Source organism: Rhea pennata, chromosome 2, assembly GCF_028389875.1.
Source record: "Rhea pennata isolate bPtePen1 chromosome 2, bPtePen1.pri, whole genome shotgun sequence".
In the NCBI taxonomy this organism is placed as follows: domain Eukaryota; kingdom Metazoa; phylum Chordata; class Aves; order Rheiformes; family Rheidae; genus Rhea; species Rhea pennata.
Window position 1 is genome coordinate 5,813,512 of NC_084664.1, and position 286,174 is coordinate 6,099,685.

General features: G+C 44.7%; 7 protein-coding genes across 19 annotated transcripts in view; 5 read left to right on the forward strand and 2 right to left on the reverse strand.

The window, feature by feature from the left end:
• The first annotated feature begins 2,087 nt into the window (after positions 1 to 2,087).
• DLEC1 (DLEC1 cilia and flagella associated protein) lies at positions 2,088 to 41,194 on the forward strand. The gene is made up of 38 exons (XM_062570854.1): positions 2,088 to 2,120; positions 3,236 to 3,376; positions 5,074 to 5,230; positions 5,722 to 5,832; positions 6,324 to 6,511; positions 6,771 to 6,991; positions 7,223 to 7,304; positions 7,731 to 7,818; positions 8,658 to 8,831; positions 9,624 to 9,760; positions 10,667 to 10,759; positions 11,656 to 11,746; positions 12,673 to 12,835; positions 14,614 to 14,806; positions 16,211 to 16,269; positions 17,281 to 17,455; positions 19,212 to 19,305; positions 19,522 to 19,652; positions 19,964 to 20,122; positions 21,647 to 21,786; positions 22,039 to 22,192; positions 22,852 to 22,962; positions 26,001 to 26,131; positions 27,531 to 27,716; positions 27,982 to 28,049; positions 29,235 to 29,386; positions 29,923 to 30,026; positions 30,901 to 30,971; positions 31,866 to 32,080; positions 33,090 to 33,224; positions 34,404 to 34,526; positions 35,301 to 35,395; positions 35,487 to 35,571; positions 36,091 to 36,291; positions 37,175 to 37,336; positions 38,367 to 38,520; positions 39,123 to 39,243; positions 40,947 to 41,194. Exons 1-38 carry the CDS (start codon positions 2,088 to 2,090, stop codon positions 41,068 to 41,070), a joined length of 5,022 nt encoding a protein of 1,673 aa, XP_062426838.1. The 3' UTR covers positions 41,071 to 41,194.
• On the reverse strand, positions 39,893 to 54,672 carry ACAA1 (acetyl-CoA acyltransferase 1). Its single transcript, XM_062568761.1, has 12 exons — positions 54,487 to 54,672; positions 53,287 to 53,380; positions 52,925 to 52,982; positions 51,872 to 51,951; positions 51,251 to 51,293; positions 49,337 to 49,435; positions 48,550 to 48,630; positions 46,361 to 46,551; positions 46,079 to 46,258; positions 45,165 to 45,220; positions 44,235 to 44,380; positions 39,893 to 43,320 (listed from the first exon to the last, which is right to left on the reverse strand). The coding sequence occupies exons 1-12, from the start codon at positions 54,670 to 54,672 to the stop codon at positions 43,245 to 43,247; spliced, it is 1,290 nt and encodes a 429-aa protein (XP_062424745.1). The 3' UTR covers positions 39,893 to 43,244.
• Positions 54,673 to 55,308: 636 nt separating this feature from the next.
• Positions 55,309 to 129,381, reverse strand: LOC134136747 (mitogen-activated protein kinase kinase kinase 3-like). Of its 3 annotated transcripts, none has more exons than XM_062568763.1 (17): positions 129,250 to 129,381; positions 108,959 to 109,038; positions 95,186 to 95,295; positions 87,530 to 87,570; positions 86,417 to 86,516; positions 80,276 to 80,389; positions 78,598 to 78,709; positions 72,376 to 72,509; positions 69,686 to 69,759; positions 67,642 to 67,703; positions 65,632 to 65,724; positions 64,490 to 64,684; positions 63,627 to 63,775; positions 62,818 to 62,949; positions 60,051 to 60,180; positions 59,178 to 59,355; positions 55,309 to 57,734 (listed from the first exon to the last, which is right to left on the reverse strand). In XM_062568763.1, the coding sequence occupies exons 2-17, from the start codon at positions 108,960 to 108,962 to the stop codon at positions 57,506 to 57,508; spliced, it is 1,857 nt and encodes a 618-aa protein (XP_062424747.1). In that variant the 5' UTR covers positions 108,963 to 109,038; positions 129,250 to 129,381; the 3' UTR covers positions 55,309 to 57,505. The 3 variants fall into 3 exon arrangements, with proteins under 3 accessions (XP_062424747.1, XP_062424746.1, XP_062424748.1); XM_062568762.1 differs by having other exon boundaries at positions 87,530 to 87,573; XM_062568764.1 differs by lacking the exons at positions 95,186 to 95,295; positions 108,959 to 109,038; positions 129,250 to 129,381 and adding an exon at positions 88,948 to 89,030 and having other exon boundaries at positions 87,530 to 87,573.
• Positions 129,382 to 143,389: 14,008 nt separating this feature from the next.
• LOC134136748 (cryptochrome DASH-like) lies at positions 143,390 to 163,962 on the forward strand. 9 transcript variants are annotated; one of them, XR_009957533.1, is made up of 15 exons: positions 143,390 to 143,551; positions 143,757 to 143,929; positions 145,741 to 145,834; positions 146,978 to 147,108; positions 147,992 to 148,140; positions 148,550 to 148,638; positions 149,741 to 149,814; positions 151,583 to 151,672; positions 153,718 to 153,797; positions 155,191 to 155,250; positions 155,991 to 156,148; positions 156,435 to 156,584; positions 156,889 to 157,047; positions 158,972 to 159,071; positions 159,173 to 160,020. XR_009957533.1 is itself a non-coding variant. In XM_062568765.1 (14 exons), exons 1-14 carry the CDS (start codon positions 143,486 to 143,488, stop codon positions 163,365 to 163,367), a joined length of 1,569 nt encoding a protein of 522 aa, XP_062424749.1. In that variant the 5' UTR covers positions 143,390 to 143,485; the 3' UTR covers positions 163,368 to 163,962. The 9 variants fall into 9 exon arrangements, 3 of the variants coding, with proteins under 3 accessions (XP_062424749.1, XP_062424751.1, XP_062424752.1); XR_009957532.1 differs by having other exon boundaries at positions 158,972 to 159,376; positions 159,928 to 160,014; XR_009957530.1 differs by having other exon boundaries at positions 158,972 to 160,020.
• A 608-nt stretch (positions 163,963 to 164,570) lies between these two features.
• Positions 164,571 to 178,592, forward strand: MYD88 (MYD88 innate immune signal transduction adaptor; the record flags this gene model as incomplete). The annotated part of the gene is given in 6 exon segments (XM_062570855.1): positions 164,571 to 164,883; positions 169,677 to 169,808; positions 171,462 to 171,642; positions 172,749 to 172,840; positions 174,839 to 174,943; positions 174,946 to 178,592. Coding segments are annotated over 6 exon segments (891 nt in total), but the record flags the coding sequence as incomplete, so codon positions are not given.
• Positions 178,593 to 188,241: 9,649 nt separating this feature from the next.
• Positions 188,242 to 277,148, forward strand: OXSR1 (oxidative stress responsive kinase 1). 3 transcript variants are annotated; one of them, XM_062568769.1, is made up of 18 exons: positions 188,242 to 188,459; positions 208,007 to 208,119; positions 218,041 to 218,149; positions 229,341 to 229,482; positions 244,099 to 244,154; positions 254,469 to 254,578; positions 257,483 to 257,584; positions 260,105 to 260,238; positions 262,335 to 262,383; positions 264,420 to 264,485; positions 264,749 to 264,871; positions 267,429 to 267,464; positions 269,167 to 269,316; positions 271,704 to 271,777; positions 272,681 to 272,733; positions 273,801 to 273,869; positions 274,836 to 274,900; positions 275,744 to 277,148. In XM_062568769.1, the coding sequence occupies exons 1-18, from the start codon at positions 188,390 to 188,392 to the stop codon at positions 275,816 to 275,818; spliced, it is 1,596 nt and encodes a 531-aa protein (XP_062424753.1). In that variant the 5' UTR covers positions 188,242 to 188,389; the 3' UTR covers positions 275,819 to 277,148. The 3 variants fall into 3 exon arrangements, with proteins under 3 accessions (XP_062424753.1, XP_062424754.1, XP_062424755.1); XM_062568771.1 differs by lacking the exon at positions 188,242 to 188,459 and adding an exon at positions 202,029 to 202,109; XM_062568770.1 differs by lacking the exon at positions 274,836 to 274,900.
• Positions 277,149 to 281,006: 3,858 nt separating this feature from the next.
• The window catches only part of LOC134135957 (solute carrier family 22 member 13-like), a 12,604-nt gene continuing 7,436 nt past the window's right edge, over positions 281,007 to 286,174 (forward strand). The window contains exon 1 of the mRNA XM_062567648.1: positions 281,007 to 281,378. Coding sequence (XP_062423632.1) covers positions 281,007 to 281,378 — 372 coding nt within the window. The remainder of the gene's footprint in view (positions 281,379 to 286,174) is intronic.

Genomic DNA, 286,174 nt, shown 5'->3' on the forward strand with positions numbered 1-286,174 from the left:
CGGTAAGGTTGGAAGGGACCTCTGGAGATCACCTAGTCCAGCCTCCGCACTCAGCAGGGTCACCTAGAGCATGTTAGACAGGATTGCATCCAGGCGGGCCTTGAAGATCTCCACAGAAGGAGACTCCATAACCTCTCTGGGCAACCTGTGCCAGTGCTCTGTCACTCTCACAGGGAAGAAATTCCCCCTCACGGTCAGGCAGAACTTCCTGTGGTTCAGCTTTTGCCCATTGCCTCTTGTCCTGTTGCATGGGACAACTGAAAAGAGTTTGTCCCTGTCCCCTTGACACTCTCCCTTCAGGAACTTCCCCACATTGATAAGATCCCCCCTCAGTCTTCTCCTCCCCAGGCTGAAGAGGCCCAGCTCTCACAGCCGTTCCTCATAGGGCAGGTGCTCCAACCCTCTGATCATCTTTGTAGCCCTGCGCTGGACTCTCTCCAGTAGCTCCATGTCTCTCTTGTACTGGGGAGCCCAGAAGTGGACACAGGACTCGAGATGAGGCCTCCTCAGGGCTGGTTAGAGGAGCAGGATAACCTCCCTCGACCTGCTGGCAACACTCTTCTAATGCACCCCAGGAGACCATTGGTCTTCCTGGCCTCAAGGGCACATTGCTGGCTCATGGTCAACTTGTCATCCACTAGCACTCCCAGGTCCTTCTCTGCAGAGCTGCTCTCCAGCAGGTCGGCCCCCAGCTTGTACTGGTGCCTATGGCTATTTCTCTCTAGGTGCGGGACTCTGCACTTGCCCTTGTTGAACCTCAGGAGGTTCCTCTCCGCCCAACTCTCCAGCCTGATTTGGTTAGGTTACAAAGAGAGGGACTTTTTAATAACACATTACTACAAGTAAAGGTATGTTTTCGGATAACAGTAGATTTTTTCACAGTGCAGGTAGTACAACGATGTTTGTGTGTGGACCACCTGGGGAGTTTGAACAAAATAAATATTGAAAAGCAATATGGCCCTGGCACAGCACAGAAACACCTTTTAAGAATGGAATAACCTGGACTGTAGCAGAACGAATGACTCTTCTAAAGAGAAGGAGTAACTGTAGACGTAGATTTCCTCTGTGTCTACGTTAGCAAGGAGCATGGTGCAATAGCAGCAGATCAGCAGAGCAAAAGGTCGGTGTGGAGGAGACAATGTCCACGCTATGTGCATTTTGGGATGTTTTACTTTAGATTACCTTTAGCCAGGTCTTGCAGACTGAATATGCTTTAGCAGATGGAGCATACGAGATGAAATCTTGGAGCTCTTTCAGGTCAGCTTCCTCCTGGAGCTACACGGTGTGCTCTGAGACAGCTCCACGCTGCGCACAAAAGCATGGGAAGTGGGGCCGTCAGGAGAGTCACTCCTGACCTGAATCAACACATCAGCATTACCTGGAACCTTATGCACCACATAGAGGGGAAATAGAAGGCAAAAATTTCTGGTAGGTGTCATAGATGGCAGTTAGATAAAGTAGCTACACTTGGACAAGCTATGCCTACAACTCTAGGCTAAACTTCTCTTTGGTTGTTTATTTTTTTTTTTTTTTTTTAACCATTTCCTATATGCTTGAGTCTCCATTCAGCCTTTGGAAGTTAAATATATTAGAATGGTAATGAAGAAGATGAAATATATGCAAATTGTTCTTAACTTTTCCAGTGTTTATATGGAAATGTGAGTATTTGAATTGCATTAAACAGCTGTACGATGGGAATAGTGGTATCTATTTTTTAAAGTTAAGTGAGTTCATGGTGAGAAAAATTTACTTATAAAATTATAAATAAATAAATAAATTAGTTAGTTAAAATAAATAAATAAAAGGAGGCCGGCTGGAGGAAAACAAGCGGTAGGCCGGGCGGCGGCGAAGGCGGGCGCCGTCTCTGAGGCGAGCGTCGCCCTCGGCGGCCGTTGTTAGCAACCGGCGGCGGCGGCGGTGGCTGGGGGGGACGGGGCCGGCGCGGGCGTCCGCCTGCCCCGCCGCGCGTGGAGGGCGCCGCGGGCCCCGGCGGGCGGCGGGGAGAGGCGGCGGCGGCGGGCCGGGCCGAGCCGGGCCAGGCCGGGCCAGGCCAGGCCGGGCGGGGGGAGCCCGGCGGGCACCTCGCCATGGCGCAGCGCGGCCTGCGCCCCGGGACGCAGGTAACGCGCCGCGGCGGGGCCCCGCGGGCGGGCAGGCGCGGACACACAGACACGCGGACACGCGGACGCTCACCCTGCACATCCTTACACCCCCACACACGCTGCACACCCTTTTACACGCGCACACGGCCCTGCACATCCTTACACGCACGCACACACACACCCTGCAAATCCTTGCACACAGACGCGCACACGCTGCCTGCACATCCTTACACACCTGTGCACACACACACAGGAAATCCTTACACACACACACACACACTGCAAATCCTTACATACAGCTATCCCTACATACACCCTGTACATCCTTACACACACACACACACATGCCCTGCACATCCTTACGCACACACCCTGCAGATCCTTACACACAGACACACACACACTGCAAATCCTTACACATACACATGCACACACCCTGAAAATCCTCACGCACACAGACCCTGCACATCCTTACACACGTGCACACCCACTCACAATCCCTGCACATCCCTACACGCACACACACACACACACACACAAATAACCCAGGGTACCCCCACACACGGCTGCCCACAGCCCATCACTCTCACACACGCGCTCCCTGCGCATCCCCGCACCCCCGGCCTGCGGCACACGCGCACCCTGTGTGCGCACCGAAAGCCGTGCGTGCGGTCCAGCACGCGTGCACCCAGCCGGCACAGCCACGCCGGCCTGCGTGCACACCTGCGTGCACGGCCCAACGGGCATGCACGTGCACGCTTATCCTGCGTGCGTGCAGCCTCACCTCTGTGCTCACACTTGCATGCTGTGCACTGCCCGAGCTACCTGTGGTGCTTCAAGCTCTTCCCCTAGGCTGGGAAACATCCTGTTCTCGCCCTTAGAAGATATGGGCGATCGACCCAAGTGTAGATAGATGCTGGCATTTAGCGCCAGCTGCCACCTACCTGCCGAGTTTCCTCACCCCAGATGCAGATTTCTTCACAATTATAGAGGTAAATTTAAAAGTTCTGCAGAACTGGATAATTATTTAATCATCCTAGCATGTTTTATATAGGAGCCTATGTCTCACCCTAGGATTTTCTTCGTTCCTATCTCTATGTTTAAGCATTAATAGCCTCGTTTTCTTTCCTCAGGACATTTCTCACTTGTTAATTAGCACTTTTAAGGACCTGTATACTGGAGATGTTATAGGGGTGGACATGGAGACAAACTTGATCAAGTCCCGCGGAGGAGATGATGTTTATCATGAGACTTTTACGGAGGAGCTGCAGAAGGTACAAGTCAAAACCAAGTCAGAGTTCAGAGCTCTGTTTGCGTTTACTACACATGCACGTTCATTGCTAATTTACAATTTCTAAATCTTTAGGGGGAAAAGAGTGGGTTCCCCCCCCCCCCAGAACTGACATTTTAATGGATAGTCTTTTAGGTACAGAAACTTACTTGAGTACGTTTTCCCACAAGATCTTTCCTATAAATTTGTAGTCTTTGCGTGATTCTTCTAACTACACATACCATTCTTTGTCCTGGAAGCTTTCTCAGACACAAAGTAAAACCAATCACCCTTCAAATGCCTATTCTACTACCTGCTGGCAACTTAATCCCTCTGAATAATTGCAAGTCAGTGTATGAGACTTCCTATCTTGCAATAACGTATTCTCATGTGTTGTATTTTGAAAGCAGATGCTGCAAAGATACTTAAATACAGTTTTCCCACCTTAGTGGTGCACTGTGATACATAATTCATTAGTATTTTTAAAGCTATCTGGAAATTTTGGATGAAAACATGATGGATGAAATGCCAAATACTTGTATTAATCATACTGCTCTGGTAGCTGTTGTCAGTGTGAGAGTGGAGGCTGTTGTTTGGATAATTTGAGCAACATCTTTTGTTTTCCCTGTTGCGTCATACTTTCTCAAAGGTTATCATACCTGAAAAAGCTGAAGTTTTATATTTCTTCTGAGTCATTTGTCAATATATCAGTGGACACAGGATGTTCTGAGTAATGAAATGTGAATACTATCTCCCAAATTGATTGCTTGGATAAGATTCATCTCAACTGACAGTACATGTCTCTAGTGCATACATTACAGCTGAACTAGCCACCCAAAGCTCTCTGTATCATCACAGAAGCAAAACAGGCCCTTTTTAGGGCATGATTCATCTGATCCATTTTAGATATCTGCTTTGGCATGGGGTGGAGTCCTGTCCTAGATTCTATTGACAGTGGAGAGATCCCAGAACAAGCAGGACAGGAGGAAGCATATGATTTTAGCTGAGATGCATCTTGCCCTTTCTATTAAGAAATTTTTCGGCCATAAGATTAAACCATGTTACGTAAAAGTTCTGCAAAAAGCTCAATGATAGCCTACAGAAGTTCTGAGAACAATGTCTGTGATTTTCACTTGACGTTGCTCCTGCCCATCTCTGTGCCTCCGCTAAATTCTCTCTTTAACTTGGATTGATACGTCTTTGAGGCGGGATCTTCTTTTGGAGTTGTGCTTGTGAATCATCAAGCACGCTGGGCAGAACAATCTAAAATATGAAAGGAGAAGTAAAGTATCACTACTGGGATATTTTGAAGTTTTAGAACCCATCCTAATGTGTAGGAGGGAACATTCATCTTAAATGTAATCCTATACTTCCAGGCAAATTATGGTGCATTAACCATTGTCCCACAGAAGGTAAAAGACAGACCTTTCTCTTGTTCTGAGAGGCTCATCTCATCTTTCATACATTTCTCGTGTTGCATACGAAAGTTGGTTAGTGCTTTTTACCCAGCATAAGTTAAACGACAGAAGTGAAAGTGTTTTAGCATGCCATTTTATTCTTGTAAACTAATGATATTTTACCAGGTACTCTCTATTTGCTTCTCAAAGGCAAATAGAAAACATTTATCTATAAGGAGATATTTAATAATTTGTGACAGCTCAAAGTGTAGTTATTTCCCTACATTCACCATGTCTACGACAGCTTCTTGCTGAATATAATTGCCGGCTGACAGAAGCTGACATAGTAGAAGAGAACATCATTCATGCACAGGAGCGAGCAATAGCTGAAGAGGAAAGGGCCCTAAATGTGCTGAAGGCAGATGCTGGAGAAGATTTCCACAAAATAGGATTGCCACCAGGTAAGGATTCTGGAAATATTATCTCCTCCCAGTACACGTTAATGGTACCTGGAGGGCAAGTCAGTGTTCGTCTAACAGCAGGACTGACACTGACCTCACTGAGCTTTTAGTTTGGCCTTATATCGGTAGAGCAAATCTGAGGGATTTTGTGCAGAGAATCAAGACGAGTAATATCCACTTAACATGGTAAGAAATTAATTGGCCTGATTTCTCCCAATGTATTAAACTTGCCATTAATGGCTTGCTACCTTAACTTTACCGCAAGCATATATACATTGCTATATAGCAGTGACTAACAAAGATTAAGTGTTTCTCCAATGGCTGCAGAAAGTAGGAAATGGTTAAAAAAAGAAAGCACCAAAAAGTTTAGCCTGCAATTATAGATGTATAACTATATATCTCTAGTTAGTATATAGTATTGATGAAGATCAGAGTATCTTAAGGGGCTAGGGTTTCAGTTTTGTTTTGTTTTGTTTCTTTTCCTGTTGCAGTGGCATCCTCTTTCAGGTGGATTGTGGATAATGAACTGCTCAGAAAATATCATTTTGCCTGCCCTGAAGATTATATCACTGACAGATTGCCTGTTACTAGGGCACCAAAAGGTAACTTTCAAAGCAGAGAATAATTTTGAATTCTAATGCTCTAAGAACATTAGAAGCATTGGAGAAAGTGGTGGATCTGAGTATGCTGCTGTAGTTTTTTTGTTGAAGCAGAACAAACTCTAGTATTATAAGCATAAAATCTCATTAAAAGGATATTGTCAAAATAAAACTGGAAAATTAAAAATTCTTCTTCTCTGGAATTAACAGCTTGTTGGATTTAAATTTATGAAGTCCCACTCACTTGAAAGATTAATACAACTTTCTGAGATTAATGTAACTTTCTGTGTATATAGCTAATTTAATTAGTATTTACAAAAGCTTTATTAAAACATTTTGCATCATTTGTGCAAAATAAATTATAAATATCAGTGAAATTCTAGAGGATTTACAGTGTGTTTTTTACCATCAAAAAGACTGAAGTCACATACCTGTGCTTAGAGTAAGTGTAATTAATTTTTTCTTATAGAATTACATTTTTCTTTGAACTACAGGAAAATCAGAACCTGGCTATGTCAAAGAGACATTTAGTTTTAAACAGCACATTTCTTCAGAGGACCAGATGCCTGCAGAGATCACACATCTCCGTAGAAAACCTGGTAGTCTGCCAGATGTATCCTTATCCACATTGACACTGCCTTCAACTCCAGAGACTAACTACCAAACTAAAAAGATAAAGAAGGTATATTTTACAGATTTACTGGGGATAGTCTGTCAGAACTGTAGGACCTATTGCTATTCCTATAGCAGAGGATGGGTCTCAGTGTATTGTCAGTTTGGCTCCAGTGTTTATTTTCTTCGATCTGATAAGAAAATAGAAATATAGTATTTTATATGAATTTTCAATGCTGCATAGCTATTTATTATGTATAGATACTTTCTTCATCAACCTCAAAGTTGCTGTGTTTGATTTTGCACCATGGTTTCTTTGTTTTTCAAAGAAGTCTGATGCCTCACAGAAGCTAGCCTGGAAAGACAGTAAGTGTGGAGCAGACAGAGAAAGAGAACGTGCTTACATTGCCAGACTTAAGGAGAGACACAATTTCCTGAAGAATCCCCGCTTTTTCCCACTAAATGCTCTTCATGGAGGCAAATCTCTTGTCATTTCCCAGAAAAAAGTGGACCAAATCATAGCCAGAAGAAAAGCAGAGGATAAGAAAGGGTATGCAATGTATGTAGTTTCTTGATTCTAAGTTGGAGCCTACAAAGAGCTGCACTTTAGAATTACCGTATACAGGTATTTTGAGCTATATGTCTGTGTATAGTTTTTCAGGAAACAAGATATACCACTAATATTTTGTTTTTGCTAAAGGATTCATTTTGCAGTTTCTTATTTTATCAGTATTTAAAGAACTATGCAGTAAGTGGCAATAATGTGTCTTTTTTCTTTCAGTGATACCTCATTTGTTCCTGTGTTTCTTGCTAATCCACCTACTGTTTTGTTTTCTGATTTTGAAGTTGGTCAGGTTTATGAGGTAAGAACTTCTTTGTAGAGAGTTAATTCTGCCACAGAGAAGCATTATTTCTCACCATAATCTGTGTATTTCACCCAAACTTTTTACCTTCTGTAGCTTAGTGGAAGTCTTAGTTTCCTTTTCATATTGATTTAATGGCTCTTCAGCTTCCTTCAAGATACTCTTTCATACTTTCCACTGACAGTCTAACCAGTGAAGACTGAAAGGGACACTTTTCAACCTCTGCTTAATTTCAGTAGTATTTATTTTACCCTTTATCAAATAAGCTGAGAGAAATTACTATTTGCTCACTTCTGTGCTATTCCTCATATTAAGGCCTGTTGTAATGATAAATTAACTGCTACTGGCAGAGCACTAGGGTATTGCAAACACTGTAATGAGTGATGATAAGTATGATATGGTATTATATTTTCTTTTTAAATGAAGATGACAATAGAGCTACAGAACATCACTTCAACATGCCACCATGTAAGAATTATCCCTCCTTCTACTTCGGCATTTGCCATTGGGCCAGGTAAGGGGTTTTTTTACTACCTTTAAGATGTTAATACATAAGAAATCTTATTTATGTGCTTGAACATAGATTTTTTTGGAGACTTTATGTTTGGTTCTGCTACCTACAATGCTATGGGTGGTACCATAATCTCATTCAGTTCTTTGGAAACTGGAGATTACGTTATGTCTCTAGAACCACTCACATGCAACTCATAGGCTGATTCAAGTGTTCCAGTGAAGAATTCAAGAAGACTAATTAACACTGAAATATTTGAAGTCAGATTGAAATTCATCCATGGAATATCTAAACTGAGTGTTACTTGAAATTCATTTAGGAACAAGCTTAGTGTCCATTGAAATCAGTAGGGGCAAAGGGCAAGAAATAACACACACAAACTGCATGAAGGAAGATGAGGTTAAATGGAAGGTAAGACACGTATCTTTCCTACAGTAGGAGAGCCAGGCACTGGAATAGACTGCAAAAGGAGACTGTGGAATCTCAGTCAAAATATACTGGAGGAGTTTTTGGAACAAGCTATACATACACATGTAAACCTTGTTGTCCATGGTAAAGGAATATTATGCAACTTCTCCAGATTTCTCCCCATTCTGTCTCCTGTAATTATAACAAAAAACATATTTCAGACAACAAGTCCTTCTTTTAAGTTCAGTAGAAAGTGTGCAAATACACAGATTATACCGGCAGGCCTTTTATGGTCATCTGTTTTTATCAGCCTGACTTAGGCAATACATGTGGAGAGTTTATTATACATCTCTTTCCAGAGGGAGTTGTGATCATCAATACATATACCAACTTTGGAGGGTTTAATTTTGAATTTCCTTTGTTTTTTTCCCAAGGAAAATTTCCAGGAAAGGGAGGAATGATTGCTCCTGGGATGACATGCCAGTATACAATCCAATTTATTCCTGAATATCTAGCAGATCATGAAGATTGTATATCAGTGGAGACTCAAGCATCAGAACCTCTTCTAATACCAATTCAAGCTAAAAGATCACCTCCAGTGCTAACATGTCAGTAATGTTCAATTCTATATGTTTCTCTTAAGTTTAATGGATTTGATTTTTTAATTAGACTGTTCCAATTTTATAGTGCAACACAAAAGTGGAGAAACTTGGCAGTGCATTTGCTACATTTTTATATTTATTTCATTTTTGTTCATAATATATTAATTAGCTGACAATTTTTTCTTCAATTATTTGTGCCTGCCACACTGACCTCTTTTTTTTTCACTACAAGAGGAATGATCAGGAGCCACTTTTTTGGGTGTGTATCCTGTCATTTCCTAAACTACTAGTTGTAAGTACTAATCCTACATACTAAGTAACTACTATTTAGTTATAAATATTTGATGTGATTGATTAATATTAATCGAATATTACATTATGTATCGTTATGACATATCTACAAAGTTCACCTATCAGATAGCTACAACAACCTCATCTACAACAACCTTATCTGCAACAACAAGGATTATCTGGCATAAACTTGCTTTCATTTTTCATAACTTTAGCATTCCTGTAACACTGAACTTTTTTTTGCAAAATCATCTTTCTTATTGTCATTGATCAGTGGAGTCCTTAAGTGGGAAGTGCCATTTAAATTTAAGATGAATGTAGCAAGATACAACTCATAATGTTTATTTTTCAAATGAAAAAAATAAATGTGGCTTTTTATAATTGTAGTACCTAGCTGTATTCATATGCAGCAATATCTTCCTTTAAAGAACTATAGAACTAATTAGCATTGCCAGCTGCTAGCCTTCACTGTCTATGTAGTCTGATTTTCTGTGTTATTCATTGCAGTGCCTCATATTATAGACTGTGGTTTCTGCCTTGTTGGAGGAATAAAAGTAACACAGATTTTGTGCAGAAATGAGGGATTTAGCACTGGCAGGTTCTGCATAATGCCAAAAAAAGCCTGGCCATCTCCTAATTTCAGGGTGAGTGATTAGAAAAGAATACTTGATACGGTATTGGTGCCCTGAAACTTGAAGACCTTGTGTGCTAGTCATGGTACATGTACTTCTGTGCTGTCACATTCCCTTTAGGATTCCCATTTATCCTCAAGCTCCATCTCCCCGGCCATCCATACTTCCTACTTGCACTCTGGCTTGCCTCTGAATGGAGTTATCTGGCTCAGTGGCAAGGTAAACTCAAGTACAATTTAGGGGGAAAAGGACAGCTGAATTTTAACCTTACTCATACAAGAAATAGATATGCAATCAGTTCTAGCAGTGTTTTAGCAATTTTGCTCCCCCTCCCTGCCAAAGATTTCTCTTACTGGCTTTGCTGCATTTGCACACCCTTGCATCACACTCTAGTACTGCTCTGTCTTAAGCTTCCCATCACAAAATAAGGTCTATGTGATACAGACAAAAAATATGAGATACGACTGGTAGACTGGCCTTTATCTGTTGGAGGAAAGGCTAGTGGTATAGCTGATGGGCCACGTTGTCCCTCCTGAAACGCTTTGCAAAGCCAGCTCAAAGTGAGCCCTAAGCACACAGAGACAGACACAGCTCCTAAACCTATGTTCAGACATGCTTGTTTCCTCTATGAATATTAATATTAGGGTTTCTGACAGTATCATTTGTTTTTGAAGAAAGCATCTGTCCCACATCTACCTTCAGTAAGGTGATTGCAAAGCATGGAGCATTTCTCTAGATAAGCTGTATTACTTTCTTTTTTAAATCTGTGAAAAAAGAACAGTTACAGGAAGGGATAAAACAGTGATAGTATAGCATACCGCCTGTTTTAGGTAATCTCATATTAAAAAACAGAAAAAGAAAAAAAAAGATCTATTTAATTTGTTAATCTTTTTTTTGTTTGTTTGTTTTTACTCCTAGGCTGTTGCAACTGTTGGTTTTGTGACACAAGATCCATTTGGGATCCATCCCGCATATTTTGAGCTAACTCCAGGGCAGAGCACAACAATAGAGGTTTGTAATTACTGCTTACAAAAAGCAAGACTGGTTTAAAAGACTTGGGCTAGACCTTGTGAATTTTGCCTTATACGAGTAAAAATACTCAAGTCCCTTTGTGCAAGTAGGCCAGAAGAATTGCAGTTGAGAGTGTTTCTGGAGGGTCTTTCACTGTAACTTCCCAGTCTTGCTTACCTGCTCAGAGACCAGTCAGATCTTCCCCATGCAAAGAAATGGAAGATTCTTCTGTTAGAGAAAATGGGAACTTGAGATCAAAGGAGTCCTTATGTGACTCTAACTGAGAGTTCAAGAAAATTTTCCTTTGTGAGCTTCCTTGGAAACAATGTTTTGGAAAACAAAACCTGTCATTGTAGAGACAATTGTAGAGAGCAGCAGGTACAAATGCTCTACTTCTGTCCTACCTTTTACTGAAAAAGATCCTGCAGTAAATGTTCAGCATTGGCTGTCACCAGTGCTTTCTCTGGTGTAGGCCACACTATCCTGTAGGATGACTGTGGGAAGAAGAGTGATGAAGGAAGAACAGCCAGCATCCAACCTTCCCTTTCTTAACTACCTCCTGGCTGCCACTAAGAGTAGTGGGTCATGCAGATGTGGATAAGGGATGATGGTTTCTCCATTCTCTCTCCCAGGATACATTCCTTCAGCAGAGCCAGGCACCTGTGGGAGATGGAAAGGAGGAGATGGATGTAGCATGGGGCTGGACATGCAGGCAGTACTAGATAACAGGCAGAAGAGCTGTGGTCCACATTACTGGAGCCACAGGTTGCCCAATTTTGGCCTTCTGAGCCTTTTTTGTTGAGGTGGAGCTTGGGAATGGCACACATCACTTTATATTTATGATGTCCTGGAGATAAATCACTTACAGTCATTGCTGTTTGCCTTCTGTTTTTCAGGTAGTGTTTTTTCCTTCTTTTCCAGAAGTCTCGCAGAAAACATACTCCATTGTTTGTGACAATTGCCAGGTCAATGATGTTACAGTCACAGGTTTGTTGCTAACGCCTTTCAGAAATCATGTTTCCTACACTGCAGATATTCAGATGATGTGTGTTGCGGTGAATGATTCAAAGTGATGGCAACATTTTATGTCACTGAATTAAGCAAGTACTTTGCACGATGCTAGTGTTAAATGAAATACTTAGGAAGTACTGAGTTCTTAACCTACTGTAGCCAAAATAGAACTTTATAAATGTAAAATGTCACCGAGTAGCAGAAAAGCCTATCTGTAGTCAGATGCAAGTTAGGCTTTTGTATCAATAAAACAACATGACAAACTATAAAGAATCAGTTTTAACAGGGCAGAAGTACATTTTGGTATGAAGCAAATGAGGGCACATCTTGTATGAGAGTGTTCAGGAGAGATAGGCAATCTTTCAGTTAACTAGTGATACCAGCTGAAATTTGGGGCTGTAAATATTAGTCCTTGTCCTGAAATTGGGTTATGAGTGCTCTAAAACTAGGCATAGCTTGAAGTCTATGTAATCACTTTATTACATATATTTCATTTGGAAGTATTATAATAGTGTTTTTGCTGCTTATTTTTATTTTTAGTACTCTGCTATGAAAGCCTGGAAGCCACATTATCAACTATTGCAAACGTGTATCTCTGATGACTTAAGTGCTAATGTTTTATTGATGTGTAACAAATCATGCTAGTGTGAATGAGCTGAGGTTGTAGCCTTGAAATCTAACTCTGTTAAATTTATATAAAGGATTTATCTATTGGTATATGATGATAATCAAAAAAAATCAGGAAAATGTCATACAATTAATACTTTGGAGTTCTGAAACTTGAGAAAACACCAGTTACAATCACTACGAGCAATGCCTTGTAGTGATTGTGGTGTTAATGAATAGTTTGAACAAAGTTCATAGCCGGATGATAAGTAGTAATACCCACTTATTTCTTCAAGGTGTTGGACAGCTGATAGCTCTGGAGCTTTTGTTTGTCACGGGTGGAGAAAGCAGCCCTGGACTTGGTGAAATTACTGATGTAACAGCACAGCATCTCATACGATTTGACCCCCAAAACCCACATGCCTCTGTGGAGAAGAATTTGATTATAAGAAACTCTACGTACGTAGCTACAATTAATAGAGTAATAATCTGCAGTCCAAACATACTGTTAATGATGTCATTCGTGATACCATATTCTCTCAGATTGGAGAAATCTTCATGCATTTGATAAACTTTGCATTGTTTCTTTTTGCTTTGTTTCTTTTTATGGTTGTTATGGTTCAAGGATTTGCTTGTAAGAACAGGAACAATATATGCAAAACAAACTTAATAGCCACTGTCCATATTCCTTGATCCATATCCCATCAAGGTCAACATACTTACCTCTATATAGATACATCCACAGTTCCAGAAGATTCATGAGTATGGATGGTTACAGGAAGTATTAACAAGGTCATCCAGATCGCATTTATCTCATATGACTCTACCTGTCTACAAAGTATATTTGTACATTTGAACTGGATACCCTGGTGTCTTTTCCCTTTGTAGCACAGGGAAATCATGCTTCTTAGGACACAACTCTGGCTTGACTCTAGACATCTCCCATAGAACAGTACCTATCACATCCAGGACTCTATTGCCTGGATTTTCATAGATGAAAAAGGGAGACCATTGTGACTAGGTCAGATTAAAACTTTAGGTTTAGTCGGGTGAATTGTGCTATTGAGTTCTAATAGATTTAAATATAAACTCTATCTGAGCTACGGAACATGTGCCTAAGTGTATTTATATTCTACTGAGCAGGTGGGATTCTGATTTTGACCAAAGTCATTCACACAATTACAGAAGTAGACAGGTGTGCCTGATTAAAGTAGAGTTGGAGGCTGCAGACCATCAAAGCAATTAAGAGTTAAATACTGCTCCTAGATACATTCAAGTAAATTGTAGCTTGCTACCGTGAATCTCTTGGAGTTTGCTATCTGGCCTGTAAACCACACATGCAAAATACTGCTACAGAATGCTGTTTGGGTATAGAAAGTGTGATTCAGTCAGTTGGATGCTGTAAACTGACCAAAGCTTGGAATTATGATAGTGACAGCTGTCCCTGCACTTCTGGTGTTAGTACTAGTACAAAAAAAGCTGGGCAGGCTGAGGTTGACCTCCACAGAAGCAGTATCAAGAAAACTTTCTACTGCCGGAGAAATATTACGAGAAATTGTACTTTCTTAATTTTATATCTCTGACATTTGCTTTGAAACTTCAGTATTCCTGCCTCACCTTACTAATGCAGAGTTTTTGAGGTCAAAATAAACAAAGTTTTAAAACCTATGGATAGATTTCACAGAGTACACTTCTGCTGAAGCAACCCAGCTAAGCAACTTTTTCTGAGAATGGTTTGGGTAACAAAGAACATTGCAGAGTCATTATTACAATCTTTACTTAGATTGTGCTGCATTCATTGTCGTGTTAAAGACTAGGGCTTGTATTTGGATTAAATTCAGAATGATACGTAGATCATCACCAGTGCAAACATACCATATCAGTAGGAAAGGTCCTGTTGTCCTCAGATTTTTGAAAGAAGAATTTAGATTTTCCTAAAATTCATATTACACGACTTGTTGGGTAGTGCAAGAAAGTCTTAATGTTCCTTACAGATTTGTATGTTTTACTCCCATATATTAGCATGTTCTTAATACAATATCTGCACTCTGACCAATTTTATATGCTGCTTCATCTTTGCAGCTCACAAAGACTGGTAAGTAAATCTCTTCCTAATCTTTAAGAAGAGGAATTCTCTATATTGGGAGAAAAATGTCAGTTCTTTCTCCCAATATCTTACTCAAAAACCTCTAATCTTTTTAATTATAGCTTTTTGCTGTTTACTGATCTCTTTGCAGCCATGTAGAACTTCCTTTCTACTGGCAGATAATAAGACCTAATCTGCGACCATTAATGCCAGAAGGAACTGTAGACTTTATGAAGCTCAAATATAATCGAGACACGGAGTCAGCCTTCTCCTTGAATCCTAAGCAGGGAGTTTTGCTTCCCCATGCTGATCATGAGTTTATTCTCACTTACGCTCCACAGGAGGTATGGCTTGTGATTTCTTCCTATCTACGGACTCCAGCTGTGTATTTTCATGAAAGCTGTAGAACCCTTGCTGTGCAGCTTTCCAAATTAAGTTTAATTAGCTGGTACCATGCTCTGATAAACAGTGTTCAAAAACATAGAAAGTTACAAAAAGAAAACATGTTTTGCTTGCAAAATACGAGCCAGCTTCTGATCTCATATCATTTTTGGTACTGATTGAACTCCAGTAACTTTACACTGAGAATATGGACACATCTTCATGTCACTGCAGCTGGGCTGACTAAAGATGTTACCACTCTTACCGTACTACCATCTCCTCCACCACCCCCTGCCCCATCCCGCCTGCTGACTGAGCTGCTTTGGGGATCTGCCCCATACCTCCTCCAGCCCAAACAACCTTGGTTAGCAAATGGGGATTATTTAAACTGTTTCCAGTTGTAGCTTGTTTAGGATGAAATGGTCCCAGGAGCAGCTGTGTGGTATATTTAAGGGGTAGTAAGTTTTGGCAGAGGAATGATGATATGCAGCTGTGGGTAAAGAGAGGTGCAGTGATCTTTGGATACAGCTGTACCAGTGGATGTGGGACTGTTGTCTTAGCTTTTGCTCTCCCATCAGGGTAAATAGGAAGTATGAGCTCACTATATTTAAAGAAACATCATCCAAACTAAGCTCAAGAGTGGGAATATCTAGTGCTGTGGAGATTGACATATGTAAAAACGTATCAAATAAGTATGGAAGATAAATTAACTTTTTTAAAAAATACTTTTAAACAGGTTAATTGAAAAATATATTAATGATAATTAATGATGTTAATCTCCTAGGAAAATGTATTGAATTAATGGATACATTTAGATTAATATCTAGCTATAAACAAATGAACCCTTTGCAAAGCCCTTCAGATTTAAGGCTGAACTCTGTGTTATTTTTCTCCCCCCCCCCCCCCCCCCCCCCGAAAGCATGCTCTTCCAGCAAGGAAAATAGTGGTTCTTACTCCAAATCAGATTGCTATCAATTAAGCTAAATGTCCTGGCGTGACTATAACAACCTTTAACTTACTACAGCAATACTAATCTTAATTTGTGGAGGCTTTGCACATGCTTGTGTGTAGTATGCAATATACTAAGGGAATAATAACAGGCATGTGAAAAATGAGTATTTTTCTTGGAACCATACACTATGAGATCAGAATGTGGCTTAATATTTTGCAGTCAAACATATTTTCTTTTAGTAACTCTAGATTTTCAATATTGTTGATCAGAACTTAGTTCATCCTTAGTTCATCATAATTGTTCATCCTTTAAATATAAGCTCCTTTTTCATCTTTTTTTTTTTTTTTTTTTTTTTTTAATTCTCGGTATAACTGATTACTTGGCAATGAAATCCTCTGCTTCCTCTTTTGTATAGCTGAAGAGTTATCACAGTGTGATTCAGATGGTACTGAGGGACATCCCGGAATCACGCTGGTAAGCCGAGAAACGCTGTTTCCTTGTAACGAGTGTAGCAACAGTTTAGTTATGATACTATATTAAATTACTGGAATTATAACTCTCTAGAGATGATAATACAAAAATTAAAAAAAAATAATTTAAAAAGGCCCTGGACAGACAGTTATTGAAGATTGTATCTGCGCAACAACTGATAGTCCAGAGACTATCTCTGCGAATTTCCTTCATGTCTAAACATATGCCTTAGCTCTGCCTGAGGCTGCACCTGTCTTGGAAAAATATAATACTGTCTTCACGTCTGTTAATTGCCCAAGCTTTCTGCTGAGATGTCTGGCATGCTTTTTCTTCTGTTATTATTGTTTGTCACAACAGTCTATGACTTAAATACTTGTTCACGAACAGACTAGAATGGCCAGAGTACGTCACTGGAATTTTTCCACTTTTTAGTAACTCCCAACCTGGGCTAGCAGCACACCAGCAGCCTGCGGTTGAGAAGCTTTCGATGATTTTCACTTCTTATTTATTCACGATCTTGGTTATTATCTTGTTTATAATGTTTATTGCCGTTATCATTGATTATTGTTTAATCAAGTCTGCATTCTGTTTTAATTGCATTCTTAATGATATTTTCCCAAGCAATCCAAATTTCAGTTCTGTATCTCCAGACTTTGAGGACAGAATCTCTATTTTCAAACTTTGTGATTTGTCTACTTAACATAGGAAGAAAGGATAGTTTTTCCTTTTAGGAAACTGGATGGGTCAGATGTGACTAAACAAATGAGCAGAAATAAAAAGAGCTCTATATAGAAAATACTAACCCAAGAGAAAATATTTGAAAACATTATGTACATTTTAACTTGGCAAGTAAAGGATGGGATCCATGGTGCATGCTACATTCATGTGTCCAGCTAGCTTGTGCCAATTTTCTTTTTATTACAGTTTTACTTGATAGCTTCATAAGAGCTTTGTAATAGCCTGATTTACAACAGTGTAAGATGCCTCATAATTCTACCGCATTTCCTCTCACAGTTTGGTAGCAGAGTCAGTGCTTCAAAGCATCCCAGAATACAGAGCAGAGGATGTAATAACAATGGAAATAGAAGTTAAAGGTTCAACAGAACCATTTCAGCTTCTTCTGGAACCGTATGCCATTATCCTCCCTGGAGAAAGTTTTATTGGTGTAAATGTGAGAAGATCATTTAAGGTTTGTGTGCTTTTGACCTCACAATGATCATGTGCTTTGAGTTACTAAAAGTCATAGGTGTTGTTAGAAGGCAGGAGACAATCCATGTTACTTCAGGTTTTTAAAATATTTCTAAAGGAGGCTGTGATTACAGGAGAAGCTATACAAAAAGTCCGTAGCAGGCTTCCTTAGCCCCACACTCCAGGCAGCAGGCCTTTTTCTTTTCTCTTCTCTCAAGGGTGATACCCCAGATTTCAGCCCTTCTTAAATGCCTTTGAGTCACAAACACATTGCTTATCATTTTGTCGTTCCCGTAGTGCAGGCGCTTTCCACCTGGGAGGAACAGCCAGTGGTTGAGTAAATCACTTCATTACAGAGGCACTGTTTATTCAAAGGACTACGGCAAGCAGAGGAAAGGGTTAAAGCTACAAAAGTTGTATATGCCTGCAACTTAGCAGACCTCCTTTCATTTTTTCCATGATGGTTCAGGTGATTTCTGATTGCCCATTACAGAACAGAATCCTACTGCAATTGTCCACTCGCTCCTGCTCTTCTCTATAGACAGGGATCCTTTCAATCTTAGACTCATCTAGGAGGAACAGGCTTTGTAGCAAGAGCTAGGCATGGAGACATTTCCCCATTACTGATCTTCCCATTTTTTTCCTTAAAGATATTTAGTTTCCTATTTACTCTTCCTAAAAATTCTTTATCAGCTTAAGGCAGCCATTTCAGACATTTCAGGAACCCTGTAGAGCTATGCATGTGCTGTAGGTAATTAAATCACAATTATTTAATTTTTTTTTTAATCTTAAAAAGGTAGAAAGTTGAAATGTGTTTAGAGATGAACGTGTTGCAGAGGGCAAAGTTATTTGTTGTGATGAAGAAATAATGTCTGAATAGATCTGAAGAACAGACCAAAGAGTTCCAGAGCTCACATCTCCCTTTCAAACACATTTTTTGGCAAATACGGCTACTCTCAAAAGGGTTTGAAGTTTAAGCTTTGAAGGTCTGTTTCATTTTGATAAAATACGGGGGAAAAAAAAAAACTCAAAGGTTTCAGATATAATAAAGTCCTCCTCGGAAAGAATGGCTAATGGCTAATTCTTCAAGTTTCAGAAAACAGCAAATATTAGTGTGACAGTAGTCATTGAGGTTCATCTGACTAAATATAGTTCTTTCAGCACAGATATCCATGTCTTCAGCTTAGATATCCATGTCTGAGCTACCTGCCCTGGGCTCTCATGGTCTTTGGAGATCTGGTGAGCAGCATCCAGGAGGTGATTCATGTCATCCTAAAGGCTAAAGTGGCTCAGAGGAATTGGTCCTAGTATGGCCTAACTGGTTTTATTGATGGTGAAGAGAATCTTATTCTGCGGATACCTGAACTCTGATCAGATGAATCCTATTTCTTCCTGTCCCTGTTTCAGATCACAGAGGAAAGGGAAGCTACAGCATATTATGAAAAAATGGTAGTTAGTTCACAGCACTGGGTTGCTGTTGTTCAAGTCAGAGATTAGATGAGGTTTTGTGCCTTCCCATTCTTATGTACTCACTTTATTCAAGATTATCAGATACATTGGAGCCAGACTAGAGATACATTAATATGTCCTAGTGCTTTGTGGTGATCAGGATATGGCTAGTGTTTGCAATCAAACTTATGTATGTGATCGCTAGACTTAACACTTAGTTTGCAGTGTGTCAGTGCTTTCATCAAATTGATATGTTGTTATGAAATCTTAAAGCACATTATTTAGCTCATTGATCTTAATTGTTTTAGATGTGGAATAACAGCAAGTCATCAATCAAGTATACATGGGAGAAAATCATTGCATGTGATATAGTAGAAGTTGAACCTTATACTGGATTCATAGGTAAAGTTTCTGTGACTTGCAAGTATCAGTTAATTGTAAAAATATTTAAATTGGTGATGGCAGAAAAGTCATAGAACACTGTAATGCATGTGCTGACCCCAGCACACTTGAGTCCGTGGGAGACCTACGTTGACTCTGAGATCTTCAGTAACAGACTTACAGTGTGTTGTTTCTTTTCAAGGGTTTGGGGCAGAATCCTGAGTTTTTCTATTCTAGATATGACTGAATGCTGTGAATTTGAGCTGGCAATTACTGGAGGCAAACCTGGCTGTGTCAGCCATAACCTGCACTGTAAAATCGAGCATTCTTCAGAGCCAGTGGTGCTGCATATTGAGGCTGCTTTTAAGGTGAGTAACTAGTTCAGTGTTGCAGGATGACTAGCTGCTGGGCCTGGCTATTGTCTACAGAAAGATTTTTGTCTCTTGAAGGCCTGACAAATCCAGGACATTTAAAAATAGAAGGTCTTTTTACTATCTAATAACTATTAAAGCAATGCTGATACTGTTGTGACCTTAACAATTTTCTTGTATTACTTACAATGCATTTGCCTTTTGCTGTTTTATATGAAGTTAGACATTAATCTTACCTAATGTATGCTTTTTAATCTGGCATTTTTGGCAATAATGTCCATTCTGACATCTGTTTCCTGGTGTCCTAGGGACCACTTCTTTCTATTAATATTCCATCACTCCAGTTAGGTTTGATTAAGTGGGGCGACAGTGTGTTAAGAACCTTTGAGATTCAAAATCTCTGTCAGCTGCCGGCACGGTGGAGAATGCAAGAAAGCCGGGCTTGTCTAGCCGAAAGGAATGAAGCGGTAAGTGACTACCATAACTGGCTGTACTCTCTCTTTAGCCATTTCTGTCTCATTTTTAGCAGCTGTAATGTTCCTTCAGGAGATCAGAAAGTCTAATTACTGTAACTTATTATGAAACTGGCTCTGCCCAATTCCCTAAATGCACGTTTCATTTCAATATTAGCTTGCACTATTTCTGGGCTTCCATTTCTTACAAATCTCCTATGAGCCTAACCCAGATACAGAGTGTTTCTTTTATATTTCAGCTGCCACTGATACTGGCAGGGGGATAAGACTTTATCAGAACAGAGGCTGCTCAGCCATCTTCGCACACCTGCATAGAAGAACCTTAGTACGTACTGAATTGGGCTTTTTGGCCTTAAACAATAGCTTTGAAATATGCAAGCATGTCCCCAAAACAATTTCTTGTCACAATCAATACTGAAACTATAGCTTAGTATTTTCTAGACTATGATGTATCAAATACAATCCATTCCTGTCCTTGACCTCAGAGCTCATTCCATCATTTCATAAGAAATAAGTAGAGCATCTTGGAGTTAATGCTGGTGGCAAAGAACTGACTCAGAGCTGACATCTGCAGCCCACAGCATGTTCCTAAATATTTTGCTTTATTGTAGTTATTATTATTTATTTTGATTATTTGTGACACAGCTAGATTTCTGTTTGGTGTTACACATCAAAGAGAAGTGAGGAAAACTGGATCATGGGATAAGTGCTTTTTGTTGAAGTGAAAGGCCAAATTCTGCCTGTGGGCCTCTACACAGGATTTCTCATGCAGGCAGTTGAGTTTACTCGTTTCATGGCAAAATTGGTCAAAACAGTGTTCAGAAGTTCTGCTTTTTTGCACAGACTGTCAACTGAAAGAGGAACTTAAGTAGGAACTTTTTCTTTCTTGACCATCTCAGGAGATGGAAGCCTGCAGGAAGTTTTAGTCTATTCTCATGAGTTGTTTATATATATATATGTATATATATTTATATATATTTTTATATATATATATATATATATATATATATATATATATATATAAAACACATCGTACGGATAGTTCACCAACTTTGTATGAAAGTTGACAGCAAAAAAGAGGGGATTTATGAGTCATGGTTATGGTAGCCTTGCAGAACAGTCGTGTGTGTGTGTGTGTCTGTCTACCACAAGTGTGACTGGAAGCACCTGATTGGGGATAGGGGTGTCCTGTAGTAAAGCCTAACTTTTCAGCCCTCAAGCTGTTCTTTCTCCCTTCCTTATTCCTCTGTCCCCTGATACTCCCAACACTTCTCAGGATCCCAGAGTAGTTTTAGAGACTTAATCCCTTCAATTTGTCATTTCAGAGTCCTATTCCTGCCCCAACACAGATCTGAAATCAACTCTGATCCCACTCACACTCTTTCGATTTCCTTCCCATCCTTCTGTCCAATAATCTTCCCAACTCGTGGCACTCTGCATAGCTACTGCTCAGCCCCCATCTTGGGAGGAGAGCCCGCTGCTGACCACTCATCTATCTGTTTCCTCTCTGTGTCACAGGTATCTCCTTTTACTATTCATCCGTCTGCTGGAGAAATACCACCTTTGGGTGTATGCAGTGTGTCAGTTCAGTTCACACCATTGCTGTGTCAGCGTCTCCAGACAGTATTAGAACTAGAGGTTGAAAACGGAGAAGGAAGGTAAGGAGAAAAAGTAGTGTTTTGTTTTGCTTTTCCTGAGGTTCAGGTGTGATTTTTCACTTTAAGTAGTTTTATCTGCTAAAATAAAAATACGTAGCAGAAACTCACAGTTGGATTGTATAACCTATCAATGAACTACCCAATCACAAATATTGCTAGATAAACCTAATCATCAGTCTTTCTAGCATGCTGTTGTACGTCTAGCACATTTCATTAACGATAACAATAGACCATCTGTGTGTTTATTTCCAGTCATCTTCCTGTTTTTGTTGAAGTTCAGACCCCCCAAGTGTGCTTGATGTCTAGTCATCTAGTATTCACTGAAATTTATACTGGAGTTCCTGCCAAAGCAACCGTCAAACTTTTTAACCAGACACTGCTGCCAGCAAAATACTTATGGGGAAAGGTAAATGCCTTTCTACTAAATGAAGGATAGAGCAGGGGCAGATATTGTAATTTCTGTCAAAATAGACATATAACCAGTGTGTCCTTTGAGTAGCGATTCCCATTTGCTGCATTATGAGCAAGATTTAGGCACATCTTTTCTCCAAAGCATGAGCCCTTACGAGAAGATTAACTACCACTTGATGTTAGTGTGCTCTAGCTGTCTGTTGATCATCCCTGGGAGAGTAAATGGGCAGAGATTTGAGGGAAACAGGATATGTTTCCCTCAAACAGGCTTGTCTCTGTAGGCCACCTCTCTAGACAGTGAAGAGAGATAAGGCACCTCTAGGAGCCAGCTCTGCTCTCAGGCAGGGGGACCCAACCCTAGAAAGGCTTGTCCCTCTTTTGAGACTGTGAAGCAGTCTACAGCAACTCTGCTCCAAGTTCAGATGCCTCAGCTGAGCATAACATGTCATTCTAGGGATGAACATCTTACTGGCCATAGGGGAATCATAAAGCAAGTTTCATCTCAACAAACTGTATGTGTATGTGTTGTTACTTGAAAGTGCTCTAAACCTTTGAATAATTCTGCGTAGTTCTCTTCAATCTGAAGAGAAAATATAGAAGAATCAGGAGTTAATGAATTAACAGAGTTAACTGAATGCTTGTCCTCTCTGGCAGCTTATTGGAAGTCAGGCAGCTTCCTGTCTTGCCACTGTCTCCCCAGCCAGTGGCACCTTAGGCCCAAATGAAGAAAAAGAATTGTGTGTAGAGATAACAGCCAACATCATGGTAAGTTTAAAAACTGATGACGTTTTGTCAAAACAAGACTGGCATTATTATTGCACTTCCATCTGGCAAAAGAAGCATTTTTATATACAAAATACAATGCTCCTTTTTATACATTATCTCTGAAAATGCTTTGCTTTAGAGAAAAGTGTTTGAAGGCAAAAATGAAACCAGTCCACATGGGATGCAATTTTGTACTCTTACCTCTTTATTTCCCAACTATTTTTGTTTTATTTCTTTCTTGAATGCCTGCTTAATTACTCTTAATGTTTATTGCTTTTCTTACAGTATACTTGTATGATTATCCCAAATGATGTGTAGCAGATTGGTGCATATATAGTACACATTTGTTTTTGTGAACGGGCTTGTAATATTTTGGTAATGGAAACTATAGACAAAAAGAGGGTGGTGGGACTACAAAGTTAAAAACCCTGAAGGCTGTAGATCAGAGTTCACAAACTGCAGGAATTCAACTATAGACTTAATGGGGGCATTCAAAAATGTGATGTAAGGCATCTAAATGACCTAAATCCTTATAAATGAGGTGAATTAGTTGCCATTACAGTCATGAGAGATATAGAAAAGTCGAGCTTTAAATCCAGGTGGAAATAAAATCTCCTTTTTGGACGATTATGTAAACATGACTGAAAGCTTAATGCTTAGAATCACAAAGCGGTTGAGGTTGGAACCTCATGCTCAAGCATGTCCAACACCCCTGCTCAAGTAGGGTCACGTAGAGCACATTAGGATTGCATCCAGGTGGGTTTTGAATATCGCCAGAGGAGACTCCACAGCCTCTCTGGGCAATCTGTTCCAGTGCTCTGTCTCTCTCACAGTGAAGAAGTTCTTCCTCATATTCAGGTGGAACTTTCTTCGTTTGTTTGTGCCTCTTGCCTCCTGTCCTGTTGCTGGGCACTTAAGAGTCTGGCCTCATCCTCTTGACACTCTCCCTTAAGATATTTGTATACGTTGGTAAGATCCCCTCTCAGTCTTCTCCAGGTAAACAGGCCCAGCTCTCGCAGCCTTTCATCATAAGAGAGATGCTCCAGTCCTCTGATCATTTTTGTAGCCCTGTGCTGGACTCTCTCCAGTAGGTCCATGCTCTCTTGGATACAAAGAGCCCAAAACTGGACACAGTACTCGAGATGAGGCCTCCTCAGGGCTGAGTAGAGGGGCAGGATCATCTCCCTCGATCTGCTGGCAACACTCTTCCTAATGCAGCCCAGGATACCACTGGCCTTCTTGGCCACAAGGGCACATTGCTGGCTCATCGTCAACTTGTCGTCCACCAACACTCCCAGGTCCTTCTACACAGAGCTTCTTTCCAGCAGGTCAGCCCCCAGCTTGTGCTGGTGCCTAGGTTATTCCTCTCTAGGTGCAGGACCCTGCACTTGCCTTGATTGAACTTCAGGAGGTTCCTCTCCAGCCTGTCCAGGTCTCTCTGAATGGCAGCACAGCCCTCAGGTTTACCAGCCACTCCTCCCAGCTTGGTATCATCAGCCAATTTGCTGAGGAGGCACTCTGTCCCCTCATCCAGGTCATTGATGAATGAGTTGAACAGGATGGGACCCAGTCCTGACCCATGAGGAACTCCACTAGCTACAGGCCTTGAACCAGACTCTGTGCCACTGAGCACAACCCTCTGAGCTCTGCCTTTCAGCCAGTTCTCAATCCACCTCACTGCTTACTCATCTAGCCCACACTTCTGAGCTTACCTGTGAGGATGTTGTGGGAGACAGTGTTGAAAGCCTTGCTGAAGTCAAGGTATACAACATCCACTGTTCTGCCCTCATCTACCCAGCCAGTCATTCCATCAGAGAAGGCTATCAGATTGGTTAAGCAGGATTTCCCCTCGTGTATCCATGCTGGCTACTCCTGATCACCTTCTTTTTCTTCTACATGCTTTGAGATGCCACCCAGGATGAACTGTTCCATCACCTTTTCAGGGATGGAGGTGAGGCTGACTGGACAGTAGTTTCCTAGATTCCTTCTTGCCCTTCTTGAAGACTGGAGTGGCACTGGCTTTCTTCCAGTCCTCAGGCACCTCTGCTGTTCTCCGTGACCTTTCAAAGACGGAGAGTGGCCTAGCAATAACATCCACTGGCTCCCACAACACTCATGGGTGCATCCCATCGTGGCCCATGGATTGGTGTGTGTCAGGTTTGCCTAAAAGATCTCTAACCCGATTCTCCTCAACCAAGGTAAAGTCTTCCTTTCTCCAGGCTTTCTGTCTTGTCTCCAGGCTGGGGGATTCCTGAGGACTGGCCTTAACAGTAAAGACTGAAGCAAAGAGGGCATTCAGAATCTGTCCTTCTCTGTATCCTTTGTCACCAGGGCATCCACCACATTCAGCAAACTTTGTGCTCTCATTAAATCTCAGATGATACATGTAAGCTTTCAGTTAAAAGTTTTGGCAAAGAGGAGTTAAGGTAAAAAGAAGGGAGAAAATCTGTAAGCAATGTATGTATCTCCCAAACTGGGTAAATAAAACACCCAGCTGCCTTTTTCCTGTAGCGCAGGGATGAAATGACTAGGAAATTCTTGTGGTATGATGTCTTTTACTCTGAAAAGAAAATGCTAAGTTGGTCACCTTAGAGTATAATTCTAAATCTGTCTTCTTCCATTTATTGACTACCAGTGACTATTTTGTCATTCTAACTGTTCTTGATGTATAGAAAGCTAAAGGAACAGGTCCAAATTTGTACAAAATTATACAACAGTATCCACTTGCACATGCTTTTTTTATTTTCAAAAGTTTGTCAGAAGCACTAATGGAGCAGTTTTAGGTTTATAGTCTGATCCTGGTACAAAGCCAAGAAATAACTACAAATTTTTAACTTGTTACCTACTTCTAAGCAAATCTAATGCTAGCAGAAAATGCAATTAGAGCAATTCAGTAAAACTTTTCAAGTTTCTGCTGTGGTTCTGTTTTTAATCCAGTAAGATTTATACACGTTTTCTAAATAAATTTCTTAATGAGACCGTCTTTCCTCTGCGGCCTTTGCTCCAGTTGTAAGGAAACACGATTCTTTTCCTATCAGGGTGAGCTGAAAGACCTTGCCCTTTCCTGTAGCATAGAAGACATGATTGAATCCCTCTTCCTGAGTATTTCTGGAGACGTGAGAGGACTGCGTGTCAGCTACTCAATACCTTGTGAAAGTGGAGTTACCAGGTAAATCAAGGTGCTATTAAAATTATCCCCCATACCTATTTGTGAAACAGTTTTAATTGGTGCAAAGCGCTCATCTATCTGTAGAGTACTTGCTTATAGTCTTCAGCTGGAGAAAAAGACACCTAAAGAATAAATTCAGCTCTAATTCTGTAGCAGCCAGATACAATATAGATTGGCTTCATACCAATGGCAGTGTTTGGAGGAAAAAAGAAAACAACTTTTCATGATAGCTTGAAGACTATAAGCTCTTCAGTATACATCTTCCTTTGCAAGGTCTTGGTGTTGTCACTGAGTGGGGAAAACAGCCACAGCACCATATCTTAAGGCAGGTCACAGCAACACAGCTTAACTTTATGTCCAAATTAAGTGTTTCCATTTGTAAGTGCACTACATGTTTTTACATGTTTCCCCCACGAAACTTAAGCAGATCTTTCTGTGTCTTAGGCTTCTAGATTAAATGAAAAAAAAATTACTTTTTCACAAAGCAAATAGACAGTGGAGGAAAAAGAATGTAAGTATGCTGTTATCTATGTGAACTTTTTTTCTCCTCCTGCTGCACATAGGCAGCAAGGACAGTAAAACATGCTGGGATCATTCACTGAAGGGGACTATGGGAAGAGAAGGTACTTGGTTTGCACCATAACCAAATTCAGCATCTTGATAAGCTTAGAAGATGGTTGACAATTAGTACTACACCGTTGTCACCATTGTTTAGCTGAAACAAATTAAAAATAATTCATATGAGTTCTTTAATTCATAAATGATAAATTAGCATGAAATTAACTGCACATGGGTGAAACTCATGTCCATATGTTGTTTCTCTTGTCGCATGTACTCCTCGCACTCATAACCTGACAGTAGCAGTGATACTTCTGTGTATAGAGAGCAGGAAAAATAATTTCTCCCTGCTAACAAAACTGTGGGGCCTCTGCTGCCTATCACATGTTTGTGAAGAACAGTTATTCTCTGCAATGTCAAAAATTGGTAAATTGAACTCTTAGATGTGAATTTTAAACAACAGTTATACTCAAGATCATGTTTTGCACCATTAAGTTTTCTTATTGCACCTGATGTTAAAGAAAGGTGGATATACTTCTCTTTGACTTGGTATATCTGACTATTCTTTTCTTATTCCAATATGTAGTGTTTTCGTATAAGTAAAATGACTCCATATTTGTAGGTCAGCATGTTATACAGTATTAAAGTTCTATCCAAAATAAAATCCTTACAAAGACAGAAGTAAGAAAATGAAAAGCAAGGAATGACGATGACAAAATCTTTGGTTGCATGGTCCTTTTACAATGGTCATCACAAACACATTCCATATTGCACATTTTCAGATTTATAGCATAAGAAAATGGAACTAACGTTTTAATACCAGTGTGATTTCTTTTGACAGTGAGGAAAGACAAGTGCTACAGAGCCCATGTGATCTTCTTTTGGACTTTGGATCTGAAGTTGCATTCAAAGACACAGTAAAGCGTCAGCTAATTCTTACCAATCACACTGGAATCAGTGCTCCATTCAAACTGGAAGCTGAGTATTTCACTGGCTATTCACTTGCTCCAGAACAAGGACTCTACCTGTAAGTCTCGACTTTCTACATAATGACTCAAATACTAACGTAGATCTGAATTACAACTGAAATCAGGGTAGAGTGCTATCATCTCTCTCACAGGAACCAATTTCTGCCGCGGATGTAGGGGTCAAGCAGAGCTAGCTCTTATTTTAGCAGAGACCTGCTTGTCTCACAAAATTGTCATACAGATCTTTTATTTTTTCAAGCTCTTATTTTAGCAGAGACCTGCTTGTCTCACAAAATTGTCATACAGATCTTTTATTTTTTCAAGCTCCCCAAGCTGCCTCGTGAAAAGGAGAGGGCCCATCACAAGACATGCAGCCAAAAGAGCACAGTCAGGTATGAGAATAGCTGTTTCTCCCCTCAGTGAAAAGAAGGCAAAGGCCAACTGGCCTAACTCAGTTAACTCAACTCAGCTTTAAATGTACCAGTCAGGTACATCATCATCATTTCCTTCTTGGAGTATCTGGTTAATTCTACGCTGCCAAATAATTTGATCCCCCAGGTCACACTTTGACTTTGAATGTCCGCATGACATAAGTATTAGGTAAATCCTAAACTTTTTTTAATTTTTTTTAATAATAAACCAACCATCTGAAACAAAGATGGCTGGTACTGGTGACAGTTCACCCCCAAGACCACTCCCAGCACAGTGTGGACAAGACTGCATGAGATTTGGCGCTCTCCTTCCCACACAGTCCTCCAGTGCTACTGCATCAGGCTTTGCTCCCCAAAACCCTTTTATTTACCCTCCTCACTAGGGAGAGCTGCAGCATAGCCCACCCATCACTTCAGATACCTTTTTTTATTCAGATACCATTATTATTAAAAGTAATAATGTTTGGAGCCATGTGTGACACTGGAGGGAGCAGAGTCAGAGCAAAGTGCAATATAGTGTGGATTTGTCTTCTGTATCCAAAATAAATGTTGGACATACTAGCAGCTTGTCATAGTGTTTGGTGTCTGTTATGTAGATGGAGCTTTTTCAGCTGTTGAATTAGTCCTTAAAAATTGAAAAATATCTGATCTGACAGATTCCATGCAAACCTATTGGTTTAGAAGGTGAAGTGACTCAGAGTATGAAAAGGCTTTGCTGATTGTAACTCATTTTTTGTATTGAAGAGCATACAGATGTAAACAGGCAGCTGCTACTAGAGAGATAACCAGTTAGCACAAATCCCAGCTTATTTTCCTCAAATTGAGGGTGTGTTTTCATGTAGCCAATTACTGCCTTGCATCTCCCAGAGAGTCCTGGCTCAAGTTATTGGAAACGAGTCATCTATGAAATAATCTCTGTAACAACTGAGTCATGTAAAAAACAGATTAAGACCCACGGTAGAAGGGAACTGGAGTAAAAGTGATTTAACAGTGTGGGCCGCGTAAATGCTCCCAGTTTTGCTGAAGCTGGCGGGGCTAGGCTGATTAACACCAGCTAAAGATCTGATACTGTATTTTCTTTGAAAGACTTAACTTTGTTCCATTTCCTAGAACTTTATCAAACGCTTCTTTGCTGTGCTCCTTCAGTGTTTGCGGCAGCAGTGCTGTCTCATGGGAAGGGAGTAGCTTTCCATATACAACCTTCCACAGGAACTCTGAAAGCCTTCCAGCAGCTAATCATAGAAATAACAGCTTACAACAACATGTGGGGAGAGTACCGCGATGATCTTGTCTGTAAGGTAGGTGGGGCTTTGGTTTTAAGCAAAGTATTGTTATGGCAGATTTGGCACCGGTTAGATTTCCCAAATTCCTTTCATTGCAACCTCCTTTCAAACGCGTTTTCGGTTTGTTAGGATTTCAGTTTAAATTCAGGATAGACATTTGTAGACCTCCAACAACATGTAACAATTGTTTGCTCTTACAGTGCGTGTTTTAGCTTTGGGGTAACACGTTTCTCTCCTGGGAGCTTTTTGTGCTTCTTTAAAATGACTGGAGCAGTTCTGATTTATGATTTCTGTTTGGTAACCAGCCAGTGCACTACTCTGCTTTACAAATACAATATACTGTGTTGTATGGAACAGCCCTAGGGATACAGATTAATGAATGAAATATTGCATTCTCCCAAAGAGAAAAGCTTTCGTTAGCATACACTTACATGCTTTCAAGAAAAATCAGTCAAATAATTTGAAAATTGTGTTTCAAGATATAATTTTGTAACCTAGATACCAAAGTTTTGTTTTGATTCTAAGAGCAAACATTCATTTTTTTTTAATAGGTGGGAGACTTGTGTCCTACATTAATTCCTGTACAAATGACTGTGAAAGGCTGTCCAATTTTCCTGCAGATGACAGGACCCCAAGCAGAGCAGCCTATAATCAGGTAGAGCCCGAAATACTGTCAGAGAAGTCTGACAGTTAAATACGACTGGACTTTGGCCAACATATACACCTGTGCCTGTTTTTTTGTGGTGCAGTGAGGACAGCAAAGTGACTCTCAGAGTACAATATCTGCATCTATAACAACAATATTTTTGCCTCTCCCAGTATGATTAGGAAAGGGTCTGTGTACAAGTCGTCTCAGGATACCCAGCAATCGCTCTTTTAGCCTTGCAATCTGCAGGAGTTTCTATTCCTGTTGACTTTGTGGGGATGGAAATGAATAAATGATGGCAGTCCTCCCCGTTTTCCACAGTACAGTGCTCCACATCCATTTTCGTGGACCAGAGAAATGAAGAAGATGGGGAGATTTAAACCCTCCCCTGCAGTGAGCTGCATCTCCACATCTTGGTAAGCGTTGGTTTCTGAGGACTGGGGCACTGCTCACACGGCCAGCTGCTGCACAGCGCTGTCTCTTCTCTCTGCCTTTGGAGAGCTGGAGTTGCACGGCACACTGCAGCGGGAGGGTTTGCAAGGTCAGCTCTGTAATGGGGCCTAGAAAATGGGATTACTGTCCACCATTAAAGACTCTTATGCACGTGGAAATTTGTCTCTGGTGTGAGTCGCACGATATAGCCATTTGCTGCTTCTATCAGTCTTTTATCAAAGCTAAGTTCACATGTGCACCCTGAAGCATCTGAGAGAACTGACAAAATTGGAAGATCTGATTAAGTAAATTAACACTGTACTTCTGAGTACTGGCCATACCTTACCAGTGCAGTCAGGCATTTCCCCTTATAAACACACCTTTAATGAAAAAACATTGCAAATGTTCACTTATTTTCTGCACATACTAACAGCAAAGTTCCTCACCTCAGGTTTGGTACTCATGTCTCTGGAGGGTATCCTGTCTCCCGGAGCGTCCGACTCAACAATCCCACTCCCTTTGGTAAGGCTGGCTTTTGGACAGCAAACATCATTGACACTTGCATAGCGCTACTTCCAGTAATGAAAACATAACTGCCCAGTAGCATGTTAATTAACTGACCTTCTTGTCTCTTAATCAGGATGGCTGTTGTAAAGACAATACTAATACAAAGGAAAGTATCTCAGCTGCTTTCTAGGTTAGCTAGCACAGACCAATAGCAGATGCTGTCAGGTCGTTAGCTGTGTTTAGCATTACAGCATTATTGTGCGTGTTACTCTGTTTCTGCGACAGCAAAGCCAGTGAGCTTCAGCCACAGGCTAGTGGAATAGTATAACTGACTTGATGCGTTATTACTACGAAACAGCAGCACATCCTAGCCCAGAGAATCTGGGTTTTCACTCTTTGTTAAAAGGACCTTCATTCAGGGTTTCTCATCTTGTTTTGCGGAATGCTTCCAGCACTAACCCTGTCAAGCAAATGTGCCCTCTCCTCCTTAGTGGCATCATTTGGCTTTTCTCTGTTTAGTCTTTTTATCTCTGGGTTAGATTTTAAGGTCTTCAGAGCAAGGGTCAAATATCTTTTCTTTTCTTTTTTTTTTTTTTTTTTTTCCTGAATGCCATCAAACACATTTGCTTAATTAATATAATACTCATAATTTAATGGCAATAAAGGCATAATTTGGGACCTAGAGACTTGCCAAGCTGTAATAATGACATAGCACACATCATAAGTAATCTGACTTCCCCTGGTCCTGAAGGGACCAACAAACGTGGCAAAGCTTAAGAGGTGCTCTAATATAAATCCCCAGTTGCTGGACAACAAACTCGTGACTTGATCTTCTGATTTTACAATCACAGCAAAGCTATGAGACTTCTGAATGAGCAAAATTAATTGTCCTTTCTCCTTTTCAATTAGACATTCGCATGGACTGGGAAACTTACAACCAAGAGAGAGATGATAAAAAGCTGATAGACCTTTTGGTGGTCTGTGGAGACCCTTTTCCTCTTAAGGACATAGAGGAAAGTGAGACTGCATCAGTTGGTAGCAATTCAGAGTCAGAAATCATGTTAAAGTTGGATCAATCCTCCATCCTCTGTGAAACTTCTTCAGCTTCGCAAACCACAGATGAGGTCAGCTATTAGTAGTCTGTTTTTTGTATTGCTGCTGAGATACATGATGGGTTTCTTGGCATGAAAGGTTAAAAACAATCACATGCAATACGACATGTAACTATGTTTTGGGTTGTTAAAAGAAATGTCAACTCCTCTCATAGTCAAAAAAGCATACGTTGCTGAGGGCTATCAGTATCAGCAATGAGTTACCAAAATGGGCTATAAGCTAACTGCTTTTCAGCTTCTCTATGTCTTAAAATTGTTAGAGAAGCTGATCAGATACATTTTAAAACTGTCATTGACAAACTAGCATTTTTTTTTTTTACGGTAAAAGTGTTAAGATTACTCCTCACTTTGAATCTGCTTATCTCATGGGTTGTTGATGGTGGCAACATCTGCTGTAGTCAGAGAGCAGAATCTAATCAGCAAAGATCAGATTGCAACTGGTGCTCTGGAGGTATTTATCCCAGTGCCAAACTAGACTGGTTCTGTTACTCTGTTGTAATGTGATAACATCTGCTATGTGTGAAGCTTCCTATAATATGGTAATTTTCTGTCCAGAAAGGCTGAGTGGCAGAGAGAAGGTGTCATGAGGGATATATATATTTCTATTACAAAGTAAAAAATTTACAGAAAAGATATTAAGGATATTTTCCCTCTGTTTCCCCTCAGATGGCACAGTTGTTCTGAATAAAGCTCTTACCTTTCTTGTGCTAGAAGGGAGAGCTATTGCACTGGAATGCTGGTGAATACGATGGGCCAAAGATCTTTCGGTTCAATGCTTCTCTTGGCTGAACAGGACTCAAGCATGCACATTTTCCGAGGATTTTAGGCACAGTTTAGGAAGAGCTATCCTCCGTATGAAAAAATTCACAAACAGGAAACATCCATGTATCCAGTTTTTGTGCCAGAAAGAAATAAACTGACTGCCTTACTCACCAGTGCAGCAGTTCAGTGTAGACTTCACTTGCATTCCTTCTTTGCAGTGTAACAGTTTTAACCATTCCCTGCCCTCCTGTCCCTGCAGTCTTCAGACACGGACAGCAGAAAAGAGGAAATCATCACTGAAGAACCTACACTAAAGAAAATAATCTCTGTACTTATACGACCTCATGAAGGGGTTCCTGCCGACAACCCCTACTCAATAACTCCAAGGCAAATAGTAAGCTGTGCATTTTGTTTGTGTTTAGGTTTAGTAGATTTTGTGGGGGACAGTGGAAACAGAGGCAGGAGGAGAAAGCTTTGGGTTGGAGTAGAGTTCAGTGAACAGTGAAACAGTAGCCAAGAGGCTTTGGGATCTTGAAGGTGACCACGAGATGAGTTTGCAAAGTCATAAGAAGAAAAAAGCCTTCCACCTTCAGCATCTAGGCTGAAGCTTTGGAAGCATGTTATTTAACCAGTGCAGACTGGTTAAAGACTGGGTAAGAAGGTCGATCTGAGATAGCCTGGATAACAGAGGAGTCTCTTTGAGACACCCTGTGGCTGGTGTAGCTAGCAGTGAGCTAGGGTTAGCAAGACTCACGTGCAAGGTGCAGAGCTCATTAGCTCCAGCTTGGCTCTGGCCACGCTAGAGCTCAGGCAGGGCTGCTGCGTGACACTAGCCTGAAAGCACTACAAACCACATGACACTTGAGCTTGCAAACTTGGCTGGACTTAACTCTGCAGGGAGATGGCTAAGGGGTTGCTGCAGCGCTGGCATGATTTAACCACTACCTGCGTAATACACATAAAGAAAGCAGAATCTATTCTGTAGATCATAGAAAATCCACTGTGGCTGGTCTGTGAGTTTGATTATATTCCCTGCTGTTGTGTAAGTAAATAAAAAAATGGGTAAGAGTAACCTGAATTGTAAAATAGTCATATCTCAGATTTGTAAGTCCTCAGAAGATGTTTCTTTATGTCTCTGAGTGCTGTCAATTGTGGGAGAGTCAACTGAGTTATGCATGGAGAAAGTTGTTAGGAATAACTGGGCAGATTTTTTTTTCTTTTCTTTTTCTTTCTTCTTCTTCTTTTTTTTTTTTTTTTTTTTTTTTTTTTTTTTTTTTTTTTTTTTTTTTTTTTTTTTTTTTTTTTTTAAGACAAACAAAGTCTGTGTGTATTCGTAGAGGAGATGGTTTGTGGCGTTACTTAAATTGTGTGGACCTTTACGAGTGGTTACACAGAGATTTGCAACCAAAATAATTAAACCAAGTTTGTTTTCCCATGGTGTCATTTCAGTGCAAGGCCGGGCACAGCCCATCCCCAGGAGCTTTCAGTCACTTTTAGCTGCTGAGCTCGGGGAGCGCTTGTGCAACCCCCGCGCAGCTCCCTGCGCTGCTGAGCAGCTATGTCTTGACTGCAGGTGATTCCAGGAGGTGGCAGCATCTCCGTGCGCATCTGCTTCACCCCGCAAGTCCTCCCAGAGAGCACGAGTGAAGTGCAATGTGAAGGGTTTGCTCTGGGTTTCATGAGCCTCGACGACAAGGTAAACTGACCGTCACGGCAAGGCTATCATCGATGACTCCAAAATGACCAACGCCCTTTCTGTAACACCGTGTTCAGACTGCTGTGTACCCAGCCGGCCTGCAGAAACAGTCCTGTTCCTGCTGCCCCGTACACCCGTCCTCAGCTAGGGTTGTTCATTTGCTGCATTTGCCTTTTAGCCTGAAAGCGTTTGGGGGTTGGAATGTCACCACACTTGTCCAGCAGAGCAGACCCCAGCTGCAGGTCCAGGATTTGAAACACTATCGCAGCAGTAGGGTTTTTAATAGCAATAGTTCACAGTGGCGCTGACACTCAGGACTGCTGAGGTCTGTTCCTGGCTTTGCAGCTATGTTCCTGTGTGCATTTGGACAGCATGTTTCTCCGCTGGGAAACTTCCTCTTCAAAACCTGCAAGCTCAGCTTACAGGCTAATATGAGGTGTGAATAGTGTTTTATGGATCACTCTGAGATTCTCTCATGTGAATCATTGCCAAGGGGCAAAGTGTAACTAATGAACAATAATATAATATTTAATAAAAACTTCCCTAATAACTAGAGGAAGCAACATCTGCTCCTGTATTAACCACAGCCATTCAGCGTGCAGAATACTGCTAGGCTTTTGCTGCTCCTTGCATATTGCCATCATGTCTTACAAAGAAGCAATGTGTTATCAAGCAGAATTTCTTTCTGGCTAACAGCTTCTCAGCCTAAAAGCTAGGGTTTGGGGGGGTTAGTGCTATCATTTGTATATCATTTCTGTTTCACTTTGTCATCAGTTTGCACAGACAGTGCCTAACAAAGTACGTCGTAGACACAGTTACGAAGTTCCGCCGTTACGAATAGATTTGCAAGCTTTCCTCAGGCACGCGCTGTAAGTACCACCCCGCGAGCAGCTCGGGCACTCGCAGGGTGCGTCAGCCCGCCGAGAAGGGTTCTGACCCGCTCTGATGCTTTACATTCAGGTTAAAAGTAGACATGGATCACGATGAAGGAATGGTGTTTTACTCTATGGCAAGTGATCTCATACCTGCTCAGCCTCTGCTAGGAGTGAGTATCTTGCACGTTGATGTGCTGCTGTGCTGTTGTGAGAATTCACAAGGGTGTGCACATGGTCTTTAAACTACATCTTTAATACCAGTGTCCTCATAGTGCAGTTCTCGATATTGCACATGGGATATGTAAAACTAGAATATGGACATCTACAAGTTAGGAATAAGTGAAACTCAGTTCAGAAAATAGCTATTTCATAATTCTTTTGAATTGAAGAATTTCTTAGATAGAAGAATAAATAGTTATTTGCAGGACGTAAAGGTCTGATACCAGAATGAGTCACTTTTAGAATAAATGATGTGGTCAGTTTCTGGGACTCTTGACACTTTTAACCTTATTACATTGTTTATAATTTGGGTTTTTACTGAAGAGCTTTTGAAAAACACAAGTAGAAAAGATTGGACTGCTTTGGAATAACATCTTTCATATCTCTGATGCTGCTGAATGACCAGATAGACTAGGAGAGACATCTCAAGGGAGTTTAAACTGACCATTTTTGAATCATTTCTCCACCAGGTTTTGACAGATTCAGTAACGACTCAGAGTTTGAAACTCATCAATTGCACCAAGGTTCCTCTGTACTTCAGGTTGTTTCTGTCTACACCCTTCAGCTTGTCCATCACAGATCTCCAAAAGAACACCAAAACATCCCACAGCAACAAGGAAGAAAAAGAGCAACAACCGCAGCTTGCTCTTTATCCACAGCAAAACGTGCTGGTAGGCTCAAGAATAATAATCCTGTGCCAGGATAGATAGTTTAGTAATAATTGGTGTGTTAGCATGGGCCAGATGAAGCGAGAGAAAACACAGGCAGGGTAGAAATCTCCTCATAGCAGGGAAAACAGTGGTAGATGATTGATTGGCAAATGCTAATTGTGCCTGCAGGTACAAGATATTTTTCCTCCCATGGTGCTGCTGTGCCTTTCCTGTTGTCTCTGACACAGTGCAAACCCTTGCAGCAAACCCTGCATGGTTTCTGGAGCTCCCCTAGATCAGTGGCTAAATATATGTCGGACTAAACACAAGATCTCCAAAGTCTGCATTCCCTCATTTCAGATTTGTAGATAAAGGTGCAGGGAGTACAGAGAGAAAATAATTTGGTCAGTTTTGGGTGTACGTGATGATAATAAAGGAGCCAAGTCCTGGGTGCAAGAACTAGCTAGCATGCAAAGGATGACTAACCCTCAGCTGCATTTCTGAAGTGTGCCTCTTATTTTTCAGGGTACATTTTGACTTAGAGACATGCAAGGTTTAATTCCACATGCAAGAAGAAGGAAAATTTATATATTTAAGCTAGTTTGGGGAATATATTTGTGGACTCAGGACTTTGTTTTGCTAGAGACTTTCTTTCTCCTGTGATTCAGAGTTTGGCTGTTCACCTTTACACTCCATCTACGTGTATAGCTTAAAGATAAAATACAGCTATTTCCTATGACTGTCCACTAAAATGCTGTGTTCCAGTGGGAATTTGGTCACTGGCATAACACCTTTGGGTTCCAATGGGGAAATGCATGCTTGGGCCTTTGAGCAGTATTTACTTTGGATTTCCTGCACACAGTGTCTTCTTGTGTGATGCTCATCCGAATTCCTCTTCCCACAGGTGAAAGTGTCATTTCACACAACTCTGGAGTTACTTACATATCAACATCTGCCTGCCAGCCAGCTGCTTCCTGGATTCCAAGTGCTTCAGTTTGAGAATGGAGATAGGAAGCTGAAGTTTGATCAGAATCTGGTCATTGAATATGGTAACCACACAACCCAGGTAAGGCAGGAGGATGACAGCTCTGGGCAGTGAGAAAGGGCTATGTTTTAGAAGCATCTTTGATTCAGAAGGAGCGCGCCTTAACATTTACTCAGCCCTGAAATGCAGCCACCTCTAGAGTAAATTGTGTCATGCAGTCAATGTGAATGGCCACAAATTCACAGGAGGAGGCAGAGCAGCCTTCTGTTGAAAGTGCAAGTGACTCTCAGGTTGATGGAGCAGTCTTGCGTCAGCACCCTGGTGTTCCTACCCCTGCTTTCTGCAAAAGCACTGTTTGATTGCTCAGCATGGAGGCCTAGATGATGCGTCTTGACAAAAGGGCAACACACCCAGTCACAGTATGACTCTCAATATCCTTCTGAGACATGGAGTCAGGACTGTCTCAGTGAACACACCAGGGACTGAGTCACTAAGCACTGCCTCCTGCAGTACCCAAGTGTTTCTGAAAGTCTCCTGAGTCTGTAGTACGATCACAGCCCATGCACACTTTAAGACTGATTTATTCCAGATTGAAGGTTATAAACTGCCCCCCCCCGCCCCAAATCTTCAGCAGTTCCAATACACTGCTGGTAATCTTTTTCATCCCAGGAATTTGTGAGGATTGATCTGTAAGAACCAAGCACCGTATCTGAGATACAGTCAACTTAATAATCTTGGGCAATCTGCACAAACACCATGACTCACAGTGGGCCATATACAGTCCTAAGGGACTATGATATGCTGTAATGTCTGCATTTCCACAGAAAACCCTAATAATAAATCAGAATATTTACTCCATGTTAATTCATTATGATCATCATGACTGGTTTGAAAACCTATCCAAAAACAGTAGAACGAGCAACAACTTAATTTACTCAAAGCTGTAGAAGGGAGACTTGATGGCATTACAGAAGAACACAGACCATGTGCTGCAATAGAAATAATCTTGCTTTAATGCTTGAGATGAGAATGATTCAGCTATAGCAGATATTGTTAATGCACTGCAAACTAACAATCTTTGTCTTTCCCTTCCTCTCTTGCTCTTTTGCAGTTGGTCCCAGTGACTGCGTACCTTACTGTTCCAGTATTGGAGCTTTCTTGCAACACACTTGATTTTGAGACCTGCTTTGTTGCACGAACCAAGACTGAACATGTCTTCCTGTGTAACAGGAGTGGCTGTAGAAGTTACTGGACTGCTTTGCTAGGTATGCTGGTTTTGAAATTTGATTTCCTTTGTTATACAGTTTCATTATTCAGTCTTTACTTAGTAAGACCCCGTGCACACAGTCAGTACGTAGCCAGCATACAATGACATTCACTCCAACATACTAGGTCTGCTTCTGATCTCTTGCATGCTTTTTCTTTAAATTAATTGGTGTATATCTCTGCTGATTTCAGCAGTTACACCAGATTTAACCAAAAGATTGAATCACAGCCATCACAGTGGATGTGCTTTGCTCATTTATAATGCGATCCCGAGAGGTATTGAGAAGCAGCAACTCCCCATGAGTTCAGTTTGGGTCGGTGCCTAATGAGGTTAACAACAGATGAGCTTCAAAGGAAAGTAGATCAGGACCTTGTTATTCTGTCACAGAGGCCATCAGTCAGCAAGTTCCCCTTGCTTAAAGGATGAAAACAGAAACTGCCCCCATGCCTAGAAAATCGCCTGTGACAGTGCACCCCCCCCCGATTTATTAGTTGGCGAGCGAGGAGCTGCATGGTTTTCTTACACAAGGGTTGCATGAGGTACAAAACTATGCAAGGGGTCTTGTATCGGTTTGTTTGATATTTGCCCTCTCCACTGCAGATGAGCAGGAAAGGCTTAATGACTCGGAGGTGTTTTCTCTCTCCCCTGCCAATGGCGTTTTGGAGGCACGCGAAGGGGACCTACCCACCAAAGGCATTTTGCAGATCCGCTTTACTGCAAGGTACAGTGACAGAGCTGAAATCATAGCATCATAGAATCAGTAAGGTTGGAAGGGACCTCTGGAGATCATCTAGTCCAGCCTCCGCGCTCAGCAGGGTCACCTAGAGCATGCTAGACAGGGTTGCATCCAGGCGGGCCTTGAAGATCTCCACAGAAGGAGACTCCACAACCTCTCTGGGCAACCTGTGCCAGTGCTCTGTCACTCTCACAGGGAAGAATTTCCCCCTCTCGTTCAGGCAGAACTTCCTCCTGCCGTGTTGTTCCCTGACAAGGCCATGCGCAAGCTGTGAGTAGTCGCTGAAAGCAGCGATGCATTCTGCTCTGTTCTTGTTTTACAAGGCTGCTCACTTTTTTCCCCCACTTCTGACAATTCCCACTCCTGTGCTAATCAGCTGGTGCTTTTTTTTTTCCATCTAACCAGGTTCCTTATACTGTTCCCACTAAGGGATTTCTTTTGGAGTTATCACCCTGAATTTCACACTGTAGATTTACTTACCCAGTTGAAATCATGCTCTCAACAGCTGTTTGCATGACACACTGGCTAGGTACCACTTGATAAAAGCCCCCTGAGGCTTCTCTAGAGTAATGTCCTTGAGAGAAGGCAAATCTCAAGCCTGTAAATGATTGCAGAGGCAGATAGGAACATTGAATTCTTTATGCATCCAGCAGTTTATTAAGACAGAGGAAGAAATGGGTCTGGAGTAGTTCAAAATTCCAGTAAAAACATCTGTTCATTGTGCACGAAAGCACTATGCTATGTCCTTTGCAAGCAGGCTCAGGGATCCTTCATTATAGTTTACGTGGCTTTTCTCTAAAACAACTTGGTGAATTCCTTTAATTCCCTGTATGCTTTCAGAGTACCTGCTGATAAAGCAAACAGAGCAAAATATCGTTCCAATGCGGTGACACAATTTATTCTCCTCTGGCTTAAAAAGTAATGGTTTAATGTTTAATATAAGAGCCATGTTGGGTTTATGGAATTTTTGCCACCTCTAGTCCAAAGGTTTTTCTGAACAGCAAAAGATAACGTGGGCTGCAGGCAGATGACAGTAAAGACCAGACGAGAGCAAGGTTTACTTGTGAATGACAGAAGCAGTGACCCAAAGCTTTAAATTTTTTTGCTCTTATTAGGGAGCTGCAACTCCTGTGGGAAAATTTATCTTCCATTACACATGATTTTCCTTGCTGAGATCTTTGGACCAGGGACCTGCAGAGGTTCCTGCTAGCCCAAGTTTTCTAGGATGACTTTGAACATGCCCAAAGCCTTTTCTTTTGTTTGACAACAAACACATTAATCATCATGCCAGAAACTACCAGAAAGCAAGTATGTTGCTGTATAGTAGCCAACTCTTCCATTCAGCTCTAGAGGATGAATTTCCAACACTGCAGTGCTCAGAAACAGCATGGCATTAGTAAAATAATTATATGGCAGATGTAAAATGATTTTAGTAAGTCAGCCAGTCAGTCATCTCTCCATCTCATTTCAATAAAATGTAATTTCACAACTAGAAAAGATACTACAGTTCTTTCAAACATGAAGTTAATAACCCAACATCTTTACCTGAGATGGAGAGTAGCATTCTTTTAACATATGCTACGTGTAGCAATGTAGCTCCATTTTCCTCCACAAAATTACTAGTCTCATCCTTAAAAAGAGAATTGTGTCCAGCTCTAACTGAACTGTCTTTTCCCTTTGCATTTTAGGAGTAACATTGTATATGAAACTACTGTGATCATTACTGGGATGCTGGGAGAGAAGCCTTGCAAGCTATGGCTCAGGGGACAAGGAACATATGATGAAAAATATGAATATCTAAATATAACTTAAGACATTGTGGGATAAATGTCAAGGTAATGGGTCAGATTTAGAAATATCATTAGCTGATCTGGTATTTTATCTACTTCAGTTTTTAAATATGAACTGAAATTTTAACAGAATAAAATTTGAAGTTATGAGGAATAAAAATTTATGGCACTCCAAACAGTTACAATCTCATCCCATGCTATTACTTTTATTGCTGTGCTAAGCTTACCAGAACCCACAAAACTAGCTCTACAAAATAATTTTAAATTGCAAAGCAGCTTTGCTTACAGCATAAGCAAAGTGGTTTTGGCCTGAAATTATAATCAAAAGACTGTTGATATGTTAAAAAGAAGGTTTTCTTTGGAGGTGCTTTTTTTTATTTTTCCCCACTCCTCATTTCCCATTAAAAGGGGCAAACAGCAGCAGCGAGAACCAGCGACCGAGGCCAGCGTTCCTGCTGGCTGTTTGTTCAGTGCCTTACATGGCAAGAGAGAGTTCCAGCTTTCCCTAAACTCCCTGGAAAATCATCAGCCTGCACGTTTCATCATGCCTGGGCATTGGGAACAGCCCCGTCAACTAGAGGGAGGAACCAATCTTACTTTCAATTCTTTCCCCTCACATGGTTCCCATTTACTCACACTTCTCTTTTAGCTAAAGTAATATTAAAAACATGTAAAGGTCACTGAAATTCCCACTTCTGAGCCTGTTAATTTTTCCACTCCCATCATGTAAAAGACCTTTGCTGAAGGCAGGGCGAGTGGGGAAGATGGGGCTGCAATCCCCAGCAGAGGAGACCAAAAGATGAGGATCGCTGCCTGCTGCCTAGTTTAAGGCAGACTTGTCCCAGCAATGAGAATTCATTTTGTCCATAGGAACCCCAGTGTGCGAAATGGAGCCGTGAAGATGTGAAGTGCCTCTCTGCCTGCTCTCGATAATTCCATCCTTTCGCTGTAAAACACAGCATGCCAGATTGCCCAGTGAGACTGGCTGCAGAACAGGAATGTGAGAATATAAAATAGCTCTACTCAATCATAACCTTCAACTAACAATCATAATGAAAAGGATACAACATATTGCGAGAACCCAAATATATTACTAACTGCAGAAACAAAAGCCAGGGCAAAGTACTTCAGTCTGTGTTACAAATTTAAACTTCTCTAACATGTCAAAGACAATGCATACATTTCTTTTTCAAGCACTTAGCTCTCCATTTTAATAATCTTTCTGTTGATAAGAGGAATGCATAGGGGAGAATTTTACAGTATGAAAGGTATACATTTGTATCAGCACTGACATACAGAGCATGGTGGTGACAGTCACGTAGTGCTTGCAGCAAGAGTGATATGCTGAAATCTGTTCCATATTAGGTAATTAAATATCCTTAAACATAACCTTGTCTTCTAAGTTAGAATCCCACAAGCTCTTGCAAAAAATGTTGTAAAAGATGAATGACCCTTTTGAAATTCCTAGCAATTTATGAAACCTTTTCTCTTTAGGCACCCTAAGGGTTTGTTTGATGAGAGAAGCCTGGCTCGTGAACGTACTGCTTGCTAGTCCTTCCATTTTGCCCCACTGGAGATTTCACTTTTTTTTTTCTTTTTTTAAAAAATAAAAGAAAAAGAACCCAAAGGTTAGAATGCTAAAGCATACCCTTCAGCATATGGACAGTTTAAGACACATTCGAGTTGTAAGTTGGCTAGAACAGATGTAGTCATAAAGGAAGTGTTACACATTTTTACACTGCTTACAAAAAATAAGGCTTTCTAGAACGCTTACAAGTCTGATTCTTAAAGATCTTTGTAAGAAAATCACGGAAAAGCCTATCATTTGCACTAGTATTTTCATTTTAAGTGACAGTTGTAGAACATCTGTCCAACAAAATGACTCTCTGATGAACTACTACTCTCTGATAATATTCACAGAATAAAGGGATCAAGTAGATTACAAATATTTATTCATACGCACCAGACCTAGGCCTGTATTTGAAGTTCAGCTGAACACATTTCTCAGGTTAGGATGCATTTTAACTCTGAAGCAAATGCCAGATATGTATAATTTAGTCTACTTAATTTGTGGCTAAAATTTGTAGGTCCAGTAATGAATCCCTGAAATCACTTGATTTCACAGTGCAAATTGTTTGCTATTACTAGAGAAGGCAGAAAATTAGGTGCTGTATTGTGTCTTCAGTACACTGGAGTTTAGTTCCCTGGGTACTCAAATACTGCTGCAGCTCCCATGCCAGTTCCAATGCACATTGATACAACGCCGTATGCTCTGAAACAAAAGAAAAAAAGACAGATTAAGGTTTAGATTATCCATGAGAGGAAAAAAAAAAAACAAGACATTTGAGCTACCCACAGCTCTCCAGAGTTGCTAATAAGATTTTACCTCTGGAGCAGTCCCAGCAAAGCACACAGACACGTATTTATCTCCCTGCTTTCTCAATGGGAGCAGTGTGCCAGAAGCAGCCTCCTTAATCACCTGCCTCAAACTTACTATAAGTGAGGTTTACATAGGAGAACAGCTTTGATTCAGAGAAGTTATAATGAGGAAGAAACTCCTCCTTTCCTGTCTCCTGCTATAGACTTTTAGGTGGCTGTGCTGTGCGCTACTCAAGATGAATTTGTACAGCCAGATGCTATCCAGCAGGACTTGTGGAAAAATGGGAGTTCTGGAGAAATTCGCTAAAAGCCCATTTTCAGACCCCGTTCTTCTACCTCAGTTAAAGACACTTCAGTGGTTTGTGCCCGATTTGCCTGGCAGTTAACAGCCTGCCATCACTGTTGTCCTCTATATGCCAGGGTACGGCTCATCTTAAAGCCCAGCGAGACTGTACGTGCAACCCCCAAAGGGAGTGACAGCACCAGCCAGCAGTAGCTACAGGACTTCGCCCAAGCACCAGGAAGAAACCAACTCCCAGGCACTTCGCTGGGACTGAACTGCCGCAGACAGCAGCCCTCCCATCTTGCTGCTCTCCCAGTGCTGCTGTAACCTCGCACTACGGCGAGGCAATATATAGCCCTGTGTAAAGATGACTGTTGAGAATTCACATTTAAGGCTACCAAAGGGATAGAAATACCTAGAGCAAAACACACCAAAAGCATAACCCAAACTGATGGTTACTTCTGAGCCTAAATTACTTTGATACACTTAAAGCACTTACGCTAATGCTATTCTTCAGGGCTCACCTTTTCCCTCTGCGCTTCAATTCGTTGAGCAAAGTGACAACTTGACGAGCACCAGTACAGCCCAGTGGGTGCCCCAGAGCTATGGCTCCACCGAGGGGGTTGACCTTCTCCATGGGAAGGCCCAGCTTTTCAATGCAGTATACGGCCTAGAAAGACAGGGAATCATTTCACGGAGATATTCTTGCCTCTGTTGGTTCTCAGCCTTGCTGCAACAGAGAGCAGACAGGACTGCAGAGAACACTTAGTGGTCTCCTCCGTCCATGCAGAGGGATGGCAAACAGCTGGGCAGACAATCCTACGCAGGTCCAGGGGCCTCAGAAGATTTGTACTCAAGATGAATCTAGCTCAAATTTATGTCTTCTATTGCACAGAACCCAAATTGTCAGATCAGCTGCTATGAGAACCTTTAAATATTAAATAATTACTATATCAATCAGAAAAGAGGCTAGCTCTTTAATTAAACCGTGTTTCCCAGTGGAAAACAGTGAACTACACATCCAAAGCATAGAAAATGAGCTAGCTAGACTAATAAACATCATCTGAAATTGAACCCACATGAAGTTTCTACCTTTTATTAGTAGCACCAAATTGGTGAGAATGCAACACATTCCTACTGAAACCACTCTATAAGAAATTACATCTCTTAAGAACAGCAAATTTTGCAAGTTAGTATGAGGACACAATAGCAAAGATTCGCATTCAGTGGATGATATGTCCAACTTCTTTTTTTTTTTTAATATATTAAGCAACATCCTGCTTGTTTTCATTTGAAGAAAAATGGAAAATAGTCTGTGCATGTTATTAGCAATTCATTGGACATGTAATGTGTGGAACGAGTTCAAATCTTAATTTGAAGCTGAAGTTGAGACCAAGCTGTATAGTCCTGGGTTACCACACAACATAACAAGTAAAACAAGATGATCCACTCACCTGGCTAGCAAAGGCTTCATTAATTTCATATATATCAATATCATTCAGAGTCAAACCTATGGTTCAGAAAAGTCAGGATTTAAAAGGAGATATTTTTGCCTTACAACTACATTAGAGAGAATAATTCACTTCAAGCCTCCCTTTATGAATTCTGGTTCTGCTCCACTGCTGACAACAGGGGGACCGTGGCTCGCTAGGTTTACACGCGTGTGTAAGACAACAATGTCTGAAGACTGCAGAACGGCTCATTCCATGGTGTCACGTCACTGAGCTTGCCAAATTTCCTTAGATTAAAGGTGGTTTCTTTGCAGAGGAATTATAAAGATTGAAAGGGTATTTCAAGACTGAAAGATAAAACTGTAGCTGAGCACATGACAGGCATGATGACAGGCAGGCACAACAGCAATCATGAGCTACAAAACTTGCTACCCTTACTACCCTGTGGGTGTAGTAAGAACTCTGAGGAAAGCCTAATCCACTGCTCAGAGCCCAAAACCGTAACTTTGGACTGTGTAAGTACAAAAGGGAACCCAAAGTGTTCCAAGTCGTAAGGATGCATTACTAGTGAGACTGATTTGTTGGTATGAAGTCACAGAAGAACACCTCGGTCATATTAAAGGAAAACAGTATCAAATAAGCTCCGAGTCTCTTGCTGCACGTTAACCATTTGTTGAGATTGTCCAGGGATTTAATCCTGGGCTGCTAAAAGGTGAGTGAATGCAAATTCATACATCACTACAAATAAACAGTATTAAAATAATCACAGGCAGGATCCCTTTCAAAGTTTTGAATTTAAGCTCACTGTTCCTATTGCAGATGGCTGCACATGTTAAAATTATATAGTCTCAGATCTCTTTCCACAGAATCTGATTTGCCACATGTGGAACAGTGTGGGAACAGGGGGTGGTTCTTACCCGCCTTCTCCACAGCAACAGGGATGGCGTAGGCTGGTCCGATGCCCATAACGTCAGGTGGGACTCCTACCACAGCAAAGGATCTGAGCACCCCCAGGACGGGGAGCCCTAACTGTGCAGCTTTTGAGCGTTTTGCCAAGAGAACAGCAGCTGCTCCGTCACTGACCTGGCTGGCATTACCTGTTGGGAGAGATCTGTTAGTACCTTTTTTGGCTCAGCACATTTTAGTACAAGGCAGGGAAGCAGCAGCAACGACTATATGAATTTGTTAACAGAGCTGACCTGCTGTAGTGCTACCGTTCTCTTTGAAAGCAGGTTTCAGCTTTGCCAGGCCTTCCAGGGTAGTAGAGGGCCTAATCCCTTCATCTTGGTGCACAGTGATGGTTTTTTGGTTGCCCTGGTCATCTACAACTGTGGTCTTCACTGGAACAATCTCTGTTTCAAACAGCCCCATCTGCTGAGCTTTTGTGGCTCTGTTGAAGAGGAGTACAAAAGTTCAGAGTAGTCTGAAGGCAAATTGCAAGAAGTGCACCAAACCAGTTACTGAAAGCATGAATTAAGGTGTGAGCTGGTTTACAGATACATCCTTGCTGAGAAGTATATGGGAAGATAATTGAATACTTATTTCCATTCATGGGACAACAAACTTCTTATCTGTGTGTCACAGGAAATAGGTCACAAAGAGGATTATATATGTATATGTGTGTGTGTGTATATATATATGTATATGTGTGTGTGTGTATATATATGTAAAAATGAAATATGTAACATTAAGGGGAATCTCTTCAAGCTCAGGTGACAGGACTATACACTGCTGAGTACAATCCTAGCTGCTTCCTCTAACTCCTTCGTGACTCTGCTGGGCACCATCTGCACACAGCCATGAAGCTGTACTTGCCTAGTGGTAGAGGCACATCACAGCTGGAAGAAAATAAGTAAATCTTGACGTTCAGAAGTCAATTCTTATTTCGGAGGGTTTAAAACAGGACAAGTCTGCTAGGCCTCTACATAATACAGATCACTTCCAACAACTTAAAGAACAGCTAAAGTTTTACCCCCTCCTGGCTCATCCTACTAAAGACAAGTTGAGCTTTAGACTCTGGACTGTAGGTATAATCTGGCACCTAAATGTCACCTTTTAACCCAAAACGATTCCAACTTTCGTTGTATAGTTTATGTGACCACACAGCTGGGAATCCCTTCATTCAGCAATACAGCAGCAGTGAGGAAAGGGCCTGGTCACAGTGGCATAAACACTGCAGTAAGAAACAACTGACATGAGGGAGAATGCAATTAGCTAAATTGGAATAAACTCACAACACAGATTTAATTCTTACAGGGGAAAAAAAAAAGATTGATATTTTATACTAACAAGGTATTTAAAACCTGTCACTGTAGAGCTGATTTAGAAAATGATACCTCCTAACAGCACAGCACCCTTTACAGAGAACAAAAATTGCGACTTACAACTTGTTTCAATCCCTCATCACTTTACACTTTAATTCATAAAATGAAAATAATATTCCCAGGTAAGTGAAAGAAAGAGTGAAAGGCTGAAGGATAAATCAGTAATGCCACAGACATCCTGAGACTGAGGCCAGAAAAAATAAAATACAATTAAATTAAATTAAATTAAAAAAAATTCACTCCTTTCCTCATGTGAGAGGTGAGGACTGTGTTCACATACCCTTTTGTGTTATCAGCTTAATGTCAGTGAGAAAGGCTGGCACGCCAAGTTCCCTAGAAGCAGGGCCAGAATTTAAAGGTTAACTGGCCTGTGCAGTGGCTTCCTGTATTAGATAAATAATTGGACCGCAACAATGCTTAAACAGACATCTGAAAGTTAATTTAACTCTTTGATGCCAGCAACTTTAATGCATCCCCTAGCAAGACTTGCTAACATACTCCCGTGGATCCAAAGGGTAGGTAAAATTACTGCCAAAGTCAACTAAGAGGGATGTTATTAGAGGTAGAATTGGACTCACTTGAAGCCAAACACCTGCAGCAAAGACAAGCAATTCTCAAACTCAGCAGTTGCTTAGGAATGGCCGCTTTCAAATATTCCCTTTTAGGAAAGATCCCTCTGGTACAACACCCAAATTCAGTTTAAAATAATACTGAGCCAAAGCCTCTACGAAAGCATTGAGCTGTACGTTGGTTTCAGAAAGTTCATGAAAATTGTAGCCTTCGGATGCTGAAAAACCCAGGTGTACTCAGCGCTTAAGGCCGGCACTTCCAGTGGTACGTGCGCAAGGATCGGTCATACGTCTCTCAGGAGAGTTCAGGATTCCGATTTCCTGTCACACCACCCAGGATCCATACTTGTCTTTGCTCTGACCATCTCAAGCTTCCTCACTCACTACTGTGTTTTGAAAGGCAATAAAGGCTGCACTTAACCACTAATGGGAAATAGCAGTGTTTTTTTCTCTCTGTATTTATTCCTTAACCAAAAGATGAAAAAGTGCATTTACTTTTGTTGAGAAGCCAAGGCAAAGGCATCTTGCTTCTTTCGGGAAACTCCAAACTTTTCTGCCACATTTTCTGAGGTTATTCTGGGGAAAACATCACAGAATTAATCCAATGACACATCCAGAAGAAAAACAATCAGCTTATACTAAGACAAAACAAGCAAAGACATACAAGCAGCAACTTCATTCCAAAGTCAAGTGCTACGTTCTCAATCCAGAACTGCTTGGCAGAAGCAGACCCTGGTTCAAATCAGCAACCAATCCACGGTTCAAATCTGCAGTGTGATGGGAGAGCAGACTCCCCTCTGGGTCCCATCCTGAGCAAAGCGGATGGCCCCCGTCTCTGCCAAAGTGTGGTCAAGTCAAGGGCGTTAAAGAATCTGGCAGGACAGATGTGAGAGAGGAGAGTTCAAGGCACCTGCTCCCTTCTACCTTCAGTACTACACATAGCAGCAGGATGTCTATTTATTAGCACACGGCTGCTTCTTTCTATGTGATAGTTCAAATTATGAAATTTAGCAGCATTTTCAGAAATCCTAGACGCACAAAATACTGTGATTCCCAATTATTTGTGCTCCTTAAGCCATGGAACTTTCCTGTAAGACAAGCAAAATCTTTTGTCAGAATGACAGATTTTCACTTCACACGATGAATCTGTTACTACAGCCAAGGAGGATGTAAATACAGATCTACGCTCGCTGTATTCAGAGCCCGATCCATCTGAAACAGAACAGTCCCTGAACAGACAATCTAGAAACCCCCTTAAACTTTGGGAAGAGGAAACACTTACCCCATAGGAATAAGGCAATCTCGAGCTTTGCTGTTTTCCATCATGCTAGAACTGATATCACCAGGGTTGTTTCCACTTCTGAGGGACATCGTTTCCACGCTAGACACAGAGGAAAATTTTGAATTTGCTACTACTGCTTTCCTGCTACATTTGCAATAATTGTTCAATTAAGATGGATCAAAATTCAGTATCTTGACAAATTCTTTTCTACTACTCTATACAAATGCAGGCAGCAATTAAAATCAAGCTCAGGCACAAGCTCCTCAATCACCAATATAAGTATCAACAAGAAATTGAAACAAATTGTTAGATTAAATTGTTCCTTGCTTTACTAGAATACAATACCTACATCAACAGTTAATTTCTTGTGTTTTCACAGCCTAGGAAGGAATCAGTAACTATTCTGGCACTCTCGTCTCCAAACGAGAGTGGTACTCATACGTACCACACGTGTACGTTAATACAGAAGGAGTAATTAACAAAAACAAGATATTCCTGGAAAATGCAAGGCAAGTGGACAACAGGTTTTTTCTGCAAGCAGCTTAAATACCCAACAGTGCATCCTAACTCTAACACAGGCCACTGCATTGCTCGACTTCAACTGTATTTATTCTCAGGTGGAAGTTAAGAATCAGGCCTTAAATTAAATCAAATTATATCTAACGCATTTTGCATTGCAAGTCATGCAGTGTCTCCATGTACAGAGTACAAGCAAGTCCGCTCAGATGGACAGCATGACTTAGAATAAAAGAAAACTCGTAGAAGCTATTTGTAATGATGGATTTTATGTCTTAAAGGAGTTATTGTAATTGTACAACCATTCAAGACCTCTAAGTATATCATCTTGCTGGATATTGACAAGCAACTTTTTGCACCAAGGAAGCAAAGGAAAGACTGAAAAGCATCACACATTCAAGCAGAAGCATCACCTGCAACAACCAAACGCTTGGTGTACCTCAGAGAAACAGGCCTGTCTTGCTGAGGCATTAATTTCATAATGGTCTAAGAGGGGAAAGGGGGTTCTCAGCCTCAGATCTTGCTCAACTGGGTATGTTTAGTTGTCGATACATTATAAAAATAAGTATTTTTCTGAATGCTGCAGGGTGACTGTGTGCAGTAATAATCCAAGAAAGACTGAGGCAAAGAAAACAAGAAACGCGCTATTCTAGCTTCAGGATTACCGAACACCTTTCTGTAAACTCATTCTTTTGAAGTAAATGAATGTGATCACTAGAATTTCTCTAGAGCCAACCTAACATTTATATCATCCTCTGGAAAACAGATACTTTTTAATAATCATAGGACAGAAGCATTCCCATTCAGGGCAGAAGAGCATCTCCTGCAAGGCTGTGAAACAGTTATTAGCATGAACAAGACATTTATTTCTTTGTCCAGGATAGCTCCTGTCCAGTTAATAGGAGGTTAATTAAAATGCTAATTACAGGCTCTTTCAGGCTGTCAGAGCTCTGCATACAAGTGGTACCCTACAGGAGGGACATAAATAATAAAAATATTTTTTTTACGTGCTTGTGAGAGATACTTAAGCAGAAGTCAAGATTAATCAGCCTATTATTGCAACCCCAGCAGACACGTCACTGAGACCAAAACTTCCAGAGAGTTAAAGGATTTTCAAGTACCCTCCCTCAGACCCTTTAGGATGACCTGATTCTCTGAGAAGTACTCGGAAGCATCTGGAAATACGTGAATCACATCTGCAGCCATCACCTGAGTTCAGGCCCTTATTTTAGAATTAATTCAGCCATTTGTTAAACGAGGACAGTATCTATCACCTGGGGGAGGGGCACAGAGATCTGCTTGGAAGGGATTTCGAATTCCTCATACAAGAGCTGATGCAGAAGGACAAAGTACTACTTTCAAGAAGCCTAAGTAAGTGCCATAAAAAGATATTCTTACCCACAGGCCAAGCCAATGTCATACGAGCCATTTCGGATGCCACCTGTAATGGTATTGCACACACATTTTTACTATCATTAGGAATAAAAGCACTTTCATTCCAAATGCATTTTTATGAACATCTGATGCACCTGCTACCATCAAGAGGAGTCTTTGTTCCTCGCTGCTGTCTGCTGGAACATGAGGCAGGTCAAGGAACTGATCTCACTAAAGACTAATCACGTCCTGATGTGCAACCAGAGAGTTGCCCAATGGAGAACGATAGTAAAACTGATCCTCAGAAAAAGCAAGATTACTTCTCTAGGTGTAAACTCACGTCTCTCTTTCTGGATAAATTGCAGAGGAGACTTATGAACATATGTAAGATATTTTAGCTACCATTTTTACAAAAAATAATTAGAGACCCTTAGCAGAAACGTCACTTCTGGTTTCAGGGATTTAAAAAAAAAAAAAAAAAGCGTTCAACCAAAACCAAACTGAAAATTCTTAATGATAGGAGGAATTATCACAATTCCTACTGCTCAGAGATTGGAAATCAAAGCTCCAACAGGAGAAATGAGTGCTGAGTCAGGGGGGCAGTGAATGCAATCTGAGTACCCACAATACTTAATACCCACTTACCAGCTATATTGATAAGAGCCTGTAACCCAGAGGAGCACTGCCTGTTAACACTCGAGCAAGGTACAGTCTCTGGGATACCACTAGAATAGAAGATAGTATTGGCAAAGTTTCAGTAACAAAAACTACACAGTAAGCTGCACATCTGAAGAGAATGTTAAGCTGCTTAATTAAATTTTAACCCTGAAATTTAGACAAAGATGAAAAACAATCCCATTACATGATTTTTGACCTATTTGGTCCTGTACCAAGAGAAAATAGAGGTCACATAACTTCCAAATTTAATTTGCAAGAGGATTAGCATGCTGTTTCCCCACAGGTCTGTCTTCAGCACAATTCTTCTTCGTAAGCAGCTCCCCCTTGCATGTCTAGATCCTGAGTTATGTAAAAGCTGTGACTAGCCCAGAAGTGCTGAAAGGTCCTGCAGCATTCATACTTACTGGAGGACTCTGTCTGCACTCCTCCGACGCAGTGGTCGTAAACTGATTTAACAGAGGGGAATGTCACTTAGCAATACAAACAGGCTGAAATATTTGGAAGCTTGACCCAACTCAAAACAAACCCACCATACTGGGAAACTAACAGAAAGAACTGAGACAACTCCATAATTTCAGGCCTATGTGGAGCAGCCTTACAATACAGAACAGCAGCAGGTACAGCAAGAGACCCAAAAAATGAGATCTCCTGCTCAGAGGGCCAGTACAAATACATGAATCTACCTCAACTCTGCCTTGCTGGGAAGGCTGCCAAGAGTGAGTGGAGTTGCTGGCCTTGCTGCTCCCCCTGTTCTGCTGATGAAGAGATTAGGGAAGCACTCCACTAAGCACATGGAGCAATGTTTGTTTGGAAAGGAAGGCAGCTCCTCACAACACGCCTGCCCTGCTTCTCCCTTCAGGGATCTCCGAACTCTCGATCCAAGTCCAATTTCTAGGCAAAAGACAATTAGCCTTAACTTCCAAGGAGTGCACGAGCCTTATCATAGCCTCTGACCCAGTGCTGCTCCGCAGCCAAGGCCTGAGAAGCCAAGAAGGAGCCTCAATCTAGTTGAGAGTTTACCTTAGAAATTGTGCAACTCTTGCAATCAAAGCACCAGCTCCAGGCTGCAGCACGTTTCCTGAGTGTAAAGATACGATTCCAGTCAATCAGTTGCATTTCCCTAGCTATTTCACTGGCTATGGACATTTACAGGATGTTAACACCCCCATGGGGTGGCATTATCTGACATCTAGATCAGAGCCCGATCACTTGACAGAAGAGCCATAAAGGATGTACTAATGTCATAAACCTAATGTTACAGTATTAACCCTTCCCAAACTCCAACTATCCACTTAGTCCCCCATCGGACACAAGGAACAGCCTGTCCCAGAGAGCTATCCAGAGCCAAGAGCTTCAAGACAGCACAGAAACTGTTCACTCACCTACACAGATATCTCCCAGGACCTCAGGACGAAGCTTGACATCTTGAAGGACAGCTGTCATAACAGCAGACAGCAGCTCATCAGGTGTAGTGTCCTAAAAGCACAGAAAATTTGTGTTACCTAAAGAGTACCAGTGACCACCTGTCACCTTCACACTGCTTCAGAGGGTCAGCGCACGATCCACATGAGCTTGGACAGCCTTACCCCACTTTTCAGCTCACAGTCTTAAGACTGTTGTAGTTTTTCTATGAAATCAGAACCATCTTGTACTGCTTTTACTCTGGGTATTTTGCAAGCACTGTAACACGCACTGCTTTCTTGCCTAGCTGGGTTTAATAAGATGCCTTGTAGGGCTTTCAAAGCTAAATAAATTTATTAATTATACCGAGTGATAGGATGAGACTTCAGCAAGACAGAGCCTTCAGGTTCATTCTGCGAGAGAAACAAGCCTGAACGATGGCCACTATATCCCACTAACTACTGGGCTCCCATGGAACGGATTCAGGGATTTCTGCGATCGGCAGTGTCCAATATCGGCCTAGAAACAGCTTTCAGTTAACGACCCGGTAACGTCACGTTATCGGGGTGCGGGGGTGCCCCAGGAGCGGAGCTGCCCGGCTGGGACGGTCGCTCTGCTTCCCCGCGGGGGCGGCTGGGCCAACGCGCACCTCGGGGCCTCCTGGGGATCCTGCAGGCCGTGCCGCACCCCAGGGTGGGGGGCACCCCGCACCCCGGGGCGGGGGGCTCAGCACCGCAGAAGGGGCTGGCAGGGGGTCCCAGCACCATAGGGGCAGCAAGTACAGGACCCCAGTGCTATGGGGCAGGAGGGAAAGGGGCTCAGCAACCTAGCTGGGAGCAGGTGGCCCCAGCACTTGGGGGGGGGTAGTTAGGGGATCCCAGCACTTGGGGAGGGGGCTCAGCACCCCGGGGGGGGGGACAGTAAGGGGTCCCAGCGCTCCTAGAGGCAGACAGGTATGGGACCCCCCTTATTTTTCTCTGAGGGAGGGGAGGGAGAAATCAGCAGTCTGGATGGCAGCAGGGGACCCCAGTGCCATGGAGGGGGGGGGAGGGCAGCTGGGGGGGCCCCGAAGCCCGGGGTGGGCCAGCACCCTGGCGGAACCCCAAAACTCGGGGGAGGAGGGCTCAGCACCTTAGGGGGCAGTCAGGGTCCCCAGGGGCGGGCTCCCCCCCCGGCCGTACCTTGAAGCCGCCGCGCTTGGCGCGGCCGATGGCGGTCCTCCGCCCGTGCACCACCACCACATCGTCGGGGCTGCCGGCCGCGGCGCGGCTCGCGCAGGGGGCAGCCCGCAGCCCCGGGCCGGGGCCGGGGCCGGGGCCCGGGGGGGCCCCAGCGAGGTGCCCCAGCACCACCCGCACCCGCCGCATCACCCCGCGCCGCTCCGCCCCCGCCGCCGCCGCCGCCATTTCCTAGGGCCGCGCCTCGCCCCCCGGCTCTGCGTGCGCCCCGCCCCCTCGCCGGCCCCGCCCCCCGCCTCTGCGTGCGCCCCGCCCCCTCGCCGGCCCCGCCCCCTCGCCTCAGACCAGTCTCGCTCCGGAATAGAAGGGCTCGACCCGGTGGCTGCGGGTTCGAGCCCCGGCCCCGGGCTCAGGCCCGGCTCCCCCCCCACCCAGGTTCGTGCCCCCAGTTCAGCTCTTGGCCGCAGGTTCGCGCGTCCTCTCCCACCCAAAGGCTTAAAACCCAGCCCCAGACCCCGCTGGCTAAACCCCAGGTTCGGTCCGAGACGGGCACCCACCACCCTACCCCCTGTCGCGCTCCAGGGACAACCCTCCCCCCCCCCCACCCCACTCGCGAGCGCGACAACCGCACCGATCCCCTGGGTCTAGGGACCCTTTCGTTAGTAGTTTAATTTGGTCCGTTTCTCTGCCCCTCGCTTCCCTCCTTTCCCCCAGGGGATGCGCCAGGGCGGCCGCAGCACCGCGGCCCAGGGCCTCTGCCCCACTTCCAAGCGGATACTGCAGGGGAGAAGTTTCTTCTTTAAAAACAACAACAACAACAACACATTTACATGGTATAATATTACATTCTCTTCCCCTCACTTCATTTTGTACATCAGGACACCGCAAGATTCTTTTTTTTTTTTTAAAAAAAAATATATATATAAGGCAAAGGCACCTGAGGAGCGAGTCGCACACACACACGCGCACACACACACACACACGCACACAGGGCAGAGGGGAGCCAGGCTGAGGGGAATTTTCTATTTTCTTCTCAGAAACCCCAAACAGATTCAATGAAAGGGAGAAAAACAGCCTAAAAGCTGTCTTTTTTTTTTTAATCCCCCCCTCCCGTAAAAATACCTCTACCCTCTTCTGACGAGACCCTCCCCAGCTACCCCCCACCCCAAAGAATTGAGTGAACTGATGGATTTGCTCCTCTCTATAGGATTAATAGTCCGTATTTCCTCCTGGAAGGCCTCCGGGGTGACCTGGCACTGCTCTGGGCCACAGGCACAAAAACGGGGGGTGTCGCCCTGCCCCGGAGCCGCTCTCGGCTTCCCCGACAGCAACCAGCCCCTCGAGCTTTGCAGACAAACTTCCTGGAAATATTTTCATGCATTTCCAGCAGCGTGTTAGTTCTTCCCCTACTGAAAACCACCACTATTTGTTCTTTTCACTGACATAACTCTTAGTTAATCTGCGTCCAGAGGTTTTGCATTTTTTTTCCTTTTAATTCTGTGGGCCACACAGGTCCAGACAAGGAAACGCTCCCGCTGTCCCCCCTGAGGGCGCGAAGGCCCAACGCTTCCGCACGGAAGAATTCGAGGATGTGCAAAAAAAAAATAATAATAATAATAATAAAAAAATCACAGCCAACTGTGCTCTCAGCTTCCCCTTTGTCCCAAGCAACACTTTTCATTTTCAATGGAAAAATAAACCTGCGTTTGGTAAGTGCTAGTTTACCCTCCGCCGAGCTGCGTAGGAACGGCTAATGCGACGAGGAAGTGGGAGGTGAGACAGCGCAATTTAATTCGCCCCAAATGAGCAGTAATTTAACGAAGCAACTGGCTTCCAGGGACTCTCTGCTTGGCGCCATCTCAGATGCCCCGTTTGGAGGCTTCGTGGTTACGGAGCTCGTCCCCAGCGCATGGCCCCGGCCCAGCTACGCTCCTGCCGCAGCCCCGTTCCTACGGCGCGGCAGCACAGCTCCAGCCCCACGGCAGCAGCACCGGGCTCGGGTTATCAGCGCTAGGATTACGAGCATGCAGTTGCCTTCCTAAAGATCCCCTCGAGCTCCTGCCAAAACTCTCATAGCTTCAATGGGGAAAGGATGAAGCATTAGCTTGCGCTCAGCTCTGCGCGGCACCGGCATCAACATCATTTAAGCATCCTTGCCCACCGCACACCAGAGGTCCTCAAGAACCTTCAGCAGGCGTACCCTGCGGAGACTTCCCGCGTCTTGAGAAGAACCCCTCTCTCCGACTGTTGCACACACACATACACACACACACGCACACACACACACACACACACACACACAGAGGCAAAGTCAACTCGGCAGCTGCACAACTGCGCTCAACTCCATACTTTGTGCCGAGTCAAGCATCGCTCCTTGATTGTAACCGCTTAAGGCACAGAACAGTATTAAGTGTAGCCCCCCTGGAGACACTGGCTGGTTTGTCAACTTCCTGCTACCTCCAGGAGGAGGGTTCCTTTCCCCTTCTCAGTGGGGAACGTCTCCCCTACTCCATGGTCTGAGGATTATCTCCTCCAGCACGGCTGACGCCTGTGTCCGTTCCTCGGACAGCAGTCTGAGCGGTCGCCACTGAGCATCTTTCTCCTCCTCTGGTCCTGGGGATGCTGTCAACATCACTGTCATGCTGGGGGCGACGCATCCCATTTGCATCACTTTCCCATGGGATAAGTAACATGGCAAATGGGGAACCTCCCAGCACCCGCTGACAGCAAGGTTACTTCATCTGAGGCTGGCACCTGCACAGATGGGGCGTCAGGGAGCTCCCTCGTTCTGAATTTCTGGCAGATGGTGGTGGCCACTATCTCCAGGTTCTGATGGTCCCAAGCGCAGCTTCGAAATCAAACACCACAGTGGCCATTGAGATGAAAACGAGGCAAGATGGGACCTGCGGGGCCACCACGAGGAACAGCCCAGGGCTGAGGTCTGATCTGCAGAGTGCAAAGGGCCATGGATCTGGTGGCCACCCCCTCCCACCGCCGTTTCCCCATCCCCGCTGCCAGGCAGTTAGAGCCCACAGTTGACAAAGGGATGTCTCAGCAGGTCTTCAGCCGTGGGCCTCCGCTTCTCCTCCACAAAGATCTGCTTGAGAAAGTTGCGGCAGGAGTTCGAGACGCCGTCGGGGAGCTGGGGGTTGGTCGGCTGCGTCGCAATTTTAAAAATAGCTGCCATGGCTTCAAACTCTGCCCATGGTGGCTTTTCCGTTAACATCTCCACCACAGTACAGGCCACGCTCCTGTAACAATGCCAAGCATGCAGGGGGTGAGAAAAATGGTCCGCTGCGCACCTGAACCACGGCGCATTTTGCTTTTGAAAGATAACTGACTTCAGGGCCCGAAGAACACTCCTGCCTGAAATGGACTTTGCCAGCTTGTGGGGAGCAACCCCCCATGAAAGATCAGTGCACGTCTCTGGTATGCAGGCACCTCCCTGAAGCTCATGGTTCAGACAAGCCCTCTGCACAAAGCTCTCTGCTCGCATTTGCAAGAGTAAACTGCTACAGCTGGTTGCTTTTCTGCCTATATTAACTGTTAAGCTTTTCTTTTCTTCTTTTTAAAAAATCCAAACTCTGTGCACATGCTTTATCCTGGTTTCCTAAGGGTAGAGCCCTACCTGATCCCAGCTGGTAACCCCTTAACATCTGAGCTCACAGGCCCATATTGGACAAGTCTGACAGATATTACGCTTGGCTGGGAACACGAGAGAACTCGGATCAGAGTCTCCCTTGAAGGGAAGGCCAGACAACAGTACAGACACCACAGTTTGAGTAATATCACATAGTTCCCCAAGCAGTAGAGCCAGAATGAAAGCAGTTTGCTTTCAGATGTTCTTCCAGCATCATCTCCCACGTGCGTCAGAGAAGCAGCATATCAGATCTGAGGCAGGGAAGAGCCTGAAGGGTTTCCCTGTGCTTGGTGAGGAGTCCTGGTTTCAGCAGGGACCCTCTTGGCAACCTCTCTTTGCAGTGCTGCTAAAAACGTGAACCTGCTTCCCTCCTGTCAGCTCGAGCAGGGGGTTCCAGGCCACCTGCCAAGGACTTCTCAGGCTTCACCTACCTAGTAGGATGCTGAGAGGGACAAGTTTTTGTTGACCCTCAAGGGAACTTGGACACTCAAGGGAAAGCACTTTGAGAAGACAGTACTATTCCCATTTATTACGAGGATTACGAGAGTTCTCAGCTCTTCTGGGCTCCAGTTGACATCCACCACAGATCAAAATGCTCACAAGCAGCCGCTTATTTTGGATGTCTTCATGTCTGAGCCACATGCAAATATCCAGCAGCAGATTTTGAGAGCCTGCCAAGATCCCACTGAGACTCAGAGCCAGATTTAACGAATCCCCAAAATTAGCACCACCAAAACTCAACAGCTCGTTTGGCAAACTGTATCAACCTGCCTTCCAGAATTAAACAGAAGCTATGAGGTTGAACTGCTTATGGTCCTTGTACGTCGTAAGGCCTCCCAAAAGCAATCTGTGATTCTAAGTGTTTCCATTTGGAGGCATTTGTTTCAGACAAATTCCCTCTGGATATCTGCATAGGTGATCCTAACATTCAGCTCTCATTTCTATCTTTGCACTGCTCTGCCTTCAAAACGCTAGCTGTACTTGTTGCTCCCATTACAACTTCCCAAAGGCATCACTGATTATAAGCAGTAGTGGTGGGGATTTTGTTCCTTACCACACATCAGCTTTCCTTCCATAGCCTTCTCCACTGATAACCTCTGGGCTCATCCAGTATGGCGTTCCAGTGACAGATTTAATCCCAGTGCCAGACATGCAGATGGTCTGGATGCGCTTGCTGGCTCCAAAATCTCCCAGTTTCACATTTCCAGCAGAATCTCTCAAAATATTGGCACCTAAGGGTGAAAAACACACACACACAAAAAAAAAAAAAAAAAAAAAAAAAAAACAACACACACACACACACACCCAAGAGATGAAGCAACCTGATCCAAAATGGCCAACACAGGAAGGGCTCATGTGAGGAGCTGGGCACTGCCGGAGCTCAAAGCGCCTTGCTGAGCTGGATTCAATGTCACTTGACAACCCTCTCTCCAAAGTCTGCCACTCTCTGGGAGGGCTGACTCCCAGCAGGATATCCCTCCTGGATAATCTCACTCAGCAGGTTTCCCAAAGGTACGCCCTGAACAGGAGGTGAGCAATGATCCTCCCCATGCACAGGGAGATAAATAGAGCCTCAGTGCCTCTGACCTCCAGTGCCTTAATTCTTAGGCTATACCAGAACTTTAGAAGTGTAGAGATCTGATGTCTATACGCACAGTTAATGATAATCCTTGTTAAGAGTCCTTAAATATGGACATCTCAAGCAGGAATACATACATGGGGGGGGTGGTTCTTGGTTTTTTTTCAGCTGCTTATTCAAGATTCTCATAGCTCAAGCAACTTGTTGAAGGCAAGAGGCAAAGCCAAGGCAAAAATACCTTAACTTTTGGATGCCAGCACTGTATTCTGCACCCAGGATTTCATGTGGGGAAGAGAGAGGACTAACAAATCGAAGTAAGCAGGAAGGCTCCCTGCATTAGCTACTCACCTTTAATGTCCCTGTGGACAATCATATTGCTGTGTAAGTAGAAGACTCCCTGCAGGATCTGCCTGGTGTATTTCCGGGTGACGTTCTCGGTCAGAGCACCATACGCTTTTAGCTGGTCCTTTATTGAACCCTGTTTCAAACAACCAACATGCACCAACTATAAGGACCAGTAGAGCTAGCTACATCATTGCACACTGACTTTGTAAACTTTCCTGGCTGTTATCACCAACCTTGAGAAAAAAGCTCTGCTGAAGAAATGACAAAATAAACTCCACTAGGTGCTGAACCGAGCAAGGATTTGTCCCTCATGTTACCAGATGCCAGCAGAGAAAGATGTAGGGTCTCCGATGGACATGAGCACTACCCTCTTCCAATAGCACAGATCATTTTCCCCCTCTAGTGGCTGGACCTTACACCAATGGCTAATGGAGAAGGACCAAACTGATGAGGGGCTACCATCAAAGGTAAGAGGGATCTTCAGGCCTGAGCTGATGGTTCAGTCTTCTATGAAGCCTTTCCCTCAGCAGATAAGGCAAGGCCAACTTCCTACAGTGAGGATTATTGACTGCTTTGAGGTGGGCAGCCTCATGGTGGACAAGATCAACCCCACATAGGACTGTTTTCCAGATACCCCAGAATGGACATGGAGCAGGTACCTTTGAATTCTGACCCAGGCATGCAGGCTTCTAAAGGTTTGATTTTATTGATCAGAGAGGGAACAAAGCAGTAGTGCATACATCTATGCTCTGCAAGAGGCTGCCCACCTTGTTTTTAGCTGTGTTTTCTGGCCACTTGGAAACAGATGTTCCTGACCACATCAGAGTTGGTTCTTCACAGGGAAGAATGTAGGCAGATTTGGGTTTCAACCAGAGAGGTCAGGCACTCAGCTCCACCTCTAGCATTCAGGTTGGTTGAAAAGCACAGGGGAAACTCATCTTGTTTCTGCCTGTTCTGAGGCTGATCCCAGATTTGCCAGAGCTCTTCTGGGGAGCAGTGTGTCCCACTGTTCAAGTAACTCACTCAGACTGTCCTGGCTTTTTCACATCCACCCATCTTTGCTATTGCTCTCTCCCAGCTACTATTTTGCCCTCCTTCCTGTCTTTTGAGGCTGATGTTGATCTTTTTGACAGCCCTCCCCTTTCCCCTTCATAGCACTGCTAGAGTAATCTGGGATTCTCTGAAATTACACTCATGCAACTTGAATGAGTATGTTCCAACCCTGCACCCTGCAAGCACTCTGATCCTGGCTGCCCTCACCTGACACGATAATCAAGAAGGGGCAAACAGGACCTTTCAAGTAGACTATTCCCTTTTCCCAGCACAAATTCTAAAAAAATAGGGGGAATGGGGCAGGGAATAAAAAGACTGTCAGCTATTTAATGGGGTTAGTTATAAGAATGTCAGGTTAATCTAAGCTTGGCTCTGGGAAGATTTTGCCTAACAAGCTGTGTTAAATAAGAAGCCTGGCGAGACCCAATATTTCAGAGCTACTGCCATCACTTCCACTGCCATTAAGACACTGAAGCCTTGAGCTGCTTTTGTGAAATGAACCATTGTTGTGGCATGAAAGTCAATCTGTATTTGGTCAGAGCTCTAGTTTATCACAAGAAAAACAAACATTCAACTTCCAGTCTTGCTGGACACTGCCCCAGCATCAAATGTTAGCTTCCTGGCTGCTAACAAACATCAGCAGTTGTAGAATAAGCAGCAAAAGAACCACTGAAACTCCCTGGGCTTATAGTTTGGGGTCCATGCTTCATGATTATACTGCAAGGCCTGAACGTTGAGATGTTGGCCCACAAGGACAGAGAAGACAGTGCTTGGATGGCATTCAACCATGTGGAAATCCACCTGATTACTCATGTGGAAGATGTGTTAGCAGAACTTCTAATACATTTACTAATGACTACAATTATTTATGACCAGATGACTTAATAGTCCCTTCTGACCTTAAAAATCTCTGTATAAACAAGGGTTTATTCTCCCACAGTCTAGGGAATGAATCCAGCTGGACAGGCTGGACTTAGGAGAACAGATCCTCCAGCAATATAAATAGAGCTGTGCTGGTTTATACCGACTAATGTGTTTGTCTAGATGGCTGATATAACTTGTATGCTTGCAAATGGAGAAAAATCTGTGTGTGTTCTTCAGCCCTTGATTGGACTCTTAAAGTTTCTTGATCTTCCTCCCCCCCCAAGGAATATTTCATCCTATATCAAAGTCACACAACGATGCAACCTCTCCATGATAGAATAATGCTACTGACAGAAGGTTCCATCCTAAACAGAAGACTCGCAACTGAGTAACACTGTTTTTAACATACATGTGCTGAAAGCCATAAATAATTGGTGACAGCTGTGGGTGGACAGCTGTTCTATTAACTTTTCCTGGAGGGATTTGTAATAAATACTTATGGACGGGCTCAAGACATAGTGTTTGGAGCCAGATCTGGATCAGGTCCCACATTCACCAAGTTCAGATTCCAGACTGTGAACACACCCTGCTCTGAGATTCAAACTCCAACCTGCGTTCAAGGTTTTTGATTTGACCCACTGCACGTTGAAGGGCTTGACCGTGACATCTGACTCACAACCTAAGCTTTACTAAGCCCTAGGGATGTTGAGATCCACTGTTTTGATTTTGCTTATCAGATAACAGAGCAGCTCAGCTGTAGAGACAAACTTCAGATCCAAACTTCACCAAACTCCTGAGCAGTCTGAATGTATTTCTCTAGCTCAGGACAATCTTTAGCAGGAACTGTACTTACCCCTGGCATGTATTCGACAAAAATAGACAGCTTCCTCTCCTCAGGGTCCCGCAAGCATCCATAGTACTGCACTATCCTGTCATGCCGGAGAGTCTTCAGCAGCTGAATCTCACATTCTAAGGCATTTACCTCCTGCAACAAAACAGAAAAGCTCCATGGGCAAACACGTACCCCACCAGAACAGAAATACTACCCCAATATTGTTCAGTGCTAAACACTCTTTTTACAGTACTTGTAAATAGGATATCAGCCACTTAAGGCTCAGAAATGAAGAACACTGTCCTGAGGAATGAATGGGGGGGGGAGAGAGAGAGAGAGAGAGAGAGAGAGAGAGAGAGAGAGAGAGAGAGAGAGAGAGAGACAAGGGCTTGGCTTTGAGATAAATTTACTTATTTAATTATGCTTGAGGTAGTTTTCTGGAAAGGTGTGAAAGACGTGTGAATGAAGGCACCAACAAAGCTAATGCAGCTCCCAGAGCCAAGAACAAGAAGAAGGTGAATGAAGCAAGAAGCCTAAAACTAAAGAAAGAGCAGACAGACCTGCAAGGGATGAGATCCGAGACACGGAGTGGGCCTACATGGCCAAGGTACTGGGAAGGGAGGTAAAGAAATCATCAGAGCATGCCGCCCAGCATCAGTCTGCCAATTGTGAGCAATCACGAAGCACTGGGAACCACTCCACATTGAGAAGGAAAACACAAGGCACCCTGTCTCCCGAGTATTGCCTTGTGGCAGAGAGACGTGCTTCTCAACCCCTCCTGCACCCCACAATGCGCTCACTACAAAAGGTGGTCCTGTCCTCATACTCACTTTACTTGTCTCTTGACTGTCTGGGTCAAAAGGCACCTGCTTCACCGACAGCTCCCGGCCAGTGTCAGCATCATAGCAGAGATAAACTTCCCCAAAAGCTCCTCTTCCAAGCAGTTTTCCCAGCCTCCAGTTCACAGGTGCCTGTAGAGCTACAGGAGAGACAAGAGTTGAAAAGAGTGCAGTACAGAGACAGCAGGGACTGTCTGACCTTACAGAGTGCACATCACACCTGTAATGATATCACCTTTCTTTAGAGTCTTTTCTTCAGAAACTTCTTCATTAGGTAACATGGGACCTCTTCTCTCCCCAGCTATAATGGTGGTTAGCAGGATACAGCACAGCTGAGCTGCAGCCCCTCCAGGAAACAGCAGTTTTACCTCACTAGGTTAAAATTCCTCACAGAACCAGCCAGAATGCACCAATTTCTGTAAAGTGGGCAGTCTTGCAGTAGCAACCTGCAATACCATCCTTGGGTGCTGAGGTGACAGCAACATAGGACAAAGAACAGGAAACTGATCTGTTCCCACATTTCAGGTCACCTGGAAGCTTCCACTGTGAGCGTAAAAGGAGTTCAACAAGCAAACACTTTGCTGAAGTTCAATACCTTATAAACACCAGCTGTGGCCATATGCACTCCTAACTCAAGGCCAAGGTAAGGTAGTGTGTGTTATATTACAACTTCCTCACTGAAATGCAAGCTGCTGTAGCATGCCTCTTGCTGGGGACAGAATTGGGGTACAGTCAAAGATTCTTGCCACAGCTCAGCTGCCGCTCAGTAACTCAGTAATTCACGGTAACTCAGTTTTGTGTTGAGGTCCAGACATACTGAGACCTCAGACAGGTGCATGCTTTGATTCACTTACAGTTCCTAGCTTTAGTAGGGGAGGTGCTGAAGACCTGCAGGCCTTTTTCACAATTGTTCCACCATTTGGGTCTGTACTCGTCGTACTGCAGGGTGCTGAGCTTGCTGTCCCCGTTAAAGCTCTTGGTTCGGCTAGAAGGGACAAGTTGAAACAGGTTCTCCTGCGGGAAATAACTCCTGGGGAAAGTTCTTCGGCCTGTGTGAGAAGCGGAGAGTTACAGCAAGAACGCACACGGTAGCTTGTATCTGCCTATCACCATCCTCTCACATGGCTGCCCAGATGCAGTGGTGCACCTCTACAAACTAAACAGAACAAGTTTAATGAAACTGAAGCAAAACCCTGTGAACATTTTAAATTCAATTTAAAAGCTGTTAACAGCAGGTAGGACTATATTTAATACAGAATGTTTCCAGAGGGGTTTGTAACAGTTTAATTTAATTAGGTTTCTGTTTGCTTTTAATCACAATTAAACTCTGAACAGACAGAGATTTACACTGCACATTATCCCTGGCATCCTCTAAGACCACAACACAAATGACCACACAAGCAGTGCCAGATTGCATGACTACTACTTGCACAGATTTGTGTCAGTAAAAGATGAAGTTCAATCTAGAAGTTCAATCAACATGCTGTTTGCATGCCCTCGGTATTTTTCTTTCTAAGGGAATTTGATTCCTGTTCAGTTTTGCTTCCCACCACTTGCAGTATTGCATAGTGAAAGAAGCTAGCAGTAATGAGGCGATGGAGTAGTCCCTGAAGCTCAGAGCTCATCAGCTTAAAACAGAGACAATGTGAACAGACACCACTACTCTGATTTGCCAGGGGATTTCTGACAGTTTTGCAAGAAGCCCGCCGTAAAAGACACAAACCAGCATCCTCAAAAGCAAGCAACTGAGGTGAGGAAGAAGGTTGACTCCCAAAGTAGGGCAGTCACCATGCTGCCAAGGATGAGAAAGAGCAGAGCTTCAAGGCCTCCTAGAAGATACAGAATAGGCAAGCAAATCCCACATGACTTTGTTCTTAACACTTTATTGGAGATGTCTTCTTCCCAAGTCTCTCCAGTCCCAGCACTGTTGCAAGCCAACCCTGTGCTGTGACCCTGGTACCACACCTCCCTCCCCAACTATCCTTCATCTTCTTACCATCGCTGTAGTCCTTGCGACTTTGGGAGAGGTGGTATTGCCGAGGGAAGGTCCCACCTTTCCCAAACCTCTCACAGAACGGGATGTCGAAGTCTGACAAGAGGGAAGAAGAGATGCATTTCTTAGATCAACTCAGTACTAGATGCCCAGAGCATTTCTTACGGGAAAGCGTTCTGCTCTTCAGGTTGAATTACAGAGAAGAATGAGGTAACAAACTGTTCATTTGCACAGCGAGGCATTTGCCAAGGCTTGCTCTGAAATCTATCCACAGCCACCCGCTGCTAATAGAAAAAAAGGGCCAGATGCTCTAATCTTGGCCCCCCTAAAGCCGACAGAGGTTTAACCACTGGCATTATGGGCTCTGGCCCATTATAAGGCTGGGGATTAACACAGACCATTTCTGGTTTCCAAAACTGAGTGCTGAACATCTTATTTCCATGTAGAAATACAAAAGTTAGTATAGAAACAGAACGGCCAGGCCCAAATCAAGTCCAAAATCTCTACTCAGGTAGCAGCTATTTCCAAGGAAATGCAAAAATCCAATGCTTGGCTGACATGGAACAATCTCTCACATCCTTCTCAAATGTGACTCTTGATCTCAAAAAAGCTGGAGATTGATTTAAACCTCTAGCGCCCTGAACATCTACAATTATTTTGATTAAATGCTAAAATATATAGAACTGATTAAGGAGCACCAGAGTAGGATTACATAGGAGATTATATAAGAGACATGGATGGACAGATACAAGATAAATATACATTTCGAAAAAGAAACAAAACTAGAAGCACAGGAAGCCATCACTGGTAGCACTGAACAACTTGAGATTAAAATATCTGTCATTTCCCTCCATCTTTCACCTCTTGTTTTTCCTCCGTCCAAGTCTAATGACACAGCCCATTCTGAGCGTTTGTTTGTCTTAGCCTGGGGCCAGCAGCCGCTCCTTGGAGACTGCGCCTGGCCTCGGCCGCGCTTCGGCACGATTTCCCCATTACACCAGCACACCAGAGGAGTGCATAATGGCTGAAATATGGTCAGCGAGAAAAGCAACAGCGTCAGGTCAAGAGGCTCACGGCGAGCCATATGCGAGCAACGATGCCAAGAGGCATTTTAAGGTGAAATGCCTGTCTGACCACCAAGGACGTATTAAAACTTCAGCGACATGGCCTGACTGCAGCTTCAGCGCTATAGTTCAATCTAGAAATTCTGCCTCTGGCCAGAAATTGGTTATCATGCTACAGGCTGACTGCCATTTGTTCATTTTTAATAGCAGAAGTCATTATAATATTACAGAATTTCCATGACTTAACCAGCTGGATGTTTATATGTGATTAAGCAGTAACCTATGATCCCTGAGAGTTACCAATACACTTTCCCTGTCAGCATGTGCAGTGTTACTAAGTCTGTCTCTTATTAATGCAAATGGAGTAGGTTTCATTCCCTGGAGAGTTTGGGACTCAGATTTTGCAATGCAGGAAGTCAGGGCCCTGAAACTGCCACCCACAGGAACCTTACTGAAAATAAAAGGTGATGCCACGGAGTTGTTTCTCAGCGCCTTGCAATTACTTCCAGACAAATGCAAGAGCAAGGCCTGTTCAACACCTTCACCAGCACAGAGCCCATCTCTGATTTTTCAATAGCTTCGTGCACTTGCATCCGTTCCTTCAGGGCACTTGCTGCCAATCTGGACTGCTGTTGGCATAAGCTGAATCCAGAATCAGGCCCCGAGGTACTCAAGTGCTATTACTACTGCATCAAGAGCCAACAAGGTTTAAGTGAGGACTGAGAGAGACAAGCTCGTGTCTGAGCCTCTGGTCCTTCGATTTTGCAGACTATTCACGTTTGGTCACTGCCGGGCCATTTGTGAAGCATAACCTAAGTAATGCAGCTGGTTTGCTTGCTAGTTTTTAGTTACCTTTCATACAGTACCATCTCTCTAATAGCTTTTATCAGTCACTTTACTGCCTGCTTTCTGCACTTTTAAGTGAATACAAACCTCCAAGAGTGCTTACCCATGCATTCGAGACTGTCTTTGGGATGGCTCTTCCTTCCAGGAACAGGAGTGAAGGGAGGGCTACAAAGAAGAAAAGACAAGAGTCACTTTATTACACCCAAAAGGCTGTGGAACGAGTTAGGAAGCGATTACATGCAGAAAGCACCGACTGTATAGAAAACCCCCCTGGTCAATTCAGTCCACTCAACCGAGCTCCCATCCTTTAGCCTGCACAAGACTGAATGCTATTTTTTGCAGGACAGCAGCTTGCTCCTCTGACCAATGCAAACCTGTTCCTGTGATCCTGTTAAAAACAGTCACTAGGCTGAAGCAATGTGGCCAAAGACTGCATCTTAGCACCTAAGCATGAGAAGACGTAGGAGGATGGCTGCAGATTCCTCTCTTCCCTGAATATCCAGTGTTACAATTTTCTGTGAAAATTGCTTAGTTCCTGCGGATATCCACACTGGGAGCCCTTCAGCCGCGCTTGATTCACCCAGTTCGTCCTTCTCTGCAACGTCGTCCGCCAGCTCCTTCACCCTGGAGGGTCCATACACCACGAGGCACACACGGCTTCCCAGCACACCAAGAGGGAGCGAGCTCAGTGCTGCAAGGCTGGTTCACTCTGAACCACAGTGAGAGGCTGATAAAGGGATCTCAGAGACTCAAATTTCATTTAGCCTCTGTAAGGGACAGCAGGGCAATCAGTTTGCTCTTTTGCTCTGTGCCTTAATTTCCCTTTCAGTAAAACGGACATTGGGGTAGAAATTCTTTGTAAAGCGCTCTGAAGCCTACTAGTGTCACAGTTAATCATGACTTATTTGCTATGAGGAAATCTATTGTGTTGTTTCTTAACAGTGCCTAGTGCCTTCCTCTGCTCACTTGAGGCAAACGTGATCTCAAGCAGTTGGCAACAACATCTCAGCTACATCTTGGCAAAAATAGTCATACTTACTCTGTTGAACCTACTCCTACCTACCTACCTATTCCTGCCTTGGAAGAAGCTAGCCCTCTTCTTCGTGCCTTTTTCAGCTCTCCACATCCCACGACTGCACAAAGCTGCTTGCTTTTTTGTGTGTGAATTAGCTATGCTACCCACTTTCAAAAATGCCTAGCATTTGCCTCTTTATTCCTAATAAAGTATTATAATCGGGCTGTGCTGCTCCTCACGTTGCTATTCCTAGCAAAGTCTATGCAAAACTGAAGTTGAGCCATAGAGGCTAGGAGCAAAAGGAATCCAGCTTCAATACTTCCATAACAACGAGCAAATACATCACAGGAAATTATTAAAATCCACAGAAAGGAAACAGACCTTGACACTGAGACGGATCAAAGCGCACAGAGCTGCAAACCCGAAGTCTGCCCCACAATCAAATCAATGCAGCCTTGGTGCTACATGGCAAAAGCAGCACGAGAAAGAAAAACTTTGACGTGGGTTTAAAAAAAGCAATTGCTTCCCAAAAGGACACTGCATCTCATGCGCAGATTACCATGCACAGCAGCAAACATAGAGCCACGGCGCACGTGTGAGCTTGGACCTAACCCACCGCACTAACTATTGAACCGCCGTCTGCTTCAGTACAACGTGTCCTAGTTACTTCCTGCCGAGAAGCTAAACTTAGTTGCTGATCGTCTGGTGGCCTTAGCACCTCGACTGCTGCAGCTGGGACCGCTGGCAATGCCTGGGGGCTGCTGGATTTACAAGCAGTCAGTGGAGGGCAGGCAGCAAGCCCGCACGGGGGGCTAAGGAAGTATTGATGTGGTGGCTGCAGGAAGCCAGAGGAGTAGCAGGTGACCTGGCAGATTCAGAAAGCCTAGAGACAGACAACGGCAGGCTGCTCTGCAGACCCCTAAGCACGTTGTCCAGCTCAGACCACTGCAATACAAACCACGCTGTGGCTCACTTCTCCGTGCTAGCCTCTATTTCTTGGCATGCAAAATAAATTCATTTTGTGCAGGTGCATCTTAATCCTAGCAGGACCCTCAGGGGATGCAACTGCTCTCCCACTGTGCACGAGAGACTGCGTGCTTCTGCTCCGGACATGGCACCACGACCAACTCACCTGTCCACAGGCCTGTCCAGCGACTGGCAGCTCCCGGACAGCGACTCGTCAGGGCTGATGAAAGCTTCGAGCATCTGAGAGGGAAAGATAGGGGAAAACGATAAAACAACGTGCTGAAATTCTTCAGGCTCCAGTACCGACAGTCCCAGTGCTGCTCCGTTAGAGAGCATCTGTGCAGATCAGTGCGGCTCCACTGAAGCAGACTGATTTACACCAGCCGATGTCTAACAGGAGAGTTTTTCCTCCCAGAGGAAACTTGCATTAATGAAGCCCTCTCCGGATTATTATCCTTCCTTATTGTTCCTTACTAGCAGGGAAAGCGAGGCCAAGCTAATTAGCACCCTGATGTTCAGAGCATGCTGAGAAATCAGCGAGATTCAAATCGCTCAAAGTATTTGGGGCAGAGGGGGAAGAAAAAAGAAAAAACAAAATCACAGATCAGCACACAAAGGCTTACTGGATACTCTGTGCCGCAGCCAGGATCAGTGCCCTGGGCTCCCTTAACACCAACCTTCCCCTGCGTCGATAAGCGCAGCATCGCCGGGGCTTTTGGTCGGAGGAACCGGCTTGGCTCTCACCAGTTCGGTGAGTCAAAAGCTGCATTTGTGTCGCTTCCTGGACGAGACACTGTGCTCACCGGGGTTATTTATAGCTGGCTAGTAACAAGGGAGCCGGCGTATTGAGCGGCGAACCTTCGGGCTAGGCATGCGCCCGGCCCGCCCGCCGAGCCCTGCGGCACCTGCGCGGGAAGGCTGAGCAGAGAGGGTTAAACACCACGCGGAGGCACCCTCCACCGGCTCCGGCGCCCAAGCCGTCCCTCCTTCCCCGGATACGGGAACGGCCTCCCTTTCCCTGTGCTGTTCCCGCGTAAGACCTATTTATCTGGTTGTCATAACAGCTTGGACTGTTTTGGTGGGCCAGTCCTGTTTGGAAAGCGTGATTTTTCTCCGCAGTTTTTACCCCAAAGCCTGAGGCTTCGAAGTGCATCAGCCAAGCAGGAGCAAGACCCCCGTTAGACCCCCGCTCCCCACCTTTGCCAGCTGTGCCACAGCCCAGGGGGCCTCTCCCTGCAGTTAACATAATGCTGGAACGGACTTGTCCTTCCCCAAAAGCACAGAAAGGGGGGGCAAAACTGGGAATATGAGCACAGTCCGTATTCCAGTTCTGTCCATCTACCAAGCTGGTCTCAAGCAGCATTCCCTAAAAAGCAGCAAGCACCAGGTTACAGGTGACTTTGGACCAGGCACATACAAAAGCCGCAGCCCAAGGACATTTTGAGGGCAAAATCACTATGGGGAAAAGCACAGCTATTCAATCAGGGAAAAAAACCCAAATAACAAGAAACAGTTTTTCTTACATTCAACTCGCCAGTACACACATCCACCTCCGTGGAGGAGGGCAACGGGCCCCCCACAGCGTAATGCTGGGGAGAAGAGAGGAGAGCAGCTGGGAAACGTCATCGGGAAAGAGCTCAGCGCCCAGCTAGGGCTAACGTAGCTCCGTCGGTGGCCAGTGGACTCAGCACCGATTTACACCCAAGGGGGGTTTCACGTGGGCCCTCCCCCTGCACGTACACACACTTCGTCTTAATCCTACTAAACATGTTTGGAAGTCATGTAAAAACAACAGAGAGCAGCTTTTGGCTACGAGGAGCACGAGATACATCTGCACACTGACGCTGCCAAGACTCACCCGGAGCGACTTCTTATTTTATTAATGGCTGCATAATAAACCGTTAAAAACACAACTTTGCCATGGAAACACTGGCAGGGGCCGCACACAACACCAGAGCTGGTGGGTGCGATCCGAGCGTAGGAAACGCTCCCCGGGCAGGATCCTCGGGGGCCGCTGCCGCAAGGCCGCTCGCGTGAGCTGCTCGGCTTGGGGCTCCTCCGCGTCCCTCCGGCAAGCGGCGCATCCCGGCTCCGTCCTCCCAAGAGCGCTGCGAAAGCCAGTCCTGCGCCCAGCGAGCCCTCCTGACTTCGCACGAGCCCGGGGTACCGCCTGCGTCGAGCCCTCCGGAGCTAGAGCTCGAGCAGAGACGCAAACGGAGAGGGAGGCGCGAGTGGTTTCCCTTCCGCTCCCCCGACACCCGAGACTCCCCCCCGCCGGGGCGGCTCAAGGGGGAGGTATTCCTCGTTGCTGTGCTTAAGAGCAAGCTGCTCTTTTATTACTGAGCGCCTGTGATCTGCAAACTGTTTAATACGAAAGAAAAAAAAAAAAAAAAAAAGAAGGGGGAGAGGGGAAGGAGAGATGGACAAAACCCGCAGAGAGAGGCTACAAACAGGGCCAAGCGCTGTAAGCAGAGCTCAGGCAGGATCGGAGCAGCAGGAGCAGCGAGAGGCGCTGCCACGCGTCGCGGGGCTGTTGCAATCGCAGGCAGGCGGCTGCTGACGCGCTCCCTCGCGCTCCCTGGGATCCGGGGAGGCTGTGGCCACGCGGGTCCAGCGGCCGGCGCGCTCCGCCGGGGCCACGCTCCTCCGGCGCCGCCCGAGAGGCCCGAGCGTGCTGCGATCAGCGCCGGCGGCGGCTCTGAGCACTCTCGGGGCCCTCTGCCTCTCCCAGGCACCCGTCTCCAGGAAAGGGCGGCCTGAGCAGCTCGCTGGGGATCTAGTGGGCACTCACAGCACAGCCCCCCGCGTGCCGGGCGCTGCGCCGGTTTAGCCCACGCACGTGCTGGCCCCACTTACGTTCTGATCCATGGTCTCGGGGATGAACTCGCCCTCGCTGTTGATGCTGGTGTAGGATCCCTGGCGGGCGATCTGCTGCTGCTCTTCAGGAACGCTGCCCGGGGGTGGAGAGCTCCGGCCAGTGTGCAGAGAGCCTAGGACACAGGCAAAGGCGCAGGTCAAGGATGGGAGAAACTGCCACCATGTCCTTCCAGGAACACTGTTCCAGGGACCAAAAACCTCCTGGAGATGTAGCTCGGTTTGAACTTGGGTGGAAGGGAATAGAGGAGCTAGAGATGTGATGACAACAGGGGATGTTGTCATCATGGCTGACATGGATCATCACATCATGGATGACAACAGGGACATCCTACAAAGCTTTTGCAACCTGGACACTTTGTTTCTCTGCAGGGTCACACAACATCTGGCTTTCAACCTACTCTGGACCCTAAGAGCTTTGCACCATGTCTAGGGAGCCTGCTGAGGCCAGAAAGAAAAGGACTCTAGAATTTTGTCATAATACAACCAGGCAAACTCAAAGCAAAACCCAAACTCCAAACCCACCTCCCCTCTCTGACCTCTGGGCATTTCCTCCCTGGATCATGTCACCTCCTTGTTCAGCAACATGGGAAACAGCCTTGCTGTGCAACATTGCTTACACATTTCATATGCAGGCAGCAATTTGCACTGAAATAGCCACCTCCTCTCTTCCTTCCCTATGTGAAAATAAAAAGGAAGGAAAAAAAGCAGCCCTCAAGTCCAAGAACCAGAGAGAAGGAGATGACCTATGGGATCAGACCATCCCAGCTCCCTCCTCAGAGAGGGTGATGTCCTCTACCGGCAGCCCGGGAGGCTCTCCCGCTGCAGCCGGTAGAGCCTCCATGCCAGGTGGAGCCACCTGGAAACCTTGGGGCCATGCAATGCCCGGCGTGTCCCTCACCCCTTATTTGAGGAGAGGGGCTTCTATTTTGCACTCAGGAGAGAACTGCAATTTTGTGTCCCATCCCTCTCTATCCCCCTACTCCACCCGAACCGATTGCTTGTGCCATTTTAGGATTTAGGGAGCACTGCCCTCACTTGGCCAGGACACACAGGCTTGGCTCCCCTCGTCCTTCTGCAGTCCCTTTGCTCTATCCCCGAGCTGTCATCACTCTGCTGCAAGGAATTGCTGACGGAGGTCTGTACCGCTCCACGCTGGAGCAGTAACGGGCCAACGTTGTGCAACACAAGCCTTCACACAACATAACAAGTTTTCTTTAAAAAAAAAAAAAATTCTTTACAGAGCTGGAAAGGCACATGGAGATGAACTTCCCTATGCTCCTGACCGACTTTTCCTGCACTCTTGCAAACTCCTTGGTCTGCTATTATCATTTGGCACAGTATGTCCTGGGCTTGGCACGATATTCCAAGAGAAAGGTGCCAGGAAGGGGTCTACCCCGTCATGAAAAGCCAACACTGATCCTTCAACAAAACATTTCTGCCGCTATTCTGCATCACAGTTACTGCGCCACATTGATCTCTGGCATAACTCCATCAGCACGATCAGCAGCACAAACCTGTGAGTCCCCAGCTTCCGCTTGAACCGATGGGCATCAGAAGCTGCTACCGTTATCACACTAGCATTAAAGATGATTAAATCAGGCAGGCTGAATTTACACCAAACATACAGATATCTCTGTCCCACCATACATCTCCCTCCAGGCTCCTTGCTTGGATTTTAAAAATAAGAATCATACAGCTTTGAGTTACTTTTTTTCCTCTTCCTATTTGCTGCTTCACAGATTTCCTGCAGGACAAGAGCACAGTGGAAAAAGTCTAACCGAAGCAATGTCACGATCCAGGAGAGCGGCTCTCGAGTGCTGCAGCACTCGTGATGAACTGGCTTTCCACCAGCCCTAGAAACAAAACCAGTTGAGAAGTACAGCATCCTCTCTTGGAAGAGAAGTAAATAAATAAATACGTTTAACCATTTAATGATTCAGGCACCCTGAGTAAATTGCTCATCATTCCCTCATTTGTTTAGCAGATGCCAATCTAGAACAGCGCATGAAGACGTTAAAGGGGTCCCAGCTACAAAAAGCAGCTAGATGGCTTGACGTGGTGCAGCCGCCGTGTCTTCACTCTGCTGAGCATCTGTCACTGCTACTCGTCTGCTTGTGCTGCTATCTCTCACTGCGATAACCCAAGCTTTTCCCAGGACGTCTTAGGCTCAGACTGTACAAAGCGCTGCCCCTGTCCTGTTCAGCTCTGGACCAGAATGTCAACTCCAGGTTGTTCAACGAGATTTCTCCAAAGTTTAAGGACTTTGCCTCATCTCATATTTAGCCTTTGCCTGTACAGCTGCTCCCAGTCACTCCGGTCAGTCGTGTCTGACCTTTCAGAATCACGTTTCCTGCTAAAAGCTTAAAAAGGGCATAAGACACTAGCCATTTCCCAGCAGGCAGAGAAGTTAAAAACAGGCAGGTTTTTGCATGGCTGGAAGCTGCTGGATTCCTTTCAGGCAGGCTGTTCAGGTGGACAAAGCCCCGGAGGCGTCGCAGCAAGCAATTCACGCAGCTTCAAACCTATGGGAGCAGCGGCTGCTGCTTCACCTCCACGTCCCCGCTCCCGGCCACGCCGGAGAGATTGAGGGAAGCCCTGGGAGCGCGGGAACAAAATTCCCAGGCCACCTTGACACTGCCCGCAGCCCAAAATGGAAACTGGGGGCAACACGAGACATATCAGATGTATTTGATAATCCACCTTAATCCACCTAGAGACAGGCTCACAGGTACTGGCCAGAGCTCAGCAGCCCTGTTCGGGATCCCTGAACTCGGAGAAACTCTGCAGGTTGGCACCAGTCGAGCATCTGACCTCGACTACCCTTTGGACCAAGGTGCTTTGGGAAGAGATTCCTGCTCCACATTACATGCTATAATGTAAAGCCACACACTTGAGATGAGAGCACAGCATGTCCCGAGCGGGGTGAACCAGGCCAGCACGGAGACTCGCAGTCACTGCTGGCATCTGCTGGGGTCTTTCATGTTCCCGTCTGTTATTTTTATTTAAACAGAGGCTTTCATGCAGGATGTGCAGAGTTTGCAGTGCTGCGTGTACAGCCAGCTCCCCAGTGCCACGCTTGGCTTGCCTCCGCCTCCGCCTTCCCAGGCTTCACCCTTTCCCCACCCCAGCGGATGCTGCCCAAAACTTCACCCACTGCTGCTGGGACATCAAGCAAGGGTCTCCAGGGAGGTGCGAAGCCCCTAACAAGCCGCCCACGCTCACAGCTGCGGCGACAGAGGACTTCAGCCCCAGGTTCAGCCCTCGCAGTGCCGAGCCAGGGACACGGCGCGAAGAGGCACTGCTCTGCTGAGCCCTGCGGAGGCTCGGGGTTCAGGACACATTGGCACAAGCAGCAGAGAAGGAAGCTTCTCACCACGGAGCAGCAGCTGCCCTGCGGCAGCGCGAGCACGCGGACCAAATCTCCCTCCATTTCTGCTTTTGCAGTGGGAGCCCTGCAAGTCCCCCCCGTTCTCTCTGTGCCTTTGCATCCGCGGTTCTCAGACTCACTTTGCCAGCAAGGTGCCAGCAAAGCCTGTCCCCAGAAGTCTCCCCATCTAGTGTCCTCCTTTTGGGGCCACCACGCTCCCCTCTGGGCTTGAACAGAGCCTGGGGCTCAGATACATGGTGCCACCGCTCAGCTATTCAGCTTGCCATCGCAGAAACAAGAAATAAGTAAATAAACAAAGCTTTTGGCTTTGAAGTACTCTTTCTGGAATAGGGTTCTTGAATATTCTGGGGACAATGTTGTGAAATGTGTATGTCCTCAAAGTAAATAACAACCACCCTCAGTTAGCAGAAAATGTAGAACCCCAAAAGCTTTTAGCTAAAGTTCTCTGGCACTCAGCTGAATGTTTTCAGATCCTGGTCATCAAGAGACTGGAACATTTTCCACTTCCAAAGAAAAAAAAAAAGAAGAAAGAAATGAGGGGGGGCAGCTTTCCACTAAAAATGTTTGTGAAAAAAAATATATATAAATATATATATATTTTGACTTTGCTAAGGTTTTTCAAGGACAGAGTGAAGAAGTTTTCTGTCCAGCAGACACAAAAATAGCCAGTTCTTCCCCAGAACATCTACCGTCCAATCTGCTCATGCCAACAACACACAGTTTTATTATTTTTTGCTCCCACTAACATGGCAAAGTCAGCAGAAAAACATGAGACACCTCAGAACCACTGAGAACATGACCCTGAACCACCTTTTTGATCAAGTCACTTCAAATCTCCTGATAAATCGGGTTTAAGAGAAAAGCTGAACTGAGTTAAGATCCTCACTTGATAGCAATCACTTTGATGACATCAAAAGCAAACACTGAAATATTTTGCAACTGCAAGAAAAAATAGTTTCTCCTACTGAAATCCCAGTCTCTTAGGCTGCCTTTTGACTCTTCACCAAGTTTAGTAAAATCCTGCATCCCAGAAACACGGCACAGGATCATCTCTGTCCATTTAAGGCTTGACTTCCAGTTTTATACTCCATCTGAAAAGCTGCCTACTAGATTACCCAGTTCTGACTCAGAAGGGTAAAAAAAAAGAAGAAAAATAAACAAACCTGCTGGATTGCGAGCACCTAAGCAGGGCTGTAACACCTTCGTACAGACGCCTGCTAACTCCAGACAGAAGTCTGGTTAGCATACAGAGGGTTTGTTGCCACCTCTGTTGCAAACCAAGAGCAAGATCTGAGGTCCGTGAAGCAAAATTAGAGGGATATCTGCAGCATGGACTAGTTACCTTTGCTACCTACATCATAGCAGGGCACCGAGGACAGCTTTTCGTGTGTGTTTGCAATCAGCAAGCAGCTGCTGCAGCAGACCTGCCTGCGACACCTGGTGCTGCCCAGTCCTCCTGTTAGGTTACGCACCAGTGACAGCTCCTAGTGCCATGGCTCTTTACTGGCTTATATTAACAGCTTAACAAGTGGCCAATAAATAAATAAATAAGCAGCAGAGACACTATTTTGCTTAAGCACAGTTTCTGCTGAGACTGTGCCTTACCACGTGTTTGTGCGTGCATTTTATTCAGAATCATCTAGTGACTCTGGGTAAAATCAAGAATTGTGTGAACTAGAAAGAAGAAGAAGAAAATATATATATATGTATAAAAAATAGGAAAAGATATCCCTGGCACATCCAAATAGTGTGACCAAAGAGCTCTTGTAGACATACCACCTGCTCCCTGACTTCAGCAGGAGTTGAGGATGCCTGTCCCAAGAGCAGAATCAGACCTACTCTTGAAAAATGTTTCCTATATATAATTGCCTGAGAGGCAACAAACTGCAGCCTGCTTTATCAAGGCAGCACAGCCTATGAGACATAAATTGCAAAAACTTTAGAGATAAATATTCTTTGTTGTTTCGTTGGAGAAAAGAGATTGAAGTGCTTATTGCCAGATAAACAGGGAGCATCTTTGGAGGATGAAGTATATCTTTATGTATATTTGTATAGGAGGGCCCTGCTTTATTCAAGACCTCTGATGCTGTCATTTCTACACTTCTCAAATAAAGAGAAGAAAATGATAGGGCTCTGCAGAAATTACCCTATAACCAGCTCCCACAAGTGTAGCAGAGAACATTCAGTGTAAATCAAAATGATTAAGCCTGCTTAGACGTTGTCCTATGAGTTATACTCCTGCTACACAGTCCTAAGGACTGCTTCACTGGCTCCGTACATGGCACGCTGTTCTCTAAGATCCAACAAGGTTCTTCACACAAAAGGTCCTACAAACATGGATTATCAAGAGTACCTACCAGGCAACAACGCAGGCACAGAAAACCAAAGTAAAGGCCACACAAGGTTAATGCACACCAGTCCCCATTGGGCTGCGAGAAGACAAGGCGTTGGCCAGCGTGGCTTTGGAGAGAGAAGGTCCTCACTCTTGACTATGATGAAATTCAGCAGCACCGAGTTTATCACAGGCTGTTATTACTATGTTCCCCCTCCTCATGCTATACCTCAGATTCCCTGCCCTCCCTTAGCTTTCATGCCAACTTTCCACTCATCGCAACTATATCCAACCTGTGCAGCTTGCAGACGCTCTTCCATAGGCAGAGAGACAAGCAGTAATTGCACTGAGCTCCTGGTGGGAGACATCAGGGTGACAGTCCAAACAGGACAGCTAAGGGGATTGTGGAGGAATAGAGAAAGGAGATAGTGGTCCAGTTTAACAGCACAACATACTCCGCAAAGCGCTGCGTTTCACTGACCTGTGGAATACTTCCGCGTCCTCTCGGAGTCTTTGTACAAAGATCCCATGATATCGCCCATGGATCTGGAGATCCTCATTTCATGCTGTTTACTGTTGTTTGGCTGCAGGAGCTGGGAATCAGACAAAGGGGATGATCAAACTCCGCCAGAGGCCAAGGCCAAGGCCAAAGCCAAACACACCATGGAAAACCCCATATTTGGCTCCCCAATTTGACTGTTCTCCCAAAAAGCAAACAACAACAAAAAGTTGTATGTAGAATCTATGGTAATCTAAAACAATTCATAAACAATTCATCTTTATTATTAAAATGTTCTAATAATGTAAAAATTGAGTCCCAGTTGACAGTGATAAAACACAGATATTTGACATAAAAGACTTCTTGGCTATAGCTGCACTGCATTATTTTCAGGCAGGCAAGAGGGATTGATCCCTGCTCTGAATCCAGGTTTGCTACCACAAAATCAGAGTCCATCTTCTGCACTCCCTAGACTTCAGCAGAAGCAGCTGTATTTATAATCCTAAGCACTGTACAGGTTCTACAATACTGCAGATGTAGGATCAGACCCTGTTAGGGAAGACAGACAAGGGGGAAAGTAAAAAAGAGTCACATGTGCAGATAACAACACTGGTTGCCGCCAAGACTTACTAAGATAATACACTACCACATACTATGGTTCTGTGATAATTTTATGTATGATCCCCAGAACCACATATCCTTAAATGGAGGAGTACGGTTACATGCTTCACACGGAGCTGGGTCTGCCCTCAAAGGTATGCATGAATCCACCTGGCTGCCCTGCCCTTAATATCTGATGCGTAATACTGCAACGTTCCTGCAGTTGCTAGTGTAGATTGCCCCATTTCTGCTCAGGACTTCTGAAGCTCCAACCGACTGCTTAGTCTTCCTTGAGGCCTCTGGGCCCTGCACTTTTGAGAGCTTCTGAAAGAATGCACAGACATCCCAGGAGCTAGAAGCATCAGTGGCTGCATTAGGAAAAACACTGTGCATTTCAAGACTCTCAGTCTCCCTCTCTGTACTTCTAGGAAATGAAAGAAAAAGTGTTGCAACATCTGCAAATCTTCTGCTTTATAGTCTGCGCTTGGGGCAGCACGACATGTGCTTTGGCAAGACGCTCTGTGCACGCGAGGTCAAGCTAACAGGCTTAACTGCAAAACCACGGAGCTCAAGGAAAAAAAAGAACAAGACAGTTCTGCAAGAGACCAAAGGATTCTCCAGTTTGCTCTTCCTCGCCGTTAGAGTTTCAGCACCAGAAGGAAGCAGCAGCCCCCATGCTGCTGCCTTGTGCAGCAAGGGCCAGTACAGACATCCTGTATGCGGACACAGCTACAGAGGAAGGGTTCCAGCATCCCGCAGCAGAAAGCACAGGGGGTTCCCTTGAGGTTTTACTTTATTTCAGTACCCACACAGTATTTAACCCCTCCCAGGTTGCAGGAGGAGCTAGCAGGAGCTGAACAGCCGCTCGCCTCTGGGCTGCAGATGCGGAAGGGCTGAAGAGCAGAGGACAATTACATGCCAGCCAAGCCAGGGCAGGGCGGACCCCCCTCAGGACCAGCTCACCCCCAGCTCCGCACTGTCAGGGAGCTTGTTTCCACTCCTTGACACAACAACGCATCTCGCTTTGGATATAAAAGAATAGAGGAGGTGACCAACTCACATTTGCTCTCTTTGGAGCGCTCACAAGGATCCGCAGGCTCTTCAGGGAAGGGCTTAGCTCCAAGTGTTCCATCGCTTTGTCCAAATCTTCCTGGGATTTCAGTGGGATCAGGAGCTGGAAGGGATTGAACAAACACCAGTGCGGGGCAGTGTCACACATCGGATAAACAGAGGAAGCCAGACCTTCACAGCGAGCAATGCGGGGACCAGGAGACAAGCAGGGGAGATGAGAACATGGACAGAAAGCAGAACGCCCGTGCTGTCCAGCCTGTGGAGCTGTAACATTGTCTTCCAAGTCCTCCACTACCAAGGAAGACACGAAACCACAACAAAACATGTTTGCAAGGGGAGCACTTAAAGGTCACATCACCAGTTCAGCTAGCGGACAGAGAAGAGGCCTGAGACCAATCCTCACGCTTGCTGTCTGCTATTCCAGGGCTGCTCTGTCGCTGGAAGTTGCAGGCAAGACCTGTTGCTCCCCAGCCCCAAAGCAGCCCTATGCATTCCAGGCAGAGAAGAGCCCAAGTTTCTTCCTAAGGAGAAGGCCATGCAATGGTGCTCCAAGAAAGGACTGAGTTACACCCAAGCATTGACTCTGGAAGACCCCCTGTGGCCTCCCTATTGCTGCAGTCTGTGCTTCTGTGCTGCAATCTGTGGTACGGTTTCCTTAGTTTTAAGTATTCAGTGAAATCAAGGAACATCTCATAAGTAGGAGTTCACCTCTTTGGTGTGAAAGATGTGCATTCCCTTTCTGGAATCACTTTTTTTTTTTTTTGACCTTCTGTTCTTTATATGGTGAATAGGCTGAGAACCAGACAGTGCCCTGTCTGTAGGGCAGCTAAAGGTCCCAGTGTTTTCTCTGTGAGGGGTAAACTCTTGCCCTCATCTCTCCAGAGGGAATTTCACCCCTCTGGCATCAGCTGTGTGGTGTACAGCGTCACGCAGTTGGACCGCAAAACTTCCAATGCTTAACACAGCTGCATTTCAGAGGGGCTCTGTGGCATTCTGCTGCCCTGGGCTATGACTAAAAACACAACTATTTGCCCCATAACCTGGCACACTCTGCCTAACATCATAAAAACAGGCCTCAGCATCTGTAGGTTGCCTAGGGCATTGGCACTAAATCCAGCCAAGAGAGCACATGTTCTTGCCTGTGCCAAAGTATACGGCACTTCCACCTACCAAAGGGACCGAGTGGCCACAGCTCCCAGCAGGGTCAGCTCCGCAGCTGTGGCTGAAAGGCATGCCAGCACTTCTGAAAGGCATGCCAGCTCTCCAGGTGACCAGAGCTCACACCGCCAGCCACAGCAAAAAGCGTTCAGTGCCTCAGATCAAACATCCAAGAAGATATTCAAAAGCCACCTGCGTCCTCTTTTTGATCACAGGGTGTTACCAAAGGTTTGGCTGTTGGCCCATAGGTAAATACACCTCAGACTGCATGCATCTAGGTTAGAAGTGACCAGGTCAAGGGAAGGCTGTGGGCCCTGGTCAACAGAGATGAGGTTTCATCTTGGGAAAGTGCTACTGCCATCTCATCTACCCGAAGACCAAAGTTTAGTCCTGCCAGGCTCCATCTTAGGTAACCACGTGGCTGCTGTTTCTGCAGGGTCTGAACACCTCAAGGTTTTGATTGAGTTTCTCCTGTCCTGTGAGAAAGGAAGGTCATTCTCTGTCCTTGTTTTGCAGGCAGGGAACTGAGACCATATGCAGGCCACCTGTTTCAGATGTTTAGCATCAGGTAGAACATCATCCTTTCACCCCCCCCAACAAGACAGCCTACCTCCAGCAGCTGTGGACAATGGAAGCTTACATCTACTGTAGGCACCTAGCTCTGAGACACCAAAGGACAGATCCACAAAACAGCTGGGGCACTGCAATACCTAAGTTTTATGTACCCTGCTATCTTGCAGAGTTTCCAGTCCCAAACTAGGTAATACTCAGGACCCCAACAGTATGCTTGGGATGGTCAAGTGTTCAGAAATGGGATTCACAGACAAGAGAAGGGAGTTGCCTGGCATAGCCCCCAGTAATTGCTTAAGAAAGATGAGGACAGTTCTCAAAAGATGCTTAGCCAACAAACTCCAGGCTGAAGTGCCCATTTCAGCTAGGAGCACTCTTCTGGTGTAAGATGTACAAACATTATTGAGAATCTCTTATGAAAAGCCAGAAGAGGAGACTCCAGAGCAAAGCATTTTGCACTCCCACCCAGGAGGGAGGAAAATAAGGTTATGCAGCCTTTGTTCAAAGGCTATTTAGTTATATATATGTGTAGGAAAAGGACTCCAAGAGGAGCTCTTCAGAAAGCTTCACCCTAGAAGGTCCTACAGCCCATCAAGGGGCCCAAATCCTCAGCCAAACCAGATGGGAAGAAAGAAAGATATCTTTGGAAAGATGTCTCTGACCTTCCAAACAAGTGATCTAGCCAACAGTCTTGTCTGGGCTGGGCCTCACAAGCAAGGCAGGAATGAGATGCTCTGTCTGAGATAAGGCTTGAACATGAGGGAGGAAAAAGCACCCACCAGGTAGGTATCAGCTATTTAGGGCTTTCAGGAGGTTAATGAAATTTAATAGTTAGGCCATGCTTAGACTTTGGGATCTGACTGACTCATCCAAAGTCACAGCAGGTATCAGGCAAAGCTGGTATTGAAGGCAGGTCTCCCAAATGCTTGGCCGTTGTTCACAGATAGCCTTTTTCCTTAAGCAGTGGAGATGGGATACTCTCTCAGTACATTGCCTAACCCTCTCGAAGTTCACAGAGGCTCTGCAGGTGTATCAAGCAGAAAAAGCTTTCCTTCCTCTGCTCACCCAAACAGAAATGAGAATGGTGAAATGCTGCTCTCCCTCATTTCACCTACAGGCAGAATTTGACTCTGAACAGTTAGTCCCATTGCTCACCCATCCCTTCACAGTGCTCCTCATAAGAGTTCAGAACTGCAGTCCCTCAGCCTCTGCTTTGCACAAAATGTTCTGCAGGTCACTCCTCACTCCAATATCACAACACTAACACATTTGCATGCCTGCTTCAGAGCTGCCAAAAACATCAGGCACAAATTATCCTCCCCTAAAAGGGACTGCAGCCAGTATTTGGCTTGGCTATTACCCACATCTGGCAAGTAGATTTTGCTCCATTTGGCTTCCAAATTGTGGTACAGATGTGGGCATCAGGAATAAACATCTACTAAACATGAAACTCAACATAGATCCATGCAGAACAATGGAAGTACCTTGCTAGTAATAGGGTTCCTTCTGTATATAGAAAGCAACCAAGATGAACAGCAAAGTTCATCTACATAGAAGCTTATTAGATTTTCTTCTTGCTTTTAAATAGTACACTCCAGTGGAGGCTAATGTTGCAGTACGGGACCTGGCAGCCAATCCATTGCGGTCTCACAGATCTAAGAAAGTGAATGCAAAGAATGAGTTTTCACAGTTTTCACAGCAATACAACAGTACTGCTAAACCTCACTGTGTAAGAGGCACTAGAAAGCCAATGGATATTAGGAAACATGGTTGGGGAAAAGTCTGAGATATCAATTAGAATTAGTTGTTCTTCCGGCACAGTGCAAGACCAAGTGGCACGAACAGTTCCTGACAAAAGTTTGTTTAATCTGCTTTTAAAACTTCCCTCCAGGAATGGCAATTCTATTATTTCCCTAGGCTTTAACGCTCCTTAATGTTCCTAAATGATGACAAGAGATAGCCCTTGCCTCAGAAGAGGCGGGCAAAGGAAGGTCAGAAGGAAACAGGTAGCATCAAGGTTCAGCGTCCTGCCCAAGGTCACATCACAAGTTGTTAGTGGAGATGGGACAAGTGACGAGGTGACACAGCCAAACCTGGTGCCACAGGGAGCAGCTGGTTAGCAGTGTATGCAGATAAAATTCAGACAGAGCATTTACTACAGGAGCCAGCAAACGAGCTATAACACTGTCAGCCATCTACAAGTCACCACATCATGCTTGTCCATGGTCAGGCAAGATTTTGCTCTCCTGCTCATCAGAAAGATAAGCCCACCCTAACACTAACATGTAGACATGCCCCATATACCATGCTGTATGCCCAAGGCCAGGCCCTGCTCTTATCTACACCAGCCCAAGCCCGTTGCTTCCATGGCTGCATCAGGATGTGATTCATCTATGCCCCTGCTCCACCCAGCCAGCATGCTCATCTCACTACACTTGGCTTCAGGCTTCACTGGGACAGGGACTGCTGTTTACTAAGCGTTCGTAGGGGGCATCTGGCCTTAGTGTAACTTTGGTCTGTAACGTGCTATTGCAAGAGAAACATCTAATGGCAGCAAGCAAGGAATTACTGCACAGCTTCCTTTGGGTATGAAGAAAGGGTGAAACATTTTCTTGTAATGAGTCTGTGGTCACACAATCTCAGAGACCTGCCGTCACAAAACTAAAAAACCTGGCCCAGAACACACTAGTAGTCAGATCCCAAGGTGTCACTATGTGGACAGACAGGCTACCTTCCTGAAAGTCAGTTTGGTGTTTATAGTGTACCCACAGTAACAAACCTGCTCATACCTTTTTTGCCACTGATCATACCTTTTCCCAAAGGTGTGTGTTCTCACAAGAGGATTTTTTATGCATAGAAAGACAAAACTTTGAAGTCTTTCTAATCCCTAGGGTAACTAGGAGTACCCAAAGGCCTGCTTATGGTCCTATGTGCTGTACACATGCCCAGGAAGATGTCTCTAGCATGGGATAAAGTACATATCTAGACTTCTATTTGCAGTTATTGGAAAAATTACTTCTTCCAGTGGAAAGAAACCTGGAATGAAGTGAGTCATTCCTGGACAATTCAATGGCAGGCTTTTCCCGGGAGGACTGTTGGAGAATGCCTAAGATTAGAAACCTGACCACATTCAAAGCTACAGACCAGCTGACAATTTGGTATCAGGAGGTCATTATTACAGAAAAATAGCAACTTTTTTGTGGTCAAACCCTCCACCAACAGGAAAGAGAAAGAAAAGAGAAAGCTTTCTCCACATCTTCCCTTTCCCTTCATACTTTAATGAAAGGTCCTTAATCATTTGCAATTAACATTCTAATAAGTAAGTTGTCAGGGTAGTTCCAATGTAATTAGTGTTTCAAAGCCTACCTATTTGTCATTTGCCCCTTTCCTCTCTCCCCAAAGGTGAGCTCAACTGTACAGCTCAGGACAAGATACCTCACAAGAAAACACCAAACACTCAAAAAACAGATGCCAAGGACCTCCCATTTCCAGGTAAGGCATCTTATCAGTAGCTTCCATAACACTTCTTTCAGACACAGTGCTGGGCTCAAAGAACAAGTTGTAAAAACACAACGTCCTGTGTTACGAGGAAGGTGAGGCTAGACAGCTCTTCAAGCCTTAAATGCAAAGAGGGTGGAGCAAGAGTTTCTTGGACACTTGTGTGTAGTCATATTATCTGCTAGAGGATCTTACAGTGGCGCACCATTCACTGCAGACCTAGTCAGAAAAGCAAATACACACAGCTGTGGGGTTCCAGGGTTAAACCAAGTCAGTGCTGGCTAAATGTATGCTATGTTAACTGTACCCTAGTGCCAAGGACTTCAGAATGCTCCTGCAACTGCTCCCCAGATGGGAAAGCTGGGTTTCACATCTAACCCAAATGAGCAGGAACATACAGTCACTTCTATAGCTCACATGAAACTCATCCGGTCTCAGCTGTTCTGTGCCCTGTGTGTGTGCTCTCACCTCCCATCACGCTGAAGGTTAGTTCTAGTGCCTCAAGGATGTTGATTGGGAAATATCTACTGCTGCTGACTGCGCTACTCCCTTCTGCAGGTGAAGAGACAATGTCTTCAGCATCTCAGCTACTTAACTTCTCTCTCTGTTTGAGTTCAGGGTAATTTTTTTCTGTAGGGAAGACAATGTTCCTATGTCACCATTTAAATACACCTTCATTGAAATCATTTTGAGAAGAGCAAGCCTAGCTTGGTATATGAGGATCCAATAGAACTGTGTCTGAACAGCATCTCTTGTATACTCAGAAGCTAGGAACCAAGAAATATGTTTTCCTTCACATCTATTTACAAAGACACTAAATTAGAGTTTAAGAACAAATCACTGCCTGCTTCTGAAGTGGGCACCAGGTGCACAAACTCTTCCATATCAATAAGGAGCAAAGTACCTCATTATTCATGCAGACCAAGTCCATCGTCTGTCCAAAAGCATCCGTGACTTTCTGCACCACGTCTTTGAATTTGACTGGTCTTGGAAACTGGATAATCCTGTGTATGCAAACAAATACATTAGCAGTCTCAAATTAGTAAAAGTAAACTAGAATTTCACATTAGACTTACAACTCAGCTAAGCAAGGACCTACATTCTTCTGTCATCAAACACAAACGTTGCACTTTGTTTTTACGCTCATACAAATGCTGTTTGTCTATATGCCCAAAAGGAAACTTGACTACCCCACAAGAATATCTACTCAAAATCTTGCTATATCTCCTCTGCTCCTCCTCCTACTGTGAGAAACAGACTGATAAGAAGGTAGGTTATATTACTTTAGTGGAGAAGCCCCATAGTGATACACTCATCAGGAATTTATCACCTCCGTTTTCAACAAGTGGTTGTGAATAGGGAGGAAGGATTTCAGAGAGGACGGTGTGGTTCGATATCCCATGACCATCACATGCAGCAGTTCTACAGGCACATATTAGTAGGTACGGTCTAGCACTACACTGACATTACTTAGATTTTCTTTGGCTTTAACACGTATCTTGGGACATCAGTTTGCAAGTTTCCAGCCCGGTGTCCTGCCCTGCCACAGTCACTGAATATCAAGCAGAGGGGATTCCATGAAAATGTCAGACAGGGAAGGGCGGGTAAGCTTTAACTCGCAGCACTATTTTCATGGGACCCATGCCCAAAATCTGGTTATCTTAAGTGTCATAGGCTACTAATCAAAGGACACATTTCTTTAGACTTCTAGCTGGGCTGTGGTTCAACAGGGCTCAAGAATTAGAAGCAGAGAAGACCCAACTGTGTACCCTCTGTGCCTGTAAGAGGCATTTAATGATTTCCAGCTAGGAACCACTTTGCCTGCATACAAATCCCCAGAGGTATTTGCGGTAAGCAGAATGACTAGGCAAGACTCTTGCATATAAAATAGTAGTTGATTTCAGGGGAATGAATCCTGCTGTGAGCTCATCTGCAGCTGGCTAAGCCTGTAGGACACTGCTGGGTAAAAAGGGTAATTTGTCCCTGCACCTGGAAAGGGACCGGGTTAGATACATACCTTTTCTCTCCCTCATATTCAAACTTGATCCTGACATTTCGCTGCTGAAAGAAAGAGGAGAAAACTGTTAGCTCCTAAACTGCATCCCAGGTCAACACACAGATCCAAAGCTCACAGCAATTCTCAGCAGAACTCCCCTAACTTCAGTAAGTGTCTGGTCTGGTCTGCTTAGGGCCAGCTGCTTTCTGAACTCATGGACTTCAGGGAAGCTCCACGTTGCTGATAAAAGAACTTGCCGAAAATATACAGTCTTGTGTGTAAATGAGTGGACACTCACTCATCTGTAACTGCTAGTTTAAATAAACTGCATTAATACAAGAGCAAGTTTTCAAATGCTCCACGTTCACTTGGATGAGTGGAGCTGCTATCAAAGGGGAAAGCATGTTAAGTGTCTATGTCTGATGCCAATCTTCAGTGCTCCCACTGGCTTTACCCCAGTGCTTTCTGGCTGGAAACCCAAAAACAAAGCTCAGGGTATGTTTAATAAAACTCAGCAGCGTTTGGGACTGAGAAGTAAGAACAAAGCAAAAGCTACCATCTTTTAATGGAAGTAGACAGACAGTGTTGAGTTTAAAAGAAAAAAAAAATCAATGGTGCTGTTTTTTTCATTGTTATTCCTATTCTCTTAGGTCCTACAGAATGCAAAGTGAATTACACATCAATATACACAGTAAATGCCCAAGCGGAGTACTGACCCCCTGCTCACCCCAAGAGAAACCATTCAATTTGCCCAGAGAAGAGCTAGTGGCATCTTGGGCAGACTGGGCACAGAGCTGAGCAGACACCACTAAAAGCCACTTTCCCCATCCTCTATTTGTGCCTGCTTGGCAGCAATCATAAGGCCACAAGGAGCCTTTTCATTCATGCAGCTTCTTAGACCTCACGTTAGCCAAGCGTCCCTTGGCTAGTGCCAAGAGTTTCCAGTGGTCCCCAGGTAGATCAAAAACCCCTTTACTTCCCAGACCAGGTTCAGTGACTCCAGTTAACTAGGCTCTGTCCTGCTGATGACCATAAGCCTCCTCAGTCGGTGGCTTTCTTTCCATGGAGAAAAGCACAGCGGGTGTAACAGCGGGGAGGGAGCAGGCTCCTGCTGCCCGCATCTCAAAGGGACGGTCCCCGGAGGGATTGGTGACAGCCCTTCCTGAGCCAGTGCCTTATCTCTTGCCCTGGATTTCTAGAGCATGAAGGCACACTTTCCATCCTCTCCGAGGGAAAGCAGAGCCGCAGCACAACCGCTTCGTCCCTAATGAGGGAAATGAGCTGGCTGGGAATCCTCGGGTTTATTTTTAACCCGACAGCTCCGCGAACGCTACAAACACCCTCCGAAGTTCAGAAAGTTGAGCCTAGAGGCCGTTCAGTTGAAAAGCTTCAAAACCCCAGGAGATTCAGGGTAACACGTCTTATCATCTCAAACTCACCCTTTCCAGCTCTCCCCCTGGCAGACGCTACGTTTGCCGACGGGACTGGAAGAACCAGTGCTGGGACCGTCACGAAACGGGGCGTTCCGGCAGCGTTACGGGCCCGCGCTAAACAGGCGCTGACATCACCTCCGTAGCTGCCGCCAGGTCTCCAGACCCACGAAATCTGGACAAACTCCAGGCTTGCTTCTAGAACCAGGCCCAAACCGTAAAAATACCAAACTAGCTCTCAAACAGCCCAAAATTCAAAAGGAGAAGAGAGAACCGAAACCGAGCTCGGGTTGATGGTCCAAGTCGTTCCAAAGAGACAGGCAAATACGGGTGGGATCACTACCTTTAAATTATCTGTCGGAGAGAAAAAGATGGGCCCTCTTACGCCAAGTTTTATTTGCACATCACCTTCCAAAAAGGGCTTAGTTCACCTCTCCCAACTGCTGGCAATAAATGAGCTGGTCTGGACTTGCTGCATGCAACTCTATAGAGTTACCTGCTCCAAGGTAAGAGGGAGGAAAAAAAAAAGGGGGGGGGCAAGGAAGGACCTTTTGAGGTTTGTCCTTCCAAAGGAGCAGGACATGTAAGGGGAATAGCTCACACTGCTGGAAACCTTTCAAAACTCAGGTTTTGCTCTCAGCACAGACCTGACCCCAGCGCCGAACCGGGATCTAATACACACAGCGTGTTGAGGCCGAGCAAAACAGCTTTGCAGATAAGTAAGTTTTTAAAAAAAAAAACAGCTGGCAGCTGGAAAAGGTCAGATCGCTTGTATAAAGCTCCAGAGAGAGAGAGAGAGAGAGAGAGAGAGAGAGAGAGAGAAAGAGAAGAAAAGGGGGGGGGAGAAAGGAAAAGGCCACATCCCTGCTGCCTCCTTTTCTTCTATAACTGACAGAAAACCCATTAACCACTCCTTTCCTTCCAAGAAACCAAGCTCTGAAACATATAAGCATCTGAATATATATGTGTGTATATGATACACACACACACGCAGGGAGTTAGTTACAGTTTTATTTGCAGCCTTCCCTTGGTTTGCTCATATTTTCAACTCACAGCTAAAGCTGAATCCATCACAGTTACCAGTTACTTTTTTTTTTCCTTTAAAAAGCATCAGGCAGCGCCCAAAGCCCTCGGAAGGGCGCAGGGTCCCAGAGGGAGGCAGAGCATTTCTCCCCACCCCCAAATCGCAGGGGAGCAGACGCTTATTTTGGCCGTTTAAAACATCACCGAATAGAGGAAAGCAAAAACCCCGCAGCGACGCTTCCCTGGCTCCCGCTGGGACAGCTCAGGGAGCCAAATCCCGTTTTCCAGGGCTCTTCCGCGAGTGCGACGGCACCTTCGGGCCCCGCGGGGATACAAACAAAGCGCCAATCCCCGCAGGAAATACCACGGCCATTCCCTCCGTTTCTGAAATAATCCCCGCTCCGGGAGACGGCCGCTGGCGTTTCCTCCGGCCTCGCCATCCCACGGCTCTCCGGGCGGTTCGCTGTTCCTCGCCGTCCGCCTCCGAGAGGAAAAGCAAAGCCACGGCGGCGGCCGCGAACGCACCGCCATCCTTCCAGGCTTCGCCCTCCGGCCGCGGTCAGCTCCGGCCTTAAAAGCTTTTAATTCCCCCCCGGGCGGAGGGTGCGAATGGCAGCGCGGGGGAAGGAGAGGTGCCAGCGCAGCCCAAATTTTGGCATTTTGAGAAGGGAGACGCTGGGGTGGGGGGGGGGACACTGGGTAAAACGGGGGCAGCGAAAAGGGACCCGTTCCCCGTGCGCTGGGGGATAGGATGAGGAATTGCTTTCACCTCTCTCGCCTTTCCTTCTCGTCAGCTTTGGAAACAGCAATGAAAAGAACAAACCCCCCAAAGCACTTTGGCATCAAAAAAAATAAATAAAACAAAAACAAAATAATCGGCATCCCGGAGGCAGGCCGAGGGGGCTCCTGCAGCTGGGCGACGCGCGAGCGGTCCGCGTTAGCCCCGCTGCTTTCAGCGACGGGCCGTTCGCCGCGAGCCAGACGGCTGGCCCGCGGCCCTAGACCACAACAGGAGATGACTAACGTGCACCGCTGGGACGGATCCGCGCAGAAAACCCCCACGCGCGCCCAAGCTCTCCGGGTGACTCGGCAATCCGGCACAAAAAGGGTTTTGTCTGGGATTGCCCCCTTCTCCTTCCGGTTTGCCGGGAGCCCTGGGTCCCACTGGGTCCTTACAGCTCTTCTCCTCCCCAAAAGAAAGCTCAGCATGGGAGCAGCTCAAAATGATGTCTAGGGGGTTCACTGCTGCTTTGATGTTTTTGTTTTATATAGCAGCACAAAACACTCATCCATCACCACCTATGTGGCAGGAGCGAGTGCTTTTTCCCTGGTGGATTTTTCCCAACTATTACCTCTTTAGCACCCAAGTCAGCTCCACACACCGACGCAGGAAAGCCTCTTGCCCTAATCCAGAGCCTTCGCTGCCATCTCCAGTTAAGCCTTTTACCTCCAGTGCTGTTCTAGGTCCCTTGCTTCTGCCCTTTGGTGACAATCCTTGCAGCTCCCCTAGCAGAGACTCGTATCTTCAAGGTGATATTTAGCGATCCCCATAATATTCCTTAACTGTAAAAACAGGGGGGATAATGCCAACACCCTTCAGGCTACTTGGAGATCTAACAGGTGAAGATCTCTAGAACATGAGCTGTAACTTATTCTACTTGTTAGCGTGCCTTGTCCCGAGTCCAGCTTGCAAGAGAAAAGACAGTCGAGAGGTAATTTATTGAAAGAACAACTTTAGGTCAGTCTGACATTTGTTGTCCTCTGCCTGAGAAAACATTCCTCCCAAAAAATTGGATTTTACTGCCATGGGAGAGCTTGCAATCAAAACTAATGTGACAGAGGAATTGCTAGCTGTCATCAGTTGCAATAGAGGCCCCCGCCAATGCCTTGTCATTGCAGCGAGGCACAGCACTAACAACCAGCTTCATACTACTGCTGCTGCCAAGTGCTATTTATATAAATAAATGAATGCGCATATAAATAGACAGACACAAAATAGATGTTCACAATCATTGCTTCCTTCTCCTCCATGCTTTTGTTTGGGTTTTCTAATTCCTTGCGGTCTCACTTCTTATCCCACTCATCTTTTTCATAAGTGGGCGCAGTGCACATCCTTCTCATGCTATCTCCTTTTTCTCTCTCCCACCACGTAAGAACAGGCCATACCCAAACTCCTCGGTCCAGTCAGGCCATGAGAGCATCTCAAAGGACTCCTTCCAGTTATGTCAGAGGAGGCAATCGGAGTAATGTCAGGGCGATCTCTCCGTTCCCAGAGGATGACTCCCTTTTAAAGATGATGGCTTGCATGCAGCAGGACGAGGCGTCCACCTCCACTCTCCTGCCTTGTTCTCACCAGCCAAAGGGCAGCGTAACACAATGGTTAGTGCATCTGACCAGGGCTAGGGAGACTCAAGCTCATCTACTGCATCTGGTGTCAGTTTATTTGGCAGTCTAAGAGAAGAAACTGTCCTTATCACACACCAGATATTATTCCAATTTCTGGCTTATTCTATCATGCGCCATTGGATATGCAGAAACGCAGCCTCAATCCAAACCACACTTGCTAGGAAAGTAGACTTAAAAGACTTTTTTTAAACTATTCATCTAGGAATAAGTTCACTTCAAAAAAAAAATTCTGAAATAGAGCTGTCAGTATCTTCAGGAAGATTCATTGCGTAGGACACACCAACAGAGACTACTTTGTGTTGCCCAATCCCACAAGCAGTGCTCCATGACAGGCTCAAAATTTCATCTTCCGTCAAGAAGGCTCAAAGGAAATGCTGGGAGAGACAGAGATGAGGTAGCACTTTTGTTGTGCTTTTTGGTGGACCAAAAAAAATTCTGCAAGCCACAACAAGACAGTCAACACTGCTGTTTAAACTATTCTTCAGTGGAAAACTGGAACATTGATTAAAGGATTCCCCTACCTCAGAAAAGTTTTTCCCACAGAAAAACTTTTTTTTTTTAATCTAAACTGAATGTCCAAAACCCAAGTATTTCAGTGTGAATGTGTTGCTGCAAAGCCTCATAGAAATCTCATTGATGATGTCCCTTAAGAGTGAATTTAGACACCTAAATGTCCCGTGGCTCACCCTTCCTTTCCAGAGAGACCGTGCAGTGCATCCTTCAGCCCAACCAGGCAACCTGGTCAAGTAGAAAAACAGGAACACCAAGTACCAAGGGAACAAAGAGTCCCAGGGATAACAGCAGCATTTCCAAAGCAATCTCCCCCCCACCCCCATCACCAAATTCTTTGCTGAAAATAAGGAAAAAGTGTCCCAAACAAATCAATTAAGATTTTCTGAGCTGCAAATATGAACCAAGTCCCCACTAATTCCACCTCCTCCTGCCACTCCCCATCTCGCAGACGAGACTTGGTCATCCCACAAGCCAGACTTGTTCCAGCTAGTGAAGCAACAGTTCAGCACTCTCTAACGCCCTTCATCTCGTGGGGCTGGTTAGTTTGAATCCTCAGCCTCAGACGCGAGAGAAGCAGGACACTGACTATTTGTGCCTCCTCCATCACAGAGCTCTGAGTAACTCTGAGCACACAGCTGGTCTGGTTATGGGTAAAGGCAAAAATCATGAAGGAGGTAATGCTTTCCCAAGCACCAGTGCCATAACTGGGAAGAACATTTTGATCCCCAACACAATAAAATTAAATGCAAGCGGCAGTCAACAATCTTAGAGCTTTTACCAGAGAACATAATCCTACTGGTGATCTATAAATGGAGATAAGGAGTGGATGGGTTGTAAATGCATGATTCTACAGTTTTATGCAACTTCTGTACTTAATGATTCACCCAGTGAAAACTTACTTTCCTTGTTTCCAACTAAGTATCCAGTTAACTGTTTATACACAGCATTTACAGCTACAGATTTCAAAAATGCATGTAGGAAATTTCTCCCTTTGCAAAAGCAAGTATGTTATTTAAGAAAAGTCTCAAAAGTTTTGCTCTCCCTGAAGTATCATGAGATGGCTTGGATGGGTCCCCACCCATCAACTAGCAACAAATGCTTCTACCCTCTGAGCCAGCCCAGGCTGTGCTGGATTGTCCAATTTGCCTGCAGCTGCAGAAAGCCAACTCCGAATTTCTCTGGTCAGTTTTGTAAACATCTTGGATGTATTTCAGCATAAGCTGAACGCAACTCCAGTGATTCAACTTGGACAGCTGCTACCACCAGGACACACTTTTAAACAGACGTGCAACATGCGCATGTGTTTTCGTCTGCATGTGTCTAGGAAGCCTAGAGGGATTCAGGAAAAGTATTTTTCTGCTCAGCATCCAAAGTTATTTCTTACTAGCACAAATGCCACTAGAATACGCCTGACAGTTGTAAATGACAATCTTTTCTTGCTTGCTAGGCCATCAGCAATTGCAAAGTTGATTACAAGCTTATTCAAAGCCACAGCACTACAAGTGGAATTCCAAGTGGACTTGCTTGCATACATCTCCAATACTTTTTTTTTTTTTTTTTTTGGTATTTTGACAACTGAATTCTTTCTTTGCAACCTTAGTGTTTTATGGCATTTGTTCCATACACAAATAGGATATTAAATCTACCTCAGCTCTTATGTCAGTGGATAACTTCTCATATTGCCCAAGGGGCTTTTTTTGCTCAGCAAATCAGCATTGTACATGTAGCAGGGCCAAAATGTTTGGGATTAGGAGCATAAAGATAAACATCAGTAATTAATATTTAAACACTTTATGTAAGTGACATTCTTCCTCCCCAAAGAGGCTGGGTGTCTACAGCTCAAAGTTGGCAGTCAACCCTTAAACTTTCTGATGTAGATTGTGTGCATGACAAATATTATAATCTCATCAACACTGTCAATAAGTAATTGAGTAATCCAAATGAGTAATCCAAATCTTAACAACTGCAAAGCCTGCAATACTTCTACTAAATTCAGTGCTAAATAAAAAGTGCCTTGGAGTGAGATTTGAAATTTAGGATGAGTTTCAGGCTCACACATTTAGGTACGATTTTTGAAGTCACACTCCTCCATCTCCTCTCGGCAACATAATCTGTTTCACTGTGCTGCAACAGAACCAAACTTCCATGTCCTGTAGCTCTGGGGAAAAGCATCTGCTGTCTCTTCATGGCACCTCACTGGCAATATTGCAAGTCCTAGTTCTGAGGCCGTGGTCTCCATGCCCACCTCTTATAAGGGCTCTACTCCAGCAGAGCCCAACTGGGGAGGACTCCAGAGAGGTCTTACCTGTTTGCTGGAGTGGACACTATTTTTATTCCTGTTGTTGTCCAGTAGCCCCCCGCATTTGCCCAACGCTGCCAAATCCTTCATAATAGAGTTTAGAGCTTCTTCTGCATCTGCAAAAGAAGGAGACACAATTGAAGTGGGCCAGGCAGCTTCACCTCCAAAAGCACTGACTGAAAACACAGCACCATGCATGCAGTTTTTCAGCCCAAATGATTCACAGTCCTGATATCCAGCTTTCCTACTGCAAAGGCATTCAAAGACAGCTCAGCGTAGTCCCCTCCAGCCCACCGCATGCCTGAAACATAGGTTTCTTCATTGCAAAAGATTATCAGAACTGGAGTCAGTGGGAAACCAGGGGAGAGAACAAGAAAGCCACCAGAAAAAGGCAACAAAAATCTGACATTAGCTATAAACTACTGCATTGGGAAATACCAATTACCAGCAGGAGAAGACTGATTAAGGACCTAAAGCACAGTATATCTATCAGAGGGAGTGACAACCTGTTGCATGCTGCCATGCTCACGATACAGTCAAGAGGGGCAGGCATTAGGCACATGCAGCTTATTACTGCATAGATACAGCTTCTGCATTTTGTGCAAAACCAAGTGTCTCCAGGAACAGAACAGGCTTGCAGATCTAACTCAAAGCCTGCAAATATGTGAGAGATCACAAAAACTATACGAAATCACATGGGGCTGGGTCCAAATACTGAAGTTCATTCACCAGGGAAGAACATTCCCTGGATCCTTATGCTCAGATACAGCACTACCTCCTCTTTTTCTGATCATCATCTGTCACATCTAGCTAGGTTATATCAAGACTGAACCTGCAACAAAAAGGAACTTCTCAGGCATGCTGTGTACCCAAAGTCATCTCACTAGAGAAACAAGGGGGGAAAAATATAGGAGAGGAAAAAAGTGTTTAAAATTCAAGGTCCTTTTCATTTTAGAGCTCAGAAAATTTTCTTGCAGCAGACTTCGTGCGTGTGTGAAATTGTTTATATATATATAAACAAACAAATGCATAAATATATATTGACAGTGCAGTTGGACTCCCCCTCTATCTTTCCCTTTCCATTGAAAACAGGCAGGGGAAGGCGCATAGCCTGAAATGCTACATTTTCTGGAATGCTATATTGTAAAAGGAAAAGCAACCAGAACCAAAAAAACCCACCACGCTTTCACTTCTAGTTCAGGAAAGAACAAAAGACCTAGAATTTTCCTATACTTTTTTAAAAATAATAATAATAATAAAAGGGACCTCTAGGGAAAAGCATGTTTTTCCAAAGAAATTTTTGTAGTAGGAAAAAAAATAAAACTTTAAAAGTCTTTTTCATGGAGGGGAACAAGCTTTTTTTCCTTTCTTTCTTTTTTAAAAAAGAAACACAACAAAAACAAATACCCACACACTACCCTTCAGGAATTTTCCACCAGAACCATCACCACCAAAAAACTCCTCTCCCCACACTTTTTCCTTTCCTGCTCAAGTGACAACATGACTTTCCTGAACTCACTGCCCTGGTGCATCATCCACAACCTCACGGCCAAGCAAGGTTCCCACCTGCCACTGCAGAGCCGGGCTGCTGCTAGCAAAACCTCTTTGTCAGCCACTGTTCCCCCATTTTGGGGGACACTCCTGGATGTGCCCAGCAGAGTCTGCAAAGAGACGGAGTTCAGGCTAAGCCAGGATGCCCTGCATATCCCCAGGACAGACAGGAACAACGGAATGCATTTATTCAGGGTAGTCATCCTTGCTCTTTGGGGACATGGGGACTCCAGGGACGCAGGCAGAGCCACTGCATAAGTGGCTAGAGACTAGTCCATAACATTGTCCTGGGGATTTGTTTTGCTTGAAAACCTAAAGAGATTTCTGACATTCAGTAAGAAATGAGTTAACATTGCATTTTCTTCAAAGAGGATTTTTCCTGTAGTACCTACACATGAATTTTGTCAACATTTTCAGCACTTTGAGTTTGTCAGATTTCAGTTTATAAACTACTGGTGCTATGTCCCACCAGCATGACTGTGAAAGTCTCTTAAGAAAAGCCAAGGTAAGAGTCTTCCAGGAGCTTCCTTTTGCAGCTCTCCTGACATTGCAAAGCAAGAAGCATCTGCACACTTTCAGCAACTGGCTTAAATTTTACCCATTTGCAGAAAGGCTCAACCATCCACTTAAGCAGCCTACAACCAGGAGCACAAAAAATGAGCCCTACCTGTCCTGAACCAGGTCTCAGAAGGAAAAAGAAGAAACAAAGATACTTCCTACATTTAGGCTATCAATTCAGCCTCTTTGCTCTCCATCTATTAAAAAGCAGATGCTAAAGAGCATTTTGAAATGCATCTGAGCATTTTTTTTCCATTTGCCAAAAAATATGAAATAAAAATCCATGCCATGAGAATTGTTACAACACAAGAAAAGAAAATTTCTTGCTATTCGAGCATGAAAGGTTGCTTTCTGCCCATGGAGTACGAAGCATCTGCATATCAGAGCGTCTTTTCAACACAAGCAGAAATAAGTTACAATAGCATGTTTTTCAGTCTGAGAGCGCTGCAATGTCAGAACAACAGACCCCAACTGTTCAAAAAAAGCAAAGAAGCCTCACACCATGCTCTGAGAGAACTTCGGAGCAGGAGCAGAATTTGCATCATTGATTGCAAAACGGACATTTCCCAGTACTCTTCTTGACGGCTTCACATAGGGCCTGATGCTTTCCAGACGAGTTCTCTTGCCTGTCCTAATTGCTGCTCTCGGGGTCTCTGAGCTGACTCCCTGGAAGGGTGGAGGACTTTATTCCATGGAAACAAGCAACCAGCTCAGCCAGTTCAGTCGAAATTCAAACAAGCACTGAAGCTCACTGGATAATTAAATCCAAATGTCGCTCTCAAGTCTCTTCAGTAAAAGAAGCATCATACACTGCTTGCTCTCCATTCAGCTTGGTTCGAGCGAGTGAAGGTGCAAGCTGGATGGCTCTCCCAAGGGGGAATCACCAGGAACCCCTGCCCAAGCAACATGCAAGCTCAGGTTCTCCTGATCTGCTGTTGGGAGGACCAAGATATGCTTCAGCCTTTTGAAAATGCGGTGTTGAAACTGTGCAGCTAACATGTCTCTGGATTTTGTCACATTTCCAGAGCAAAACAACCACATGTTACACAACACCAGTGAAGAAGCCCTCAGAGCTCAGACGGACTCAAAGACTCCGGGAAATCCATGACTTTACACAGTGCGGGCAGGTTCTTGCTCCTGAACAATCTTCTGGCCCAGCATCACTATCATGCCTTTATTGTACAAACTCACACTGCAGAGCTGCAGGTTGACAGGAAGAATTGCTCGTAAAATGAAATCAACACTTCCCTCGGTAAGGCATGTAAACAGGAACACAGCTTTAATTTGTGCTGGTCTTCCATAGCAGATGATTACAGAGCCAATAACACTGTGGAGCCAATGACACTAGAATCAACTGTTTGGCATTGGGATAATGTCCCTCTGTACCTCAATTCACCATTTTTCCTCATTTTTAGTCATTTCTCTTACTGGTGAATTCATTATTCCCTACTTCTCATCAACACTCCAATTTTGCACATTTTAAATCACCTTCCTGTGACAGTAAGCTCGTTCAATCATGCTGCCAGCCCATCCTTAACAATCAAGGACCACTTTCAAACAAATAAAATAGAGGTCTAACAATCTCAAAGAAATTATTCCCCCAAAGATTTGGGGGGAGGGGAAAGTTAATAGAAAATGTTATTAATGGGACATAGGCAGAGAGAAAGTGTAGGAGATGTTGAATGCACATCTACAGGGGTCAGGCAGCCTTAGTGACTCTGTGTGGTGAAAATGTGGTATTATCTGAGGGTTGCCCTACAGCAGTGTGGAGGCTTTTAATCCTCACCACGTGAAGGTGTGCATTTTCTGCTATAGTATCACCTATGTGGTTTGTACTATTAAAAAAAAAAAAGAAAAAAAAACTCCGCAGGATCAAAAATTTAAAAATTAACAAATAACAAAGTGAAGTTGATGAGTCTAATGTAAATCCAAGCAGTTTCAGTCTATAAACAACTCCAAGCAGAATAGAAGTTAAAGTAATTCAAGGACTATGCTCATGATTCAGTGTCCGCAATCACTTTTACCTGATACGTTGAGTACCTACAGCTCTGACTATTGCATCCTATTCCTACAGGAGACTTCTACAACCCAGATGCACTGTCCTTCCCTGAAAAGAAGGGTACATTTTATCCTTTTAATAAAGTCTCCTGACTCATTCTGGCTGGATCCTGTAAAGCCTACGCACCTCATCTTCTCAAGAAGTTTTCAGTTCTGTGAACCATTAAGACTCGCCAGTACCAAGTGCTACCAGTGTGAGTTTAGGATATTCAGGACTTGGCAGAAGCAACCACAAAGTAAAATCCTTTCCATTCAAAAAGCCACAATGTGACACATCTCCCTACCCTTCAGATACATGTTTCCAGAGCTGCTACACAGCTTCAGCTCCAATATGCGTGCAGAAAACAGGAACCTTGAGTTTCAGTCTTAGCAGAGCAGGCTCACTTCTGAATGAGGAAAAAAAAAAAAAAAAGGCAAAATAGTGAGCCTGAAGGTCAACACGGACCACCCAAAACAATTCGACTGTCAAGAGAGAAAGCAAATGAAGAAGGGACAAAGGAATAATTTAGCTGTGTTCAGATGGTCTAGACAGTACTGTTATTGTTGGCTTCACTATTAGGTCATTACTAAGAGGCAGCTTACGGTAGTTCCATGAAGCTGCTGCATCAACAATGCAAAAAATAAAAAGCACTAGCTGTGTGAAGCATACAAAAATGGTTGCAGCAAGTAAAACAGTCTGGTAGAACATTACCAGTTCGGATTTCAGCTTCTCTCTCACAGGCCTTCGGCTGGGAAAAGCCAGGGAAAAATCCTGGGTGTTGCAGAAGGGCAGAATATTGTCTTCTGAGTCATTGCTGAACCGAGGCTCTAGTATGTAGCTAAGGAGCTGCATGCTGTCTTATGTGCTTCCGCTTGGATCAAAACATAAAACCACAGCTGTGACCACTTGTGGTCACTGAAGATCCCACTGTGCTTTTTACAACCGTGATGTTGATAGCCTGGCTCAGTCACTGCCCGTGTAAATTCCAGTGGCACCCTCCATCGCTAGCATCCACCTCTCAGGAAGGGAACGTAACCGCTGGGTATATTCCCAAGTGGAGGGAAGAGTTCTACGAAGGCCGAGGCTTACAGACCAGAAACTCGAAGGGAGGAGCGGATGAGGAAAGGATAGGAAGCCTCACATAAATGCTGTCATTTTCAGTAAAAGCCCATTCAAACTCAAGGTTTGAATATACAATGAAAAATAATCAAATAAGACAATGAAAGAAGTAAGGAACTACATGACTTGACCACATGATCCAACAATCTTAACTTTGGCCCCTGAAGGACATCAGTTGGTCATTTTGTTTTAAAATGCGTACTTTTGGATTAATTGATTTAAGACATTCAAGTACTTATCATTTACCAAAAAGATGCCTCCACTGAAATACATGATCCATTACCTCAGCACCATCAGCACCCTGCAAAGGCCAGTCCCTGTCCGGACAGGCTTTCAGCTAAGCCATCAGAGGAAAACAGAAATGAGCTGTTATTAGATCTCATGTGGAAGATGAGAAACAGACAGACAAGTCTTGACAAAAATTGCAAACATTTGCAGCCAGAACTAAATATATAAATGGACTTCAAATCCAAAAAGGACCTAACTTGCTCTGGCCTTCCTGATCGTATAATGACCACAGAAATTAATCTAGCAGTGTGTACATCCTGGCCTTGACCTGGGATCAAGCAAAACAGTTTCTTTCAGAAAGTCATCCAGCAACCTGGACTGCCCACTACCTTTACCAGAAGGTCAATGTTCTACCAGGCCTGCGTTTGCTTTTCATGCCAGGGAACCAGACAGCATTAACCTTCTAGGCGAAGCAGGTTGCAAATAACCTGCTTGAAGATAAATGCTGCCTTTCCTCCAAAAGCCAGCAGGGCACATGAGTTTGGAAATATGGCTCTTACTGAGGAAAAAAAAATAACATCCCAACTGGGAAAAGGACTTAGACCCTAGAGTTTCTTCAGCAGCTACAAACACCTTCAATAGATATAGACTGCCATCAATATACCAAGCCAGCAAACAACTGAAGGGATCAGAGAGTAACTACTATCATAGCGACCATCTCAGTCAATACTGGGAAGGAGAACAGGGACCTCCTGAGCTAGAAGCACAAGCTTAAACCAAACAGCGTGGTTTGGACCATAACAAGCCCCTAGGCAAGTACAGAGAGGGAATCTAGGTACAGCTTAGACTCTTCTGATAGGTAGGGTTTCTTGGCAGGAGTTTTCTCACTGACATCTTCAGCATAGGACATATGCAAACTCACACTGATAAACTAATGCTGGGAGGTACTGAGGCTTCTTGAAAGCACATTTCTCCTAGCCAAGGAATGACGATGCTAAAGGCAACACCTTCTGACACAAGTGCTAACTAAATTGTGGGTTTAGGGTACAGCCATACCAACTCACAGATCCTTTTCTTGGGTATAGATCACATTTTGGTAGTTCCTGCCTCCTATTTCCACCCCACGCTATTGCTCAGGTGACTCATACAACTACTGGCGCAATTGTACGGAGAACAGACCCACAATCCTACCTGGATAAAAAAGCAACTCTTCCCTTTACGTCCCTTGCAAAAAGGGGGAGGAATAAGCAGCCAGCAATGGGCTTGCAGGGAAAAGCAAGAATCTGTTTAAAACAGCTAAATCAGTTGTGTACAAGTGTCATTTTTACAAATGGCAATCAGTAAAACCAGATACCACTTAAATAATGCTAATAACATTGATAGATCCAAACTACTGTCAGAAAGACTTGCACAGGCGACTAAGGAAACATTCCCAAAGTAACATTAAGCAAATGGGCTTTTAGCATATCTATTTAACAGCATTGAGAATACAATGATAAAAGAATAAATCAGCAAATTAACAGACATCTTTATGTCATTAGGCTAGATAATGAAGAGCTTTAACTGCCTTCTGAATTTCCCTGGGGAGCGGGGGAGTGGCAGAGAAGAGGAGGAAAGAAATAGGATATATAGGAATAGCAGGAAAAATGGGAATCCATCTCTGCTTAAGGCAAGAACCATGCCCTCAAAACACTAAGCGATGGGTGCCTTGCAAACACCAAAAGCAAACCCCTTTTTAGGGTATTACAGGGCAAGTTTTACTGCTTGTTTAAAGGTGCGGCAGCTAAGCCATGAACCATATAAGAAGTTTTTCTTAGTGGAAGGCAGTGACACCATGCTGAGGTATTTTCTCCCCCGAGATCCACAAGGGACATTCGAATGGAAAAGGCCTCCAAGTCTTTGGTTTCGCTCAGCGAGGGAGGGAAAAACACGTCTCCGTCCGCGTTTCATCACGGCCGTCCACTCCCGAGATGGCGATCCCGCTGCCTTGTCCACAAGGTCACGGCCGACCGACACCGTTTCCCCACGCTCTTCCCAACGTTTCCCTCGACACGCGCCTCCCGGCCGAGCCGCGCTCCATCGCCCTCTCAAAAAAACCCAGCCTCCTCGGACCCTCCTCAGCTGCTTCAGAGCCAACAGGGCAAACACCTGGGTTGAAATTGGGCGGCCTTTGCGGGGGGAATCGAGGTGAAGAGAGCGTCTTGGCTAAGAGGGATGGCTGTGAGGAAACAGGGAGGCCCCTCGCCCAAATTCAGCCCCTGGCGATTTGGATCCTGAAGCAGGAGAGACGTGAAGGTTCAATAATCCCAAGCACACAGGTTTTTGGTCTCAAACTTCCCCCCCCCCCCCCCCCCCCCGCTGCCTCTCCAGCCCCAAACACCTTCCCCCCCCCCCCCCCCGCCCCAGGTCAGGCGGGCTCCAGCAGGGCCAAGGCCCCGTTGCCACAGCGACCGTGGGGCCGCCGTTGCCACGGCAACCACGGGGGGCAGCATGGCCGCGGCTCCCCAAGGCGGCAGCGCGAACACAAATCGGCACCCAAAACCCTGCGCTCACGGGAGCGCCAAGCCTCGCACTTCCTGCGAAACTAAACCAAAAGGAGAGTCTAAAAATAATAATAATAATAATAAAAAAACTGACACAATCAGATTCCTTCCCAGGGCAGTAGGGTAGCCAGGCGAATCCTGTCAGCGCGGGTACTAGCTTGCTGCACTTGCCGGGCTGCCAAATATAGCACCCAAAAGGCAAGAAATATCAAAATTGGGACTCTGCTGCTCCCCCCTCATTTTGCCTCTTTTGGGGGAGAGAGTTCGGCCGCACGGACACCGACAAGGCAGGGCCAACGAACGGGCCACGCCGTGTTTTGTTGACCAACAAAGCCAGGTCTGCTTTACTTCCAGGGGCCTCTAAACCTATCTGTAAAACAGGGACCATAACGCAGGTTTCGTTCGTGAAGTGATTCGAGGCACGGCGAGGATGACCAGGGACCGTGTGCGACGCGCTCTCCACCACCTAAGCAACCCCGTCCCAGCTACCAGAGCTCGTGAAAAAGCCTAAAGCAGATCTGTCAGGAAAAGAGAAAGCACCTGCACCTACAGAGCACCTTCGTGTGCTCAGCAAAAGCGAAAACCCCCGGACACCACAGGGGAACTCAAGCCAACCTCCATGGCTCCAGCTGCAGGACCCATCCTAGCCCTGAAGCTGCCTCAAGGAGAGCTGCAAGCAGAGACTAGATGCTTAACAAGTAAAAACACTACATTTAAGAAAGCTTCACTTACCCTTAACTCCAATGAGTATTTAAAAATTCAATCAGGGCCTGTTTGGTTTTACAGCACAGGGCATTTTCTGCTGCACCATCTGCCTTGCAAGCTCCTCACCACTTCACAAGCACCGGCCACTGGTTTTTCCCTCTCATCCCACAACCTTTCACGCCTTTTTGCTAACACTCCCTGGACACTAGCTACCTTTTTTTCTCATGCTGTCTAATAGGTTAACTTAATTAAATTCAGGGCAATTTTCCTGGCTGTGCTTAGCTTGAAGTTTACCGTTTCTCAGAAAAAGCTAATGTACCCAAAGGGTGGCCTGTTTTTTTCCAGCTCTATCAGTTTGGGCTAATAAAAGATATTAGCTTTTCCCATAAACCACCCCTCTCTGGAGCATACTTGAAAGGAGAAAAATGTTTGCCCAGCATGGAACTTAACTGTCAAGTTATTTCCCCTGACTGCCTCCTATGCCTTTGAAGGTTATTTGCGTGCCCATAAAGACTTCTTTCTCCCTCCCAGCCCAGTTACTTCCAAGGCTCAGAGCCACAGTTCCCCCCTCTGCAAACTCATAACCTGCTGCTGCAGTGGTGGCTGCAACTGCCCTAAACACAGCAATGCGGGTCTGATCCTGTGCCCCACAGGTGCCCAAAGCACTCAGTTTGACTCCAGATGCGAGCCTGGGAGGGCACAGCAGCAGGAAAAGGAGAAAGCTTGACTCCAATGCTCCTTCTGAAGATGAAAAAAATCTAAGCTAAAAACCCTATGTGCTTTGCAGTAAGACAAACTGCTGCAATTCAACTCATTTTTTTTTAAAAAAAAAAAAAAAAAAAAAAAAAAGAATAGCACTCAGCCTACAAAGAGCAAGTGAAATACAGTTTGCACAGTTTGAGGGACGAGGAAAAAATAACATGGAAGAGTTGAGAAACCACTGTCTGGAAGCATGGGGATGTTCTCCAACCATGGAATGGGGCATTTATCTTCATAGTCCCCCAAGAACACTGAACTGGGGTTAAGAAACAATGAATTGGGGACCAGACTACAACTGCCAGCAGGGTCTCCTTCTCATTAAGCCACCTGCCTTGCCTCCTCCCAAATTAGCCTACAGTCTGGGTACTCACCACAACCCCTGTGTAAAGGTAGTACAGTAAATAAGTACCACTCTCCAATCTCCTACACATCAGAGGACCTCTCTGCTGAAGAAAGAGTCAGACTTCCTTCCAGAAAAAAAGGATGAGGCCCCTAAACCTTAGGGTTATACATACAAATGCTGAATGGAAGAGATTGAGTGCCCCACATGCTATTATCAGAAACACAGAGCACACGCAGCATTTCATACACAGGATTAAGAACATTCACATTACTTTTAACCAACAAAATTAGACAACGGTTTCTTCTGTCACTTTTACTGTGATGTAGTGTTGAAACACAGCAGTTTTTAACTTTCATTGACTGTGATCCCATTGTAGACATGGAGATCTTTCTAAGTTTCATACCCATGCTCTGTTGCCCAGCTATATTTTGTTTGCACGATAGAGGCCATGGAGTCTTTCCAAAGACACTTCCACATGCAATCCATGGCTCCATCCTACTCTTCTTACTATCCTCCTCTCCCCATACAAAGGAAAAGTCAAATGCTTCAGTAGAAGTACAGAAGTTACACATCTAGGGTAAAGTGCTCCAGGGCAAAGCTGACTGGGAGTCCATGTGGTTTATCCAAGACCAAAGCATGAAGCAAAACCAGAACAATTCTGTCCCAAGTTCCTATACCACATCTAGTTGTTTTGCCTTCAAGCATTGCAGCCTTCTATCCTACCTGCACGAGAGACCTTCAAGTACCTCAAGACTGCACTAAAAACAGATACTAGCATCAAGTAGACATTGACATGATTATGCCTACACACCATAAGAGGACACAGTGCCAAGGACCTCTGCTCAGACAGACTGCAAGCTGGCACGTGCACAGATATTGTCTTGGACACTCAATGGTAGAGCAACCTCTCTGTAGCCCTATGATGCCACAGCTACAGAGCGCTAGTTCAAGCAGCCCTGCATCACATGGTGCAACTCAATAGACATGTCAGAGGTAGAGCCCACAGAGAAGTCAGAAGTTCCCACTTCCTATCTTGTGGTCTTCATACAAGGTCAATAAACTTCACTGGAAAATGTCCAGTGAGCAGTGAACTCTGAGCCACCGAGTAGATTACAAACAGGATTCTAGGGAGAACGGCAGACCTCAAAAGGACCTCAAGAGATCACCTAATCCAACACATCTCCTCTGTGATCTACCACAAGGGAAGCAATGAAACAACTCCAGATTTCCTGTTCTTCCTTTGAAAATGCTTCCCCTTCCCATTGCTTAGAAAAGAAGCAAGCTCACACATAAAATGGAGGAAATGAAAGCAAAACACTCAAAGTTTAGCTAATTCTTTTGTGCATCAGTAAAACTGATGCAATGATCCTTTGATCAACAGACACCATTCAGTAACACTAACCAAATGTATCTGCTTTTGACTCAGAGCACAGTCAGCTCTATGAAGCATTGTCCTTCACCTCTAGGAAGGATCATTTTTACAACGGATCTGGTATAAAAAACCCCACAAATATCCCAGTGTCCTACCAAGCCTTTATCACGTCTTGGAAAACAATTGCTACAATAGAAAAAGTAGTAAGATAGAAAATCTACCAGCACCAATTTAAACATCAATAAAATATTTGATATGCTGCAGTTTCAGTGCTTCAGTAGATACATCCCATTTACCTGTCTCACCCCAAGGGGCAAGCTAGGAAATAGGATCATACTACAGTCCTTTCTCAAGGCAGTCTGACAGATTTAAGCAGTTCCTACACAGGCAATAAAGCTATTTAACAATGAGTTACAGCAATGCTCTGTGCAATGAGATTAGGGAAGGGGGCATGCATACACACAAGTGTAAGCAGAACTGCAGAACTGTAGACCTGCACAACAGGCCCCTAGCTATTCAGTCCACTTGCCCCCAAACCAGTCACACGCTTGAAAAAGGATGCTTATTTCACTAGAGAACCCACTGCAATTACAGCTTTATCCAAATGCATCCATGTTACGCTTGCAGCAGGAAGCTCAGATGCTGCAGGAGGCCCAAGTATTCATCAGTTCCTGCATAGGATTGTACAGCCTGCACTGGGCTCTGGCCTAGCAGTAGCATAAAAGATAGCTAGTTTCAAGGTAGCTTGAGTACTTTTCATTAGCTGCACTTACTGGTGCAGAATCTCACTCCTACTAGGCTCAAGTTCCCTTTGCAGCCAGAGACTCTGGTGCATTAAAAAAAAAAAAAAAAGTCACCAAAACTAAGAACAAGTGAGATCTTTTCTTCTTAAAAAGCATTGACAAAACAGTGGCTTTAACTTCTGAAGTGAAAATTTCTCTAAAAAAGTTTTGGGTTTTCCCACCAGGGATTTTTAAGTGAAATTTGTCATTCCATCACCTTTGGACTTTCTCCTCCCCTCTTTTTCATGTTACCTTGCTTAAAGTCAGTTTTCTCCCTCTCTCTCCCCCCCCCCCCTTTTTCCAAAACATTTTCTTAATTAGTGCAGAGATAACAGCAAACTAAAGAGATGTAAATCCAGGATAGGGGAACACTGCTTTTCTCCTATCCTCCTTTTTTGCATGAGAGGACAAACAGTGGCAATGGCTTAGTGTTTCTCATTTTTTTTTTAATTCAAAATACCACCAAACTCTGTATCACCTTCTTATAAGGCTAGGGGATGATCCCTGAATTTATCGGAAATTTTTTAAACATCATTTCAACCAGCTCTGAAAAGTTTGAGTAACTTGTGTAAATGTTGCAAATGTGAAAGTGAAGTGTCTGGCTTCACTCAGGACTCTGAGATCTCTGCTTTCCTCCTCTTCTGGTAAAGGAAACAAGAATCAAAGCACAATTAGGCTCCACATGTTAACCAAGGAGTGACACCCTTATGAGGCAGAATCCAACCTTGTCCTTCAACCTGCTGAGCTTTTTATCAGCAAGATTAAAGGAGTAGAAAGCCCTACAGGTGCTAGGGCAGCTAATGACTGGCTTACAGATCCCTTCTGGAAGTGTTTTTGTGCTCAATGCTCATTCTGCAAAGAGCTTTGCTGTACTAGAAACATGCCCTTAAATGCATGAAATGCCTGCTGAATCCCAAACCTAGCCCCACAGCACTGCACCAGTGCTGTTCTCACTAAGGCAGGTGTCCTCTATGAAGCTCCTCCCACAGCAATTCCTGGAGGGCCAGGATGGGAAGACACTGGGCAGTTCCTCCAGCTGTGTCCCTGATATGAGACGGACAGATTTCAGGAACCTTAAGCACAGCACTGCTGTTCTTCTGTAACTAATGAAGGATTTTGTAGGAGTAACGCAGGTAGCTCGATGGCCAACAGCATGATAAGCTCAAGGGCACTCAAGCCTCACACTACCTGCAAGACACATCTTGTACAAGAGTAACCTACTTGGTTACTCATGCGCTAAAACTCAAGACAGTCCAGCACTTCCAAGTGGTCCCAATTTCTATCATAACAAAACTTTCTTTAGGAGCAGAGATCAAGATTATTATGTACCTCTAGAGTTACAGGTAATCTCCACTTAACAAGAGTGTCCTTCACCACTACAGGGCTTCTGATATACACCTACTCTGTCATTCCAGCAGAAGAGGGCAAAAAGTGCAAGTAAACTAGATCATCATTTAGATATGCAACATACAATGGCTCTGTTTGAAACTGAAGCATCCTTGGGATAAGTGACAGAGGGAATGGAAGATGCCCTGCTTAGAAACATAAGGCAGAGCTGGCAAAAGACTCCAGTTCCCCCCAAGAACATGACCCACCAAACCACGCTAAGAGAATTTGTCCAATTCTGTCACCATTGGAATGGGGGAAAAAATTAGAAAACACTATAATATTTAACCAGGGCATTGCAGCAGTGTCTCCCATTGTGTTGTCATGCTGGGTAACCCCAACCAAAATAAGCAGGCTGTAGAGAATTAATTGCTTCAAGGTAATCCAATTCTTACCCATCTTTCCATCTACATCAGGGCTCCATTCCACAGGTCCCAGATACTTGTACCTTATCCTCCACTCTCAAGCATCCACCCTGTAATAACAAACATACACAGAGTTTACACATGAACATGACAACTGGCATAAAGAATGAACAAGACCACTCTTCCAAAAACAAACAAAACAAACAAACAAAAACAAAGCAAAAACACCATCACTCAGGGTGGGGAGAAAGAGGCCAGCTATTTCTCTAGGAATTGAGTGCAACAGTCCAATATGCACCCCAAAGGCAACAGAACAGTCCTGCATACAATCATCCTGGCACCCTTCTGTACCAACACATCTTGGAGTAATGAGCTTACACATAGGCCACAGGTCTCCTTTTGTAAGGGGAGGATAGAGAAAACTTACTCAAGAATACAGGGCATTTACAGAGGGAAGCAACTCACTTGCATCAACACTCTTATTACAACACCATCTTCAACACATTTCATTGTGGAGTGATACTTGTTTGGAGACCAGACAGACAGCAGGAACAGAAAGCAAGTCTCAAGGGGCAACCAACAAAGGCCTAAATTTAGGCCTTCTAAATTCCAGACAAGGTTTCTAAAGGCTGGATCAGCCTTTCTCTGACTTATCTCCTTGTGGAAAAGAAAAACCCCAAATCTAAGCAGCTCTCAGCAGCAATAAACACCACATACATCCCTCATGGCAGGCAGCATTCCTACGTCCCTTCCAGACACCTTGCCTATGGCCATCACATTACTTGTGGGACCCGTCTAGTTCGACCAAGGCCAATGCAGAATTGGATTCAGTTTACCTGGGATGCTGCACTTAGCCAAAGCTCAGTGCAAAGGGCTTTCTTCACTCACTGAGAAATTTAGACTATTATCCTGAACCGTAAGCCAGTCCTTGCTCCTACGTACTCTAAGTAGGAAACCTCCTTTCAGGCTGAACAGAGGCAGAGCCTACCTCAGACAAGCGCCCTTTAAATAGTAGTGCTAGAGAAGTGGTCAGTAAAGCCCAGGCCAGTTCAGTTGGCCGATAAGCACACAGGTAGAATTTCTGGCCATAAACAATAGCACAACCAATAGAGCGATGTCTCGGATACTTTACAAAGCCTGAGCTGAAAGCGTAAGAGACTCTGGCTCCGCTGTCGCTGCAGGCAACCCTGTCCTGCAGTCAATGAAAGCGGCGTGTGCCAGGGCACAGGCACAAACGCTGGAGTATTACACGCCGTATGTTGTGCAGAAGCAGCACAAAAAGGCAATTCCCAAAGATCTCAGCTCAGACAAATCAATCTAAAAAAACTGAAACACTGAAGTGAACTGCAAGCGATTGCAAGCGCGGATTAAAGCTTTCAGCAGCTCCAGAGCCTTCATGCTGGCAAGCAGGAGGATATTTACCCAACCTATTTTGAGAGAGACGAGCAGGAAGGGAAACCGATAAGCAAGCAGCACTGGCAGAGAAGTACGTGTGCCATTAAGTGCGTTGCTCATTCTGCTGCTGCGGCTTCCGCTCAGAAGAACGCCATTTAAGCCAAGAGCATAAAGCCATAGGACGCTCAGCTCCGTCTGCTTCAAGAGAAAGAAGGAGGCAAGGAAGCAACTAACACACTGGACAAAGGTTTAAAATCCTGTCTTGAGAAAGAAGTGGTTATCTGCATGAGAGAGCACAGAAATCCACAAAAGCAGGGTAAAAACTCCAGTTGATTACAAGAAGAAACAGGAAACAGCCCAAACCTTCACTGTTTTTGCTTTCAAAATTAATGTGACACTTCCAGCAATTAAGCTGTGCATAGAGGTTGCACAAAGGGCCACATACAGATAGCCTAAATTTGACCTGAAATTCCTGGGCTAGCCTGGGTTAACTCTCCCATCAGAGTCAGGCTTTTTCTAATGGCTCTCTGGAGACCTTGACAAGGCAAAGGCACTGGATAGAATTTAGGCAAGCAAAATATGGCCCTTGGTTGTGACAACTGCACCCATGAACTTGGATATCTATAGGCCAAAGTGGCCTGACATACACACAATCACTTACTAGTTTTGGGATCTGCAACTAGACACAAAAGCAAATGCCCAAAAGAACCACATAACCAAACTCCAGAAAAATCAGTGATTTTTTCCCTCTGCAAAATCCTGTTTCCCTCTTTGTCACCCCTGCCACAGCCTAGCTCTCATCATCGAATCAGCCCCCACACACAGTGCAGATTTCCACGCATATATGAGAGAAAAGCCTTTTTTTTTTTTTAATTTTAGTAAGTTTCTTTTAAATCCTGAGGACAGCCAGCCTTCAAACTGGATCACGAACACTGGCGATTTCCGTGGCTTCCCAAAAATACATACAAGCGGCTTCCTGTTACAGAAGGACAAATTCCTGTTTCTAGTACAAATTCTGCCCTTTTATTATCTCCCTTAAAAAAGGGGGGGGGAAGCCTGTTTCTGCTCGGATGCACTTCAAAGCAGCATCTCCCCACTCCCCCCACCAAGCCCTCTGGTCAGAGCTTTCAAGCGCTGGCAGGTCACAGCACAAGTATCCGAAATACGGCTCCCACTTTCCGCTCTGACAGCTGGTGAAACCTGTCTCCATTGTAAATCAGCAACAAATTACTGCCTGACTAACCTCACCATACTAACGTCTCCTACTACCACACAAATGACAAAAGCAGGAGCTCCGGGAAATATGAGCCACCAGGGATGCCAGGGCAATTCAGTATCCACATTTCAGGACAGTGCAGCACATGCAAGAAGCTTGGGCTGCTCCTGTTTAGAGCCTGTCTGCCCAGGAAACTCCTGCAGGTTAGTGAAGCCGCAGGAAACTTTGGTGTCGATGCTCTCACGTGGAAAAAAGCATCTTTGATTTGACCAAGCTGAACTCACTTCTGCAAAGTAGCTCAACATCATGAGGCTACTTCAGTGCAGAACGGGTATCCACAGATGAGCTACAGGCAAGCCTCCCACTTCAAAAACTAATTCCAATTCTTCCTTGTTCTCCAAGGGTGGGAAAGGGAACAGTTGAAACTGAGTTCAAGGAAGACAACAGCACGGTACTGTCCAGCTAGCTGCGACTCGAGGGTCTGTGCATCGAGGGTGAGGAACGCAAGGCATGGAAGGAGGGGTTGCAGAAGAGGAGTTATGTCCTGAATTCAAGGTGACGCACAGAAGTAAGTGCAAGGGAGTTACTGGAAGGAATGATAGGGGGTTAGGGAAGAGGGAGGAGTGCTGCCCTGTTGGTGTCTCTACTGGCCTACTTTTCAAAGCAAGTTTTAGAGCATCTCATCTCTCCAAGAACTGTTCTTGTCCCACGCAGGCCAGCATCGGCCTCAACACACCCTCAAAGCCAGGATGTCTTGTCACTGCTGTCGTGCAAACAAGCAGCAACTCCCACTGCAGAGTATCACCCACAGGTTTCTGCGGACTTATTCCAGCCTGAACATCACTTACTTTGGTTTGAAGATGCAGGGATACACCATTAAAAGAAAAGCAGCCACAGTTGCCCCTGAAGTGTGGCTCAGCTGGAAAGCTACTCAACCTAGCATTGCTAAAATTGGGACTTTCCTTGTTTTTTTAAGCAGCAGGGAACAACATGTTGGGCTGAGTTTAACAAGCAAGAGTCAAGCGGAAAAAATCTCTCCTTTTTAAGGGTTGACCACATTAACTTTCAACAAGTTTCCGGGAGTCCTGCCAGGGTGCTGGAGTTTTGTATACTACGGAACTGTTAAAAATATTATTGTAAATGTTATTTTCAAAAAGCTTCAGAGGCCAGGGCTGGGGTAGCGTTAAAGACAGCAAGGCAAGTGGAATTGTTTTAACTGTGAGAATACAAATGTATGCATGCTGATAGCTCATTCAAACAGCCTGCACGCTTGGCAAAGATGGATTTGAATGCAAAAAAAGAGTGGTTGAAATATTACAGGCTGGCTATGATCATCTCAACCTTATCCTTATAGTTTTGTTCTCAAAATGACAGCACAATCAGTTCTGTGCACACACAGGTCCCTGCACAAGGCATTCATACACAGGAGCTACTCAAAACAACTTAAATTTTGGCTACACTTTTCTGCTCAGGTTATCCAATGCACCCACCCGAGCAGGGTGGTCAAAGAGTAGTCATTTAAAATTAGGCACCTATGTTTTTGAGCATTCAACCTGAAAGGACTTTTTGGAGATGCACATGTAACCCACCAGGCCAGATTTGCCGGCTTAACTCTTCAGAGTGGGCTTAAGGGGCAGATTGCATGAGCCATGATGAGAAGATAAAGCTGTTTCTGAAGGCACACTAATCAGGTTGCTGAGCAAGAGGTGACATACATGCATCACCACAGCTCACATAAGGGGCGAGCCAGTGCTCCAAAAACTACATTGCATGAAAGTCAACTTTCAGTTCATGCATCTTCATACAGAACTACTTGTTATCTCCATTTACTGGCACAACACTTAAATTGATTTAAAAGCTTTTGTTCAACCTCAGTGTGGCATCGAGAGAAGAAAGATTGTGCTTGTCTCTACAGAAGATGATGGAGGATACCTTCAGTCAGCAAGTGATCTAGCCAATGCAACTGGATTCAGCAGACTCAGTTATGACAAACCAGTGCACCATCTCCTGAGCCATCCCGTTGATTCCAGCATGCATACATAGAATAAGAGCTTTAAATCCTCCAAGTAATAATCTTGCCCTCTACCAACTGCAGTAGAATAGTCACCAATTCATACTGGCATATACAACAGCTTTGATTTCTGTGCAAAGATCACAAACTTCTGAAAATTCACAAAATAAGGAAGCAATCGAAAGGGTTAAAGGGCTCTCTATTAGCAGCAAACAGACAACACAGCCCTATCAGGCTAAGGCTAATCTATTTTACACAAATATAAAAGGGAGGTCAAGCAGAGCAATCTTCCAGAAAACACATGTGGCCCCCACTTGTCCGGATTTTAACTTGCATCAAGGTTTACATAATGAAAAACTGCATCTCCACTGTATTCACATTTGTTACGAACTCCTTCAACCAGCCACTAGCAGAGCTGAACCAATTGCCAATACCCTGATTACACACTTAAATCCAGCTCTTACAAAGATGCCCTCCAAAAAGCAATTGGATTGCCCAGTATGCTCAAATGCAATGTTTTAAATCAGGCACTGAAATGAAGTCTAAAGGGCCCAGGTCCTCATCTCCTGCAAACTTATACATTCATCTCACTCAAGCCAACCAAGCTAGGATTATTTAAGCCCACAGCCCCCTGCTGAGGATGAAGGCCTCCACTTTGGGGAAAGCACTGTTCTACATCCTTTGCTCTTTCACAAGACAAAATCCTATCCTCAGGTAATTTTTTACACACTTACAAAACAAAGTAATAAACTCTGATGCAAGTTATACCAACAGAAACCCTTTCCACTTTCCCTGAACATACATCCTAAGCAGAGACAGCAAGGCAGAAGGAATATCTCTGGGTATATAAGATAAAAGCCAAGGCAGAGAAGCATTAAAATTTCTTCCATCATTTTTTGTGGCTATTTTTACATTTCAGATGAAATGCCAAGAGACTTGGGGGGAGGGCGGGGGGAAACAATCAAAAAATATTTTGGGAAAAGTGAAGTTTCAGACCTCTTTCTTCTATGTCCCTGGAAAAAAAGAGGAAGAAGGAGGAGCAGAAACTTAAAAGCAGGAACAGACACAAAAACATTCAGACGAAGTATGTCCTCAGAAAAGCATTTGTCTCAGGGTGAAATTTTTCCTGGCAAAAGCAACTGGCAGAAAGATGTCTATGCAGCATTGATTTCCTACTATCTGGCATCAGAAATGAAGCATCTCCATGAATGAAGTCCTACTTCAGGAGCTGCAAAGCCAATGTGGTGCAGTGGAGAACCCAACCCAAGAGCCAGCTTTTGTTCCAGGGATTCAAACACCAAATTTCCCCAAAGGTGAGGACAGCCAGGAACCAACAACATCTCTGTAGCTTTGATCTTGAAGCACCAAAATCATTACAAGCTTTATGACTGGTCCAACGTGCTCTAATGTTGAAGTTGTCACTGACTGACCAAGCTTGGGACCAGGAAGGAGGAAGGTCCATCTCATTGCCTATGTTATCTGCAAGACCTTGCAGCAACTGGCACAGGTCATGCAGTATGTCAGCAGTAGCTCTGCTCAGACAGTCCTCAAGGCTTTGAGGTCACTGTGCCACCTCCCACAAAGAGCCCACTTGCTAACTGACCCACTTTCTCTTGCTTGCAATACCCTGCTGATAGCACACAGGCTAACTCCTGCATTTCATACCATTTATCCTACCAACCTCCTGCCTCCTTGTGTACCATCATCTGGTACTCAGCCACCTGTGATCAATAGTCCTTCTCGCAGCCTTCCTGCTTCACAGCATCCTCTTTAACAAGCTCAGCTTCATCCCCTACAGCCCATTTGGATTCAATTGATCAAAATACAACTTTCCAATTGACTGTGAAGATGAGTGCAAGAAACCTATTACCACTTCCTGCCCAGCACCTCTCTAACCAGTTACAGGGTTATTTTATCTTTTCCTGCAGACAAGAAGCACAAGGCCCATGGCAAACAGAGGCTAGGGCCTGAGGAACAGCCCCGGAGAGTGCCACAGAAGCCGAGGTCCTTTTCTTGCTCATGTCAATTCTGTTATCTAATTCTGAATTAATGTTAGACCAAACGAAGAAGTAAGGCTCAGTGAGTGCTTGGTGGCCTTCTAAGATTAAAATGTACCAGTGCTTTCAGGCAATAGGACTGTGTTTATGCATAGCCTCAGATGACTGCTGCCTTCACAAGCTGCTGGTTTGTGTGTCCATCACCATACCACCACCAGAGGTTATGAAACAGAAACACGTGGGTCTGGTTTTGTTCTCTTCCTTGTCCTCTTGACCTGCAGCATCACATGAACTCAAGTACACTTTCCTCTGTATACAGCTGAACACAAATGAACAGTGCAAGAACCAGATCGGGCAGCATACAGCTGTACGCTCACACATCCCAAAAGGCATGCAGAGCAGATAGGACTGTCCTAAGCTAAAAGCCCCCAGGGCCTCCTGGGTCTGCCCTGCCATCACAAAACAGTGACCCACTACCCTCGTGTGAGCCAGGCAGAGCATGGCTCCTGCAGCAGCTCTCCTTCATTCCTCAAGCCCTGAGCAACAGGGCAATAACGCTGCCTGTGCTTCTTTACGCGTGCACCAGAGTGCCAGGGAAGAAGCACATGAGGAGGAAAAGACAAGGAAAATACAGATCTTGCCTCTAAATCCAGCTTAAGGCATTGCACAGTTTAGGGCTGGTCATGACAGCTCACCAGTGCTGAGCACAGCCTACAGAGGAGGCAGAGCTATGAGTAATTTCCTTTCCTATAGCTTGCAAGTCCCAGGGCCGTGCAACAGAAAGCCACAGCCAGAAGAAGGTGGAGGTTTTTCAGACACCTTGGAGGAAGTTTGACCCCAAGAGAGAATCCCCTCACCCTCCAAAGACCACAGACCAACCGTGAATTGTCAGGGCAGCCACACACCACCACCCAGGAGCTTGAGGACCATGAGAGCAGCCGTTGCTCAGCTGCTTCAAAACCAGGTCACTTACTAGACACAGTGGAGAAACAGCCAACTACTTTTAGAACAGAGCTCTGGAGAAATACCATTTTCTCAGTACAATTCAATATCGATTCCCACGACCCTGTTACAGACAGACAGAATTAATCTCCAGGATGGAAAGAAACATATGCCTGAATATCACAACAAAACACAGAAGCCTTTCCAGTTCTTCAGTTGCATTTCAATGGAAACCAGAAGGCTGTCATGATGGAAAGATTTCAGTTTTCTATTTAATCCTCCCTGCTGAGCATTTAAAGCCTCTAATTGATGTGGAGAGGTGGTGTCCAGACAGCATTTGCAATTGTTTTTTACATCTTGAGACAGAGATTTCTCTAAATTAAGTATTAATAAGGCAGATTTGCTCCCTGCATGCACTGTGCCCTCATCCAGCTCCCTCCTCCCTAGATGATGTGGGGGGGGGGGGGGGGGGTGAAGTGCGTCTTGGAGCTCATTTACAAGAGCTGGAAGTTCTCCTGGAAAATACCATTTGCGACATTGTCACTTCCACAGAACATGCCAAAAGACAGACCATGGCTGCCAGGGATATGGCCTGTACCCCAAAACACTCAGCCTGTATCTCCTGAGGATTTAGGGGGTAGCTTCTCCTGACTAAACAGAGTAATGAGCCTGGTGAGATCCTGTAATATCTGCAGAAAATTACACAAAACACTGCAGTGTCACTAAACTGATCCTCAGGCCAGAGCACAGCCCCAGGGGCCCAACACAGTGCCACCACCAGCAAAACACACCTTGGTGAGGCAGTAGCCTGGTAGCTCACCTGCACCACAGACCAGACCTGGCTTCTAATCCCAAATAACGATCTCACACTAGCTTAAACCAGGAGACATCCTTGGAATCGGCAGTTATCCGAAATGCAAAACCCAGCAGTCTCAATCCAAGAGGGCAGGTCAACATATGTCCTAGTAGGAAATTTCTGCTGCAGTCCTCCAGCTGCGTTCAGCACGTGCTCCAATTCTTCCTCGAACCAGGGCCCAAGTGGGGACAGAATCAGTTCCTTTGCATCAGGAGTCAGTGATTTCAGTCCTAGGAGGTGCCAAGCACCCTCAGGCACAGATCAAATCAAGAGAAGGAGGGGAGGGTTTTTTTGTTTGTTTGTTTGTTTGTTTGTTTTGGTTTGGTTTTTTTTTTGTTTTTGTTTTTTGTTTTTGTTTTTTTTTTTTTTAAGTATATGCATGAGGCTATGCTTTGGTTGCACATTCTAAGGAATAATAAACGAAGATGTGTTGATGGTCCCCAAGCTGCTGCCTGAAATTCCAGCACTGCTCCGCTTGTCCTAGCGACAGCATTTCCACCTGCACCTTTCTGACACATCCTCCAAGAGGTTTTACGCCCTGCTGTCGTAGATCCCAGCACACCGAGGCCAGGCCAGCTGCACAGATGTTTAGTTGGCTGACCTCTCCATAGCAGAAGGCTTCTCGTTTTCATCTATTATGACTGGGTTTTGAACCACCAACTCCATCATAAATATAAAGGCAAAATTAGATTTTTTTTTTCCTCTAGAACATTTAAAAGACGACAAGCTGATGCCTGCACAAACCAAGCTCCAATAAATCACCAGGAAAGCTCCAAGCATGCGAGGAATGTTGCATCAAGGGCTTTCAGCTCTTTTACTACAAAATCCTGTTGCTGTAAGTAACTGTGCATGGCAAGTCAAGTCACATACACGTTCCTCATCTGCACAAGCTGCCTGCTAGTCCTACCTAGTGCCCTAAGTAAACTACTTCCTTCTGTCCTACAGCGCATTCAGAAATATTCTCCTGGGAGAAAAACTGTGTGCCAGCAGGGAGGTGGACTAGATGATCTAATAGGACCTTTTCCATCTCTCAACTTTTGTGCTTAGTCACAGAATAAATATCTCCCACGTTGTACAGAAACGTGCTGGCTTTGCTGGCTCGTTTAGGTCGTCTTCAGAGAGCAACGCTCTGCCATTCTGGTGTTGTGCTCTTATATCACTCATGCTAACAGGACTTGCCCAAGGAGAGTTAAGCAAAGAACTCACATTTGCCTGGCTTTCAGCTTTGGTGAACTCAAAGGCACCCAGCCAAGCCACCCAATTCCTGTCCTTGCAGCCACAAGCAGCAGAGGAACCTCATTTCTGTATTACCATAGTATTTGTACTTCTCTGAACATTTAGAGCTGATCTTGTCCAGCATGGAGAAATAGTCGGTATGCTTTTGCAGAAAGCTAACTGGCAAGAGAACAGAAACTGCTCCTCCATCAACCAGTCAGTGCTAGTCCCCTGAAACCCCTGAAACAGTGAAAAACCCAACAAAGATTAAAAGTTGACAAGAGGATAACTCAATGCAACTTAGGTAATATAGCTTATATTGCTATATAAGTCTGCAGTCTGCATTGGCCTTGATTTAGCAGCAAGGCCCTTTCTTAGTTTTAAAATGCAAAAGTGGATTGCACACACAAGCTGTATCTCCTCTAGCAATAGGGCAGACATCTGCCACTGAGTAAGCAACATTCACTGGTCACAACACTGGAAAGGGGAGTCAGGAGTAGAAGGTTCTGCTTCCAATTCTTTTTTTTTTTTTTTTTTTTTTTTTTCAGCTGCTAGACCACAGCATGACCCCAAGCATCGCTTGTGCTCACATAACTGAGTACTTCTCACGAAACCCAGCTCCTGGAGTCACATGATTACATCAGAATCCCACTTCCTTTCACTTCCTTTTTTTTTTTCCCTCCTTTTTTGCTAAAGACCTATAGACGCCAAAGTTGAAATGTAAAAGCCATGAAGTCTAAAAGGCTCAAATTAAAAAAGTAGTATTTTAAATTTAATTACTAATTTTGGGGGGGAGGAATGTGATGACCAACTCTTTGCCCAGTGCTATATAGTAGGAACCTTAGAGTGGGGGGAAATGACTTGGTTGTGGGGTAAGAGGGCTCCAACAACCCCATCTGTAAGTTAGAGATGAGAAAAATCTGTCTCTTAGCAATTCCTGCCTAGACAGCACAAGGCCCTTGGAGGTACCCAGGTGGTGGCCTCTCAAGCCAAAGCTGATTCATTGCACTACACATTGGCAGGGGGGAGGGTGAGATGAAGGCACAACAGGAAGAAGAAAATGGAAAAGAAAAAAAATAGCTTGTCAAAGTTTGCTTTCACTTAATTTATGCAGCACCAAGTCAGGTAAAGCCTTGGAAGTCAGCTACTCTAGCTGGCTCCAGCCCTCCAACTTGTCTGCTGGCATCCACTGTTCACCAAACTACCAGATTTATACCCGTTGGTGGGTCAGCACCAGCAGAAACACCACCGAGAGCAAAACAAGGCAGAGCTCAACGCAGCAGTGACCCAGCACAGCCAGCCCAGGGGGCAGAGGAACATCCTACACCCAATTATCTCCAACAAGATCATCTTGCACTAAACCCACCTAGCACACGCGGGGTGCAAGGTGGTGGCCATCTGGCAGCTGGGCTGAGCAGCGAACTTTGTCCCCGAAGTCAAACAGTCACAAGCACCATTAACACGAGCAGACCACAGGTTGCCTTTATTTCCTTTCCTGCACAAAAGGAAAATATTAAGACCTAGAAGACTCGGATTGCTGCTGGGCTCTGCACAGATTACGCCACATTGGTGGGAAAAGGGGGTAAATACTACACTTTTGATTAGATCAGCAGTGTTCACCCACTCTGCCCAGAGCTAGCTAACTAAACAACACACAGAGAAACGGAGAGGAAGAGGAAAACGGGAAGGAGGGACTCGAGAAACCTTGGTGCACAGAGCAGCTTGAGTATTTCCACGCACAACCACCCCAGCGCCGATCCAAAGGGCAGGACACAGCGCCGCCGTCTTCAGTCGAATTGCGCTGTTCCTCGAGCAAGCGGACTTTGCTTTCCGCTGGCTGCGTGGATACCCAGTCGGCTGTTCCTGCCCCGCAGGACACGCTCGGGGCAGAAGGAGGAAGCCTCGCTGCTCTCGCTGCAAACATTTCAGAGTTTCTATCTTATCTCATGTCTGCAGCTATAAGGAAGTGAGCCCAAATCCGTTCGGTAACGTCACCTCACGGCTCGCGGGCCAGCCGGTTACGCTTCTGCATTCCTGCCGTTCCTGGGGCAGACCCCGCGCTAGATCTCACCCACTTCCCCGAGGTGCAGGGACACACGCCTGCCTGCCGCAGCCAGCCGACCTCACTACACCCGGAGCGCTAGCAGGGTGCACACACGCGACGAGAGGTCAGTCTGTGTCTATTAAATTCCTGAAGTCAGCTGACCCTGCCGTGGGCACCAGGTTGAACAAGCGTAGCCCTCACTCCTACCACCACCTGCAAAGTGCAGGTGCATTAAACTCAACGCTGCAATATCTCCAACCATTACCTTCTGCCTACAGAGTGTTTCTCCTCTCTTCTCTGCCTGTTCGTGGGCAGCTAAACTTGGGCAAGGAAGAGATGCTCCACCTGAAAGGCTGCTCTTCTTCCGAGGCAGCTGTAGGCTGGTTGCAGAGGCTGTAAAGCACTTGGGGACCTTCTCCTTATCCAAAGTTACCATGCGGCTATTAAAGACGTGATTCTTTTCCAGCTAACACCCATCTTGCACCTTTGGCCCATGCAAATACTCCTCCTTTCAGATTAACCAGACATAACCAGAGAGCAAATCAATGGTCTCAAAAGTCACGCTCATCAGACGTCAGATCCCTCTCGCTCACGCTCTACCTTCTGCAGCACTGTATGTTCAAAGAATCCTCTGCTTGAGCAAACTAACAACAATGAAAACCCCACAGGCTTATGGATTTGTTTGCATAATTTTCCTCTGTGCCTCCTTCTCCTCCCCAAGGAGGATATGCTCTGAAAGAAAAATGCCACCCATAATGTTTCTCTACTTGTTTATTTAAGAGGAAAACAGTGTCCACTCCTCTAATGTTATTAGTTCTTCCCTCTGTAAGGCAAAACAAGCGGGGCTGCAAAACCTAAACAGATATGAAAGTCACAGGTCTTTTCCCTCCCCCTCTTTTAAAATGAAGTTGGTGTTTTATTCTAGGAGAGCTCAAAAACCCAGATCACACATACAAAGAAACAAGTTTGGAAATCCCCTCCCCCTCCACTGCTATTTGCTAAGGAAACCAGATGCTTAGACTCAGCCAAAAAATGATCTCAGCCATTCTTAAGAGAGCCCACAGTGCATTTTCATGAGTCATGGAAAGCAACAACTCGTTGCTTTGGTAATGCTAGGTAAGCAACTGCTCACCCATCCAGAACCACACTTTCAGGAGCAAGCCAGAGAGCAGACCGTTTCTTGGGAGATTACATCAGAGACAGGCCCAAAATATCACAGGGAGATTAGCTCTCAGTAGGTTGCATAGGACATGCCACAAGAATGGGATTTACCAGCCTGGATCCCCCATGGTCCTGATCCTAGTGCAGCAGGACTATCTCCTGATGCCCCACGGCCCAGCTGGGGCTCTCAGCAAGCAGAGACAGATGCTACAAGAGGCCAACCACAGGTATCTGTGGTAACTGTACACACGTACACAACTGTGCACACATGCACGCGAAACACTTACTTAGCTTTCATTAATCCCTGATCAAACGATTTGCTCTTCTCATTTCTCAAGGACTGTGAGCTAATAAAAAGGATGCAACCACAAAGCTAAGCATAACACCGCTGTGCACCAACAACTCAAGACTTGTGCAATAAATGCACATTTGATTAATCCAAGAACTACAAAGGGAAAGCTAGTCCATCTCCAACTCTTAAAAAAAGATTTCCCCACCATACCCACCAGCGTCTGGGTAAGGCAGGTTGGTGCAGAAGCAAAGACCCTTGGTAACACTCCTGAACATGGCCAGAAGCACAGCAGCCCTTAAACCATATCTATGATAATTGTCCATCAACACCCGGTATTGAGTTTTTCAAAACTCCAGCCCAAAACATGTCAAGGAGAGGGAGGTTCCTGTAGCAAAAAAGACACTTTATCATATACGGTCAGCCTGGCAGATCTTGTGTTCTTCCACAGCAACCTCACAGTTTTGTCACCTATTGACAAGTCCTTGCAGCAAATACACAACCTGAGAAACTCCTGCAGAGACAATACACCGAACTGGACCTCCCCAGCAAGGCACATTGCAAGAGGCAGGCTGGCTTCCCATACGATGACAAGCTGGGTACAAAAGGTCTCACTCCTCCTTCTGAGGTTCCCAATCTCCTTGGATCCTCATCCAGGATGAAAAGTGCAGTTTATTACCCTGCCTCATCGAGACAGCAGTATTTGCTTTCTGAAAGGGAAGTCCTTCTGTGCAGGATTTCCTAGACATAGACCAAGACTGAAACAAGCTCATCTCTGGCCTTCCCTCGAGAGACGCACCTTTCGCACGAGATCCGAAAGCCGATTGTTTGATCTTGTCTCCTCCCACACAAACTGCAAACAAAAACACACGTCTTCACGCCGTACCGTCACATCCGCAAGGCCAGCAGACACGCACCTATGTTAGCAAGTTACTGAAATGCTGCAGTGATTAAGTATCTTTTCTTTTTCTTGAGTTATCAGCCAGGTAACACAGTGAAGGAGACCCAGGCGCTGTGTGAATGTCTTCAACATTTCAGTGCTATGAGGAGAGCATCAGGGAAAACCCCAGCAAGCAAAGAATTTCATCTCCCCATCCAGAACAAAAATAAGCAAGAGTGGGCATAGCTCCTCAAATCCTTTACACTTCAGCCAGGCAAGGTGAGGCCATGCCAGTTTGCAGACAGAGATCTTCATCACTCAGTTATGTAGAAAACAACACAGCTATACTTTCTTTGGAGCCATCCATGACTCAAATCAGCATTCAAGAGCACACCATATCCCCTGGGCAGCACAGCCAAAAATGACTTTATTGCACAGGGGGAGCAAGCAGGCATCAACCAAATCCCACTGGGGAAACAAGTCCTCCCAGCCAGCAAAGCCAGCTTGAGCCAGCCATCCTAGCAGAAAGCTGAGGACGTGGAGACTGAGAGAACATCAGGCAGCCCTGATGCCATCCAGCAGCCACAATACTCAGTGGGACACAAGAGGAGAAAGGGCTACCCAAGGCTACCATCATCAAATGCTGGTACCCACCAAAGAGCTGCTCCTCAGGATCAGCAGGAGCCAAGGGCGGCGTTTTTGAGTGCCAGCCCACAAGAGAAGCAGGCAGGATCTGCCCCATGAAACTTCAAAGACACCGCAACCAGAGCCCTGTGGCCACCACGAACCACAGTGCGTGCCCAGAGCAAGCTCCTGGGACTGACACCAAAGCAAATGCTTCTAACTGCTAATCCAACCGCCAACAATCTGGAGGTGGAGAAAGCAGCGTAGGGAGAATTACAACCTGATGTTTCAAAAAGCACACATGCATTCAACTCCTTTCCTGGCTCTTCCATCCAGGCATCTCTTCACAAGGTTTCTCCAACTCCCCAGAGCACAGTGCCATTCCGAAGGAATACACAGTGAGAGCAGTAAAAACAACATCCTTTCCCTACCCTGATCCAACCCGGCAAAACACTGCACAACTCGCGAGCAGCCTGGATGCACCCTGCTGCTGGGTTTATCCCAGGCAGTAATAACATTGAGCTGGACCTTGAACCTCTCTATAAAATCAATGATGCAACAAGCTAAGCACAACTCAATACAGTCTCTGTTTATCTCTTATTTGCCACCAGCACCCTCCGACCAGGAATAACTGAAATATCTTGCATATTTCTCAAGTGACTCTTGCTACTCGGTGAGCACCGGCATTGAAGGAATAAGACCAAGAAGCAGCAAATGCATTCCTCTGGTTTATTAACCAGCCATTTAGGTTTTCCAAAAGCAACTCCCCAAACTGGAATCCAGCAAAAGGATTGTAAAGAGTGATCGATACCATATTTCTGCACTGAAACTCAAACATAAGATGTCGAGGTTGCAGTTGCTGGAATCTGAAATTCCTCTTGGGTCAGTCTAGGTAGCAACTGCAAAGCAACAGTTACATAAATGCACGTGAGCATCTTGCATCAGCAAGGAAAGCTGCCCAGGAGCTTGGACCACCTGATGGTTTTACTGAAGGACATTTCACCAGCTCAGCAAAACAGGTCCTGCTTCACAGCTCCACAGCACATCAGTGCATTACCAACCTAAAAGGAAGCAAGGCTAAAAATCCGATCTCCAATTTCCAAGTAGTGGTTATTCATCACTTACATCTTCAGACTGCTTCGATCCATGATCCCAGCTTGCACACCACACACTGCCACATCAGCCACATTATTTCTGCTGCAAATTCCAAGATGACTTATAACTTTGCCACTGGTCATTGCAACACTGCACTGACCCAGCATGCAAAAAAGGGACAGTCCCTCCCCATACTCAGGCCACTCTTAGGATGGTGACAGAGAGGAATAAGCGAGAGGCTGGCAAGAAAAAAGGTAAAACAGGGTTTTTCTGCATACAGACACACCTTTCCTTCAGCTGACCTTCACCACTAGCTTGAATGGACCTCACTCTACATCTTCTCCCCAGGCCTCCTTTATCACAGCACTTGGGTTCCTCCAGCGCAGCGGATGCTCCAAACCACTAACTTGGATCACAGGCAGGATTCAACCATTTGCAAGAGCCACAAAAGTGAGCATGAGTCAGATGTGCCCATCACCCTTGTGCAGGGTCCCCGAGGCTCAGGATACAGCATCTCTGCTGCAACCTTGCAGAGCAAATATGCAAGAGCACCCTTTGAACAAGATGAATCTCTGCTAGATTTCATAGTCTTTTACCACCGTGAAGAGCGCTTAGCTATTGCTGATTTACCTCATCTATGATCTGACTCCTGCCCTCTACAAAAGCACTAAGTAACCCAAGCAATCCACCATCCACATCGCAAAAGCTCACTGCTCAGTAACTTGCCAGGTCTCAGCAGATACTTCAGAGAAGAGGTGTCCCCCTCCAGATTTCCACAGTGGGACTGGCAGGAACAGAACTTAAGACAAAAGTCATTTCCCCACCACCAATCCTGAAGTTTGGGCTAACAGCAGTTGTTACATGCAAAAATTTGAATAGTCCCTTGGAGATTTACAGATGCTTGGAAGCCGCTGCACAAGAAATACTTCCACGTGGATGAGGCAGCCACCGAAATGCAATTGCTCCAGTGTAGGGCAGGAGTGCTCAGAGCATCTTAGAGGCCACAAATACACTTCAGAGCGCTGGATTTAAGATTCTCCTCCCTTTTCCGCAAATACTTTTCATCCCATCAGACACTTTCCCAGAGCAATTCTAACCAGTCTTTTTTTTTTCCCCTGAACCATCCAGTTGCCAATCAGGTCACTCTGGTGCGCAGTGTGAAGACTTCTGACCATAGCAGGTGTGTACAACAAGCTGGGCTCCATCCAACCTAAGCCATTTTTTCAGGCTATTTCATCTTTAAGCGCTACCTGAACTCCATCCATCCACCCATCTCTTCAAGAGCCTGGCCTGCACACCGCTGTTTGCACAGCGTCCCAACGCAGAAGGTTGGCCAGCTCCTTCCAGGATCTAGCTGCACGTGGCCCCGGCCTGCCTCGCTGGGCACATTATCCGCTGGACTTTGTCCCATGCGATTTCCACGGCATGGAGCCAAAACCTGGCTCAGCTCCACCCTCTGGTTTCGCTGCTGCTGCGGCTTTTCCTCCCTAGGCTGTGCCGGATCCTCTGCCAGCCTTGAGCATATGAAATGGGGGGAGCTTTCACTGAAGTGATAAATCTCGCTATCCTTCTGCAGGTGAGGTCCACCCCTTCTGAACTGGTCTGCAGAAATATCCATGTTTCACAAGCAAGAGGCGTAAAACAAGCCAATGCGGATTTTAACTCAGGAGAGCAGGACAAGCTCCAGCCTACACAGGTTCTTATTAAATTTGGAGTTACTTGGTCTTCACTAACATTCATTTGGGAGCCTTCCAGGGATGGAAGAAGTGTTTAGGGAATGGGCTTTGGAGCTGAATCCCCCTCTTCTTGGCAGGACAAGCACACCTTTCAACCTTGACTTCTAAAAGCCCTGGAAGCTCAGGTCAAACACTCCGGGTAGTCCCGCTGCTGCTCGTCCAGCCCCAGTGCCGCTGCCACAGGGGAGGCCGCCAGCAAGGTGTCTCTAACAGAAGCCAGCACCTGAGACCTGACGCAGCGATGACATGCAGCAGCTTGTCCACAGTAAGAGCACAGAGAAGGGGAAGCAGCAGCAAGGGCTGCTAGAAGACGCCGGGCTTACTGCGAACCCCCGTGGCCCCGGCTCGGCGACCGCTTCCCTCCACGGCCACCACTGCAGAGGGTGAGTTGGCTTTGGGCCAAATTCCTCCATTCCCCGTGGTGGGCCACACCGATACTGCAGCGTCCAGCTGGGCCTCCAGCCCCAGCGCACCTTCTCCGGGAACGGCACCCGGGAGGCCGAGAGGCGTTCAGCTTTCCGAGCCAACTATGCTGCTCCCCTTCCCCCCCCCAAAAAAAAATCCTTCCTCCATCAAAAAAAAGAGGCTCCGGGCCAGAGGCAATGCCCCGGCCAGCTGGGGAACGCTCCGAGCACGACACAAAGCCGGTCTGTGCTGCAGCGGGAGAGGATCTCGCCGCTGGAGCGGCTCAGCCGGTTGCGCGCCCCAAAACCGTTCCTCCCCTCCATCCGAGGGCTCCACATGGTTGCGCCGGGAGCTTTGGCGCGGTGTGGCGGCAGTGCACCCCCCGGCAGCTCTCGGATGCCACGCGAGAGCGCTCCCACGCTTGTCCTCCCTTCCCAGGTTTCGCCGCAACGGGGCGATTTTCCTGCAGCGAGTAATTTGCTGGGAACCTTTAAATCCCAAACTCCAGCGCCGTAACCTTCCGAGTCAGTCGAGCGGGTGGAAAGAGCCCAGCACGGACCGGCGCGGAGTCACGAACCCCGTCGGCGCGCAGCATCGCGGGCTCGCCACCCGCCAGCTCCCCGCCGTTCCTGCCGGCGAGCGCTCAAAACCGGCCGCTCGGAGGAAGCGGCAAAAGGCACCGGAAAGAGACACGATCTCGACCGCGTGGAGCCCGAGGAGGAGCCGCCGAGCTGGCGGAGCGGCAGGTGGGAAATCGGCAGCTGCGAGACGCGTTACTGCTTCGACGCCAGCCCGGAGGCTTCCGCGGAAACGGCCCCATCACTTGTTTCACCTTGCGGCGCTTAAAAGGGAAAAATAAATAAATACAGTCTGGGGATTCGTGGTAAGCGTGCCAGGTTCGGCATCAGGGAGCCATTTATAGCTTTTCCAAGAAAATAGTGTCTGAAGGCTAGTGGAAGAAAGAAAAAAAATAACCCAGTTGAATTCCACACTCCCCTTTCTGCGGCTGGGTAACGCATTTTCCGTCTCCCCAGAGCACAGCTGACAGCGTGCACGTTTCCATGCGTTGCACCGGGCCCGCGACAGGCGCCGAGACGGGAGCGGACGCGACGGAGCCCAGCGGTCTCCTGCCGATGCCCAAGCACAACCAAGCGTCCAGCCACACGTCCCGTCTCCGACGGAGCAGCTTTTACAAGCCGCAAACCCTTCCGAAGGGGAGGGCTGCGCCCGGCTGCAGAGGGAAGCCCCGACGCCGCAGGAGCCCGGGGAAACCCCGAAGCGCCCATCAGAATTAATCCCAAGCGAGGGGTCCGAAAGCGCGGCCCCGCAGACGCGGCCGTCGCAGGACGGGACAGTCACGCACGAGCCTGCAAACGAAGCCGAGCTCTTGCACGAGCAACGAAGAGTTTTCTCGTGCACAAAACTACAAACTGCCAGATGGGAAAAATCTGCAAGTCACCGCAAAAGGGAACCCGGCCAGACGGCTTCCAGGCACGGAAGAAACACAAGGGCCAGACCCAGGGGATCCCTGGGAGTACCCGAACTCAGCGCAGATCCCAGCTCTCCAGAGAGGACCTTCCTCTGCCAGCTCCCCGTTCCCAGCCCCGGCCTCTCCTCCGCGCTTGCTGGAGGGGAGAGCACCCCACATTTTTGGTCTGCACATCAGTGAGTTCAACACACATGCTGTGAACCAGAAGCAGGTCTATGCAAATATATATATAATTTAGGAAAAAAAAAAAAAAAAAACAAAACACTCACTTCTTTCCAAGGAGCATCTGGCCAGGGAAAACCACCCCATTGCACCTTCCTTCAGCCTGGCACCCAACTTCCCTGCCACGCTCCCAGCCCGGTCTCGTAGCACTGAGGCCGGGCGCTGGCAGCGTAACCTCTCCCGTAGCACCACCTCGCTCCGGAGCAAGCCGCACCGCTTCCCAGCGCTCCAATCGCCCATCCACCCAGCGAAGGGCCCATTTCCCCCCTCCACAACACCCTGGTGGCCTCCCCATCCAGCAGGGGCCTTACACCCGGGCCCGGCTCGGTGCTGCCGGACTCCGCTCGCCGGGTGCTCCGGCGGCACGGACACCGGGCTGTCCGGACGCTCGGCATCCCGGCAGCGCCCGAGCGGCCGCAAAGGGCAACGTAACCACACGACCTTCAGCCCGGCAAGTTAATGCATCCTGATAACACGAGACCATATATACATATGTGTGTGTGTGTGTGTATATATATATATATATATATACACACACACACGTGTCTGTGTGCGTGCATACATATACACGTATATATACATATATATATAAACATACATATACATATATACACACATAGTTATATATGCAATATATACATGTATATACACGCTGCCCCGGCGGGGCGGAAGGGAAGGGAAAAGCGCGAGCGAGAGGCGCCCGCTGCCCCGCCGCGGGACGCGCCCCCTCCCCGCGGGCCTTACCCCGTCCTGCGGCGCGGCTACCGGCGCAGCGCCATGGCACGGCACGGCACGGCACGGCACGGCACGGCACGGCACGGCACGGCACGGCACGGCACGGCACGGCACGGCACGGCACGGCACGGCACGGCACGGCACGGCACGGCACGGCACACACCGGCGCGGCGGCGGCGGCAGCAGGGCGCGGGGCGGCGCGGGGCGGCGCACAAAAGCGGGAGGAAGCGGTGACGCGCGGCGCCGCCGCGGCCAATGGGGCGGCAGCGGGGGCGGGCGCGGGCGCGGCGCTCGGCCCCGCCGCCGGGGGGCGGCCCCGCCGCGGGGCGCCGCGCTGCTGCGCTGCGGCGCGGCCGCCGGGGGGCGCCGCCGCGCTGGGGGAGCCTCTGCCCGGAGCGCGCCTCGCACCGCGGGCACCCGCGGCGCCCGCCGGCCTCGCGGGGAGCCTCCCCCTCCCCGCCCCGCACCCACCCTGCAGCCCGCCGCGGACCCCGGGGCTCTCACAGCCGGGATGGGGCCAGGGCATCGCGCAGCCCGGGTCAGACTGGAGAGACCCCCCCCCGCATCCTGCAGCCCAGATCGGACTGGGTGGGGGGGAGGGTCCCGCAGCCCGGGTCAGACTGGAGAGACCCCCCCCCCGCATCCTGCAGCCCAGATCGGACTGGGTGGGGGGGAGGGTCCCGCAGCCCGGGTCAGACTGGAGAGACCCCCCCCCCCCCCGCATCCTGCAGCCCAGATCGGACTGGGTGGGGGGGAGAGGGTCCCGCAGCCCGGGTCAGACTGGAGAGACCCCCCCCCCCCCGCATCCTGCAGCCCAGATCGGACTGGGTGGGGGGGAGGGTCCCGCAGCCCGGGTCAGACTGGAGAGACCCCCCCCCCCGCATCCTGCAGCCCAGATCGGACTGGGGGGGGGGAGGGTCCCGCAGCCCGGGTCAGACTGGAGAGACCCCCCCCCCCGCATCCTGCAGCCCAGATCGGACTGGGTGGGGGGGAGGGTCCCGCAGCCCGGGTCAGACTGGAGAGACCCCCCCCCCCCCCGCATCCTGCAGCCCAGATCGGACTGGGTGGGGGGGAGGGTCCCGCAGCCCGGGTCAGACTGGAGAGAACCCCCCCCCCCCCGCATCCTGCAGCCCAGATCGGACTGGGTGGGGGGGAGAGTCCCGCAGCCCAGATCGGACTGGAGAGACCCCCCCCGCCCCCCGCATCCTGCAGCCCAGATCGGACTGGGTGGGGGGGGGAGGGTCCCGCAGCCCGGGTCAGACTGGAGAGAACCCCCCCCCCCCCGCATCCTGCAGCCCAGATCGGACTGGGTGGGGGGGAGAGTCCCGCAGCCCGGGTCAGACTGGAGAGACCCCCCCCCCCCGCCTCCTGCAGCCCAGATCGGACTGGGTAGGGGGGAGAGTCCCGCAGCCCGGGTCAGACTGGAGAGACCCCCCCCCCCCCCCCCCGCATCCTGCAGCCCAGATCGGACTGGGTGGGGGGGATGATCCCGCAGCCTGGGTCAGACTGGAGAGACCCCGTCCCCCCCCGCATCCTGCAGCCCAGATCGGACTGGGTGGGGGGGGGAGGGTCCCGCAGCCTGGGTCAGACCAGGGCATCCCACAGCCCGGGTCAGACTGGAGGGACACCCCCACACACACACACATCCTGCAGCCCAGATCAGCCCTGGGGAGGTCCCGCAGCCCGGGTCAGCCCCGTGACACCGCTCCCCATGCTGGCTCGGCTCTCCGCTGGTGGTAGTGGTTTTGCGCTCAAGAAGGATGGAGGTTGCATGGTTGCTGCTAAGACAGCTCGTGCACCTCCCATCCGATGGCTTTCGGGACTTTCCAAAAGAGGAGGACCTGGACATAGCCGCCTCGGCTCGGGGTAACTTAAAAAGCTGAGAGCTAATGAACTAGACAAAGTGTTGAAATCACCTGACTCCAAGAGAAGCAAATTTTTGAGCCGAAATGTTGCAGAAGTTGCTGACACTTTGCCTCCCTGCAGCCTCCTGCAACGCCTTGCGGCGGATACTGAAGCTGCTCTGCTTCACTCCCGCCCGTCCCACGCGTCCTGCGTGCATCCAAGTCCCTTTAGTGTGGGAGAGCCCACGGTGGCTCAAAGGGGAGATTCACCCCTGCGCAAAGGGCTGGCGTGAGCCTTGTGCCTCGAAGACGGGTGGGAGACGGGCCTCGGTTTTGGACCACGTGTGGGTCACACTGATGGGAAATGGGGAGAGAGGATCCATGCAGAAGGTGGGAAAAGTAAGAGCCTTTCTGATCATGTCCCCATTTACTAAACGTGTTGTAGAGACGAACAGGGACAAGGTCAGATGAAGATTTTTTGGGGTGTGTGAGGGAATTAAAAACAGGATCCTAAACCCAGAGCCACCCCCCTCGAGCTCTTACAGACTTACAGTCTTACAAACTCGCTGCTGCGAGAAAGTTTGAGCCGTTGCCCGTAAAGGCAGCAGAAACCCCAACCAGGGACCCCTCCTGGGAGATTCAGATCTCACATCTCCGTATATGATCGCGTGACCTATTAATAAAATCCATAGAAACCAATTCTGTATACCAAATAACAGCAGATGGCTCCAGCCCAAACCGCTCCGGATTCCCTCACTCCATAAATGATTTTACTACGCCAGTCGTGAGCTCGGTGTAATTGAATAGGTTTCACTCTCTTCTCTCTCCCTTCCCCCTTCCCTAGAATATTTGTGAGCTTTCGGAGAGGCATCCAGAGGGACCGAGCTGTTGCTGCAAGGAACCTCTGACTCCGGCTTGCCTCATCGGTTTGGGAAGCGGCGTAAGTCTATCCTAAGCCACCTGGCTTTGGGAAGGAGGTTGCCTTTCTCTGCACCTTCCCTCCAGCTCTTGCTGCTTTTAATAATATTCTGGTAACTTGGCACACTGGACATGTTTTGGCTCCTACCCATCGGGGATAGATGTAATGAATTCTTGCGCTGCAGTTGCATTTAGGAAATAAATCACATGTGTTTACCTTGGGAACCAGGCACAGAGCCCCAGTATTTCAGGTTCAAGTTTTCAAGCCACTAAGCAGCAAGCAGCTCCTTTAAAACCTCCTGGTTTTTAATGGCAATCAATTAGGCAAGTACCGATTGCTTCGGAAAACTCCGTCCAAGCATGTCTTTCCTGAACCTCTTTGATACCCCTGAACTCCAGCTATGGGAGATTTCATTTCCGATGTGTACTAAACACCGACCGATCGTCAAGGTACGTAAAACGCGTTTGCCTTGATGTCAGCTGCACTTTGCTGATGCGTGCGCTGAGGATCCGGCCCTACGCTCTGCCTCCCTGAGTGGCTCTCGAAGACGCTTGTAAAGCTTGGAAGAAGGATGAATGGAGGCGTACGGCTTTGTGTGTAGTTTGGTGTTGTCATGGTACAGACACGCTGCCGCAACCCTCGCCACACTTGCGGGGAGAAGGGAAAACCTGGCGGAGAGAGAGTAGCAGAGAGCAGTAGTAAAACCAACGTGATGGCAGATAGCAGTGGTTGGGGGAACACACGTAATAAGACAGCCACAAGGCTATTCTCCATCGCTGAAAACACCAGGCATGGCATATCCTCTATCCTTAAAGCCAAACTCCTTTCTTTTCCAAAACATGTCCAAACTGGCAGCAGCAAACCTTGGTGCACGCAGTCTCCCAAGCCGTGCCGGGGCATTGGCTGGGAATGTGCTGGGTGGCCGGAGGGAAACCATGCCATTTATCAAAAGTATGGCCACTCCCAGGCCTGAGCTCTGGTTCTTCTTAGTTTATTGGTATAAATGTGGATATACAGGACTGTATCATCCAGATCGTTTCATCAGTGAAAAGTTTAATGACACAAGTGGGTAATAGTGATCTCTAAGAAATGTTGGCGGCTCATCCGCAGACCAAAACTGCAAATCATAGCCCTAGGCTGTTCTATTTATGCTTCTCTCTCTCCGACGTAAGCATTAGTATTTGCTGTGGGGAGAAAAAGGGGAAGATACTTGGCTTTACCTAGCTGCTACTATTTTGGGCTATGTTAGGGTTCCTGCAGGAAGTGAACGCAGGTCCCAGGGAGCCGATCCAATTCTTAAGTGACTAAATATGCTCCGTCTAACCTGCAGTTCTCCCATGCCTTCTGTTTGATATAATATCCTTTCTTGCTTCCTGTCTAAACGGCAGCATAAAGCTGCTGTGTGCTGCGAGACATGTCAGGCTTTCTCTCCCATAGAGGTGGCGGTGCACCAGCGGCGGGTGAAATCATTGCTATACTTAGTCTGCAACCTGTGAGGGAATGATGCCATCTCAACGTAAAGAAAAGAAATTAATTATTCAGAATGGAAAAAAGGGCTGCAGCTATCCTATGGCCATCTTAGTGACTCCACCTGGGGAGAAGCTGTGTTTATTCTATTTAAATGTTCTCCCCTTTCCCGCGTGCTTTGAACCGCTGCTGCAAGGCCAAGTGATCTGGGACCTACCCAATACGTAAGCTCAGGCAGGACCTATAGACCACCCATGACTGCGTCAGTGTTCCTGGAGGGGCTTGTGCTGCTCCCAGAACGTGACTAAACATATCCAGAAGTGTGCTGGGGCCAAACGTTTGGGGACAGCATTTCATCTCTAGCTCTGCTACACGACTGCCCAAATTAGCGGGCAAGAGCAACACAGGATCTCCCTGGCTCAACGGGTTTTGACATTTTTTCTACGCCGTGGCTCGATACCGTTCCCCATCATCAGCAGACAGCACCTCCCACACCACATGACCGATGAGCCCCGAGGGTTAGCGCCATCCCCTGCAAGTCCAGGCTTACACCCCCTCGAGCTGAGGAGGAAATCTGGGGCTCCTTCCCAGACTCGGCAAACAAGGGGGTTTTTTTAGCACCCACTCTGGCATAAAAGGTAGGTGGCAGCAGTGGCAACCATACTTCAGAAAGGAAGGGCAAGTCCTACGCTTGGAGGCGAACAGCACAGGCCTCATGCTGGAGGAGAGATCTACCATATGGGAATACAGTAATACCCCATCTGCGGGGTTAGAAAGCTGCTATGTGATGGGATCCGAGTTGCAGCCCTCTCTGTGGGCTGTGAGCGTCAGTGCAGCATGTATCTGGGTCCGTCCACCTAACCGTATCCAGCTGACAGAGGAGATTTTGCAGACCTCAAACAAGCACTGAAGGGCGAGCGTGACACACAGAGGAAGGCAGCTGCATGCAGCAGCCAGCAGCCTTGATCAACCGAAAGGCTCAGTTTTTAACACGTAATTCATCTCAATTGGGTGGGACTGCAGTGAGATTAATTGCATGGATGAATTTTTTGCCTGGTAGTTGTTGCACTCGCTTTAATGGCTGAATGTAACTTTCCACGCTGTCTTTGTTCCATGACTCATCTTCTCTGCCCAAACAAGGGGGAAAATGGCTCCAAAAGCAACAAAGTGAAAGTGGAGAGGGCCTGGTTTCTGGGCAGGTTCAACAACATCGGAGAGTATTTGTCTGTGATGCGTTTGCACATATACAAGGAACTTAGACCTTGTGTCCTCCAAGCAATATTTGCAAGGGGATGTCATCTATCATACTGCTGAAAGGTGTGGAGCTGAAAGCTCCACGGAGTTATCGTGTCTGTCTGCAAATGGACCCAGTTTAGACTTTCTCAGCAAGGTCAGAACTATCTCAGATTATTTATGGGCTCATCTGGTGTCTGAAACAATGTGGGAAATAGCACAAGAAACATTGTCCTTGCGCCGTTCACAGCTGAAACTGTAAGAAAGACAAAAATTGCAAGGGGCATCCTGGGTTTCCATCCCGAGTTACCAGAAAGTTCAGAGAAAATCTTGATAGAACCAAGAAAAACTGGACAGAACCAAGACAGAACCACCCTGCAATTGGCCTCTCTCTAGTAAAGTCTAAAGGATAAGAGGACTGAAAGAGCACGGTCCAGACTTGGGGTTAGCTGTGCGTATCCAGCCTGCCCAATTCTTTGACTCCACTGACTTTATTAGAAATTTACTCCCTGGGAATATGATCCTAAATTCTCTAATCTCACTCCTGATTTGAAAGGTTATTGGTCTACTGGGGTGTAGTCAAAGGCACCCAGTACAATCACAGCTGCCATTGCAATTAGGATTTTGTGCTCCTTGCTGTGTTCTTGATGAGGAAGCTCCTACCAGAAACCTTCAGGCATGTTTGTGCTCTTACAACTGAGAATGAATCATTGTCGTGAACACATTGAGCCTGAGTTTCTTTGTATTTCTTACACACACACACACACACACACACACACACAGAGGGCTGGATTTTGGCAGACAGAAATCAGGGGAAGTAGAGACTGATTTACCGCAACTGGGATCTGCCCCATTAACCATAAACTTATCTGTCCGCATCAAGTGGAAACCTGCAGTTTTTCCTTTACATCTGTCACGAGGGGGAAGAAATCACAGAAACAATCAAAACCTGGCTGTTTACACATGTTTTGTTTTATAAATGGACTTGTATAGAAAGTTGCAGCACTGTTGCACAGAGAGCTCACATAAATCTCTTATCACGAAAGCCATATGTCCTCATTTCCTCATCTGCGGTAAAATACAAGCAGCAGTACTTCGATAATTAGGAAGCTGGAGGTAAACCTCTCCGCGTCCAGCACTGGGAAAGCGTATTTGGGGGGAAGGTTACAAAACAGCACAAGTTGGTTTGGGGCAGTTTCACTTGTCTGGAGAACTTTCCGTCGCGCCGTTGTAGCCGGTGTGTTAATGACCCAGTTCTTCCTGGAGGGCACACTGGAGAAGCTGGAAATACCTGAGACATGCCTGATCCTCTGCCATCAGGTTGTCGTGAACCGACAGCCTGATCACTCAGTCTTAATGAGCATTAATCCTTCCCTTGAGAAGGACTTAAAATCAGGCCACAAAATGCAGTGAAGTGACCTGCTCCTGTTAAGCTCCCTTGGACAGGTGGAGGTGGAGAAGGCTGCCCAGGAATGCTCCTGTGATAAGGTTTCCTAACGGGCACACGTGGGAGCCGCTGCTGCCTGCATGGAGCTCGTGTTGTTCCACCCGGGAAGAGGTAGAGCGATGAGGGAAGAGCGGAAGGATCCCGTAGGACCACTCAGGACATTTTTTTGGCCTCTCCTTTACCCAAAGCTTGGGCAGCTTTGGCCCTTGTTCAGCACTGGTAGGCAAACAAGCCAGTGTCACTCACTAACTTCACTGCACCCACGTCTTTCCATAAAGCTTCTCTGAGATGGCTAAAAATTAACGGAGTGCATGTAATTAGCTCATTGCAATGGCACAGCTGCCATTATGGCACGTCTGAGTCCTTCCAATCTCTCTCTCTTCTTTTTTTTTTTTCTTTTTTTTCCAAAAGGGAGACATTTCCTAAATTTCAGATCAGCCAGTGATCGTGAAATGCCCTTTTGCCCAGCTTGGTGTGCTTTGTGCAAGGGGTATTTATTTAATCCATCTGAAACTACATGAGAAAGGAGAGAAATATCCTGGCAGCGAGATAAGATGATTATCTTCCTGGCAAACAATAGGAACACGGTCAAAATTAAAAATAATTTGATTGCAAATAGGAAGCCTAGTAAAGCAGCAGGAATAGAGGAAACATGACTAATTTTTTTTAGCCTGTCTGAACTCACACAGCAGAGTTTTGCAAGAGCCATAACTTTGAAATATAGATCTATAGAAAACCCATGGGGGGAGGATGGCAGCAATCCAACTGCAATAGTACAATAGGGGCAAGTTAATGCAGCTGGTAGATCCAAACTAAATAGCTAAATAGCAACAGACACAAGCTATTTTAGGTATAGTTTGGTGGGGACCACAATAACTATGATTTAAGGAGCAGTGGTGAAAGCGAAGGCTTTCTTCTTGACTCCTTTTTTGTTTTCCATTCATTTGCCATTCTCCTTAGCAACACGCGACCAAATTACGATGCCAGTGTCCTCTGCCTAAGGGCCAGCCCTTGACGTCCTTGGTCAGCGTTGGTTCTTCCTGTCTCCAGCAAAGGATCTTTCCGCAGGGGAAGGAGGACGTGGCTTCAGGACTATGATGACCTTGGGATCTGTCTTCAAGAGAAAATTCTAAAGCATGTGAAAACTGTACAGGAGTTCTAATAAAGGCATTTCCCCCAGATAATGATTACCCTGCAAAAGTGATCATATGATTCCCAGAAATATTGCACACAGAACTACTGTGGCCTCAGAGTGAAACCCAACATGAACCAACTTCTATCTAGTGGGATGTGAAGAAGAAAATGTGGTATGGGACAGCTCTTCCTCAAAAGCAGACTCTAGCATCTTCTTCTAGCCCAGGTAGTGCTCACATCTGATCTAGATGCACTGGTGAGCTGGATGGACCTGGGAACTCACCTAGGCTGCAGTCCTTGTTGTCCTTTCATCACAGCCTGTATATCAGAAATGCACTAGTGTCTATTGATTAAACCTAGCTGACAGTAACATTTGGATCTGTGTTTTTAAATGTCTAAGATGATTTGACAGTATTTTTCTGTGAATGTTATGTCCAAAATATTCTGCACCTCTATCAGTTAGGGATGGGTCCCTAATACAAAGGCAGGCAACACTCAAAATGTCCTGTGCAATAAAGAAGTGCCATTACATACATTTTACAGCAGAAGCAATTGAGGTAGAGGGTTGAAATGACCTATCCCAAGAACCCAAGAGGCACAGATCAGAATACAACAAAGACATGACATTCCAAGGACTAGCTGTAATCACAAAATCATGATTCCTTCTTTGCTTTAAAAGCCTTCTGAACTGAGCTTTTTAGTCAACTGTGAGTTGAAGCAAGCCTTTGGTTAGCTCTGTTGCAGCCATGTTGAATTACATTAGCCAAGCGTTTGATTACACTTCACTCTTATTATGCCACTTCAGTTGCAGTTATGCTTGTCCTATACTTTACCAAGATAGATATTTTTTCCAGTATTTTGAAGGCATAGCATAAGTCAGGCAGGTGTGTTGTGAGCCCATATGATGGCCATAAGCAGTAGCTGACATTAGATGCTGAACAGTATTTAAAGCCACTTGGCAAATCTCAGATAGGTCCTGTCATTGTAGGTGGATGAGAGCATGCAGAAGGTCATTAGGTTCCTGATGGAGGAAATGCCGCTGAAAGCCAGAAGAGGAAATGACAGATACAGTGAATAGTGGTCACAAACTGAACTACAAAGAGCAACCAGTCTGTATGTGTTGCTACAAGAATAATCGCGGCAGAACCAGGGTCAGACAACCTGCATTCAGCAGCTGATGGCAATATCTCTTCAAATCAAAAAGCATGACAGGTGACACTGGGGAAGAGTCTCTGGCCAATAAGAAGAGTGACTGCATTTATGCAGGCAGTGAACTGGACTCCTTGAGAGGTGCTGTGTGCTTCTGCTTCCACCACAGAAAAGAATGCCAGGATTTCTACACTCCAAACACCAGAGCATTCTCCACAGAGTAGGAGGTTTCAGTATCAAGGGCAGGTAGCCACTGTTATCAATGGTTCAAAAAGCTGAAAGACAGATCTAGATGGAATCTCAGATATGTGTGAAAAGGGTATTTCATGCTGGTGGACAGGATTCACCATGCTGCTCAGTTCCAAGGAAATGAGATTGCATTTGTCGTACTCAAGGAAGCATTAGAGCATATGCTTGGACACAGTAGGACTGGTAACAGAATCATTACAACGCGTCCTCGAGCAGTGCTGCTCTACATGTTGACCACAGAGGGTTTATGCTTTTATGGAAACAGCTAATGATGACATGATTCAAAAGTTCTATAAAGGGCTCAGAGGAACACTCAGTAAAACATCAAATAATGATGTCAGTCTTGTCATGGATGACAAACTAAATCCGAAAGTGTCATTTTCATGGAGGAATAGAAGAAGCAGCAGTTGGAGGTTGCTTTCAAAATGAAAAAAAAAATATTCAGGCTAATTTTGTTACTTTAGTCAGTTGAAAAACTATCTGAATGGAGATAGTGCTATGCATCAAGAATGAAGCTGATCACAGATGCTTAAAAAAGTGGACATTGATGGATGACATGGCAAAGATTGGGATCAATTATGCAATGGACAGCAATGTGGGAGGCAAACTGTCCAGTGGACAAAAGCTTTCTTGTCTTGGAGGAAGATCATCAAGTGTGAGCCGTTAACAGAATCAAAAACACACAGAAGAATGCACAGCCCATGCGTGGCAGCTGCTTTGCACCTTACTGTTCGCACTGCTATAAATGGACCTGCCACTGCATCCGGTCTTAAAAGTTGTTCATGTTCAACAGGATGCTGGCATTACTGAAGAAGACTTCTGCCTTCTCTTGCCTCAGTGCTGCCACTGGCAGCCTGTTTCTGGGTAGGAAAGCAAAAATGTTGATGTTTTGAGTGTGCTGTTGATCTTCTATTACAACAAGCTAGCATCAAAAAGATAGGGTGAGGATGAGGGGGTAAGGATAGCTGAGCAGAGCAAAGAGAAAGAAGGACACTTGACCCACCTGCAGGTCCTCTTTCATGAGACTGGCTGTTTTTCTAAGACATTTGTTCTGGGTCAGCCATAAATGGAGATCTTGCTGCTGGAATGATGAGGTGTAATTCTACGGCTGTGTTACCCAAGGTGGGACGACAGACATTTTTGACTCTAACACTCAACTCTAGGAATAAACAAAGAGATGTTACATGGCTTTAATGAATGAAAAAGGACACCTAAAGCAGCTACAGGAAGAGCACAACTAAGTGGTCATTAACTAGGTGAAGTTGGGGTCTGTCCAAGACCTCGTGTCCCATGAGGTTGTCTCTGAGAAACAAAGTGATTGCATTGCAAGAAGCAACTTCGAGGTATTGGCTAGTCTGATCCTAATTTTCCCAGGCTCTGGATGGTCCATGGCTATCCGATGCATTTTATCTGAAGTCCCCTGCTAAACTTCACTGAGGTGTGTTTGGCAGGATGTTGTGTCCCCTAAGGTCTGCAAGGCTGAATCTTCAGTTGTGCCTTACAGCCAATCCCTGAGAGACTGAGAGACCAGTAAGACGTTCAGGCTATCCCACAGAAATGCAGAAAATATCATACACACAGGACCTTGCTGAAGTCCAGGAGAAAATGAATTTTCAATCCGAATTCAGGCCAGAGTCTACTCTATCATTTGAGTCTATGCTTTGTCACCCACTCTGGCAAATGTTTACATCTTGTTTCTAGTCTGATCTGCTCCTGCCTGAGCTCTGATTATTGTATCTCTCATCCAAGACTTATGAGCTTGTGGCTATTAAACCTTTTTCCTGATAAATATAATTATAATTTATGATAAGATCTCTTATTTTTTTTCTTTTTTTCCCTACTTTTGAAATGCTAATATTAGAACTGACATGCTACCTGGAAATGTCGTATGAACAGCATTTCCTGAGGCTGAACCACTTCTCTGCTTCTCCCCGATGTTACCTTCAGTCCTACATACACTGCGTCCAAAGTCCACAGCAGGCTTCACACAGGATGTGTTCATTACAGTTGGCCTGAGATGTTGATGCCCAGAGCTAAGTGACTCAGTTGACCTGGCCAGGGCAAGGAAGATGTACAACACCCTGACTGGTGCTGAACTCATCTGTATGTACTGTTAGGTGTCAGCTCACCCTGACACACCCCTGAACGCACTTGTACTGCTCCAGGATGCTTTTTTAGGCAAGTTGCAGGAGAGGTGCCTGTGCTTGTGGGCCTATGACAGGATTGTGGGAAAGCTCTGGAGAGCTGTCAGCTCCATTTTTTTTCCTGCCAGGGGAATTTTTCTTTTGTCTGCTGTAGGAACAGAATCATTCTTGCAGGGAGGTCCTTGCTGCAGAACAGGATTCACACTGCAAGGGTATCACAATGCAACTTAGTGTCACCAGCCCTGTTGGCAAAGGTGCTCTGCTTTCTACAGGGAGAATGGAAAGCTGGAACACCTTCTCGGAGTACAGAGGCAGGTGTCAGTGGAAAAATAAAAAGCTTTTGTTCTCATTGAGTAGACTTGTCTGAATGGAAAATCCAGGCAAGAAGAGTGAAGAGTCTGCGGTTCACAATGCCAGTTCTGATTTCTAATTTTGGAACAAAGTACTCCTCACTACTGCTTTTCCTAAACACTCCCGATACACACGTCTTCAGAGCATGATTTCATAAGGGCTCAGAAAAGCAGGGCTTGGGAACATTTACAATGCAGAATCTAAGAAAGAGAAACAATTGTATAAGTAAAAAAAAGAAAAAAAAACAGTGAAGTGGGCCAAATACAAATCTTTATTATCTGGATGAACTGGAGAGCGGCAGCAATTAGCACTATATTAGAAAGCACTGGTTTGAGCATGCAATGAGATTTGTATTCTCTTGCAGAAGGAAATAAAATAACCTCCAGTGATGTAAGAGGAAGGTAGCGTGCTGGGAGTAAGGAGGCGCAGCATTCATCTTGCTACTACTGCAGTATGACTTACAGCAATACTGTGCACCGTGCATCCTTTATATCTGCACAATACAGAAAGCTGGCCTAGGCTCATGTGCTTTTTCCTTGTTTTCATTTCACCCTTGGCATACTGAGAGTTTCAAATCTTCTCTCTTCTGTTTATTGCTGGGGTTTGGTGGAAACCAGCCCCCCTTGCCAATGGGTAATGCACCCTCAGCCCTTTTCAGCCAGTAGGGCTTGCATGCACATTAAATAAGACCGCTTTAAGCTGCAGTGCAAGTGGGTGGCTGTCTAGCAGCTATGAGTAAGCTACAAGAGGATGTCATTACTGCAAGACTTGGCCCAGCTTAATGTCAAGCAAGATATTGTGGCTGAGGGGAACCTAACTGCAAACAAAATAGAAGCCAACTGCATGGTTTGTCCTTCTCCAGATGAAGGCAAAGGTAAACAGGGAAGATTTGTAAACTGGATTTATAAAACCACTTCATTTTTGACATGATAAAAGGAGATGTTTGTTCCTATAGCAGTGCATTGAAAGCTAACTGTTTTCCCTGGGTGCTAGCCAAAGTTTTGGCTCTGCTTTTCTTTCACCAAACATGAGCCCTCTGAGATGAGTCACTGGTTCTTATGGAGGGTTGCAGTCTGGTGAGCCAGGAAAAGGAGCCCTTGTAACATCGAAAGGGAATCAGGAGATTATGTGTCATGTGAGTCACATGGGAAATCAGCATCATTTCCCTTAGCCAGCAAATGCAGATTGCATGCAGAGGACCTGCTGGCCTGGAAGGGCTGGAAATAAAATCAGGACTCCTTACTTAGTGGGGTTTGGGTACCACAATCTCTGACGAGCGTCTAATAGTCAGAGCGCGGCTCCACCAAAAGCAACCACTCGGGCAATTCAGATGTTTAGGTGAGCTGCAGCAGTCTGCACGCGCGGCACCGCCGGGACACGTCACGCGCAGCGGCAGGCCTGCGTGGCTCAGCGCGCGGGGACCCGTTTTGCAGAGCGGGGCCGGACCGACGGCCCGGGTTGTCGCCCGTCTCTCGGGCCCGCGGGGCAGCGCGGCCGCGGGGCAGAAGGGGGCTGTTGGGTTTGTGCAGCCCAGCGGAGCGGCGGCGGTTCTGCGCGCGGGGGATCCCAGCAGCCAAACGTCTGGATGATTAAAAAAAAAGAGAGAGAGAGAGAGAGAGAGAGAGATTATGGAGATTTAAAGAAAAATAAAAGGGAGGAGTGGGCTGAGAGGGGATCGGGCCGAGGGGGGGCGAGGCTGGTCCAGGGGACCCGGGGCGGGTCGAAAGGGGCCGGGGCGGGTCGAGAGGGACCCGGGGCGGGTCGAAAGGGGCCGGGGCGGGTCGAGGGGGAACCGGGGCGGGTCGAGAGGAGCCGGGGCGGGTCGAGAAGGGCCGGGGCGGGTCGAGGGGAGCCGGGGCGGGTCGAGGGGGAACCGGGGCGGGTCGAGGGGGAACCGGGGCGGGTCGAGAGGGGCCGGGGCGGGTCGAGGGGGAACCGGGGCGGGTCGAGGGGGAACCGGGGCGGGTCGAGAGGGGCCGGGGCGGGTCGAGGGGAGCCGGGGCGGGTCGAAAGGGGCCGGGGCGGGTCGAGGGGGAACCGGGGCGGGTCGAGAGGTGCCGGGGCGGGTCGAGGGGGTCCGGGGCGGGTCGAGGGGGTCCGGACCGAGAGGAGCTGGGGCGGGTCGAAAGAGTCGGGGCGGGTCGAGAGGGGTCGGGGCGGGTCAAGGGGACCCGGGGCGGGTCGAAGGGGAATCGGGGCGGGTAGAGAGCGAACCGAGCCGGGTTGAGGGAGGACCGGGCCGGGCGGAGGGGGACCGGGCTGAGCCGGGCCGAGCGAGGCGGGTGCGCGGCAGCATCCCCGCGGCGCCATGTCGGCGGCGGCGAGGACGGCGCTGTGCCTGCTGCGCAACGACCTGCGCTCGCACGACAACGAGGTAGGGCCTGGCTCGGCTCGGCCCGGCCCGGCCCGGGACCCGCCGCGGGGCCTCGTGTGACCATGAGGCAGCACCTTCCCCTTCCCCCCCCCCATCCCTTAATTTCTCCTGAAATCCCCCCAAATCCGGCCCCGCTTTGCCCTCTCCTTCCCCACGGAAAGAAATTGCCACCAAATGGCGCCGCGGCCCCTCTCCGTGCTCGCAGGTGCTGCACTGGGCCCAGAGCAACGCCGAGCACGTCGTGCCCCTCTACTGCTTCGATCCGCGGCACTGCCGGGGCACCCACCGCTGCCGCTTCCCCAAGAGTGGGCCGCACCGGCTCCGGTTTCTCCTGGAAAGCGTGAGAGACCTGCGGGAAACCCTCAAGAAAAAAGGAAGGTAGCCGAGAAAGCCGCGCACAAGCGACAGCCCTCGTTTTATTTTCCTTCTGTTTTTTTCAAGCCGCCGGTCAGGCCTGTCGAGTGCTCGGGGCTCTGATGGTGGCAAAAACCATCTGGTGGAGAGCAGCAACCCTTCGGTCAGAGCCGGCGTCCCCCGCCGGTCACTCCCCGGACCGCTCCGGGGCATCCGCAGGGGAGCAAAGGGCTGTTTGCTGGTCAAGGGTTTGCTTTCGTGGCTCACCCACCACAGGTGGGTTTCCACCTTGAGCGTCTCCCTCAGAGTCCTGCAAAACGGCGGCTACGCTAACCTCAGTGGCGTCCTTCCTGCCCTATCTAGTAGGGTTTCCCTAGGAGTTGGCTTGAAGCCCAAGACAGGCCAGCATGGACCACGGCTTGTGAGACCAGAGAGTTAACTTTGTGCATCCTGTCCCACTAAATACATCCTCTTTGATAGGATATGCTACAGGAAGGGGATCTTCAGGGATTCCCCTTTCATTATGCCCTGGAAAACTAGGTAGACCAAGGCCTGAAAGTCTGCATGTGAAGGAATCCCCTTACCAGATAACCCTTGGCTTTGCTTAGCAGAAGATGCATCAGTTGGCCTGTCTTCTGGCAGGTCAGCGCAACATCAGTAGCAGAAACGAGAAATGGCTCTGGGTGTGCAGTGCAGTGTGGGCTGTGCAGATGGTGAATGTTACGGGAGACTGGGTGAAACACCTGAGCAGTGGGTGTCTACGTCTTCACCCTCCAGTGAACAGATTTGGAGCTGCTGTAATGCTCCTCTGGCATTGTTAATAAAGGTTGGTCTTCCGCAGTGAGAGAGACGCGTGGTTTTGAAGAGCTAGACTAAAACCTATGCTCCATTTTTATGACCATGAAGAGTCTTCTCATTACAATAACAGAGCAGACAGAAACCTCCTCTACTTCCAGTCTGTGGTGCTCCCTACAGGCAGGTTGGTCTCTGCTTTCCTATGGGAAGTAAAGGGAACAGCTGCCCCCAGAGCACTCCTCAGTCCTGCCCTCCTTAGACCCACCCTGTCTTTGAAGAAACCTTTCAGTCATGGTTTAAACTGTTCTGGCAGAAACACTTTATTAGCCTCTCCAGCAGCTTCTCCAGGATGGACTTCTGTTATATTACACTGTGGTTTGTGTGTGTGGCCCGGAAAGGGAGGGAGTCTGGTATCGGGCTCCTCACAGGACTCCATACACCCAGTTCTGACCAGCTTTCTCACTGTGGCATCTCTTTTGATTTGGACGCCCGAGTACACAGCTGGGCAGTCTGTGGGGTTGTGAGGTGGGAGACAAGTTGTGACTATGTTCCTAGTACATGAGGAAGGAAGCCCCCTGAATGCTCCCATGCAAAGGTGGAGGGGGAGGCTGCCCACAAGCCACCACTACCTGTTAGGGGGTTTGAGACAGTAATGAGCCCTTGAGTCTCAGCCTCAGAGTGTGAGGTGGAACAGCTAACTTCAACTCTTAGGTGGCAACCTGGCTTTGCCACCCAGTCACCCTTTCTAAGGCTCCTGGCGTGTTTGAAATACATTCAGTGCAAACTCTGCCCCAGTGGCTTACAAATTCTGTTCAGTGGGTCCTAAAAAATGCGAGCTAGGTGCAGAAAAAATGAACGAAGAGGACAAAGGTGAGGAATAGGTAATAGAAACAGTCGGGTCCTAACTATCTACTTCTACATCCTCTCTGTGCTCTGTACAGAACCTAGTACGCGGGTGTCTGGGCTAGGACAAGAGGCTTCTATACAAATAAATAAAAATAGTATCAAACCTAATTCAGACCAATCTTCTGTGTTTGCAGTACACTGGTCGTGAGGAAAGGGAAGCCGGAAGATGTGGTCTGTGATCTAATTATTCAGCTGGGCTCCGTGACTGCTGTGGCTTTCCATGAAGAGGTAAAGGAAAGATTTGAGTGACGTTGTTTAAAGATAAAATTGGTGAGGTTTCTTCCACAACCAGTTGGTGATGCTGGTTTTGTACGTTGTGCAGAGCCTTCCTTGTGTGTGGCGTTGTTAACCACAGGGGAACTGGCCAGGTCCCGGGGTGGGGGTTGTGTAGGTGGGAGGCCTTGCTGGATGACAGCAGCTATTTGTGAATGATTGCTTGCAAGCAGTGTGCCTTGAGGAAGGAGGAAGCACAGTTTCTGGCAGCTGGCGTTTTGGATCAGGAGAGCAGAGCCCATTTCTCCTCCTGTCTGCTGCAAGCTGCTCAGTGTTAGCAGAGTCTGGGCCTGAGAGCAGGCCTGAGGCAGGAAGCACACTGAGAGCTGCACTCCAAGCATCCCTGTTGTAACTGAGCAGCCTACATATCCTGTAGTGCCTTGCTGCAGGCAACACTGGATTTTGGTGTAAGAACGACCATATGGGATCAGAGAAAAGGCCATGTAACTCCATAGTCTTTTTCCTGACAGTGGCCAGTAACGGATGTCCAGGGAAGACTATACCAGCAAGGTCAGTCTGTAAAGATACTTCCCCTGAAAACTTTCCTACTCTCCAAGAATTTGCACTCAAAGGCTGCTTGAGGCAAAGACAGTGTCTTAATATACAATAAATCTTAACGGATATCTTTTCCATGTATTTGGTCACTTTTCCAATACAAGTAAACTTTTAATATCTGGAGTGTCATGCAGCAAGGAGTTCCACAGTTTTCACTGCACACTGGACAGTGAACCAGCTTCTCTCTTTATTTTGAATATCCTTTTGTTAGCATTGAATGTTTTCTCATTTGTCTCTTCCTGGAAAGAGTTTGGGCTCGCTTATTTGCTTTACATTGGTGCCTGGGGTTGGTGGAAAGTATTCTAAGACATCTTGGCAGCTCCCTGTGCATGTCTCCCTCAGATTCTAGTGTCAGGTCTACTTATGGAGAGTTCAAACACTTGTTGGATTTGCAGAGAGTACCCAGAGACTGTTTGCATGCAACTGTCTCTGACTGGGTGAAGCTAAGTGTGGAGATGAAAGAGGAGGACAGGACCAGGGTCTGTGTGCATGAGGGAGCCAAAACCGTGCAGCCATGGTCTCACCACATGTCCTCCTTCCTAGGCTACAAAGGAGGAGCTGGATGTAGAGGAGGAGCTGTGCAAGGTGTGTGGTCAGCATGGAGTGAAAATCCAGAAGTTCTGGGGATCCACACTGTATCACCGGGATGACCTTCCCTTCAGGCCTATAGCCAGGTGGGATGCTCCATGACACCCCTTACCCCTCTTCTGCCACATTTATTGCTTACTGAACTGCACAGGGCAGATCTAGCCATCCAGTTCCACTGGGAAAGGACCCATTAGTTCATCTGCATTTATATAACAGTGATGTGTACATCAAGGGAAAAGGGCATGTTCATCCCTCTCTGCCAGTAGCATTTGCTCATCAGTATGCATCAAGATGAGAGGCTTTTTTGATCTTCGATTGAGGGACTAATTTCTCTTCCTCCTTCCCCCAGTACAGTTTAGATACTCATTCTGCAGTGCCTAGAGACCCTGTGGCATTGGACTGGATTATCCCATCTGGCTAAATGCAGATGTCTATGAGAACAGACCTCTGCATGTGGGCTCTTCACCCTTGGCTCCTGCAATAGTTGTTGGAGATCTGGCTTGTGGAGTTGAGTGATTCATGTTATCCTATCGAAGATCTATAAAACAGGGCAGAGGAATCAGGCCATAAAAATGCCTGTTTCTCTCCATTTACTGTAAAGGAAGCCTGAGGCTGCAGACCTGTATGGTGCAGGAGTATGGGCAATCTAAAGTTAGGTGAGGTAAACCTCACCTAATGGATTGTCTCATTAGGACATTCTATAAATACCTCTTATTGAAAAGGCACCATTTTCATCAGAAGCAAACAAAACCTGGGTGAAAGACTGAACTTCTGACTGCTGCTATCCCCAGGGGAATCTACTTCTTTTGTGCCAGGTGATGTACAAACATGTACCAAAAATACGTACACTGCCCTCAGGAGAGTGCAATCGGAGATGCTAATCCTCCGTCAGCAGAAGCTAACTGGTGCTGTGTGGAGGGGCCAGGATAGCTGTCTCCCGAAGGTCTGATTGCACTGTAATCTGCGCAGGTTGCCTGATGTCTACACTCAATTTCGAAAAGCCATGGAAAGTGAAGCAAAGGTACGACCAACGCTCCAAATGGCAGAGCAGCTGAAGCCTCTGGCTCCAGGGGTGGAAGAAGGATGTATCCCTACAATGGAGGAGTTGGGACAGAAGGGTGAGAAAACCTAATTTGGCAGCTGCCCCTAGGAAATTTCTACTGAGACATGTCTCTGACTGAGCAGCAGAGGCCCTCCAAGGCAGTGAAGGCTCTTCAAGCTGTAATTCAGCATCTGTTCGCTCAGACATCATATCAAACTGTTGGCAGGTTGAACGTAAACTCCCTGCGTAGAGAAGCTGGCGTGGCAAGCCCTGTAGTGTAGTGGAAAATATCCCTTTAATCAATATTTTGAATGTGTTTAATGTGGCCTTTCTTGTTTCCAGAGATCACTGGGCACAATGATTTATTTCCCCAAAGCAGATAGCCCCAATGATGAACTCCTCTAGTTTTTATGCTCCCTACGTTTGAGCTGCTTCTAAGAGATGATTTTTCTTCATAACAAGCTGATGGTTATTTTCTATGGCAGATTTTGTAACTGATCCACGAACAGCTTTCCCCTGCAGTGGAGGAGAGACTCAGGCTTTAATGAGACTACAGTATTATTTTTGGGACACGGTAACTCTTAAATTTCCTTCTCTGCATCATCCTCTATGTACATATGGCTATACAAGTGGGTGAGGCTGCAATTTCATTTCCTACTAATATTCCTTAGCTCCTGTATAACACTTTACAAAGGAGAGAATTAGCGTTATATTAGTTTTTCAGAGAGAGAAACTGAGTCAGAAAGAAGTCGTCCAGGCACTGGGATTATTATTTAAGTTCTTGTGAACCTAATTTAGTGGCCAACAGTCCTGAGACTCTTTCTTCCACCAACTTTTGGGAATTGGGGCAATCTTTTGGCTCCTTTATCTTGATTTACCCTTATCCCCAGGTCAGCAGCAGTTTAGTTCCTCCACTTCGGAGGAGTGAGATGTGGCCTGAGGGCTTCAATTGCAAGGGAAGCGAGGAACAACTGACCCAAGCTGCTGCACAGTGTCTCCATTAGCATGACTTCAGGGAGTGCATAGTTCCTGATCCTGGCCAAGCATGAATACAATCAGTGCTGGAAAACCTGTTGCCTTTTTGTAAGGCCAATGTTTTCAGCCCCGGTGGTCTAGAGCAGCCCATTTGCAGTTGTAAACTGCAGGCAAGGGGATCAGGGAGCGATCAGGGTTCCCTATAACGGCCTTTGCACTGGCAGTGGAGTGTCCAAAAAATGGGAAATCTGCACCCAGCCGTGACTGAGGGTTGCCCAGACATAGCAGCGATTCCTGCAGCTGAGTGTTGGGTGCTGTAGGACACTGAGGTGGACCCTGCTACCAGTCCCAATCTGGCTGCAAGTGGCACCTTTAAGTGGATTATTGATCCAGAGTGAGACCTGTGCAGGCAGGGAGGAGTACAGCCAGATTCATGGCACTTGTAGAAAGCAACGTGCCAGAGGCTAAAGGGGGAGCATGGCTTGTGACAGGCACCCCAGAGCTAAAAGGAAAACTGCTGGCCTGATCCATTCCAGTGTGCTGGAGGCAGTAGTTTGGCAGCTCTGTAATCCTTGCAGGCAGCCGTGAGAGGGAGCCTGGCTCTGCCAGATTGCTCTGGCTCCCATGACAGCGTGAGAGTAAGCATGTTTTCCAGGTTGTATGTACACCATTAACATCTTTTGTCCGTATTTCTTGCACAGAACCTTGTTGCCTCTTACAAGGAAACACGGAATGGACTGATAGGAATGGATTATTCAACCAAATTTGCACCATGGTAAAAATCTATTGTTGTGAGACTTTAAATAAGCTCCCTCTCTCCCCCACTTCCAAGTTGATACTACCTGTTGGTTGAACACTCACATGGCATGGATAAGGGTCTAGGGGTGTGATCCCCTTGCCCTGAGCTTTTTGTTTGGGGTAGAACAGTCGCAGAGCTGCTCTTTACTGCACTCCCAGCCATCAGTTCCTTGGGAACATTCTTGCAACTAGGAATTTTTGAAGTGTAGCAGTACCATGCCAAGTACCCAGTGTGAGAAGGGATGTGAGCAGGGCACTGGAGATGTGTGCAACTTGTCTTTGATTTTGTGCTGCTCTGTGTATCAAGAGTGGTTCAGAGCAGGCAGGAAAGAAATGTAGTTTTGCAAGCAGCATATTGACAGGGCTGCAGCAGAACTAAATCTAGTCCTGGTCTGCTGAATCCTTTGGAGCAAGTCACCTTGCTTCACTGCTATTCCATTTTTCTATGGAAATGAAGGGCCACTTCTGATCATTATTGCAAAAGAAGCTCTTGTTTGTTTAAGTATGATGACTTCTAATTAGGAGCTTTAGTCTCCAGTGCTGGAAGGGACAGAGTTAATTCCAAACTGAACCTGCTGCAGCAGAACTCAGTTTAGCCTAATGCTGAGAACATCTGGAGCATTTGCCTGACAGAATTACAGTGTGAAATACTTTTTTTTCTGGGGCTATTACTGGTCAGGATTTCTTATTTTCAGGCAGCCTGTGTTTCAGTGGATGCAGTGGATGGCTCCACCTGGTGGCACCTTGGGGTCCTGAGACCGCTGGCACTACAGGAAGTTCTTTAGCTGTGGTGGCCTCCACTCCTGCTTCTCCAAAGTGGTCATTTACTTGTCCAGAGCAGAGAGCCCTGATGTATCTGCATCAAAGTGTTCTTCTGTCAGAGAATCAAAATCAGAGCTGTTCAGGTTGCAGCCAGTCATTCACATCTCATACAGGCCATTTCTAAATGCTAGAGTTTGTTAACAGTTATGGAAAAGCTTTCCAGATCCCTTCTTCCTGCTCTCCAGAATTCATCAGAACGTTAAATGTTTCCATGAGCTCTAGTGAGAAATTGCCTCGAAATACATTTCTGAGAAAAAAAGATGAAGGTTATTTCTTGGCTCTCCCTTTGCAAAAGATTAGAATCTACAGGCTCTTTTCTGTCTTCCATAGCAGTGATCTGGAACAAGTGGAAGGAGCTCAGTGGGTTACAAAGCTGGGGTTGGGTTCAGTTCCCTACTTTTCCTAGCCCGTCTGAGATTTTCGGCAAGTCCTTTGCCTTCTGTGGGTCATGGTTGCTCAGATGAGGCGCTAAAGTAATGCAGCAATAGGATCTGTAGACATGATAAATAGGCTTGTAGTAGAAGAAAGGCTATTGAGCAGCTAAAGCTGACAGTGGAGAGGCTGATATTTGGGATCCATTTCTGGGTTTGTTGTTGATACACTTAGTCACTGGCTGGTAGGAGAAAGTCTTTAAGACGAAAGTTGTCAAATTTCTGTAAAATGATCTCTCTTGGTAGCCTGGGGTCTACCATAACAGTCATCTAAAACAGGAAGGAAGGGCTGTGATTTTTGTTTTTGCTTGGAGTTGCAAAAACATCATATGACTTGATGAAAGTCTTTGGGAAGCCCGTGACAGGACTGCAGTCTGAGCTAAGGCTTTGAGGCAGCAACTCTAAGCACAAAGCTGCCCCTCCGGTCCCAGTCTGCAGATGTCCAGCTATCAGTCCCTTGTTGCATTTTAGCCATCTTCCTTTTGCTTTCAGGCTGGCATTGGGCTGCATTTCACCTCGATACATCTATGAGCAGATCCGGAAGTATGAAAAAGACAGAACAGCAAATCAGAGCACATACTGGTATGAACCCGCTTGATCACTGTGGCTTGTTTTCTCTGAAAAGCAAACTGGCATCTCATGCACAGGAGAGAGAGATTTGTTAATTTTCTCCTTAATGTTTGGTTTTCCTGTGCCTGCTGTCTAGTTTCTCTGGGTTGCACTGCACTTCTGTTTCAGTATGGATTTATTAGCCTGCCTTTGGCATCCAGAGCTCTCGGCACTATGCAAGTCAAGATTGTTAATTGTCATTAGTATTGCTGGGAAATTGTGGCTCAATTTTTAATACTGATCTATGGAAATCAGCATGATCCCTCTTGGAACTGTTATAATGAGCTAGATGAAAAGGAGGAAAAATGACTTGCAAAGAAAAGCCAAAGGATTTCTTATCACGATGATGTGAGCAGAGTTTCACCCAATATTTAGCATCTCAGACACTGTGCGACTTGTGCAAATCGCAGCGTGTCAGAAGCACCGCAGGAGCTCTGGTCGCAGCCCTGCGAGCAGCCCTGCGCTTGCTCAGCTGCCTGGCTGCGATCACAGCTCCATAGCAAAGGGAAGAGTGGACTTAGAAGTGGGCTTAATGCATCCAGCCTTCCCATGTCCTGCTTTACCTCACTACTGGTCGCTCATCAGCCTGCAGGTTGTACTGGGGGAGCCTGCGCTGCTGGAGGACAGTTGAGGTCAGTGCATCTGTCTCTGAGCTGTCCTTTGGCTTGCTCGTATGCTCCTGATCCACACAGACACAGTGAATTAAAGCCTGGACCCATCTAAAGTACTGAGATAAGAATTCTCTCTTAGAGGGATTGAGACAGCATGTTAGTGCAGGCTACAGTGATGGCAGTGAATTGGGTATTGAGGATACGCTCAGAGCCACACTTAGCTAGTAGTGTGGCTGAAACCCCCATGAGAGATGGAGAGATCACTCGTACTTCATCAGGGAGCTGTTATGGGAAAGCAGGTTCACATCAGAGCCTGGTCTGATACTAGACCTGCATGGAAAAAAACAAAACAGAAAGTCCATGCAAATTGTAAAACTGTGTTGTAAAACTGGGGAAGAATAGGCAGAACATTGCCAACAGTCATGACCAAAATACTCAGTTTTATTGAAATTTAAATGACAGATAAAATATTGACGTTCTGCCTGTTTATGTGTGTACTTTCTTTTTCTTCAAAGAGAATTAAAAGAGGAAAGATTTCAAGAAATGAACATACTCAATTCCCCCTTCCCCCCTCCATGTAATAGCCAGCCTGCCTGTAGCCTGGGTGCCATGGTGGTCAGAGCATTTTAAAGTGACAAATGATGATAAAAAAGAAGCTGTCAAGATCCCAGGCAGTACAGTCACTGTACAGGCAACACAGTGAAGCACAGGTCTTCGGTGGCTGCTTACGAGGAGCTGATTGAATCCCTGTGTCAGAACTGTGGTTTTCAGTATTTGGGACAGTTTGTTTTATAGTCAGGATTTCCAGAGAGATCTTGTAAGCTGAAACATCATCTGAGCAGCATATTCTCAATATACCAAATTGCTGAAGCAGCTCTCAGAAGGCTGAGGTGCCATCATTCTTTTTAATATAAATTCTTCTTATAAATTTTCTGCAGGCCTAGCACCTGATCTCATGGGCGAGGCCATGTAAGCCCAGTTCTGAAAAATGCCTTAAAGTCCCTTACAGAGGTTGTTGCTTAAATCCACTCAGAGCTGGTAGGCATGTGCTGACGTGCTTGCCCATGTGGAAGTACGAGGCTGAATTAGGCCCCCACGCTGCTCTTTGCAGAATTATATCTCAGTAGGGATGGATCAGTAACATGTTTCCTGAAATTCTGCTCTCGCACTAGAGCTGAGGAAGGCCTCCCAAATGATGCGTGTAAAGTTTGCTTTTCATCATAACCATCCAAGTGCGTGTTAGATTAATAAGTTTGGGGCAGAATCAGTAGCAGGACAAGGTCGGCGAAGCTGCTCATTATAAATAAAACTCGCAGTGTTATTAATGAAGGGTGCTATAGAGGCAAAATCCTAAATCAGTAATTTTCCGATCCACGGTGAAAATAAAGATGTGGCTCTGTGTTTTAGGGTCCTGTTTGAACTGCTGTGGCGGGATTATTTCCGATTTGTGGCCCTGAAGTATGGCAGAAGGATTTTCTCACTGAGAGGTGTGTATGGATCACTGTGTTTGCAGGGGAAAGGGGCAATCACACGGCATGGAAAGGAGGAGAAGAGGCTGCGAGTGTTGCATTGTACGAATGCTTTTCTCATAGGCGTTGTGTCACTAATTTACGATGTTTCCAGGGTTGGGCAGGAGGGGAATTTGCATTATGTTATCAAGTCCTCTTATGGTGGGTTTATTTGAATACTCATTTGTGTTGCCAGTTTAATGATATTAGGCACTATCTACTAGCAACAACTGCTGTCCCTCACTTAGTGAACTTTCCGTTAGCAAAGAAGTGCCGGAACACTGTGCTGCTGGATGCTGTGTAGAAACTGAGAGAGTTTTGCCCCCCAAACTGATTAAAAACAGAGAATATTGTTGACTCATGTCAGTGGGAAAGGACAGCACAATAGGAATAAAGAGGCTGTTTCTGGAAACACTGGAGCCTTTGGAGAGGCTCAGGCTTCAGGACTTGCCAAAATTCACCAGAAAATCTGGGGCAGAGCAGGGACTGACCCAGCAATATGAATCCTGAGACAGCAGATACCTTCTCTGCCTTGCACTACATAGGAATTGGAGTAGGACTCAGCACCAGATCTGGTCACCTAAGTACTGGTGTCAACAAACAAATGAGGGTCTGAACTCCCAACAGGACATTGGATAACCAGCAGTGTTGGGTCAGATGCTCTCCGTGTGATTTAGCTGTCCACACCTAAACATACAGCATTCTTCCTGGCATCCAGCTGTTGCTCCAGAGGGGCACAGGTCTCTCTCTGGGCCTGTGGCGCAGCTTTCAGCCCCATCTGACTGTCTTGGATGCCCTAAGCATCTCACAGGGCACTGGATGCCTACAGTCCCCCTGAACTTACGTCCCTAGAGCAAGAGCCGAGTCATCCCTACTCTTTCCCTGCTGCTGTACAGAGCTATAATTGCCATTAGGGCTCTGCAAACACAAAGTCTGACCCCCACCTGCTCCTACCCGACTGCAAGAGCAAGGTGCTACCAGGTGCTTCTGCCAAGTAATTCTGGGCTCAGCATCTGATACAGATAGAAAAATTATATCAGTATTGTCTTAAAGTAAAATTGAACAAGAAAACATTAGCTTGGGGTGGGACACATCTCCAGCTTGTGAGATCTGAGCCACTTTTACATTAAAAAAAAATAGTAGTCCAAGTCCAGCAGAGCTTTAGCATTTTCCATGTGCATGCACCCCTTTGCCATACTTGGAAGGAGAAACGGATCTCTAAATCTTTTCAGAAGGAATGTGGCTTGTTTTTACTGTCAGTGAGAGCTCTAGGTCCACCCTAAAGTCTTGTGCCAAGGTACCTCATTATTTTATTTATAACTACCTGTGTCAGCACTTGTCTTCATTGGCAGTTCATTTCTTTCTTCAACAGGGCTTCAAGGTAAAGAGGTCCCCTGGAAGAAGGACCTTCAGCTCTTTGACTGTTGGAAAGGTCAGTAGAGATTGGAGGTTTGTCAGGCGTGCTCTTGGTTTGCACGTGTCTGCATGCTAACACCTACCCAAGTGCGAAATCCGATTTACGCAGATTTCCATTAATGCCCCACAGGTCTTTAATATCCTTGTTTTATAACTTTGTTTTCACATTAGTAACAAAGATAATATCTCAAAACAAGGAGGCACTAACAGATTAATGTATCAGGGTCTGAAATACACAGCTATATATCTTTCTTCTCTTTAATGTCATATGTGCCTGTTTGCACACAGGTACAATAAATCTTCTTAACTATAGAAAAGATTCCATGCTTCTCATGTACTAACCCTTGGGGACTTGCCCATTACTTCCTTCTCTATCATTAGTCACCTTTTAAGACTCTGTTCTCAGCCCATCTCCGTGTTGATTGTATATTTATTTTGCTCAAATTCCCTGTAATCCACCTGAGTCATTGTTTTTTCCATTCTGATGATTTTTCTATACCTTGTTTCTTTTCTTGCCAAAAATTCTGCTCATTTAATTTGCAGTTTAATTTTCTATTTAATATCCAGTGGATCTTAGTGGCTCTGTCTCAGCTAAACCTCTCTAATACCTCCTCAGGAGAATGTTTTCTCCCTCCTGCTGCCTGTTGGCATTGTCTTTCCTGCTTGGGTGGCTGTGAACGTGCACCTACACGTTGGTTATACGTGCCTCTCTGAAAATGTCATCGCATCCCAGCGTTGTGCCTTCTGTCTCTGCAGAGGGCAAAACCGGGGTTCCTTTCGTCGATGCCAACATGCGAGAGCTGGCGGCGACGGGGTTCATGTCTAACAGAGGGCGGCAGAATGTCGCCAGCTTTCTCACCAAGGATTTGGGTCTCGACTGGAGAATGGGAGCAGAATGGTTTGAATACCTGTTGGTAAGACCAAGCCCATTGTGTGGCTGGAGGGCAGCTCTGCCTGATAAGGATACAGAAGGTAGTCAGTACTATTCAGGATGATATAAGTGCATGTATGCAGCGCTTGCATATTACGTACCTCCCAAAGCTCATGTAGGAAAAGGGAGCTTTGCTGCTGTGAAGTTGCAATCAACCAAGATTTAGATGTAGCTAGGAAGTTTGCAATGATGTTTTTGTTCTTTCATGTGTAGTGTTTTAGAGACCTGTCACACTTGAGAAAACTATAAAGCGTATGTTATCTTAACAGTGCTCTAATTTGCTCACCCCAGAGGCTGGGGAGGAGGACAGCCCAGAAATAGAACATAAAAATAAGTACATTTTGTCCAGTGAAGCCAATGTTGGCACAGCATCTTTGCATTGATTGCTCTGGACAGAGAAGTCTTCTAGCCAAGAACAGGCAAGTATGGACAATGGCTGGATCAGCTTCCAGAGGCCTCCACCCTGGCTGGAGGCACCCTTCTTCACCCTAGTGAGTCACAGGCCTCCTGGCCAACTGGAGCACCAGTTCAATTTGTTTCTGTTATGCCAATCAGCAGACATGCAAGCTCAGTTAGACAGCAGGGCTGCTCCCCCACCCCTGGCCTGCACCGCTCCTTCACCTGAGGGCCTTAACAGGCTCACTGCCCCCAGTTCATTGGCTTGGACGGGAGTATGGCTCTGTGTATCTTTGCTTTGTTGTCATTATCTCCTCTCTCCTTTAGTATCACAAAGCTGAGTTGTGAAAACTGATGCTGAGGAACTGAAATTCTTCATCAGAATGGTACAGATGAAATAAGACCAAATATTAGCATCAGCCTCACATTGAATTTCTGGTCTGTGAGGTACAAAAGGCTGTTGATAATCACCTTTTCCAGTCACTGGTATGATTATAGAGTTATGAAGCCCAATCACCTTGTCACTATCTGCAGTTAAAAGATCCTTTTCAGTTTTGGGCTTCCCTGGGGCTGTGCTCCGACATGGCTTTGGCTGCAGAGATCTGCAGGAAGACCTGGCTGCTCTTCCCTTTGCTGTGATTCACATGAGTACCCTGAGCAGAGGTGGGCTTGCACAGTTGCACAATGTGGTCAAGATTCCTTCAGGATCCTCCAGAAAGTAGTGCTGGTAGCTCCATGCAGTGATGCTTTTCCAGATGAGACTTAGGGGCCCCAGCGCATGACACTAGAGGACTTATTTTGGAAAAGCGGCAGCCTTATCCTTCATATTCTGGCTAGATTTTACCTTGAGTATATTTCTTCTGCAGTTTCAGTGGTATGTAAAAGATAGCTGATACCCTGCCTACCTTAAGCTTCTAATCAAGAAGCCAGGTAGGGGCTACATTTCAGTACGGATGATGTAACTCCTGTAGACTAAATGCATTGTGTGCGCCGCATGCTGATCCTCCAGAAGAATGGTACACCACTGCTGAGGTACATACACAAATGTGCAACATGTCTGCACGTGCCTGTCCTGCAGATTGAGCCACTAGGATCATTTTTGAATGGTTTGTGATACCTGACTTCTGATGGCATCTATCAGCTATTTTTCAGAGCAGTTACAATGGTGACTTCATTTCACAGTTTGATGCCTGTGAAAGTGAGCCTCTTACTCAAGGCCACCAGTCATCAAAGTTGGGCATCAAGAACTGAAGCTGTGCTCTGACCAGCAGGCAGCCTCACTTCCTTCAAATGGGAGCTTTTCTTGCTTGGCAGTCAGACCCAGACGGGCATGGGAGATTCCAGGTCCTCCTTCCCAAGTGAGAAAGACCTGGATGGTCTCAGGCTGGAAAGATGCTCCCTGGGTTAGTTGCCATTATTCATGCAGGCATGAATGTTAACAGCCTTGCTGGAAGTCTGATCTGGCTCTCTTTGCAGTAGACCTTTCAGAGGGCACGAAACAGCTCATTGCTACTCTGCAGGTTGGCCTGGCACTGGCTGGACCTTGTGTCTTTCTATCCTTTCCTTTCAGCTTCTGTCACACTGATACATCACTAAAGAGCTCTAGTTCTTTAACCTGGTTTCTCTCCCAGAGTGACACAGAGGAGGCATCAGTTTGACAGGGATATACAGGTATAGAACGGTACAGGCTAGTACAGAGCTGAAACTGGGGTCGTGGCTACAAAAAGAGAAAGTGATGCATTTTCTCTCTCTCATACTTTCCCCAAAGGTCCACAGAGTGTTTGCTTGTGCCTGTGAAGCAGGGGATGTTTGTCGTCCTCACAAGGCAGGCAGAGAGCCTAAGACATGCTCTCCAAAACCTGCTGAAGCAGGGGAAAGGCAGGATCCCTCTGGTATGCTGAACAGAGAATATTTCTCAGCTCTGATTTCATGCACAGGGTCAGACCCCAAAGAAAGGGAGGGAAACGAACATAAGAGAATTGCAGGAAGGAGCAAGGCCAAGGGGCAAATGAGCCTGCCTCCTCCAGTCCCTCTGGGGCTTGCCCTCACCTCCTACACATGCTTTCCTGCATGTTAATCGCACAGTCGGGCCTCTGATGGCATCTCTCTTCCCCTCCTTATCTCACTAAGCGGAGGAAGTGCTGCTGAGAAAGGGAAGCCTGGTGCACAGCGAGCACAACTGGCTGTCGATCACCCCGTGGCCAGCTCTTGGCTGGCTTTGCAAAGAAAGGGGGAGGGAACATGGCACAGTGCGTTCCCCTGCGCCTTCTGCCATGTGGGTGCACTGATTGCCCCGCTCTGAGGGGTGGCTGTGATTTTGGAAGCGTCGCTCTGTGGCCTGGGTGTTGCTGTGGCTGCAGTGAAGGGAGCAGAGAACAGCACTGAACTTGTCTAACAAGACTCTTCGCAGACTCTCTGCGCCAGACTTTCGCAATGCGGACATCTCTCCTGGGAGCGCACAGAGATCCCCCACCCAGTTTGCTCTCACTGCCGCTCCCCTCTTGAGCTAGGTTTGAATTGCCCTATGACTGTGAAGCTTTTGATGTTGGATTTAAGCCACCGAGCCCAGCTGACAAACAGACTGGACTGTGTTCTTCTCTCTCTGTTACAGAAACCTTGCTCCATTTTACACAAGCATCTCTGAGAGTCTTTTATTTGTTTAGATGTTAGAATAATTTGACTGTACGCAGCCTACTGCATATGTCATGAGAACTGATGTTTCCATAGTAAAGCACCTCTCTCTGCCAAATCCCGGTGAATTGAAGCTGATGGCCCAAGGAAGGTCAAGTGTAGCAGGGAAACAGCTGCTGTATTGGTACTGTTGGTATCTTCATAAACTCTGTGTGGTCACTCTATATAATCTGGGTTAGATTTTTCTCCCATCCGCCTCATAGTATCTGCAGAGTTGATTTTGCTAGCCCCTGGTATCTGGGTAACAGAGCAGGAAGAATTTTTCTACAGTATATGAAATGTAGTGGGCTACTGATTCTTGAATAAGAGCACTCCAAAGCTAGGGCTACTTGTCAAATGTCTTGAAGTCCACCAGATGACAGCAGACAGAGAAGAATTAAAAAAAAAATGAGAAAAACAAAAAGTTCATTTGGACTTTACCCATCTCCTTGACTTACTGACCATGAAGTGAAGTAGTCTGGGAAGCTGTTCCCAGCTGTGCAAAACAGTCGTGCAGCCTGGTCCTCTTTGGAGGCAGATGGCTGTATCTATGTGGGAGTGCTCTGACACTCCCACGTGGGACAGACTGATTCTCACGCAAGCGGTTATCCCTTTGAGAGAAGGGGTGCATGGGGAGAGGAGGGTCACCAAGAGCAAGCCCAGCTCTTCATACTGTTTTCTTCCTGTGTGCTCAAGGTGGACTACGATGTTTGTAGCAATTATGGCAACTGGCTGTACAGCGCTGGTATTGGCAACGATCCGAGGGACAACAGGAAGTTTAATGTGATCAAACAAGGCCTGGATTATGATGGCAACGTAAGTCTTGTTTGGCTGCCTTACAGTGAGTAGTGCAGCAAAGCACCACACGGGTGAAACCTGATGAAGGTTTAAACAGGGTGCTCATGTAAAAAATGTCTGTTGATGCTCATGTGAGAAATGACTGGTGAAAACAGCAGTATAAAACATTAGGGAAGTGACTGCATCAGACAAAACAACTGAATCTCAGTTACAGGACCAGTTTTGACTTACAGTCTTACAGGGAGCATAGAGGGATCTTTCTGCATTCATATGTGATAGTCCCAGGGAAGAGAGACCAATCTGCTGTGTGGATACTGCAACAAGAAAAGTATTTTCTTGCCAACAGTCAGGCAGGTTTCTCACTGTTGTGCAGGAAGATCTGACGTTTAGTCTGCCACTGTCCCCAAAGAGAGTGGTCTTGCAATGGCAAGGGCCTTGCCATTGGGCTATGTGGTTGGTATTTCGTCACCATTTCTTCTGGTTAACAGCCACATCCCATCAATATCTCATACAGCCACCTCCTTGAGCACAGAGCACCTTCTTGGAGAACTCAGAAGTGATGGATAGGAAAGACTGAGCAGCTCACCTGGCACCAAGGGAGTGGCTGGAGACTAGTTAATGCCTGTAACTTTTCTGACTCTCCTATGCAAGTGATAGGAGCAGATAAATTGTCCTTTGCATGTGCTTAGCTGCTGTTTATGTATTGAGTTAACTGTTTCCACTCCCTTTCTTAGCTTCATGGCAAGATGGCAGTGTTACCTCTCTGCAGTGTAGCTGACAGGGCATAGGAAGGAATCAAAGCTTAGTCCTAGTTGGGGGGACAGCAGTAGAATTTATGGGAGACTTTTAGGGGCGAGAGGGTTTCATCTTGCCAAGCACAGAGATGTGCACCCTGGTGTCCTTCACAGTCACTAGAAAGAAAAGAACATCTTGGGAGTGGCTTTATCTCACCCTGTCCTAAATAGGGCAGGTGAACCAAGAAGCATCTCTGTTTCCCTCCATTGCCTGCAGCGGGAGCTTGGGAGAGGAGCCCCAGCTTCAGTGTCTCTGTGTTTCGGCACTCATTCAGGGTTGAGGGGTGTAACAGGAGGGTCTAATGCTTGACAGAAGTAACTGAAACTGTAGTGCGCCAACATTTTCACCTAGAAGTCAGGGTTTTTTTCTTTCATCTTAAAGAAGACCCTTGCTAGGAAGCATGTACTGATCACTAGTGAATATATCCCATCGCTGTGGTTCTGTTTGCAGGGGGATTACGTCCGGCTGTGGGTCCCAGAACTACAGGGCATAAAGGGAGGAGATATCCACACACCTTGGGCCCTGACCTGTGCCTCTCTCTCCCAAGCGGGAGTAACTCTAGGTGAGACCTACCCATGGCCAGTTGTGACGGCCCCAGAGTGGAGCAGACACATCAGCCAGAGGCCTGTGAGTACTGGGAAGGTTTAGGGGCATGGGGGCAGGGGCCCAGGCAGCTGCTCTGTGTCTGCAAATTCTGCTACATTTTTCAGATACAAAGGTTTTTTTTTTTTTAAAAAAAAAAGTGTAATCCAAAGTCACATTACCTCGCAGAAGAGGGTGGTCCTGCTCTGCACAAGAATTGTGCCTATGCTAGTGAACTAAATAGCTAGTGAGGCCTGGGCCTCAGGTGTTACGCAGGCTGTTAAATTGTTAGCGGATTCCCTGGCACTACTTTAGCCGAGGCTAACCAGCACCTTCCAGGACCAGTCTGGACACAGTTTGAGGGTAGCATGTGCCAAGGATTGTCACAAAAGACTGGCTTGACAAAGCCACCCTGTGCCATATGGACAAAAGCTGTGCCAAGCTAGTTGGCTTTACAGCTATAGAATGGACCCATCATGCTTTATTTACTGTTTTGCGCATAGCTTTTGTTACTCGTTTTTTTTTTCCTCCTGCATATCTATAGTGCCAGATATACCAGTTGTGGTGACTGATGTGAATTTTAGCTGCTTCTTTATCTCATTGGCCCTGCAGACCTAGCAGGGCTTAGACAGAGAGCATGTCTTCTACTGCATCCTTCCCTGCCCTCCAGACGCTGCCAGCTCTGGCAGCCCCATGGCCAGCCCCGAGGGGGCAGGTATCTCTGAAGGCCTCCACTGGCCTAAACACCCCCTTACACATACGGACAGAAGAAAGCCCAGTGTGATGCTCAGTTCCCACTCTGTGCATATGGTGGGGAGTAAAAATAACCTGCTTCCTAACATGCTTGCATGCATCCAAACTGGAGTTACCAAGACCAGTGAATATGGGAACTGGATGCCCTTGGACTTTGCTTTTTAGGCCCTTGAAAATGGGGGCAGATTAAGATCTGGATCCTGTGAAGTGTCAAGTATGTCAGACTCGCATCTGTTAGCTGTTAGGTTTCTTTTCTTGGTGGAGATGGGTGAGGAAGGAAGTGCTCTGTTGGTCTGTGTGAGGGCAGTGATGGTGAAGGGGAAAGGGAGAACCAACTCTACTGTGTATTTCAAGGGGGGGGTTAGCATTTTGTCTTTCCCCATGCTTTCTCTCTGCCTCCTCCCAGATAAGGATACTTAGTGGAGGCTCAGATTTAGTTGTCATACTGTGTTGATGAAGAATGAAATGAGTTTCCATGAGGGTTTTAATTTCAAGGCCCAGTTCCAAAGTTCTCAGGCCAGATTCCTTCAACATGAGCGGGAAGCTTTGCTGAAGCAAGGACATGGGCTTCCAGTCATGCTATCGAAGAGCCTGGATTATCACCCTGTGTATAAGAGAGCACATGAGAGGAAAGAAATGACTTTGTGAAGGAACCCCTTGGTGAGGCACTGGTTTGATGTAGTGATGAAACTTGAATCTGAAAAGCCCTTCAGCTGAGGAGGAATTTCATTCTGATCAGCTTTCCATCTCACCTCGGGCTCTGCGTGGCTTTCATTGCCACACTGTGCTTGTGAAATCCTAATGCTCTGTGGAGTCGGCCCAATGTTACTGAGGCCTGGAGAAGGACCTCTGTCCCTGTCCCCCTGCCCTTAAATTGAGTATCAAATATCTTTGAAATTACTGGCCCATATTGGAAAACCTATTTTCCTAAGTCCCAGACTAGAATTGTACTATAAGACCTCCCTCCCTTTTTCCTGCTCAGGGGGGTGAAAATGCCACGTGAATGTTTCATTGATTAATATTGCATGTCGAGGTTGCTTTGTGATCAGATTTGCTCTTCAGCATCAGTAAATACCTCACCATTCATCTTTCATTTGCAGCAGAAAAGAGGTTCCCATCCCAAGGGGAGGAAAGCTCCTGCACACCCACCAATGCAGCACAAAGACAGAGGGTTAGATTTTTATTTTTCTCGCAAGAAAGATCGATGAGAAAGGCGGTCCGTGTGCTTACCGGAGAAGAGCTCAGTGGAGCTTGGACCACTGAAGATGCCAAGATAATGGTTAATCTCCTTGAATCACACCTGTGCAAGAAGTATGGCCACAAGAAATAGGAACCTGCCTCATAAATAGTTCCAGGAACATCAACTGGGCATAGATATTGGGAATTTCTGTATTAGCTCTGCTGATGATGATCTGATACTCAGTTTTCACTTCAGTGCTTAAATTGCTGCTGTGAGCTCTCAGCTAGCGGGGTGCACTGTAGAAGTGGCTGCCCTTCACTGCGGGTCTGATTCCCATCAATAAATCTGTAAAATGCTTTGGCTGAAAGGGGCTGTATAGCTATTATTAATCAACCCAAACGGGGTGGCCTTTCTGCCGTGAGGCTGCTCTTGCCTTGCACTGCTGCTTACAGCTATTAAAGCTAGATTTCTACCTCTTTTAACAAACTGAAGAAGATGGCTTATTTGGAGAGTTTTCGGGTGGAAATATATTTGTACTGAATTTTCTTACGCTCACTTTTTTCATGTTGTAGAGCTTTAAGGACACTGATCATTACGCAATTAAAAGTTTTGCTACAGGCATAGTTTATTTTCCTCATTTATGCGACGGAGATTTATAGATAGTCTGACACTTTTTTTTTTCCATTGTGTCTTCTATAGTATCTTGGAAAATGTGAAAGTTTTGCTTGAAAACTGGTCTGGAGTCATTGTAGTACGTGGGGGGTTTTGTGATACCAGCCTCGAAGATGGGAACAGTTCAGCACGTAACTGAGACCCACATTTGACACTCAGCACCACCAAATAGTCTAAAATAGCTCTGCAGGCATTTTAGGTGTTGTTTTTATGGGAAAAAAATGTATTTGCTGTAAGAGTCTGTGAATTTAGAGATACCTGTCTTTGCGCTTTGGTGCAAGGTTGCTCTGAGAGCGCGGGTTGAATCCCAGGGGCAGCCCCCTCGGTGGAAAGGACGTGGACCTGGAGTTTATTACCGCCGGAGACCCACTGAGGCCTCTTTGGGAAAGAATAATGCCACAATTCCGTTAAATCTTTTTTTAAGGCTCGGTGGCCGAGTTCCTCCTCGCGGGCCGCGGCCGGGGCCGGGCCGCTGCGCGGGGCGGGGCGAGGCGGGAAGCGAAAGCGGCGGCGGAGCGGCGGGCGCGGCGCCGCCATGGCCACGGCGGCGGCGGCGGGCGGGCGGCCGGAGCCCGCGGCGGCCGAGCTGGACGCCGTGCCCATGGTGGCGCTCAACTACGGCGTGCGGCGCCGCCTGGGGCTCTACCTCAACCCGCGGGCGGCCGCCGCCGCCGACTGGACGGCGCTGGCCGAGGAGCTGGGCTGCGACTACCTGGAGATCAAGCGGCTGGAGGCGCAGCCCGACCCCACCACGGCGCTGCTGGAGGAATGGCAGTGCCGCTGCCCCGACGGCGCCACCGTGGGCCGCCTGCTCCAGCTCCTGCGCGCCCTCAACCGCCACGACGTCCTGCTCGACCTGGCCGCCAGCATGGGTGAGACAGCGCCGCCGCCGCCCGCCGGCCCCTTCCCTCACGGGGAGCCGCCGCCCGCGGCCCCGCGAAGGGCGGGAAGGAGCCGCCCCCCCTCCCCCCCGCCCGGTCGGCTCCATCTTGTGGCCCGGGCCGCGCTGACGGGGCCCCTCGGGCGGCTCCCGCCTCGGCGCGGGCCCGGTCGCCCCACGTCGCGGAAGGCCCCCGGGAAAGGCACCGACCGTTTCCTATGGCGGAAGGTCTCTCCCTGCCTGCGCGGGAGCGGGGCTGGCGCCGCGGCCCGGCTGCTGCTGCCGCCGCTGCCTCCTTGGCTCTGAATTTGGGGGTTTATTTTTTTTTTTGGGGGGGGGAGGATGCTTTGACAGCGAAGCGCGGGGCCTCACTGCACAGCCCGGCCTCGGCGCCTCGCAGCGCTGCTCCTTTTGGTCCCTGCCAACTCCTCCTGAGAGCTGTCTTTCTTCTTCTTATTTATTTATTTATTTATTTGAAGGAGTTTCCAGTAAACTGGGGACTTATCCAAAGTTACTTATCGCCACGTTTCCCTGAGCTGCCCCGTAACTCGTTTAGCTTTCCAGGAGATCGGGATTTCTCCGCATTTCTGCCAGTCGCGAGCCTTGCAGAGTGATCTGCCTCACCCCCAGAGCCTCAATATTAAAGGCGCTTCGTGTGGCAGGATGCTTTGAGCAAGATGAGCCAGGAGAAAGCCTGCGCAGACATTGTAGGTTTTGAAACTTATGATGTTCCCATGCACTTGTGGGCCTACTGTGGTAGAAAAGTATTTCCAGGGAGAGCTGAGGGATGTTCGGAGTGGAGGCTATGCTAGGTCTTGGATCTGGGTAACAGGAAGGAAAATCATCTTCTTTGCAAATGGGAGTAAATTTTGTACAGAACCAGTGAGAAATAGTAATTATGAAGGTCTCGGTGCTGCATTACAACCTGCTCTTTATAGACTCTTTGTACGACTCACAGAGGTTTAAAGACCAAATGGTTATTAGACTGGTAATCAGAAGCGGAACTTCGTTGCTGAAGTATTTCCAAAGCCAAAGATGTCCCTGGCTTTGCGTGCTGTAAAACTAAGTTTACTGGGTTAGCAATGAGGAAATAAGAACTTTCATTTCCTGTTACTCACTGAGAGAAATGAAGATGTAGAAATATCTCTGTGTAGAACAGTCTAATCAACAACTTATGGAGGACTTTCCCATACTCCTAATGTTCTTTCTGATCAAGAATACACTTTGAAGACTCTGCATTTTAGGAGGCAAAAAAAGAAAAGAATTGAGCAACATACTTTGACCCACAGCTGTCTCCTTTCATCTGAAATTCATAACAAATAGCAGAAGCTTCCAACTCTATAGGAGAACTGGGACCTGCCCAAAGCTTGTGTAGTTCAGCTGGTCTTATTCTGGCCCTCGGTTCAGGAGCTGTCCCGGTGGAGGGGCATTTTTGAGGCACTGAATTGACAATAGCAGAAAGAGTGGGAGAACATGAAGTCCAGGAAAGTCATGAGTTTTGCCTAGCTGTGGGTCACTCTGATAAGAGCCGACTGACAAATTCTTGGAAGAATTTCACTGAGGGCTATTCAGTGCAAAAGCATTGGCTCAGGAAATCCCTCAACTACAAACTGGTCAAAACCAGTAGGTTATTTGAGGAGAGTATCACTGTGTATTTATTCTTATATTCATCCCTAGGTATTTGTTTTTGACCACTGTTGGAGACAAGATACAAGGCTAGTTGGACCCACAGCCTGACACAGTCTGTGCATTCCTATCTTGTAGTATTCATCTCCGAAGATTGATGTTAGGGTCTGTGATCTGCTGCTAGCACTCTGAGCCCTGGCAGAAGTCGTCCTCCCCTCAGAAGGGAGGAAACTTGGAAAAGGAAAGAAAATAGAAGATTGCATTTGCTCTTGTGCATCTTTGTGTATTCTGTTAGGACTCCTAGAGTGGGCTTCACCTCAGAGATTAAAGTGTCAGTATTCGGGTTTCTGCACACAGATGTCTGCGTGTGACAGTGGTCTGTGCTTCCATTACAGGAGGTGCAGATCTGAGGCATGATTCAGCCCGCCCAGAGGGATCGTAAGTCATTTGAGAGGCCCCAGGATATCCCATGTGGCTCCTGAAGGACATGGGCTGCTTGTAGGTCCAGGAGCAAATCTCTTAGCCTCCAGCAGATTATCTTGGATTCTGTAGGATATCTCAAATGACAGCAGATGCCTTTGTGTTGGCAAATGAGCCAAGCTCCTCTGGGACACAGCATCCCTGATAAAACAACTCACTTGCAGGATACAGCTTTCTTAGCAGCTTGTTCATCTAGTGGATCTGCCAGAAGTGTAATTTGTCTCAGAAGCTTATTTCATTGCTCATTTTTGGGGGGTTGTAAAGGTCTTGGCTTTGGTACATCTTGCTCTTCCCTGCTGAAACACAGTGAAACTTGTTTCTTCTGGCTAGTTATGAAAGTGCTACTTGCCTGCTTGACAGCTGATCTGTTTTCTCTCTTTTCTTACAATGAACACATGCTAATCATTTTGCACATTAGGTTTCATGTTTTTACCCTTTCTCTCTGGTGCCTCAGGTTTGTGTTTGATGATCAGAGGAATGTAGAGCCTAAACTGTGTTACTGGTTACATGCTGGGTGGAATGGGACAACCTAGTTTGGGAGACTTTCTTGCTACTTTGTTGTGTTAGTTTGGGTCCTTTTCCTTCATGGGCCTTCAAAGTTGTCTTTGACTCTTGTTCACTAATTAGCCTGTCTACTCAGACATTTTTTCATGTTGAGGTCTTATCCATGCCAAATTACTGAATGCTTTTCATCACTTCAGGTTCACTGGACCTATTGGCAGTCTCCGGGCAGTAGGGTCCTCAGTTCGCTGTGTAATAAAACCTTCAGACTCTGGTATTTCATTCTGAAAGCTTTGCCCAACTCTGGGGTTTATCCTACATGATTAAATGGGCTCTGGGATTAGAGCGTAATGCTGTTGGTAGACTGTGTGCATAGGCTTGAATAGATGAACCAGGAAAACACCTTAATGATTATGTCTCATCATACACAAACAATGTGATAAGATCTGGGAACCAGTCTAGAAAAATTCACGTCAGGCCAGCATAGATAACATTTATGCAACTGGAAGATGGAGAGAAGACATGGAACAAATACACTTAAAATGGATACTTCTGTGGTGAGGACTAGTATTAATGTCTTTAAACAGCTGCCTGTTCTTGCCCACTCAGCACCAACTATTTTGGATTGTGAGCCTCGTAACCTAAGGGAATAAGGCATATTTAAGGTGCTTTCAGCCTGCTGGTTCTTGTGGAACTTTTGAACCCCTTGGCCAATTTAAAGCAGCTTTAGTAATGATTTCAAAGACACTGACTTACATGATGTGAAGTGTGCATGCCTCATGACAGCAGGCAGCTGGCAGAGAGGTGGGACACAGATCTATGCTCTAGTGAGGAAAGATTTGAAATCTGAAGCATCTGGTTAGTAAAGATTACTGCTGATTGGTTTCTCTGCTAAATAACCCACATTGGGAAGGAGGGTGGAAGAGAGAGGGAGTGCCTCAGCCACAGGAAAGGCTTTGATCAGATCAAACATGTAATTAGATATAGGATAATCAAGTCACGAGACACAAAACTGTGAGACCCAAAGGCGCAGAATGAGGCTTCAGGAGTTTGGCTTCCTGCAGAGCTGCTTGCTCCTGTTGACGGCGGGGTGACAGCAGCGCTTATCGGGCTCTCATCTTGTACTTGCAGTAGTTTTTCTCTGGTAGTGCTGTTGCTGCACTAGCAAACTCTGTAGCTGTTTCAGCCTGACCCTCAGAGTGATTGGTACTTTTCTGATTGGTACTTGGATTTTTTTTTTAATCTTACATAATGGGGAAGACACTAGAGAGTTTCATTTCTTTGTTAACTGCCAGTTTTGAATCTACTTTTACTTTCAAGTTCTTATATAAATTCAGATTGCAAAGTGGCAGAGGCTGCAGGGTTTCTTGTCTCCTATTTTTTACTTCACATTTAGAATTGTAATTCATTTTAAACATACTTCTGTTTGTAATAGATCTGTGTCCATCACTGTCTTCTTGCGGGAAGTTCACAGCAGAAAACGTGACAGATCATCTTGCCCTTGAAAGTATATATCCACTTTGCTTGACTGCTAAAAGAGGATCTCCAGTTGCGGTTGGGCAATATAAAGCCTGTTTTAGGGGCAATACAGAATCTTACACAGCCCTCTTAAATGAGATGAATGCATGCAGGACTATACTTGTCACCTTTAATATTGTTTTAAAAAAGCTAGTGGAGTGGCATCAGCTAGTGTGTGTGTACACTTAATGATAAGAGAAAATATGAAAATTTTTAATTAAGAATCCTCCCCTCCAGGTTATTTGATGTTTTTTAAATATTCCAAAATGTGCAACAATGACAGCAGAAAATAGATATTAAGACCTGTGATGCCCATGATGCATGTTGTATATGTATACTGGAAGCATATACTGGAGTATACTAGAACTAAGGATACTATGAGGAGGTTGGTTTAAAACAGATAAGAGAAAGTTCTTCTTTACACAGCAGGAGTGAGCTTCTGGAGTTCATTGCTAGAGGAGGTGGTAGAGGCAGTATCCAGATGTTCAGAAAAGTGTTAGATAAATTCCTGGACAGTAGATCCACAAACAGGTACTTGAAAGGACAGAGAGTCCTTTCAACATCCCTGATCCATGACGTAGTTATTCTGCTTTTCAAGAATTTCAGCAGTGTAAAACCATCATCACAGGAGCCTCTTGGGTTGGTTGTGTGTTTTTGCAGAAGCAGACTGTAAGAAATACTTGCAAAGGAAGCAGCAGGAGGCTGACCAGCCACTTCAGGTCCCAGCAGTGGACAGCAGCGTACCGAAGACGTCAGAATTCTTGGGCATCACGACCAGAGATGATCCATACGGTAAGTGACCGCAATATTGCTGCATGATTCGTCACCTTGGGATTGCACTTAGCTGTAGCAGATCCCTCTGAGAAGTGCTGAAACCTGTTTGCTTTACTACCTGTGATTTTTTTTTCATAACCCAGGCCCAAATGATTTAACTGATAGTCTGGGGGCATTTTTGTTTGTCCCATTGCCCACTTTCATGGTGCAGAGAGGAAGAGCAACCCCAGGGAATGCTGTACCCAGAAACAGCTTGGTAAAGCATGCAGCAAATGCACGTGGAAGGAGACTTTCCAAAACATGTCCCCTATCACAGCCTGGCTCACACCAAGGAACAATTGCTGGTTGTTGAAAGCACAGTAGGTTGGAATAAAGGGGGAAGGATCCCAAAGCGGATTGCCTTGGCTGCACTTCCAGTCTTAGACAGGTGTAACTATCCTGAATAAAATGGAAGCAAGGATTGAAATACTGCTGGGTGTGACACAGGGAGAGAGAGCAAGCGCAACAGCGCGTGTGTGCTGGCTGCATCTGCATGATGAGCTGTGCGTGCAGCTCTGTGGGTGTGTGTGCAGGGCTGCATGTGCCACTCCATGCTCATTTACTGTGCATGGGGCCGTTACTATTCCCCCAAAACATCCACAGGCCAGACCAATACACCAGCGTTTGTACGCAACAGCTTTGCTAGACACAACCAAGTTAGTACCGTGGCCTGAAGTACACCCACAGAAGTACCCTCAAGGCTGGTTGGCCTAGCAAATAGTTACCCTTCTGCTTGCCTAGATGCTTCTTGGGCTGGATCTAGCTGCTGGATTGACACTTTCATCATCAGTATGTAGAGCCTGACCTATTTTTTCACTGCAGCAGACTTTAACTGATGTAACAACTTTAAAGTATAGGTAATAACATTGGTATGGAAATGAAATAATACAGTGAAAAAATGTCCAGCAGTCTTCAGGCACTTAATTGTGAGACTATTTAATCTTTCAGTGCATGCTAAATAAATGAGAGCTGCCAGGCATTAACACCTTTGGAAAATGGGGTCACGTGCTTAGGATATGACTTCAGGTATTCAAGTTTGAAATCATAGCCATAAATCTTGCAGCTTTCAAACTTCAGGGCCTGTCTTGGTTATCAGTAGACAGTGGATGTCAGGACATTGCTGGATGAAGGGCCTTCAGGAAACTTGCTCTGGAGGTGTATATGTCTGAGAGTTGAAGTAAAGAACCAGGATCTACAGCCTCAACAATACTTAAATGTTCAATTTCCAGTGAAATCCCCCAACAGAGGCCCTGAGTTGCATCCTCTGGGGTACTCTGCTTCCTCCAGCTCTTCCAAACTCTCTCTCCTCTACCTCTGCAGATTTCATGTGTGTATCTTAGCTACCCTTGCTTAAACACTGCCAACAAATGTGGGTTATGCTAGTATCCTGGGCTGCCAAACAAAGTGGTCACAGACAGGCACTCCTGCCTGTTCTGTTATGGAGAAGAGTCTGGACTGAAGGATAGCTGGTCTGGTAATATGTTAAATTACCTCAGCAAGTTTGGCCAATTTGGCTGTCAAAGCCCCCAGTTCTGAGTTAAGGGCTGTGGGAGCTCCTGAGCGCTCGCTACAGGAGTTGGGTTAACTTTATTTACAGTAGAAGATGGTAACTCAAGTTTTTAATGGTTTCAGGGAACGGAACAGAGATGTTTGATGCCTTCATCTGTTACTGTCAGAAGGACCTTCAGTTTGTCCAGGAGATGATCAGAGAGCTGGAACAAACAGAGTTCAAATTGAAGCTCTGTGTATTTGATCGAGATGTCTTGCCAGGAACCTGTGTGTGGTCCATCACTGGGGAACTTATAGAAAGGAGGTAAGTGAACCGTGGCTGCTCGGGACAGCTCAGTGTAATGGAACATTGTGTTCATTCTTTCTACCATGATGTCTGCAGTGTGGTGCTAGTGAAGCAATAAAAATCCACAAGGATGTCTTTATGGGGTTTGTTTTATGCTCTCAGCTCAGGAAGGAGGATTCAAGCATTCCCAAACACGTAGCTTCATAGAATGCACAAGGAGCTATTACAGTGATGCTGCTTATGCTTGATCTCTTTTCTTCGGCCAGAATATCCAGCAATTGCATCTTTGAAAGAGATCTGGAAATGAATACAGTTCCAAACTGAGTTAGCTCCACCCAACAATGTGGAGTTTGAAGGGACAGCCCTGGTGTTGGCTCTGGCTCTGACTTCAGGGATCCTTCAAATCTCTGTGGGACTCGAGCATGGATGGGAGCTGTGCATCATAAGGGCAACTCCCCAGATAGAGACTTACCTAGAGAAAGTGCTTTTTAGTGTCAAGAGGGGAGGTACTGACCTTTGGAGCCCTTTAGCTCCTCCAGTCCTGCTAAATTAGGCTCAGTGAAAAATCCCAATACAAGTGTTTGGATTTTAACATCAGCCTTTCAGATGGAAGTAGCTTGGCATTTAACAGAGACCTTAACAAGGCCTCACTGTGCTGGCTGTTGTACAGCATAACCTTCCATAAAGAGTCTAATGTGTAGTTTACAACCAAGTGAATTCACCAGACTAGGTGGATTCACAGTAATATTAGTACAATAAACCTTTGTCCAGGTCTTTTTAATATATAAAAAAATGCAGTGATGCTCAGTCAGTGGAGGAGTATGTGAGCGGATAATTAAAGATGGCATTTTTTCGTCATATATAGGCCAAGGATCAGCTCCAGCACAGATAAGCTGGATTTTTTTATTTCTTCATTTGTGTTAGTATTTGAATGTGCAGCTGTAATCAGGTTTTTGTGTGTACTGTAATTGTCTGTCAGTAAACCTTACTCAGTAGTTTATTCCTGCTGGAGCATAGCTGATGAATTCATTTTTCCACCAGAAAAACTCTGAGAAATACATGTTTTTTACCAATGAGGATGAGACACAGCTGTTTTTTTTTCTTCCCTGACTGCTTTAACTTAGGTGTCGGAGGATGGTGGTTGTCATTTCAGACGATTACCTGGAAAGTGAAGAATGTGACTTCCAGACCAAATTTGCTCTTAGTCTTTCCCCAGGTAAGATCTTACACATACTCCATTTAAAATTTCTTATCAGTATTGTTGTTTGTATTACACTAATAGCTGAAGTTGCAGCTAAGATCAGTGCCTTGCTACTGAACACTGGAGAAATACAGAGTATGTGGGTCTCAAATGTGTTTAAACAAGTGAGCTAAATAAGAGTGAGAAAAAAGAAATTAAATAATTGCCTGTTACAGAACCAGGAATAGATTATGACTCTACTTAGTCTTACACCTGGGTCCTTTCTGCTGACTGTCCTGTCTCATGTGTGCACACAGGAATTGCCCTGAGTTTAATACTCTTCACTAAGCAAACAGAGATTTTATTGCTGTTAAAAGTAGCCATTAAACCTAACAGAGGTTTTACAAATCTATTGTGCAGGCAGGGACCTGGATTCGGGTCCTTGACCTGCTGCTGACCTTCTGGGTGACTGCGAGCAAGAAGCTTTGCTTCAGTGCTCTGGCTGTCAAATGGGCTAATGCTGCCTGCCTCAGAGATGTCTCAGCTGCATACGTTTCAGGAATGGCTTGTGAAGTGCTTCAAGATCCATATAGGGAATATGCTACTGGAGGGAAAATTGTTAAAGTAATCTCAGAGTGTAAGTAAAGGCTGAGGCTAGGTAGCAGCTAATGAACATTCACCTCTTTTGCAAGCATCCTTGAGCATTGTGAGTAGGCCAGCAAAATCCTGAAAGAATTTTAAACTTGGAAAAACCTATTCCTTCTTTTGTTCTGAACTGAAGAACCATCAATTTATTTCTGTCAAGTCTGTTCAGATGGCTTTGCTCTAACTGCTAGTTATCCTGCACTCTTGTATGCTCCCAGCAAGTAGATCTAGCTCAGCCTAACAGCATGGGGGATATACATTATCTGTAGGAATGTCTGTATGTGCAGTCATTTTTCTAGAGGTGTTTGACATGGTATATAAATAACATGTCAGACATTAAATTGGAAGCCAGTGGCAGAGCTAGGAATTAGCTTCATTTTCCTTGATGCCGTAATTTCATACCGTGGTCAATAATCCATTGAGGAGCCCTAACAAACTGCATCAGCTCCTAATCAAAGGATTTGTAGCAAAGTCCGTTTAGTTCTGCAGCAGTTCATTGGCATCACCCCCTTCATGAGGACAATGGGAGAAGAAATGCTCATCTCTGTGTAATGACTTGATCTCTACCCGTTAAACCATTGTATAGAAGTACAGGCATAGAAATTGCATAGAAATAATAGGGTAATTAATGCGCAGAAAGGGTTTGGTGATAAGTGCTGGGAACTCCATGAATTACTTAGATACCTGCTGTGGATAAGAAATCTTGCATTGCCTCATCCAGGTCTCAGCATCATCGCTTGTGCTGGGCAGCACAGTTTAGGTGGTAGTAGGTTTTCGTATGAAAAATTATCACAGGAGCGGTTCCTCTTCAGGATTATCTGCTCCTTCAAGCAATAGTAATCATAGGGATAGTTATGCATGCCTCAGAAAGGCAGTCAATGTTAGCAGGGTGATTCCTGGCAGCTCTTATAATTGTTGGATACTTCAGCAGCATATGAGTGAATCAGGCTAGGAAGAGAAAGAACTGGAGATAACCCAGCAAAACTGATCATCTAGAAGCTTGGTCTCTCCATTTTCTCTTTATATACTCCTGTTCGCATTCAGCAGGAAACTCTGGTTTGTTCTTTGATACCTGAACAGTAGGCCTTTACCACTCCCACTTGGGATCAGTGCAAGCTGCCATACGCATGTTTGATGAAATGTGGGGCCCTGTTACATATTTTAGTGAAGTCTTAGTAATGGAGACCCTGTAATTCAGAAACTTGCTTTCTAGGGTTAGAGCTAGTTGCGTTGTACTGATGTGACTCAAAATCAGGGTCAAACCTTGCATTCCTGGACCTTGTGATGTATGTGCTGCTGTAGGGAGAAAATAGGTACAGATTCTGCCTGTAGTTCAGATTCTGCCACTGGCTTCCGTGTAATCTTCTGCCTGTGTGACTTATCTTCCAGGTGCTCGTCTCAAACGGCTGATTCCAGTCAAGTGCAAAACCATGAAGAAGGAGTTCCCAAGTATCTTACGGTTCATTACAATTTGTGACTACACCAATCCTTGCACCAAAAAATGGTTCTGGACAAGACTGGCAAAATCTCTCTTGCTGCCATAATGCAAAGTTATGAGGGATAGGCGTTTCATTTTTTACCTCTTTTTTTTTTTTTTTTTTTTAATCTCTCGTGGCTGTGCCTTCAGACTATGGTGTCACTCACACAATCTTTAACCACTTCAGAACTTCGATCCTCACAGTCTGTGTTTGGAGCTCAGAACTGGGAGTGAAGCATTTTCTCTAGCACTTTTTCGTAACTTGAAAGGGAAAATAAAGCAATTGCATTGGTGTTCCTGTTCAAGTCAATGAGCAGCAGCATCCGTCACTTTGTAGTGGGGACTTTCCCTAAATATATAAATTTAAAGGCTGAGTCACTAATATGAGAAGGCTCTATTGTGAATGTTTAATAAGATCTGGGAATATAAAATGCTGGTATAAGACATGAAATAAAGCCTCAAACTGCAGGCTTTTTTTAAAAAAAAATCATGTTATTTTAAAAGCTGTTTAATGGATATAGAAATATCTAGGTTGGTTTCAAATAAGGTTTCAGTCTCAGGCCACTTCCTACTTGGCAAATGGCCAGTGCCGTGAGAATGACCAGTGTGGGGAGCCTTGTCGGCAGAGCCAAGCCTGCTCTGCCCATCCGTTGCCGGGGAGCTGTTTGTCCTGGCCTGTGCTGCAGCCCTGCTGGTTGGGCAGCCCAGGGGAATGTGCATTGCCAGTCCCTGGCCTATGCTTGTTCTCAGGGTAGGCAGTCACCTTCAGGCTTCCTTTTTAAAAGAGCAGCAAATGTATTTTAATTGCTTGAGCCCTACAAAGAAAAGAATGGTTTGTTCTTAGCAGTATCTGCATGATTGCAAAATTAGAGCAATTATTCTTGCAGTTATAACTAGGGGAGCATTACTGAACTTGATTTGTTCTCTGTTGGATATATTTTGCTCCTTAAGTTGCATCTCAATATGCCTTTTCTGTGTCCATTTATACAGTGACTTGTCACCAGCATTTTCTGAGACAGTTCCTCAGGTTTGCTGTAAGTTGTTGTTTTTTGCTTGTTAAAAGCAAGACCTATACAGAAAGATACATTCTTGTAGCATGCTCTTGTGTTCAGGTCACATTAAGTTAAGTAGCGGGCTTATACCAGCATTTTATATTCCCAGATCTTATTAAATGTTTACAGTTGAGCTTTCTCAAATTAGTGACTCTGTCTTTAAATGTGTATTTTTGGTGAAAGTCCTTACTACACAAAATGAGGGATACTGTAGCTCATTGACTTGAAAAGGAACAGATCTCTGCACCTAGTGGGATCAGACCTTAAGTTGTTTGATCTTTAAGAACCTGCCAAAACCCAGCTTTTGGGATGCCTGCAAGATACAGATAAATACCAGATAAAAAATGCCTTAAATTATAGATTGGGCTGCTTAAAAAAATAAAGGGTAATGTTACTTTAATAGGAAAGCATATTTAAATTAAGTGCCACAATTAATCATGTATATTTCTGAATGGGGCTAGGAACAACATTGATGTTGCTCTACATGTTAGACTTAGCCTTGAATTTTGCAGACTTCAGTGCCACTTCAGTGGCTCTCATCAGTCTTTGGTGCTTAGGGGTTGGCGGTAAGGGTGCTGCCAAAGTGGTGTTTTAAAGTGATTTGTTGGTATATTAAACAGATTTTCAGTAAATATTTACTTTCTAAATTGGGAAGAGAGTACTTTTGCTTATGTATCCAAACTTACTTGAACTCTTATCACTTAGTTCATTCCTTCAGGCACTGCCTCACGTTGATTTTGTAGCTTAATGATTTACAGTTTACATTTTTAAGATTGGTTGTCAGTCTTTTAAAGACTTTTTTTTTTTTAAGCATTACCAGGGCTGAGTTCTTCAGATAGAGACTTGTGCACCTATCTTTTTCTCACCCTCTCTATGAAAGGGCATACATGTCCACCTACAAAGTGGTGCTACAGAGGTCTGTGAGCATCCATGGCTGGTCCTTCTAGCAGACAGGCCAGTCCTTGACCGCAAGTGAAGCTTGTTCACACATCTAACATTAGTGTCCAGAGCCATTTTTGAATAAGCCAACAATCTGGGCATGTTTCTGTCCCTCCTACAAATATAACAGCTGTCATGGTGCTGAGATAACATCTGCACCTTTCTATCTTGCTAGATCAAGTGAAAAGTCCGTGGGTGCAGGACGGGAAAAGTTAAACTGATGAAGAGCTTGTAAGTCAGTTTATCTTCATGCTTTTGCCCTCCTGCAGAAATGGAGACAGCTGCTTGCCTTGGGGTTTCTGCATAATCGTTAAATGTTTATTATATAATAGTTTCTGGAGGCTGCTTGATCACCAGTCTCTTCTGGAGCTTGGTGAATTCCCTTACTACGGAGTGTCTACGAACATTAATTATGGGTCATTACTGGCAAGACTGAACCAGATTCCTATTGATTTAAGAATGGAGCGAGCTGGTCTGCTGGTTATTAAAGGTGAGAACAAAAACATGAGGCTCTTTGGTCCAAACGCTAGAGGGAGGCAATGGTCCATACTGCAAGCATTGGATAGACAGCTGGTATCGAGCCAAGCCTGCTTGATGTTGGGTGAAAAGGGGCACTGGGAAGCTGGGCATGGTTTCAGTCCCAGGGGGAGACGGGAGGAGAGCTTTCTTCTTTTTTACTCTTTTCTCTCTGCCCCTTGCATCTTCTTCTAAAGCAAATATACCTGAATTAGTTCGCCAGCTTTGATGGCAGATTCAGCCTTGTACAACGTTTTCTGTGTATACGTCCTAATGTGTGGTTTGGGACTTGGGATGTTGTAAAAATAATAGTAACAAGAATAATAACGATTACTTTCATAATAGATGACATGGTAATTGGTAGACAGAAAAAAAGTACTGCTTCTGGAAGGGAAATGAACAAGATCTTAATTTCTAAATCTTCTGAATTCCACTAGATAACCCGATTTATAAAATAATTCTAAAAGATGTCAGTGCTCAGGCTGGCTCTTATTATCACCTAACTTTCTATGCTTCGGTTCTTCCATCTGTCTATCTTGGATGCAGTGCAAGTATTACTATTAATGGAATGTTACTTTCTTAAAAGAAGTCAAAAATTGTGTTGTAGGCTAAAATTATTTTTGAGTAAAGAGAAATAACAGCCCCAGAACTATAAAATAGATGTTTAAAATGTATATCCTCTTAATATAAAATCAAGTTTATGCACTTCTGACATTGTCATATCCATTTTGTCATGGTGAGTTTATTAAATATGACCTCTGTGAATGACATAAAATCCAGTTATTGTAAACACATTCTGGTTGCAATATGTGGGTTTCCCCCTCTTCACACACACTGGAAGGTCCAAATATTGAACACCTTTATAAAAGGACTTAAAAATCATGATGTTACATTGTTTCCATTTTGTTTCTTTCCCTCATTGAAATTGTTGTAATTGAATTTGTTGGTACCAAATCATTTATTTTTATATATATATATATATATATAAAAATATATATATTTATATTACTTTCTATCCTGATACAAATATCTGGAAAAACATGCATGTTGTATAACCATTCTGAAAATAGTCAATTATTCTGTGTTTTTTTCTTCCTGCTTAAGAACAAACTATTGCTACTTGTGAAAACACAGTAGAATAAAGATGAAAAATCTGAAAGGCTGAATCTCCTTCTTGGGCATCAGAGAATATTGAATGTTAGGCTTAAAGGGGAAGTGAGAAATAGTCCTAGGTAGTTCTTTTCTGTTTTCATATTTGTTTTTCTTAAACAGCTTCCTTAGTGGAGGCTTTTGACTGTGGCTGGAACATGGAGAAGCATAGCTGCATCACATCAGGAGGAAATTTAATAAGAAATGGTACTTCAGGTAGCTGACTCTTCTCCAGGTCTCATTTTTAGTTTGGGAGTTTTTAATCTGTGTCCATCCCTGTGTCGCCCTCCCTGCAGCTCTGATACCAAACGTGCTGGAGGTGATGGTCAGGACTCACCTTTTCTGCCCACAGGAAGCAGAAGGGCTGGATATTCAGCTCCTATTCTATGTAATCTCTAGAGAACCCACCAAGAAACGTAGGATTGGTGGGTTTTCTAGAAGAGAGATTTTGCCAGCTTTATTTCCTTAGGCAAGTGGCCAGGAATGAGGCCAAGCCAGGGAAACAACTTACAAATACAAACACAGCAACATTTGCGCAGGAGAAGAGGAAGAATCGTTGAATCGTAGAAACGCTGGTCGGAAGGAATTTCTGGAGGTCAAGAACCAGCTTCGCTTCCTATCAGGAAAGGCTGTATTTTAAGCCTCTTGCAGGGCCATAGTCCCCATAAAGCTTATGAAATGACGCCTTTCCTCTGGGTAACACAAACCAGCACGCGCACCGTGATGCGAATGTTAGTATTCTAGGTAGAAATTACAGCCAAGGGCCGTCTAGCAGGTGGGAACACGCTCTCAGAAGCACAGGAATCCCATCAACTTCGAGTGAGGCTTCATGCCACTGCTGTTCAGATGATTTTGGAAAGTTAATGATTTCTGCCTGGGTTTGAACCTGCGTGAGTGCAGCTCGGAGTCAGTGGGGTCAGGCAGTCTGCCTGTGGCAGCTCTTCTCTATCTTCCATTCTTCTCGAGTCAGAAGAAATACTCCTCATCCTGTCATTCACTGCCTTGGCAACCTTGATGCAGGAACTCCTCTGTGGGCACCGTTTCCTCGTTTCCTGAAGGACAGCATTTACCCAGCGAAATTCAGGTACTTGGACAAACTGTTCTATGCTTCAGAGGTGGAAGGTGACAGATAAAGTGTTGCCCCGTGAGGCATCAGATTCTGTTTTTCATTACGCTGACACAAAGAGTTGCTTTATCATGATAGAGGCCCTCTTTGGTCTAGAGGGCACGTTTACAAAAAGAGAATTAGCATAGGGAAGAAAATATGTATAAAAAAATATCTGGGAAAATGTTTTTTTTTTCCCTCATCTTGGAAACATACTAGTGGAAAACATAATAATAGAATTTGTTAAAAAGAAACTGTCAGACCTACTGGGCTTTCAGTGGTAAGAAAACCCCACCTAGACATGCACTGTATACAAATACTTCTCTAAAGGTAATTTTCTCTAGGTGCTATGTTATAGCTATTTTTGGTTGAGCTGATCGCCACCAGGATTTTGAGGTGATTTTGAACCTGACTAAACTTTTTGATGAGCCGTATCCAACAGCCTTGTTTGTTCTCTAGCAAACTCTGCAGTCAGTAGAATGAAAACTGCTGTATCCATTCTGGAGCTGCCACTGCTCTCTAAAGATTTAATTAATTGAGCGTGTATTTAAGTGTTAAGCCATTCCAAGGGCTGATTTATAAACAAGGCATTTTCTGTTCCTATTGCAAAAGCCAGTTTACCAACGTGCCCTTCCCGGCCTCTTGTTTCTGCTGATAAACCTGCCTGTGCGATGCCAGGGGTTGGGACTGTCCATGTCCAACCTGGACAATGGTTTATTGTATCTGAGCCGGGATAAGATGGGCTGCAAGAATGTGTGCTGTTAACTGCTGCCCTGTGCTGCGTGGGCTAAAACCCCTCACGTCAGAGCACGGACATTTCATCTGCTGCAGTTGCACTTTCTCCTGGGTGGCAGCAGGGCTTGCAACCAGCAGGAGGGAGGAGGTTGCCCCTCGTTCTGCTATTCGTCTTACTCATTCCTTCAGTTCCTAAATGTGTTTAGGTTGTTCTTTGGCGGGGCTGGGGTGGAAGCAAGGTATGAACTTGTTCTCTTGAAAAAAGACTGCTCGGAGCTTTTGTTCTTCACCTGTTTTGCACCCACCCTCCCACTGCCCAGTAGCATGGGGACCCTTGTGTGCACTGTCTGGGGATAGCACAACTGCTCCATCCTGCTCTTTCAAGCCCCCTTCTTTGCAAACGTGGAGCCCTCCAGGGTGACAACATGGTAGCAGATGGCTGATAACACAGACGCTCAGGGAGGACCACGTCAGGGTTTCCTCTTGAGGTCTTTCCTTTGGTGTTCTCCAAGGCTCATCATATACCAGAGCTCTGGAACATCCACCCTGTTTGCATTAGACCACTGTGGTGGAGCTTGGTCTCCAGGAGATAGGGTTCTGCCTCTCACTCCCAATAGCTCGTGTCATCTCTCCGCTCCTGCAGGCTTCTTCTCTGCCTGCACCTCCACAGCACCCAGGAGACAAGGCTTCAGCCATCTTTCTCTTCAGCTCCCTTGGGGCTGGCCCCTCAGGAGGACGCACTCTCCAGTCTCACCCAGTCACCTCCTGACACTGCGAGGCAAAATGGGGGTCTACAAAGGCCAGTGGTACCGGTCGGTGGCTGCACCTAAATGCAGCTCCACGATGGAACGTCCAGATTCGCCCTTGGCCAGAGAGACTTCATTCTGCTTTCAGCCTGGGCACCCTGTTCGGTGAGGAAGGGGTAAGAGTAGCAGGGCAGTCTGGATGCCAGCCCTGTGGGGAGAAGTTCGGTGCTGGCTCGTAAGGCAGGTGGCTGCTTTGGGGGAGCTGGAGACGGCTGCGTGGAGGTGTCAGGCTAGACCACGCAGGACCATGGAGCAGTAGACCCTTGCTCTACGCCCAGTGAGAACCTATGGGCTGAGCCCTGTTCAAACTCGGGAGCCGAGAAGACAGATCTTCATCCACTGTTTGGGATGCAAAAGTATGGATTTATAGCAAGTACGTTTAGGCAAATGTGTGTGGGTGCAATAAAATGAAAATTTTGCAGTATTTTTCTGGCTCTGGTCTTCAGCTATGTTTGCCTTCTGTTTGTGTCAGCAGAACTAATTTAAGAGCAACAAGCCCTAAGGTGCTTAACCGATGGTGTGCCGGTTGGAGATCTGTTGGCTCCGAAACAAAATACACCACCCGAGTACGGAAAACTGTGCCAACGAATCTGAAGATCCAGGGTCTATTCCCTGGTCTGCCAGAGCAATTGCAGACCCTGTGAACTGCTTTAGAGCAACGCTTTCAAAAATGCTCAGAAATCTGAGTGACTGACTTAAAACTATCGGCTCAATGGAGATTTAGCATTTTTTGGTAGCTCCTGGCAAGTATTTCTGATTGAAATGAGATTTGAAGTGCATTGAGGGCTGAAATGGATGTTGGCCTTAAAATGTCAGTGGTTCAATATCTCCAAAACTTCACATGGGTAATACAGGAACATATTTTTTTTGGTATTAGTAAAGGGCTTTTGCAATCCTTACAAAGAAAGGCAAAGCAGTGAGGTACCATGGTTTTTACTCTAAATGTTTTACTCCAAAAATGACTATTGCTTGCTTTTCCTAATACAGTTGTTCTTTAGCCTCCTTGGTGGCTTAACCTCTCTCAGCAAATGCATCTGGCAGCTGGTGAGCCGCATTGTTTTATCGAGCATTGGGAGCAGGAGCTTTTAAGATTTTCTATCTGAGCTCTCAGAAATCTCTCCTAATCAGCATGCTGCTCTTGACAGACGGCTTTTTCTTTCGCTCCAAGACATGCATATTGATCAGCCGTTTCTTTTCGTTACCTAGCATCCTGCCATCGATTTTAATTGTCCCAGATTGAAGAGGAAGCATTCAGCACACGTAGAATAGCCAAGGATAAAATTTTGCTTGCTGCACCTTTCGCCAGACGGTGTGCACAAAGCTAAACCCCGAGGAGCTGTGGGTAGCTCTCTCGGCTAGCAATCCGCACAAATTATGCTGCAGTCGATTTTTCTCTATTAAATCAATTTCTGATTCTCTGTGACAGCTTCTCCTGCCACAGGGTTTCACACTTGAGCAGTTTGTTTCTGAGGTGCCACGCTGTTTTTTTGTTTGTTTTTGGCTTCCCCCCCCCAAAAAAAAAGGGATGGTGCTGATAATTCATTTAACGCACAGGTAAGCTGCTCCTGTCTTCCCAGCTCCCTCCTCCCACTTCTCTCCTTAAAAGATTTGTACAACTCCAGGTGACAGCTAAAGAAAGTATTCCTGGTGAGGCTCCTTCTCAACCTCCCTGTTCTCCGGGGAGGTTTGGGCACCTTCCCACTTCCCCATTCCTGGGACATCAGGATCAACTCCCAAATTCCTGGCAACTGCCAGTCAAATAGACTTCAACAGCAGCCAGCAAATGCAAAAAGGCCTTGGATTTTGATCCGACTTGATGCTTCCCGTGGCTCCTCCTGGGCTGGTCCCCGCAGCCTTCTGTCCTGCTACTGCCACGGGACAGCGTCTCTAAGAAGCAAACACAGCTTAAGCCTGCATTCGATTGAGCACTGAATCTTTCCATCCCTATGGTGCAAAATGTAAGGGATTTTCTCATATTTAGCTTGGTCCCATCTTTTTAAAACATTTGTGCACTCTGAGAGGGCTTTCCTAACAACCATTTCTTGAAAATTCTGTGTATAAAGACAGTGATATCCTCCCACTGTCTCTCCGGTTCTAGGTTTTCATTGACTTCTGATACACAAGAAAGATCCTATTTTTAGCAGTCGGTAGTCAATGGCATAGGAATTCATGAGTAGGGAGGAAAGGATGTGAACTATCCAAATAGATTTTTTTAAACTGAGATCTCTTTACATTCCTATCTCCATAGTAATAAGCTATGAGTCAATGTTACACAGAACTATTAGACTATTATTGTAAACTCATGTCATTAGAACCTGATAATGTGAACTGCTAACTTTGCTCAGCCTCAGTTTAGCTCAATGCAAAGAGATATTGGCCACTAATAATATTCCCTCGCACACCTTATTTCTAGACGGCAAAAAGTAAACGAACTTACATTTAATTCTATCATCTTATTTGAAGCCAATTTCTGTGAGAACTTCTGTCTCAACAGTTTTGTTGAATACTGAAACGTTTGAAACACTCTTAAATATAGTTCCATTTAATATAGTTTCATGAAGTGTTCATAACACCAAGCATCAGTCTTTGGCCTCTCTTCATGAACTACAAAGCGGTGACAGCCCAGGTGTGCACACTTGTCTATCAGGGCCTGGATGCTGGTATCAAACAACTTTTGCACTTTCAAAGAGGAGAAAAGCTCTGAAACATATTACCAATCCCTCTGAGCTGCTCAGCAGTCCAGAAATTGTTTTATGATGGAGGTTTACCCTCCACAGAAGAGGCTACTGAGAAAACCCTTCTGTCCTGAGAAGTTGTTTAAAAGAGACAACTAAATTCTCAGAGCTAAGAGAACCGTGAAATGTCTTTTACTAGCTTCTTTGAGGACAAGCAGTATGAAGAAAGTATTATTCCAGAGCAGAGCAAGAACTGATTATTAAATTGTGGTTATGTGGTAATCAAGATCTTGTTCTAATTAACTATTTCTTAAACCTAACATCAATTTTATATTAAAACTCAAGGAGGTAACAAAGCTACGATTTGTTACTTAGAGTGTTAATTGGCTTTCAGCTTATATACTAAAAAGCATAAACTTAGAATAAAAGGGAAAGAAGTAAGACCATGACTTAGTCATAAGCTCTTCACTTGTTTTCTAACGCTTCAAATCTGGGAGACAATCTTCAGTTGAGGAAGTAAGAGAACAGCATAACGTTTCTGCCAACTGAGGGGCAGTGATGATGGGATAAGTGTGTTTGCAGAGGGAAAGCTGGTTTTCAGTAAACAGACTGTGAGAACCAGAATTCACCTGTTAAAACCAGCCTTCAGCTACTTGACTTCAAAGTGACCTCGAAGGTGAATTTAAAATGACTTAGCACACAACCAGTGAATGACAGGGTGGAGATACGTGGTAGTACACAGGATCATTAATGGAAACCTGCCCGTGTGGTTTAGACTGGCATTTGGCTCGTGGTTTGAAAACATTCCTGCACACTGATCATTAAAAACTTGCTCCAATCAGAGGATTTTAAATCACTGCTCCTTACTTCACTGCTTGGTACTTGCCTTATTTCTCAAAAACCACAGCAGAAATGGCATGAGAAAGCCCTGGAGATCAATTGCAAGCTTGTATTTGTTTGTTACAGAGCAAAGCAGCTTGCACTTTGTTAAACAATCAGATACCATTTGATAGGCTAAGTTCCCTTCAATAAATCTGAAAGTATTCCAAGAAGGAATAGCAGGGAAATTTTGTAGTGAAACAAGGTCATGCATTCTGGCTGCAAACACACACTCGCACTATTATGAATGTAATAAGACAGGCATTGTCAGGCCCCCTCTTGCTTTGGTAAACCACAACCGTACCAAGCAGTTCAATAAGCACATTAGCTGCTATTGTTTGTGAGAATCATGGTAGCTAATGCACAGTCACTTACAAACAGCAGTTTATGATGCTTTAAAAAGCCTTTGACTAGAAATGTGGCAGCAAATCCCATAGCCCAACACACAACTGAACTGTGACACCAAATGACTCCGCATGACTTTTCTGAGAGAGCAACTTTAAGGCTTATTGTATCAAGAAGAAAACTATATTTGAAAGTCTTCATGAACAGGAAGACGAAATCTGCAAAGCCTCAATAAGCAAATTGGAGTTATTAAGGCTAGTTTTCTACAGTCCAGGTATAAATGAAGTTTACTTATGGTCACACTGATGACAACGATGATTATCTACCATTGAGTACCCTTTACAGATACTAAAGCTAATCATTTTGCACTGAATATTAGAGTCACCATCCTACCCATTAAATTTAGGTTTTATGATAGCCACTATTATATGAGCAGAAAAAAAGCAAAGAGCTAATCTGTGCCATTAAGTTGTTTCGTTGAAACAATATGTAATTGTCCTCTCAAAGGCAGGAAACCATGTGCATTACGAGAATGAAAGCACTCTGTGTGCACATGTGTGTGCGCAGACCTGCAGGCTAGTCACCTCCAAAGCCTCAGAGCCAGCAGGAAGGGAACACCAGCCCCAGGGACACCACCAGTGAAACATGAGTGTCAGGCTAAAACCTTCACACAGCAGCGGAAGCAATGGGAGGAGGGGAACGACTGCTCTAACCATTGCAATCTTAAATTTTAAGTCAAAAAGTATGTGAAACCCAGATCCTAGACCTTTTCTCAGATTGCAGCTTTCCTACCAGAAAGAAGCCTGAAGTTCTTCCACTTCTCAGTCTACCCTAATGCCTCGTAGAGAGTGGAGGTGGATACACAGGAAACTGCTTTCCCGCTTTAGATTTCTACCAAAATTTCTTGTTATTACAACAAACCACTTGTTACAGCAGCACCACTTCACAGACTGTTTTATAAATAGAGACATTTCCTCTGCCCTGGAAAGCTTACAGCCTACACGAGACAGACGAAATAAACCAAATTAGAAAGTAAGATGAGCAGAATATTAACGATGGAAGAGGAGAAGGTGCTGCTTGAAGATCTGAAGGGGGCTAAAGATTAAGATCTTCTGGAGGTCGGTTCTCTTAGGCCTTCTCCAGACTCCTATTGACGCAGTTTGCTGCATGAATGCAACAGCAACGTCTGACTTTTGAGGGATTAAAATACTGAGTTCATTTAAAAAATAATGCAGTGTTCGAAGGATCCACATTCTACATGAAAGAGATCTTTAAAGTATGGAGAGCTCACCGCAGAGGTGAAAAATTAAAATACATCCTTCATTTGTGTGTGCTTACGTGGTTACTGGAGGCCTTGTCAGTGCAGATTTGAAATTTTCATTTTGGCCAAAGTCTATGCTATTTCTTAAAAAAATGTTTATTGTGGACATAATTGTGTCCCATTGATGTAAAGCAAAAGAAGTTCCAGCATGGTCTTCAGCGGGAGTATTTTCTGTCCAAAATAAGAGAATTTAACACAGCCTAGACATTAAAAACACAGTGATAAAATTAAGCATATACATCACTATGGCTATAAAGGTTTTAAGCATATGCTTTAATACTTTCAGGATCAGGACCTGTATCTTCTCGATGCCTGGTTCAGATCCACTTTTAACACACTATTAGCTATCAGAAATATTCCACTGGCCACCCAAGTATATGCTTTAGGGCAAAATTTGCTTTTAATCGCTAAAAAATGCTTTTATACGGTAAAAAGATCACAAGAACAGTTCTGAGCAATAATTAAGGCATATTTAGCAAGCATTAAAGGCTGCTTGGCAGGGGAACGCGTAACAGAGGCAAGCAGGAAAAATGAGCAGCTTTTTACTTGGAAGCTTTGCCTTACAGAGACGGTCTTTGTTCGGCGTTTGTACAACAGCAAGCAAGATGCGGCTCTGGGTCTTTTGCTCCTACAGGAGGAACAAGAAGAGAAGGAAGGAGCTATTCTCCTGCGTTAGGTAGCACGAGTGAAAACCCTGGAGTCACAGCACGCATTTGGCAGGGTCCTGAGCCCCCTGTAAGGCTTGGCTCATCAGGGGCATCTCAGGAATTTGTCCTAATAAGCTAAAATCATGTAAAATCTATGTTCTTTGACACACGACTGTCTGCTGTCAAGCCATGAGAAGGAAGTGTCTGATAAAGAAATCCTGACACAGAAATTCCAGATTTTGCCAAACAATCCTTATGATTTCTGACTGGTGACAGCGAGAAACAATGCTATTTTCCAACTATTAAAGAAAGCTCAACCTCCAAACACCTGAAACCTACATCAACCGCAGCCTGTATGGTTCACGGTACCAAGCACCCCCCTACTCCTCGTTAAGCTCTAATTCAGGCTGGATGCCCAGCTAGGCCCCGGGACACGGTCAGACCAGCGCGGCTCCAGCTCCGTGCAGCCAACTATCTGGTAAAACCCTTGGATTTCAAGCCCTGCGTGCCAGGACTACTTGGGGGAGAGCATGCAGAGCGGCGCCCAAGCCGGGCTCTGCCGCTGCTCATCGCCCCACCTCCTTGGTGGCCCCTGTCCCCGGACACCCCCTCACGGCAGGCCCCGGCCCAGCAGCCGCCGCCGCCGCCGCTCCACCCCCCCCCCGCCGCTCGGCCCCTGTGGAAGCCTCCCGAAGGCCTCGCCGGCGAGGGGACCGCGCAGAAGGACGGCGCGCAATTGACAAGCCTCTCCACCAATAGGAGCTGCGGGTTTCGCAGCCGGCAGCCAATCGGTGCCGGGCGTGGGTTTTAGGCGGGCGGTCCCTCCCGCCTCTTGCCTGAGGGAAGGGAAGAGGCACGTAGCCGCCATCTTGAGTGTGGTATTCCCCCCCCCCGCCCTGCACTACTCTTCCCTTTCTCCTTCCCGGCGGCCCCTCCTGCGATGTCCCCTCTTGGCATCCCACCTTTGAGGTCCGTCCCGCGACGGCGGTTAAGAGATGGGCGCGGCAGCGGCAGCACCCGCTTCGGCGGAGGAAACAGAAAAGACGGCGGGCTGGCGGAGGAGCGCCACGCTCAAGATGGCGCCGGGCGGCGCCCCGCTGGCGCGTGCGGCGTGCGCGGGTGACGTCAGCGGGGCTCTGGGTATGGGCAGGTGGAGGGAGCAGGCAAAGTTTGGCCGGCGCTAGCGGGCGGCGGCGGCGGCGGCCGGGGCTGCGGGCACCGCTGCGGGCAGGGCTCGGGCGGGGGCCGCCTCGCCTCTGCGCTCGCGTTGCGTGCGGGCCGCGTCCCCGCTGCCATGGCCGAGGACCCCAGCGCCCTGCCCTGGTCCATCAACAAGGATGACTACGAGCTGCAGGAGGTGATCGGTAAGTGCGCGCCCCCCCCCCCCCCCCACCCCGCCTTTCCCCCCTTCCCCTCCCGCGGGTCCTGCCCCGGCGCCCCGCTGAGGCGTGTGAGGGGGCTCCGGCGTCCGCTGCCCCCTGTGCGTGTGTGTGTGGGGTGTGTGTGTGTGTGTGTGTGTGTGTGTGCTCCCCCCGAGGAGGGGTGTGGGGGGGGTCTGCCCCCTCTCGGGAGGTGTTCTCGGTGGTGCCCCCCACCCCGAGGGGAGTGTGTGTGTGTGCGCGGTGGGGTCTGCCCCCCACCCCCGGGGGGGCTGTTCTGGGAGTGTGTGTGTTGGGGAGGGGGGGGTCTTGAACCCCCGCTGCTGCGTTTTGATGCTCCCTCTGGGGGTCTGCTCCCCTCGCCCGGGTTGTGCATGTGGGGGGCTCTTCCCCCCCCCCCATGCACCTCAGAGGGAGGGTGTGGGTCTGCCCCCGTTGGGGGGGGGGCACTAACACCTCCCTCGGCTTTGGGGGGCGCCCGGGCAGCGTCACTCCCCCTCTGCACAGGTTTGGGGGGGGGGGGGGCTCTCCGCACCCCCTGTCCCGGCAGGGACGGGCTCTGGGGGCTCCTCTGGTTACCTGTCACCCACCCGGATTGCTGGGGGTGAGGCCGGCCGCGGCGCAGCCCCCCGCTTTGGCGGGGCTCCCCCCCGCCGGGGCAGCACCGGCCCCGCGCCGTGGTGGCAGCCCTGTCTCGCCCCCGTGCCTTCGGGGGACGGAGGACTCCGTGGTGCCGCTGAACAAGCCTTGTATCTTATTTCTTTTCTCTCGGCCGCGTTTTTGCTGTTGTCTGGATCTTCATTCATTGTCCTCCCGGCTTGAGGCCTGGCCCTTGCTCTCCGTTAAATTTATTATCGTTTTTCTTAGGCTCTGTTTTGACTTTAAACTGCACAGTTACCAAGGGGCTCCTGCTCTACTGATTTATTGGCTCTCTCAACCATTTTGTTGGGGTGTGTGTTTGAGGGATATATTGCTCTAGGGTGAGCGTGTGACACATCTGAGGTGGTGCCACAGGCAACGCTAAGGTCAGTGCCTCTCGTGTCACTCTCTGGAGGCAGGAAATAAAGTGGGAGGTGGCAGGGCCGGCTCCTGGCCAAAGGCTTTTAGGAAGGAGGCTATTTTTTCTTAGTTTAATCTTTGTGAATTGCTTTTACTTGAAATTTATAAACGACATAGCTCTATCGTGCCCAGGCCTTGCATCTCTGCCGAACAGGGAGACTTGGTTTCTGTTAACAGGGGTGGGTGAGTTTGGGGAAAATGCTGTTTTAAGAGATTAAATTCTTGGCATTGTTTGAAAGTAGGAAGGAACTAAAGCTTTTTTTAGGGGGGGAAATCCTTCTGGAAGTTCTGGAAATCCCTGTTGCTCTGTCGGATCGGGCTTTATCCTCTCCCTTCGCCTAGTGGGAGCAGCAGTGCCTTAGAAAGGAGGCAGGCTGGCGGTAAAGACCAAGGAAGACATAATCTTGCAGATCAGCCTGTTAAACCTCCTTTGGAAAACGCGCCCTGGGGAGGCTGGTGCGGAGCCTCCCGGAGGAGCAGCAGAGAAGGGCGAGGGAGGGGAGAACAGGGCCCGGGGCTCCCGGATTCTCCAGGACCGGGAGTTGCACCCTTGCTCGCAGGGAGCGCTTTTCTCCTGGGAGCCTCTGAAGGGGTGCTCTCGGGTAATACAGAGCAAGGGTTTGAGTTTGAGTATCCAACCCGAGAAGCGGAAGGACAAGCCGCCTCTTTGTAGCTGGGGAGAAGAGTGGGATGGGAACAAAAGGGAGTGTAAATGCACTTCTGCTCTTCTGGGAACTTGCTGCTAGAGATGCACATCCTATAGTCTGACAATATTAGAAGGCAGAGGTAGGTATGTTGTAGTCTCACACTAATGCACAACTTGGGGAGGGAAAGAAGCAGGAAAAGAATATTTCAATTCTTTCATATCTCTTCCTACTCTGTAAACTTTGAGTTTCTGACTGTTGTCTGCTCATTGAAAGATTGTGTTGCCTTTCTGGAATGTAATGGAGTGTACACTGAAATGTGTGTATTACAAACATATGGTTCCTTTCTTAAATTTTCCCATCCCCCCTCATCTTACTCATTTTAAACATTCATGTGGCTGCCAGTGCTGTGGATGTATACGTGACGCAGATTTTTTAGCACATATATCATTTGTGGGACAAAATGTCACTGTGCTAACTGAGCTGGCCTACTTTACCTCCTGCTTCGTGTCTCCTGTAAACCTCAAGGTTTTTCTGAGCTCCCATGACTTCTGCAGAGCTGTAAAAGTTTTTTCAGTAGTGAACAAAGAGAAGGTCTGATATGGATAGTGATGAACCCCGCACTGATGCTTTTAAAGGATTTAACTTGTTTTCTGATTAAACTGTTTTTTTCAGTTTTGAGCCCAGCATTCAGTAGGTTACAAACTCTGTTATTTTTCACATCAAAATAAATGAAATCAACGTCTGACTGTGGCCTAATTCCCTGTTTGTACTGTTTTTTTGTCTGAAAATATCTACGTGTGGCTTTCATATGACTTGGATGACTCTATACCATTACAGTGCAAGAATTGAAAGAGCAAACATTCTAGCTGCCTTAAAAATCTGTAAAACTGCCCTCCTCGTTCTAGCCACTACTTAAAAAAAAAAAAAAAATTAGCACTGGAGGTGTCTTGTGCCATTTTTATAATGTACCTTTATGATGTGGATTAATGCTTGTGTTTATTATGCTTGGTTAGTGTTAGTGGCTACCTGCTGAGTAGCCTCGTTAGGCTTAAATAACTTTCATTACACCAAATTAAGGGATCTTGATTAGAATCAGAACCTGACTTTCATTTGGGTAGGGGATCTCCCCTCCCCCACCATGGAATAGAGGTGGGGGTTGGGGGAGAGGAAACAAGTTATAATGCATTTCTGTGGAATGTACCCACAGAGTAGCATTACCTATTGCAGGTGGATACCATCTCTGGAGATGTTTGAATTTTCATTTTAAAAAGAAAAATGTAGTCTATCCTCATGCTTGTGAAGGTGGTCTTCCAAGCGTGAATTATATATAAATCACGGCAGTCCTCTTTTGAAGCCTTGGGGTGAAGGGGGGAAATTAGACCTCATGCTGCTTCTGCTGCTCAGATACTCGCAGACCGGGGTCCTTTGGATCTCGCAGTTCCTGTTGGAAATACTGATAGCAGTAGTGAAGTTGATTGGAACTGGATCATTCTCATTTTGCTACTTATGCTTTTTGAAAGAGAAGAGCTGTACTGGCTGTGGCCATTTGACTGGGGAACATCCTGTTTCCTATTAACAATCTCTGCCAGAAACAGAAGATAAATTAGCAGTTCGAGTTCTCCCTTGCTCTACTCCTCTGCTCTTTTTCCCCCTCTGACAGATTCCTTCATATCAATGAAGAGAACGCAGGCTGGAGAGAACAGATGTGTTGGGAGTTTCTTCTCCCCTCAGGAATCAAGCTTAAATTGAAAATTGAAGTGCAGATTTACTGAATGATTAGTTTTAGGTTTTTTTCAGTGGCTGTGGCTCTTGCAGCTTTTGAATTGGTCTTTGCCCATGGACAGCGTGCTCTTCTCAAGTTTGATGTTTAGGTTTCTATTTGTGTTTTTTCCCCAAGCTCTACGTGCAAGCACGTATGCCCGTGTAGCAGAAATTCTTTTGCAGATATGTAGGAATGTCTTGGGAATTAATTTTTGCATTTACCTAAATCTTGTCAAAATATCTGGTCACCCATCCTGTGCTTGGATAAATACCTCACATACTGAAAACGTGCCACCATCTATAAAGAGTAGCCTATAAATACTTATTAGGTACCACTGAAGTCTTTAATTATGAAGACTGGAGTGGAATGGGAGATGCTTGTCTGATGATAACTTTTTAGGTTTCTGCTCTGAAGTGCATGTGTTTTTTCTGTTTTGTTTTAGCCCAAGAGTCTTGTGTACTAGTTGCCACCAGTTTCATATGCCTGACTATTTTACGCTCATTCAAGGAAAATGTTACAGTCTATAAAATATAACAACTTAAACTAAATTGACTGTTTAGACAATCTTCGTGCCATATGTTTTGTTTTAGTGTTTCCTCGTTGATTTCCTCTCTTCTCTCTCCCCGTGCAACTAGTTAAACTCGATTCCTACTGCACATTCCCACATTTAGACTGGTTAATTCATTTAAAGACTCACTTCTTGCGTTGTTTGCAAATGTTTTTCACGTTGATAGAAAAAACTTTTTTGTTGCTTTAAATTATGTTAAAGCTTGCATAAAACTGTCTTTGGGCAAGCGTAGCTCTCTTTAAAATGTTGGCAGTCATTCACAGCACTTTAGTCTGTTTGGGCACCGAAATGGATGATTCTTCATACCGCGGTTTCTCAGCTACTCGAATGTTAACAAATGCATGTTCCTGCTTATTCCTGAGTGAGACTCAGTATATGGACTTTGTGGATCCATAGCCACGTTACTATTGCATCCAAGCTACCTTTTCTTTGAGTACCCGACACATCTCATTTCTTTAACTCTGTTCTACTGAGTGATGTTATCAAAGGCATTAAATAGAGTAGTTCTTAATCTCTTGGGAAGCGAAAGCAAAAGATGTTCAGTTGTGTGTATATTTTTTTTTGTTTAGTTTCTATCAGTTACTCTCTGATATGAAGGAGGATAAAACGCATAAAGAAGCAGACTGAGGGTACGAAAAAGATGAGCAGTGGTGAAAGAGGCTTGTTTGGGAAGAATACATCCTTCTTGTTGAAGCAGTGTGGCTGCCTCTCCTGCTGGTCTGAGGGGAGGGCAGAGATGGTTCCTGCTGCTTTTGGCTATTCTAGGGTATTAGGAGCAAACACACATAGTATTTCATATGGAAGTGGTTCACATTTTTCTGTGGTTTGTATGTTGCAATTGCCTCCGGTGCAGCTAGATTCCTGGACTGATAAATGTTTAACACTTAAATTTCTCAAGAAGACTGTTTAAATAGTTTTGGTTTAATTCAGGTATCTTGGATAGCGCTGAGAAATTTGGATGTGCAATGCTCCTGAGCACACCTTGGGGGGTGCATATGCTGACTAACAAATGCATGCCCTAGAGGGTTGTTTCTTATGCAACTGATAAAATCTTGGAGAAAATAGTCTCTGCAGAATATTCATCTATCTAAAGTTGGCAAAATCTGTTTTATTTTTGGATGTTAGAAGCGGCAGCTTGCTCATCAAGTCAATGTCTAGAGACTTTTATGAAATTTAAAAATTGGAGCTCTTCAAAATGGCAAGCAATAACGCTGTTTCTTATTACTAATTGTTTTAGTAAATTGTTCAAAACTATGTTTTGGTCAGATTTTCTTGGAAATTTTCTCGTAAAGTACATGGTATTCATCACAGACTTCTGTAGTGGTAAACTCCTGTAGCGGCTGTGCTATTGGAGCCCTCAAACTCACTCATTATTGTTAAACTTGCTTAATGATAGGAAGAGAGAAACTTGGGACTGTGTGGGTGTAGAAGAATAACTGTGGAATAACGGAATTTGGCATTGCAAAGTCTTTGAAATATCAGGAGCCTGGGACTTTCCAGATGAGTTTATCAAGCCTCTTATCCCGTACTCCACTAGGAATCAACTGAGGTTCAGATGCAAAGAACTTGGCTTTCAAAGTGGCTGCAGTTTCCTGTGACTTCACCCAAGGGAGTTTTGCTTTGGCATTTTGGAAAATCGAGCTCTACGCATCTTGCCCATGGTCATGCAGGAATTTCTTGGCTAGATCCCAGGCTGAAAGGCAGACCAGGATCTTAACCAGAAGGTCAGCTCTCTGACCTAGTTTGTGAGAGGAGACCTCTGATGTGCAAGTATTATGTAAGTTAGTAAAGGGTGCATACAGTACGAATGAAAAATCAAACCTTGTCTGATGCAAGTGAGACAAAAATCCAAGCTATGGGCTAAATGACAACAGATGTTACAGGTACCGGACTAGGGCCATGATACAGCTTCAGTATTTCTTGTGTTCCCCTCGTGTGGGAATACAAATGAGTGAGACTGACCTTTAGAGCAATTCACTCAAACATAAGTTTGATCAGTCAGGCGTTTTGGATGCGTTGTTTATCTGAAACATTAATAATACTTGGTCTTCTGCAGCTAAGGATTAAAGTTCTCATATCCCTTATTTCTAACAGGATTATGTAGGCCCATCATATAGTACAAGCAGGCAGACACTTGCAATAACCAAAGTGTAAAATGGAGAAATCTCATGTTTTTTTCACCCATGCTAAACTTAATAGCTGCAATATCGGGCAGTGCTTTTTTTTTTTTTTTTTTTTTTTTTTTATCACATTTCTTCCACTGCTCCCCTAGGATTCTTTAATGTTGCTTCCTCATGTGAGTCACTGCACAGAGAATTTTTGCTTAACATAGATTTTCTTGCAACTAAGAGAAATCTCACACCAAAAAAAGTATTTGATTGCATATCATTTTCTGCTACATCAGAATCTGTCATGCCTTACGAGGATTTCTTAGAGAGATCCTGTGTTCTGCATGCTAGGAAGTCTACAGGAGACAGCTGTCTTCAATGAATGAAATGCAGAGTAAATTCAGAGCACTTATTTGCTTTTTTGCTGAAATATAAAATTTGAAGTCTTCTCTCCAAACATCCCTTGGAACTTTATACCACTTGAACAACATTCACGTGAAACAAAACTTAAAAAAATTTCATAACTCAAAATTCCTTTTCATTGGAATACAGAAAAGCTCTTCTGAAAGAAGCTTTAGTTTCTTGCCAGATTTCATTTTTCTGCCTGTCTGTTTAGTCTCAAGAGCTCCTGAGTTGGGTGGTTAGGGGAGAGAAACAAACAAATTATTTTACTTCAGAAACTGGCAAAATGTTGTTTCATGCTGAACTGACTTTGCAGCATTCTTCCAAACTAATTTTTTGTTCAGGCAGGAAATAAGCCTATATAACTTCATCTAGGAAAGAGAAGATAGGAACAGTTAAAAAGAATAAGGCAAGTTGAAGTAGTGACTTAAATGATCATGTATTAGCACAGTAAATTCTGCTTGGGCTTAGCTCATAATTTTACTACTTTGTAATCATGAATAGTAATTTAAGCACAAATTTTACTTTTCTTACTGTCAGCACCTTGCTATTAATAAAGCTATGTGGGAGGAAGCTCTATTCATTTTCTTTCCATCCATCAACAGGATTGTTAATTAAGTTAAAATTTTGGCATGAAATTTTGACCTCGAGTACGCCACTGTGTGTCCTGTGAGGTCTGACCGAACACACTGCTTGGCCTGTGGTCTCCTCTGCTAGACCATTGCGTGAAAGAGTTCGAGTTGCCTTTTTGTCTTAGAGCAGTGTTAATTTATAAATTTTGCAAGTTGTCGAAAGAGAGAGCATAGTCAGGTAGGAAAATGGGATCTGCAAATTGTGAACAGTGAATTCGATTTAAACGCTTGTAGTCAGGGTGTAGTATTGTTACACTTTGTGGCAATTAAAGATATGTTTTGTAGAACTGAGTTTCCCCAAACATTGTAATGAAAAAATCCTTATTTACTGTTGAACATGTTGTGTATCTTTAATTCAATCTTAAGCTAGGCTTTCGCTCCTCTTTGGTCTTCAGAGGGTCATAAATCCATTTTCTGGTGATCTAGAGTTAATTCCAGCTTTCTGGAAAGAAAGAAAGGAAGCTTTGGAGGTGGTGGAGAGAATAGTGGAAAATGATAGCATCTGAAAAGTCAGAGTGAGTTAAGAGGTGAGGGACAAGAACACCTGAAAAATATTTTTATTAAAATCAGCACTGAATTAGCCAATGATGCTCAGAGCTGATCCTGTTAAGTGGGGCAGTTTAAACAGTAGTTTTCATTTCAGACCATCTGCAGATTTAAGCAGGCAACACAGTATTAGGTTACCTCCATGGCTAAAAGCTCTTACTTAAATTAAACAAGATACTTCTTGTCACAGAGTAAATTCCTTTCCTGCAAAATCCCCAGGGATGGATTTCATTATGTCAAATTTCAGAACGAAAATAGAAGGAAAAATGCTATTACTTATTTCACTGAGATGGGGGCTAGAAAGGACTCCCTGGGTCATGGAGTCTGGTCCCCTGCTATTGTAGGTGCCAGATCATATAATCCCTATACTAAATTAATGAATGTTTGTGTTTGAAATGGTGCATGTGGGAATTACAGGCACACTTTCCATTAAACAATCAAATCTCTGTGTGACCCTGTCATCTTTGTGCAAAACAACTGTTTAATAGATTCCTTGTGACAGCGGGAAGCAACAACGTCTTCTGATTTGTAACACGCATCCATAGGATGGCGTTTTTATTGCACCACCTGCTTTACGTTCCGGTGGGAGTCCTTGATGTCTGTTTGCTCTAAGACTTGGGTGATACTTGATACTTGGTGATATCCCCTCCTGAGAACTGCAAGAACATTGCACAGCTGAACGAGGAGAGCTAGAACAGAGCGTGAACATGGGAGAGCTACAAATCAGGTTTTGTTTCATCTCCAAACCTCAAGTGCATTGACTACAAACTCTTCTGATCTAATTCCTTAAGGCTTTCCAGAGGAAATTCTGACTCCTTTGGAAACTTGACATGTAAATATACAAACTGTTGTCTAATAAATGTCTTGGCATTAACAGCTAAGAAATACATTGGTATTGACTTCTAGCAAACTGTACTTCATTGGAAGAAGTATCTTGAGCGTGAACTCTTTTCCTGATGAACGGCTCACCAATGCAAATCTGTATTTGAACAGCTGAGAGTCTGACAGGCTACCAGCCTGAGCATACCTATTTGTCCTCATCGTAAGGCTTGGGATGGTTCTCATTACTCTTGGTTAGGGAATGTAATTTTTAACCAGTAGACTAATCTTGTGTGCTGAACACACTAATAGATGCAGAAAAGACCTATTAGATCAGACTATTCCCTGAAATGAAAGGATAATAGCCTTCAGGAGAGGACATATCAAATGCTTAACCATCAGATACTTGAAAGCTTATTTACCTAAAATAACCACTGTACTATCAAACATCTGCACTGTATGCAGACAGAGTGTTCTGGTTAGTGGAATCTCGGCCAAATAAAATATCCTCTACAGTTGACAATTACAGTTGAGACAGAGTTCAGAGATAAAGGTTGAGAGGGAAGAAAGGTGAACGCTGGCATGGCTACTGTGCAAGGGCTGTGTTTTGAGCCTTGGTAATGCCCAAAGACAGCTAGCACGTTATTTACGTTACTGCATATACCATAAAGATAACTGACAGTGATTAAGAGGGAGGGATAAATCTTCTCCAGTAGTATTGCTGTGTTTGGAAATGAGAAATCTGTGCCTGCTTTCCATCCTGCAGAATTAACACTGCATAGCTTCAGTGCCCTTTAAATTAGCCAGAGATGCTGGCATGAAATCAAATAAATATAATTGGTTTCAAACCGAAAATCTAATTTCGGCATGCTAATAGCGACTTAAGTAAATGTGGCAGGTCACGCAGGGCTTGTGTAACTAAAGTAAGCTCCAAGGGCCAGTTACAAACATGGGGAAAATAGTCTCAAAGGCAGTTTCCCAAATCACCTAGGCACGTTGTGGCAATTGGAGGGAGTCATTGCTTTCTGGTGAGGTCCTGGTCTCTTCTCCACAGGCTGTTGCCACTTCAGTAGCTTTTATGTCTATGTTTTGAGTTGGACTGACCAAATTGTAGCTGCCTAAAGATAGGAGGGGAATGTATTCTAGTTTGAACTTGAATTAATTCACGGGTATCCTGGGGGCTACAGAAAGCTAGATGTGCTGTCACAGCTGCCTCCTGTGGCCATATCTCTCTTCCTTGCGATGCTCTTTGCAGGGGAAAGGTTTGTAGAGAGCATTAGCTGGGTTGCAGCTCACCACTGTTGATTCTCCTCTTGTAATCTGTGACTAGTAGCTTTTTTCCCTCTATCTCTGTTTTCCTGCTGTTATTGCTTCAGCACAGAGTACCAGGGTTGGATATCTACCACTGCTTGCTGTGCTCAGTACCTTTTGGTGACAGTGAATCAGCTTAAAGCCTGGCTCAGATGTGTGCACCATAAACTGATGCCTAGAGGTGAAGTGAGTGAAACCAAATAGTGAAGTGACATGGTGGCAGTTTATCTGGTAATTTGCCTAAATGCTTCTCATGGCCAAACCTATTCCTCATCCTCTAGTCCAGTGCTGGGTTGGGTTATGTTGGGAGGCCAGCCGAATTCTCTACAAAAATTTAATTTCTGGTGGAGAAAGCATATTTAGTCTATAAGGGTTTCCAGCCTGAATATTTGCAGAAGATAGGAGAAGGGTAGAAAAACAAATGATGTTTTTCTGTGCTCAGGGCCTAAGAGATACTAATGAAGCTTTGAGAGAACAATGAAACGTGGGGTCGGAGGAGAATTTCCATAAGACTCCTTTTCTTTTTGGTGGCATTGACTAATGCAGTTCACAGTAGCTCAGCAGTTTATAGATCAAAGACTCGGTTATTCACAAGCTTTTTGTCATGGAGTTCTGTGGGGTCATGGGGAGAAGTACCAAACCATGGCCATTGCTTGTCAGTGGCAGATGACTCTGAAAAATGTATAGGCTTTCTTATCAAGTGATTTGATATGGGTTGGTATTTTTCCTTTCAAGCCTGAGAACTGAATTAAATTGCTGGGTAGTAAGTTTTAATTCTGCAATATTGAGTGTTTCCATACTGATGGACCACCGAGTGGGAAGTGCATTTAAATACTTGTTAGCTATGTTGTATGACCTTTGAGTGGCTGATCACTGTCCTCTGTGCACAGAGCATCAGGAATCTTGAAAAAGACGTTGTCCTGCTTGGACAGAAACCTCCAGGCTCTGAACACCATTTTTTTTTTAATCCCCCACCACCCCTAGTGATACTATAAATGGCAAAAGCTCTCATCAAGATAGTGAATAATTCACTGTCAGGAAGTTTATGTGCAGTTCAAATATTTTGGCTGTAGTTTGTGTATTATAGTTGTTTGTGAAATGTGCTTCTCCTTATTCTCTGAAATTCCTTAAACGTGATGGATTAATGCTGGAGTATTAGTTGTCTGTTGGACACCACAGGTACTAACATGAAATGATTGAGAAATGATCTCAAGCTTTGCAAAAACATGTAACTGAGTCTTAACAACACAGATTCTTCTTGTTTCAATACTGTTTGAAATAAATGGCCTCCCAGCTTGTGCAGAACTGCAAGCTACTTGAGCTTTGGCTATGCTGGAGTAAATTACCAGAGGTCATTACGAAGCCAGACCCCTGCAATTTATATGAAACAAATACCGAATTTTACGTTCACAAGTAATAGCTGTGCCTTGTCCCGTTCCTCTTGCCCGTTCTTTCATAAAAAGATCTTGACTGTTATCATTAGTTGCACTAGTCTGAGATGGAAGAATCATTAGTATGTAAGTTTTAATTCTGTGCCAGGACATGCAATGCCTCATATTTATCATCCTTTCTCAACTTGAGCTCTGTTGCACATGCCCAGCGTCTCTGTGTACATGAAAGCCACCTTTGGCTTGAACCCAGCTAAATGTTCATGGTACTTGACAGTGCTCAAGGTGAGAGCAGAAGAGGAGTGAACGTGCTGCATTCGGTGATGCAAGCTTTGTCATATTAGAGTGTGACATTTTGACATTGGCCATACAGAAATACTAGATTTTAGAATAATTCCTTCAAAACAGAGTTGTGATGTTGTCTTCAAAGCTTCTTCCTCAGAAATCTGCACTAGAGGTACCTGAGTGATCTTCCTGCTGATTCAAGATTGTAACTTAAATTGTAGCACATTTGTGACACTTCCTGTTGTACTTGACTGAATAGATGACGCTTACCTGGGAAGGCCTTTTCGTCATCATGGGTGAGCACATTTTTTTCAACACCACTCTGACAACACTAGGAGTATGTCTGTGTCTCATTATGAACTTGCTCTAGTTTTATTACTGCTGTTTGTAACTGTAAGTGTGGGTTGGATCATCCCATCGTTTGTAGTAGGAATCTGACACGTAGTAGGAGTCTGACTTGGAGATGCCTTAAAGCTATGACAGTGTTTCAAGGACCATTAACATTACTTTGCTTTCTTGAACAGTGAGGCTTCTACCAAGAAGACCTTCAACTTCCTGTGGACTCTTACACCATCCTCCCAATGCAGAACTTCATATTCCCACTCTGTATTGAGTTGCCTACAGATCTAAGTGTGTTTCTTTTGCTTGTTTCTTCGAAAGAGGTTTGTTTGTTCACAAAGTGCTTTAAGTGAGGTGGAGAAAATACAAATGGACAGAACTTTGCCTCCGTAGCAAATAGACCAAACAATGCCAGAAGATCAGTCCGGGTTTAATTTGATGTTCAATTTCTGGTAGATCTGTGTCTGCCCAGTGCTCTTTAAGAACATTACAGAAATTCTGTTCCCAGTCTTGCAGTTTCTTGTTCTATTACTGCATTCTCCCTGGAAGGAGTAACCACAAAGCAGAGCTCCTACAGCTCTTTGGCTTGCAGCTGTTGAAGAACTGAAGCTTCCAGAGGCTGAGGCTGCCATTCAAGGGCCTGCGCTGGCAGATACACAAATACTAAATCTCAGTATTAAAGCATGAAAGGTCCTGGGAATTAGGAGTCTCACCTGTGGGATCTGGAGTGAGGACTGTTGATTTGACTTCCCTAACACAGAGACCTTAGTGTGTGCGTAGGATTCCATGACTGGATCTTCTCACTATTATATATGTATAATCCCATAGAAAGATGCAGCTAATCATAACAAGGCATAAACTGCATCCTTTCTTTGGAGGATCTAGGTTATGGTGGTTAAGCTTAAAAAAAAAAAAAAAAAGGCCAAAGGCGGCTTAGGCTGCTTAGGTAGGACCTCCAAAAGAGGTCTGCTCAGACAGGACCACAAGGTGTCCAGGAGAAGAAGGGAAAAAAAAAAGGTAGTGTGTATATCTGTGCTTTGATTCTTGCCCCCAGGATCTACAGAATGTGGGCAAAAGTTGAAGGCTTTCTTCAGGACTCTGAGCAGAAACGAATATGTGAAAATGAGAGCAGGGTTGTAGAGCCAGCAAGAAGAAATGAGTAATCCAATACCCAGAGTGTTCTGGCATCTTGACAATCTGGAAAATGCTCTAGGCTCATGTGCTGTGTTGCTCTTCTGAAGCAACACACTGATGTTGACTGCCCAGCAAGAGAGCAGTTTCAGCCTGATAGTGTTAATGGGGTTTTGAGCCATTTTGACCATGTGTATATGGTCAGCTCTTCCTATGCTGCCATGAGGTTGGCAGCCCAGAGACTTGTCAACCATTGCCCGTGCTTTTAAGGTTTTTGGAACAAAGATAAAGCATACATCCTCATGCTGGCCATACTGGGAAGCATGGATACAAGCAGTGGTGACTTCCATGTGGTGAACTGGAATTAAGTGGTACTTACTCAGGTAATAACCTTTGACTTCAGCAAAAGGGATTCTGCAGCAAGGAATCGGTGTCTGGCGGTATCTTAGGCAGTGTATCAAGCTGAACTAGACCCAGCCCTGCCACCAGAAAGCAATCAACTGTAGAATTCAAGATACCACCTAAATAGCGGTGATCTCAGTCTAGGCCTGGAGTGGGAAGAAAGTGGAGGATAATTCTTGTGCTTTCATCTAGTCCAGTACACTCTATTTGAAAATGCAAATATAGAGGGAAGGAAGGTAAGAAAGATGGCACGTATGGATTTATCCTCTCTACTTGTACTTCCCCATCTTCTGCTATGCACAGGTTGAGGATTTCCTGAGCTGGAGCCAGCATCTGAGCTGTTGTACCTGATAGCCACTAGTGGACCTATCCTCCATAAGTTTCAGTCTTCCTTGTAGCAAGAAGTTAACTCAGTGATAAACTTTGCGGAAAAAAATCTTTTGTTTACTTTTTTAAAACCGTCAGCTGATAATTGCATTGGTTTTTGTAATGAGCATGGTATAAGAGGGACCATTTAAGAGGTTATGCTGGAGCCCACAGAGCTTGGTTCTTTTGTTATTGTTTTTTGTCTGTTTTTGTTTCGTTTTGGAGCCTGAAAGCCATTGCTTGGTCCAGAGCGCTCTTGCAGAGGAGTGCTTTGAATGTATCGTGCATAAGAGGGGAAGACACAGGGGCACAGTTGCAAACGGTGCCTGTGTCAGTAATGACTTTCTGACACTGTGCTCCAGGTGGTGGAGGATACCTTACAGATCTAGCTTAAAAATACAGAACTGGTGTGTGTAGAGGGGAATGGTGAAAGGTCAGGGCAGGGTTATGCAAAGGCGTGCGGATGAGTGTGGTCTAACAGTGCAAGGTGTACAGGCAGGAAACTTGTGATTTGTTCAGGTTAAGTGAAGGCTGAGGAGGAGGGATGATACCGTCGTCTTCAGTATCTAATGGGAAGTTAGAGAAGATGATCCCGACTCTTCAGAAGGCAACAAGAGGCAACAGACAAGATGCAAAACTCCAAATTGTGATTAATAGTGAGGAAGAAGCTTTGCCGTGTGGATGTTCAAAGACTGGAACAGCCAAAAGTGGAATATCTATTGTTAGAGACATTCAAAATCATAGTGAATTTGATGCCAAGCAATTTGTTTTAACTTGAGATTTTGCCCTGCTTTCAGCACAAGATTGCACTGGAGATCTCCAGAGGTTCCTTCCAACCTAAATTATAAAATATTTTTCTAGTAGCTTGTGCTGCATGTAGTCTAGGTAATGAGAAGCTGACAGAATGCATACGAGAAAAGGGATTTTTGTCATGACAAATGTAGCTGTTGCCTGCAACTTTCATTTAACCCTGGAAGAGCACATTTCCTCTGTAGGGGGAGTATTTGATAGCTCATTAAAATGAAAACTGATGCTCCAAGGCCGTTGTGGAAGATGTCTCCTGTTAATTGAAATGGCAGTGTGAACAGCTGAGTTACCTTGAAGGGAAGAAGGGAGCTTCCCATGTTTCTGGGGTACTTGAAATTCCGTGCAGCTTCCAGTAGTGAGATGGATATAAAGCTTGGACCACACTTTGTTTTGTGAGCACTATTTTTATGTAACTAAATTAAATTGCAATTGCATATGGGGGGGCTTGAGGAGATCTGTTCTGTAGCCAGGATTTGATATTTGTCTTGTAATCATTAGGGATGACTGTTCCCATTGCTTAAGCAGATGTTTCTGCCAGAAGGACCTCTGCCTTCAATTGAATTTGCCTGGGAGGAGGTATCAGTGCAATTCATCTCAGTCTTGTCAGGAGAGCTGCAAGCTTTCTTCTTGTTTCAATTTCCTTTGGAAATAAAGTGTGCGTGACCATACCATGTCTGCAGTTCAATCTCCTGCCTTTGCACTCTTCCAAACAGCTTTGAAATCATTAGTGGTTTCCATCAACTTTGGCAGAGGTCTCAAAGGTTAGTAAAACTTCATATAAGTTATGTGAAAGCAAGTGACTGTGCAGAAGCTGTCCCATCTCCCTTGAAGACTGGAGATGGGCTTCTACAGGGAGTTTGTACCAACTTAGGGAGAAGCACAGGCTGGAGTTCTGAACATTGAAGGCTATCACTCAAGGAACATGGATCCAGGGAAACTAGGCTTCAGTGCTTGGTTTTGGTTGTTCTTATCCTTTCAGAAGTGCTCCCCCCCCCCCCCCCGAAAGAACTATTTAATCGTCAGAAACATGAAATATGTAATGGTTAGAAGGCTATGCCTTTGTCAGGCAGCACTTCCTAAAGCAGGTCATGACCCTTTTGATGGACAAATTATATCCTATTTTTTAGGAATAGAGCAGTAAGATTTTGGCTATGCCCAGTTTACATTGTTTTGCTAAGCCGTTATGCTGGAAGAGATTAACTAGGGAGTGAAATTTCTCCGCAAGCTGATCTCGGGGGAAGAGTCTGAGCACCGTCTTTGAGATCTGAATGCCTTGAGGGGGGCTGCATATGTGACCTGAATCCAGTGCAGCCCACAGTTTTGCAGTGAAGCAGTGCTCAGGTCTGCAGCTGGCTCAGGTTGCAGCAAATTAGTGGCTGCTAAGAGAGTTGGTTTAGGATGTGCCACTGTAGCACAGACTGTCCGTTTTCCCATCAAGGATGGTTAATAAAAGCCAGGGAAATCACACTTCTTTCCCTGTCCCTCCCCGTAGATTCGTCACCTGCTCCTAAACTTGCAAACTTCCTTGCCCGGCAACAATTTTTGCTCTCCATCAGCACTTTTTCCATATCTACACCTGTTTTTGATTAGCAACCTATTTGGCATCCTTGATCTGTAGCTTCTTTTGTTTCCTTCTCGCTGTGGAATTTTTATAAATAAATTGAGCGGCCGCAAACCCTGAAGTGGCCGTGCTGCGGTGTTTTCAGGACTCTCCAGCGAAGCATCGAAACCTGTCTTTGTCCAGTGCCAGAAGCACGGCACGCCGCTGCTGCCAAAGAGCAGCCTGCTCGTGGCACATCCTGTTGCAGCCTGGCTTAATCCTTGCTCGATACGCTTTGGAGATTTCATTGTTTCCCCGTAATTAACTGCGATGGCGAAGCTGAAAGAAAAAGCGAATTGGTGGCAGAGGGTGGGAGCGGGGAGAGCAGGTGGTGATGGAACTGAAGAGAGCTGCTGGGGAAGCCAGAGCAGCAGGGGATTCAATGGGAGGAGTCTCAAGTTCAGATGATTCCCTGCCTTGTGCCAAGAAGGTTTTAGTTTGGGGATTTCACTGCTGTTCCAATAATGCCATGCACCCGTGAACAGATCAGCTCCCTGTATGCTGGGGCACTGGCCAAACCCTTGGTGGGAAGAAGTTTTTGCCCTGAAGTCCTTGTGAGCCTAAATCAGGCAGGCTCAAGGAGCAGAAAAGAGCTACGTGTTTCTGCTTCTAATTATTTTGCATCTAATCTATTGTTTCTGCAAGTAACATTTTCATGAAATGAAAATACAAAGCCCCTCTCTCTCTTTTTTTTTTTTTTTTTTTTTTTGTAATTACTCTTTTCTCATGAAAGATTTGATCTACAGTAGTGGTGTCATATCTGGATTGTAACTATTGTCACTGCCATCTGTGTTTACACTTGCTGGGTTTGACTGGCACCAAAATCTTGGGTGGGGAAAACAGATTAATGCTGAAGCTACCAAGTGAGATATCCAGGAAGAATATTCAAGTATAGATGCTGCTGCATTAGTGAGGAGCATGTAGGTAGCTCTATAGAAAAAGGTACACAATGCAAATCTAACTGAAGAGTGCAAGATGGTCCTCCAAGATGCACGATCCAATACTGAAGCGCGTTCTTCCAGGATCTAGCTTGTGTTTTCAGCTGGTCTCTGTTATGCATCAAAACATCCAAAGAAAGAAACTGTAATGCTGGTGCTGTGAGCATGTGAGCGACAATGTTTCTTCTGGGATCTAACCCTTTCCAAAGGAATGAAAAAGGCACAAATGTTTGTTTTTGTTCCTGGCTTCCAAAAGGCTATTACTGTAGGGGAACTGGTGGTGCTAGCAAATGCAGACATAGTTCACTATTCCTGCCTCTTGTCACCACTTCTGCGTGCTCGACTGCCTTTATCTTGAGTCATTCTCCTGTGTTTTTTCACTTTTTTTTTCCCCCTCCCCAAAGAAGCAGCAGAAGAACTTGCGGCAGCAGATACTGAGCGGAGAGGGTCAGGTCAGCGCAGCCCCACACTTGCGGTGAGCGGCCGTGCCTGCGATGAAGCTGCCGGCACGCGACACTGGCCAGGCAGAGCGGCCGCGGGCAGCGTGTGCAGAGCTTGTCGCGTGCTTAGCGTTGTGTATTACAGCCCGACTCCGAAAGCCGAGCCAAACCCAGCTGTCAAAACCTTCTCTTGTGTTTTCCCATGTGCCTTTTGTAAAACATCTGCCTAGGCTCTTCCGTCGTCTCCATCCTTTGCTCAAAGCCCTGCTTAGGGTGCTCAAACTTCATTTCAAAAGTCCCTTGTAAGTATTTTTGTCGGTGTTGCTATTCTTTTCTTCCATCTCAGCTGTTCTTGGCAGCCTTGTGGTGCCCTCTGCTAGGAATTGTCTCTGAATTACTCTGCCTACCAATAATAAATGGCCTCTGTCTTAAACTTCTTAAAACCCCATCTGCTGCATGGAATAGTACAGCTTTAACAAACATGCCGTTTTGGGTTCTGCACATTGCTGCTTTCTGCTTTTAAAATGTAAACTCTTAGGTGTAGGGAGCGAGCTGGCAAACTGAAGCTGTGGTCCGGAGCACGCTTGCAATGCCATATAAAGTGAAGTGAAATGCCTGTAGCTCCAACGTAGTGGTTTCTGGTGGAGGGCTAGAGAAGTGTCGCCCTTGAGTTCAGAGCTTTTTGTAAGTAAGTGTGTGACTTCTTGAATGTAATAGATTTTTCTGCATCTTTCGGTACAGGATTTCAAGCTCTTTATTCCATCTAGCATTTTATTCAGGTTCGGCTGTGGCTTTGTGCCGCTCGCTGCATTAAGGCTGTTGATAGTTAGTCTTTGTTTAAAGATCGGTTTGCAAGCTTTTGCCCTCAGTTTATCTGAACGTACTAATAAAATATTTTCCAAAAATGGCTGGTGTGCTTGACCAGCATTGCAGAATTTGAGGCACGTTTTGTAGCATTAAGATAGGAGAATCTGGTGAAATAATTTCTTCACTCCAAAAAAAACCAAAATGACCATTTTTGTCCATCTCGTCAGCCCAACTGGGTTCAGGAATTGTGCTCGGGATAATAAACGCTTCTTTTTTTTTTAACTTAAGAGCTTAATACCATTTTTTTTGAGCTTTTTACACCTCTCCCATCCCCTCTCCTATTCATTTGAACTATTCCTTTCCACCAAAGCATGTAAATGTGGGGAACCAAGAGCCAGGGGATAAAATAAAGCAAGAAGGTGTCCTGTTAATGAAAACCAAATGTTGCAACTATTTCTGAAAGCCAACACACACAGGTTTATAATCAATTAGGTATTTATAAGTCACACTTATTTTTATATGAAGGATGTTGTTGAGCAGTTTAAATCCAGAGCTCATGGATACTTTTAACAGTTGGGACAAATTTACCTTAAAGACAACTCCCCCCCCTCCCCCCAACACATACACACTTAAATTTAAGAGTTTTCCTGTGGTGGTATTCAACCTAGGCACCAAGACATTGATCAGCTGTGTGAGACCTGGAGCTGAACAGACTTGAGTGAAGCTACCTACTGTCTTTGCATAAACTGAAGGGAATTGGAGAGAGCAATTAGTATATAAAAATACTTGAAAGATCTCATTAGTGCTGGTAGCAAGCAGTGTGGCTTGTTTCAGTGCTCTGGGTGGAACACATAGCGCTAAAAGTCTGTGACCTAAATGGCCTTTCCTTTAAAAGCACGCTAAAGGAATCGCTCCTCTGTTATACGTGAGGTGTAGTCTGGGCTTTTTGTCTGCATAGCTGTAATGATCTCTTATAAAGATGTGCTTTGGTTTTGTTCTGTTAGCTCAGTGCTTCAGTACCTGAGCTGGCCTGGTGGGTTGCACAGGGAGGCATTCCTGTGGGGTAGGCTTCACTGGCTCTGACTTTGGTATTTCATTTACCATATTGGCATCTAACTTGCTTTCTGCAGAAGTCCTGGAAGATGATGTTAACTGTTTGTCTTTTTTGCCCACAGGGAGTGGAGCAACTGCCGTGGTGCAGGCAGCCTTTTGCGTTCCAAAGAAAGAGAAGGTGGCAATTAAACGGATCAATCTGGAGAAATGTCAGACGAGCATGGATGAACTCCTGGTACGCCATCCAAATTGTATGGGGACCTGTACTCCGGTTAGCCTAATCTGTGGGTGTTTGCTAAGTGCCTTTAAACAACCTTTCTTGAGTTTCAGAGGGTGAGGGAACCTGACTGATTTCAACAGAGGCAATTCGACTGATCTAGTTGTAGGTTATGGCACTTTGCTGAACTTCAATACATTACTATGTGCTTTCAGAAACTTTAAGATTTATAGAACTGTTCTTGCATCCTTTCCCTCTTCTGCAGCTGTTTGTTATTCCCTCACCTGTAAATCTTTACTTGAGAAACTGAATAAATTAGCTCCTGTTCCTAATATGCCTCTGGTACTGAAGCCGACTAAGGGATCACTGGCATACTGCAGACTGCCATAAGGAAACCTCCACTAATTTGAAGCTCAGGCCAAAAGGTAGATTGCTTAGAGGCTGTAGTTCTGTAATTTTCTTTCTCAAGATCTTCTCAATAGAAAATAGCTTCTGGCAAGCAGTTTTGGTAACTCTAAATTTGTTTCTTTTCTTCTGGCTTGTTGGTGAGGTTCAGCTTTCTCCTTTTCTGTTTGTATGAGCTGGTGTTCCTTCAGCTGTCACATCCACCTTGTATGTGGAAAATCCCTGGAGTTAAACCAGGCTTTTCCTGTGAACATGAGATGTCCCCACTAACGATGAAAAAGCTCTCTTGGATAGGACTTTGGATAGTAAATGTTACTTTGCAGGGGCGTAGGATAGGCAGTAAGATAGTCTTCTGCCACTTTTCCTTTTAAAGCAACTTTGTATGTGTGGGTTCATGCTGTCTGCCCCCCCCCCCCCCACACACACACACTTGCATCCTGGCAGCTTCTGTTGTCTTTACCTAGGTACTAGTTTTGGTGGTTGTAATTAGAAAAGAGGAGAGAGAGAACTCGGGAGTCTCAGCTAGCTCTAAAAGTGCGTGGTCTTTTGCAAACCACTTTAAGGCTCAAGTGTCCATAGCTGAGTGTTATGCTATTTCTGTCATTAGAAGTATCTGCAAATCAGCTCTTGTAACGAGAGTAGAAGAGGCTCCATTCAGGTAGTCACATTTTAGTGTGCCTGTGAAGAGCTGCATGTAGGACTCCAGAATGACGTATGTTCCTCTGTTACGGCTTTTGCTCTAGGAGTTTTAGAGCTTTCCTTTTCACAGGCATTTTTTTAGACTTGGTATCATCCTGCAGTACTGTTTTCAGGCTTTTTATGTGGCTTCTTGTCCATACCTCTCTGCTTCAGTAGTATTCAAACCCTTTTGTCACGATCAAGTAACTGAGATTATTAGTGTTTGAGTAATTGCCAATTCCAGTTAAAAGGGTTAGAGTCAGAAAGCTCTGCTGCAGAGACTTGGCATGTAATTTTAGATAAGTTTGTCTAATTGCATATCTTATATCTCTTGTTGACCCATTCCTCACAATGTATTTTCTTATTATGGGTAGGACTGCAGTGAATTGCTGTTGTCAACTCTCATAAATTTCTAAATTTGTGACCAGATTTAGTCTGGATCCTTCTGCAGGCTTGTTTATAGGTGTGCTATGAAGGCAAAAATTTATGACTCAACATTTTGCAAAAAATAGTCTTTGTTAATGTCTGGGGTGAAGACAGGAATTTGAGGTCTTTCTAAACATGCTATCAGTAAATAGACTTTTCCTGACTTGCTTAGTAGCTTTTTATACTCAACAAAACAAACAGTAAAATGACTTCAACAGACAAACTTGGTGATTGCCAGTAATAACAAGTGCTCTAATAATGAGATGTTAGGCTAGGTGAGAGTAAAGACAACACCTGATGATAAAAAGTTCTCCAACCAAAACCAATAAATATCACCTCATATGGCATGTTTTGTAATAAATCTTTAGTATTCCTTAGCCTAACAGTGGACAAGGGCTACAGTTCCTTTTTGTAGGAGGTGAAGGCTTCCCTTTTCAATCTCGCATGTGGTGGCCTGTGACTAACTCTCCTCTTCCGTGCACGCCTCTGAAGACAACTTCTTTAGCCTTATCTTTGAAATAAGGCTCTGTGCGGTGTCTTTAATTGTGTTCCCAAAGTCTGTACTCACCCTTGAAGTTAAACCTTTAAGGAATACTAGTAAGTGACGAGTATCTAATGTTTCTGAAGAAAGTACAAGATTCAAGCTCCAGGCAATTTGGGCATCATTTCTCCCCACAATAATTCTTGCTGTGACCTCTAACTGTTAAGTTTTATTTACTCAACTTTAAGCTGATCTCTTAATTATTTGGGGAAAAAAGTATTAAAAATACAACTGTAGATACTCTTGACTCCAGAGTCACGGAGGTGGATGGGGAAGAAGGTTATTCAAATCTGTAGTAGTTCTGTGGGACACAAATGTAGATGTATTGCCTGAAAAAGCATTTCCCCTGGGTTGGTTCTGAATTTGTCAGGTTATTGTTTGTCATCTGCTAGCGCAAGATCCAAGAGTATGGAAGTTCTTGATCTCCTTGCTTTGTACTCTTACCTTTTACTTTCTCCATATTCTTTTCCATATTTTTCTTCTTCAAAGAAGATATTTTCAAGCTTTTCAGTCTTGTATGTTGTCCCCCTTCACTCTAGTTTTCTCAGATCAATTCAGTTATCTTTTTTTGAGCAACTATTTGTTAGGTTTTCATCCAAAACCCATAAATGTAAATCCTTGCAGATCATGATGATTTTAAGCAACTAATGCAAAGTGAAATATGATGATGCATACCATACTCCAGTATGGATTTTTCTCCTTTTCTATTCTCCCATCTCCCAACACAGTTAAAAGCATAAACTTGTGCTTTTATTAGATCCGTTATCCTTCTGTTGTGCTGAGGGTATCTGAGCACAATAGTCAACTTAGAGTAAACATTGCTCAGTCCCTGGGTGGTAAATCAGGGCTGTTGTGTTACAGCCCTGCCTAGTCATCAGGAGCTGGGATAGACAAGGGACTATAGGTCTTAAACTCTGATTTAGTAATTTATTTTTTGCAGTGCTTCAGACTACTGGATTGTTTGATTGAAGCCGACTTGTTTGTACCTGGCCTCTGGTTAGCGCAGAGGGTGGAACAATGTCATGTTGCTCAGGGGAAGGTACGAGGCGAGTGCAAACAAACTTCTGCTACAGATAAGGATGGCTTATTTCTTCTAGGACTCTTTCAATGTTCCTGCACCTTCCCGGCAGACCCTGCCATTCCGTGGGATGAAGGAGAGGAGGGCTGGTTTGGAGCGGTTAGGAAGTGCGCTGTAAGATGCGCCTCTGTCGTTAGCTGAATGGATGAGGGGCCTTGAGTTTCCTTTGACCTGCTATGGCAGCAGGTGTCTGGAGGCGAGGGAATCCGGGAGCTTGTGGAGATTAAGTGAGGGGAGAGGTACGACTTAGCTGGTTAAAAGTACTGATCTTGATCTCTGCATCTCAACGCCCACTCAAGCCACGTGGGTGGTCAGGGACAACCTGCGTGCCTTGCAGGTGCTGCAAGATGTTCTAGATCAGTAAATGGATTCATTTATTGCTGCTGTGGTGTATGCACATGTAGAAAGGACTAATTTCATTGCACTAGGGGTTAATATAGAAGCAGGAGCAAACTAAGTCAAGGGCATTCAGCTCTTTTTTTGCAGAAGTGATAACAGGTGTAAAGAAAGTAAACTGGCAGGAGTAGCACAGTTCAGAAATCTGGCTCTTGCTAGCCCAGGTACTGATTTTATGTGATGTTAGTCAGAAACGTCTCTGTCTCAACGCTTATTTCTTCTGTATGGTACTGGGTGTTCATGGACCTTTCCTAGAAGGCCTGTGGGGCTTCGCTGTACATCAAGGAAGTACTATGTAGCCTTAATGATTCTTGCTCACCAGTGTGTATTAAACAGGCTGTCAGATGCTGCCTTGTGCACCATTGGATTTGGACTGTAAGATTTATTTATGTTACAAGTCTTGTTGTAACCATAGTAGCTAACTTAGGCAGTGTTTCACATGTGTTTGAATACTGGCTGCTTGTATACTGTGTTTCACAGCTGGGCATCGTTCACTGCCATGTTTTGCATTTACCTTTCATCCCTGTGTGGGATGCCGGTTGAGGTCCCAGTAATATAACATCTGCCTTGACATAACTGTGACTCAAGCCGTGTATAAACATTATGCAAGTGTTTCCTTGTTTTGAAGAGTTACTGATCTAAAAGGCCTTAGATTCCCCCCTCGGTCCCTCAGCTTCTGCTTCATCTTCATGCAGTTAAAAGCTGAGTTAGCTTTCTTTCATCCAGATGAGTGGGGTGTTTTTCCCTTCATGCATTGAGAGTAGCCAGTGACATGAGATGCTTGCTTAGCAGTTAGCAGAAATGTTGAACAGCAGAGAGGAAAACACAGGAGGTATTTCAGATAGGGCTTTCCCAGCTGAGGGGGAGCTGCTGCCTGCTCAGTTCCCAGAGTGATTAAAGAGAAGACAGACAGGTTTGGGAAGGAGGATGGGAGATGTGGCATTGCCTCTTGTAGGAGGAGACTTCAAAGGATAGATTAGATAGGACTAGGCCTGACAGGTCTGCACACCAGGATAGTGAAGTAAAGGCACGACTTTCTTGGACTGCTGAAGTTGGAGGGCAGCTAATGAAGCTGAAGGTAACAAGTTTAGCTGCTATAAAAATAACATCCTTTTAAATTTCATGGAATTAACCAGGCAACTTTCTACCAATAACATGAAGATCAAACATTGTGTGAGATTAAATAAATCAACCTATAGTTGAGAAGGTTAAATTAGATAGAATTTTAAAAAAGGATTATGAACTCCCCTGGTTCAAAGTGTAAGCCAACTCTTAACTGCCCAGGTTTAGTCAGAAGCCTTTCCTGTGGGCAGATAATTCTGTAACTGCTTGTTACAGGGTTTTACACCTTCTTTTGAAGGCTTGGACAGGATATTGAACTGACTTTGATCTGACAGAGCAGGTCCTACAAGTGGATTAACCCCACCACAAGATTGTTGGGAACAAAGCAACAGACTGATGTAGAAAAGTACAAATATTAGAATTGCCGTTATAATTGCATTTCTAGCCCTTAAAACTTTCATGCTTGCTCCAGGGCAAAAAGTCCCCAAGTGTCCGTGCTACAGAGCCCAATCCGTAATATGTGGCTTTTACATGGTTATTTGGCATGCCTTGTTATGCCTTTCTTGCATGATGGGATTGCAAATTTGCAGAAGACTTGAACCTAAACTGGCACACTGCTTGGTGGTTGTAGGGTTCCTCAGTGTAGGAACGTCAAAAATGAAGCTGGGCAGTCTTAAATACTGTGCCACTCGGTGCAACTCTATCTTGAGGTAAGGAGTTTCGTGGGGGTAATCTGTATATTGAAGTTGGATCAGAATCCCTAATTTTGAACTCTGTGCTCTTTCCCCCTCTCTATTCAGATAATGTCTCAAGTTGATGATAGAAGAATGTGTATATTCACATTTTTAAACATCAGCCTGAAAAAAAATACATGTTAGAATTTCATTTAATGCAAAACTTGAATGCTTATGGCTGCCTGTGACTCCTGTAGAACCAGAGTTTTAAATCATGCCTAAAAGAACGAGGAGGAGGCTGATTAATGCCTTGTGCCTCAAGACTTCAGCTGAGTGATAGGCACTTTGCTTCTCATTTGGAGCATTGATATATTGAAGGGGTAGATTGCATCTGCCTGGCTTTGGTTTACCCCTCGTTTTCTGGTGGTCGTGGTCACCTTGGCTCTAAGGTAGCCAAGATAGCAGCTTTGGGGATTCCTCCAAAGTTACAGGTACCCCCACAGGCAGACTGCTTCTGTGCTATATCTGTCACGTTCACATCAAAATGAAGGAAGTAAAACTAAACAAGGCAGCGCTTTCATCCTGGTGTTTGAGAGCGAGCGTCTTTCAAATGTGGCTCAGGGGCAGATAAGCAAAACAAAGAGTAGGAGATGATAATGTGCACAGAAAATACGTGCAAAAGTAAGTTCAGATATAGCTTAAATACAGTCTTTCTGGCTTTGTATCTCTACTTCAATTAACTCAATCTTGAGTTGCATGCCAGTGGGCAGACTGATGCACTTCCAAACGGAGACGTCCAAAAGTATGTCTGCCTTGCAAAAGACTAATAGGTTTCTTATGGTTCTAAATTGTATTTTGGAGCAGTTTTATTAGAATTTCAGAAGCTTTAAAATGCTGCTTTTATTGCTTTCAGAAGTAGTGAAAACATTTGTCAGTACCCTTAATGGGAAGATATGAATGCCTTTATATAGCCCATCCCAGTTTGTTTGCTTTTGGAATTTGACAGTGTAGATATTAAAAATACCTAACCCAGGGTTAACATGTAGCCCATCTCCAAACCACTGCCTGCGTCTAGACATGTTTTTGTCAGTAATTCATCTTCCGTAGCTGGGCAGTATAGCTCATGGTTTCTGAAACTGGGAATTGAAAGTAAGGCTCCATCTCTCAACTGGAGCAGTCTAGGGATGCGTGTGAGCGAGTGACTGGACGCAAGAGCTGTCCATCAGAATATCTCCAGCTGTTTGTGGGACCTCTAACAAGTCACCCGCCGTTGTTGACGGGACAAGTGTAAAACTATGTTTCCAGTTTAAAAGCTGCGTTGAGTGACCCTAATGAGCTCTAATGGTTAGCACTGGCATTGCTTTAGAGTTGGAATCAGGAGCTTTCCAGTATACTTGATGTTAGTGAAGGTGAGGGAGATACATCTGCAATTCAGCTATTTAATCACTGTGTAATTTGGAGTCTTTTTTTTTTTTTTTTTTTAAGGTGATGTGGGGATGGGAAATCTGCCCGCTGCTGCTTTGTAGCGTTTGAAGAGCAGTTCTGCGGGGAACTTTCCAAAAAACTTTGGAAACAATCTTTAACATAGTGCTCACTGCATGCTGAGGACCATTGCTGCAATCTGTTTCATCCCCTCCTCCTCCTGCCTTCTGTATTAAACATGCTTTTAACCGGAGCTCCCTGGTGGCTCTTGACTAGGATTCCTGGCTTAACTGCAGCGCTTCAGCCCTTGCGTTGCATTTGTCCTGCTCTAGCAGAGACTATTGTATATGTGATGGGATTGGTTTGGTTTCAGTTATACGAGGAAACGTGCTCACCGCAGAGCTCACTGGGATTTGCGATCGTCTGTTCAAACAACTGTACGCGCTGAGCCTGCAGGACATCGGGACCCTCCGGGCAGGGGCAAAGAGGAAGGAAGATTTGGTGTTGACCAGTGTGAGATTATCCTGGGAAAACTACAGAAAATGGGGTTGGGGCTCTGCGAGCGGCAGGGAAATTCTGCCCGACTGCTGTTCTTTCTCGTCGGTAATAATGTAAAAGCATTGGAAATTATGGGCTGTGATGCTATTCATTATTCAGAGCTGTGCTACACTGTGTAAGGAATGGTTTAAGCAGCCTGGGTTACAAATCCACTAGCTGATGGAGGCTTTTTATTGCATAGATCAGGTTCATGATTATTTCCCCCCCCTACTTCTTCCTCTTTGTGTGCCAAAGCATATGACGGGCTTAATTTTTCTTCTTCAACTCTGCCTCTCAGCCCTGGGAGCAGAGTGTAGTAATGCTCAAGTGAGGAAATTCTTGGCAAATACAATAATAGTAACTAACAGTGCCACAAAATCCCTGCAAAAAGCTACAGTGCAGAGCTGCTCGCATGGCAAACTGGTCCAGATCTAGACTGCTAAGTAAACTTGCTCCAGATCTTGTCTCACTGTCTGCCTCCTGAATTGCAGTGAGCAACACTAAGACGTGTAAAATGCATAAAGTTTGTGTGTACTCTCTCTTACTCACCTGACCTGCCACAGAGACAGTACAACATTAAAAACCAGCTCTTCTAGATCATTTCTGAGAATGGTAGGTTTTAGGAAGGACTGGCCGACCTGAGGCTTATCCAGTCAGTGTCTTGTTGGCTTCTTTACACTCTTTTTTCTGTTGGTTCTGCTGTGCACAAGTGTGTGTATTTTTTTTTAAATAAATTCATTCTCCCAGTGAGAGAAGTTAAGACACCTGGATTCACTTAAATGTTTAAAAAGAGAGAAAAAAAGAAAAGAGCCTTTGTGCTTTAAAATGTATATAAAGCCTTTGGCAGAATGCTAATTTCAGGCTTGAGGACCAAGAATAAAGAGTGTAATTTCTTGAGATCTTTGACTAGGGGCTCCAAACAAATCCCTCAACTAACAGTTGCCAGTTTCTGCAAAGGCAGAGTTGACCGTCACTGGGGTTTTCTGTGCTTAGCCCCATCGTGAGACTCAAACCAGCGCTTCGAGCGAGTCCAAAATAACTCCAGTTGCTTGATCTGTCATCCCGGAGCAAAGGAGTGTTAAAAACCAGAGCTCGCTGAGCTGAGTTGAGCGGGGAGGCGAGCTCTGCATTTGCGCAGTCGGCTGCGTCGTGCTGGATGTTTGCAGGCGGCAGCCTGGGGTTTTCCAAGCAGACGGATTTTGTGCGAGTGTGACAGAAGGCACAAAATGGCCATGAGCTGACCAGGATTCGCCCGAGAGCCCCGTTCTCATCCATCCCTTGGCAGAAACTTGAAACTGGAAAGTAAAAAGAATATTTTGTTGCCATCTTTTTGTCAAGGGGATTTTTCCTGCCTTGTAAAGAAACATAATTGGAAGCTGTCAGAGAACTCGGAAGGTGCTCATATGTTTCCTTTTTGAAAAACACCTTGACGTTATGCATGTGTTTGCAAGGAAGGCAGCTGGAGCGGTCGGGATAAGCTGAGGATATTGTTTCAGGCTGTATTTATTTTGATGGAATGGTTTTCAGTCAGTGAGTGCCCTGCACTGAGATGAATAGCCTACTCCCCACCTCTTCAAAAATACCTTCCTGTTCAGAAGGATTCTTGTTTAATCCACTTCTTGGAGTTTTCTAGAAAAGTTGGTGGCTCTTTCTGCTCCTCCAGAAGAGGAACCAATAGTTTGATTCCTCAAATGCACCTAGTCACCTGAAAAACAGTATTAAGTTGGATGATTTATTTATTTATTTATTTATTTTGTAGTAGTGATTATCAGCTAAACACTTGCCCTGGGAAAGCAATGTGCATTTAGTGCTACATTCAGTCCCAAGCAGAGCTTTACAGGTGAGCAGGAAAGGAATACGTGGCCTCTGTGGGTGTCCTGGGCATGGACAAACCTTCTGTGAAACCTTTTTGAGGCTTTACTTCCAAACTGTTGATTTGTGCTTGCATAATGAAAAACCAGTCAATGTTTTTGGGGATGTTATTGCTCCCTCTACCCTGGTAAAAAGCCCGTAACCCTTAGCTAAGACTGAAAGCACGGTCACTAATTTAAAACCTAAAACTAAGCGTGGTCAAGCCTCCAAGGAATTTCATATCTGAGCATGTTTGCTGTGCTCCCTCTGTATTAACTAGCTATTTTTTCATCTCAGTGTCCTTCTCCTCCTTCCAATATGACAGAATATATAGCTGTCCTTCGTGCCCTCAGCCTGATTGAGCTAAGCAGTCTGCTTTCATGCTGGGAAACATTAGTGATAAGAGGCCTTTTCTTTCCAGCGGCAAATATTTCCCTTTCTTGTCCAAACGATAGCCTTCCACTGATTTAAGCACGTATTATGTAAGGGCTCCCTGAAAGATGGAGTCGGCGTGAACCTCCTTGGTTACAGCCTGATGTAACTGCTCACGAATACCCTGTGGGAGCTGGAAGCGGGTGCTTGGGTTCCGACCAGTGTGTTGCCCTTGCAGTAGGAGTCCCTTCTACTTTTTTCCTTTTCTAGACAAATATGTAGAGTACCCTAGAAGACCTTTGAGCCCTAAGATGATGCAGATTGAATGTTAGGAGTATTTCTAGATTTCTTTTTCTTTTTTTTTTAATGGTTAGTTTCTAGGTATTCTTTTTCTCCCCAGCCTCTATTTGGGCATTGTTTCTTCAGGGAGATGACTTTTATACTCATGGAATGGTAATCGCTGACACTAACTGCCAATGCTTTGTTTTTCTTTACAGAAAGAAATTCAAGCCATGAGTCAGTGCCATCACCCTAACATTGTATCTTACTACACGTCCTTTGTGGTGAAAGATGAGCTTTGGCTGGTGATGAAGTTACTTAGTGGAGGTGAGTGGTCCAATTTCTTTACCCTAAAAGGTAATGTAAAATGTTGACTTTCTGTTATACCCTTTTCTTTGTTTTCCTTCCAGCTTTCCCACTTCAAGTTCAGACAGTTTAATAATAATAATACTTAAGTTCAACACATTTAGCTCAAGAATAGCTTCCCTTGTTATGTATACCGGTAGTAACACTTAACCGCATGACTGTGTGATAGGTTTTCACTCCTATTTTGTATATATAATAGTATTTCATACAGTTATTTGTTTTTGCTGAATGACTCACTATTTGAAAACTAGAAGTTGTGATTTCAGATACTGACAAAGCAATTTAAGTAGTGTTATAGTTGAAACCATTCTAAACTTCTAGAAAATGAATCTTACTTGCATCATCTAATGATCTGAAATGGTGTTTCTTGGATCATGCTGATGAAATTTTCTTAACCCATAAGCCTAGCACACGCTTTTGAACTGGAAAAGTGTGCAATGAACTCCACGGAGCCCAATCACACCTCTAGCTTTATAGTGGAAGTTCTGATGTTAGCAACTCCTTTTACGAGGCTGATTGCTTGACCTTTTCTCGCTTGCAGCTTGGATGCCTGCGTGGTGCTGATGGCTTGTTGGTAACCAGCCAGTCTATTGATTTAACTTATTTATGTGTTGGCTACCCTTGTAAGGAACTTAAATCACCTCTATTTTAGGCAGAGCTGCTCCTATAATGTCAGTGTATGGTCTTAAAAATGCAGGAGAACATGAATGTGGATGTGGCTTGATTTGCATAGTTATGTCCTGCAGAGCTGGATGACTTTGCCCATTTGCTCTATGTAGAAGGATAACTGTGAATACTTGGAGCAATTTTCAATTGCCAGCTTACCAATACTGAGCCAGGAGAACTTTTCCCTTTGACTTTATTCTCTGTAGAAACTTTTTTGAGGTTCTGAAAATTTCCTATCAGTAATACTTAACTTGATTCGTAATATTTTCCAGGATACCTGTTTAGGTTGCAGTCAAGACAAGATATCGAACAGTTTTGGACGATAACAGAGAGGACTGTTACCTAATCTTAGGCCTGTCTGTAGGAAGACTTGATTTTTTTTTTTTTTTTCTCTCCTGGCACCCTAGTGGAAAAGGAGTTTAAAGCTGAGAAGAAAACTCTTTTCTTGCTTAAAAAAAAAAAATCCTTGGCTTCTGTTCTTGGCTGAATACTGAAGACTGTAAAATGCCAGATGATATGGAAAAAATCTGGCTAAACCGGTTGGCTTCTTCCACAAGAGCTTGACAATGACCATAAAACACGCATCTTTGAAGATCATCTTTAGAGAATTTTAGCAAGTCTCTGCTAAAATTGTGGGGGATCAAACTTCCTACCAACTTAAAAGTCTTATTTAAAGGGCTTTTAATACCCCATATGCTTGCGTGTGTCATTAAGAACGACCCTCTCTTCTTGGACATGTAATGATTGAGTGATTCAATGTGATTGCTGTTCCTGGGCAGAAAAGAATCCCTGCCAGCTGCGTCTAAGTGGTTTTCCTGTGTGTATACAAAGGGTACTTGTGGCAAGGTTCCTACAACATGAAGAAATGACATTGCAGGGGTGCAGGATAGACAGCAGCAATGTTCTTGGCCTCTTTTTTTAGGGGAGTACACAACCTCTCTGAAGAAAATCGCCAACTTCCTTAACTAGTATTTTCACACTTTTTTCTGTCAGAACCAAGCGAGTCTCAGGATAATCCTTGAAATTTCAATGGCTGCTTCTGCTTGTTCTTTTTTTCAGTTTTTTATTACATAGAGCTGAAAAATCAGACTTCTTATGGGCCACCTTTTCATGCTGAGGCACTGCAAACTAAAACTGGAAAATTTCTGAGAAGAATAATTGTTGCTTCCAAACCAGCCTCCCGGTGTGAAAGGACCTGTTTGTCATTAGTAATCTCTGAGTAGGCTTCTACATTACGCAGACTGGTATTTGACCCCTGCACAGCTTGTAGCAAACTCTGATTACTCTGTCACCTATGGCAGTTGTCTGAACTACTGATCCTGAAGGGTGCTGGTGGAGAAACTCGTATCGCTGCTTCTTTGGATAGGTGGACTTTGCACTTTGAGACTACTTCAAAAGCCAGGAGCTTTTGCTACTTCAAAAGCTAGCAACTCTTCAGTGAAAGAGGGTGTATACATGAGTTGACCAATATTAACTCCTATCTGAGTCAGAAAGAAATATGATGAGCTGTTACTGTTTCTGTCTTTAAGTATTATGTGGGGTACTTACAATAATGTAGTACTAGAAATTTTAACTGCTTTTTGCCCTGTCGAAGACTAGGGTCGTACGACAAGAGACAGACTAATAGCAGCATAAGCCCCCCCCCACCACCAGTGTTTCATTCCTCACTTAGTGAAACACTGATAAAATACATGAAAGGACTTTGAGGGTGACCTGTCATTTCTTTCGGTGTGATGATGTCATTTCTTTGGTGCTTGAGAGATATTTTTCTGCCTTTTTCAGCTTATACTTTTTTTTTCTTTTTTGTGGCTGTCCTTCAGAAATAGCATTCTGGGGATCTCCTAGCCAAGTTCTACAGGACGGTATTGAGCATGAAGGAGAAACTTGTGTATTGGAGCTCTCTAATTTCCTCACTAAAGATTTTTCATTGACTTTTAATGAGCTTATTTCCAATCGTTTTTAGGTTGAGTGATTTATTTATGTAACGAGAGACTTTAAAAAGTGCTTTTCATTCCTTTCAGCTTGCTGCTTATCAGTAATAAGCTGGCTAGTTTTGTGGTCATCTGTAGTCCAACAGGAAAACTAGTGACCTGAATTTCTCAGCAGGGAAAATCTTTGAGCTGTTTTTATGAACTATAAAAGAGAAATAAGAGTGCAGCCCAATTTTTATTCCATCTAACTATTCATAGAACCTGAACAAATGTATATCAAATCTGTTTTGATGCTGGCCCATGCTTTCATCTTGCAGGGTTGCTTGTGCTTTTTCGTATTTGAGAATTTTTTGAGTAAAAGTTCAGATTCTTACTGCTTCTCTTCCATCACTGTCAATCGATACTCGCCTTTTTTCTCAGATTAAAACTAGTTTCAATTTCAGCCTACTTAAACTGATTTTATTACTTTGATAAACAGTCTACAAGAAAGACAAGCCTTGAATGAAAGCCTTGTGATTTCTTTTTCCATTGTTATAAGTGCAATTTAATCTATTTTCTGGTTGTACTCATCTTGCTGAAATCTTAACCTAGTCATATATACAAGTATTTTAGAAATGTCCCTAGAGGAAAACACACCAAATCTATGAAGCCTTACTGTCTGATAACATATTGATGTTTACTGCCCTTCTCATCTGAGCAACAAGACAGCACAGTCAAAGTAGCTTAATTGTCTATCTGGCGTTGTCCCTGCAACTAAGCTATTCTTTGCTTTGCAGGTACTGTTTTGGGGGTAAGATACTTTTTTCTGTCTTTGTCTCCACATTGCTGAAGACTTTCAATGTTCTGGTGAGCTGTTATAGAGTAACATGTAAGAACTAATAATCTGTATGAATGCCAAGTCAGGCAGGCTAGCTGAAGCTACTGCTGAAAGCAGTTTGAACTGGCTGATTTGGCGCTGAAGCAGATGATGAATGCAGTTCTCTCTGATGGCAGAAATGTGGCTGTGATGATATCCATCTGGTAGCGACAAGAAGTGCTGGTGTGTCAGGTTATTCTGACTCCCTTTTCAGATCTAGTGATCCATATTTGAGTCAGATCTGTGAAGTATCTGCTCTTTTGCCTTCAGTAAAAATTGCAGATCCTTTCTTCCAATGATGCAACATTTTTTAGGGATCTAAGCTTAGCAATGTGAACTTGGTGCCCTGGCCTTTGGGTCCAATGTTACTCCAAACTAAACTTCAATGGCTATTTCTAGACTAGTGCTGACTTGCTCTTTGCCTTATTGGCATTCCCATGTCATGAATTTTAATCATGCCTTTTTAAATCTAGCTGATGTTCAGTCTTGCTCTCTAACTCATATGATTTTTTAGTGGGGAAGAGGCGCAGCTGTCCTTTTGCTCTTGCCTTTTTTTTTCCTCCAATTTGTGACCTGTTTGCTCCTCTGAATTCTCCTTGGTTTTAAGAAGAGCTCACATTTAACAGGTGATCCAAAGCCATGACTAAGTTCACAAAACAGTTGCTCATAGAACAGCTGTCTGGTCTGTTATAGCTTGCTACATCACAACAATTTTTATTGTTCTCGTCTGCAGAAAATGAGACCTCCAATATTTTTAAATTGTACAAGTCTTAAATGTTGAAAAGTTAATGACTCTCGGATCTTCTGCCTTCTGGAAGGCTCCTAATTAAATCTGCTAAGGAGATTATTATATTGAAATAGTTAAACCTTTTATTTTCCGAAAGCTTCTAAGACTATCTAATCAACCTTTTTCCTGAAGCTTTTATTGTGTTTAGCTGAAGAAGTCATTAGCCAGCAGTTCAGGAAATCAGACCAAAAAGCAGGGTATGACAAGTCTTAGGTCCACCCCAGTGAGATAGGCCATCTTGTTCTATTTCTCCCATGTTAATCTCTGATCTGGCCACTCTGAAGACCTATGCAGCAGTGAGTTATGATTAAAATTTCTTAGAAATCCTTATGTTTACTCTGATTTTTGTTGTTGCTGTTAGGGGAGAGCTAGGCCGTTTCAAGTGCATTTGGAGGTACCTCCAAATTTTCATGTAAGTACTCTGTAGGGAAAGGGGCAAGAAGTGGAAGTTTCCTTAAATCTCCTGCTGTGTTGATGTGGTTTAACTAGGGTTAAGAAGAAATTTTGGACCCAGAAACCTCAGAAATCTATGCAGTTGTCTTCCCTTGTTCTGTATAAGTTTTTCTTTACCTGGATACTCTTTTGCTATATCTGTACTTAATCCCAGAAGTACTAGATCCAAACAGTAGTTTATTCTTTCTTTAGCTTCTTCAGTTTGTCAGAGGCTCACAAGATGCAGATTTAATTCCTGGCACTGATGATAATCAGGCTTACTGAAACCATTGGCTTCTGCTGAGATGTCTTATTGAAGCGGCAATGACTCCTGATGACTCCTGTTTTTTTTATGACACAACTTGTTCAACATCAGCATCCTCATGTTGGCAGCTTGGGGCAGATCGTGATTCTGTCAAAGTTATGCAGTGAACACTGGTGATCCCCAGCCCATTAATACCAGGCTTCTAAATTGCAAATCAATGCTAATGTAGATATTCCTACCTGATGAAACGTTACAGGAGTGAATCTTGTTCTACTTCCTAGACAAATCTACAGGAATAGTTTTCTTTTGTGTTTTGCCTGGTCCATATATTTGCCCTTTCACTTGGGTTATACTATAACATGTTCCATGTATTTCCCACAGTAACAAGCTCTGCTAGATGTTTCTTGCCTCTCTTGGCACATAAAATCCTAGTCATAATGCTCTTTTTATTGGTGATCTTGTTCTAAACAAGCTTTCCTTTCTGCTCAGGTTTTCATACCTTCTCTGCTATAGTACCTGAACACTATGTGCTGATGCATTAAGCAGTGTGGCTGATGACTGTCACATGGGTACTTTCTTCCTCTCCTGAGGAGGAATATTAGAAGCAGGCTTCCTAAATGCTGTTACACATGCTTGGTGATACGGTGAGGTCGGGGGGGGGGAAGTGCTCAGTGTTTGGAACAAGAAGCGTTGATGTTTGTGGTGACTTGCTGCTGAAAGTGAATCAGAGGAACAAGTAGGACTTCTTGCCCCAAGGATGTGATTACACAAAAGTTTTCTCCAGCAGCAAAGCTGGTTTCAGAAGTTCCGTGCTGCTTGTTCTCCATCCAGCCTGGAAAACTGGATTCCAGTTATTGTGGTGATCACGTTTACAGTTTGAATTCATAAGCAAATGTGTTTGCACAGCAGTGGAGATGGACTGCTGTGTTGGAACTCTGATTTTGCTGTTGAGGAAGATACTGCAATAGTACAGGGTGTATGCTAAAGTGGACAACTTCACATTTGTGTGGGGTGCAGGATAGGACTGCATTTTTTAGGTTTCAAGAAGAGCCCATTTCAAATGGTTTGCTATCTTAATAGTTGAATATCCTCCTCTTCCAAATTTAGGCTACTGGTCTGCTCACAGACAACTTGTCTTCATTGATCAGATACTGCTGTCATGGATAGAAATTGTTCGCTTCTGGAAGGTCAGACACTGCCATGATGAAATGGGAGAGGTGAACTGTAGAGCTTCCTTCTCGAGGGTCTTCAGGAGCCGTGGAGCAATTGCATATCGGTTCCTTTCCATGCAGCTGACCAGAAGTCGATCTCATCCCGCTATCAGCTGCAGAGTTGATTGGAGCAATGAGTTACAGGCTGAGTTTAGTCTGGTGAGGGCAAGTCTATGTCCAGCTGATTCCCTAGTAGCTTCTGTCATTAGGAACTACTGCACTGGCAGTTTTCAAAGCAGATTATGGAGCATGTTAAAATTAATGGAAAAATGCTTAACTTTAAATTACTGTACAATTTGCACTGGATAGATTGTACTTTAGGTAGATCTAGTATGGTTGGCAATTGGCATCAGAAGATAACGAGGCACTTTAAAAATGAAAGGCAAATAATGCTAAATACTTTATCTTGTTGCACAATTATTGTATTGGTTTCTTGTTGGTGAATTGCTCAGTGTATGTTTGATAAGCAGGAATTTGTTTACAGCTCAACTTCTTTCCACGTTAATCGCTGGAAAAACTTAATGTCCTCTCTCTCTCTTTTCTCTGTCTTTGGACTTTGACTAAGATCAGTTGCTCTTCACTAAACTTTTTTAAACATCCTTATTAATGGAAGTATTATTTATATAAATTATAAATATATATACATATATAAATATATACATATATATATATAATCATTATATATATTTAGACTCCACTTCTGGCTCTTCCCTCTGTCTTGTTTTGTCCCTTCCTGACATGCGTCCTATTCTGGGCTTGGAATAGCTTTTCAGTCAGCCTCAGCCAAACTTCTCTTCCCCCAACCCCAGCTTAAACATAACACTCAAACCTGTCTGTGAATCTGTAGCTCCTACACATATGTTTCTAGCTAGAGCATTCAAAAGGGAAGTGTCATGATCAAACCTGGTGCTATGTGTAATACACACCATAGTACCTTCATGATGTTATTGTCTGAGGTAGAAGGTACCTTCTAGGAAGCACTTAAATACTTACTTTAAAGATGTTATAGTTGATTTCTTTCCTTAAAGAAGTTATTCTAACTGTTGCTCTTTAATATGGAGTGTGAACCTTATTTCCAAAGTGAACCTCCTCTTCTAACCACTGGACTAAACAACATGTGTCTTGCAGATTGTTGAATCCCACTGTCTACGTGGAGACCAAATCCATACTGAAAATATAGTTGGATCTCTGTTTAACTAAGTTCATGTGTACTTTAACTTCACCAGTTACTTCTTGCAGCGGGTTTGGAAACCAGCTTAGAAACTGGCGGTTGCTGGAATCATGCTGATGTTTTTGTACAAGATGATCAGCTTGTAAAGCACGTGCCCTTACACAGAGCTAATCTTAGTTGCAGTTCAACAGAATGTTCCCACTTAATTTCTAGCAGTTAACTTGCTGCTGAATTGGGATCAGGCCGCTCTGTACAAAACAATCCTCTCCCTCAGGCTAAGGAGAGCCCTCTAACCGCTTGTTGGAGCGTGATGCTGTTGGTGAAACTAGGAAAACTTGTCTACATCCGAAGGCAGTGAGGCTCTTTAAGTTTATCATGCTTAGCTGCGATCCTTGGGAATGATTTTTGTCTTGAATTTTTCAGGCTAATGCTGAAATGCATTTTCTAACTTAAGAGTTTTCCTCAATAATGAAACTTTTATGACTGTTACTCTCAAAGTAGCTTAGTGTTAAGGGTTTCTGTTTTGGGATCTGAGTATTTCTTAGTCACTCCATATCAAGCTTGCTTAACCAGAACGTCAAAAGATTCCTAACGCTGCATGAAGCAATATATGGAAATGCCACTTGGTTTCAGTCTCTTACCGCGGTGCTGTGCTTTACAAAGTTGCAGTCAGGAGTCAGTGCCTTCCAATTTTTTGCAGGAGGCAGAATAAATACAGCTTCACTCTTATGGTGCCAGTCATAAAAACATGTTTTCCCTTGAGTAAACAAAGTGGGCATGATTTGTACAATGCTTTCTTCACCAAGGTGGCATCCAGTTGCTTTTCTGCTGTTAGCTGTACTTAGCATTTGGCTGAGAGCCTTGTTGCTCTTCTGCTTTTCTATTGAAGGCTGGTAAATTCTTCCAGTTCTTTAAACATCCCAACAAGAAAGCAAATTAAAAAAAAAAGTGCTAAAAATGGCAAGCCAAATTGGAAGCAAATATACTGTATGAGTATGAACCAGCTGTTGGTTTTCTACGGAGAAGGTTTGCTCTGTGTATGTCCCGTTGTCTTTTCTCCCCTCCCTCATCTTCCTTTTCTGGGTTAAATGCAACCTCTAACTTAGCTAAATACAGGATTTTTGACCAAGTAATTAAAAGCACCATATGATCTGCCTCCTCATGTTCCCTGAGCCCTTTGCAGGAGGAGGGAAATGTTTTGAACAAATTCTCCTAACAGAGTTGTGGGTGGAAAGAGGACAAAACGAGTACGTGAAGAACCACATATTTTTTCACTGGACTTCTAAACAAGTGATAATTTGTTCTCCAAATAGAGGCATACTTGAGAGGAAAAGAACCTGGACAGTGAAACTGAAGATGTGGTGGTTTTTTTCTTAGGTGTCACTAAAGTTCTTGTCCAAAATAAGAAGTTTTAGGCCTTGTGAGCATGTACTACTTAAATACGAGTATGTCACAGCCTGAATCCCGGGTGAGTCCTCGTGACATGCAAAAGATCATCCTTTTCTTAGATGTTAGGACTGAATAAAAACATTTCAGAGAAGGAGATCGTGCTCAGACTTCTGGGGTTCTCGTTTTATGTTACCCTCTTTACCAGAAGCCTGACATCGGTTGTAACAACCTAACTTACGGTCAGGGAGAAATCTTCAGCTAATACCCTTAAAACCAGTGCAGAGCTAGCTAAAGACTGGAATGTGTTTCCATTCATGGACAGGGAGAAGAAAGACTGGGCACAGCTAGGAGTATTCTTGAATAAAAACTTAGAGGAAACGTTAAACAGTCTGATTTCTTTATTTCCCGTTTGCTTTGGTTTCGTTTCCCTTTTATTGGTAGTTGCTGTGTTAAGATAGCATATTTTGCAAATTCTTTGAAACAAGCTAAGACTTTTTTCTTTAGGGGGAAAAAGAGGCTGGAGGTGCCATTCAGTGGGACAGTGGAGCTGGCCTAATTGCTGGCTGCTGATGAAGAGGGGGCTGCTGCTTCTGACCATGTGTGCTCTCCCCCCTTCCTCTTGCCTTCCTTTCTCCTTGTCAGTGGCTCTGACACTCACCTGTTCTCACATCATGCTCACTGCCACTCAAACAGCTTTTTCGGTCAGGTTAGCGAGCTGACTTGGGGTGTTGCATGAGCACCAGGTCTGGTGGGACTGGCTGGAGGTGGGACGTAGAGTGGGGCACAGCTGGACAGAGTAGGGGATAGTGGCTCTCCTGGCCACAGAAAGCTGTTGGATTAAGGCAGTGCGTATCATTTCCACCAAGCCAAGGGACACCGTGTGCCCGTGTAATCATTTCCTGTGCAGTACGGATTGTGCAAAACAAGCCTTTCCCTCGAGTGCACAGAGTGGACTCTTGTAGACTTTTTGCTTTCTTGTGGGAATCCAAAAGCTAAGTGGTTGCTAAGTGGAAGCCTATCAGCATGATGAGTTTTTGCCTAGAAATTCAAGCAGGATAGATAATGAAGTAAATTTAAAGGGAGAAGGATTTTCTGTCTGCCAGAACTTTAGGGATGAAAATAAAAAAATTACCTATTGTATTTATTTTCTTTGCTTCAAGAATTTACTGGGTGGAACTTGTAGTCTTGCTGTTAACCAAGCTCATATGAGTAAGTTTCTCAGCTTCGTTTGTTTGTCAGTATGAAAGTACCTTGTTTCTCTTCTACTTTTCTTATTACAAATTTTGAAAATGAATTTTCAGCTTTCCTAAACCAGCTAAGTAAGTATTGAAGTGCTGTTTTCCCATAAGCTTACTGTTCAGAGACAATCCACACAAGGCTAGAATCTGTGCTTTACAGTCACGCTTGCTTTTCTAATTCTTCAAGAACTTGTCAGTGCTGCTGGCATTGCCTCATGCCCGTATCTGTAAAAACCTTAATAGCTGACAATACAAGGATCAAACCATAGAAATCCAAGCTCAAAGGAACTAAAGACTGTAGCCCGGGAGAACAAGCTTCGACATCCCATGCTGGTGCAGGGAGTGAAATAAAAATCTAGCTCTGAGAAGACTGTTTTCAGTCCAGATGCAAATATGAAGAATACAGTAGTCGGTATATCGTGAAACCAGGATTTTGCACAAGAGACCTATCACTGTTCATCAGCTCTCTGTTTATTCCTGAGTACAATTCAAAGTCTATAAAATATAGTTTCTCATACAAGATGGTCATTTACTCTCTGGGGGAGGAATTAAACTTGGTATTCCTAGGGAAGAATTTAAACTATGTCAGCTTTGTAGGCAGTGAGGAACTGACAAAATTGCACCTTATATGTTCTCCTTAATTCTTCATTTCCATTTTTTTCTATTTAGAGTATAATCTGTTAATGGTTAGATTTTTTTTCTTGCTAATTCCTCTGCAGCAGGTTTTAAGAGTTGAAAAGTAGAATCTAATTTTATCCAGCTTGTTGCCTTCTGCTGGTGAGTCCTGGCAGCCACCTGTTTTTTCCATTTCCCCCTCCTGCTTCTCCAGAACTCAGTGCTAAAACAGCTGTAGCGTCTACATCCACTGAAAGCCATTCCAAGAGTTTACTGTATATACACTTTATATTTTGGCATGTGCAGGTAACTTCTCAGTTCCTTGTGATCGCAGGGAGTTTGCAGCATACCTCGAGGATCTGCAGCCCTGTAAGGCTCATAGATGGAGCGTAAGGCTTGTGTCGTTGCTTCTGCTTTCCTGCGATAAAGGCTGGAGCTCCTGACTGTCCGCGCCCATCCTTGCTTCCCTCTTCCGATACTAAATATTTTAGGCTTTTGTACGAAGCGACTGTAAGTTGTATTTAGCCGTGAATCGATTCTTCTAATTGAAGTTCAAGGGTGTTTAACTTTCTTTTCCCTCCCTTTCCCCAGGCTCAGTTTTGGATATTATAAAACATATCGTGGCCAAAGGAGAACACAAGAACGGTGTCCTGGATGAACCCTGTATAGCCACAATCCTTAAGGAGGTGCTGGAAGGGCTGGACTATTTGCATAAAAATGGGCAAATCCACAGGTACTTTCCTTTGTCTTTTGTCCTGGGACAAGTCACTGCAACAGAGCAGCTGAGCGTATGCCATCTCATCTCTCAACCAGCTGTTAGGATATGAAACATGGATAATAACAATGGAGCTTTCCATTATTTCCAAATTATTTTCCAAATTTATATACAGTAGCTGCTTTTTTGGGAAAATCTATGACCAGGCCAAGTTTGGGTAAACATTCATGGTAGTGAAAGTTCTAATATTGAAAACCTCCTGCCAAATATCTGAGCCCAGCTGCAATGTGTAGTTGTTGGAGGTGGAAAGAAAACTGCTTTTATTTCTTACAGAGAGCTATAAATCTGAGTGCTGCATGAGAAGTACTGAGAAATTTAATAAGGAGCTCTGCAAGCCCTGTTTGTGTGTGCATGTGTATGTGTTTTTTTCCTCTTTTCCTTACAGCTAGCTGCAAGATCAACATCATGAAATTTAAATTTGGGTGATTTCATTAAAGAAAGATGGAAACAAAATTAGAAGTCAAAAACTTCTATTGTAGGCGAAACCCAGTTAACTTACGGCCTGTGATTTGATGGATCACTGAAACCTGTGGGCTTCAGTGCTGCTCTGGCATTTGGGAGATATTTTTAAATCATGTTTTCCTTTCCCCTTGTGTCAAGGTGTGGCTTAGTTTTAGGAAGAGAGGATACTAAGTCGGTATGTTCTGCCATTAAAAAGAATGAGATCTGCAATCCTAAATATGCACCCGAAATAGAACGTATGGCTTACTGGTAATACACATCATTCGAGCCACAAGACTGCCATTGGAAGCAACAGTCTTTTCTTCCTTGGGGATTTTTTTGAGGTTGGTCTTCTGCTGGTACAATGCCACTATAAGCAATGCTGTTGCTACACTGAAATAATTTTCTGTGCTCTTAAGATAGCTGCATGACAGGAAGGTTCTTTTTTTTTTTGCCAAAATGTTGTTTTAATAGAAAATAAAAGCAGCATTTAGTTCATATTTTCGGTCAAGCTGAATGGCTTTTATGGAGTGTTTTGGATTAAAAAAAGATGGAAACAATTTTAGTATATTTTTTCTGCCAAAAGAAACCTTAAGTTTCAGTTTCCAGTCTCAGATAAAATTCTGATTTAACAAAAACAGCTGTCTTCAATGAAGACAGCTTTGATATCACAGCTGTCTGCTTAACTTTTGGTTTCTTTAGAAAAGATTTCATGCAGTTCTAATAAGTCGGATGAAAGTGTTAAAGCAATAGAAAACTTAACTACAGTTAAAGTACACAGTAGTTTTTAACACTTCCCATAAGTGATTGACAGAAACGTGTTCGTCTGACTTTTGATTGATTCGCTTAGCTGATTTAGTTTGTCTTCTGGTCTAATCAAATTTAAATGAGTAAAAGTAGCAGTAATATTAAATTTCATTTTTTTTTCTGAAGATGTCGCGTTGAGTGACTTTAAGTTGATAGAGAGGTTGGCTGCTTTCGTTTGACTTGCTGTAGTGAAGCAGCACAAAACTAGTAATTGTGGTAAAGATTGTAAAAGAGTATATTTGCGGGATTTTTTTTTTTTTTTTTTTTTTTTTTTTTTGCTGCTGTCAGCAGCCAGATGATGTTTGCAGAAGGTTCAGCCTACTTGGTCTGAAGAAAATGTGATTCATACTGGATGACTTGGAGATGGACCAAGTCGGGCTTGCTGTGACCAGTCTTGTCCCATGTGCTGCAGAAGTGTTTTGCCCCCTCTCCCTCCTTTTTTTTTTTTTTTTCTTTTTTCGAGGAGCGCTGCAAAGGAATCGCCGCAGGCTCGTCGGAGCCGCGGCGCTGCCGCCGCCGCCGCCGAGGCTCGCTGCTCCACTACACGCGCGCGTCCCGTTTGCGGCCCTGTCCGGCGGTGGGCGGCTCCGCGCTTGGCTGCGTAACGCTTCAGCACCGAGAGGGTTCGGGTTCGCGCGGGGCACGGCCGCCTGGGAAACTCCGTTAGGTGCAGAAGCAGCCGCAGTCAGTTGAGGTGCGACGGGGAAGCTGTTTGCAGGGCTCCTACCTTTGCTGCAAAGGATGGGTTTTAACCGGTGGCAGAGAGGAAACCTTGGAGGGAGGCAGCGCGTCTCCGTAGCGGCGTTAATTATACTGTTTTGCATTCGATCCGGGTATGTATACACCACGGAGGGGAGGAAAAACCCAACAATTTAAAGTTATAGAGCAGCTAGGACCTTTCCTGATGCATGTGAATAGAGGCGTGTTTTTCCACATTTTAATCAGCGTAAGAGGTCATAACGTTGGCTGTGCCTGATGGGAAACGCAGGTGGAAATCCTGCGGCGTGCGGCGTTGCCAGCGATGCTCTGGCAGGAAGTGTTTAAAATAACTAAACTTCTGGTCCCCTGGGTCAGCTTAAAGTATCTGGCTCCAAAGGAAACTGCATCAGGTGATCCCTGAGCAGCCGAATATAGTGTCTGTAATCCGGGGCAGCTGCGTTTGGAGGGTAAGTCGGGTCGAAGCAAGGTCAGCCGGGAAGGGTCGGAAGCGAAGGGCCCTGCTTAGACAGGGAACAAGTAACCCGAAGCAGCCGGGGGAGCAGGGCGCCCGCTGCGTTGGTGGCAAACGGGGCGTTCTGCGTATCGCACCTAGGAAAAACCGACTTTGCTAATGTCAGAGACACGCTGCGGGTGCAGCGACCGCACCGGAGTCGGGCAGGCAGGCAGGCTGTTGGCGAAGCCTGAAAGGAGACGGCCTGGACCCGAATGCAACTGAGCTGTTGACTTGAAAAGGGTTCGGGCTGTCGCTGCTGTAAATCACCAGCGAGACCAGGGAATGTATATCTGGTGGTGGAACCGCTTGCTACTTTTAAATTATGCATCATCTTAAATGGGTAATTTGAATTAACACGTGGAAAACTGGCTTAATGAAATTCTGCTGCTGCTGAATCTTACTGTACATAAGCTTGTCTTGAACTTAATGCCACTTCCAATTAAGGTTTGGGAGCTGGCTTCGCACGGGAGGGTAAATCTCCTGCTTTGGACAGGAGAACCGTTTGACAGTATCCTCTGGAGGAGATTAGAAAGTCAAATATCTACAGAAGGTTTAAATTATATTTTCTTGCTTATTTCCCAGCTAACAGCCTGAGTTAGGCTCCAAAATGAACAGCTGTCATTGTTCGGGAGCAAATGCTGAAGTCTCCCCCGTTGTTGCTAGTGATATTTTTTGCTTTTGTGTTGCAAGGGCTGTCGGGGACGGTGTCTTGCGGCCTGCAGTCTGCTTTACAAAAAAAGACAAAAAATAAGTCTTATTTTTGTGGGAAAACCGTATCCAAAGTAACAGTCACGTAGCTGTTTGCTGACAGATGTTCCACATCTTTCTCCAAAATCAGCTGCTGCCCTGGTACCTCGGAGCTGCCGGGTGCCGTCTCTCCCGCGCTGGCGCCGTTGCCCGCGGAGCGCCGGGATCCCGACGGCCGTCTGAAATCCTGGGGACGCGGCTCGTGTTAAACACCCGGCGTGCTTGAGGACGAAGGGCCGAGTTCGGAGACGCCTTCGCGGGAAGCTGTCTTGCAGGGTTTTGGTCTGACGGGTTGTTTTCGGTGGAGTCAAACAAGCAAGACTAATGCGCTGCTCGGGTCGCTCCCAGGTTAATCTCCTCTGGGTGACCGCAGCCGGGTACGCGTGGAGGGTACGTTGCGCCTCTCCCCATTTGGACTCTTGCTCCTGGGTGCGTTTGGAGATTAACAGGTATCCGGGAGCTGGATGAATGACTTTGAAATAGAAGCAAAGCAAAAGTAAGCTGGGATGTTTCGTTTCGAGTGACTTGCCCGAGGGAGGTTCAGAGCTCTTCCAGGTGGTGCTCTCCGTGGCGATCTGACAAACGAATCATGCCGATTAACTGCTACAAGGTCCCTCTGTCTTTCTCCCTATTTTTATCTCTGAGCTTATCTTCTGCTCGTGATTAGCTGTTGTGTAACTGAATATTTCAGTTAGTCCAGGTGAAACGCTGCATTGCTCGAATGTTTATATATAGTCAGATACTTGTATTGCAACATAATGAGGGTAAAAAATGGCTTTTTTGTATGAAATAAAGATTAGGAAGCGGTTTAAGGGCCGTGTATGCTTGAAGTAGTGGCAAGGCAGTGATCCAGCTATTTGCTGGTACACTTCGGGGGAAGGAGCGGGGAACAGCACATTTGTTGTTGGGCGTCAGACTGGCTCGTGCATCAGCATGAACAATTTTTTTGATGTTTGTTCCCTCACCCCAAAATATCAGTCCTCTGAGTGTGGGGCAGCAGGATGCCACGGCAGCTGCCTGAATGTTGCTTTGAAGAGACCCTGAAGCAACATTCTTGATGTGTTTTTGTGCCAAAAATATATTAGCTTGTTCTCTGGAGCATGGGATTGCTTTGACATAAGATCAAGAGTTTCTTTTGCTTGGCTCCTCTACCTCTATTAAAAGAGAATTTCTGAAAAAAGGGTGTCTGTGTGTATGCGTATATGTCTATGTACATTCATGCACACACGTATTAACAGCACTTGTGGCTTTGCAGGGAGTTTCTTCAAATAGGCAGCTTCTGATTTAAGGTAAAAGCCAGTGGATATATTTTGGCAGAGCTCAACTGCCCTACAGAGTTCAAGCTTAACTTTCATGTAGCTGATTAATGTGTCGATAGCTTTGTTGGCAGATACTGCGGTAAAACTGAGTTTTTTGATGCCAAAGATTATTTTGAGGACTGAAGTACTGTAGCTCTTTGTTTCTATAGCAATATTGCAACTGACCTTCACCGTTCCCCTCTACCTACTTCTGTAATCTTGTTTTAGGGAGTGCATTTTTTTTGAAATGAAGTTTGGTGTGTGTGTGTGTGGGGGGGATTGAAGGGTGGATAACAGGATATTGAGCCTTTTACCTCAAAGTGCCAGTTGGATTTTAAGCCAGGCCATTAGTAATTTGGAAGCTAGCTGTTCTTCAGCTGTGGGAAGTGAGTTGCCCTGATCTAAGTTCCAGACCCTGGTAGAGCATCTTCTCACATAACACTGAGCCCCACAAAGATGTCAGGAAGCCAGTTGTTCTGGGAATAATATTCTGGACTGTTCAGTAGCTCTGGTTGCAGGGAGATGTTGAGGAAATGTCCTTTTGGGGCCAGGGAGGGGAATGGGGAGTCTGTTTCACATGTGGTATTTCACAATGATCCTAAATTCAGAGAAGCATCCTTTAGTCTTTTCTTTGTTACAGAAAGGGATAAACAAAAATAACAGTTAAAGGAAGCTGTTATCATAAGATTTAAAGCTTTAATTTGTAAAACGCTTTGTAGCTGGAACAATGGGAGTGTTTTTGTCGTCTTCATACTGGTGGGAAGGAAGAAGAGATGCTGCTGTGGGCAGTGCTGGAGTTTTCTCCCCCAAATAAACAGTTTGCTGTGCAGGGTCAAGGGCATGAGGACCACTGCTGGTACTTTGGAGCTGAACCTCCCTGCTGTGTGCACAGCAGTCAGATTGGGGCCTGTTGTGGTGGTTTGGCAAACCAGGGTTTTCTCCTGGTGGCTCTTCCACTGCCTCATCCAGAACTTACTATTTTTTTTAATAAAGTCTCTGTGGTTGCAAAGAGAAAATATGTACCAGCTGAAAATCCCAAGGCTGCAGACGGCCAGAAACAATAGTTCCTGTGGAGACTGTCTTTATCCACTTTGAGGAAAAAGATTTCAACTCTGAAGCCTAAAACTGGTGATTAAAATGCCTATGGTAGATACGATTGCTGATGAAAGCACCGGAAAACTCAGGGCTCCGGTCCAACACCGGTGCCGCAGCCTCCAGCAGCCCCCTGCGTTAGGAGGATCCGCTCGCCCTGGGGTATTGGAAGCTGAGCACCACGTCTGTACGGCTGCTGTGTTCAGATACCTGGCCAAGTGTCACTCACCTCAGACCAAAGTGCTGCCTCTGGACTTTGAAGTCACTGCATGGGCTGCAGTTCAAAATATTTTGATTTGGTCCAAGGAAAACAACTTTTTTTGTTGTTTTTTTTTTTTTTTTTGTTCCTGGTACGCTAACTATAAGCTGCATTAAAAACAATATGAAAATTTCTGGTTTCATCCTCCCCCTTTTGATGATTTGTTATGTGGAGATTAGAAGCAAGAAAATGTACTGAAGAGCATGAAATAGAGACCAGGGTGATCTTCAAAAGGTTCAGCACAAATTACGGATTTTGATTAGTGATCTGTAACTGGGTTACGTATTAAAATAATGCTTCTGGCGATTGCTTGGTTGTCAGAATTATTTGGATTTGAAGTTTTTCCAGTGAATAATCTTTGTTCACTGTTTGCAGCATTAATTTGATCAGGTGAAAATAAAACAAACTCCTTTAGCTTTTGATTTCCTCAAAAAATCAAATGGCCATTTGCATTTACTTAAAATTACCTTGTTCATGACATCTGTCATGTCACTGCTTTTATCTGGTGTGGATCATTGGGAATAGATTACCCAGTGTGGACTCTTAAACATCTCTCTAGTCTAAAGAGACTATTTTTAAGTCATTGTTGTTTGTGCCCTTGGTCCTTCCTACTGTGATGTATCAAGTGAATAATCCCCTTCAAAAAGGTATTTTGGAATATTTTCTGTTGCTGTAATACAACAGACTTTTTAGCCTTAATAGATCCTAAAAGCTACATAAGTGGAGATGCCTTAAGCATTTAGACCACTACGGTATTTTCCTTCATGTCTATATATCCAGCCGACACATAAGAAATAAGTCATTTACTAAATATATGTGGTAATGTATTAAGCACACTTGAAAATTTTGCAAGAAATTTTGCATCAGAAACCATTTTTTGCATATTTATGAAGTTGTGTTCTGTCTTTTAAAAGCAGAATTCTTACAAAAATTAAAATTGAAAAGTAGAGAGCTTAATGGAAAAAAAAAACCCTTAACAAAAGCAAAGCTCCAGGTATTTGGGACAAAAAACAGTGTGATGCTACAAGAAAAAAACCTCTCAGTGGGAGCTGGAAAGTATCATCCAGGTTCACGCTAGGAGTGCTAAGAAGGCTGTTTCCATCTTGAAGGTATCTTCATATGTAGATACACCCAATTTTATAAACGCTATCTCCATTTTGTAATGGAAATAAGGAGATCATCTTTCCTCTTAGCCTAGCTTAGAAATATCTTCCAGATTTTGGAGAAGGAACCAAGTCTTTGCTGGCTCCTGGTTGCCTGGAGTTTCTCCCTTCTGCGTCATGTTGGAAGCGTTGCTGAGCCAAAGCAGTGGCTGGCTGTGTAGATATGGACCGCTCTTGGCTGCGGGGCAGGACTGCCTGGGGCCTTGGGTTTGCATAGATATGCAAGCTACTTCTCCAGAAAGGAGGTGCTTATTACTTGGTGGAAATGACTTCCCGTTTAAGCTGCCCTGTGTCAAAATCTTGGGCAATAGCTCTTTTGGACCCAACACGGTTATGGGTTTTCTGAAACAAACTTTCATCTTAGTTAGGGAAGGACGAAGGTGAGGAGGTGCTTGAGTCATTGACTTTCCTGTTTCCTCTGCTACCTCATTTGTCATGCTCTCTCAGCTGGGGCAAGCGGAGCGTGTGCAATAGTCCTGGGGAAATTCCTATTTCTGGAGGTGTTAGGAATACATTTTAAATAGGAGTGCCTGCAGTGCTGCAGCCCAGCAATGTGTCGTTGGCGCTGCCACGTGAAGCGTACCCACCTACTTGCACGTTCAATAACATGATATGAAGCATTGAAATAAGGCCAAGTTCCAACTTGAGGGTTTTCCTCTGTTACTGGTGACTAAGGCAGGGCTTCTCAGAAATAGCTGGGCCTCTAGGGGTAGGAGGCAGCCCCGTGGCGCTGCAGCCTGCCTCGCCTGTTGGATTTGGGGCAGCAGCTGTTGAAGGAGCTTTATGTCTGGTCTCCGTTGCAATCCTTGTGGAGGAAGTAAGATCAGGAAATGGAAGGACTGAATAGATGAATTTGTGGAAAAAATCCCTGATGCATTATTTTTTATTTTTTTTAAGCTTCTGTTCAATTTTATATGTACGAAAACATCTATTTATATATTTTAAGCCTGTTGATGCATGTTAAGGCACGGTGATGGGGGGTAAAGTCCAAGACCGGGACCTGTTACTGAACTGCACCTTATTTCAACCATCCCTATGTGTAAATACTTGGGAAGGAGAGGAGGAATTAATGAAAGAGGAAAAACTATCAAAGAAAATGTTGACGTAGGGGTGTTAGCTGGTCAGAGTTTTCTGAGATAAAGGAAGAAATCGCAGACACTGCGATAACAGTGAGCGTCTGACGGATGGTAGGGTGGTCAGTGATGTGACGCTCTTTACCTTGTGCCCCGCTCGCTGTCGCTTCGTGTTAGACGCTCGCACTGAGCTATCCCACAATCTGCAGCTCTTGCTTTGCTGCCTCAGCATCTTATTAGCCCTTTGAGCTATTCAGATAACGTGGATTTTGGGGGAGTTTTCTGCAGCTCGCTTTGTGCCCTCCCTTCTCTGAGCTGGTGTTAACTTAAAGTGAATCAAAACCTTCTCAGTGATGTTTTCTTGAGCTCCAAACCCTGCAGTTAAAGCAGCAGTCCGCTTTCCAAGCATTGGAGGTAAAAGTTAGGAGGCAAATGTACTTGGCAAGTGTATCACAGATTGTCTGAACTATGTTCTGGTTTAGCTGAAATAAAGCACAATAGCGGATTGATTTCTCATATATCCCTTACTGGGATTGCCTGTGCCAAGCAGGATGGATGTGATTCTTTTCCAGGAGGTCTCTCTTGGTCCTTACCTAATGTGATCTGCCTGGATATTAAGGGTAGGGAGCAGAGAAAACAAGTACTGGATGTACTTGTGTAGCTTGTCTCAGTGGAGGTTAAGAATCCTTTCCCGTAGGCTCTGCCTACACACCCCTCTGCGCGGAGAGCCGCAAGCTCTCCATCGCTTTTGCCTTGCAGAGCCTTGTTTCATGCCACCCAAGAGAACCAAAACGCTTCTCTCCTTGATTTTTTTTTCTACCCTTTTGCCCCAATAGGATTAGATTTTACATCTAATTCTTTCCAACCATTAAAATGGCAGTTAAATCAAGTATTTGTACCTCAGCTTGGGAAGCTGGAGCTTTAAAAATGCCTCAGGCTTGCACTGAGCACTCAGTAGTTGCATCTCGCTGCACAGTTTGGGACTTCGGGCTCACCTCTGCAGTGTGAGAAGCTTTGTTAGGAGACAGCTTTTTGGAGCAGCATCAGACTTAGGCTAATTTACTGCACTTCTGCTACAGCTGTCTTGCTCGCAATTTCTTACATTATATTAAACACACTGACTTCAGGGGGAATAAAGATGTTTATTTCCACTTGTACAGTCTAAGCCTAGTTTCCATTTTGCGGCTGTCTCCAATGATAAGCTACTTATAACCTACGGTTATGTCTTGGCTTATAAAGTAAAAGGAAGAGATGATATAGGTAGTGATATATTACTGGAGGGAGAATAAGGCTTGACAGCAGAGAGAATAGCACTCATTTGGCATATAAAGCAGCAAATTGCTTCATGTTTAACTGTAAGTAGAGGTATTGTTCTGGAAGTATTGTGCAAATTACTTAAATAACATTGGCTGCAGCAAGTGGTTGTATCCAGGATAAATATTTTGAGTTACCATTAACAGAAAATAGTAATTCTTGTATCTTGCACTTAAAAAATAAAAAAAATAAAAAAACTTGGCAGGACCAATATAATGTCCTTGTGCCAAATCATGCACTATAGAGTTCAGTCCACAAACATTTATTGTTACAGTTGATGTAAATCCCATCTAATGGGCACATAACTCATGGCTGTGCTGACAGCCAGCCCTGCATCCTAAAGGCACATACAGCAGGCTAGAAAAGGAGGCATAATAAATTGAACTTAACTCCATTTTCTCCTTCATTTTTATAGTTTTGTAACTTCAGTGCTAGGCTGCAGAAATCCTGGAATGCCACTTTTTGCTCAGGTCACTTATTTAAATCACATCTTCGCAAGCCTTAACAAATTGTTGTCCTAGTTGTTGCTCTAGATGTGGAGTAGTATTCAGGCGAATCCTTTTGGATTTCCAAATCCTCTTAAGAGACTGGTTGAAAAACAGTAACTTTATGTGCTTTGCTTTTCTTGAAAGTGCCAGTTTATTTTAAGGCTGTAATAAGAAGCTTTGTTGTGTCTGCCTGGACTGCTGCTGAGTTGTAGCTGATTACTGATACCTCTGTGCTCCGTGGTGGAGCAGCGAGAAGACTTGTTCTTCCCTTTAGTGTTATCGCCACAATGACAAAACTATGCAGCAAGACCGAGGGTTGAAGACTGTGGATGAGAGGAGATCTGATATTTTAGCAGGACTTGAAGGACTTGAGAAGACTTCTTATAGTGGGAACAAACCATGAGAATATGGTTTTGGTAACTTGGTAAAGTAAATAAATGTAAATAAAAACAATTTTATTTTGGGAAGAGGCTCTTGGAAGCTTTAAGAAGAGAGGAAACAGAGAGCTATGGAGTAGAGATGTCCAGAAGGATGGTTAGCATTTGTTAAGCTGCTGACAAGGAAATGTTTACTCCAGTATTCTGTTACTTCATTTAAAATGCAAAATAATTACCCTTTACACTGCAACCTAAAGATGCTTCCTGTTTCCAACACAGTAATTTTGCCAGTGGCATACGATTTATTCTGCATGTATCGGCCCTGGATATGGTCATTACTGCGTTAGTAGGAAATACCTTCAAATTGTTACACTTGGCAGTAACTATATCCTGGAGTAACAAACTTCTTGCTGTTCAGCTTATGAGTTTATTGGCTTCTCCTGAACAGAATAAAAAAGAAACCGCCATTCATCCCCCTCCCCAAGTTGTTTTAAATGTAATTAATTTATCTGAAAGCTGGTTTTAAGGAAGTGCCTAATTTGGAGATGCTGCAACTAACATTGATACAACTACAACAGAAGACCTGTGTCCACCCAACATTAATCCAGTGCTGCCTGAGGACTGATGGGGTAGCTCTGAGGATGCTGTGACAGGCAATGTGATGCTGATACATGTGAAAAATGGCAAGGTTAGAAGCTACTTCCATGGTACAGTAACTGCAAAATGGAGCTGGTAACCCAGCACTGCGTACCTCTGGCCTGTTTTGCTGCTATAGGGGTGGAGTATGCCACACTGGGGTGAGTAATGGCTTTCTTGGTCATGAGGAGGAAATGCCACATTAAGCCATAATTTACTACTTCAGTTTGACATGTGTAATTGTTAGTGGCTGTTGCTGGCCTAGTTGTTTTCTTATTGTAGCAATGATTATTAATAATTTTTTGAGCCAGTGCAAAGCACCATGTTTACTGACACTTATTTCCAACAAGAAATTAATCTAAGCTGAATTCACAAGAAGAGAACTGCACCTGGGAGGGTTAAAGGCCTTGAACAGTTCTTTGGCTGAGATTTCTACTGGACTCACTGTGAATGTTTGTTTTGCTACTTTTCATGCTCCAGACTTGCTTAGTTTGGACAGTGAGTGTGCATGCTGCTTTCTGGCCACCACCTGGTTTTTGGACTCTGCTGTGTATGATAGTTGAGAACTCATCCTTAGCTTTCTGCTTGGATTTCCCTGGCCCTTCCTGGAGCACAGAACGTGGTCTGCTTCAGGTGAGCTGTATGTCGTGTAACACAGGCAGAGGAGGTTTCGAGAGGTTGTACGATACTGCTTAGCCTAAATTACGCACAGAAATTTGCAATATCCTGGGCAGTGCTGGTATATGCCTGGAAGAGCAAATCAGTATTACTTGCACCCATCTTCAGCAAGAGGAACTGGAACTTCAACAGGTGACTTGCGTACTGGCTATTCCTTTCCTGCACAGCCTGGAAGTGGTGCACTGCTTGGAAATAGCCTCCGACATCCTGGCTGTTGCAGGAGAACTGACCGTCTGGATAAACATTTTCAGTAGCATTGGAGAGTTTCCTGAACGCCCTGCGTTCCCGACGAATTAGCGCGGGTGGGAGGGGAGGATTCCTGGAGGTGGCCGCATCCTGGCCAAATGCGTTTCACACTGCGTGAGCCAGGCCCTTACCTAGGACGCGGCAAAGTCGGGTACGGTGCTTCCCTGGCTCCCCATGCTCATGGGGATGGCTCCCAGAGGAACCTTCTACCTAAATAATTGGCAGTGAGCCTTTCCATTCCCTCACTGCTATGTACTGCACAGAGGAAAGCTGGGTTTTGCAACACTTTAAAATGGTAATTTACTCTCTACGGTCCTGATTGTGTTGGGTTTGGACAATGGATGCCAAGGGGGTTGGAGTCGCCACACACTTAACGTTGTATTTAATCTCCTCGGGTCCTTCTGGGTACTTGAGTCTCCATTCACTGCAGTGTTGATGCCTTCTTATCTGCAGCGACTATCAATTGCAGGAAGAAAACAGAATAGTGCTTCCGGGAAGGAAAGCTGACTTGCCACTTAGCATTTGTGTGCATGTTAGGCCCATGGAAAACAAGCTGGTCTTTAGCTGACTCCCTGCAATTATTCACTGACCTCGTGCTGAACTTCAGTTGCCTCTTAGTGAAAGGCTGATCAAAAATAATAGTAATCAAAAAGTAATGCACATATGAGTCAGGATCTAAGCATGCTGTGGATGGTATTTGCTGCAGCAACCTATGCTGTCTGTGTAGATGACTAGCGTCTTTATGCGTGTCTAAATCGGCACTGGTAATATGCGGATAACTTGCTACTCCAATAGTTTTAGGTTGATCACTATAATACAAACCTATGTTCTTCTGTAGATTGCTAAGATGAGCTGGCACAATAGTTCTGACTTTGCTTTTTGAGGCTCTAGTATGCAAAAAACCCCTTGTATTGCTTAGGATATTCTTTATGCACCTGTGACATTTATAGCATTATTTCAGCTATAACTGTGTTTTATGTTTGCCTGGTTATTCCACCATCACTGTCACAGCTTCTCACTGGTTTGAATTAAATCAGTTTCTCTAGACCAGTTTTTAATATAATATAATGTCAGCATTTCCATATATACCTGCCTAAGCTTTCTTAATTGTTACAGCAAATTAACAGTGAATATTCTTGTGCTAGCTTGTACACTAATGTGTCAAACAGATATTAGGCCTCACGATGCTCACTGCTGGCAGGAGGTGTGTATTTGGCAGGACTTTTAAAATACTTGCTCAAAGACTGGCGAAAGGCTGCTGCCAGCTTCAGTTTGCTGTTCAATTTTTCTTTAGCATTCATGTCTTGTGGACAATCTTAACTCATTTTTGTTCTGATGTGTGCTTGGGGATCAGTGTGCCACACCACTGTCTTTGATTGGAGATTGGGAAGAACCCATCAGCTGTCAATGTTGGGGAGCATATGTGTTTAAAATGATCCCAGCCTGGAACTGGCGGCAGCCCAAGCATCCTTAGAAGAGTAAAACCATTGAGAGATTTTATTTTTCAGGGCCTGAGCAGGATCCTTTGGCCTGGCAATCGTGCCAGCTCTGTTCTCATAATGCGTGAGTGAGGAGAGAGCAAGTTTGTGACTGTTTTGTGAGAAGATCTGGAATAATTGCAAAAGTATATCTGTGTGGGGGCAAATCTGTTTTTTTTCTCTTCTCTTCAGGGCAGATGGCCAGCATTAGTGCGAGGTGTGCAGTGAAATGCTATCTCTTTGCCGGCACCTTTCCTCCCGGCAGTAGCTTTGCTTGCAGCTTTTGCAAGAGAGCCCTTGCTTGCACTCTGGGTGGGTTTCTAGATAGTGTGAGCTCTGGCAGCTGAGCTGTTGGACAGAGACATCAAGTACAGAGATGCTTCATTTGGCTTTACATAGGGGGCAACCTGTGAAAATAAACTATAAAACCTGCAGGTGTATTTGGAGTGAAAGTAGCATTCTGGAAGTGCTGCTGTTAACAAAACAGAACTTTTTTTTTGGTGAGGTGAGAAAAGGGAGGAGTAGAGGGGTACAGCAACTTGTGTTGCACATGCTGGATGTTCTTGTGTGTTCTGACTTTCTTGGATACAAGAAAATTGGGGAGATTTTTCAAAAAAGGACAACTGTGCGTTCCTACTTTCCGTCTTCCATCTTCTCTGTTGTACCTGTTCTGTTCACCCAACACCCTGGTAAACTGGGTCAGTTCAGCAAGTCACCAGTGAACAACTTCTTGCTTGGGTTTCTACCAGCAAACTGAGCTAAACTGGCTTCCTGAGGAACCAGGACAACTCCAGAGTCCGAGCCAGGGAAGTGGTAAGATTTGAGGCTGAGGAAGAACAGGATGTTCTGTTTGAGCAGTAGTGAGGTGTTAGATTAACCCACTCTCACTTGAGTCTCCTAAAAGGATACACGAGCATCAGCCTAGTGTTAGGTTCTGCTTTCAGATTTTTGGGAAACTTCAGAGCCTGGGACTAACCATGCTTCTTGTATTTTTGAGAATACTTTCTGATAGTTTTCCAAAACTGTTTGTGTGTGGTACTTAAAACTCTAATAGCTGTGATTCATACAAATACTACTTAATGTCTTCCTCCTGAAGTTATGACTAGTGTTAAGTCCCTACTACCTCTGTTTTATTTAAAGAAAGAGGAGATATCACAACAAAATATATTCTATAGAAAGAAGAAACTTCTGATTTTTTTTTGTTGTTGGTTAAAAGGAGGAAGTTTTATTGAGTTCCACTTACTGTTGCTTTATTTTTCTGCAGGGATGTGAAAGCAGGAAATATTCTTCTTGGAGAAGATGGCTCAGTGCAAATTGCAGGTAACTTTTCCAACTGCTTTAAATAAACTTTAGGCATAACTATGTGTGGATAGATGATTTAATGGCCAGGAAACCACTTACTTACATAAAAATACTAGTTTCAAGAAACCTTGATATCTTAAAATGATATTCTTTGAATTCTTCTATTCTTTGACTGTCAGTATGAGTAAATCCTTTGAATATTAAGTCCTCAATCGGTGGGTTAGAAAGCATTCTAGGCAAAGCTAGTCAGATTTTTAGAGCAGCAGCTTCATAGGATTGAAATACAGTGCACTGCACAGATGCTACTGATCTATTATCTACGTGGAAGACGGTGTTCAAAAGGATGATGATAAATGACCAATGGATGCATCTGAAGGAAACAGATGTCTCCAAATGTAAAAATAAGTTGCAACTTTGCTATAGGCAAAGATCTGCTGGGCAAAGATCTGCTGGTCAGTCTGTTCAGGTGGATGCTTGCTAGTCTGCCTGAATTAAGCCAGACAGCAGACTGCTTATTTTACTGAGCTAACTCAGCCCAAATCTGGGCAAACTGGAAGTCTTACAGTCATGCAAGCAACTGAGCTGGAATATCGAGGAACACTGTAGGGAGGACTGTTAAGAGTTGCTTTAGCTGGTACAGATGTGCCTGGAGGAGGAGGAGGTGTCTACTGTTGTACTTGCTGCTTGTTATAAGCTGTGTCAACACAGGTATGTTGGAAATGGTCTTTAGTGTGGGTGGATCATACACCTTATGTGGAAGGAAGGTGTTTTTTTGGCAACAGGACTTTTGCCAGCAGGACTTTTCTCATCTTTAAGTCATGCATGCAAAGTCTATTGAAGCTCTTTTTTCTGGAAATTAAGAATCACTGTTGTAGAGTATTAAATAACATGAGATTTTTAGAGTGTGTGTTTAGAACCTGTAAGATTTCTTTCCTATTCTCTCTAATGTGCCGTTTTCCTACCCAGATTACAAATGATGTTCTAATCTAGGTGCAGATTCCTCTCTGGAGCGTCTTGCACTCAGGAGCATACTCTTCCTATGAATCTTGTTGTACCTCTCTAGCCCTCATGCCACTTCTAGCTGGAGGGCGGATCTGTCAGTTGGTCCTGCTGTCTCATCAGAAACATCCTATTACATGTTTAACTTTTTCCATCCCCTTCTTATTTGGAGAAGGCCTTATCTGTTTGTGTTAAGGTCTATCTTCAGTGCCCTGTGTTGCTGTTGGAGGCCAGCAGGAGGTCAGACCCAGTCTGCTGAGGGTGAAGGGACGGGGGTTTTGCAGCCATGTGACCGTGACTGTCATATGAGGCAGAAGTGTTTTGTGTTGTGCAGTACTGATTGCTGCATGGCTGAGAGGTAAGAGCCCCTCCTTGGTAAATCTGTGCCTAGATTCCTGTCTTTATAGGAAGGGTGTTGATTTTTTTCCCAGCAAGCATAACCTAATGCAATGCAAAGTCTTTGTAGTAGCCCTTCTCTCTCTGCAGAAGATGACAAGCCTTGGTGTGGAAAGACCTACCACTTAAAATACAGGACTTCCATCTAAAATGTGAAGTTGCTTTGTTTCCCCTTTTTAAGCCTCCCGGTGCTTTTAGTGTGCTCTTACATTTCTAACAAAGTGCAAATAATTCATACCATGTGGCAATTGATGGTCGAGCTTTCAGAATACTCGAAGGAGCAAGCTGTATGTTTATAAAATCCTACAGGCCTTTTCCATCATGGGGCCAGGGCTTTGGATCTCTAATTGTATAGAGCAGTGGATTATATTCTGGGAGAGGCTGTGAATAGCTGTTGCATTAGCACAGCGCACTGTTATTCCAGTTTTTCTGCCAGCCTAGCAGAAAGCTGCTCGTGCCTCCCTTCCGCCAGAGTGCCCAAGTTTAACTTTTTATTTTTTTTTTAAAGGCTCTCTAGTGATAGGTGCTTGCTTACCCATCTGTTATGTCTGCTGGGTAATTTTCAGGTGATAGGTAGTTTTGAAGTTGATTAAATAGTCTCATAAAATTGCTTAGCTTGTTATCAGTATCAAAAGGTTTATTTTGTCTCTGATCAGTAGAGTTTCCCCAGGACTGATCCGTCTGCTAGCGGCTCAGAGCTGCAACGTGTAAATGATGGTAGCTCTCCGCTGCAAGATGTGCAAAGTTCCCCTTTATATGGCTTTTGCCCTGAACCGATGCAAAGACTAATTTTGTAACCTTTTATGAGACAAAGTGAAGCAACCAAACTTGACCACGGTCACAAGGTTCACAACGGTGGCAGGAAGTCGTTTTGCTTTGGGGGAAGCAGCCGATGACTTGAAAGAAACAAAAACAAATGAATGGCAGAATACTAGAGAAGAGCCTGACCTGGTCAAAATGTGGAATTTGGTTTCTGTGGGAATTTGTGACACTTCAAATGCCTTTCATTCTGACCCAAGATGAAATAGCAAAAGCTCACAAGTTTTTTCTAAAGGGGTTCGAGAATTGGAAATAGCCAAACAATTCTAATCAAGCGAGATTTGTGTCTTGGCAGGGTCAAAACACTTGCCTGTGACAATATTAATGCATATTATGAATAATGCAATTTATTGCTGAGTGCTTCAGTTATCCCTGCCTCCTCATGGCACAGTTGTATTTAAGTTTTGCTGGAAAGTTACACCACGGCGTGGGGGGGAGGGAAATGAAAGAAGGAGTGAAGCCTGAGGGTTGGGGTAAGGCAGGTACCTCCCTTGAAGGAGCTGCCTTGGTGTGCATAAAGTATGCAGATAGTTAACCAGGAAAGCACAAATCCAATTCTTTTAGTCCTTTCCCTTTTGTCTTCCTTCCATCAAAACTACTCGTGAACAGCAGGTGTTGCTCAGCTTATGGCCTTTGCAACCTCAGGTTCTTGTGCGCCTGCTGCTGCTTGAGCCAATTTGCATTTCTTGTCTCAGTTCAAACTGTAAAATCCTTTGAAAGATCAACTTTGTTTTAAGAATGCTTATAAAAACGCTTTGACCCTGTGATGGAGGAAACCCCACTGCTGGACTATTACCTCCATGCAGCACCAGTGAGTATCATTCACATGTTTTGCAGTTCACACTTAATTTTCACCGAATACAGTGAACTACCACTACAGTGGTAGTTTTGCTGTAGGGTTATAAAGGGCTTTCCTTTACGCTGTTTACAATTCTGAATTGGCAGATGTGCTTTGGGTGTGAAAGCCGCTTTAAGAGCGCTACCCGTTAAGGCTAGCGGCAGATAAAACAGCGGAGGAGGAATCTGTGGAGGAGGAATCTGTGAATTGAACGAGGCCGGCCATCGCTGGAAGCAGGAATGCTAAAAATTCATGCAGTGGCCTCCACAAATGTGGAGCTTAAAACTCCTCCTTGGTATTTTTACTCTTGGCTGTGTCTGTTTTTAACTCTGTAGCTTCTTTCACTTTCAAAATGCCTGTCCACTGAACCAAGGCATAAAATTGCCTTTAACAGATACAGTTGACCAGTGAGAGCTAAACTTGAGTTGTTCTCGTATGTTAAAAATTTTTTTTTTTTTTTTTTTTAAAAAGGGCACTGGCTTGGCAGCAGCATTTTTTTTTTCTTGGAGCCTTCTGTGTTTTAGAGAGTTACCACCTTTTCAGTTCGGAGTGTTTCTCCGTGTGCTAAACTATATATCTTCTTAAGAGAGCAAGGCTTGCTTTCCTAGATCCGTTGTTCTGGGCCCCGATGACAGTGGTTACGATGTGAATTGAGATAACTGGGTTCTTTTGTTCGAACCTCTCCATGGCAATTATTGTAATAATAATAATAATAAAAAGGAACATAAAACCTCTTTGTATTGGCATTTACTGGCTCCCTGGAGTCTAAAAGCTGCACTGATAAACACCCTTTTGTCGACATAAACTGCATCGGTGCTGATACAGCTATGTAAATGGTATTTCTTCTTAATCTGGGTTCAATATTCTTCAGTTTATTAACAGGGGCTGACGAGAGTGTGAGAAACCTGCTCCGTCCAAGGCATGAGATTAGATTAGCATCCTGCTGAGGCTCTGAGTGCAGAGCAAATCCTTTCCCCTGACTCCAATTTTATTCATTGGGACACTAAATAATCCTGCTGCACAGTCCTTCACAGTCATATGTAAAGAAACAAGGGTCCACTGAAGGCTGCTGTGCTTGCACCGAGAAGGCGTGCGTCCCTCAAATAGGTGGGATTTTCCTGTTTATGGTATTGTGTTATTGTCCCTACAGGTTTTCAAACAAGATGGGACTGGCACCTGCTTAGAGGTGGCTTTTCCTTGGAATTTGGCATTCCTGCAATTTCCCGTTTAGGCTGTGTTGCCTCGTGGTTAAAATAGATTGAGACTTTGCTAAATTGTTTAGGACTTGCTAACTGATGCTGGCCAAATTGCCTAACCCCTCTTGCTTTATTTATAAAATGGGGACCGTTAAGGCAAGGCCAAAAGAAAAAAAAAAAAGAAAAAAACTTAACTGAATTTGTGCAACTTTCCACAAATCCATGCCAACTTGTCACCGGTTTGCCATGTTCCTGACTGCTCTTAATTCGCTGTCCTAAAATAGTGCCCTCCATAAGCATCTGGCTAGTCGGTGTCGTCCTCTCCACTGCGTGCCAGGAAAGCGTAACTCCTTCCTGTGGGGGAAGGACTGGCTGGGTAGATGAGGGGAGAGCAGCGGCGGCTGCGTACCTTGACTTCAGCAAGGCTTCTGACACTGTCTCCTACAGCATGTGTACAAGTACCTGAAGGGAGGGTGTCAAGGGGATTGGGCCAAACTCTTTTCAGTTGTCCCACGGGACAGGACAAGAGGCAATGGGCAGAAACTGAAGCACAGGAAGTTCTGCCTGACCGTGAGGGGGAATTTCTTCCCTGTGAGAGTGACAGAGCACTGGCACAGGTTGCCCAGAGAGGTTGTGGAGTCTCCTTCTCTGGAGATCTTCAAAGCCCACCTGGATGCAACCCTGTCTACCATGCTCTAGGTGACCCTGCTGAGCAGGGAGGTTGGACTAGATGATCTCCAGTGGTCCCTTCCAACCTTACCAATTCTGTGATTCTATGAACATCCATAACAGAGTCCAGCATAGGGCTACAAAGATGAGTAGGGGACTGGAGCATCTCTCATATGAGGAAAGGCTGCGAGAGCTGGGCTTGTGGCCTGTAGAAGAGAAGACTGCAAGGGGATCTTACCAATGTCTACAAATACCTTGATGGGGGGTTTGGACTAGATGATCTCCAGAGGTTCCTTCCAACCTCAACCATTCTGTGATTCTGTAAATTTGGGAGATTAAATCGCTTGAACCAGGGGCCCAGCGAGTGACGAGGTGTGAGCTGAGCAAGGGGAGAGGAGAACTGCCAGTAGGGCCAATGCACACAGCGGCACTCGGTGCTGCATCGCCAACGCTTCTGCTCTTCTTTTCCCTTTCAAAGCGCAGCAAAAAGGCTTTTCTCGCGGTGCTTGGCGGAATTTTTGGTGCATCTTCTGCAGCAGCAGTTGTGAGCCCGTGAAATAGCACAATGTGAAGTGATTTGTTTTTTGTGGTGCTGGCAAGGTTTGAGATGCAGCGTTGTTCGGATGTAGAAACGTCCTGCAAACTTCTCCAAGGGCAGTGTTTGCACTGGGCTGGCTTGTGTTTTGTCATATTTCAGTTACTTTGTACGATATTAAAATATGTTCATTAACGTACTGTTGAGGCCAAGTTTCAGAAGCAGCCTTTATTTCCTTTATATAGGGCTTTGATTAGTCTTTTGTGTGCTTTGATATCACTGCAGAAAGGATAAAATTGTGGTGATACATACAAAAATGAAACGATCGGTCACTTTTTACATGCTGGTTGGCTGTAAATATATGTGACTGCAGATACCTACCTTATCAGATGAGAGTCTGAGGAGAACATACGTGTATTTATAGGTCAAACAGTAAAGTATAACCATCTGATCTTTAAAGGGAAAAAGTTTTCATTCTTGTTCTTCACTAATCTTTTTCTCTGGTGCTTTACCGCCCTGCTGTGTTATCCACAGAAAACTGCTGGTTTACCCCTTCCTTTCTGCTCTTCTTGTCAGGCTTTATTAATCTTCGGTGCTGTAAAAGCTGTAAGATTTGCAGAAAAACCCGAAGTACAGCTGTGGCTATTTGTGATGATGAACAACTGAGCAGAAAGCAAGCTGACCAGCGAAAGAAACACTTGGAGCTTCCTTCTGAGATACTTTCTGATTTCTACTTTTTTTCCTCTCTCTCTTTTTTTTTTTTTTTTTTTTTTTTTTTGGTTGAGGAAGGATGTTGCCTTGACTGCCCCAGTTAAAACTAACTCTGGATTGTTCACAGTCAAAACGGGTTTATTCTGCCCCCCATGGAAGTTGGGAATTGCTGTTTTAGAGCCTGTTCCAATGTGCACCGAGCTCCCTAGGAGACTTTCTTAAGTTAGTAGGCTTTGGTCCTGGCTCCTAATCCGTGCAGGGTCTCTTTTCCCTGGGGTAGCTACCTGTGGGAGCAGGTCCTTAGGTTTCTTACAGTCAAGGTGGTACTACAGTCTGAGATGGTTGAAGAGACATGATTTTTTTACTAGGTAATTTCTAGCTTTGAATAAAACTGATGTACGACACTGTAGTGTTCTTCGACTCATTTTTGTGGCAGCAAGGACTGCTGCTGTCATTCAGTCCTGCCACAATTTTTTTGAGTTGATGAGTTGTTTAAACCAAGTTTCCCGTTCAGCAATGCTGAACAACAGGAGGGAATATTCCTGTTAGCTTTTGATTCTTGAGGGGCCAGAATAACTTTGGTGTCTGACAACTTAGAGACCTTGGTAGTGGGAATTGTTGTCTGATACCATGTCTCTTGAAACATTAGCCGGCAACTTCACTGCCGCTGGGGAATGTTTTGCAGGCTGTGTGGTTTGCGCACACGTTTCTGCTGAAATAGGTAAAATCTGCTGTATTTTCTGCAAAGCCCACATCTGCGGAATTATTGCTTGCTTCCTAGGCCGGATTGATTTTGTTGTGGTGTATTTCCTTTTAAATCATTTTTTTTCTGAAGGAATATAGAAAAGATTCATCTGCTGGATTTCTTTCAGTGATATGAACCAGATGGCTTGGAAAAAAAGAAAAAAGAAAAGAATCCTGCTGCTTGCACACAGACTACCCTTGAGACAGAAAATTGTTTGCTAGCAGCCTATGCCAGAAGTCTGGAACCTTTGGGCTCCTTTTGAATATCTAACAGTAACTGGATTCCCAGCAGTGGTGATAGCTGGCATTGCAAGCTGCATCCAAACATTTCTGATTCCTCCTGGTCTCCGGTGATGCAGAGTTATCACTGCCAGTCAGCTTCCCAGTCATCACAGTAGTGAGCCAGTATAAAATACAAGCTGTCAGACAAGAGGACAAGTATAAATACCTTTAAGCTTTTGCACCTCTCTTTCAGTGCAAGTGTGACAGAAATTAAAAATTAAAGTAGATTGCTTAGAAGTTAAAAGTTATTAAAACAGAAGAGACAAAACCCACAGAGTTGTAAACCTTTAGTCCTTGTCTCTGTTATACCTCTTGGATTGCGTGATTTCCCCCCCACTCCCAAGAGATAAAGTCGTACATAACACCCAAGTTCTGTTTTAGCCTACGTACAATTTGGCGGGGGCGGTCGTAGGAATCTCATCAGAAATTGGTATTTGGGGACTTGGGCAGCTGGAACGAGGCACAGATCCTGTCTGCCTCTCGGAAACAGGGATCACACTTTCGCTCAAGGTTAGGATTTTAATATATCACTCTGCAGGTATTTCTAAAGAAGAAGCATGTTCTTACCTTGGTAGTTGGGACTTGGCTAAAATTAGTAAGATGACATTTGAGAAAACATCTCAAAATCATGCCTAAAAGCAGAATAACACAGGCTGGATGTGCTGGCCTGTTTCAGCCAAATGGAAATGAGTGCAATTGATTGGGAAAACATTGAATAAATCAACCATGTAATGGAATACAATTTAATCCCGTTTAGGCTTTCTACTGACCTTAAATGACAGATGTAGGGGCACAAATCCAAAGCGGAGTTTATAAACTCGCCTGCTGTTGGATGTGAGATGTGGTGAACGCGGTGCGCGCTGCGTAAAAGGCGTGTGTTTTTACTGCTGGGATGCTTTTGCTTTGAATGGTATTTCCTTTACCCGCAGAATGACTGCATGGAAACTTGAGGTAAGATAATATACACAATTTTAAATACAGCACATCACAATAGCATGCTGATGGCACTTGGAAAAGTTTATTTAAAATAAAGATAATACTGATAAAAGGTTTTAGTTGATCTCGTGTTTAGAAGAATGGATCGTTCTGTACTACTCGTAATAAGCAGTGAAATGCACATAACTTTATTCTGAGCTTTTTTTTTCCTGGAATCTCATTCAGTTTTGAGAGAAGCAGGGATGTACACAGAAGATCACAAGGGAAAACTGGTGCCGCAGAAAGCGGACCTGGTGGGTTTTCCGGAGAATAGAGGTTGCAGTGCTGAGAGGAATATAGTGATCCGTCTAGTCAATGCTACATCTGCAAGATCAGCAGTATGAGATGCCTCCAAGGAAGAGGATAGCATAACACATCTGCGGGAAGACAAACCACGACAGGGATTTGTTGGTGCTTGTTTTTAGCCTCGTGACTTCTATGAAACCTCCTTTCCTTTAATGTAAAATTTTGATTATAAATTTCTAGTGTTTTAATGAGTACTCGGGTTTCTGTTTGGGGATATCTAACCAGAGTAAGCTGGAAATTGTAGCATCTTATTTTTCTGAGTGATAGTTTCACCGGTGTTTCTCAAGTATTGAGAGCCTGGTGCAAAAGGACCTTTCCCACTGCTGATGGGATGCAGATGGAAGCTGGAGACTGTTCTCAAGTGGATGCTCTTGCTTGTGAATCTGAGAAAAGCATCCTTTTGTAGCAATTAATTCCTCAGTGTGGATAACATCCTTAAGCCATCGAGCAAGTCTTTTGCAGTAGCATTTAACTGTGTCAAGCAGCTATGTTTTACCAGTTTTCAAACCAGGTGCGTGTGATGACTACTCCTTTATATGAAATAGCCTGGGAATTGAAGAGACTTGTTCTCCAAGCCGATTCTCAATCTCAAAAGTTACATTAAAGATTGTGTATATTTGACCTATAGTTTGTTCTTACTGTAGAACATGTATATGTTGAGTTATATGGAACGACCAATTACAGATCTATAATTTTGCAGTGCAAAAGGAATGTATTTTAGATCAAGTTGGAAGGAAATACTTCTGCAACTTGTTTACAATTTCCTTGTCACTTGATTTTTTTTTTTTTTCTTCTCCCAAGGAAATTCTGTCATGCCCTCTGACTCATAACGGCTCGGCTGTCAAATCTTCTTTTGTTTTTCATTTCTCCAAACAAACATTGTTTTTGCATTGCCTTCCCAGCACAGAACTGCTGCTGTTTACAGATCCCCCTTTTCTGTGTCATCCTTAATTGCCCAAAACACCCATGTCATCTTGGAAAGCGTAGTCCTCATTTAAAAGAACGACTTACTCTAATGAACAGCACTAACAGGGTGTGCATGGGGCAGCCTCGAGGGTCCTTCGGTGTGTGAAAATTGTAGGGTCGCCTTACTGCTGCCTTAATGGGAATAGCTTCTGGTGTCCAAATTGAAAGCTTTGAGCTTCTTGGGGATGGAAGAATTACCAAGCGAAGGATGTTCTGGTAACACAGCACCTGCAATAATGCTCTGATACCTCCTGTTGTCAGGATGCAGCTGTATCAGTTAAAATGTAGGCTCTCTAGTGACTTATGTGCGTGACTACTTTGTTCAGAAAACTTTCCATTGCTGTAAATATTAGTCATGATTGTTGCAAGGCACAGGAGACAAAAAGGTACTAGTTGAAGTTCAGTTATCTATCTATATAACATATATATAATTTTAGTAATATATTTTTAAATGTGTATATGCGTGTATATCTTCTCTGTATTTATCTAGAAATATAGATAGATATAGAGATATAGGGAGATTTATGTATATATATTTTTAAAAATCTGTTAAAGGCAGCTGTGCACAGTAGCAGGTCTGCTGGAGATACTTTAATGTGAGTGGTGAGCCTTAATGGAAAATGGAATTTTCCTCTCTACAGACCAGGGCTGAAAGCTTTGCTCTCTGGAGTAATTGAGTGGTGGACTACAGTGTATTCATTTAATAGCGTTCTTAGCTAACTCTTGATCGTTCTTAGTTCATTAGAAAACCCCTCGCATGTAACGTTATGGTTTAGTATTTAACAGATGTCTGGGAATATTTGGGGTGTGGGGGGGAGTTTGGGGGTGTGTGGGGGCAAACCTGTTAGTTTGTTCTGGATATATTCTTAGTAAAATCTGTTTTTTTCTGTTTTCAGACTTTGGTGTTAGCGCGTTTTTGGCCACTGGTGGTGATATTACGAGAAATAAAGTCAGAAAAACTTTTGTGGGTACACCTTGCTGGATGGCACCGGAAGTTATGGAGCAGGTGAGCTCTTCCCTAGCATCCTTGTAGCTGATCTGCAGGCAGACTTGGTCTGTTGTCAGCAGTGACCATGTTTTCTTGAACCCAGTGTGACTATTTTGCATCTTGTAAGGCTCTAAAACCACATGGTTGCCCTAGGTTTGCCTTTTACAGGCAAGTGTGGGGTATTCAGTGTTCAAAAGCTTCTTACCCTATTGTGTCTCTGCAGGCTGCTGCACCAGGTGAGTATGAGACAGCTCATACTTTTATCCTTTTGTGTAAAGAGGAGTAACCTACCCCTTCCCTCATGCCTAAATATGAGGTAGGCTATAAGTAGCTGTGCACACATGGTAGATTTGCACATACACAGCAAGGTAACATCCTCTTTGGCTCTTGCAAATATGGGAATTCAAGGTAGTTAATTGCAGCATATCTGAGTGGGGAGTTGTTATAGTAAAAAAATGTGCAGTTGAGTTTATTCAGCTTTAGTTTCTCTTGGCTTGTGAATATCCAGATTGTAAATATTCTGGAGTGCTTGCGTCCCCCTCCACCCCACTCCTCCTCTGCTCTTTTGGCTTGCTGAAAGATGTCATGCTTCTTCCTGTTGGGTGGAGGTCTGTTGCTTTTTGTCCTCCACTACTCCTAGACTAAACTGAAGTGGGGAGCTTTGTGTGACTGCTGATGAAGGCCACCTGCAAACTTTGTTTTAACATGAAATGCTGCTGCCTGTTGGTGCGCAAGGTCCACCAGCAAAATTGTGTTATAGTCCTAGCAAGGCATTTTGCAGCTAGCTACTGTTGCTTTGATGTTCAGCACCATATACATTTTAAAAGTTATCCCTCATAGCCTTATAAATCATTTAAGAGCAAGCCAGACTCAGGATTTGCTTTTTAGAGTATGTACCAAGCAGAAATACTGCTAACTGTGAATGTCCTTCCTTTTTTTTTTAATTCCCTAGATACTTGAGATGAAAATATTTTGGAACAGCATTGTTTTAAACAATAAACCTGGCTTGTTACTTTTTTCTTACTGTTTGCCACAAAATATATTGAAGTTTAGAAGAAATTTGAACAAGGATTCTCCCCCACCCCTGCTTTGTGAAGAAGGGGATGTTTCCAGTGGGAAATGTTTTAAGCGTTTCCTAAGGGAGACAGTTTTTCTAGGGAATTTGCTTTTGTGAAGGCTGTGAACATTTAACTTGCTGCAAGTATTAGATGGCAAGTAGCTATTTTGGGTGCTCCTAAGAAATCTGTCAATGTATTTATATTATCTTGCTGTCTTCCAGCAGGTGTCACTCTCAGTTGTTATATCTAAAGGGAAGAAAAAAAAGGAGCAGCTGAGGGTTAGCTGCCTTTATGAGATATTATTGTCTCAATTTTAGCTGGTTTGCTTCAGTATAGCTAAGTTCCTTTAGCGTGCAAATATATGATATCCTGGTATTCTGTTTTTTTTTTTTTTTTCAAAAATATGCTCGTTTTGACTCATTTATGGAAAAAATAGATGAGGAAAAATAAATGTTATAATTTAACTGTGGATTAGTGACTAATATGTCCTAGATAAAAGTCAGAAAGAACCACTGCTGCAGAAACTTTTGAACATGCAAATTTTCATTTGCAAGCAGGATTGTATGGTTTAATAAATACTAAACAGTTAAAACCCTGTTGGGGAATGGGGAATTGCATGGTGTATAAATCTACTACCAGATTATCTATAAAATTTATAGCTTATTTTCTCCTGTACTGTGTTTTTTTTCACATTCTAGAAGGTATCTGTGCTTAGTTAAAATTATTTGAAATCCACTCATAATTATGGCGTCCATAAACTGTAGCACTTCAAGCACCCTTCCAAATGTTTGAGGCCTGTGAAAATGATGCCTACAAAATTTGGGAAATTAGTGGAAGATACAGGACTCTTGCTATAAGAAATTTTAATTCAGTTATAGTATCATTATATACAATCATATGCAAAATTGTGCAAGAAGGGGGTTCTTTTTGCTTCTCAAATTTCAAGACCATCTTAAAAGCAGCTTGGGCAACATTTTTGGCTTCCTCACAGTGGGCATCTTTTTAAAGCTTGTTAATTTAGCCGAACACAGTAACACTATTAGCTTTGCTCTGATTCGGTATTAATTTTTCTGTAGTCTAGTGAGAAGCAATACAAAGTTTTGTGTAGCTAAAGCACTTTTTTTTGTAGCTGCTCTTGAAGTTAGTACACAATGTCTTCCCCCTGCAGTTGGAGAAAGCAAATGCCAAAATATTACCTAATGATAACGAGGAAGTAACCGCCTTGGCATGTGAAATATTTTTTCATGTGCATGAGAGGAAGTAAATACTATAAATTTCCCTGAACAGGTCTGTGTTTAATGTCAGCTGGAGAAAAGAGGGGAATAATACTATGCAGACAGGAATGAGGGGCTTTTTACTGAGCTGGCGTGTACTTTCCAGTCCTGAAGATTCAGGATTGAGCGTGCTTGCAGTTGAATCGGTTACGCAGTTGACAAAGTGTAGTGAGGCATATGTCCCAAGGGGCTAACAGTCCATCTACTAAGCCTGAGCATTTCAGTATGCTTGTTTAATGACTCTCGGTGTTGGTGTGGAAGTTGAAGCCTGGTTGAACCCAATGCTTTTTTATGTTCTACACTTTGCGTGGCTTATGATACGGTAAGCCTGGCCGCACAGTCCAAGACCATAATTTTCATCAGACAATGACTTTCTAATACACTTTCTGCCTGAAGATGTAAGGAACTTGTTGGAATTGGGGGCAAGTGTTTTTTCCATCTGTGCTTAACATTAGGGTGCTGGTCTTTCCAAATCCCTCAGGAGAAATGAAAGGAAGGGACAAAAGGATTTGTAACAACGAAGGCTAAAGAAAGGGGATTGTAGTGCGGGAGAGTGAAAGATGCACATGCTAACATCTACTGTTTTTCAGGTCAGAGGATATGATTTCAAGGCAGACATCTGGAGCTTTGGAATCACTGCTATCGAACTGGCTACGGGGGCAGCTCCTTACCATAAATACCCACCAATGAAGGTGAGTTGTCTTCAGATGCTTGTGCTTGAGAAATCATCAGTATACTCTGATTCTCTTGTTGAACAGTACTTGTCCTTTTTGACTTGCTCTTGTGGTTCTTAAATTTGTGTGAAGTCACCTTAAAGGGAAAAAAAAAACCCACCATTTAATCAGTGTTACCTTAAACAGTGCATAGTTCTTACGTAGATCCTGAGACTTGCCAGGGCCACCATTCATGAGGATGGTGCTGCATGCCTCAATTCTGAAGCCTCTGAAGGTAGCGGATCGTTCTAGGGCTATAGCTAATGATTCAGAACATCTTATCTGATATGTAGTGATACCGGGAGAGAGACATTCCTCCTTCTGCATTGATAATCTTCCTCAGAAATCCTGTTATCAGTTATCCCAAAAGGATTTCTTTAACACTAGTACAGTACTGTTAATCACTGAGTCCAGGTAGGGCTTTTCTGGGAAGTACCACCTCAGTACAAAATGCCATGGGAACATCAACATTTGTATTTTATTGAAGCTGAAGTAGGGGATTATTTTTTTTTTTTAGTTAAACACTGATACTTCAAAAACTTTTTTAAGTATCCTGAAATTTAGATTGCTTTTCACTAACTTTCCCTATTTCCTGATTCTTAAACCAAGAGCCTCTTCCAATGTTTACTCCTCTTCTGGGGAGTCTGCATCTTAATTAAAAGTCTACCTTGTCAACTTGGTTCTGAAGCATCCTGCCTTCAAGACAGCTTTGAGATCTTTCTTAGCCCCTTATGAGATCTGATGGGCCCTTTTCTCATAAAATTTTGAACTCCTTCTGTATTTCCTACTCTCTTGAAGGCCACTTTGTTTCTACTCCTGAATTGAACAGGAAGGAGTGTAAAGCCCTTTCAGAAAACCTATAACCTTGTAGTTAGACTACTTACCTAGACTGGGAGGCTTGTGGCTTGTAACTCCCTCAATTTTAGGCTTCTCTGGAGCAAGTTTTTCTATTCTGAGTGTTTTATCTGCTAAAGTGCTGTGCAAGGTGGACATCACCTCTAGGACCTGGGTGCATCCCGGTCCATCTCTCAAATTACATTGGATTTGAGGGAGTCCAGTAGCTCCAAAGAAATGAGAACAGGGACATCTGTATATGGCTTTAAATGCCAAGACTTTGAATTAGTTTCACTATTGTAGGAACAGTATTAATTTTAAGGTTTGCTCTGTGCAGAAATTTTTGAACATTTTTGAACACCTAAGTGATTTAGAAATGCAATTAAGGATAGCAATACATCAGTGGTTTGGCAAACCAGTTAGGAGTTCAGGGCAATACTCTGCTGATTTAGGTGCCACTGTTTTCATTGGTACTCCCTTGTGTGCTCTAAGTCTTAGTAATGTTTTCCAGTAGTTTCTGCTTGCTATTCTTCTCTTACTATATTTTGAATGCATGAGTTGCAGCTTTCAATATGAAGAGCACCTACTTAGTGCTGTGTGTTGTCATGTGGCGGAGAGAATTACTAATCTCCACTTCTATCAGATATGGGTTGCAGTACTGCAAACTGCAAGAGGGCTTTTGTCTCTTATCTGTTGAATGTAATTGTAGTTCACTGCAGATTAATTTTGTTATGCAGCAAAATGTCCCATCCATTAAGTGACCCTCCAAGGAGAGGAAGAAAAAAAAGCAGGGAATCCTGTTGCAGACTGTTTAATTTCAGCTAGATTGATGAGCTGTTGCTGCCCTAAGCAATATAGCTGTTGAAAGCTATTTAAATGTGCTCTGTGCTGCTTCCTTTTCTAAAAATAGCTTTGCATCTGTAAGTAGGTGACAAGTGAAAATGGAAATGAGTAATTTTCTTCCTTTCCTTCAAAATATCTGAGTGATGCAAAGGAAATAATCAATTTGACTTGATGGGTGCTTGTGTCAGAAAGGATTTCACCTGCTCTTGCAGTGCTACATGAAAGAGAATCTCTATATCTTTATATGTAGCCCTTCTGCTTTTACACTAATTTTATTTTCTAACTAAGAAAATCTATATTTTGCTACACTTACACCTTTCCTTGCACCCAACTGACCTGAAAACACATCCCAACCTTGCATTGGGTGGCAGGCTGTGGACTGGAAGGTGTGATAGATAGCAGCAGCACAGCCCTTTGGGTAGAGGTTAGCCTGGCTTCCTGAGAAGAGGAGGAGGAGGAGGTGGCTCTTGATCTTGTTGTCCAAGTCTTGAACCTATCAGTTGACAGTTGGATTGCAGAGGCGTAAAGGCCTTGAAAATAGTTGTTGCCACAGGTTTAGCAAGTGTGGTAGCAAAGACCCTGTAATTGCCTTGAGGAGAAGGTAGTGAGGTGAGCTCTCACTGTTGAATGGGAGATGGCAGCCTAAACTGTAAGAAAAGCTTCAGTCTACGTTCAAACTACGCTCAGAGAGCCACTGTAATGAAACAACCCTTATTAATTTGCCTGCTGGGTGAAAATGCTTATTTAAAATATTACATTCTCAAGATCTGCTTCTAACGAAGACCAAGAAAATCTCATTGCCAATAGATATAATACTTTTAGGTTTTAATGCTGACGCTACAAAATGATCCTCCATCTTTGGAGACTGGTGTGCAAGATAAGGAGATGCTGAAGAAGTATGGGAAGTCATTTAGGAAGATGATTTCATCGTGCCTACAGAAAGACCCTGAAAAAAGGTAAGAGTTGATTGCCAACATCAAAATAAATTTAAAATCCCCCAGCTCAACATACTCTGTAAAGCTGATGTGTGCTCTGACTCTTCAGCCTTTCAGTCACACGGAGCACAGCAGTCCTTCTGCGTGGCAGCAAAGTCTCTTGGCTGTCCTTATTTTAAGGATAAATGTCTGTCACTATGACTGGCTAGGACATGTGTCTTCCTTTTGGGTTAATGAGAATGCATCTCAGTCTGCTGCTTGTGTTGTACTGTTCTCCCTCTTGCTGCCTCCAGCAGGTGATTGCAATGTTCATGTTTTGTTTCTAATCAAAACAGCTCTGTCCTTGTAAATCAGAAATAGCATGTTGGGCAATATGTGTTTACTTGTGGACGTTCTTGAACAACCTTTTTCCAAATTTGCCAGTGCAAAGAAGGCTTTCAGTGTAGTTTTGACTTAAGTAATATCTGTTCTAAGGGGAAATTTATGAAAAATACTGGCAAATTTTACCCAACCTGTTTTCATCAATACCAGTTGCTTAAGTGACCTGATTCTGCCTCCGGTCTTTCTTGCAACAGTAGCACGATTACTCAATGTTGTTAGAAATATCAGGCAGGGGGTGGTGCATAAGTTGTAGTTCTGGGTTTAGCACTGTATCATTATTTTATGGCATCATTCAGAGCTGTGTGAGAGTCTAGTTGTCAATGGCACTGTTTAAAACTGTAGTGTGTAATATAGGGGAGCTCAGAAACGCTTCTGTAGTGGAGGGGCATTTGCATTTGCCAGTGCTCAACAAAGCTGCTTGGAGGAAACGTTCATCCTGCATTAAAAATAGTGCTCCTTAAAATGCAAAGCTAAATAAGTGAGCATTTCTACAGATCGATTTTACCTTAATTTTCTTTTTTTTTCCTTGATAAGCAAGCTAGTTCTGGAAAAAGAAAAGTCCCTTCATAAAATACTAATAATGAAGACATTTTTCAGTTCCCTCTTGTGACAGATCCTGGAACAAAGGCTTCTCACGCACAGTGAGATGGGATCTCTCTCTCCTAACAAGCTTTGCATTTGAAATACTTAATGAATCCAGTTAAGTGCTTGATAAATGCTGATAGCAAGGTGTTTTCCCCCCCAGCTTGATACTCTCTCTCTCTCTCTCTCTCATTTTTTAAAACATGTCCTATCCCTGCAGGATAGAATGTGTGCTGATGAAAATTAAACATAACATATTCAATCACTGCATGCCCTTTCTCTCTTCTCAAGCACCAGTAACATTTACTGTAATAATCCTGACTGAGAGCAAGAGGTCTGCCCATAAAAAGCAGCTTGCAGAATGAGGTATACACATGTGGGTGTAGGTGTATGAGTTGCCAAAGAGAATGAGAAGTTAGTGCAATTACGTTTCATCGTTTCCTTGCTAAAGGATGGATGACTTTGTTAGCATGGTCTGAGGTGAAATAAATCCTGTAATGAATAGCCTTTGTAAGTCACTAATCACATTTTGTCACTATTTAAGCACAGTTCACAACAGAAGAAATGCTATGAGCTTCTTCATATAGGCCGGGGACTTTAGAAAGCTCCTTCTAAATTGACCAAGGGGTGTCTGTCTGTCTTAGTATTTAACAAGTCCAACTTAAAGGGAAACATAATTTAGATTTACTCCTTTTTTACTAGACAAAGGTTGATTATTGCATTTACATTTAGTAGAGTGAATTACATATATGTGACGAAGTGTATCTGAAATAGCTTTTAGTTGCGCGCTGCTAGTACTACACTGTTACCGTAGTTGATGGTCCTTCACTTGAGTTCTCAGCAAGTTGTTTCTGTGATCCTCGTGCAGGCTCTAAAAGATTTGAATTCAACATCGAAATGAGAACCTCCCTCACCCCCAAATTATTCACTGCTTTTTAACAGAACTGGCTTTGATTGGACTGTGTTGTTGTTTAAAAGACCAGTGGTAGAAAAATACTTGGAATACATTGACTGGTTTTAGGGGATGTGTGCAGGAGAAGGTGATGCTCGTATGAGATTGGTCATGTTATTTGCAAGCTGCAGCAGCCTGGAAGACTGTTGCATTGAAAGGCAATGTTTATAACTGTTTTCTCTACCTCTGTTTTTGTTGACAGACCTACAGCAGCTGAACTATTAAGACACAAATTTTTCACAAAAGCAAAGGTAAGAAAACACTTCCTAAATTGATCTGTGCAGAGGCAGTGGGGAGGACTTACCCAAAGCATAAGTATGGTGAAAGTTTTACTGGCATGAGTGTAGGATGGCAGTTCTGTTTAGGGCCAGCATAGCTATTGAATGGGTCATTGTGAATGGGTAGAAAATAATACATCTATTCTGTATTTACTTGTGTGTACTACTATTAAAAGAAATTATCTAGAAATTCTTGAGCATTTAAATGTCTTTCAGTGGGTTTGGTGGTTTTATCTTCTCTTATAATGGTGCCGTTCTGGCTGCATGTCTAACCATGCAGGTCTCTGTGGCAGTAAATGTAACTTGTATTTTAGAAACCTCTATAATCAGTCTCTATGCCAAGCAATGAATAGAGCCCACTGTGTGGGGGCTTGCTTAATGCTTTTTCACCCTGTGCTGCCTCATGGAAAGTGAAGATCCTATGCTACAAAGCAGCAGAAAACTTCTGTTTCTAGCCTTGATAGATTGCAGTGAGCTGGCAACAAACAGCGTTTACGTGCTTACTGCCTGGAGTTTAATGTGTGAGGTTTTGTGGGGGGAGATGAACAGAAATAGTCAAGGGAAGAGTTTATATTTACATGGGAATGAGGAAGCGTGGTTACTTATGTTTTTTTGTCTGTAGCATGCTTGTGATCTTAAAATAAGTAAGTTTTACAGTAGTACACAGGTTAAATTGTCAAAAAGATACCTGATACTGGGGATGGTACAATAGCTTTACCAATTAATGAAAGTAATTTTCAGCTCACAGATTAAGATGTTTAAATGAAAGTGCCCATATCCAGGCATCTATATAGGAGCTGGGTGTCCTATTAAAGTTGACAGAGGATCTAATAAATGCAACCAAGAAAGTCTTGAATGCGATCCAGTTTACTGAATGTAGCAGTTTGCTTTAGGGCAAATTTAATTGCTGTCTGGGCTCTTGACGGTATTAACTAGGTTTTCCTTGACCTTAATGGGATTTTAGGGAACTGAACTGTCCACATCCGTACACCGCACACATGTGAATGCGTGCGTGGTGTTCGAGGTGACAAGGAGATGGCTTACGCATTGCTGACCTTTCTCCGTTTGACTGGTACTAGTTTCAGTTCATGTTACACTTCACAGTGTATAAAATCTCCTTTGTGCTTTCATTAAACTGCTGCAGAGTAACATATTAGCATATGTGGCAATAGAAAATTAACATTATGATAAATGAGGCAATACTTAAACCAGCACCTCAAGCAAAAACGTATGCCAGTGAACACTAAGTGTTAAATTGCTTTCAGCTTCAGCTGCTGCCAGGCTGACAGCTGTAATTTGAAGACAGAAGAGTCCGACTTTAATATGTTCATATTAAACTACATATAAATACAGTCTATATTGTATAAAAGTACGTTTTATTTATGCTGAAAGGCATGTAGCAGAATACGATAGCATGTGTCTTGCGGCTTGCCATCCGAAGCTCAGGGAACCATCGAGGGGAAGTTGCGGGAGCCCTTCCCGGGCGGGAGAGGGCCCGGCAGCAGGGCTTTCCAGCCGCCGCTGGACGTTTCTCAAGCCATGCTGTAACTCTGCCTGCCCCAGTTTCCAGGTCTTGTTGCTCCTGTGAGCTGGCGGTTCCTGCATCCCGCTCCCCTCCTCACTTTGGCAAAAGTGGCTCAATCCAGGTGTTGCAGTAGCTGCAAATGGAAGAATGCCAAGTGTCTCACTAAGATATCAGATACCGTGGTATCATAAATCCAGCAATGTTCTGCAGTAAAACAGATACAACTTCTTGTCAGTTCCATATCACTTTACAGAGGAAAAATGCAATCATTAGCTTAAAAACTACTTGGAAGGAAACATAAACTGTTGCCTAAAGGAAGAAGGGAGTGCATTTCCTTTTACAGCTCAGTTATTTGCTTAAAAAAAGGCATGCAACACTTCAGTTTGAAAATAGTTTGTGAAACAGCTTTAATTTCTTAAGTGCTTCTGCTAATGAAAAAAGCATTTTCAGCAATGCAGATGTTTGGTGTTTTTTCCTTTTGCAGAATAAAGAATTTTTACAAGAGAAGATGTTGCAGAGAGCACCAACAATCACTGAAAGATCCAAAAAGGTACTGAAAAATCTCATGGGCTTTTTAGGTGTTACAGTTGTACTACTTTCTATGCTTGTGCTCATATTTTTAATGAGCAGGATAGTAATGCGGTATTTTCTAGATACAGACTTAAACATCCTAATAAAATCTTCAACATGCTGGTAGACTGAGTAAAATCTGAAGATGCTCTTGTGCTATTTTTCCTTTTTTAAAAAAAAAAAAAAAAAGAAGAAGAAAAATGTTGGAATGTCATGTAGCCATTCTATCTTTGTGCTGAGTAGGTCCGGCGAGTCCCAGGTTCCAGTGGGCGCCTTCATAAGACTGAAGATGGTGGCTGGGAATGGAGCGATGATGAACTAGATGAAGAAAGTGAGGAAGGCAGAGCAGCAATTTCACAGCTCAGGGTTGGTTCTCAAGCTCGGTGATAGCTCTTTTGTTTTCTAACTGCAGTATATCTAAGCATCCCTGGGAAGCTTGGGGCCTTGTTTTCAGTATGGTTTGCAGTAAGTTTTGATGACCCCTTCTCTGAAGAGTTTGCAGCTGAACCAGGGAAAGCAGGCTGAATGTTGATGAGCACCTATTGAACTCTTTTCTGTAGTTATTCTGGGACATAGCTGGTCTCAGTCAGGGATATTGAGTGTAATTGGGAACACGAATTCAAATTATCTGCTCCCAGTTCAGAATACTACTAATTCACTTGAGCAAGGATGTTCTCTTGGTTTTAGGGGGTTTGATGATGCTGACTGTTTGAGATGCTTTCTTCTGGAAGTATCAGGAGAGGTTTTGTCCTACTGCCATCTCCAGGATGGAGGTGAAATCGATGGGACCTATGCTTGCAGCTGAAATCCGAAACAGATAAGGCCTAGTTCTGTGCGGTCAGCTACCCTGAAATCTAGTAGTCCTAGTAGAAAATGTTAAGGTGCTCTTGTAGCTGTAGCACTTTAACGAAGGACAAATGTTGGAACAGTAGATCTCAGTTCAGCTACCTAAATGTAGATTTATATTGCGTCCCATGCAGATGTGACACAAATCTTTGGGATACCTTTGTCTTTATGGGGGCCAAGTAGGGTGCCAGGACACCTTAGACCTAACTGCATATCTCTGTTTAGGTAGTCAAATTCTGCCCGAGATATCTTTTTTCTGCACTGTTTTGAGTCATTTTCTTCAGCTGGAATGCTAAAGGATAGGAATGCCTGTGCACCTAGAGCATTTTGATCCCTTATAGAGCAGTCTTAATACTGATTGAGCTTTTTTGCTCTCTGCATTTGAAGTTTTGAATTCATATTAGAGCGACTGCTGTAGGTGCAATTGAAAAAACTGTAAATCATTCATCTTCCATTATGCAGTAAATCTGTGTAATAGCACAGTGTGTCATGTTTTCCTGGTTCTTTGCATCATCTGATAACACAGGCAAAAGAACTAGTATATTTAAACACATACCCAGGTTGTCATATTTGTGCCTTAATTAGGTAAACCTCTTAATGTTTGTCTTGTTCCCCTTCTGTCCGTTTGCTTTTTTTAGTTTAACTCTACTTGCCACGTATCTGAGTCAGCTGTTAACCGTGGGGCAGGACCAGTGTTCCCGTACTTGTCTGTACACTGCCTAGCACACTGTGATCTTTCAGACAATCTTCCCTTAAATTATTCCTTGAGGCGTCCGGGTGCTCTTGGATATGAGTTTTGTGAACAGCGCTGAAGCTGTGGCCTGCAGATGCAGAGTGTAGCTGTTTGTCTCTGGGAGCAACGCCATGCTTTTCATCTTGCCTAGTAACTGTCAAGTGAAGGTTTAACGCATTGGGATGGATTTTGGGCTTTACCTCTCCAGCTGCATGACTCTCTTTCCTGACACTCTGTGTACTTAGTGGAGGAACTGTTCCTTCCCTTCCTGTGCAGAGAGTTTTTCACAACTTGTTTTTATGGGAATAAGACCTCTCTTTCATGGGAGACCTCTGGATAATATGTTACAAATTGACCTGATCTGCGCCAGTTAAGTTAGTGGCATGATGAAAGTGTTGTTCTTCTGTGAAACTCATGTTGTCCTAGACCTGTCTTTTAGACCACTGTGTAGAGAAGGAACTTTTTTTTTTTGTTAATCCCAGCATAGACCAAGCCTTCACACTTGTCCATCTCTATGCTGTAATCAGAACTCTTGGAAGTCAAAACTACAGACTCTTAATTGCAGAGTTTTTCAGTAATCCTTTCCAGTGATCCTGGCAATCACTTCTAGCTCATGTGAAGTAACTAATGCATGTTATCTTTGTTTTGCTGATAAGCAAAGATTGCTGATACTGCTTTGACTGCACTTTCCCCTCTATTCCCCTGATAATCTTTTATGTTGCACTGCTGAACTTGTGTACAGCTGTCGATTTTCTGCTTTCTAATGGAAAGCATAGCATAATACAGAGTTGAAGGGCAGGGAAGACAGGCAAGGAGTATTTTCTGTAAAGCAGCACATGTACAGCTAATTTTTAAGCTTTAGTATGATTTAAGCAAGTTGGTTTGCAAACTGATCTCCTAGGTGTATGAAAAGAATTTGGTTTCCAGAGAAATTCTGCAAGGCAGATTTGTGCTGCTTATCATTTTCTGTAAGAGTTAAGTAGCTTAAAATGGATTTTACTATCTCAGCGCGCTTAAATCCAAACAATGTAATCTGATCTACATGGTCTTCAAGAGTACTTGATTTCGCTATCAGTTAACAGTTATAGCAGCATGTAAATTGTATGCTACTGCACTGATGCAAACTACAAGTCCTGGAACATGACATTATGTTTCTGGGTATTATGATATGATTAAGTTGCCAACGAATCATGTGGCTTAACTTTTTTATACATCTTAATTGGTGTACACAACTTAAACAGTTGCATTGACTTTATATGTTCAGTATTGTTTTGACAAGTCCTTGCTCGTCAATCAGGTTCACTTTTGTCCGTGCAGTGACAACTTTTTTCTTCTGTTTTTTAGTCTCCCAGAGTGAAAGAATCTGTACAGAATTCTGAGGTAAGTTATAACTGCAAATGGCTTCCCGAAATGATGACTCCTGGTCGTTGCTATTGTCACAAGGATCTGTTTTTATTAGCCTTTGAAAACAATACTGTGTGAACTAGAGGCTAGTTTTTAGCCTAGCTCTGCTTGAAAGCCTCCCTAGAAAATGAATCATTGGCTGTTTCATGCCAAGAGGTTTTTCTAAGTAACTTTGGGGAATATTTTTTGAACTTTACATGCAATGGCAAAAGTCTGTGTTATAAAATAATCAGTCCCAAGAACAATCCGAACAAAATAAGAGTCTCCTGATTTCCTTTAAAAAACCAAAACAAAACAAAAGAACCCTTTGAAATGCCTGTTTTGCTTGGTCTAATATACTGGTTTGAACCTAAGGCTGGGATTGGGAACCAAGTCTGTAGTAGTACATGATAGCAAACAAAGTTTTGATTGCATTTTATAATCTCCCCTTCAGCCCTAGAACTGGCCTGTATTTTTTACATTAGGAATAGTGGTATATCTTATGTTTCAGTGATAGAGGCTGTTTGTTTTACAGAGACTGTGCTATCTTTCCTTTCCATATTTCTGTGGAGGGGTAAATAGAGCCATCTCCTAGAAATCAGTTTTGAATTAGGCTGTCCTGTTCAAACTTCATCCATTTCCAACGATTCATTGATTATAAAAGCAGATCTCAAGCCTACAGTCAGTTTGGTTCTGTAACTTTGAATAAGTACCGAATTGAAAGAAAAAAATGAAAAATAGAATCTCTCTGGGCTGAGCTTGCATATTGTGATGTATCCCTTAACATATTGTAATGTGAAGGACTAATGTTTCAGGTTTTCAGCTTCCAGAGTGAGATATTTTTTCCTATTGTTTAGTGCAAGTTGGAAGGCATACTGAACAAGTGCTGTCAAACTCTCAGTTCTTTGGCTGCCATGACAAAATCAATTAACTTTGAAAAACTCAAGATGGAAATAAGATTTAGCTTTCATTCAGCTCTTTTCTCCTGTACCCCAAGTTAATTGTGTATACTTTTTTTGCAAGGGACTAAGTCTAGACCTAAGCAAACTTGTCTTGTGTTTTGGAGAACTCGTATTCTATCTGAATGACTTTTCAATTAAATATCCAGAGTGCTTTGACTGACATTTGTTTGAAAACAGATAAAATGTCAACTAATATTTTTATGCTTTGCTATGCTGTGTTCTCCGAATGGAACTTCAGATCAAAGCAGAGTGGTTTGAATGTGTGGCTACATGGAAATATCAATAGGACTCAGATTTTGAGAAACAGGAAACTACAGAATATAGACAGAATATAGCCCCCTTCCAAGTTAGTGTATGGTCTGCATACATCCAGCCTTGCTAGCTTAGCTACAACGTGTTTTTTTTTTTTTTTTTTTTTTTTTTTTTTTTTTTTTTGTTATTTTTTTGTTTGATTGGGTTTTTTTGGTCAAGATCTACAGTCATGCTGCTGTGGTGGTTTCTTGTCCTTCCTTGCTGGTGAGCAAAACTGAAAGTTCAGGGCAGAAGGGGCCCTTAGGCATTAGAAAACACTGAAACTCTTGAACACCAACTTGGGATTAGTCTTAGTGTTTTGGAGGCTGAGTGGAATGCCTTTGGCACTGCAATTAGTTTTAAGTGATTTATTTGGCTAACAGGTACTTTATGGAAAGCAGATGCTTGAGTCTGAAGTCATATTCTTTTTCTGATTTTGTTTGCAGCTGTTCCCATCAGCTGAGCCTCAAGGTCCTTCACTCAATATTCCAGTACAGACATCTACTCAACTACCTCAGGCAGCAGGGCAAGTACCTGCACAACCTCAAGCTGCTGCCCCTGCACCTAGTCAGGCTCCTACAGCAGCAGCAGCCCTGGTAAGATTAGAAACTCTTCCTGCCAGGTTTCAATCTTGCACTTCACCTTTCTGTTCAAGACTGTTATGAACTAAAACCATGAAAGCTGCTTGTCTGGAGTTGTATTAGTGTTGCTGATTACATAGGTGTGGCGGAGCTGGTGGCTTGTAAAAGGATGATGGACAATGTGGACTCAACTTCTTTCATTCTTGTTCTGTGAGTGAGCAGTGACTCAGCTTTTCAGGGATTGTACGCTACCTGACTTTAGGCAAGAATAAAGACAAGAAAAAGGGGAATCTCATTGGAATGTCAGCTGCTTGTTTCTGATGTCTTAGGTGAAGTGTTTACAGACAGGGTCTGACTGTGCCTCTTGGCACCTGAGTCTACCGGAGAAAAGTGAGAGGAAGAAACTGGAAGATGCCAGTTCTTCAAACTTCAGCAGAGATAGAGGAGGCCTGGATTAAAACTGTCTTTCTAGTTGTTAAAAATCACAGATAAACTCCATCTTTGGGAAGCTCTGAACCTGGTAGTATTCTAAACACTTCCATTTCAGGTGGAGAGGGGAGGATGAACCTTTAAGGGGAAATACAGGGAATATAAAAGCTTGACAGGTTCCTCTTTAGTTTTTATTTGTGTCATCTTAAAAGCGTAGGGTATGGATCAAATAAGCAGGCTTATTCAGAAAAGAACTCCTGACTTGTATTAAAGGTAGAAAAATGGCCAAACCAAATCATTACTAAAATACTTGGAACATGTCTTGAGGTTGGCTAAAGTAAAGCACAGCAGAGTTTGCCAGACTCCTGAATGATGGTACCCCTTTATAAAAGGCACTAATGTTCATACTTGTTGGTGGGCGAGGCAGTTGCTGTTGGACGGGGTCAAGCTGGTATGATCCATTGGCAGGCCAAGGGCAAGAGGCTTGGCAGTGATGGTCAGAAAATTAACTCTTGGACCTGCTCCTTCCTAGAAGCATTTCATAATTTTTGTTTTAAAGAAAGTTATGTATATCACTTCACTGCAGTCAGCTCATGTTCCTGTTTACAAAACCATTATGGACAGCACATTAGTCCTTAAACAAAAATAATGGAGTTGGAGACTGACATATTCTTGGCTATTTTAAGCTGGCTTTAATACCCTTTCAAATCTTTTGAAATAGGGCCAGTGATTTAATCCCTGAATTTTATGCAACAGTGAAGTAGCAGTGAAGGCCAGGAATTTCAGTTCAGTAAATTAGCATAGCAGTGTGGCCTCAATGGAAAGGATGGAAGTGTTTTGATTTGCACTAGTAGGATATCTTGCTCCCTGACACTGGTGCCCACTACCTTGTTTATTGGTGGTCTATCCTAAGGTGAACTGCACACCTCTGTGTCAATGTGGTGCTCTTTATAGCTTTCCTCTGGTTTTTGTAGCTTGATTGATTACTGTTCTGCAGATCTCTGGGCATTCCTACAGGCCCTTGTTTGTTTTCACTGGCCTGGTAATGCTTTTTGCTTTAATTTAAACAAGACCAGTCAGTAGCCCTGTGCTGATTCATTAGCACATGAGCAGCAACAGGTGAAGTGAAAGGGGTTAATTTTTCTTTCATGAAAAAAAACTAAGTGATCCAGATAATGTTTGTTTTCTTTTACCTTTTTTTTTTAAAAAAAAGGTAAGATTTCCAGGCTGTCCAGTTACTGCAGATTTAAAACCTCTAGATCAGCATGTGCAGTACAGATGATTTGATGTCTCTTCCATTTTGCAAACCTTTTTTTTCTATGTGGGGAGTCTGATTAACAATTAACCCTATGGAAACCTCCTGGTTCTTTCTTACTGGAAAGCTCTTGCTGTAAACAATATAAAATACTTGGACTACAGATGCCAATAATTAATGGGAAGTAATTCAGAAGGTAAACAGGCAGCTATAAAATCACTAGATGCTCTTAAAAAAACCAAAAGCCTGTGATTTCACTAAAATTAATGAGAGTATATGCTAATCTACTGGTTAATTTTTTCCCTAGGTGCTCTTCACATTTCTATGAGATTTCCAAAACCAGATGTTTAGGGCAAGGATTAAAACACAGAATGTCTTGAAACGGTTGAGTTCCCTCAAACCTTATTTTTTTTGAGGCAAAGCAAGCAGTTTCTTTATACTTAACACCACCTCTTCTGGTGTCGTGCTGGTTTGGCATTTCTCAAAGTCAAATACTTTTTTTTCTTTAAAAATGAGTGCAGAGAGAACTACAGTTCAAGGATAAAGTTCACCTGTTTGAATACCAGTATGTCTTGTTTTTCACAGTAGTATCATAATTTTCCAGTAATGTGTGAAACTTCTGTGATACTTTGTATTTAGAGTTGCTTAAGGTTATTTCTAGTTTTAGATTTGAGAAAGGGAAATTAACTTTCTTTAAAATAATCTAATCCTGTTGCAGGCCCCACCTGCCCCTGCTGCAGCCTCGGTACAAGAAGATACGAAGGTCCCCATCAGCCTTGTACTAAGGTTAAGGTAAGGATGCACAAGACTGACCTGTTCTGTGAAAGTGAGCCTTTGTAGAGAAGGCCACTTGAAGATCTTGTAGCACATCTTGCCATCTGTCCTTTTAATAAAAAGAATGATGGTCATATATTTTTTTTTTTTTTTTTGTCATCTCAGATTTTGTCCAGTCTCCCAAAGCTGGGACCCAGAAAAGTAGTTTTTATCTGACCTATTTCTCCAGTTCGGCAAGAACTGCAGATAGAGATTTGAAGTGTTCCTAAAATGTGATGGGGTGGGTAGGAAGGAATTAGCCAAGTTCCCTAAAAAGGATTAAGGATCTTGACCTTTTGCATCATCTGGCTATTCAGGCACAACTTTATACACTTGGGCCAGTTCAAAGCGAAGAGCTTTGACCCAACTCAAGGCATGGATTCTGGTTTATGTCCTGAGGAATATGGAGAGAAAAGATTTAACGTGGTCTCTACCATCATTATGCACATTGACCTTTCTGATTTAAGGACTCTGCCTCTTATCTCCTTAGCCATCTTAGTAGACATGGGACTGGGACTCCTGAGCATCATCTCCTAGTCATTCCTGGACACTCACCTGCAGAGTGAGTTAGTGCTTCCTTCTTCCAAAGGATGCGCTCCAAGGGTAAATCTGACAGCTTTGAGTTGTAGAGACAGTGGAACGATGTGCCCTTAAGCAAGTACTGTGCTTCAGCCTACTAAAGCTCTGTTGGATTGACAGGCAAACCGTTGAGGAGAGCTGCTGCCAGGCACAAACCCAGGTCAAAGGTTTCTGCCCATTGAAGGGGAAGGATGTAGCGAATTCAGTTCTCACAGACTTGCTCTTCAATGACAGTGCTCTCATTGGGACACTGATCAGTGAAATGGAACAACCTCTTTTATATAAATTTTTTTCTTTCCACAGGAATTCGAAAAAAGAACTCAATGATATTCGTTTTGAATTTACCCCAGGGAGAGGTGAGCTGGTGTGGAATGCCAGAGCGTGCAGGTGGTTTTGGTGAAGGGAGACCTTTCATTTGGTGTTGTGCAGATGTGTGTATGGAAACACTGTAAGAGGGCCTGTCCACAGTGTGCTTGCTCGCTTCCTAAAGGCCTTGCAATTTCTAGATCTTGCCTTATGGTTAGGCTGATCAGGAGCACTTGAAGCTCGTGCTTGGAGCATTAAGAGACCCCTTTTGTAAAACTGTCATGGCTATAACTAAGGTACAGCCCTTTGAACTCCAGCTCAGTTTTGACACACAGTTCAAAGCTGTCTCACTGCAGTGCTTTTTAAGCTGCAGTCTAGTTGGCATAAAGAGGAAGGAAAGTATGTGAGGGTCTCCTCCCTTGCCCTCTGTGGCTTTTGTCCTCTCTTGGAAAGGGTAGCTCAAAGGTGAAAGACTGAAGATCCTTTCAGTTCAGATATTGCAGTTTGCAGGGCTGATGCCCTCCACCTGGAAGATCTGTTTCCTCACAGGGTCACTGAACTGCAACAGAGTAGCTAACACAAATGGTACCCCCCTCTTGCATTGCTGAAAAGATATGCAAGTTTGGAAATTAAGTTAGATATTTGACTTGCAACAGGTAGTCCTTTAGGCTGCCTCACTATACAGTCAAGGAGGAATGCATCTTCAGTTCATTTAGGCATCTGCCTTGAGTTGAGTGAAGGAAGTCCCTTCTCCGTTGACTTCAAAGAAACACGAGCACCTGATGTCTTTAAGAAAGCCAGAGACTCTGCCCATACAAAGTATAGAGTAGCCTAGGTATTTATAGATACAAGAGTAGAAAACAGGTCTGGAATTATACTCTTCTGTGACTCTTTGATACCTTTTTCAGATCAGTAGAGACAGACTTATTTTTAGTCAATATTAGAAAAATGAAATTTGAAAAGAAGGATTGCAACCAGTGTACATCCTAATGTCTGTCTCATGTAAACTTAATATTCTTGCTATTCAATTGATACAGGCTTAGGTTTTTGTGATACCATAATCAGCTGGACAATTTTCTATTATGTAGTGACAAGCTCTTTTGTTTCTCCCCAACAGATACTGCTGATGGTGTATCTCAAGAACTCATTTCAGCAGGTCTTGTTGATGGCAGAGATCTGGTAATAGGTAATTACCTATTATTTTTCTTCTCTAACCACTTTAGTCATTTTTGCATGTTTAAAATGACCTGATTTGTGGGTACTAGGACAGTTCACTGAGGCCTTAGTTCTCTAGCCCAATTACTCTACAAAATTGCCATTAATTCCAGTAGCAGTTCTGTACCAGTATGTGTGGGTCCCCGAGTCCGTATGAATATCATCTGGTTGGAAACATTATGAGGAAAATGTTCCTTGTAATGCAAAAATGAAGCCTAATCAATGCATATGTCTTCTCTTTGAGCTGAAATCCTTAGCTTTTTCTGCCTGACAATATTAGTTAAATTGACCTTCATTTGACATATATGCACTGCCAAATTACTGCACAAGCCTGTAGTGCTTACACATTCTGTGCAAGAGAGGTCTGGGACTGGAATCAGCCAGGCTTTTTATTTTAAGTGTTGGAACTCATTGGTAGGGCTAAGGAAGGAAATGTACTCTGCATGTGATGCAGTGCAGCAGCACATGCTGCTGCCTTAGGCCAACTACAAGCACATTTGAATAGCTAGATGAGTACCTCCAGCAAGTTTGCTAACTAAATACATCCTTTTAGGTAACAGGTGAGGCTTTTAAGCTGTCAATAATGCCTGTATATTTCAACTACAGCAAGCAAAACTGTTTCTAAGATGCTGACCCCAACATCTGGAGATGCTACTAGTGCAAAATTAACTGAGTTTCCAGGTGCAGTTGGGCTTTTCCAGGAAAACATTACTTTTGAAAAGTAACCACAGTAACAAGTGACAGCATTTTTAGTTTAAATCTTTAGATTAAGCAGACTTAGTCTAATTGAAACCAAACTTTTTTTTTTTCCTTAGCCCTGTATTCTTAAATGTTCTAAATTTGCTGAGTTGTAGAAAGAGACCTTAATGCGTTTGGGATGTTTTTTTCTCTGGCCTGTCCTAATGTTTGCGCATTCTTTGTGTGTGTGTGATTTCAGTTGCAGCTAATTTGCAGAAAATTGTGGAAGAGCCCCAAGCAAACAGATCCGTCACTTTCAAACTGGTATTTATTCCTGTTCCCTAATAGAACAAGTCACTTGTGCAAATAAAACATTGCATATAGATGCCCATAATGTTGACTGTAGGCATCTAATGTATGCACTCTGAATCCTCCCTTCTTTCCCAAAGGTCCCCACTGGTCTTCTGACAGTAGGCAATGCAGATTCCTAGCTTGTGTCCTCTGAGCTGCACCTGGGTTAAATAACTGAGATGATGTGCTAACCTAGCCATTCCCTTGTCCTAGCTAAAAGCATATTAAAATGTTACAGAAGTGTATTTTTTGTGCTTGGAGCGTATGCTTGTCCCAAAAGGGTAGAAATGCTTCAAGGCAGGTAAGTGGACAAAGAAATGCCACTGAATCCTTTCTTGGAGGAAGAAGATTGGGAGGGTCTGGATATCACGTCTTTGAGAGGAAATGGAAGAAAGCCTAGGTAGGAGTGACAGTAGCAGATGAATCCTTCGGAGGCAGTGAAAGTGAATGTTAATTATAGTGGCAAAGCAAAGCTATAACCAATTTATTGATAGGTAAATAAATGTGCGCCACTATAATTTTTGACCATTTCTGTAGGTTAGGAGAGTTTTTGTTTCACCCAGAGTACTGCACATAGCCCTAGTTGGAGCAGGCATTGGCAAAACTTCAGTCCCAGCCCTTCCTAGCTAAAAAAGTAATAATAAAACCACAATTTTAACTTTGGATACTGCCACCTGCTGAGTACAGTGCAAAGTTGTCCTGTAACTGCTCCCTCTCCAGACTGTATCTGATGCACGTTGTTGATGCATAACATAGTTCGCATTGGAAGATGCATCATGGATGTTGCTATTTGGATCTCTGTTCATTGTGTTACAGGCGTCTGGTGTTGAAGGCTCGGATATTCCTGATGATGGCAAACTTATAGGATTTGCACAGCTCAGCATCAGCTAAACAATGGTCCCAGGAGATGTTTCCCAACGAGAACCCACATGTGCATATTTGTAATGCTTCTGTTAGCCTAAAAAAACCACTACTGCCAAAGAATTGAACTACAGCCCCCTTCCTAGAAGCTTTAACGATGTTTCCTTAATAGGATCACAAACCTTCCTGAAATTACCGATGGCGTTTACACCTTTTGTAAACAACTCTCATGTTTTTGTATCTGTCATCTCAGACATGCAGATCCAACGCATCATTGCCTGCATGTTCATTTCTTTATTGCCTTACTTTAAAGAAAAATACTACTGAGTACGAAGCAGGGGGTTCCACTGCTCTGGTGATCTTGCCTAAATGTTTGCTTACATGTGGTTTCATTTTTTTTCACTTGCTATTTTTGCACAAGTTTTAATACTGAACAGATCTTTTTTGTTCTTCACCTGTTTCTCCTTCCGTCGAAACACCAATGTGTACATGGTCACTTGGAGTACTGAGTCACTTGGAGTACTGAGAAATCTGCTTCTCTTCAGCTGTGTTTTTAAAACTCCGCTGGTTTGAGTGCGTGTGTCGGAGAAAGAAAGCCAAGTCTTAATCTACAGAAGGGAGCGCATTCTTTCCGTATGTTTGAGTTTTTGAGAAGTTCCTCGATTTTGAGGTGTTGGAAGCCAGCTTTCATTTGTAAACTGCCTTAATTTTTTTTTTTTTTTTTTTTTTTTTTACCATTTTGGTTCTCTCCACATGAGTGCCAGGGATGGCATGAGGGCTGAACCTTTTAATTTACATTAAGCAATCCTTCCTCAAAACATGTCTTTCATTATGCATCCTTAGATGTAGTCTCTTAAAGCAGAAGAATAATGCATTTCTGTTTGGAAACGGATTTCAGATGATCCACAAACTATCGATGGTCAGAAGGTGATGAATTCTGCGTCACTCAGCGTTTGGAAAATACGCACTTCAAATTGTCCTTGAAACCCGGTCTGTGATGCCTGGCTGTGCAAATCCTCCCTGATGCATTCCCAAGTCCATTGCACACTGGTACACGTGGAACCATCCCTGTTGTGTTTTACAGCAATAAAGAATCGCCGGTAGAGCGGTATACTAGGCAAGCGAGCTCCGAACTGTCCCTGCTGCACTACTCGCTTGGGTTGTCTGCCTTCTCTTCGATCCAGGCCTCGACATTTGATCAGGATGTCACTGCAACCATGTAACTCACGTTTAGGTGTTGTTTCTATGTGGTGTTTCCTTTGAATTTCTACATGAATAATATAAATTATATTTTGTGTTTGATAAGAGACACTTGTAATGCAATATGTGAATAATAAATGGTGTTGATTATTTTTTTTTCCTACTGTTTCACAGTTGGCCTTTGTAATTGCTCTTGGCTCCGAAATGTTTTCTACACGGAAATTGTAAGCCTGTAATTTAACACGCGGATGGAAACGTGTTTGTTTTCCGTCAGCCACAAACAATGCAGAAACAGAGCGTTAAGCCGGAACGACTGGGTTCGGTTGGGGCTTTTTTATTTCCAAGTCTTCTGATGAAGAGTCTGTGTTTCTCTATGTTCTCTACAGGCAGCTGTGGGAGCTTCCTGAGTTGTGCATGTTGTTTTTCTACTGCCCTTGTTTCTTTAGCCTGTAGGTGACTACTGGGGAGGTCCCGGTGGGTGCTGCCAGCTGGTCACAACGCCACCGCTAGTGAGCGTGAAGGGAAGGGAGAGGAGGAGGAGGAGGCGGCTCGGGAGCAAGAGCAGCCCCGAGTGCTGAGCAGCAGCTCTCTGAGGACGAGGAAGTGAGAGGTGTCTGCTGTCGGGGGAGTCGGCAGCGGCTGGGTTTGGCCGAGTTGGGGCGTGCACGTGTGTGCAGCAGCTCTGGCACCTTCTCCTCTTGTCCGCTACGAAGCACTCGCAGCGGCCCTAGGGCTTCTTGGCTTGGGCAGAGCAGGCTGGGATCTAGATTCTCATGTTGCCCAGGGGTGGATAGGGACATACTGGAAACCCTTAGGATGCAGAGAGCAGCCGGTGTTGGTATGGGCTTGTTTTTCCTTCTGCCTGCGTGCCCCGAGGACCTCCGTGGTCCTCCGAGTGCTGGTGTTGAGAAGCGTAGGACTCAGCGGCTCAGAGGAGACAACGGGGTGCCTATTTGTCACCTTACTGCCCTCTTTCCCCAAGCCAGGACCTGGAGAGCCTGAGTTCACAGTAACCCAATGCTCCTTATCTCTTTAAAGGAAGAAAATAAGAAAGGAAGAAGCTGGTGTTGTTTGCAGTATAGATCTCCAGATGTTTTGGGTAGGGATCCAGAATTTTTGCTTGGGATATTTCAGTGCTAGATGACTTTTTCTGGTGGTGTTCCAGTAAGTGCCAATGCTGTTTGTGATTTTTTTCCAGCATCATTAAGAATTTGTGGGATGGTGATGTGCAAAATTCTGATCTTTCCCTGGAAGCAGTTGGTATTTTTTAAGTTAGTTCCTACTTTAATGATAATGCTCTGTTAATGAAAAAGGGTCCTCTTCACAACTTCAGTGTATTGTAGATTATAATGAAAGATGTAAAATATTCAGGCTTTTTTTTTCCTTTTTTGGACTTTGTATTTTACTGCATGTCTCTAATTTTTAATCAATAAAGAACAAATTGTCCGTTGTCTTGTGTTAGGTGTATTGTTTAAGTGACACTGAATTGGGTGGTGTTTCTTGGAGACAAGACCTAGAGGGTTATCTCAATGACATCTACACCACCCAGTGTATTTCTACTCTTGAGTGGCAGGAGGTTCAGCAGCCCCCAGGGAAGACTTGGTGGGGAAGGGCTGGGGATGATCTGCAGGCATCCTCTGCGTGGAGCCGTGGCTGGGGGACATTTTGGATCACACTTGGGCTTGTCTCACGCTGAAAAAGTTGTTCTGCACTGTGCAAGCTCTGTGTGGCTGGGCACAAGCCTCCCTCCCTTTTCTGGGAACATGTAAGGATTGCACAGGCTGCCATTCAAGTGAGATGATTTGTGCTGTGAGAAACGTGGTGCATCAGCTGCTTCCCTTCTCTCCATTTCCACAATACTCACTTGTTACGCCTTAGATCTTATCCAGGGGCATCTCTGAGGTCTTTGCCCTACGTTTTAAGTGAAGCCAAGGCTGCAACAAAATGCATTGAAGGTGGGAGGCAGAACTGAGGCATGCCCAGGTATCACGTTGTCCTGGTGACTCTTTGCTCTAGCGGGACTGTTTGTCTTTGTAAGCAGCAATGTTGTCATCTGTGTCATCCTTGTGTGCCAGCAGTCGTGTGTTGGGCTATGAGGAGGGGCCTGGAGTGAAAGGTCTTGTTTGAGTGTGTGGGTGACAGAACTCTTGGCAGACTGTCAACAGATCTCTTATCAGAAGAATGAAAACTCTTCTGTGACCTGGCATTGAGCTGTTGTGATCATCATGTCTGTAGAGTTGTCATGGTATATGCTGTAATTTGTCAGTTAAACAGATCTGCACAGCTTTTCCCCAGTTGTGGTCAGCCTTTAACAGGAACCTTGGCTGGCAGCTGCCAGCTTGACTGCAAAATTTATTGTCTAGTGTCATGCAAAAGAAAGAGGAGGACTGACTTCTGCTCTACCTGTTTGCAAGCAGAAGGATGTATTTGGCTACCTCTCGCAAAGCCTCCTGAAGAACACCTTTGGAGAAACCCTTCTATCCTCCTCCACGTTCCTCAGCATTTCTTGCCTTCTGATAAGGAAGGAAGATGTTGGAAATACTGGTTATTTTTAATTCTCAGGTAACGTTTCCTGCTCAAGGCCCTTTTGGAAATGTTTTCTTGATGTCTGTCTTCTGTTTCCGTGTTTATTCAAACCCTGTTTATTCAAGCTGTCAGTTTTGTGGGGGTAATTTAGCCAGAGTTCAATTGAATTTTGTTTCAGGGAGGTTTTGGTGTCTGCCCCACAGCCACAGAGGGGATTTTCCTCCTTCAGAGTGAGGGAAAGGAGAAGCATCTCTAGACTTCATGGACTAGCAATGCTAAGGCATGCATCCTTTGGAAGCGGAGAGGGAAGATGCAGTTCCAGGTGTGGTCCTCAGGTCTTTGAATGGAATAAACCCATCAGTGTTTGCTTCAAAGCATGAGACATTGCTCATAAACTCCATATTCTTGCTAAACAAAGTGTTGTCGTATCTTGGCTGGTGATGCTTTCCAAGATGACTCTTTCATTCATTATTCTTTCTAAGGCTCTTGGAGTTAGTTTGCCATTGCTATTGGAATTCAGGCTGGGATCAGAGTGAATGCTCTGCTTCTTGCTTTTCCCTCAGATCTGAGGGTGGAAGAAAGAGCATCTGAGTTGCTTTTGGGCACCTCCAGAGGCTTTCTGGCCTCTTGGAGCCTTACCTGAGATCCCAAAGAAGTGCTAGACTGGTCTGATTTCTGGGATGAGCTGAACAGAGTGGGTCTGAGTCTTATGTTTTTAAAGGTCACTTTAGTGCATGGAAGCATTTGAACTGAGATTTGCAAAACCTTCGAGCAGCATTGGCCTGTGTCAGAGGTATTTCTGCTATCCACAAGACAGTGCCTACATATGTTCTGCAGATCTTTCTGTGTATTGCCCCCCACCAGCCTACAGAGTGCCCCAGAATTTGTGTGAAAGGCAGATGTCCTCTACGTGGCTTGTTTGCATTTTCACAGGGAAGCTGCAAAAGAGGAAGGAAATGGAGTTGCTCTTCTCATGGTATTGTAACCAACTGGCTGGTCACCCTTTCTTGTCTCCTTCTCTGCTCATCTGTTAGCATCACCTCATTTATTCTCCTGGACTTTTTCCAACTCTCTATCCCGCTCCACTGACTTGTCCCCTTTGAACCTTTCTTATTCAAGTAGTGGAGCTGATGGGGGCAGGCAGTTTTTTCAGCACTTCAGCAACTCCAGCAAATACTTTGAAAATGAATCTTTTCCCAAGATGGGGCCACCTGGTCCTGGCAGAGGGGCAATCCAGGTCTTCTGAAACAGGAGTCCTGCTGTACGTTAGTGGGTGGTACAGAGATGATTAATATATTACACAGTGTACTTATGATGGATAAAACATCAAGCATTAAGTCTATCCTAACAAAAAAAAAAAAAAAAAAAAAAAAAAAAAAAAACTATTTGCTGAAGTTGCCTACGTCTGCAGAGCTTATCTTGGGTTTAAATATTAATTCCAGCCCCCAGGAAAGTCTCTCCCAGCACTGTCCTGCTCCAGACAAAGCTGACAATGTCAGGCATTGGGGAACTTCTGAAAGCGGCAGGTGATTTTGGACCATTTCAGAAATGGCTGGTGGTGCTCACCTCCCTTCCCTGCCTCAGTTTGTCTTTCCACCAGTTTGGCCAACTTTTTATGGTCCCATATGTCCCTCATCACTGTGATACCAGCTGGATCCAGGCGGTCAACCCCAACCTGACTGAGGATGAACAGATGAACCTCACCATCCCCCGAGATGCAAACGGGGCGTATGAACAGTGCTCCATGTATTCGCCTGTGGACTGGGACTTTGACTCTATCGTGGCATATGGCCTAAACGCCACACAGAAGTGCAGCGGTGGCTGGGTGTACCCTGCAGACCATGAGGTGACGCTGGTCACTCAGGTTTGTAACATTCTTTAGTTTCTGATGGCTTTGTGCTGTAGTAAATGGTGTTCTGCAGGCTGGGGTGTCCCGAGCTACTGCCAGCCCTGCCTGGGGATGATGATTATCTTGTGCTTTGGCTTTGGTGCACCTGCTGTCCCTGGAAGTGCAGCTAATGACTTCTAATTTTTCCTCAGGCTCTTGAGATGTGTTTCATGGACACATTGGCGAGGCAGGTTCTCAAGAGGCCATCTCAGGCTTCCTGCTGGGAGGTGTGAATTCAACCTGCTTAACCATTGCAATCTCCTCCTCTGTTGGAAACCTCCAGCAAGGGATTCCCACTCCTTCCCTTGGTTTTTGGTGCAGGCCCCAGGTGTCCTCCTTGCTCCTATAAATGTGGTGCCAGCTCTGTCCCCCATGCTCCAACTTGATGTTTACAGTGCCAGGCAGAGAGCAACATCCAGACCACCAGTTCATCTGCACTGGAGTTGAGGTTGTTCTGTATGCAAGAAAACTTCCCATTCAGGCAGGTATCAAGAAATATTCTGGCTTAAAGGATCGTCTCTCTCCCATGGCTGGAATTCACTGCCTTCCTCTGCCCATGCTAAATGACTCAAACATGTCTCCTCTGGAATAGGTCGCTGGCTGGCAAGTGACCTCAACCAGGATGCTCATTTCCTCTTACCCATGGGCATTTTGAGACAGCCCATGGCCTATGCCGTGGAAAGGATTTGTCTCACCATTCCCCTTCTCTGAATCACACCGGTGAGGTTCAGCAATGCAGTGGTGGGGAGTCAGAGGACATCTTCCCCAGAAGATGTTCTGGGAGAAAAACAATTTCTTCTCATGAGGCACCAAGGGCAAAGGGGACCTGACTGTGACTGGAGATGGGGCAGGACATTTGGAGGATCTGGTTTTTAGCACTGATTCTTATTGATAGGAGTCAGAGGAGCATCATTCATGGTGCTTCTCCTCATCTCCTTAGCTGTTGTCTGCCAGGTCCTTTTCTACAGGCTTTGTTCTGGTTGCTGGCCCAGGGCCTTCCCAATGCGAGGCTGGGAAGATGGAGAGGGCAATGCCAAAGGGTAGGGTTTGAGCTCCCGATACCTCTAGCCCCATGGCCAGGAGTTGGGGCTGCAGTGCAGGCAGTTGGGATCACTGACATGAGGGCTGTGCTGAAGTTTTTTGATGCTTCCTGTGGGGCTCCTCTTGCAACAGGAGCTGCCTCACATCTCTTTGTCCCATACCTCCTTGCCTTGGAGAGCATGGTGAGCCCTGGCTCTGCATCCCTCCACATGGCACGTGTCCCCAGCTCTGGCTTTGGCCATGGCTCTTCTCTGCCAGTTTCATAGGCAGTAGGGAGGTCCCAGGACGTAAATCCAGGTCTCTTCCAAGGTGCAAATGGGGGTTGAGGGGTTTTGACCTGAACGTGGACATCATCACAAAGGGAGTTGCTGCATTTTGCTTTGGCAAAGGACACCAGTACCATGTCCTGATGGGTAGCGTGCTATTATAGCCCCTGCAGCCGCTGCAGGAGCAGCCTACTTCAGCTATGGGCAAAACTTCCCTGCGTGTGTAGATCTACAGGGCATGGGTCTCCCCTCTCTGCATGGTGGTAGAAGGTCAAAGAAGATCTGACAGTGGCTTATGCATCACAGGTCTAGGAAGCACTGTGAAGAAGATGGGGATAGAGACCCATGGCTCTATCCACAGATTTGTGCCATCATAGAGTCCCTGCTCTCCTAACGATCCCACAGCTCCCAAAGTGTACAGGGTGCTGTCCTTCGCAGAGCTAGGGAAGCACATGAAGTGTAAGGTGGTGGCTTTGTGTCAGCCCCAACGGCAATGTGGCGCAGAATATGAGGTGCCTTGTGATGAACTTCTCTTTGGCTTGTATTGTTCCAGTCCTCTGGATGGGATCTTGATCCCCTGGGGAAGTGCTTTGGTGTTGATCACAAGGGTGTAGATGCATGAGGATCAAATATCTCAGGGAGTAGCTGATGCTTTTTATTGGAGTAGACAGTGAGAGCTGACCCACAGGAGCGGAGCAGCTGCTGGGACTGCAGTGCATCCTGTGCCCTCGTTGTACTGCATCAGTCCCAGGCTCCTGAACCACTTTCCTCAGCTCAGCCTCTCGCTCCCTCTTCTGGTGCCTGGATGCAACCCCAGAGCCCTGGTCCAAGCCCTCCTCTGGGTGGTCACAGCCTCCCGTCTCTGACAAAGACCTCAAGTGGCGTGACTGCCTTCAGGAGGCTTGGGGAGACGTGCCGGGCTGACACAAGACACGCTGTCCTCATGCTGTCCCTGAGAGCAGCAGAGCTCTGGCACCTTTGCTCTTGCCCTGGGAACAGGGAGGGAGTGCAGGTGGCAACAGGTGGCAAAGTGCATCCCAGAGGATGCCAGCAGGGCGTTGATTGGGCTGACGGAGGATATGCTGATAGAAGTGCACATTCTATCACATCTGATTACAGATTTAGTGCTCACACAGTTTAAACATTAATTTGTCCATTTAAAACATTTTTGTTCATTTAAGCAGTGTGTTCTAGTACAGCCTGACCATAGGAGTCATCACCATGTTTGTGTTTGGAGATATTATAAATGCTCCAGGGGAGTTTGAGCTATTTCAGAAATGGCTGGTAGTGCTGCTCTCCCTCCCAGTCCTTTTGACTCCTTTCCATATGCTTGGCCAAGTGTTCACATTGGTGGATGTGCCTCATTACAGCAACACCTAAGCTGGGGGCTGAAGTGGTGACTTCAACTAAGGGTGTCTCAAAGAGCCATTGCTCCTCACTTTGTGTGGAAATACCAGGTTTGACAAGCGGAGGAGATCGTGCAAAACCACACACTGGGATTACCAGGAACATCAGCAACATCAACAAGCTCCACTGAGCGGTGCTAAATCATACTTTATTTCAGTGCTGTGTCATCTCTGTGTATTTCCTATATATCCTCTTCCCTGGGCATCTCTTCCTATAGATGCTTTTGAGATGCAGGCAGCTACAGAACAGGTCGCCAAAAGAAACTACTTGGCCTGGGAATTAGTGTTTCATATGTTCTTTTCCTCCCAGGAGGGAATATAGTCACTTAAAAAAACAAAAACAAAAACAGGGACGCCAACACCCCTAATGATGGCTGGAACTCAAATAGGTGATACGGGGAGGAGTGAAGATGTTGTCCCAAGAATGGCATCTTCTTTGGCAATATCATTGCATGAAAATCGGACTTTTCCTCTTGAAAGCCAGAGAAGTAAACAGCAAATGTGACCATTTGGCAGAGAAGTACCATGTCAGGATGAAATTCCCCATCCTGACGGGGAAAGCCAAATCTTCTGAACGGCAAGGATAGACAAAGGAGAACCCACTGTCTCTACCAATAGTTGCACTTTTCCTCCAGAATGGACCCTGTCTGGCAGTGGTTTTTCTGGGTCCTCAGAGGTCTTCAGGGCTGAGACAACGTGTCCCATGACCCCTATGGATGAACAAAGGCTCTATTTTGACTGGTATCCCTGAATTCTTAGGACCTCTTGTCTGCTCTCTTCCTTCTTCCTTCCTCCCTTCTCCTTCCCTCCCTTTTTCCCCACTACCAGCTCCAGCCCTTTCTTGTTGGTACCTTCCTCTGATCTACACTGGATGAGAGACTCCAATGTCCATCATTTCCAAGGGCTCTGTGTGGTCTCTGAAATCCATTTAACCACCAGATCAGGAACTTCTCTAGGAGGATCCTCAGTAGCCCTATGCTTCTAGGTGAAATTCCTTGTCTTAAGATGTTGTTGCACCCACACATTCATGGACCAGCTGCACGTCCTTGTGACTACAGCAAGGGCAGACAGAAGTGAGTCCTGGGAGGCCACTCTGTTATCACAGGTTGGCATCAGAGCTCAGCTGCATGAACAGAAGCTCATCATTTGGAGCAGGACAACGGCATCTCCTGCTGTGAGAGCAGCTTGGTGCAAAGATCCCCAAACTGACTGCCAAGTCATACTGGAATTGGGAACTGGGAGAGCCTGGGGCCTGGCTGTGCCCTCCAGCACTTTGGACATGTTTCCTATCCTGCACTGACTTTGCTGCTGCTGGAATGAAAACATAAGGTCAAAGCTAGCTAAAGTCTGCCTGGGCTGGGCTCCAGATGCCGCAGGTACAGCCTGTGTCTCTGCTTAAATGCTCTGAAAATACAATGTCCCACTCTGTGCGGTCACTTAATGTTGCTTATGGACTGCTGAGTCTGAGTCGAAAGAGTGGAGATACAAAATGAGTCCACAGTAAAGAACTGCATTTTTCTACTGTGCCCCAGGCTTTTAAGGGCTATAAAATAACTCGGTCCTTTCCCTCTTACCTTTGCATTTCAGGAGTAAAAGAGAGAAAGGAGGAAAAGTCAGGGAGCAAACGGTATTTGTATTTCTAAGGAAGGTTTGGGGAAAAAAATAATCACTGCCTTTTTTGACACCTCAGCAATAAGGTTTCCAGTGTGTCAGCAGAGAGCAGATTTAAACATGCCTTCTTGGTTCCCTGATCACTGCCTGGGAAAACGCTTTGTGGAGCAGGCCATGTGGGCTGGAGGCTGAATGGCTGGAAGGGTGACCACAGCTACGAGCTTGGGAAACCATCTGAGAGAGGACACCCCTCTCCTGACCAGCTCTTTTCACCGTTCCCTACCTCTCTCAGCACCTGGCCACAAAGATAGGGGCCTGATCCAGACTAGTGCCAGGAAGGGAGCAAGGTGCTGGGACTCTTGTCCTGAAGTCTCGCTTAAAGCAAAACTTCCCAACCAAGAGGCTCTCTCAGAGGAACCTGCTCTGAAGGGGAGTCCTGCAGGTTTTA

Bases quoted from the DNA above. Each gene is read 5' to 3' on its own strand.
- DLEC1 (XM_062570854.1), top strand. From the start codon at position 2,088: ATGGCGCAGCGCGGCCTGCGCCCCGGGACGCAG. The intron at 5,833-6,323 runs GTAACTTTCAAA...TTTGAACTACAG, and splicing joins TGTTACTAGGGCACCAAAAG to GAAAATCAGAACCTGGCTAT. The intron at 29,387-29,922 runs GTAGGTGGGGCT...TTTTTTTAATAG, and splicing joins GCGATGATCTTGTCTGTAAG to GTGGGAGACTTGTGTCCTAC.
- ACAA1 (XM_062568761.1), bottom strand. From the start codon at position 54,672: ATGCGGCGGGTGCGGGTGGTGCTGGGGCACCTCGCTGGGGCCCCCCCG. The intron at 52,983-53,286 runs GTGAGTGAACAG...CTTTACACTCAG, and splicing joins CCTGGGAGATATCTGTGTAG to GAAACGTGCTGCAGCCTGGA. The intron at 46,552-48,549 runs GTAAATGCACTT...CCTCTTCAACAG, and splicing joins GCCTTGGCTTCTCAACAAAA to AGCCACAAAAGCTCAGCAGA.
- LOC134136747 (XM_062568762.1), bottom strand. The intron at 69,760-72,375 runs GTAAGTGGGGCC...TTTCCCTCTCAG, and splicing joins CCGAGACCATGGATCAGAAC to ATGCTCGAAGCTTTCATCAG. The intron at 63,776-64,489 runs GTAAGTGAATCA...TCTCTCCTGTAG, and splicing joins CCCTACTAAAGCTAGGAACT to CTCTACAGGCACCTGTGAAC.
- LOC134136748 (XM_062568765.1), top strand. From the start codon at position 143,486: ATGTCGGCGGCGGCGAGGACGGCGCTGTGCCTGCTGCGCAACGACCTG. The intron at 153,798-155,190 runs GTGTGTATGGAT...TTTCTTCAACAG, and splicing joins AAGGATTTTCTCACTGAGAG to GGCTTCAAGGTAAAGAGGTC. The intron at 160,048-161,274 runs GTAAGTCTTGTT...TTCTGTTTGCAG, and splicing joins GCCTGGATTATGATGGCAAC to GGGGATTACGTCCGGCTGTG.
- OXSR1 (XM_062568769.1), top strand. From the start codon at position 188,390: ATGGCCGAGGACCCCAGCGCCCTGCCCTGGTCCATCAACAAGGATGAC. The intron at 229,483-244,098 runs GTACTTTCCTTT...ATTTTTCTGCAG, and splicing joins AAAAATGGGCAAATCCACAG to GGATGTGAAAGCAGGAAATA. The intron at 273,870-274,835 runs GTAATTACCTAT...GTGTGATTTCAG, and splicing joins TGGCAGAGATCTGGTAATAG to TTGCAGCTAATTTGCAGAAA.